We start from the raw sequence: 202,301 nt of genomic DNA, 5'->3' as shown, positions 1-202,301 counted from the left end.
AAATTTTGATAATATAATTTGATTGTTTAACTAATTAGAAACATATAACAGAAAACAAAACTCCAATTGGTGTAATGGTTCTCAAGATATTCAAGATTTTGTAACCTAAAAACATATTTTTATCAAACTTGTAACTTTGACATTTAATTTCTCGGAACTTTCAGAGACGACGCACACTCATTTCATATTGCTTCGAGGTATCTGTTATTGGACAATAATCATAAAAAATTTCATAATTTTCCATAAAGTAGTTTCTGTGTAAAGTAATATCTAGTTGCGCCCCTCCTTAAAACAGCGTGGTTTGACGTAAATATAATTCAAAAACCTACTTTTTTATCTTGCACTCTTTTCCACATTTTTTGATCCTGATTGCTTGTTCTTAACTAAAAAATAGATTCAGGAATACTTTGATGATTGTTGTCCAGTTAGATTATCTGTAATTAGAGTTTTAAGATTTCAGGATTTAAACTGACTAGTTTTGAATTCTGTATATGTAGGGTAAATTTTGATAATATAATTTGATTGTTTAACTAATTAGAAACATATAACAGAAAACAAAACTCCAATTGGTGTAATGGTTCTCGAGATATTCAAGATTTTGTAACCTAAAAACATATTTTTATCAAACTTGTAACTTTGACATTTAATTTCTCGGAACTTTCAGAGACGACGCACACTCATTTCATATTGCTTCGAGGTATCTGTTATTGGACAATAATCATGAAAAATTTCATAATTTTCCATAAAGTAGTTTCTGTGTAAAGTAATATCTAGTTGCGCCCCTCCTTAAAACAGCGTGGTTTGACGTAAATATAATTCAAAAACCTACTTTTTTATCTTGCATTCTTTTCCACATTTTTTGATTTTGATTGCTTGTTCTTAACTAAAAAATAGGTTTAGGAATAGTTTGATGCTTGTTGTCCAGTTGGATTATATATAATTAGAGATTTAAGATTTCGGGATTTAAACTGACTAGTTTTGAATTCTGTATATGTACCTAGGGTTAATTTTGATAAACAGTAAGTACATTTGACTATTAGAACTATTAGAACATTGTCTAGTTTCGTAAGATACATATATATAGAGTATATAGTAAATTATAACTTGCAATATGAGTGGCGAAAGGAAATTACGGTCTTGTCGAGATATTATAAGATCTCAACCAGGGTATGACAGTTGCTCAGAAGAAGAAATCACCCCTGAACAAATGGGCATAAGTGAGCACTATATTTATGACAGTGATGATTGTGGTGGCAGCGATCTGAATCAGATGTTTAGACGGGACCCTACGGTGTCAAGTCAGCCAACTATGGATACGGAACCAGAGCGCCCGATCACCCCAGCCCCCCCTGACGGCCCTGATCCGATGCTTGATACGATGTATGACATTGAAGAGTGTCTGCTAAACTTCCACAATCGGCTTGAGCGCGAGGTAAAAGAAATAGAAGACAACTTAAAGACCAACCGCACACACAAAAGCGTTACGACTGAAAATAAAAAACTAATAAAAACTGCGGGCAAGAATATTATTTTTTATTCAGAACAATATTACAAGGATCTTTTACAACTGTGCAGAGCCATTAACAAAACTGAGGAACGACACCAGAGTGTCACGTCCTCTGACACCGCCGCTGCTGCCGCCGCGGTCGCCGCTGTTGCCACTCGCAGACCTACTACTATCACCACCACTACAAAACATATAGACACACGCACAATTGGTGTGCAGACAGACGTCGCGTCAGGGCCGCCGCAGTCGCCGCCGCCACCGCCACAGCCGCAGCCGCGGCTGCCGCCACCAGCAGGTCTTGAAGGTCTCTTAAGCTGTATAGAAAATAATACTGCTAAATTAATAAAAGATGAAATTCAATCTCTTAAACTAGAAATACATCAGATGGCAGAAACGTTGTTGCCGCCAGCTACCAAAACAAACAAACCTGATGTCTCTGTGACACACAAAACAGCGAATACTGCGAGACCAGAGCCTGCTTTAGCACCTCCCATCGCAAAACCGGCGATAGTTATATCCTCAAGAAAGACCGGCGAAAGCGCTCCTGACACACTACAGGCATGGAGAAAAGTGGTTACGTTCCGAGACACGGACTTTGCCCCAACAGCCACAAAATACATTTCTAACGGCAAGGTCCGCATTGAGTTTAACACCAAAGAACAACGGGACGTGGCACTGTCTAAGACTAATGTCGAGAGTGCAGAAGTCGTTGCCGCCATCTCTAAGACCTTGCGTCCCATGATATCAATAAAGGGCATCTCTGCAGACATACCTACCAAGGATCTTGTTGATATCATTGTAAATCAAAACCAGCCACTCAAAGATATCATTGACGAAGACAATAAAGTATCGTTTCACTTCAAGAAGAGCAATAAAAACACTCGACTGTACAACGCTATACTGATGACAACACCATCCACTTTTAAAATATTTATGCAGCTAGGAAAAGTAAATATTGATCACCAACAAATATATGTTGAAGAACATATACCTCTGCTTCACTGCTACAACTGCATGGACTTTGGTCACACAAGAAAACACTGTAAAGCTAACGCAATTTGCTCCTACTGCGCCATGACCGGCCATCAGTACAGATCATGCCCCAATAAAGAAGACTCAACCAAAGCAAAGTGCTACAACTGTGAAACCCATAACCAACAACATACTGAAGCTAGCAATAGATACAATACAGCACATAGCGCTACATCGTCGTTTTGCCCTCGCATGCGTTCTATGTCACTCAGAATTAGAGCGCGCATAGAATACTAAGTAAGTTCATTTCATGGTTTTAAAAATGTCTCAATAAATACAGCACATATTGTAACACCCTTCAAACGCATATAAGTACATATATGATAAGATTTCATTGTAAACTCTATATTAATAATGTAACAAACTTAATATTTAAAATTATCTTTGGTTAATGGAGGTCGATATAATTGTATACCGATGTATGTATCTCCTGTCCGACTCTTAAATTCTTGCTACCATATAAAAAATCTTCACTCTCTTACAGGGGGGCGTCGGCCGGGCGGCCGCCCATACTCACTGAATACTGTCTCGTGAGATGGGCGGTCGGGCGGCCGGACTTAACCCCCCCCCCCTAACATTTTACCAAGTTGCTTTGTTCATATACTAGCACCTAAAAATTAACTACCCTATGTAACCTCCACTCTCTTACAGGGGGGCGTCGGCCGGGCGGCCGCCCATACTCACTGAATAGTGTCTCGTGAGATGGGCGGTCGGGCGGCCGGACTTCACCCCCTCCCCTAAACATTTTTCCAAGTTGCTCTGTTCATATACTAGCACCTAAAATTTAACTACCCTATGTAACCTCCACTCTCTTACAGGGGGCGTCGGCCGGGCGGCCGCCCATACTCACTGAATACTGTCTCGTGAGATGGGCGGTCGGGCGGCCGGACTTCACCCCCTCCCCCTAACATTTTACCAAGTTGCTTTGTTCACATACCAGCATCTATAATATTTAACTACCCTATGTAACTTCCACTCTCTTACAGGGGGGCGTCGGCCGGGCGGCCGCCCATACTCACTGAATACTGCATCGTGAGATGGGCGGTCGGGCTGCCGGACTTATCCCCCCCCCCTCCAAATTCTCTAATTCGCTTTATTCACCCTTCTTAATCTCTTTTCTCTGCAAGGGGGGCAGTGGCCGGGCGGCCGCCCGCACTCATTGACTTAGCTATGGGGCGAGCGGTCGGGCGGCAGAACTTATCCCCCTTAAAAACCTTCGCTTGGTTACTTCGTAGCCAAACCTAATCTCCACATTCTCCTACAACCTCTCCACTCATACACTGATACCGACATTAGGTATTCTATACAAAACAACAACTCTACAACATAAATTCGCAAGACCAAATCACTTCGATTCCCTCATACATTCACACCCATGGATAACGTGTACACCATTAGCACCGCATCCATGGTTCAACAAAATACTACACAGGGTGGAGGTTTTAGTCCGTAGGCGACTGTCGATGGCATTTCATCCTAGGGCGGGATGCCATCTTCAGTCGAGTCGGGCATGCCACCAGGACAGGTTACCTGGTGGTATCCAATGAGGATTTCCTTCACCCACCAAAAAAAAAAAAAAAAAAAAAAAAAAAAAAAAAAAAAAAAAAAAAAACCTAACCTAACCTAACCTAACCTAACCTAACCTAACCTAACCTAACCTAACCTAACCTAACCTAACCTAACCTAACCTAACCTAACCTAACCTAACCTAACCTAACCTAACCTAACCTAACCTAACCTAACCTAACCTAACCTAACCTAACCTAACCTAACCTAACCTAACCTAACCTAACCTAACCTAACCTAACCTAACCTAACCTAACCTAACCTAACCTAACCTAACCTAACCTAACCTAACCTAACCTAACCTAACCTAACCTAACCTAACCTAACCTAACCTAACCTAACCTAACCTAACCTAACCTAACCTAACCTAACCTAACCTAACCTAACCTAACCTAACCTAACCTAACCTAACCTAACCTAACCTAACCTAACCTAACCTAACCTAACCTAACCTAACCTAACCTAACCTAACCTAACCTAACCTAACCTAACCTAACCTAACCTAACCTAACCTAACCTAACCTAACCTAACCTAACCTAACCTAACCTAACCTAACCTAACCTAACCTAACCTAACCTAACCTAACCTAACCTAACCTAACCTAACCTAACCTAACCTAACCTAACCTAACCTAACCTAACCTAACCTAACCTAACCTAACCTAACCTAACCTAACCTAACCTAACCTAACCTAACCTAACCTAACCTAACCTAACCTAACCTAACCTAACCTAACCTAACCTAACCTAACCTAACCTAACCTAACCTAACCTAACCTAACCTAACCTAACCTAACCTAACCTAACCTAACCTAACCTAACCTAACCTAACCTAACCTAACCTAACCTAACCTAACCTAACCTAACCTAACCTAACCTAACCTAACCTAACCTAACCTTTTTTTTTTTTTTTTTATAGTGAGGAAATGCGTTACGCATACCGCTCCGGAGCGGGGTGAACCGGGCGGTTATGTGGGACTCCCTGTTGTGGGCTAATGAGACCCCAGGTATACCCACTAAAACCTCACTGTTGGCCGCGTCAACGCTTTCTGGGTGGGGCCCGGGTATCGGGTGACAAGCTTCCGAAAACCCCACCAGCGGCTGTCCGAAAATTCAGACCACACTCAGAAGAAACTCTTCAAGGCTGGCCTCTCAGGGGACCCTCGTGTAGGTGGCAGACCTCCCCGAATCTGCCACCCACGGGTTCCCTTAGGGGGGAAGTTGACGGTCGCACGCCAGGCGCCTCCGTGCCACGCGCTTGCGACGCATCGGTTGGGACGCTGGGTCTTCTTCCCTTTCTCTTTCAGCGGTCTCTTTCTTTGCCATTACTTCTTCACAGAAAGAGACCATTGCTTTCCATGACCTGACACTGTCTACCATAGTTTTGACTACGGCAGGCAGCGTGAGGTCACTCCCGACTACAGCCATCAGCGCTGCTCGCTGCTCCGCCCAGGCTGGACATGCTGCCAGCGTATGCAACGCCGTATCCTCAGCTGCTCCGCAGCCGTGGCATGCCGGCGTTGGTTCTCGGCCCAACCTACAAAGGTACCGTCCAAAGCACCCGTGTCCTGAGAGGACTTGGGTCACCCTGAATGTCATAGGGCCGTGCTCCCGGTCAAGCCATTGTTTTAGGACCGGTCGAATAGCCTCTATGGTCTGATGGCCAGCAGTTGGATTTGCCAGCCTTTCCTCCCAACATGTCATCATTTCCAGCCGAATCTCCTCGCGCCGTCCCTGCACTTCCCCTGGGGCCGGTGACTCACCCCTGTCGCGCATCTCTTCTCTCCAGCGGTAAACGATTGCAAGGGCTTTAGCCTCTAAGTCCCAAGGTAGCGTTCCCGCTAGGATACAGGCAGCGTCAGTAGAGATGGTGCGGTAGCCCCGGATTACTCGTAGCGCCATAGCTCGTTGCGCTCTTCGCAGCTGAGCGATTTGTTGCCGTCCTAGGGCATCAGCCCATACAGGTGCACCGTAAAGGGCCATTGAGCGCACCACTCCCGTGTATAAACGGCGGCATGAGGTCTTAGGCCCTCCCAGGTTTGGGAGTATACGCCCTAGGGCCGCCGCACCGCTGAGCAATTTTGGAGCTAAACCCTCAAAGTGAGCCTTAAAATTCCACTTGCTGTCGAGAACAATGCCCAGGTAGCGCATTGTTGATCTGACAGCAATTGGAACACCACCTACTGTTATTTGGGACCCTACCGGAGGGCCTTTGCGATGGCCGTAAAAACAAATCGCCTCTGATTTTTGTAGGGCAACTTCTAGGCCCAATCTCCTTATTCGGCTGACTACATGTGCAACCCCGGCAGTTGCCAAGATGGCCACGTCTCGATAGCTGGGCCCGCGGGCCATCACCAACGTGTCATCTGCGTAACACAATACGCTGACGCCAGGAAGGTTTGCCCCCCGCAGGACCCAGTCATATCCCACGTTCCAAAGTAGCGGGCCCAAAACTGAGCCTTGAGGGACACCGCACTCCATCCTTTTCTTTCCCCAGGTGCGCTGCTCTGGCCAGGTGACAGTTCGCTCGCTGAGGTAGGCCCTGATAATATGGGCTAGGTGAGGAGGGACTCCGTGGTAACGCATGGCCTCATTTATTGATTCCCAGGGCATGGTGTTAAAGCCTAACCTAACCTAACCTAACCTAACCTAACCTAACCTATTTTGGGGGGTAAAATTGAACATTAAAAATCAAAGTTATTAGAACTATATTGTGATACATATCAAATGAAAGAGCATTTTATAAGCATTTCAAATATATTTTTTTTTTTTTTAGTTTTTATTTTGGTAATTTAGAAGTTATTTAAGAATTTAAGAAAAATGACCATTCCCCCCCCTTATCTCCGAAACTACTTAGCGTAAAATTTTCAAAAAAAATACACGAGGTAGCCCTCTACCTGTAGATTACAGGAAACCTATTAGAAATCTACAGTCAAGCGTAAGTCGGACTTAAGAGAAAAAAAAACTCAAATTGAGATTTTCACTCACTGCCGCTGCAAGTACTTACTAAATGTTTTGAAATTTTGTGAGCGCCATGGACAGGTAGAAAGAAATTCATTTCTGTTTAGAAATTGTTAAAAAAAAATTTTAATCATTTGCCAAAATGACTTAAGTTCCTACTAAAAAAAAAAAGAGGCGCTTAAGACTGTTTAGAACTGCACTGACCATAATATTGCCCTAATAGGTCCAAAAAATGGTGTATATATACGAAAACAATGAAATTGTGCCACCGACAACCAAAATCTGAAGTCTATTTGCTCTATCTCTTATAGTTTCCAAAATATACGCAAAATCTTTAAAGTACAAATCTAGTGTACGTTGCTATCACATGTCGTCAGGCGCTCATGACCTTTTTGTATGGAAATGTCGAAATCCGACTCGCACTTTGCCGATTTTCATAGAAAGTTGTGTTTTATTATAGTTTTGAAGGAGGTTTCTTGTTTTTAACCACCAACGCAAAAACGAAGGAGTGTTATAATAATAATAGGTTTGACGCTTGACATGTCTGTCTGGCATCATAGCTCCCGAACGAATCAATCGATTTTGATTTAGTTTTTAATGTTTAAGGTGAATTCGTCGAGATTTTTTTTGTACCACGTAGGTGGCAAACATGCATACGGTCCGCCTGATGGAAAGCGGTCACTGTTACATATGGACGCCTGCCACTCAAGGAGTGGCACATGTGCGTTGCCGAGTCGACTCATTAGAAACTTGTACAAACCTGTACTTAGAAGGGGCCTGGGTGCCGACGACTCAAAGGACCGAAGGAAAGAGGAGGAAGGAAGGAAGGAGGAAGGAGGAAGGATCTATTGTCCTAATTACTTCCGTAGGTCCTCCAGTTGCGATACAGGCTGCCAACATTATATCTCGGAAACGATAAGAGATAGACCAAAATGGACTTCAGATTTGGGCTTTCGGTGTCACAATAGTGCCACACAAATTTTATATTTTCGTATATATCTAGCGTAACCGAAATTGCTCTAGTGTGGCTTCACCCTTTAGGGCTTCTAGATAGAACTTGCTACAGGCTCTGCGCTGCTTTATCCGGCACTGCGTCTGAGCTGAGCCAATTATAGCATTTTTTCTGGGAAGGGGTGGATCCGTTCCTGACTTGGATACTCATGAAGAATACAAAACTGAACCCATATCGAGTCCGGCTATGCTAACGCTGCAGCGTTTTTGATAACAGTGTGCAAGCGTTATTGCGATTATTAAATAACTTTAACGATTCTGACAACACTTTCATAGTGGGCTATCAAATATGAAAAGCATGGTTAGCTTAATAGGATCAGCATGGCAATCCGTAAATAACTCACCCTTCCATTTATTTTGAAAATTGTTATATTACATCGACGTCCGCCACACACGAAAATTCATAATAAAATTGAATACCATATGGCGATGACAAATATGGTTGCTTTCAAGTTGATGCCTTAGACCAAATATGTAAAAATATGTGCCCAATGCTAAATAAAAATTTTCGATGAAAGAGCCGTGAAAATATCCCAGATCTGGTATATTTTATTCCGAGTTGGCAACACTCGCACGCGCTGCGGGAGGGGCGCGGGCGGAAGGCGGATGTACAAACGCTTACCCCTACTATTCACTTGATTGATCAGATTACCAATTATTTAATTTGTTTATTATGATAATAGATTTAACAATTCATTCTTAGTAGAACTCAATTCATTTCGTAATTGATACAACAATTTGATCATAATGGGATTGAGAAATGTATCTTCGTTGTTTCAAAATTTTATATGTCTAGAACTATTGACATACTTATCTGTCTTAAAGAATTAGTTGAGGATTGAAGCAACCTAGATTTAGTTTATGTCAAATACCAAGTCTTATTTGAATCAACAAAGACAAAATAATCAAATTAAGCATGAAAATGCTTAAAACCATTAACATACTTATTTGTTTTAATGAATTAGTTCAGGATTGAATGTACCTACACGTTTAGTTGTTAAATACCTAATCTTATTTGAACCAACAGACAAAATAATCAAATCAACTATGAAAATGTTTAAAACCATTAACATACTTATCTGTTTTAATGAATTCGATCAGGATTGAATCTACCTATGTTTAGTTGTTTCAAATACCTAATCTTATTTGAATCAACAAAGATAAAATAATCAAATTTACTATAAAAATGTTCAGAACTATTAACATACTTATCTGTTTTAATGAACTAGTTCAGGATTGAATCAACCTATGTTACATAGTTTTGCCTAACAAGTTAATAATTGATTCAAGGTGTTCATTGGTTAGGAATAACAAAACACCTAAGTTATTAGTTCAATCATACATTCCTTTATTGTTTTAGTAATCAGCTTTATTTGAATTGTATAAGATCGTAATTGTAGTGATTAACTTAACGTCAACTAAGAGAAAACTGCTCTTAGTTGGCCTTCATTTTTTAGAGTGTAGATTCACCTACTTTTATCAATTTTAAAGCAGTTCATTTGAATTTATTCAAGGTCAAATTACTTTACCCACTCACTAGTGGGTAAAATGCGTTTTTACCCGCTGGTATTAAAGGACAAAACACGTGTTTCCGAGCTAGTGAGGGGAAAAATTCAATGTTGGCTGCTCGCGTGCGGTCCGTTTGTTAATGTAGGTAAGAATTTAGAATGGCGTCATTTTGTGAACATCAAAGGAGCCTTCTGTACTTGTACTATTATACATAATATATTCTGTGACAAAACTAACAACATATTGTGTTCCAAGTATAACATTTGAAATGCCGGAAAGTTAGTAGGTATCGACCGTAAATTGGCGAAATCCAATTTACGGTCAAATTAACACATGTGATGGACCCTGCCGTCTATAATAAATTGCCGCAATATGTGGTTGAAGCGCCTAGTGTGTCGAACTTTAAGTACCTATCGCTTAAAAAATTGGCTGGTCGAGCACCCGTTCTACACTAATGACAATTTTTTTATTACCTAATTAGAAAAATATTTTTGTGCATTTTTTATGTGAATATTGCCTAACTTTTTGTAATTTCAATCTTCTGTCTATTTATTCTCTAAGTATTATTGCTGTATAAATATTATTTTTTTAAATCAAATCTTGACGTGTAAAATGGCGTTACAAATATGAATAAATGAATATGAGTATAAGTAGTATGATTATTTTAACCATTGAAAGTTTGTACGGAACCCTCGGTGGGCGAGTCCAACTCGCACTTGGCCGGTTTTTTTATTTAATTTATAATTTAATTCACCTTTTTTGTGTCGGGGGTTTTTTAAATTTATAATTTATTTGTTTTTACGTTCAAACAAGGTCAACCTCTTATTTCTCATTTTTAAAATCAGAAGTTACGAGAACGTTATTCCATAATTTTACATCTTCAAACACCAAAGTACAATATCACAACTGATCACAACATTAAGATTACTAGCTCCATCTGTTGACGGGGAGGCAAACTATCAATTTAGCCAATTTTATCTTGGAGTTACGTATTGCCTTGATTACCATAAAATTGTAGGCACCCGTTAACACCTGTTGCACCTGGGGGCCGAATTTTGAGTCTCACGGCGTTTGAATTCAGAAAATTGTCACTGAAAATAATAGGCAATTCACCGTTTTCAACCGGTATTTTAGTGACACTGAGACTAAAAATCGGCCCCCAGGTTAAAACCTAAAGAATTTGAAGGCTACGGAAACATTTAAATATTCACTAAGTTTTCGTCGCAGTCCGGGACTTCTAGTGCCATCTGATAGGCCTCTGTTGAACTAAGCTTGTTTACATTGAACATGGTTGATGGTTCCCATCGTGTATTATATATATACTATCAACCATGTAAATACCGTAATGGAAAGGAAAAAAAAACAAGGGTGTAACGCGAACGTTTACCAAAATTGTATAAAATCAGTGCAAACAAGTTTTGTTTAACCGGGCGATACTAGATGTCGCTAGTGGTATCTGTTTCTCAAGTATACTTCGTAAATATTTTAGTGTTCCCGTAGTCTTAAAATTCTAAAACCTAGTGCAACATGTGTTAACGGGTCCCTAGAATGTTATAGTAACCAAGACGATATGTAACTCCCAGGTAAAATTAGTTTAATTGTTAGTTTGGCCGCCCGTCAACAGATGGCGCTAGTAGGTTCAATGTTGTGATATCGAACTTACTTGTTTGAATATATGTAAAATTATGGAATAACGCTCCCGTAATTTCTATGTTTTACTGGAGTAACTAGTTTATGTAAAGACTGTAAATAAATAGTAAAACATGTAAAAAACAAACGACAATGTAAGTATTAACGAGTAAAAAGACCAACTTAACTGTTTACACATAAAACTCAATAGATGTCGCTGTACTGTGGCGCATCTCAAAGTTAGTTGTCGATATTAAGATTTTTCTGGGAACTTGGAAGAAGGACCTCTTGTATCGAATTATGTTTTATTTGAGAAATATTAGCTAGGTGTCAATTCGAGCACACCTTGTGTATGTACCGTACCGGGACCTTGGTGGACCATTTGGCTGAACCTACCACACTACCACACCCTTAGCGCTCGACTGCCGTCCTCAAGGACGCTGTACGGCCTTTGATACCTAGTTTATACTTAGCTTAGTATAGTGCCGACTGAATACACGCCTAAGACTACTACACGCCGTTCCTGACTTCGCCTACGCACACGCGTCACCCCACCCCCCTTCGGAATTTCATCCCTTACAAAGGAGAGTAAAACTAGAGGTTAGATTGAACGATTATATTTTATCACTTTTATGAGTGGTAGGAGCGGCTGGTGGCGTCAGGTGTAGCGTGTGAGCTCGGACTGGGCGCGCTTCTTGCAGACGAAGTTGCTGTACTCCAGGCGGCACCACTTGTCGTAGTACTCGAAGCTGGTGGTGTTGATCACGAGGCATTCCTCCCAGCCGCCGTAGTTGTCCGGCTCGCCCGCCGCCCACGGCGCGAACCCGATGTCGTCCAACAGGTCACCTGCCACACACAAACACACACACGCACACACTCATCAAAACGATTCGTCATCTTATCTTTTATATCATCTTACCTACACATCAAATTAAAATTAAAAAAAAAAATAATCACTAAATCTAAATCTGCTACGATACTATGCCACAGACATACACACACTCAAACAGACAGACACGTCCAACTTATACACCCCGTCAGGAATGAGAGTTTGCGCCTGAAGACAACTGTACTGACCTTCCACGGTGTACCAGACGCGGGTATCATCGGTCCTGATGCCAATGAACATGTAGCGCGTTAATTCTTCATACCGCTTTTTGTCCTGCCGAAACAAAATTGCTGATCAAAGCGAATTACCTAAATAAATGTAGAGTGTCGGGATAGTCTCGTGCGTGTGTGGGTGTACAGTGCGATTACCCTTCGGCTTCGGCTCTTATCAGAATTGCATGTGTGTGTGTACCTCCTGCACGTAGTGGCACACGACGCGGCGCTCGTGCTCGGAGTCCAGCACCAGCAGGATGGCGCCGTCGCCCTCGCAGTGTGTGTGTGTGTGTGTGTGTGTGTGTGTGTGTGTGCGTGTGTACCTCCTGCACGTAGCTGCGCACGACGCGGCGCTCGTGCTCGGAGTCGAGCACGAGCAGGATGGCGTCGTCGCCCTCGCAGTGTGTGTGTGTGTGTGTGTGTGTGTGTGTGTGTGTGTGTGTGTGTGTGTGTGTGTGTGTGTGTGTGTGTGTGTGTGTGTGTGTGTGTGTGTGTGTGTGTGTGTGTGTGTACCTCCTGCACGTAGCTGCGCACGACGCGGCGCTCGTGCTCGGAGTCCAGCACCAGCAGGATGGCGCCGTCGCCCTCGCAGTACCACTTGGCGTAGTAGAAGGTGGAGCGCCACGTCGACAGCCAGTAGCAGCTGCCCGTCTCCGGGATCCGGTTCACGTACCCTGCGCCCGCACAAGCCCGCACCGCAGTTTGAAAACTAGCGCCAGGCTACCAAGCCTAGCACGAGCTCAAACTGAAACCCATTTGCTATTTCTCACACAGGTTTTTTATTTAGGATATCTTAAGAAACATATATGACGGTATTTGTTTGGTAGGAACTCTAAAAGTGTATACTTCATTTTATCTTCTGTTTATAATGTAAACGCGCTTGATTTGTTCAGTACAGTACTCACATTTCCAAACTGCAACAATACAAGTAGACAAGTTAAAATACGATAATATAGATACGTAAAGTATTAAGTATTATGTTTACTCAATTTCCCCATAGATGTCGCTGTTCCTGTTGCAAACTAGATAACGGCAGTTTATTACAGAACATAATTATGTGTAAAACTGTCATATTTGTTTAAAATTAAAATCATTCGTTCCTTCCGATACTGGTGTAACATCGTCCGTACTGTCAACTTGGAAGTAGTTTTGTTTCGTTTGCTGAATCAAACCTTCCGTCCAAGGTGAAAGAACTTGAAATGAACTGAACCCACTTTAACTAGACTCGAGACTTTTCCACTAAGTACTACTGGACAGGATAAGTGATTGAATGTGTCGAGTCGTCGTCATGTCGCCGGCGCGGGCGCGGCGCTCAGGGTACTCAACTACTCACCCTTCCACTGGAAGCCGCACACTTTCCAGTTTCTCTCATCTGCGAAGATAAAGTTTTGTGATTCACCATTAAACAATCGAGAACAATAAGATAAGGTAACGGCGGCTATCAACGCGGGTATCGAAATCGACGTCCATTACCGCCGCATTTGCAAATACGCATTTTATAGGCAAACCGACCAATTTCTTAAAAAAAGTTACTCACACAAAGGAAGCCTGTTTAGTTGACTAACGCACATATAGGCGATAGAGAGTGTGAATGAAAGAAGACGCTCGCTATTTGACAGTTTTTGCCACGGGGCCGCGAGAAGAGGTTGTGTCATACTGACGTGTGACGCTAAACCTAAGTGAACTCCAATCTCATTTAGTAGTTTACGTAATAATTATGGCAAACAGGTGAAAGTTATGCATTTCAAATTATTGTTTATAGTTTTCTACATGACTTCTGAGTACTTTTTACGTATTGTTTAGCCTGGAAATGCGTTTAAAGTAGAAATTAAAAGACAGCGGTGAAAGGCGCCATTTCGTGAGTAGATTCTATTACTGTGGTATACCACGGTAATAGTTAAAGTAGTGATATTAGTTCTTTTTGCTTTATTTTAAGTATATGTGATCAGTTATATAATGTCTTACAGTTGTTTCAATCTTGATCTATTCACGCTATCAAAGAACTATTTACGCGGTATGAAAATTATTCAACAAAACCTTAATTTTTAGCAAAAACTTCATGACTGATTTCGTAGTTTCTATGAAAACCGTTAATTTGTCAATTTTTAAACATTGACATAAAGTCTGATGCTTACTTACCAGTTATGTAAGCTTGGTTTTAATATAAGGTTGCAATATTTTATTTTGATTTGTAATGAAAATACATCTGTATGACTTTGTTTTTATGGGTCGGAATTAGATTTTATAATACTCCAATTTATGCCTATTACCGATGGTACGATCAGATAACCCTCGGTAATAGAATATATAAGAATCTATTACCGATCCATGCAATATTTGTTTGGGTCGGTAATGGGTTCCTATAGAAGTATCTATTACCGAGCGACATATTAGTCTTGTATCAAAATATGACATTTAGTGTACCGTAAGTACAGATTTCTTAGGTGAAACTGAGTCTTCTGTGGGTATTCATAAAACAGGATAGTATAGGTATATGTATTTGTCATAATTTGTATATTCAACCGTCGGTATTAAGCTCCGAATTTTGAGATGGGTTTCTATTTACCGATGGCAGAAAAACACTGTCATTCATACCCTCGGTAATGAAATCTCAATTCGCGTTAATAGAACTGCAACCTGTTCATTACCACGGTAATAGAAAATTTAGGTATGTTGGCTTCAATAATCATTTTATGACATATAATAAACTAAAATGATCCTAAAACTCTTCAAAACTAATAGTTCAATAAATACTCTTCCATAAAAAAAATATTTGTGGTCTTTAATGAGCTTTGATACCCTTAATTTTTTGGTATCTTTTGAAATCTGCTTAAGTACCACGTTAATAGGCGCCATTACCTTAGTGGAAGTGCAATACAAATCGTTCACCTGTTTGCGAAGTGTCCCGCCGCGCGAGTCCCGCGAGTCCCGAGCGAGGTGCGCGTGTGCACGTGGTACAGTCGTGGGAAAACGCATTTTCTAATGCGTCAAGTCGCTATGACGTACGATACGACTTATTTTATTTCATTAAAAACATTAAATATCGTCACCAATTACAAGAAACAGATACATTAATATGCACCATATTAAATATACCATATACTCGTATGTATGTACATATCTAAGAACTTTATAATTGTGAATGTTCATTTCGCCCTGCCTCTCTGAAGATGTTGGTGCATGCGGATACAAACGGACTGCGAGTCTGACGGGACGGGGGCTGCAAGCCGACTCGGACTGCATGCAGCGAGCAGCTCCCGTAGGTACAGCCCTCATGCAGCCCTCCCGTGTGGACGCTTCGCCTTACTATTGTATTCTACAGCTCTATCCGATCGGTTACAAAATAAAATAGCAGTGTCAAATCTAGGCTCAGTTTGAAAGCCTAAAAAAAACTACAATTTACAACCCGCACCACGCCCGGACCAACGAGCCTCAGGCCAATTCAAACGGGCTCCGGCATCAGAACGATATCTTTTGAGTCAAGTCATTTAATTATCTTATTTATTTATTTATTTATTTATTTATTTATTTGTGTAAAAAGTACATAAGCATTACAGTTCATGACAAAACCAAGTCGCTTATATACTAAAATTACTATTAAAAATACGCATGCAGGAAATAAATATTGCAGTATCTTCCTCCAATATACTTAATGGCAAGCGAAACGCGTATCTCAGTGATATCCTGAAGATATGAGTCAATTCGAATTGGCCTGGCTGACATTAGCGGCCCACTGGCTCGGGTTGGTTCTAATCTAATCGAGTGCGGCGGCGGCGGCGGCGCCCCGGGGCCGCCTCTACACGCTACACACACGGAACTGCACGGCGATCATTAGAGTCCGCTAGAGACGGTCGCTCCCGCGCCGCGGCCCGCTGAGCCCGCTCCCGCACCGACGAGGCTCTTCCTCCATTCCGCGACGACGGTTCATCCCCCATCTCTACACCGGAGGCTTCACTTTTCGGTGTGTTTGGAGTTTCTCGCTGTAATGAAAGTAAATGAAACAGTACGATTTTTACTAAACTTTAATCCCGCCCTCTACACATTATCCGAGATGGCTACTGTATATCCAGATCCCTAAACATTAAGGCTAAGTTCAGATGAACGCGCGGTGACGCACGGTCCCGCGCGGTTCAGCTGTTCAGATGACGGCGGCTTACACGCGGCAGTCTATCGTGAACATTCAGTGATAATGAACGTGGAGGAGGCATTTTGCTTGTGGGTTCTATACCTCAAACTGCGACGTTGTCGTCGAAAGCAAAGGCGATACTAGGTGCACCCTGTATTAAATCAGATACTTTCTTTAAGCCTGTTTGTGACACGTTGATTGATTTTTCAACTACTTTAGGATGTCCATTGCATCCTTTGATTTTGGTATGATTGCGTAGAAATGGATTAGCAACTTACAGATGGTGCTATAAGATATTGCATGTCACTAAAAGATATTTCGTCCTCCATTTTTCGAGGCTCCGTGTGTCTGTCCGCCTCAAACCGCGCGAGTCAACTGAACAGGTCGATACTGGATTGTAGATCTTGAGCCGCGCGGCACCGCGCGGTACAAGATTTTGCGCGCGGTGCACGGCGGCGCGCGCGGTCACGCGCGGCAACGCGCGGTCATGTAAACAACGCCATTGATTTTGTTACAATCTTAAACCGCGCGGTGAGAAAACCGCGCGTCACCGCGCGTTCATCTGAACTTAGCCTAAAGGACGAGACATGCGCTCTTTACAAATACGTACCACGTTTTAGAAGCGTGCAGCCAAGGCGTGGAGCCGTGCGTGTGATGGAGGCAGTGATTGCAGGTTTGTGTAATTTGCGCGCAAAGTCAAAGCTATAATCAATAAAATTAATCATATGCCTAAGCAGTATCGAAGAATAAATATAGATTCAATTTCACGGTCATAATAAATAATTGTATGTTGTTCAATTTACTGATAAACTTTTATCTTTTAATGATATATGTGGGATTTGATGTTATTTTGTTGAATGAACAGCTAGAAGTCACTTTATGAGATGAATGAGGTAGCGGCTCGTGCGGCGGAGCAGCAGACGAGGCGAGCTGCAGGAGCTGCGCCGTCGCCGGCGCCGGCCTGGCGACTCGAATATTACGTAAAACTCCGCGCTCACGCTCAGGGCGCCGCTGCCACATAGGAGGGCATACCGAGAATCATTTTTTTTCGAGTTTCAAAATTTTCAATGTCCCTAAATCGAAAACCTAAAAATAGGTTAAAGGGGAAGTGACGCCACATAGCTGATTCAGAGCTGCCACTTTTATTTGCGCAAATGTTCTACTCAGAATCACGAGCTTTTCAATGATTACACACAGTGGACCTGAATAACCCGAATGATTTAAACCACGCGTTTCTGACGTAAATCCTGATGGTATCATTTATAAAAATGTAATTATGTCAATTTATTTGTGAGGCGGCTTCCCGAGTATTCTCTATTCCGCGCCTCCGCGACAGGCCGGGGCCGGGGCCGGGGCCGGGCCCGGGCCGGCCGCCGGGCTGCCGACCAGCGAGGGCATCCGATCAGCCTGCTCTCTGCTGCCACATAGAGACGCGCGGACTTCATTCCGGTATTCACGGTGCTACGCTACCGATATTATTTACACTATAATACCGATTCGTTAAATAACTTAGCGTTTGAAATATAAATGTAGGTACCTAATACTTATCGGAATAGGAGAAAATAACGTTACCTCAGTTTGTATTTACATTACCTATATTCGATCTATTTATATTATTTCGGTGCAGATAAAATATCTTTCGCTGTAGACGTCGAGCCAACGTCGGTGTTATTGTCGACCCGATCCCCGCAAGCTTGTGCGGCTGTAGACGTCGACATTGTCGACCCGATGGCGGTCGTATTGTCGACCAGATCACGGCGGGCCAGTGCCGCAGGAGATGTAGACCCAGCGCCGGTCCTGCTCGTGTTGTTGACTTGATCACCGCGGGCCAGCGCTGCTGTAGATGTAGACTCAGTGTAGGTACTACTATTAGTATTGTCGACCTGATCACCGCGGACCAGTGCGGCAGCAGACGTCGACATTGTCGACCCGGTGTCGGTGGTGTTGTCGACCAGATCACGGCGGGCCAGTGCCGCTGTAGATGTAGATGCAGTGTCGCTCCTGCTCCTATTGTCAACCTGATCACCGCGGGCCAGTGCCACAGTAGACGTCGATGTCGACCCGGCGTCGGTCGTGTTGTCGACCAGATCACGGCGGGCCAGTGCCGCAGGAGATGTGGACCCAGCGCCGTTGTTGCCGGTAAACCCCTCCGCTTGCGGGTCGATGCTGCTGGAACCACCATCCACGGAGAAGTTGGCGAGCATCGCTTGCGTGGGCCGCACATCCGCGCCGCTGCTCGTTGTCCCGTTCTCTTGGTGCCGCCGAGCCCTGCACCAGAAAAACTTAGAGCCTTCACATAGTTAAGAGTTATACGAGAAAACCAATTCTGGTCTCGATTCTTTCCTCCCTGGATATTGATTTCGATAAGTAACTATATTTTATTCATAGCAGTGCCCCTACATTTGAATATTTAAAATATCAGTTTATTATACAATAAAAATTTAGAAAAAAAATATTTAAGTAAGCAGTCTTCTGTTTATATTTTACTTGTGTCGCCTGGGTATAAGTGGGTATCAATTCGACTGAAGTCCAAAACACTGAGGGCAGTAAGGGCCAGTTGCATCGGCCACAGGCTCGCAGCAGTCTGTGCACTGTCTCACACAGTAACATTTAACGAACTAGCTCACGGTCACTTCGGTAACAGACGGCTTGATGCAACTGATCCTACACAGATGAGCACTTTCGCAGCTAACTCCATACCATCCAAAGCTCAATTCTAAGTTTTGGATGGTATAGAGTTACCTACCGCTCTTTCCTTACTTATATTTCTCTATGGTTATACTGAATATCAGGTTATGAGTAAAGTACCTGAAGGCAAAATCTGCCATGCTCTTCATGTAGCGAGAGGGAGTGACCACGCCGAATATGGGGTCGAAGATGGTGTAGAGGTCGGTGGAGGGCCGCGCCGGCCGGTACGCCGGCGCCGCCGCCGCCGCGCCCAGCGCGCACGCTCCTGCCACAATCACAAGGGACCAACATCACATACTTATAAAATAAATATGTCAAAATTGTGCGACATTCTTACAGATTGACTCAGTCCCACGGTAGGCTCAAGAAAGCTTGTGCTGTTGGTACTCAGATATACAAATACTTATATACTTAAGTACATAAGAAACATCCATGACTCAGGAACAAATTTAGTATCTGTGCTCATCAGTCTCATCTCATCCATCACAAAAATAAATGCCCTTCCCGGGATTCGACGACAGGACCGCGGCAGAATATTTGTGGCGGTGCGTATTGAATTCTGAACTTGCTGCTATTCACGTCATCTATTTATTAATAATTCAAAATAAAACAGGTGGCGAAACTGATTTACGAAAACCTCAAAATTACCAAAAGATTCACGAGATAACAATTTCTCAGAAAAAATCACAATTACCTATTTCCTTATTTCGCATATTTTTTTAACTTTCAGGGCCGTAGATAAGTAGATTAAAAATAATAGCTGCCCAACAAGTATACAGATACAAGAATAGAACTTTTCATTTATTTATAGATATATGGCAACCACGTACCAATTACTGCATTTAGTAGTCGGAACATACTGACCGGTTGAAGGTATAAACATAATAATGTTTATTGATTAAACTGAGTACTGGATTGGGTTATAAATGTAATAACCTCATAAACTTCAACAGACGAATGTTCACAAGCAGAAATGCGTAAAAGATAAGTTACATTGAATTTCCGCTCGTGCAGGCAGTTTCAACAATTATTTAGGAAATAAATCATGGAAACAGATTCGGTACCAGACGTGTCGGTAAAAGACCTAATGGCTCTTATAATATTTAAAGGAGTTCTTCCTAAAGTTAGTGTTAGCGTAGGGGATTTGAAACGTTCGTTTAGTGCGAGACGAAAGGCGTGACGCCGCGCGCCGTGGCTTGCGTGGGCGACGGTCGCGCGATGGTCGCGCGACGGCGATGCGACGCATACGAAATCAAACCTTATCGATTTGGAAGTATGAGACGCGACGGCGACGGTCGCACGACGGTCGCGCGACCGTCGCCCACGCAAGACACGGCGTGAGGGGACTGAGAACCTAAAGCTTGACAGGAGATCCGGACAGTCAACATAGTTTTGAGCAATATTCATAACGTAGATTACGTCAGAGATATTGCACCAGACGTAAAGAGGTAGCAAGTGAAGTTTGGCACAATGTTGAGTGTAACTTAGTTTTGGAAGTTTAAATTTAAAACCTAGAAAGCGAATTAATAGCAAGTGAAGTTTGGCACAATGTTGAGTGTAACTTAGTTTTGGAAGTTTAAATTTAAAACCTAGAAAGCGAATTAACTTTTTTTTTAATTCTTTCAATTTTAGAAATATAAATAGTATAACACGGGTTCCAAACCTGAGACGCGTATTCTAGATGGCTCCTTACAAATGTGCAGTAGATAATTTTGATTGATTTTAGTCTTTTAAGGTTTTTATTTTTACACGATCTTATAATGAAACCGAGCACTTTAAAAGCTTTGTTTACAATCGAGTCAACTTGCCGATCGAAGATCAACTTATTGTCAATTATGAGTCATAATGGAATTAATTAATATGATTAATTATTGAATATAATTTATGACATCCAAGTCCCTTATTTCATTGCATTTGGAAATAAATTCACCTTTTAACAAATAATTGGAGTTAGAGACATTGCGCTTACGAGTAAGTAAAGGAAATAGCAAAACATTTAAATCTAATTTATTGTTAACGCAGTATTGATCTAGTATAAGGAGATCTTCCTGGAGATAAGTAAGATAAGACTATCCGGAAGACCTTCATGTCATCGGCGAATAAGAGAATATTTGAATGTTTGAAGCATTGCGAAATATCACTGATGGCCCGAGTAGAGATCCTTGAGGCGCTCCTGAGGTGATTTCCACCCAAGGTGATGAAAATCCGTTCAGGACATCCGCTTGAGACCTGTTCAATACGTAGGAGGAAAACCATCGGAAGAGGTCTTCTCTTATACCTACCGATAAAAGTTTTTGTAGAAGTAGAAAATGATCTATGCGATTACTATAGTCTCAGCATCGACTTGATCTCCTTTGTCCAATTGACGTGACAAGACTGACAAGTAATCATTAAATAAAATAAGGTTCGTATCAATGGATCTTTTTTTAAGAAAACCATGCTGATAACTTGATTTTTGACAACCCTATATAGTCGACACTCGACAGGTATATGGTGCCATTCATTAAACCCTGAACAGCTGCCAAAATTCTGTTGGTAGGAAGTGTCCTGTCTGTCGTCAGTAATATTATTTATTCTGTGGCGCGAGCACGACTTGTAGCGCCACCTGCGGGCTGACCGTGGGACCTGCGTAGTGAAGGGGCACGCTGTATTGCAGCGCCGGGCACGAGTTCGACCGAATGCCACGCGTCTGCGACAGGTGGCGCCAGTTGTCGTTTTGTCTTTACTAAGTAAGTGTAAATTCAGTGTTTTTATTTTTACAAATCTCTATTCGTTTCGGCATATATCGTGTCGGTACAATAATGGAGGAAACTACTTAAATAGCATCGTTAAATTTCGTAAGCGAATATAAAGTAGAAACGGTGTAACAGTTGACGCCGACTCTCAATCTGGAGGTGGCTGGTGTTGGTCAAATGAGTTTTTATTAGGAATGTATGTGCGGAATGTAATTTTGGCGAAGGAAAAGTCATTAGGAAACCTGCGTAACATACTAACGGCGAAGAAACTGAAAGGAATATGTGGATTTTCAATCCGCATTGGGCTAGCGTGGCGAGATGGGGACTATAGCCCGAGCTCGTGTACATATTTGATTCAAAATGATTATCTCAGTGCTGCACTACATATATCAACTATATTATGTATAAGACTAGCGTTGCAACACTGGATTATGTTTGATTAAATCAAACAATTTGAAAAAGTTCATATTTCTTAAATAATTCTGAACATAATATTTGGCAAGAGATTGTACCTATGTAATACTTACGTAATTATCAAAATGTGAAAGTTATCATATTGAGCACTACGGTATTCAATAAAATCTCGCGTAGGTACGATATACAGGAAAATTAACGCAGTGTGAACCTAGCCAGACGAGGTTGGGGACTTGGTTTTACTTATAAGGTGTACTGTTAATGATATTCTGGTCTGAGTATCCACAAGACAATCCCTCTTGAGCTTACCGTGTGGCCCTATTACTATAACTGCCTAATATTTATACTTATGTAAGTATAATTATTAATGATTCACTGCATGAACGTATAATATAATCGTAGGTACATATCATTTTGAACTGTAATCTAGTTCTTAAGCTTTTCTAACCTGTATCTCTTTTGTTAATTTCGATTACTGTCTGTCTTATGTACCTTATGAAATAAAAAATAAACAAAATCTCAAGGATCCGCGCATGGATCAAACTCCACTCGGACGCTGTTGGTGCTTGTATGTAACAGGTAGTACCTAAGTACAATAGGTGCTTAAGTGTCAATGACGGCAGTAAACAAGAGCGTGTCGGGCCACGCTCAGTGTAGGGTTCCGTAGTTTTCCGTATTTTTCTCAAAAACTACTGACCCTATCAAGTTCAAAACAATTTTCCTAGAAAGTATTTATAAAGTTCTACTTTTGTGATTTTTTTCATATTTTTTAAACATATGGTTCAAAAGTTAGAGGGGGGGGGACGCACTTTTTTTTCCTTTAGGAGCAATTATTTCCGAAAACATTAATATTATCAAAAAACTATCTTAGTAAACCCTTATTCATTTTTAAATACCTATCCAACAATATATCACACGTTGGGGTTGGAATGAAAAAAAATATCAGCCCCCACTTTACATGTAGGGGGGGTACCCTAATAAAACATTTTTTTCCATTTTTTATTTTTGCACTTTGTTGGCGTGATTGATGTACATATTGGTACCAAATTTCAGCTTTCTAGTGCTAACGGTTACTGAGATTATCCGCGGACGGACGGACGGACGGACGGACGGACAGACAGACATGGCGAAACTATAAGGGTTCCTAGTTGACTACGGAACCCTAAAAACGTATAGTCACCGGCAACAACATCCTATAATAAATAGAAGGCTGCATAAATATCTGACACGCTCTTTTACTTCTAGAAATAAGATTGTGTCAGATAGCCTTTTTTTGTGAAATTTTATTTCTGATGAATGGACGTGGTTTTCGCAAATATCAAAATAATTTATTCAGCAAATAGGCCACAGGGGCACTTTTACACGTCACATGTACATATTTAGAATATATTTAAAATTGAATTGAATTGCTCGCTCGCTGATAAATAGTAAAAATGTTCATAATTATATTTAAATTCGCAATTTTTTGTCATCACGAAATTTTTATATTTTTGAGATTGGTTTTTTTTTGGAGTAAAAAACGGTTTCTGATACTAAAATACAGCTATTTTTTTCGTTCTTTTGGTTTTAAGTTTATTTTTTTTAATGGGGTAATCTGATAGTGGTTGTTATTACGTAAATACATATTACATAATTAACAAAAGCTCTAAATTAACCAAAATATTGATCTGTCGGGGGTTTTAAAACCTTCAAAAACATACCGGTTAAAAGGATACTCGTACCTGCCAAATAGAGTAATTTTCAAACTCGACCGGTATGCAAAATTATAAAGCTCTATAAGTACTAATAACTCTGAATTAGTTTCAAATTGAAACAAATTGACAACCATCAGAGAATTGTAGGTACTTAAGTAGACACCGGAGTCGCGAGATTAGGTAGTAGGTACATCTGTAGGCACGGCAGTGCCCCCGCCAAGACGCGCCAAGCGAAGTCCTTGCACTAGGTAGGTACGGTACCTAATACCTATCTTTTATGGACCTGATTCGTCGTTTTTATTTTTTGAAACTTCACACGTTGTTTCCATTTTTGTTTATTTTACAAAATTATTGTGTGTTGTGTTAAATTGTAAATCACCCACATGAAAAGCCTCGCTGTATTAGACTTGTAAGTTAAAATTGTACGTAATTCATGGCTAAGTAGTTTAAAAAAGGTCCATTATTAGGTACGCGATTCAAACCTTTATTAATTATGTAAAAAGTTATACCTACATTTGGATTAGGTACTTCCTGTTTGATATTAGATTATTAGATAGATTAGCTAAAAAAAGAAATATTTGTAATAAATTTTATTTGTAAAAGTTTTTTTTACTCTTTTTGTTTTCAATATTATTATTGACATTATATTATTGAATGAATGCATGAAAAATAATCTTATACTTTTAAACGAGCAATTCTTGTATATTTATTTATTTATTTATATATATATTTATTTACACTGACGATCTCGGAAACCGCTCTAACGATTTCGCAGAAATTTGTTATGTGGGGGTTTTTGGGGGTGAAAAATCGGTCTAACTTATCCTTAGGTCCCGGAAAACGCGAATTTTCGAGTTTTCATGCGTTTTTCTTCGCGCGCCATCTCGTGTGCAGTAGTTGTACTGTTAAGACAGAATTCTTTCAGTCGATGTAAGTACTATTTATTGCAAACTAGATGGCGACACAGGTCAAGGCTAAAACGAATAGAAAATACACTATTTGAGTTTTTGTGGCGAAATGCGCGCCATCTCGTGTGGAGTAGTTGTGTTGTTAAGGCTGAGAATTCTTTCGCTCGATGTAGGTACTATTCATTTTTGAACTAGATGGCGACACATGTCAAGGATACGAAACAGAACCGAGCGAAGCTCGGTTGCCCAGATATAATAATACTAGATACAAATAATTATAGTCATCAGACGTCATACAACTCATAAATACAGCACCTTACCAGAAAGACATACACACATACATGAATTCACGCCTGTATTCCCAAATGGGGTAGACAGAGCATATGAAACCGCTCAAGCTAAACAATGATAAAAAGAAATTCTTACGGCTCTTGAAGATGTAACAGTTAGGTATAGTGCTAATTGCTAGGATAGATATTTTCAGCGCATTTCGTTACAATTAATATCACTAAACAGTGATGAAAAATGGAGTAGGATAATTAAGGTTCTTTTTTCATTATCTACGAGTATCTATGAGTAAAGTCATGAGCAAAAAGCTAGTGAGCCTCAAAGCATACAGTATGTATTAAGTACCTTACATTTCGTACCCCCGGCATCGGCACCCCAAATGTTGGTTGGAAAAATGTATTTAGTTGTGGTGGTGTGTCTGGTGTAGGTGGGTTGCGGGTGGGGTGGGGGCCTCGGGGCGGGCCCCACGCCCCACGCGCGGGGCGGGGCCCCGGCCGCCGCCAGTCCGCCGGCGAGCGCGCCGCGAGCGCACGCGAGTGAGTGAGTGAGTGCCAGTGGGGCCAAGCCCAGCCTTCCAACCATACTCAACGGAAACATTGAACCCCAGATGGGAGTTTACGAGGACAGGGGAGCGATGCACTGGGTAAGCTCGCGCCCTTCACCCGAAACCTTTTCTTTCAGCCGGGTATTTATTGAACACTAACTACTTTTCACGTGTGACAGCTTGTGCTCTAAGGTTTTCTATTTCATATAATATATTTTTTGTGAAACTAAGTAAATGTAAGGGATGGCACTAAAGTATTGCGATATACGTAGGTACCTACTGTATTATGATACCTTAGGGAAGGGACCATTTTCATTTAAAAATAACTCAACAAAAAAAAAACAAACAACGCGAAACTGACAGAAATATCAAATCAACGCTAGTTTCGATAGTTGACAAACCGTAGTAGTGATTATATAGAGTTTTTAAGTACGTAAACATTAGATTTTTTTAATGCTTATGCTTTGAATGAATACACAACACGTTTGGATAGTCGGCGTTTTTTAAACAGAAGTTAAAACATTTAAATGTAAGTGTAAGTTATTTTGTTCGGTGTCACATTACCCGCTTGACTTTGCCATTTATTTGCACCCGTTGAATATATTTTTTGTAGTAATCGTGATTTTAACATTCTCAAATAACAGTTATTCGTATTAGAATGAAGTTTGTCATTTTTACAGGATTTATTATTAAGTATTTTACATAAAACTGTTAGAGATTTTATCTATATAAAACTAATTACAATATTATTTGCGCAACAGCAATGCATGCGTTATAGTTATGTATCTATAAATTATGTCTGACACTTCGCACACTATTTATTTACTCATCGATGTATTATCTATGGTCGTATTATAGGTGCATTAATACAGGTACTTTAATATACTAATTATTAATAGCTACATATACATATGCCTTCTACACAATGCGTTGGCGAAACATTTTCGAGAACTGCTGAGGTATGGTGTATTACTTTGTGTTCATGAAACCAAGGAAATATTTTTTATTTTCAATTATTTATTTGCGTGTTTTTAATAAGCGTGGGTAACAGGTGAGGTGCACTAGTTATTCCAATACGATTTTATACGAAACGATAAAGCTAGGGACATACTACGCGGACGTCCGTCGTAAAACGACCGCGACCGCGACCGAACAGTGTGCACGGAACAAAACATCCAGCGAGCCAGATTTCGAACGGACGTCCATGCGCTCAAGGCCACGTCCACGTCCGTCGACCGATAGTTTGCACGGTTATGTGTAATTTCATTGTCCAGATTCCCGTCCGCGGTCGATTTACGACGGACGTCCGCGTAGTGTGTTCCGAGCTTAATATTTCAGTCGGTTATAAATATCAGGCAATAACAATAATACATCGTCAGTAACGACTTGCCTATCGTTTGTATTCTTTACTATGTAGGTACGATGCTTACAACTACAGTCCAGCATTTATATTTATTTATTCACTATTTAACACATCACTTTCTTGTAACTTCTTCAGAAATCATAAGCCTGAACATAATACTTATAATATCCTGATATCACGAACTACTACTACTAGTTTCAACCATAGAAATTATGTAATATTCCAACAAGAAATACAATATTTACCTTGTGTATATTTAAAGTATCAATGTAATGTAAAATACCCTATAATGGACGGTGATGCCATTATGGACAAAAAAACACAAATCCTTAAAAATAAATATCTAAAGTTAGTTTCTAAAAACTGACGGCAATGTACCATAAACTAGAGTTGTAGAACTGTTTCATTTTGAAGTTTCAAATTTCAAGCGAATTCTTAGTAATGTTGCTAAGAGAGTTGAGTTCATGTATAAAAAAATAAAAAAATAATACTCGGTGTAAACTTAAATGAGTTTTACTTACTGCATTAAGCATGAGATAAGGTATAAAACATACTACTTTGTTGTTCCAAAGATATAAAGAAATAGCGTTATTTTGCGAGTGTCCATTACTGGAACCGAAAAACTGCGTACCTCCTATGATGGACAAGGAACAATTTACAAAACCAAAATTTACAAGAAACAATCGTACCTACGTTAAAATAACCAAAACTAATTTTATTTATGGTATATAAAATTGACTCATTGAGTATCAGTTGGCTTTGAAAGTAAAATTTTAAACTTATTTCACTGTCCATAATGGGGGATCCATTACTGGAGAACTGCCGTCCATAATTGGAGAAAAAACACCTAGTTTTAATTTGTTAACTATGAAGAAACCAATAGGTGTATCTATTCTGAAATACGTTTGAAATGTAAAAGAAGGTTAGGACATTCAAGATTTAACACGCTTAGCGCTAGAATTTTTACATTTGTCAGTGAAATATCAAAAACAGGCGAATTTTTTTCTTAAACTGTCCATGATTGGGTCCGTTACCTTAGGTAGTCTTTGTTTGAATAAGTAAATAAAATAGTACGTATACCTAGGCATCCGAGCTTCGCTTGACTTTTTATCTTTGCTGTTAACAGTTTAATAAGAATTGAAACTGATATTGTTAAAAAATAAGAAGTGGGTCTTCTTGCATTTTGATTTAACATGACCTATAAAAAAACATACAAATAAAATAAAATAATTAATTAAAATTGTAACGGGACTAGATCGCATCGCGTAGGTATTACAAAGTTTTAAAACCTCAAGGAAGTCAAGGACGGCGTTGTTTCCGTGCTCTCCAAGACACTTTCCTCCGCATATTAAAATCGTGGCAGTTTAAAATAAATTAGTATATAAATTAGGAGGCGAAATGTAGCTGAATGACCAGTGGCTTGGTTCCTTTCACCCTCCGCCCGTCGGATCTGGATTAGTATGGATCGTGGCACTCTTGGCAGTTTTCCGTCGGCACAAGAACATGTATACTTAGAGGAAAGCTTTTCCTTCGTATTTTACGAAAACGATCGTATATGTGATGCCAGTTCAACAGTGTCAGTATTTCTTGTACTGAGAGTGACTGAAATAGCATCACACGTTCGTACGTTTCCGTAAATATACGAAGAACAATATGTTCGCACTACATCTGTACCTACTTGAAAGTAATTATTACTTACTTAGGTATTTCCAAGTAGTACATAGTTATTTTGCCTAGTAACTAGTACATAATATCTCATTACTATTTATTTTAATATTTGTTTAACTTTTGTTGTTACCAAAGAAAACCTTGAAGCCCAAAAGGCGGGCTTAATGCCATAAGGCATTCTCTATCAGCCAAGCTTGTGTTTTGCTTAACTTGCTAGGTTAAATACGAGTATATGAATCCTTGATTTTGTACTTATTATCAATTATTATAAATAGTTATAAATAATTAAATACATATCGGAGGACACCCTACACAGATCACATTATGTGTAGATAATACATATTGCGAAGATAATTTGCTGTTCCGACTAATATTCAAAATTATAACGCTGAATTACCGCTTATATTTTAACTATGATTGTAACATTTGTGGACATATAGGTAGATATAGAGGATATGCATACATTTGAAATTAAATGGCCTACTTAAAGTACAAACATTGAAGGTGGATTTCCTGATCAGTCCTTTTCCTTTATGTTTTAATTTTCCATACATTTTATTTTATGTTTAATAAAACTTTAAATCTAATTTCTAATTCTAGTTAGGTTTTGCTAGTATTGAGGAACTTAAAATAAAATAAAAAACAATGTATAATTTTAAACTTTCTTATTTTGTAGGTAGGTACATATTATAAGAGTGAAAATATTGGATTTACGTTGTAAAAGTAAATACTAGTACGCTGGGACGTAGTTACGTACACGGTTATTGCATTGCATCCATTACAGGTGTGTTTAGTTGTTTAGTATAGAGTAGCGTGAGTATTAGTGCGTGTCGTGTCGTGGATGGCAGACGTAGACGGTCAGGTAGGAATGTGGGTCACTGGTATCTAGCGACGGCGGGGGCGACGGGGCGGCGGCGGGGGCGGGCGGAGGTCGCCTTATCACTTATCACGGCGTCTGCCGATGTTATCACTCATCACTACACGACGGAGACGGCGCGAGTGGACACTAGCCAACTTACAACCAACAAATTGGCTTAATTTCCAATCCGTTATCATGTACTTGGCGCAAAACGTAACACATACAAGAATATCGAAATTCGTAAATCGCTTTAATTGCTTAAATGAGAATAAAGTGCAAGTATTAAGTGTGAATGAAATAGCGGATTCCTTCATTTGACCAAATTATTGAAATCATGGTGTACCTAATCATTGCCAGAGTATCGTTAGTTATGATTCTGAAACCTTTAAGTAATTAGGTATTTCGTTTTAAAAATGACTCTTACTTAAAAGTTATTTAATAAACAATAGAAATTCTGTCCTCAATTTGCTGTTTCACGGTAGGCCCTCGCCGCGCGCCAGCCGCCGCCGCCGCCGCCGCTCCCGTCGGCCACAGACAACTTTCCTCTAGAATTACTTATTAAAAAATGGACTTTTGCATTAATTGAATATGAAATGTGATATACTTATCTCATATAGGCACCTATACATTTGATAATATAAGCATTACAACATAGGCTTCATATATCAGACATCAGACTAACTATAAATACATACCGTTCAGAATCATAACGCCATTTGCGTTGCCGTAGTCAAGTATAAAATCACCTGCTTCAGATTTTCTTTACGTTGACAAGACATGAACATACAACACGTCACACGTCACCCAGTCTGCAGGTACCTATTGTTGTACGTTGCTTGTAATAACACTCTAATAGGAAACACCTCGCGGATTGCTTGGAAAAAGTCAAGTGAAAAACATTGATGATCACAGTTAATCAATCATTAATGTCATTATTACAGTTAACATAGATATATGCTGTTGAGGTTTTTAAAAAATAATTCAATCCTTTATGTCAATTGTGCATTTTTTTTAAATATCAAAGCTATTTTGTTTAGCCATAATTACCTATTATCTGGTCACAAAATTTCACCTCAATCAGTTGAGAATTGCGACCTGTTAGAGGAAGCTTTCCATCAGGCGGGCCGTATACCTATTTGCCACCGAGGTGGTTAAAAAAAAATCACTCGGTTCGGACTTACATTAGCGAAATGAAGTAAACAGAAACACACAGTTAAAGTGTAGAGTAGAACTGTAGACTTACCTACGGTAACGCTTCAGTCAATAGTGAAGTCATCGAACATCTGAAGTCTGACCTTTGATATATTTACAAATACATAATACGAATACGTATACAGACGTTTATGAATATAATTTATTTATAGTTTATAATTATCTATGGAATATATTTCCAGAATAAATTGATTAAATTGATTTCATTCATTCGTTATTCGGCAAGTAGGACCACGGCAACAACACAAGGGCTCTTTTTAGGGTTCCGTAGTCAACTAGGAACCCTTATAGTTTCGCCATGTCTGTCTGTCCGTCCGTCCGCGGATAATCTCAGTAACCGTAAGCACTAGAAAGCTGAAATTTGGTACCAATATGTATATCAATCACGCCAACAAAGTGCAAAAATAAAAAATGGGAAAAAATGTTTTATTAGGGTACCCCCCCCCTACATGCAAAGTGGGGGCTGATATTTTTTTTCATTCCAACCCCAACGTGTGATATATTGTTGGATAGGTACATATTTAAAAATGAATAAGGGTTTACTAAAATCATTTTTTGATAATATTAATAGTTTCGGAAATAATCGCTTTTAAAGGAAAAAAAAGTGCGTCCCCCCCCCTCTAACTTTTGAACCATATGTTTAAAAAATATGAAAAAATCACCAAAGTAGAACTTTGTAAAGACTTTCTAGGAAAATTGTTTTGAACTTGATAGGTTCAGTAGTTTTTGAGAAAAATACGAAAAACTACGGAACCCTACACTGAGCGTGGCCCGACACGCTCTTGGCCGGTTTTTTTATACGATAAACATTTAAAAGTAGAGAAACGATGTAGGTATTACGCCATGCGACATATAAATAATAACAACATATAATATAATACATTTATAATGGAACAACGAGCATATAAATGTAAACATATAATCAAATAAAAATCATACAATGAACGAATGCGTTTAATACGCGTGCAGACTTAATAATTACTATATTCGTGTGCAATAATTAATTAATAATAGTTAAGTAGGAAGGTAGGCTTTTGGTTTACGGCAATTACAAAGTTACTACTGGACTATTTTGTCGCCAGAGTGCAGCACTACTTATAGTACTTATCACAGAGAAAGTTATAAGTACATAATTTTTGCCTTAAACAGTTTTTGAGAATTTTTACTTTTACTAAGTAAAAATCCTCATTCAAGTTTACTTTAATGCATGAAATTAAAGCGATTTATTTAAGAACATCTACCACGAATTTTGACGTTTTAGAACAAGTTTAAAATAAATATAAAAAAGGTTAACGGAAAAAATATGTACGTGGTATTGTAGCACGCGTGTTCGGTAGAGTAATATGGTAATGTAGTTAATAACGCGAAAATTGAAACATTGGAAAACATCTTTCAGTTGAAACTAACCACCAGTCGAGTATGACTCCCCCCCCCTTACCTTAGGTTTCTCGATAGCGTATTGGTCACGGAAAACGTACAGTGAGCTGCAGCTGCAAGAGTGTATGATGAAGTTATCAATGAATGAATAAATTCATGGAGCTCACTCACTGTACCTACGTAATTTTTGATTTTAGCAAGTGACCGATTGGTGCGATGTTCACATTATTCGTACAATGAATGTTATTTTCGTTTCGAGTAGGTATCGCATTAAAAGTGAAAGAGCTTTTATTAAGTCAGTTGTGATGTCGCGTGGGAGGATGAATCCTAGTTGGGATGTTTGGCCGAGGCTCGGGGCTTCACTGTTTACGATGTTGTTATTCTGGTTAACCATTTACTACCATATACACTTGTATTTACATCCCAGTTATTTTGACATCAATGGGAAAAAATACCACCTTATTTGTATAATTGATTTTCGTAGGTAACGGAATTTTCATGTATTTCAACTAAGGGCGATTGCAGACTAGTGTTCGTTTCACGCGTGCGTACAAGCTTGTAGCTCGCTCGCGCTGGCGCTTCCAGACCAGGGGGCCGATTTTTGAGTCTCACTGTCACTAAAATACCGGTTGAAAACGGTGAATTGCCTATTATTTTCAGTGACAATTTTCTGAATTCGAACGCCGTGAGACTCAAAAATCGGCCCCCAGACCCAGTCCAAACGTAGGGGATTTGTAACGTGCTTAAGACCATAAGCAACATGTAAAGGCTGTTAAAAAATTGTCAGGTCGTTATCGTTCGAAAAACAGTCTGTTACAATACCCGCGAAGAAACACAACGCTAGTCTGAAATAGGGAATTGGTACTTAAGTACCTATATATTATTTCCGAACCGATATCTACGATACTACTTAGTATTCTTAGTAAACATTCAAGAAAAGAGCGTACACAGACCTCTTCTTTTCTGGTTTATCGCTGTCCATTGCCGGCATAGGCGACCTGTGTGCTCCTTTGCCTCCCCATTAATAATAATAGAAATGGACAGTTGTGTGGTGTGCAGGGTTGTATTGTATTGTAAGTAGTGTGTTGTTATTGCAGCAGCAACAGAACGATCGGTACCTGTCATCGTACTCGGGCGGCGGCGCGGCTGGCGCGGGCGAGGGCGAGTCTCTGTCGCCGGCGGGTGCGGGCGCGGGCGCGGGGGCGGGCGCGGCGCTGTCGCCCGGGTCGCCGCGCGCGTGCACGTCGTGCCGCAAGCGCGAGCCGCCCGACGAGCCGGACGAGTGCGCGTGCGCGGGGTGCGGCGCGCGCATCACCGACCGCTACTACCTGCTGGCGCTCGAGCGCCGCTGGCACACGCCCTGCCTGCGCTGCTGCGAGTGCAAGATGCCGCTTGACTCCGAGCAGCGCTGCTACGCGAGGGACAGCAATATATTCTGCAAGAACGACTATTTCAGGTCAGTCCTAAAACTCCTAAACCTATTTAATCGTAATATGCCCCGTGTGGTGATGGCTTAAGCCCTTTCCTCCGGTGGGAGTCGTAGATGTTTACTGTCGGACATGGGTTCAGTTGTCGCGTATGCGATAAAAAATTTTTCCCCTCACTAGCTCGGAAACACGTGTTTTGTCCTTTAATACCAGCGGGTAAAAACGCATTTTATCCACTAGTGGGTAAAGTAATTTGACCTTCAATATAGGCAAATTTCCTGCTTTGAAATTGATAAAAGTGGGTTAATCTAGTGATGACGATGATTTACCACCTGTGGAACTACTGGAAGCAGTGATAAACGCATTTTTTGCGTTGTAGTTTCCTCGCTGTAGTGAGGGGAAAAGTTTTGTGTTACACTCGGGTGCAAATGTATTTTACTTCTCGTGTGTTAAAAAACTCGCAAGTTCAGGATTCTATTTTCGAACCACTCGCTTCGCTCGTGGTTCAACTATAGAATCCTTTCACTTGCTCGTTTTTCAATTCCACACTCGGCGTTAAAATACAACTTTGCCCCCTTGTATAACAAATAACTATAAATCAAATCGAAATACTCAGCAGAGCATTACTGCTCGGCCACATGCAAATGCTCGTTTTGAGAGCGTAGCAGTGCATGCGCACGTATTCCGCTCGGCTAACGCTGCGCTGTCAAAACGCTCTATGTTTGGCGGAGGCTTTACTCAGTTCAATAGTTACCCGCACAGCGTCTAGCCAACTCTATGACTGCTCCTCGCAATGGTTGCTGCAACTGGTACCGTAGCCGAATGACATTTCTGCGACGCGAAACGAAAACGAAACGCCGCGAAAGGTAGTCTGGCTCTGTCGCGCCAATACGCATGAGCAATAGAGATAAATATCTATGACTGTTCCGTTTCGTGAGCGTTTCGTGAGAATTTGTGCCAATTGTGCCATTGTGCCTGCCTGCCTGGCTACACACCCTGAGCAGCGATGCCATTTTCCAATAGCCCCGTCCCCGAATAAACGCTGACGTTTATCACGCTAGTGTGTGCTTTCCCTAATGTCGTTTTTATACCGTTTTTGATTAGGAAAGTAAAAGAAGAATATTTTGAACGACTACATAATAATTATAAGTACTTACATATTTTATACACACCATGTAGGTGTCATCACCAAACCGAGACCGTCTAAGTCCGTTTACACATTTTCCGAATCCGATCCGATATCGGATGTAGGAATGATTTCAAAGGAAAACATCCAAGATGGCGCCTGTAATGTATGGAATATATCGGTCCTACATCCGATATCGGATCGCATCATGTGAAATCGACTAAGGTTTCGACGACTTGAAAAGTATTTGCTCATAAATAAGAATATCGCAGCAGCGTATAGTATACTACTATACAGGCTCCGGACTCCAGAATACAGAACAACGTTCCGAATTTAAAGTTTAACCGTTTTAATTGACTTTGAAGGTGCCGACAACTGGTTTGTAATGAACCAATAGCACTTGAGCAAGACTAACTTACCGAGAAATTGTATAAAATCCTTACATGTTTCCAAACATATTCCCAAGTTTATTGTGTAGGTACAATTGTATTATAAATAGGATCCTCATTTAAGTTTGAAAGTCAAACTGAGATGGCTGAGATACGCGTCATACTCGTGAACGGGTGCCGTCTGTGAAGACCGGTCTGTTTAAGCTTACTGGGGCTGTTATAACTTAGTAACTTTAATTCTAATTTTTATTAAATTAGGACACTTTGTTCGGTTGTCGTTTGTTTCCTTTCTTTTAGTGAATATTTTAAATATATGATTTTGACTCATGGAGACCATATACATCTCTAAGGAGAATTAGATTAAGTAGATATACATTTTATTTTTAGTTGTGACATTTAGAGTCATTTGCACCTCTAAAGTAATTTTAGACTTTTTTTTTTTTGTATTTGTACTTTTTATATTAAAATTTAGTGTAGTTCTTGGTTGTAATTCGACATTTAGAGACCTTCTACATCTCTAATTAATTGTATAGAGTTAACTTTAGTTAGAACTTAGAATTAGTATATAATAGTATCAATTGTAATTTCAACTCAATTTTAAATATTTTTTTAAATACCTATGTACATGTGACGTGTAAAAGTGCCCCTGTGGCCTATTTGCTGAATAAATTATTTTGATTTTGATTTTTGATTTTGAAACAAAAGCAACCCGCTGAGAGGGTATAATTATGACTATAATATGACACTAGTTGCATTACTTGCATTGCACTACAATTATAGATACAGAAATTATAAGTACTTACAGTAGTTACAGTACAGACATAATGTTGTAATATTTGTAATATAACACAGGCTAAACTCTTTTACTGTTTTGTTGTCGAAAATGCAAAAAAAAAATAAAGTTTTAAGAAATCTGGTAGTAACAAAAAAAGTAACAAACTTCCTTGGACATTTTGTAAATCTAGTGGATCTTGCTCAGCATTGTGGTCTCTGTCAGCCTAATAATTTTTATAAATATCGAAGACGTGATTAAAATGTATTTTTTTTATTTGAAAATTACGCAAAAATTCCATTCACCCTATTTAAAACTATGATTGAAAGATGAGTTGGAGTGACATGCGTAGAACCTGTGATAGAACGTGAATCTCGTGGTAGCGGCGCTGAACGAGAAATAATATAAACACGACATGAGCAACATGACGTTTATATTTCTTTACAGTTGTAGTTGAGGGGGTGAAGTAATTGGTAATAGCCCTCGTAGGTACCTACAGTTGGACTGAGATAAACTAACGCGCTTTAATGCATGAATGTATGCGCTAGGACATAGTGTGCTAATGTATTATATCATTACACAACAACTATAACAACTAACAACTTTCATACAACTATGATAGTCATAATGACGCCCCCTCACTTGGTTTTGCTAAAATACGTGTGTAATGTAACTAGTCAGCTAGTACATATATGGAGACAACCGTTTATTTCTTGTAGCATCTGTTATCCGCTTTATGATGAGTGGCCTCGCCATTTACATACCTACGTATTCCGCAAATAAAAATCATTAATATTTATATTTTATCGGCATATCATCGCTTTAATTTAACATGCTATATCTACCTACAGCCTACACACAGTGTACAGGGTATCCCTATCGATTGTACCTAACCTATGTATTAGGCCCTAATACATAGGTTAGTAGTACATACCACTAGTACCGTGTCCCTAATAAATATATACCAGCTTTTGCAGGCGGCTTCGCTCACGTTAGAAAGAGACAATAAGTAGCCTATATGTGACTCTCCATCCTTTCAACTATCTCCACTTAAAAAATCATTTCAATTCGTCGCTCTGTTTTACCATGAAAGATGGACAAACAAACAAACACACTTTCCCATTTATAATATTAGTATGGATAACCAGTCCGCGTGTGTATGTGTTGTTTGCGATAAAGTAAAATACTACTGAACTGAAATACTATTAAGACGATACGGTAGGGGTCAATTCTCCATACAGACGCTCTCGACTATTTCCTCCCTGGTTTTTGAAGATAGAGCAATGATTTTTTCAACACAGATTGTTATTATTTTTATCTGTGTCGGACCGTTTTGATTTTTTTGATACCCTGCTTTTTAAAGAATCTAGAGCCAATCAAAAATTTCCAAAAATGGCCTTTTTCATTGTGGCGCAAAAAAAGGTATGATACTCAAGATTGGTAACAATTAACCAAAAAAGCTAAACGGTCCGACATAGATTATTTCATTGTTATTCAGATTCTCAAATTTCGTTCCGATTGATTAAGTTTTGAAGGAGGAAAGAGTCGAGAGCGGAACCTCGATTTTAAAGATTTTTTTGAAATATCTTTTGACTGAGTTGTTCTTAATGGACAATTTTTTTTCGATAAATCTAGTTAATAACACTTGTATAATATTAACTAAAATTCCCAAGTTGAAAGGGGGGCTCCTTTCCATTTTAGCTACTGTATCCTCTTAATATGGTGATCCTTGTGTAGGTTTAGGTATTTACAGTCACCGGCATAAATAAGTGATGATTTCTATACCTTGTCACATTAACGCCGTGTTTGAAATGTCATACGAAATTGTTAAATGATTAAAAGCGACAGGGTACCTACAGAAATCATCACTTATTTATGCCGGTGACTGTAACATAGTGTACATACATAATTTATTTGAATTGGTTAAAACATTTACTAATCCAGTCGGACAAAGTTCGGCTGGCCGAGACTGCTGAGAGCAGTGAGAGCTTTATCGAAGACGCTGCCTAAACCGTTTCAGCTACTTATATCAAAACTTTGTATGGCGAAATTGTCTCTCTCATAGGTGTACAAAAGAGTCCGCGATAGCATATTGATATAATTTTTTTATTACATTGTATCTTCTTCGGATGAAATTCATTGATCGGTACCAACGTGAATGGTTATTGTAAGGCTAGGCCTCCGCGGTGCGGTGCGGTGCGCCATAAGCCCTAGAAGCTTGCGAGGAATGCGCGAGCGACGCCGCCGCGCCGCCTCGCGTCGCGCCTGCTGAATGCCATTCGCTATATTAATGATGCTGACCAACTTATTAGCATACTGCTTTTGTTCGTCGTCCGTCATAAGGCACTGGACCTGCCACCTACCAAGGGCAAGTCAGTTCTTCAACTATTTATCTACTAGCTCAAAAAATCGTATACATACTTATAAGGTTCTGACATTTAAGAGAAGTTGCATTACTCAGCGTAGCCATTACGAATGATGTAGGTATGTAATTAAATATTTCTAGTACCAATTCCGTGGCGTTTTACGCCGTCTGGTGACGTATTCTAAAGCGTCAAAACTCACAGGCAGAGAGTCAATCAAAATTTGACTTTTCACCGCCGCTTAGCTCGTTTCAGTTTCTGATTTAATCGCTTATCCTTGTCGGCAGCGGCACTTAAAAAGCAAATAGGTAAAAATTATTAGGCCTACTAAACACTAAACCTAAAACAAGCATTTCGGGTTCACTACATCCTACAAAACATGTTAAAAGTTTAAAAAGGGCAATTCCGTGGGAAGAGGCTATGGGTGCCGCAACAGTACAACTCTAGCGCCACGTACTTATCTGATGTACGCGCCATCCGAGATCTCTCATCTCGAGGCAGCGAGCCACAAGCGGCAGCGGAAGCGATTTTTCCCTACTTGGTTTCTGCTGTAGATCTGGAATGACATCCACTGTGCTGTGCCCTAACACACGAAGCGAACTGACATTCGCAGTACTTTAATAATTTACTATAACAATCTAAGTATAATAATATACATATACGTATGTATGTAAGTCAAAAATTTGTTGTAAGTAGATACGAAACATTATGAATCGGATTATCAAAAATTATGGCTTTATTCGAAAGAAAAAAAAGCTCGTAATATCCTATAAGCCATATCGTATCTAGTTAGAGCACATTTTTGCAGTGCCTTTAAGTACCAATCGGGTCGTAAGCCTAACAACTTGGAGTATTAATAGTAATTCAAATGTATGTTTTGGTGAAATCCCCGGCGATGAGCCGGTGACACGGCCCGCCGCCGGACGGCGAGCCCGGCGCCGGCGTCGATAGCTGATGTTACCCGAGCATTAACATGATATCTCATTTTATTTATACCCACTGTCATCTCTAAACAATTTTTTTTATATACAGGTTGTTTAGAATGACGCCCCGGCCCGGTCTAACGTTAGACCTGAAGAAAATACCCTTCTGATTAGGTTTCAACTTCTCACTCGGAACACTCGTTAGTTATCATAATACTCGTAGTAGAAAAACTATTATTTCTGTAGTGAGTTTCTGCAGTACTGCGAATTTTGTGAGTAAATTAGTACTTAATCAATACATGCATATTTAAAGCTCCACAACAGAAAATCAATCAATCAATGTTTATGAATCTCGGTTCCAATGACGATTTAAAAAATGCTGAATTATAAAGCAAAATATAATAGTTATTAGCTTATTAGTCATCAGCCTGTAGAGTGCAGAGTGACCAAACGACCACAAACCTAATTTATTCAATTATCAACTACGAGTAGTAACCGTTCGGCGATCTTCATCTCGTCTCCTCCACCAACTTGCGCGTGCGGCCCGAACTCGGACGCCACCGGAAACCAAACAAGAAAATCGCCTTTATCGCGTCAAGTGTTAAGATTCACCCGTTTTTTACTGTTTAAAAAGAGCGGCAAGTACAAGTCGGTTACGATTCATCTCAAATGACATTATCAGCTCCCCGGGCAGGCGGGGACGAGAAACAATAAAATTTTGTCATAAAAGTGGGTTATGTGTGCGTAAATCACCCGCCGCGTCCCGCAAGAGACACTTGTTAAATTACTCATAAACGTCGCCGCGGGCGCACCGCACCGTGCTTCCAGCTTAAGGGCCCGTCGCCGCGCTGGCTAGCAGCTTGCCGCACGGAATCGACCTGTCTGTTAGAAACTAAACGTTAGATCGCCTAATAGTTGCCAGACTGCTGTCGCCGGGCGAGCGGCGTGAGACACTCCGAATGTCATTTCAGTGAATTGAAAATGACCTTCAAGCGCAAGAGTAAAATCTAGGAACTCGTGAAGCGCAAGGGCACTAGCGCACCTTTCCTTGAAGTAGTTTCCTTTTCCTCGTCGTTTTACTGAACCCTAACAACTTGGGTCTGGAATTCTGGATAATACCGGAATTACCAGATAAACAATGTTCTTACGATAATGAGGTCAATGACGAACTTATATGTGATTCAAAGTTTTATAGATATCCGAATAAAAATAAAGTCGTCACTCACGATACTTCCTGGACCCGTAAAAAGTTGGAACTTTTACCCCCCAACCCCTTAAAGAGGGGATCAGTCACATATAGTATAGCTTGTGAAGATAGAGCTTATAGAGTTAAAAGCTGTACTCTACATGTGATCTTTTTGTCATTTTATATGAAAATGTTTTTGGTGGGGTGGGATAAGACCATGGGTCCGTTAGTTCGGCGGTGAGGACCGTTACCGGTGCTATAACAGCACGGAAATATCTAAAAAGTCACTAATTTATTATGAAAGTTTCGCAAGAATAAACCAAATTATTAAATTAGGTGAAATTAGTCATCAGACACATACATGTGGAATGAAAACCAAGTGCATTATTAAGGGCCGGTTGCTTCAAACCGTCTGTTACTGTTAAAGCGTTCGTTAAATTTTATAGTATGGGAAGTTCCATAGACGTCTGCTGCGTGACGATGATGTGTCTGTCAAATGTGGTTGATGCGACTGGCCCTAAGTAAATTCTATGTAACATAACAAAATGAAATGGTCTCTGTCTGCTCTGTCATTGCTCTACAGAAAAGTCAGCAACGGTATATCTTTGCAGGACTTACTATACCCATGTCGTTTCCCCCGTGCATAGCCGGGGAACAGTATTAAAATGTGTTAAACTGTGGCCGGCCGGGGTGCATCGCTAGTGCACAGATAGGTCGGAGTAGGCCGGGCTGTGCTAGTGCGAGAGTAGAGCTGACGCGCACCCGGATGACCCGGACCGACGCGGACGGCGGGGAAGAAGACGGGCGCGTTTTGCCGCCCGAATAAATATACCTAGCAGGGTCGGCGGGCTGTGGGAGCCCGCTTTAGTGCGTTTTCACATTATCCGATCCGATATCGGATGTCGGACCGATATCGCATACATTACAGGCGCCATCTTGGATTTTTTCTATCGAAATCCTTCCGACATCCGATATCGGATCGGATAATGTGAAAACGGTCTTACACGGCGTTACACACTAGGAGTGGGTCACGAACTTCTGGTCCTCATTTTCAGCGGTGTAGGGACTCTGGCATTGGACCAGGGCCGCTGGAAGGAGTCATGGTGGAATCTCCGGCATCCCATGGCTCCTGCATAACAAGTAGAAGGGCGACGTAGGAGTGGTTTTTTAGTGGGTATACCTCCTCTCCTCCTCTCCCTGGAGAGGGTGGTAAGGGACTACCTCTACATTCCTAATGACGTTTGTTCGAAAATCACTTGGCCTAACTCATTTGGCCGAATTATGAAATGCCTAACGCTCTTTTGGCCTAACGATCATTTGGCATAATTTAAATTTTGCCCCAAAAATGACATTACCCAGAACCGATTCGCTGTTAGAAAGGTAGGTTTAGGTTAGGTTAGAACCGTGACCTCACACAAATCCGAGTCGCTTCTAAAAAAGTGGGGTTTAACGGCGTTAGGCGAAACAATATTAGGACATTTAAATTAGGCCAAATGATCATTATGCCAAAAAATATTAGGCGATCTAAAAATCGAAGAAAAAACTTTAGGAATCTAGATATACATTCGGGTGGTAAGTAGGAGGGATTCCCACATATCCCCCCAATGGCTTCCCAGGCCGAGGGGAATGCGTAACGCATTTTACCACTCCGAAAAAAAAGGCCGGGCTGTGCTCAGGTCCGGGCGGAGCGGGAGCGACAGCGGGGACGACGTGCCGACGCCGACACAACACAATGGGTTCCCACATCGATCCTCCGCCAGAATCTTTATTATAACATTCTGTTCTAGTTCGCGCACTCCAAAGTAATGGCGCATCAAGTTTTAGTTATGGCTGGCGAAGTTGGCGAACCGAGTAGGCTTGTCGTTCACGAACTATGAACTGTTAGGAATAAAATCCCATCAATGACCGAAATGAACTGAATCTTTCCGTGCTCTGAGAATCGGTCTTTGCTCATTTAGTTCAGTACAGGATCGGCGAACGCGAGCGGTTTGGATCGAGAACGAATGTGTGACTGCGCCGACCGAGAGTGAGAGCTACTTAGTAGAGCAACAAAAAAAGTCAAGTTTTCATATTAAACTTCGGTTACTTACAACCTTTCGGCCCGGAATGTTACTATCTGTGGACTATTCGTATCATTTTGACACTATTCAGTCCCATTCGTTCTGATCTTTCCGACCGCAACGGTCGCTGGTCTGGCTGAACTAAATGAGCAAAAGACGTAAAAGAACGAACTAGTTCGTGGGAGCGACTGAACGAGATCGGAGCGCTCCGATCAACGAACGAAACGGCACAAGCCTAGAACCGAGCAAAAACTTCACCGCGACCTGAGTTAGCGGCGAACTTGGGAAATTAATGAACTTTAGTGTCGAAGAAAATAAGCTCCCTGACTTGTCTATGAGGCCAGTAACAGCAATGTTGTATTGTATGTTGATTTATGCATAAAATAGTCGATTCAGAAGGTAACACAACATCACAAACGAATTGCTTGTATTATACATATTTGTGACTCAACATTTTTATACGATATTATATGTATGTAAGATGATGGAATTGATGAGTAACAGAAAATGTATCTCATAATGTTTAAAAGTCCTAAAATATAATTTTTAGAGGTCTCGTAAGTGGACATAAATCTTATCTGGGCAAACGATAAACTACCGGTCCAATTCGAACGTTACAATAATTAAAATATAAGCTCTCGATACGATACGATATGTATCGGATATGCCAGTGTGATTGTGAAGGGGTTTTAAAAGTCGTCTTTGGTGACACTGACATATCCGATTTATATCGTATTCAGAGCTATTATTTGACATAGTCATCAGAAGGTTCGAATAGAGCTGTACAATAAAATGTGTGCTTATAGATATGAGCCGTTCCTACCTACTACCTACGCTAGCTACCTACTCGCACGTACAGTCGAGTTTAAAATGATGTGTACATTTCTTCACCTTAACCCGTTGCAATAAGGTGAAAAATGTCCACATATTTATGAAGTGGAGTGTACATACGCGGACGCACTGGGTGCGAGTTGCCCAAAATACAATACGCCATTCCGGCGTGGGCCTCGTACGCGGGGACTGTGACATTCCGTCATGTGCGATAATCGCCCCTATCACACCCACACGTAGAGGCCATTTTGACGTGGGCCTCAGATGTGTCCCGGAGATTAGTTTTATATCTTTACTTACTGGGTTACACTATTTTAATACCCTGCCGGTGGCAAACAAGCACACGGCTCAGTTTATGGATTCTAGAGCAGAGATGTTACATGCGCGTTGCCAACCTTGAGCTCTGGCAACTATATGTACAGCTAGTCTCAGTCCTGTGGTAGACCACTCTAGCTAGAGCTAGAGGCTACTTTTTGTACAAAGAAACAGGCTTGCCGCGGACTCCTAAAAGCCAAGTAGTATGTCTGTCAGTGGCCTGTTATGAAGTATAGTATTACTAGTGGCGGGCCGGTGCCCGCGGCCCGCGGGGGGCGCGCGGTAATTAAAGTCCACACAAATTTCCGAGATAACCCGAATGTATTCATCGCCTGTGGAGCGACCGCGCATGTGTGGCGCTCCTAGCCGAAAGGGGTCATGCTCCATGGTAATAAGAACCTTTACAGTGCAGTAGTGACCACTTACTCACATGTGAAGAAATCAGATACAAGTGCGGTAAAGAACTTGCCATTAAAAAAACGAACACTTTTAATTTTTAAAGGTAAACAACGTTTATAACTATTCCAAGTTTCAAATCGGTAACGTAAGTATATTGATTTAGACTATTTGCAACACGATTTGCAATCATAATTTTAGATCAAAACGGGACTTAATCGCGTGAACACTTACATTTATATTTGGCCCGACGTTTCGAACATCACATTATGTTCGTGGTGTCGTGTCGGGTAGACGTCGGGCCAAATATAAATGTAAGTGTTTACGCGATTAAGTCCCGTTTTGTTCTAAAATTATAACGTAAGTAGTTTTTGAGATATTTAGTAATGTGACAGACATAGAGATAGACAGATAGATAGAGTTATAAGGCATAGGCAGATAGAGTCATAGAGCCATAAGGGTTCCTTGTTTGTTTATACTTTATAGGTAGGCGTCTTGGCTAGTCACCCTGATCCGCTACTTTCGATACTGACTGTTGTACAACACGCGCACCTATTGTTTGAGCTCCAGTAATATTATCTCACGTTCACGTAGATACCTAAAACCCTGTTTAAAATTAACTACAAGAAAATATTGGGTTGGTAAGAAAGTAATGAGCGAATCATAACCAATATTGTAATTTTTATTTAATTTATTATTTTAATCATTTATCAAAAATATAACGGCCTTCGTTATCTACTACTTGTCTCCATCGTTCTGGTAAAGAATGAATAGCATCGCCGAAGAAGTTCTTAGGTTTGGATTCAAAAAACTCAGCTATGTACTGTCGTAGATGGGCTTGATCATCGAACTTTTTTTCATTCAAGGCATTGCTTAGCGATCTGAACAATGCGTAATCCGTAGGTGCCAAGTCTGGAGAGTACGGTGGATGAGGTATCACTTTCCAACCTAGCTCCAATAGCTTTAGCCGAGTCACTTTTGCAATGTGTGGGCGAGCATTGTCGTGTAAGAAAAAAACTTTAGCATGCTGTGGACGATTCTGACAGATTTTTTGGTTAAAATTTTCAAGCTGATTACAGTATACTGATGCGGTAACAGTCATTCCATTTGGTAGGAGTTCCCAGTGAATAATACCATGAATATCCCACCAAACGGACAGCATAACTTTTTTCGGGTGAGGCTCTGTTTTTGGTGCCTCTATTCCTTTTTCGTTTGGAGCTAGCCACTGACGTTTGCGTGTGTGATTTATATATAAGACCCATTTTTCATCTCCAGTGATAAGATGGTCCAACCAGTTGAATGTGCGGCGAAAAGACAGAAGTTGTATGCAGATATCGGCACGGCGGTTTAGTTGATCTCTATCAAGTTCGTGTGGTATCCAAACACTGTATTTGTAGTTTTTTCCCAACTCGTGTAAATGTGTTTCTATGGTGACATGAGAGCAGCCTAACTCGGTAGCAAGAGTACGACTCGTTAGCCTCGGATCTCCTTCAATTACCGGGCTGGGTGGCGCTAGATGCGGCAGGCTGGGCTGACAGCTGATGTGGTCGCGTTCAATGCGTTCAATGTAATGTAGTTGATAATGTTTTATTAAAATTTGTGTTCTGTTATGTTTTCCTTTTTTTCCCGTTTTTTGTGATTTATGTGTATTCTTGGTTTTTTTTATGTAAATAGTTTTATTTTTTCTGTCTCTTTTCTTCATTTTCTTTTTCTTTTTATTGTTGTGTGTTTGTTATCTGTCGTGGCATCACCGAATGGGCCCTACGGAAGACCAGCGCTGGCTTCCAGCTAGCATTATGCTGAGTTGGGTCCATTTCGTGATGCGCACTTACTTAATGTTCTGTTCTCTGTTTTTTGTCCTATTCTTGTGTGTACATGTACGTACGTGTTTGTGAGCGTCATGAATAAATGTCTTTTATCTTTTATCTTTATCTTATCTTTAATTAAGGTTTTTAATTTGGCTACATCAATCTTCACCGGTCGACCAGACTTAGGTTGATCTGATAATGAAAAGTCGCCACTACGAAACCGCTGGAACCATCGTTTCGCCGTGGCCTCAGACACAACTTCAGGAGCAACACGCTGACATATATTACGCACTGCTTCGGCGGCTGAATGGCCAGACTGAAATTCATATAGTAAGCAATGCCTTACATGCACTTTTAATTCGTCCATTTTCTTCCTTATATTAGCTCGGCGACAGCTAGTGAATGACTGACGAGAAACTGTGCAACTCGCCCTTTATATACTTTCGACCATAGAAGATTCTAGAACTCTCTCAAAAATTTTATGTGGAATTCAATCGATCGCTCATTACTTTCTTACCAACCCAATACTTCGCCTTTAAAAACAAAGAGTTAGTAGCAAAACACATTGATAAAGCTTTGATTACAGACTTGATGAAAGAGTTTAGAGATAAACTGAAATAAATGTCATGTACAAAGAAAAAATGACCAAGGCCTCCAAGTGTCCGATGCTGGATTCGAACCAGCGTACTCCGTTATAGCCACGGATGCTTAAACCACTCAGCCAACTGGTCACGGCAGCAAGGGTCGAAATTTTCAAGTATATGACACAATTACCGAAGGCTTATGGCGCCTCTATATATTTATAGCTAAAATAATAGTAGTATGTCTACTAAAAAACACAAATTAAAATATTTCCTATGAAATAATTTAATTTGGTCTTAGAGCTTAGAGATCTGATCACAGTAAGTATTTAATATAATAACTCAGGATAGGCATACAGAGGAACGGAACTTGGTGTGGTGTGGCCGTGGAGTGGAGTGTGGACTTAATGCCGTTCCCGTTCGCGTTTGGCGAGCGGCAAGTGTGTCCGAACTTGTCTAGGGTTAATAAGCCAAGGGTCGCAGGTTCGCTTTTGTAGCAAATATATTATGCAGCTCGCGGCCCATTCTAGCCGTTTCTTCTAAGCAGAGCCCGAGACTCCCGAGAGGCTACCTAATCTTAAAAGGCGTGTCGGTCTATTTTTCATTCAAACACAGTTCTTTCATCTAATATAATCAGACATTAGCAAATAATATAATATAATTATGTCGCGTCAATCTCTTGGTAGCTATCAAGTCACGAGAGGGGACGATAGTCTCGAAACTAGTTTTTCAAATAAACGTAGTAGGAAGGTAAGTTCCTGCTGGGCGACAATTTCTCGCTGCGATGTACGTTGTGCGACTTGTGCGAGTCGCCAACTCTTTGGTCACGGTTACGTCAGCCAGACTTATCGCGATTTCTGTAAAAAACTCGTGCGCACCGAGACCCCATGAACCTAGACTTTCAACGCCAATAATTACTACAGCAAGTATATTATAATTGAATTTGTAACACGTTAGGTCTGAGCCTGTGGGAAGGCAGACGGGCGCGGCAGAAAAACCGCCAAGTTCGCGTGACTGCCCGCTAAGCCGAGCGCGCGGCCCCGTGACGTCACGCGACGCAAGCCGGCTACGAGCACGTTTAGAAAGGGAACAACCAGCCTCGCCGTGCTGACCAGAAACAAACCTAGTGGTGTTAGCATCAAGCTGTACTCGCGTGCAGTCGCTTGCGCATGCAGACTTACATTGTTTGAGGTAGATCGTGATAGGTTGGTGATGGATTAGACTTGTCTGCGGAATCCGCTTCATGACGAATTTGCAATTACACATGTCAGTTGCGCAGGAACTTGACATTTTGTGCTGTGAGAAATGTGGGATAATTGGAAAATGTAATTATTAAACAGGAAAAATAACTAAAACACATACATATTCATATCTCCGGTTATAATTTACCGTAAAACCGTCTGCGATTTCTCCGTAGTTTTAAGGTTGACCGGTAGAGAATGCTATATGTCAATAAGTTACACCTTCTGTAGGTACTATGAATTTTTTTACTGTTGCAATTCATAAACTTTTCTTAAAACGTTATATCATATTGTTAACCGCTAATGTACGGGAGTAGAACAGAGCACAGTATCGGCTGCAAGCGCTCGCCACCTCAGGCTGCCGGCCGCCGCGCCGGCGCACTCATCACCGGCCAGACCAGGCCGCGAGGGCCGTGAGGGCAGAGCGGCGCTGACATGACACGTTTAACTGAGGGATCCCTTTCTTTCCCATAAACTTATTGTTCATAATTTCGTTAGTCAGAAGTTGTTATTCATATATTTTCTGGTCATAAACATCACTAGTCATAATTTTTGTTACGAATAACGTTTAATGGTTCTAATAATAACAAACCATAATATTGGAAATCATAATCTCAAAAGTCATAAAGTTGATGAGTAAAAAATTGAAAAGTATAACAATAATTATTCAGAAATATTATTAAGCATATATTTTGAAGCCCTACTGATTGTTCTGCATATAGATTTAATGTCTAAAATTCCTAAAGTATATTATATTTCAGACATACATATAATTACACGGAAAATTTTTATACATAAAATATTATTTATGACTTCAAAACAAAAAGTAACCCTAATAGCCTCAGGTAGGTTGTTAGTTTCCTTTGATTCCTTAGAGCGGAAATAGGAGCCCCGAGTAGCGGGGCTCCGTCTACTCATTGGTGGCACTAAATTGTTTTAAAAATAACCCTTCTCCTCGTGTAGGTTCGTTAGTTTCCTTTTGTACCTTAGAGCGGAAATAGGAGGCCCGCGTAGCGGGGCTCCGTCGACTTATTGGCGGAACAAAATTGTTTCAAAAAGCTAGTTTCGCTAGTTTCCTTTTGCTAGTTATCTTTTGTCCTTAAAAGCGGACATAGAAGTTGTCGACGTCAGCTCCTTGGCGAGACCAATTGGTTTAAGGTGCCATGAAAATTTAATATATACTGAGGAAGTTAGTAAGCCAAATTACAACTTACGAAAATGCAGACGAAAAAACATTGCAACATTTTTTATGGGAAACAATAGAGATCCCATTGAATGCTATTAGTGAAGAAACACATGGTTATTAATCATTATGACTTGTGATAAAATTCTTAGAACAATTATTCCGAATAAGTTTATTTCCTTCAACATTATGGATTTGTACAACTATGAACTTTGATTATTATGGCTAATAAATTTTATGACTAACAATAATTATGACTTTCAAAAATCGGACCTACAATTTCTGACGTTTAATTTTATGACTAATGATAATATGACTAAGAAAAATTATGACGGAAAACGTTATGGATAGTAAAAATCGGACTTAAAAAATTATGGGAACCAATAGAGACCCGTTTAACTAACTTCAATACTCGCTATAAGTTATACTAGTTAGGAGGTGGGGGAGGGTCGAGGCTACAGTTATTAAAATTAGAACGGGTCTGTATATAATATACCGTCGCTAGTGACCTTTATTATACTCTTGATAACATTCTCGTGAAGTGTTCTCCCGCACCGGCGCGCTCTAGTTCGTGTCATCCACGGCGACGCGCAGATTAGTACAATTTGACCTTTAACACCATGGTAGTAGGAGTGTAGACGCGCGTCTCCGTGAGAGAGCCGGTCTGTATCGGGCGATCGGCCATTCTCTCACGGCCCGCGCGGGCGATGACCAGCGCCCGAAATGCTAATTATCTATTGTGCTAATCATATTTCCACGCGGGAAACTTCGCTGCGACAACTTACATCACTCTCCGCGGCTACAACACATCCTATCACCCAATCTGGAATTTATAATCAGAGTATCTTCACCTCAAATACCTACAGGCTTCTTAAACAATGCTTGTGAAAGTTTGTGACCAGGATTTTTGTTCCTCGGCTATTCAATTTCCTGAAATTCGTTCAATAATATCTCCACTACTAGCGAATTAACTTCTACTAACGAAATCGAAAACGAATGGTCATTACAACTAGTTTTAAAATTACTAGTCGTCCTTTTTCAAAAATAGCATTACGTCGTTTACCACAGACTTTATTCGAATGGCGAATTTGTGCGTTCGAAATTCAAAAATCGATCCCTAGATTCTGTTAATTTTTTTTTTACAGAAATTGCCATTTAATGACTTAAGCGCCAATGGGACTTGACTGTGATAATGACTTGAAGATAGAGGTGTTTTTCATTTTGGCATTTCCTAAGTATGTTGCGAAGGTCTACAGCTTACAGAGCCACTAGTTTAGTCTTGAATAAAACAAAGTTAAAAAAATTGGTTCACCATGACGTCGTGTAGCTACGTCGTAGGTAATCCAGTTTTCGGGTGATGTTCGACGCGGCGGCGGCGGCGCGTGACGGGCGCACTTTGGCTCGCGCCGCATGCGGCAGACGGAGTTATCGGCGTCCGGGTCAGCGCCTTATCGCAGCGCAAAGTTCCAACCACCGCTCAATTCGCTCCGACACCCGAAACACAGGAATTTTGGCGGGTCACCTTTCTTAAGTTCCATTACACGTATGGTACCAATAGATTTCGGTGGAGCCTTACGACGTGTAAGACGTGTTATGTGGTCACGCGTGTATTTTATAGTGTGACCGAAATTGCGCGGGAGAAATTACGCTCGTGTGGCTTTACCATTATATTGACCGGGATATTAATCATAATTACCTTTTTGATCTTTGTCGAGCTCCCGATATTTCAACGCAGTTACATGCACTATGATCACTTCACTTGTAACTGAAGATTCTCTTTATCTTTTTGTTTTATTCAGACGCTGATGGCTTTTACAATGTTACATAGTGCATACAATATATTGAATATATATATCAGTGTTGCTAGAGTCTGTTTGGAAAGAGAAGAGTCCGAGAATGTGTGGGGCCATTGAGAATTTTCACATTTCCAATGACGATTGACGCTACTATGTAACGTAACGTCATCTAAAACATCCAAAACTCATGATTGATTCTGTGGAACATATGAAAAGTGTAGTTATTATACATAGATTATGTTTCGTCCGCGTTCCCGCTTGCATCAGTGTTTTCGCACCTGACTCGTTAATGAGCTAGTATGAATGATACGACTCCATTGAAACGGAATCACTCGCTCAGGTCGTGTGGGTGTCGACCTGTCGCCGCTCGCGTTCGGCCAAACGAACCGTAGACAAAAAGCCAATAGCTGCCACTCCGTGCCTATCGAAACGCAACTATCACTGTCCCACTAGGAAGAGTAATAGAGCAACAAAGAGTTTCGTGGTCGAAGCGATAGCGTGACCTTGGCTAGGCAGGCGCCGAGAGAGTCTACGAGTACTGGAGATAAAGTCGGACTCGATCACACGTCGGCGCCGGATTGCATCAACAACCAACATGTGTCACGGATCTGACAGGTTTGGGATTCAAATAGAACCAGTGAAACATCTACCCTTTTGAGTGAGATTTAATATCATATTAAGAACAATCAGGACACTTGCAACTAAGCTGTAAAACCTAGATCCATATTCGTGGCGCGCTTTTGTTAATCATGTGATAGAGATGAAGTAAATATCTAAGGCACAAACTGGAAGACTAGCATGGGAAGTAGGCGAATAAAAAAGTGTTTCAAAATAACTTTACAAATTAAATACTCTTGAAACATACATAACGATTACACATATAGATAAAATCCAATATATTAAAATCCATTCATACCCTCATTTCGCATGTAAATGTCTCGACACGTAATGGAAGCTAATTATAGTGTTAACACCAACTCGAGCTACTTGTTTCCTGGAAATTAATGAGATTTCAATAAAGATGTGTAGATTAGTGCCACCTCGGCGTTGCAGCGTTGCCTAGCCATTCGGAAAGTATTAAACTGGCCAAGCGAGGAGATAATGCTTCCACACCAGCTCAACTCCACAAGGGCGCAAGACCAGCTACTTTTCTTTGGCGTTTACGACTTTTCTTGAATGGATGTGGGTTGCATAGGTAATTAATGGGTCTCTTTGGAATGGGTTCGGTGCAAAACGAATTACACGGTTAGTTAGTGTTGGAGCGGCCCTTGAGGTTGCGGCGAGCCGCGCATCATCGGAGCCGCGTGTGGGTAATCACCTGTGTCTATTACCACGTAACTCGTAACAAGGGAAACAATTGCACTTTCTTTTGGTAGTAGTAAGCAGAAGGAGTTGGTATTAAATATTTGATGGGTTCATCCGAAATCATTACCGTTAATTAAATGTAGGTGCGTGAGAGCTCTAATATGAGTTTAGGATACAATGCAATACTCGATAGCGTAAACGTCAGGAATATTTTCTTAAATTGTGGTCCTAGTAACCGTTTGGGAGTTCTGTTCCCTTTCTGTGACGATTAAGTAACGTATTTCAAAAACTCATGGTAATGTAATAACCCAGACTCCCGTAACAAGGCAAGTCTAGTCTAGGCACCTGTTGGAATGCTCCGTCGCAGTCCAAAGTACCGAATCGATCTAAGAAGGGCTATTAATAGCTTATCAACAGTTGCCTTTGGCGTGCCGCTGATAACGCGCCGTACCTACGCTATAGGTAACTACCTAGCAGTCGCCGCAAAAGCGAGCCAGTTAGGGGTCTAAACAATAGGTCATTAAGAGGTTGACCCCAGTGACCTTGGATTGAAGTTGCTTAAGCAGTTTTTTGAGAAAAATACGGCCGGGAAGTTAAAGTATGTACATATATAATTGATATTTCAAATAACATAGACTAGACGGACTCGATTCATGATTGCATGAAATTGGCTTGATATTCATAAAATGCAATATGGTTTGCCTCTTATAAGGATCATGAGACCAAGGATGGCTTGACCACCTCAAATGAATGGGCGAAGATAGGCAGTCAACAGACCTACTTGGGTTGACCATACACGTTAACCTGTAAGTCATCCTAAATACCGCAGGGACGGATAGAGAAGAGGCATGTCTCCGTGACCTCGGCGTCTTTGGACCGAGCAAAGTAGCGTGCTCTGAGCTTTGGTACTAAGCCCGACCAAGTTCAACTATGTAGTAAGACATATCAATCAAATGAGCGTGGAATAGCATGCTCACTGCCAAGAATAAAGCACAAGCTTCGTGTCCGTAAGCGGTAGGTAAAGTTCGGAAGTCGTTTACCCACAACTCATCTTTATTTTATCTCCAGCACGGCCCAGACACTGTTGGTGCGAATCGTATCGAGTAGCATCTCGGCGGGCCGTGTTAGTCACCCCGGCGACCTGTGACCGAGAGCGCGGACTAGTGATATGTCACGGCTTTTGCTGATTCTTTGTGTTTCTGTCAATTGACTGTAGGAACTGGCAAATATGTAAATGTATACTCAAAGATTTGATTAACGACGAAATTTGTCACTTTCATGTCAGTGTCCAATTGTTTTTATCGCGGCGATAAGGTTCTTGCATCGATGACATTTGGCCGGGACCGGGACGTAATTTAGTTTGTCACCCCATTTACTGTCGAGTGTCGACCGTCTCGCAGACGCAGAAAGACCGTGCTGTAGAGGTCCCGCGGGAATAGTAAGAAGTAGGAAGGTCAGGCTGAACTAAGTTTTGAACTATTTCGATAGCATGAACTGCGCATGTGTTATTTTAAACTTCTATAAAATGATGATGTTTATAAACATACTTAACATCTTCATAGTCTATGTTATAAAAAAAAATTATAATTTGGTTTCTATATTCTGCGTTTATAGAAATACGCCACAATGAAATACAGTAGAACAAACAAACAAAACAGTTATGACTGTGCCATACTTAATATAGAAATTACGCAACTACGTCGCATGAAACTCATGTCGCACGTGAATCGGTATCTGTCTCGTACAATATAATATATGTATACACCCAAGATAAGCCATTGAAAGGGAAAATAGATCAATATTACGTAAGTATAGTATGTTGTATGTTGTATGTCGTGGGTAGTCAAGGTTACACATTCATTCAATTAACACACACCCCAGTATGTCTGAATATATGTACAGTTAGTTATGTCTTTCATATATGTGTACCTAAACTTCCCTCAAGTATCACTATTCATATGTGACAATCGCATTTTGTGAGTTTATTACGAATAAAACACCTATACTTCCCTGACGTTCCCGTGTGGTGACGGGTTAAGAATTTCACAATCCCCTTTCTTCCCGTGGGTGTCGTAGAAGTCGACTGTGGGATATGGGTTGAGTTGGCATAGGCGAGAGGTTGGCAACTCGTCACTGCAATGTCACGATTATGTTTTCCTTCAACCCCTTAATTACCAAGAGTGGCGCTGAAACTTGAGTAGTTTAATGTGCTCTGCCTACCCCTCTATGTACAGGCGTGATTATATGTACGTATCTATTCCTCTACAGTATCACTATTAATTCTATGTGAAAAATCGTTATATTTGAGTTTATCGCGAACATTACACACATACTCGTACGTGTCGGCGGACTTCTTTTGAAAGTGCAGGATTGAATTTAAAAAGTAAACGATGACTAATATTACCGGGATATTACGTTACGACACCCTCGTAAAGCGGGCATGCAGTATGGAGACATCACCCGCTCTACACACTATCGGGAGTTATCTAAACGCGTTTTATAAGTGTCCGCTACCTAAAGACTCTTTATTACGGTCGGGTCGGTCGGCTTTAGGAGCGTGGTGCGCTCTTCATGGCACCTGGCTTCACAACTTGTGCCTAAATAATGTGTACCCTTTGGGTTTTGATTTCGACTCCATCAGACTTCATCGTATCTAGGTCCAGATTCTGAAGAAACAATTGAGTTGTTTTCTAATGTTGATTGTAAAAAAACGTAATAAAAAAATTTGTCTAATTTATTCGAATTGTTTCAGTCAGCGAGGGATTAATGTAACAATTTATTTGCCAATAATGTTTACTTGAAAGACAAAGTAACTTGTCGCAAGAGGAATGTAACAATTCGACATTAGTATTAATATTAAGACTTAGAACTAGGGATGTACCGACTAGTGATTTGGCCGACTAGGCCGACTACCGACTAGTCGGCGCTTGGGTGGCCGATTAGTCGGCCGACTAGTCGGCTAGTCGGCCAGAACATAATTACCAACTATTTTCACCAGAATTTTTGAAATGTCATTGTTTGGGTTCTATCGCGCTTTTAATATTTTGTTCAGGTTTAAATGTCTATGATAATAGTTATACACATTTTCCATTTTTAGCTTAAAATAGATAGTGGTCCTGCCTATGAAACCGATAGTCTTAGGTAGGTCATTAATTACTGTGATGATTACAGATATTTGTTCTTTTGACTAACACGGGTAGAACGAATACGTAGAGTCAACCAATTGGAACCCTAGGCCACTGTAGAACTATGTCACAGTGACGTTATAAATCAGATTGTAAGAAATCTCTTAGGTACTGCTTGTCATTTTGACATGGTTGTAGAGTGGCCTAGGGTTCCAATTGGTTGACTGTACATAATACGACCATAAATCATGCGATAATTTATTTTTGTACTATTTTCCTATCATTTATCAAGTGCCGACTAATCGGCCTTTTTTGCCGACTAGTCGCCGACTAATCGCCGACTACAAATGTGGCCGGATAGTCGGCTTTCCCGACTAGTCGGCGACTAGTCGGTACATCCCTACTTAGAACCTCTGCCGTCTATATGTATAGGATGAAGTAGACCTTAACATGTAAGACATTAAATCGCATTTACCAAGAAACGAATACAGTCTTTTAGCCGAAAAATGTTTTTATAATGTAACACATTGAGACCTAAAAGTACAGTCGTTTAAAAATAAACTTTATTATATACACAATAAGGTCTGCATTATGAGGTCATTAGTAGATAATTTGGGCCTTTTACAACATACTTATTTTGCATTTGAAGCTAATGCATACAAAACTTTATTATCAATCGGAGATACTGTTTTATTTGCGATTGTGAGCCTTTATTGTTTTTACTGAATCCCCCTGGTCACTTTGTGTACCTGTTGATAAAAGTTTGCATGTTTCATACACGAAATAAGAACCGAAACCGAAATTATTTTGTTCCCACTGAACGAAATTTTGTAACGGTTTTGCGAATGAAATCAAATGGTATTTGGGAACGGGTTCCGATCCGATCCCTGGTGTCGTCATTCGCCTGCTCTTATCCCAGTTATACTTACTCGAGAGACGTCATCTCATTATTCACTTGTTTTCGTTTCATACCATCTCTTATGCAGACAGTCTATCCTGTCTAGAGATGGGCCGAATATGGACTTTGCCGAATACGAATATTTTTCAAGAGGATGTTCCTTAAAACTATTAAACGATTGATAATGGTTACATATGTTACTACAACTATGTTTTTATGATATTATGATTTAGTGGATAACTAAAACTTAGTTAAAACCACTCTGAACTCTTCTTAACTGTTAAAATACGGTTTCTTAACTTTTTTACAAAACAATTGTATTTATATTTTGACGCATAGGTTTCTATCTTTTTAGCAGTTCATTGAAAAGCTACTAAAATAGGAGCTTATTCTCCAATGGAATACATGTATTTACCGAATATTCGGTCCATCTCTAATCCTGTCTATATATCCACCTTTTCCTCTCCAACAAATAAGGAATAAGAAATTTAATATTTTATCACACAATTAACAATATTAATATAATTAATAGGAGTAACTAATTAAGATTTGAAACAGATAACATTATTTAAATTTTATAAAAGATGGATTTTTTTATTGACCTATTTCATATTTTTCTCTAAGCACTAATCTACTCTTAGGCATTTGTAAAATAACAGAATTTCAAAAATAGCATTCACTATGATTTCCGTGTCACGAAATCGACCGAAAAAAATACAATCTACAAAATCGTAACCGCTCGTTATTTTTAATAATAGCTCCGTGCGCAAACGCACCTTTCCCAAAACTACAAACAAACCAACAATACTCCACGCCCAGCGAGGCACCGATGTAACCGTACCCACCTCCGGGGCCCTCCAGGGGTCCACGCTCTGTACCACACTCTATAGTGTCTGCACTATGTTCTATGGGACTTGCAAGTTTCGGCTCCTGTAGTGGGTTCGTATTTCTTGGCAGGGGTCGCGCACCGCGCGGCGGGCGGTCCGCGGCCGTGTTTGCAAATAAACAGTTGGCGACGCCTGGCAGGGTTGTGCAATGCGACGCGTTCTCACGGCACGGCAGCCCTGCGCTGCGCCTGCGCGCCCGAGCCCCCGCGGCGATGCTGTGATAAGGACGGGGACGGCACGGAACTCGCCTCGCCGCTATGAGAACGCTGAGACGACAGTTTTGTCAGCCAAGGTACCAAATTAATATAGATCCGAACAGAGTGCCAAAAATATGCATACACGACTTTATTCCTTTTACGTTATGGTTGTGGATACATGTTTTTGGCAATTTGTCCGCATCTATATTTAATGCGTTGACAGTCACTCGTGTGAAGGGTACGCTTCTGAGTTCAGGAAGCTGTGAAGAGGGATGCGCGTGTGACTTTTTGACTTTAAGTAGCGATATCACGGGTTTAGCACTAACATGGTTGTCGATAAATAAATATTAAAATGGGACATTTTCACACAAATTGAGCCCATGCAGGTGTAAGCTGATGAAGGCTTGCGATTTGTGAAGCAACCGTTTGGGCCACGCCATTTAATTTCTCTATACAATGATTATCATTGTTCGTGAGTGACCTTGAAGCTACTACCTGATAACTTATTCTAAAATAGAAGTAAATCACGGTAGATGCTCAGATATTTATGCCATTGTACGTCGTGTCTGCTTTTGACGCAAAATGGACGTTTTTATTTGAAGAAACATAATTTTTTCACCGACATATCCAATTATTATCGTATCCAGAGATAATAATGTGATTTAACTATGTTCGAATCGGGCTGTAACATTCTGAACCATTCCTCGGAGCGGCCGGAGCGTGGCATATCATATATAATGTAATTATAAACAAAAGGAAATATGTATGATTGTTTTATAGACTGTACCATATAAAAACATTATTAACGTAGGTACGTAGCTTGACTTGGTGTAAACTGATTAGTATACAAGTAAATATACAGAGATGTTTATTTACCAGGCAAATATTATATAAGACACACTAATCACACAGCATTTTTATTATTAAACAAAACAGACGTAAATATTTTTTTGTCTCACGAAAGAAAAGGGACAAGAAATCATATTTTCCCCTCACTAGCTCGGAAACACGTGTTTTGTCCTTTAATACCAGCGGGTAAAAACGCATTTTATCCACTAATGAGTAAAGTAATTTGACCTTGAATAAAGTCAAATTAACTGCTTTAAAATTGATAAAAGTAGGTGAATCTAGTAATAAAGATAATTTACCACCTGTGGAACTACTGGAAGCAGTGATAAACGCATTTTTTGCGTTGTAGTTTCCTCGCTGTAGTGAGGGGAAAAGTTTTGTGTTACACTCGCTCGGGTGCAAATGTATTTTACTTCTCGTGTGTTAAAATACAACTTTGCCCCCTTGTATAACAAATAACTATTCTTTTACTAAATAACAATAAGAAAATTATACTTGTTGACCAGTTGCGTGTGTGTTAGACTATAAAGCAACCCCTTCAATAGAATACCCTAAAATAAAATCCTTAAAGTGCAGTATAACAATAAACGCTAAAGTCACAGTTTAAACAACTAATTTGAAACTATATTGACACAAGAGAACAATAAAAACACGAAGAGCACTCGATCCCACAACATACAGGGTGTCAAAACAACGAGCCTCGGAACCGGCGCGGCGCAGCCCAGATAAAGCTCTCGAGAGAACACAACAACAACACAAAACACGAGCACACAACACAAATAAACACTTGAGCACAAACAGTGACATTTCAATCGTACTCGATGTTAGGCGAGGGCCGCCGGCCGCGCGCGCGCGCGCAACGGGTTAGGATCTGGATATATTTTTGAAGGACTCCGTATGTTCCAAATTTTACTGTCGAGTATATAAAATAGTTATGTACCTACCTGCATATTTCTTCATTTTACAACGAAGAGTATTACAACTGAACCAAAATTTCCAATAACGTTACTACTTTGGCAAAGGATAAAAGAAGATAAATCAAAATAGCATTTTTCTGTTATAGGCCACTATTTTTTATAACGCATCTCGTACCTACACTTTAGATGATCAAGTGTACAAGACAAATGCTTTAAGAATATTTAGAAATGTTACTTTAGTCGTCTAAACAGAAGAATATAAATAAGTTTTAGGGCTTCCCCGACTTTGGGTCACTTTTTGGAGACTTATCTTTATAAAGTTTAGTTGGAGACATTACATTATTATTTTATTACAAAATCCGTACATGGACATAGTTGGTTGTGTGTGTGAACGTTAACGAATCTACATTCGGCTTTTAAAACATTGGACGGTAAACCAATAAATTATCATTGGCTCCATTAGCGGGTCAACATTTGTGGGGACAAAAAGACAACCTAAATAATTATGGCTCAGTCGATAACAAGTATAAAGTAGACGCGTGTGATCTTGCTACTGTATTTTAAATTCAAACGTTATTCATACAAACACATACAAATCACGTATGGAACTATGGAGTTGATTGACACCTCAAAGATTCACGATTCAGCTAAAACAATTGTGGCAACCCTACGTGATGCCGACTTGAACTTGCTTTAAATCAATGCATAACCCTAATTAAACACCATTTAATCCTATTTCAACTTTAACAGGATCCACTAAAGTTTAAATTCGCTTACGGAAATTATTCAAAAATTTATTGAAATCGCATCTAAAGCTTTGATTAAGTTTGAACTTTAACACGTAGCTGTAAGTTTGAATTTTGTGAGTATTGATAATTACAGATAATATGATGTTCCGCGCCGTTGAGCGTCAAATCGCATTATTTTGCCGGTTTGCGTCTGTATGTATGTTTGTATGAACGCTCGGCTGCCCGGGTCGGTTCGGTACCACTCAGCTATATAACATTATCGGATCAGGTCGCTCATTTGTGGTGGATTTAAACTATTTAAACAGTCATGCGGAAAATACTAAACCCATACTTAAGTTCACTATCAAAGTGGTTTTGATCGTAATAAACAATTGAGTTCTATGTAAGTTATCCTTAAGGGTATCAGTTTATGCTAAATGATTCGTACTTATAATAAAACACACGGTTGCTGCGTCGCCAGCGCTCTTCTGAACTGCTTGACACGCTGCCGATGCCGCGGTATCTACGTTATTAGTATATTTCGTCAACTAACATCATCAACATAGATAACATTGTTCGTGTATTATTCCCACAATAAATAATAAGTACATATGATATTAAAACAAAACAAGCGGTTTGGTATGGCACATGTATGGCATCGGTACGTAGAAATACAACTTTATAACTCGTTCTCTTCATACTCTGTGGAATGCGTGGTCACTCAACCCCTCGTCGAAGCTATTCAATTTAAAACAACTATTCCAAAAAGCCAGTCTTCAAAAATGTCTACTCGAACTAATGCCGGCCGCGGCTCCGACAGTTAGCCCGCAAAAACGAGCATTACTGGAACTATGGCATCTCGCGATACCCTCGCGTGGAGCCAACGTTCCGGAAACTTTACGAGCGCCCCTCCGGTGAGCGATGGAGACATCATGACCTAAATATCGACAAAAAAAGCAATGAAAACCGACTACAATGCGAGCCACAACAATCATTGTTGGACCACAATACAACAATATTATTGTCATCTTTCATTTGTTAACACACCCTGTATCGAAATACATCTCCATAATTGACATAACTAAACTCTAAAGTTAAAGTGACAAAGTTGAGAATGAGCTGCGTTGCAGTGCGCAGCGCAACATCTGCTGCGCGTACGGCTGAGTTCGAAAGATCGCGGCGCGCGCGCGGTGCGCCGGCGCTTGCGACCTTATACAATTACTAGTTGCCGTTGTACTCGTACACCTCAGTGGGCAATACACATTGTACAAATTTACATTTTGCGCGAACCGCTATTGATAATACAGGGAAGCGTCAAGAGCGAGAGGTGAGCATTTAACCCGAGGGTCCGGCCAGTGCAGTCCTGTGCTAATATGTTATTATGTGGTGCAGTTGCAAAAGTCACGTTATTTTGCAACATACAAATGATACAAATTCCCAACTACATAGATAAATGTTACCTACAAAACTATCATGTCGAAAATTAGATGTCAGTGTCAACAATAAAGGCAGTAAAGGCGAATTTTAAACGAAAATATCACTTTTAGAACATATAATTATTATCTATCCGATCCTAAGTAGAGAGGTATTTTCTGGCGGACCTTGTATATTAAAGTTCGAATTACTTTATCTAAAATAAGAGTAAGTAATATTTTTTTGTGATTCTATTATATGTATTTAAAAAGTTTATCAATATAAATACACACACACATATTAATAACCTGAAGAAAAATATTATTATTAATAAAGCTCGCTAAAAGGTTTTTTGTCGTGAGCGCGGAACCCTAGTCGCCGGGCCCGCTGACCGCACAATATTGAATAAAGACATTATTCTCCGACACCGGAAGAAATTCTATTCTACTACTGTGACGACTTCTTATAAAGCTGCCCACAAACATACCGTTTACAAATCGTTTGTGAAAAAGTTTTTGTTAAAAAAAAAAAAAAAGAGTGCTACATATTCATGGCAAAATTGTGCAACCACATGTTAAATAAATTATTAAATATTATTAATTTGCGTTGGTGGCCTAGCGATAAGAGTGTGTGACTTTCAATCCAGAGGTCGCGGGTTCAAACCCTGGCTCGTACCAATGAGTTTTTCGGAATGTCATTTGATATTTGCCAGTCGCTTTTCGGTTTTTTTTTTTTTTTAATTTGATTGAAAGAATAACAAACAGTCTTATAGGAAACATGTACGATGTAAATATGCTGAGAAAAAGCTAGAATTTCTTATAGAATAGACCTATAGTTTCATATATGTAAATATACTTTTTTATAAACTTAATACTATGAATACTATGAATATTAGTTACATGACAACTGCAAAAAAAAATCTATGGGTTGGAAGTTGGAAGGTCAGATGCCAGTCGCTGATGATGGCACAGCGGACACCAGGCTCCCATGAGCCGCGCAAATGCCGGGATAACGCAAGGAGGATTAGAATGTTCTTCATTTTACTATATTCGATGGAATATAAATATTAAATAGGTACATGATAACGATAACAACGTGAGTTCTATTTACATCACTCGATAGCGATACCGTCACGGAAAATGTGTATAATTTTAGGTTCTATCAAGTAACTAAAGTTGAATCTAGTATATAAGATTACTATGTTGCTATACCCTGATGGGTGCATGTTGTGACTTAATCTATAAAAACACCAATTGTAAACACATGTGTATGCAATAAATGATATGAATATGAACCGTTTGGATGCGCTGTTCCCTTTCTCCATATAATGTCACAGGAACGGCAACATGAAAATGCGTACTTAATGTCCACAAAAAGTTAATTTCTCAAGTTTTACCTTGAATTAAGAAATAAAACTCTAGAGTCATGCGTCGGAGCTGACACAAAAGTTCTGGGAAAGGTCTCCCAAACGGTACAAAATAGGCACGTAATTCTTAAAAGAGGACACATGTCATGTCATGCCCCACAAATTACGAAAAAGTCAATTTAAAATTACAAACAAAATCACGTATTTCGCGAAATTGCAGGTCATCTCTGATGCCTACGCGCATCTAGAAATCCCACCAAAACAACATTCATCCCAACATCTACTTAGATTATAAAACTATAAGATTCAGATTAGAGTCTGTGGTGATGTTCAATTGCGCTCAAACACCACACACTCTAAATTTGAAACCTACAGTTTTATTATTAAAGTAGATACTCGGCCGAGTGTAGTTTTCGTTGGGAGAATGGTAAATGCGCTCGGAAGTGCAAAGGCCAAGTCCGCACGTCGCCGATAAGGATCAGTGAGGTTGTCGCCTGGTTGGTATTCCGCGGCCATGCGGTACGTGCTGCTCGGGGCTCGGCTCGGGTGCAGGAGCGAGGAGTTATCTACGAGGATGGCAGATTAGCCGCTACACGCGTGCGCTATTTGGGAGTCATAAGTCAAGCTGTGAGATGGTGTATTGGTGTATGAGGTGCATCGTATGTTTAATCTTTATTGCACGTAGGAAGATGAAATGCACAAGAAAGGCGAAGTGAAATGACGTAAGGCATTCTCTACCAGTCAAACCATAGGCAAAGCTGATACAAATACTCGTAAGTTGTACGTGGTGCATTGTTCAGACCACATAATAATATAAATAAAATAACTATGGTGAATCTCACAAGGGTGCTCAATCTATTACACGAGTTCTCAAAGAAACGCTTATTAGCAGGAGAAGTTGAAAAGTTACTGTTAATCAAATTCTAATTTTAATTGTAAATTGTTTATCTACAATCTTTACCTACTTATATAAAACACGTGAATTGAACAAAAAAAATAGTAGTTACTAGCCTCACAATGAAGACAGAAAACATAAAACTAAAGACAATAATAAACACAATTATCAGTTGTCGCTTTTATTAGTTGTTCATGAGAACATCTTCGTTAAACACCTCTTGATTACACCTTCGACAATAAGGGCAGTCATTTATTAGCAGAAGCTCATTATACCTACCTGAACTAGGTAACGGTAAGACGCATTTAATTATGTCAATATACAGAGAGGAAAATGCAAGGCAATTTTCACTATTATCTTAATGCTGTCCTCATCCTTAGATAATATAGATGAGAACTAGATGCATTGTCTGTAACTAATATAAGAAACGAATTGTAAAAGATCTAATACTAATATCACTTATTGATCTAAAGATCTAATACTAATATCACAAAGTATTGTTATCGCCGATTGGCCCGATCCCGTGGAAACGTAAAAACCACCTCAATAACGTGTCTGTCCGAGTGTGTAAGTGTTGATGGGAGAAAAAGTGGAGTAATTGTGTTGTATGCAATTATGCATCGATCAATCGGTTGCAATTATTGGCGGTTCCGCATTCCGCACGCGGGCACTCCCTTCACGTCTTCACTGACACGTACAGGCATACTACCGTCTTTAATGCGTTCTTCAATATCGAAAACTCTATGAAACGAATGTAGAAATAGTATGTTCTTAGAATTTTAGTGATCTGGTATAATCGAGATCCTGAGATTCCTAGGCTGAGGGTTGAAAAATAATTAAATACTCCGGAGTACCTAAGTGTCGGGCAGTTCACTTCGCTCGTCTTGGCGGGAGCACTATCGTGCTCACACATTGAAGCGATTTTTGTAATGAAATAAAATCAAAATAAATAAATAAAATTAACAAAGTATAAGATGTTTCAACGAGTGTCGAACGCGAGATCGAAAGAATTGCGTTACGAAGCGCCGATATGACAAAGTTTCGTTAACGACATGAGATGAGTCCACGCGCTCGACACTTTATACTTTTTCCTATTAGATATGCTCTTCATATTAAAACTCTAAAGGCGGCGACAACTTTGACAAGAGATAAAAGTTACGACAACATCGTTAACACTCTGTCGACATGAATATAGTGTTACTGGATGTGACGTGAGGGCGGTATGGTATGGGGGATGGGGGGACACTACGGACTGATTGTGATACATGTATTTGTGATGTTATACTTACTTATAAAACTTTTAATACAAGTAGCAGATATTGTTTGTCCTTCTACTCATTTTTCTTCTTGCACACGTTCTTCAAAAAGTCCTTACTTAGTCGATGTTTTTGCTGGCTATCTAATTTTAGCGACCAATAAATACCTAATAAATCCGATCTATTTGCGTCCTCATTTGAAGAACTTATTTGAAGTTTTTCGACGCATTGCGTATCTTTAGTCTGTGAAGGGCGCAGTCATATTATATTTCTATGTTTCCTAAGTGTCGACACAATCGGGCCTGTCGCGTCGATGCTCGGCCGACGTGTCAACTCGACGCGACTCCTCGATCGATTATCCCCGACGCAATCGAATAGAAAATCGGTGACTTTCACTTGGCGTTTGATTATGTTTGATGTATTGGGTGGGAATTGGATTGTGTAACAAATAAAGAGTATGTTTAATTTAAGGAAATTGTTTTAACAAAATAACTTCAGAAAACATAAAACTGAAATAAGTAGACATAAAGTAGGTAAATTAGAAAAATACTACCTACTTCAGAAAAAATATTTTTTCCCCTCACTAGCTCGGAAACACGTGTTTTGTCCTTTAATACCAGCGGGTAAAAACGCATTTTATCCACTAGTGGATAAAGTAATTTGACCTTGAATAGAAGGCAAATTTTCTGCTTTAAAATTGATAAAAGTGGGTTAACCTAGTGATGAAGATGTTTTACCACCTGTGGAACTACTGGAAGCAGTGATAAACGCGTTTTTTGCGTTGTATTTTCCTCGCTATAGTGAGGGGAAAAGTTTTGTGTTACACACGAGTGCAAATGTATTTTACTTCTCGTGTATTGAAAAACTCGCAAGCTCAGGATTCTATTCTAGAACCACTCGCTTCGCTCGTGGTTCAACTATAGAATCCTTTCGCTTACTCGTTTTTCAATTCCACACTCGGCGTTAAAATACAACTTTGCACTCTTGTATAACAAATAACTATTATTTCATAATACACTGGTCAAAAAGAGAAATAAAAAAACAAAGTGTGATGTAAAGCTGCATTTTTGGTATGTTATTTGGGGTCCTTGGGGGAATGTAGGACTATATTTTGCAAGCAAAAAAATGATGTGCTAACTTCGTAATTTAAAAAAAAAAGTAAAAAAATCAGACTTTTTTTGGTTTTTGCCGTTTTATTAAAAAACTATGCATTTTTGGTCAAAAGTTGCTTTGTAATGTTGAAAGCGCATTAAATTCCAAACAGTTTGACATCTTTTTTATCAATGTCCGTCAAATATTTTTTGAGATATGAAGCGTCAAAAAAAGAGCATTTTTCCCCTTTCTATGAAAATATTCGTTTTGCTAATATATTGAGACAGATATCAGCAAAACAACTCAGGCTATTACATAAATTGTAAAAGGAAAATGTAGAAAATTTCAATAAGACCAAAATAGTGCCAGTTATTTAAAAAATAGGATTATAATTGGTAATGGCCAAATGGGATAGTTTACATATATTTACAGGAGGCGTAGCGGAGAACGAATTATTATTATTTGGGGGCTGTTCAAGTATTACTCAGACACATATTTGCGTATATCAAATCAACATTTATTTAGTAAGTTAAGTTTACGGTCAGAAAAACCTCAGGATCGCCGCTTGGCGGAAAAAAATATTTACGAGTAGAAAACCCTCATTAATTGAATCAGATTGTTCCGAAATTGTTCTTGTACGGACTGGTTTTTAAAGCATATCACTGAGGGTCAATAACATCGATGCAATCTCACGAGCGTTGTCGTGGACGTGCCCGAATCATAGTATTCTCCGTTTAACGAAATATCAGTACATAGTACTATATGTGTTGTATTGCACGCGCAGGTCTCTCACCGCCGCGCAGGTGTAGTCGGACCATAACTCGACAGTATACACGCTTGTACAAAAACTGAGGAACAGCTGTCTTTTTACGCTGTCACTACATTTGGCGAATCTTCTAGCCAACATGTTTGCCCTTACTGCGGTGGCTCGCCTCTGCCTTTCTATGTCCTCCTGGTCTTTTAAACTGGACAACAAGATGTGGCCAAGATATTTGACTTCGTGTACTCTCCGCAATTGAACTCCATCAAGCAAAAGAGGTGGTACATGTGTGGGCATATGTGCTGCCTCCATGAGCATAAATTCAGACTTGTCCGGATTGTATCTCATGTTATGCTGGCTGGCGTATCTCTCGCATTCTGCAAGTAACTTACGCATAGCTCCCACAGATGGTGCTAGTAGGACCATATCGTCTGCATATGCGATGTGATTTATCATTTGCCCATTGATGGAGCAGCCAACCTCGGTACTGGTCAAAGCCTGCGACAGCCCATCCATGTACACGCTGAAGAGAGCCGGAAACATACTGCCTCCTTGTCTCACGCCACAGTTTAGCCCGCTGGCTGTGGAGAGAGTTGACTTCCATCTTACTACGTTCTTCTGCTGGGAATACCACTTCTCCAGTATCTTAATAATTGGCGTGGGCGCTTTCCGTTCCCGTAGTGTATTCCACAGCAATTGGTGGTCAAATACAACTCAAGTGGACTTTCTATCACTACAGGAGTTGTGCCATCAAGATGCAGAACCAGGACCCTCAAAAAGGAAAAAGTAAAATGTAACTAATTCTGTTTTATTTTTCTAATTTACTAAACTTCAAAATTTTACTGTATTTTATTTCTTCATTAGTAATAGTCAAATCGATGCAAAGTTAGACAATTTTTTCAGATAAACGGATATCAAAGAAAGTAAGATCGAATATATAGCACTTTCAACCTAAAACTTTTAGCGTAAACTATTTTACCTTAACCAATCTACCAGACTCTTGGCTTCTCTATTTATAGATTTTTTTTTTGTTTACCAAAGTAACTATTTGTCTTACTGACCTTTATTTACACTAAAACTAAAGCAAAATAAATTTTATACAATGTTATATTGCAATATATATCATATCATGAAGTATTTTGCAGATATTTGTCTAAAAATATTGGCAAAATGCTACATTTTATAAATGCGTCAAAAATTAACCTTTTTGACGCTTCATATCTCGAAAACTATTTGACTGACATTGATAAAAAAGATGTCAAACTGTTTGAAATTTAATGCGCTTTCAACATTACACAGCAACTTTTGACCAAAAACGCATAGTTTTTTAATAAAAAAATAAAAACCAAAAAAAAGTCCGATTTTTTTACTTTTTTTTTAAATTACGAAATTAGCACACTTTTTTTTTGCTTGCAAAATATAGTCTTACATTCCCCCAAGGACTCCAAATAACATACCAAAAATCCAGCTTTACATCACACTTTGTTTTTTTAGCCGATTTTCATGTAAGATTTGACCGGTGTATAATCTGAAATTTAAAAATAGTAATGATACATATAAAATCACGACCATTTATACATAGGAATCAATATAAAATCCATTTACAAGGTCCTAGAACTAGCAAGTGATTTTTATTACATTGTGTTATAGAACGGTGTGCTGAATATATTGTACATACGAGTATGTAACCTCAACAGTCTGCCATGAAACACGTTTTAAGTTTCATTGCAGAATGTTGAAGTTACATATTTCACGCGACATCACTTCTCTAAATGAGCCTTAACTTACGCGTCTCATTGAAACCAAAGCGTCGGAGTCATGTAAAGAAACGTTGGTCACATTTTCAACGAGTTTCTTTTCCAACACACACGCGCACGCATCCCCGCAGAGGCGTGGAGGCGCAACTCTGCTTGCCAGCTCGCGCCGCGGTCAAAGGACCCGGCGCGCTGTAGTGCCGCCACTTGGCCCTGTTTCTCCCGTGCTGCATGGAGCAAACTTTTATGGACGATTTTTGCAAGTGCGAGGGAGTTTTTGAGTCTTTTGTTTCAACTTTGCGTGAATTTTATTTATTATGAATATACTTTACTTGGCTTGATTTTGCTTGCGCTGCTATAATCAGCAGCTATTATAATAGATAGACTCGTATCTTTTTTTGTTATTTTATGTCATATTTTGCATCTCTGTTGTGGTTGCATAAAATTTACAATTGATTTGCATGCATTCATTACATGCATTATGTTCACAGAACAATTTTTATACCTTTGGCAAATTATTTAAGATTGTCAGTAGGTACCTACTCGTATCTAGAGTAATTATGACATACCTGTCTTGCCAGCGTAGGTATATTACATTTCTAATCAGGCGTTACAACTGTTACAAGTCATTCATTCAAGAACTTGCGATATATGTATAATAAAGTCCCAATTAGCCCGCATTCGCCAATACTCAGGTGATTTAAAATAATAGTCTCCCAGTGAACCTCGGCCGCCACAAGTCTGTCCGCAACTCGTAACCTAAAGCTCTCCGAAAATGCCGTCACACCAGAATATCCAGGTACATATATAACATCGAACTTATTGTGGGGTAAGGTGTATAGTCTGTCAGAGAGTAGTGTCGCCGAAGACATGGAGCACCTTTGGTGGGTCTTATTTACTAGAAGTATAAGGTGTATAGTGCGTCAGGGAGTGGTGGTGTATAGTTGTAGACACAGAGCATCAATCCATCCTGATTTAGCCGCTGCTGTTACGGCGATTCTATGTTGGGAAATGTGCTAAAAATACTATCGCGGTGCAACTATGGCACTCGTAATAAGTCAAGTTAACGGAGATTTCGACAGTCTATGTGTAAGTTATTTTTAACCGACTTCAAAAAAGGAGGAGGTTCTCAATTCGACTGAATGTTTTTTATTTTTTATTTTTTTTTGTATGTATGTTACTCGATATCTCCGAGAATCGTGGACCGATTTCAAATTTTTTTTTTGATCGAACGGGTATAACCACGAGATGGTCCCATTGGCACCAAGTCAGGGTCTGATGATGGGATCTTGGATAAATCGAGGGAATTCTTCAAATGTTATAGGCACATGTAATGTTTTTAGTGTATTTTTCAAAGGTACACCAGTATTTACGCCTGACGGTAGTAATTTTATGTGGCTGAGCTGATGATGGAAGGTCAACTCCTCAATGGTTAGGAGTTAAAGGATAATTCTTTCACTACTGTACATATATTCGGACTGATACATATAATATCACTAGGAACCAATAAAAATCAACAAATAAATTAACTTTTTAACAAAAAATAAAACCGCCTTCAAAAATAAGCGCGTTACAAAACACGGAGAAACTAAAAAGCAAAAAATAATAAACCTTTGAATTCAGATTTCTTATCGTATTGCAATAATCTAAACATCCAAATTATAAACAAATCAATTATTTTTGGAGTCGGTACCAGCCTGTGTATGGTTGGGTGGGGCAAACAGGCAATAGCAAGGCGACGAACAGGTCTGGTACCGACTACAAAAATAATTGATTTGTTTATAATTTGGATGTTTAGATTTAGTTTATTATTTTTTGATTTTTAGTTTCTCCGTGTTTTGTAACGCGCTTATTTTTTATACGCCAAAAATGTATGACTATAATTTACATACTTTCTTGATACCATCTTGATACTCAGTGCTTGCTTGGTCATTTGGCAGGACGTAGCCGTCTGCTGCAGTGATAGTCAGTTGACGCCCCATGTTTCCACCAAAGCATGTCATCTTCTGTCGTTCGTTTGTTAACTCCAACTCATCTACCTCGAGTCCTCCACCCGTCGAGTTCCTGTGGTAGCGCGCCTGGAGCGCCGCTCCGCGTCGTTAGAGGCGCCATCTCTCGGGCGCGGCACATCTGTTCGGCGCCATTTGTCGCCGGTCACTCGGTGGTCGGTGCGGAATGTGGCGGTCATGCGGAAGGTGGGGGTCGAGTGGGGTTACGGGGTTAACTTTGAAATAGTTCAGTAGAAGTCGACTGGGGTATGGGATCAATGTGATGTGCAAGCAATCTGTCACTGCCATGCCACGAATTCATGCGCGGATCCAGGGGGGGGGGGGGGGGGGGTCATGGTGTAACGTAGTACATGACCCCCCCCTGGAGCCTACGTTGGCCATACAAATAGACCACGTGACCCCCTCCTGGGGCCCCGGGTCTTTACCACGTGACCCCCCCCTGGGCACGAAGCTGGATCCGCGCTTGCACGAATTCGTTTTGTTTCAACCCCTTATTTGCTAAGACTGGCACTGACCGGTCTTATGTGCTCTGCCTAGCCTTTTTGGAAATACAGGTGCGAGTTTATGTATGTATGTCATGGTGTCCTGCCGTGTCGCCAAAAATCGTTTCGTCAAATTTCATTTCCCAATAAGCATATCGCAATAGTTTCATTTCCCAAAGTATTGTTTGGCAAAAATATGTTTCGCAATGAATTTGTTTGGTCAAATTATCATTTGGCACAATTTTACTTTGTCAAATTTTATTTAGACAAAGCTTTATTTCGCAAACGTTTTTAATGGCAAAACTTATATCCCAAAAACATGCTTGGTCAAAATTTCACATCGCAAAGTTCGAAAATATTTAGGCATTTGCATTTTCATTTCTACGGGATCGTATTTTACCGAAGATTTTTTTGCCAAATTTAAGTTAGAATCGGGCCAATATACGCTTGTACAGGAATATTGCTTTAATCTCGTTAGTTAGAATCTGTCAAATGATAATTTCAGTTTTATTACCAAGTGCTTCAGTTGGACAAAAAAAGGATACTCATCTTTTTTTTTGTCAAATTAATTACTAGACAAAATTATTTTGTCAACTATTTTTTTTGTCAAAAAATGTTTCTACTTACACCATGCAAAGCCACGTTTGACAATAAATATTACAAGGCATAAATGTAATGTAATAATTTGATTAGTGTTGTAGGTAACAGAAAAGTCGTGTGTGACAAAGTCAGTTTAGGTGCGACGACGAGCGAAGCGAGGGGGAGCGTGTTAGGTTGACAATGAGCAAACCGGAAATGATTTTTTAAAGTAATTAAATATTAATAGAACATAATGGTCTTGAAAACATCAGGTTTCTTTTAATAAAATGTATCCGGACATGTAAGTGAAAATGTCATCCTTGACATTTGCAGCAGAAGGAAAAAAAGTACGATATACATACACATTATTTCACACAAATCTTGGACACAAAGTATAAAATCAACCAACAAATTTCCAGTGCGCCATTTAATTACAATATATTGGGATTTGGGAAATGGAAATTTTGCCTAACAATACCTTTGACTAAATAAAATTTGGTAAAATGAAATTTGACCAAGTAAATATTTTGGGAAACAAATACTTGCCAAAAAAAGTTTTGCTAAATGTCAATTTGCGATAAGTTGTTTTGCCAAACGTTTATTTGGGAAATGATAATTTGGGAATAATAGTTTGGGATGTGAAACTTTGGGAAACATTTTTTGGCGAATCGTCAGTAAACCGTATGTCATACCTATATTTGAAATAAGTAGGTAATATAATTGAATCCCAAGTATCCCAACCGAAACGAAAGTGTTAGTTTTTAAGCGAAACGTCAGATAGAAACGCTCAGCTATATCAGCTGGCCGGCCGCGTTGATGCGCAGACGCACGCAGCGTTACCGCAATCGCGGCGGAACATCTCCGACGCCCTTCGCTAAACGCGACAAACCGCTTTGCAAAATAAATACTATACTACACTCCAGTGAAATAGGGACAGTGTACAATATTTTAGTCTGAATTTCGTGGGCTGCCTACTTGCCTAGTCCTCCACGGCTCGTTTAGACTTCGCGTGAACTCGTATGCGATTTTAGACACATTGTGGACTGATCAAATGTCGCATTGTAAATAAACACACATAAGAGACCTTCTTCCGTGTCAATCAGCCCTTATTGCCCAAAAACACGTACCTATTTTCAACCGACTTAAAAAAAGGAGGAGGTTCTCAATTCGACTGAATTTTTTTTTTGTATGTATGTTACTCGATATCTCCGAGAATCATGGACCGATTTTCAATTTTTTTTTTGAATCGACCAGGTATAACCCCGAGGTGGTCCCATTGGCACCAAGTCGGGGTCTGATGATGGGATCTTGGAGAAATCGAGGGAACTCTTCAAATGTTATAGGCACATGTAACGTTTTTAGTGTATTTGTCATAGGTACACCAGTATTTACGCCTGATGGTAATAATTTTATGTGGCTGAGCTGATGATGGAAGGTCAACTCCTCAATGGTTAGGAGTTAAAGGATAATTCTTTCACTACTGTACATATATTCGGACTGGTACATATAATATCAATAGGAACCACTAAAAATCAACAAATAAATAAACTTTTTAACGAAAAATAAAACCGCCTTCAAAAATAACCGCGTTACAAAACACGGAGAAACTAAAAAGCAGAAAATAATAAACCTTTGAATTCAGATTTCTTATCGGATTGCAATAATCTAAACATCCAAATTATAAACAAATCAATAATTTTTGGAGTCGGGGCCAGCCTGCGTATGGTTGGGTGGGGCAAACAGGAAATAGCAAGGCGACCATCAGGTCTGGTACCGACTACAAAAATAATTGATTTGTTTATAATTTGGATGTTTAGATTATTGTAATCCGATAAGAAATCTGAATTCAAGGTTTTTTTTTTGCTTTTTAGTTTCTCCGTGTTTTGTAACGCGGTTATTTTTGAAGGCGGTTTTATTTTTAAAATAAACATTTCCATATAAGGTAGTAATGTTACAATGTCAAAAACTTACGGTAGACGATCTCAAAATAAATGCAAAGACTGTAGTCAAATACTTTTGAAACTGATAACAATAAAGTCCAGTGGTTTTGTACCAAGTCTGAACTCGGCTACTTTCGATGCTTAATAAAATATACCTTTACATACTTTTATTCGACCACGCAAAAACAGCCACAAAACGTTTTCCTCAGACCGATACTTTTCTGCCCTATATTTATTTAAACAGAAAAATCCTTCATAAATCATTCCGCTCAAGTCTCAGGTTAAACTACAAATATTAGTATTAATATTTTATTTACAGTAGTTTCGTTTTCCAATATTGGGGATCGTTAATGCGCGCGCGCAGCGGAACGCATCGGTTACAAATACATTCTATTGTGCGGTCGCCGCGGCGAATCGAACCGAGCCAACACACACTTTAAGGCTATTCTGACCTGGCGAATGCGAACTTGAATTGATATTGTTTGGAATAATGCTTCCAAAGGCGCCCATAAGTCTGCCGGACGTCGATGGCCTGCCAGTAAAGTTCTTCTACGATGTCACTTGTTGTCCGGCCATTGCTGTCCGGCGGACTGGCATTAGTGGGCGCCTTAAGATGTACGGTCAGCCAAGAAAGTGGTTTACCACTTTTCGACTCTATTTTAAACAAATAAGACCGATCAGTCAGTGCAAAATGTGTCGTTTTACTCCTGATATTTTAAAATGCTCCTATTCATTTGATGTTTGCTCGACACTTTCCTGTGAGGGTCTAGTTTACCCTTAGGGTTGGAAGAAAGGAAGATTACTGGAATTAGTTGCCATGGCCGACTCCCGTGACCCATGACCAAATACCCAGGAAGAAGAAGAGAGATATGTCAGTAACTGCCGCAAATAATGTCAAATCAAATTAAAACTTTGTGAGTTGCAATGCCGCGTCATATTAGTAACATGTGGCGTGGTGGAAAGTTATATGATGCTGAATTTATTTAAACATATTATTGATTTATTGTTGTACTGTATTCGTCGTCGCTCCTTCAAACTTAAACACTGGTTCATTTTTCACATTTTGACGAATTTTCGTGAGAGACTATAGGTACTGTAAGTAAATAAATAAATATTGGGGGACACCTTATACAGATCAACCTAGCCCCAAAGTAAGCAAAGTTTTTACTTTAGGTGCTAGTACTTAAATAGATATAAATACATATTTATATACATAGAAAACATCCATGACTCAGGCACAAATATCTGTGTTCATCCCACAAATAAATGCCCTTACCGGGATCCGAACTGCGGCTTAGCAGGCAGGGTCATTACAGACTACGCCAAACCGGTCGTCAAAGTGACGTGACTTTTACGCATTCTAAAACTCAGAGGGTCAGTATAATCAAGGTGTGATTTATACATAAAATAATTGGTTTAAAAATCGTAATCCTCGTAATGAGGGCGCCAGTCGGACGATAGCCTCTCAACCGTCATTGCGTCACGGATCCGTCACGGCCCCGTCGCGGTCCCGTCACGGTTCCGTCACGCTCCGTACTCGCCGCGCATGCCGTAAATCTGCGCCGACAAAGTGTTATCTTCACGCAGGAATGTACGCGCTGTTTATTGAGGGCGCTGGTTTACTAGTACTTAGGGCTCCAGCCAGACTATTAGCGTGCCTGTTATTGCAAGCCGACAAGAAATTGTTGAATGACTTCTACAATCCACAGTCACCGGCAAAAAATTCGCACAAAAAAAGGCAGCAAAAATACCTGACACAATCTTCTTTCTATAGCCATAAGAGTGTGTCCGTTACTTATGCTGCAGCCGTTCCGTTTTATGATATTATTTGCCGTTGAGTGTGCAGACTGCAGACACAACGATATTATTAATTTATTACCGTTCTGTTAGTGCCAAAAGTGACAGTTCTCCGCATATTAGATATGTTATTTAATATTTTACGATACATACAACATACACTGAGAGAAAAAACAACCAGTTTTCATGTTCGTTCAACACATTTTTCGGTTAAAATAGCGCCTGCGTGCTCTTTGGTTCAAACAAGTTAGATTTTGTTAACTGTAACTAGTATTCAACAAGTTACTCGTAATTTGAATCAACAATAAGTATATTTGAATCAACAAGTCGATTTTATAAAAAGTAACAGGACACATATTGTTTTAAACATAGGTATGTTTGGCTGATTGACCTTGTTGTTCGAACAAGTTCGACTTGTACCATCAATACTGTGATGTATTCCGTTTACTAAAATACTTTTGTTTCAAACCGTTATCGGTGTATACCCGCAATAAGTCGAACTTGTTAAGGGTAATTCCATGGCAGACAGCGAAAAAAATAAATTTTTTGAGGTCTGGTTATGGGGTAATGTTCTTTGGCTCTAGACCTTACTTGAACCGATTTTTTTTTAATAAACTGAGTTTAACTAAGTATGCCAATTTTTTTAAAGTTTAAAATGCGTGCTTTTTAAGATACGTGCGTAAACTGAACTAATTAAGACTCACATTATATTCAAGGGATTTTTATAATTATAAAAACTTTTTAACAAAAAATAAACCCGCCTTCAAAAATAAACAACACGGAGAAACTAAAAAGCAAAAAATAATAAACCTTTGAATTCAGATTTCTTATCGGATTGCAATAATCTAAACATCCAAATTATAAACAAATCAATTATTTTTGTAGTCGGTACCAGACCTGTTCGTCGCCTTGCTAATCTTGCTATTTCCTGTTTGCCCCACCCAACCATACGAAGGCTGGCCCCGACTCCAAAAATAATTGATTTGTTTATAATTTGGATGTTTAGATTATTGCAATCCGATAAGAAATCTGAATTCAAAGGTTTATTATTTTTTGCTTTTTAGTTTCTCCGTGTTTTGTAACGCGGTTATTTTTGAAAGCGGTTTTATTTTTTGTTAAAAAGTTTATTTATTTGTTGATTTTTAGTGGTTCCTATTGATATTATATGTATCAGTCCGAATATATGTACAGTAGTGAAAGAATTATCCTTTAACTCCTAACCATTGAGGAGTTGACCTTCCATCATCAGCTCAGCCACATACAATTATTACCATCAGGCGTAAATACTGGTGTACCTTTGAAAAATACACTAAAAACATTACATGTGCCTATAACATTTGAAGAGTTCCCTTGATTTCTCCAGGATCCCATTATCAGACCCCGACTTGGTGCCAATAGGACCGTCTCGGGGTTATACCTAACCGATTTAAAAAAAAAATTGAAAATCGGTCCATGATTCTCGGAGATATCGAGTAACATACATACTGTATACAAAAAAAAATAAAAAAAAATCAGTTGAATTGAGAACCTCCTCCTTTTTAGGGTTCCGTACCTCAAAGAGGAAAAACGGAACCCTTATAGGATCACTCGCGTGTCTGTCTGTCCCTCTGTCACAGCCGATTTCTCCGAAACTACTAGACCGATTTACTTGAAATTTGGCACACGTATGTAAACCTGTGGCCCAAAGACGGACATGTAATATAATTAAATGAAATTTAATCATAGGGGGCACTTTTGGGGGGTAAAATTGAAAATTAAAAATCAAAGTTATTAGAACTATATTGTGTTACATATCAAATGAAAGAGCATTTTATAAGCATCTCAAATATATTTTTTTTATAGTTTTTATTTTGGTAATTTAGAAGTAATTTAAGAAAATAAGCAAAAAATGACCATTCCCCCCCCCTTATCTCCGAAACTACTTAGCGTAAAATTTTCAAAAAAATACACGAGATAGCCCTCTACCTGTAGATTACAGGAAAACCTATTAGAAATCTACAGTCAAGCGTAAGTCGGACTTAAGAGAAAAAAACTCAAATTGAGATTTTCACTCACTGCCGCTGCAAGTACTTACTGTATGTTTTGAAATTTTGTGAGCGCCATGGACAGATAGAAAGAAATTCATTTCTGTTTCGAAATTGTTAAAAATTTTAATCATTTGCCAAAATGACTTAAGTTCCTACTAAAAAAGAGGCGCTTAAGACTGTTTAGAATTGCACTGACCATAATATTGCCCTAATAGGTCCAAAAAATGGTGTATATATACCAAAACAAAAAAATTGTGCCACCGACAACCAAAATCTGAAGTCTATTTGCTCTATCTCTTATAGTTTCCAAAATGTACGCAAATTTTTGAAAGTACAAATCTAGTGTACGTTGCTATCACATGTCGTCAGGCGCTCATGACCTTTTTGTATGGAAATGTCGAAATCCGACTCGCACTTGACCGATTTTCATAGAAAGTTGTGTTTTATTATAGTTTTGAAGGAGGTTTCATGTTTTTAACTACCAACGCAAAAACGACGGAGTGTTATAATAATAATAGGTTTGACGCTTGAAATATCTGTCTGGCATCATACTCCCGAACGAATCAATCGATTTTGATTTAGTTTTTAATGTTTAAGGTGAATTCGTCGAGAGTTTTTTTTGTACCACGTAGGTGGCAAACATGCATACGGTCCGCCTGATGGAAAGCGGTCACTGTTACATATGGACGCCTGCCACTCAAGGAGTGGCACATGTGCGTTACCGACTCGACTCATTAGAAACTTGTACAAACCTGTACTTAGAAGGGGCCTGGGTGCTGACGACTCAAAGGACCGAAGGAAGGAGGAGGAAGGAAGGAAGGAAGGAGGAAGGAGGAAGGATCTATTGTCCTAATTACTTCCGTAGGTCCTCCAGTCGTCAGCATACCGCACCCTCGTTGAGCTCTGGCTGCCTTACTCACCGGCAGGAACACAACAATGAGTAAAGTCTAGTGCTACTTGACTGCGGTCTTTTGTAAAGCGGAGGTAATTCCCCAGTTAGACTCTGCTCTACCTTAGAGTATATTCAATTTAGTATTAGAGTTATCAGTCAAGAAATTCAAATGCAGCGCCATCTATTATTAGTTTCGACAACTTTTCATGTGACTTTCCATGCCTAAAGGTTCGCACAAGTCTCAAGTCGCGTAAATTACTTAGTAAATTTTGCCGAGAGACGGCGCTAAATACAATAATACTCATTAGAGTACCTATACTTCTAGTCAAAGACATATATAACTCCGTATAGACAGATAAAGTCTAAGAATAAAACTTACTTACCTCAGTACCACACAGAAGAAGGGCTCAGCTAGATGGCGCTAATATTAATATTTGAAAATTTAAAACATATTAAGCTAAGAATATGGGCCAAATTGTCAAAACTGAGGTTCAAAAGTCTTAAGCCTACGTCGAGAGATGGCAGTCTATGCACTGTGATTACACATTTTACTTTGATTCTAACTCTATAATACTCGATCTTCTTTGCTTCTTAGCACACCTCGGACACTGGGGATCAAATATTTGAAAGAGGCGCATTCCTAGCACACAGTCTTAGATCGTGTAGGTGAACGTACTATGCTTGTATGCGTGAAATTTAATATGACAGGTCGACTGTTCGTGTTATTGACAGGCGGTAACTGTGAGGTAACCGAGAGGGGGTTGGCGGCACTTTCAGCGGGGAGTGGGGGTGGCCATACTGTACGATAGTACTCTTTATTATACTGTGCTTCTAGACAAGTCTTATATGAGTACCAATTGTGGTAGAAGATAGTGAAAAAATAAGATCAGATCCCTCAGAGGCAACTATATGGGCGTAGCGCAAGAATCGTCAGTATTTAACATACTTTTTTCACTTCTCCTTAACGACCTACCGGTTGCGATACAGGCTGCCAACATTTTAATGTACGCCGATGATGTTGCTGCCATAGTTACTGCACCGTCTGAAAGTCTTCAGCGAGCCTTGAATGAAACGACAACTCAGCTGTCTCAATGGTTCGCATGGAATGGCTTAGCTTTAAATCTCAAAAAGACTCACTTTGTGCATTTTAATCTTTCGGGCCGCATGACCACGCCGTTGATAGTTCATAATTAATGGGAAAATGGTTGTCTATTGTTTGCCCGACAGTCATTTAACATAATATTCATTTGCCCGAATCTAACTTGCCTGAATTTCATTTGCCCGAATGATTTGTTTACCATAAAAATCATATGACATACTCGTTGTTTATCCGAATATTACCTTCCATAATCATACAATGCCATACTATTTGTTAGCCATATTATTAAGTGCAATAATATGGTTTCATAGAATATTCAAACGCCATAAGCAATTATTGCCATATTAATTGTTGCCCATATTATTACCTAACCTAACCTACTTTCTGATAGCAGTCTCATTTTCCAGGGGTCACAGTTCTAACCTAACCTAACCTACTTTTCCAGCAGTTTTATTCTCCAGGGGGTCACAGTTCTAACCTAACCTAACCTACTTTCTGATAGCAGTTTCATTTACCAGGTGGTCGCAGTTCTAACCTAACCTAACCTACTGTCTGATAGTATTTTCATTTTCCGGGGATCACAGTTCTAACCTAACCTAACCTACTTTTCAAGCAGTTTCCTTTTCCAGAGGTTCACAGTTCTAACCTAACCTAACCTACTTTCTGATAGCAGTTTCATTTTCCAGGGGGTCACAGTTCTAACCTAACCTAACCTACTTTCTGATAGCAGTTTCATTTTCTAGTCCTTCTAGTACCTATTATAGTAGTTATCGATTCTGCCAAAGCACATTATGGAAATTGACTTTTCTGGACGCTAATTTGTATGACAAATGATGGTATGGAATGTGGTAATTACGGATTTCGATGATTCTGACAAATGACATTATGGAAACTGACTTTATGGGAAACAAAGTTTCTGGCACTAGATTAATATAGTAAACAATCATTATGGCATAAGATGTTATGAGAAACAATATTATGATTGTTGAATAGGATGGCAAATAAAATTATGGCAAATGAAATTCTGGCAAATGGGGGTATCCCAGATAAACCGTGTGGTAGTCGGGGCAGTGCGTGCTTTGCCTTAGGTCGAGTTGCAAAGTCTGTGGCTCCAGAAGTAGCCCGGACATGCTATTTCGCCAGGATAGTTGCTCAGGTACCTGTAGACAGTAGACACTCCGGCCAAAGAACTCTTTAAAAAATAAGAATCCTTACACTCATTACACTGCCTGCAATAGTTATCATGCAGGTAGCCATTTATGTAAGAGAGAACTTGGCAGCATACTAAACCAGGGGCGGCTCACTCCGCGATTCTATCGCCGCGCTACAAGTACATGTCAGCGGCCGCGAGTTCGCGGCCCATTCATTGGCGACGACCTTCGCTCGGCGCAATAATAGTTATTTGTATAATAGTTATTTATAGAATCATGAACTTGCGAGTTATTTATAAAATCCTGAACTTGCGAGTTTTTTAACACACGAGAAGTAAAATACATTATTTGCACCCGAGTGTAACACAAAACTTTTCCCCTCACTGTAGCGAGGAAACTATAACGCAAAAAATGCGTTTATCACTGCTTCCAGTAGTTCCACAGGTGGTAAATGATCTTTATTACTAGATTCACCTACTTTTATCAATTTTAAAGCAATTAATTTGACTTTATTCAAGGTCAAATTACTTTACCCACTAGTGGATAAAATGCGTTTTTACCCGCTGGTATTAAAGGACAAAACACGTGTTACCGAGCTAGTGAGGGGGAAAATTCAATGTTGGCTGCTCGCGTGCGGTCCGTTTGTTAATGTAGGTAAGAATTTAGAATGACGTCATTTTGTGAACATCAAAGGAGTGAGCCTTCTGTACTTGTACTATTATACAAATACATTTATATTCTGTGACAAAACTAACAACATATGTTCCAAGTACAACATTCGAAATGCCGGAAAGTTAGTAGGTATCGACCGTAAATTGGCGAAATCCAATTTACGGTCAAATTAACACATGTGATGGACCCTGCCGTCTATAATAAATTGCCGCAAATATGTGGTTGAAGCGCCTAGTGTGTCGAACTTTAAGTACCTATCGCTTAAAAAAAAATTGGCTGGTCGAGCACCCGTTCTACACTTATGACAATTTTTTTATTACCTAATAAGAAAAATATTTTTGTGCATTTTTTATGTGAATATTGCCTAACTTTTTGTAATTTCAATCTTCGGTTTATTTATTCTCTAATAAGTATTATTGTTGTATGAATATTATTTTTTTAAATCAAATCTTGACGTGTAAAATGGCGTTACAAATATAAATAAATGAATATGAGTATGAGTGTAGTATGAATATTTTAACCATTGAAAGTTTGTACGGAACCCTCGGTGGGCGAGTCCGACTCGCAATTGGCCGGTTTTTTTGAAGTCGGTTAAAAAGTAGCTGACATTTTTAGAAAAATACTAAAATAACATAATATTTAAAAAATCAAAAAAATAATTAAAAACTGAATATCTTTTTTGGGGGAAATAATATAATTTTCCCTCATATCCCTAAAAATCAAGGAATCCTGTATTTTTTTACTTCTGTAACTTTTGCTTCATATTTCGATCACTAACTATAAAAAAATACGTTTCATTCGGACGTAACAAAAGTTACTGATTTCTTGAAACGCAAGTTACCAATGTTTTGCATGTTTATTTTCATAATTGAAAAATATTAAGATTCCTTTTTGCTACGTAAACATACCTGTAGGTACTCTTGAAGACTGACACTATTTAAGTTACAAGAAAATTCGTAAATCAATACGGAAATAAAAAAAATCGTATTTAAATGATGCTTTAAAAACCCATGTCCAATTTCTGTAACGAAAGTTACCAACTCATTTTAGTGTACTAAGACCAGAAAATGGTTATGTTTCAAATAATTTTCACTTTAGTTTAATGAGATTTAACTGTATTAAATGGTGCACCAGCAAAAAAAGATATTTAAGAATGAATTAAGCCACAAATAACCTTTGTTTGACAACTTTGCGTTCTAAATGTAACGCAAGTTATCATGGAATTACCCTTAATTCACAATGCAAATTTCTCTACAGTAGAAAATTATAGTCCAATCTAATCAGTCAAGATCTGTCAGAAGTACCAAGTGCAATCATTTAACTTAAGTGAGGGTAGTACGAAAAACTAGAGATGAAAATTCCTTGATAAATTCCGTTTTAGTTCATAACATTATGTCTAGAAATCGTGAGTCGTTTAAATCGATCTGTCGGAGTCAAAAGTTAATTAAGTCAATTCTTCAACCAATGACTTGTCTTTATATTTGAAAATTGCATTCTATTGTTTGATATTTGTCCATTGCAGTCAAAGGCTAGCCCCTTTTAGGTATAACTGCTTACATTTAATATTGAAATGCTTTACCAAAGAATGCACCAAAGATTGCTTCAAATCAACTTAACCAGTAAATACTCAAGGTTGGTCTCCATGGCAAAAGTCAGCATAATTATCATTTGGCAGGCCTGAAGTGAGTGTTATAGCTTGGCAGTAAGGTCGTGCGTGGTCGGGCCGGGCGAGCGGTGCGGTGTGGTGCGGGGTGATTTAAGCAGCCGATGGGAGATAGGCGGAGCGGAGTGAGACGTCGGTGTCGGTGTGGTCCGCGACTCTATCGCGATCAGCAGGGTTGCTGCTTCTAACTAACCTCCACAGACACCGAATAGTTATATTGCCTGAATACCGAATATTCGGCTTAGAAGCGCTGGTGGCCTAGCGGTAGTAAGAGCGTGCGACTTTCGATCCGGAGGTCGCGGGTTCGAACCCCGGCTCGTACCAATAAGTTTTTCGGAACTTATGTGCGAAATATCATTTGATATTTGCCAGTCGCTTTTGGTGAAGGAAAACATCGTGAGGAAACCGGACTAATTCCAATAAGGCCTAGTTACCCTTCGGGTTGGAAGATCAGATGGCAATCGCTTTCGTAAAACTAGTGCCTACGCCAAATCTTGGGATTAGTTGTCAGAGCGGACCCCAGGATCCCTTGAGCCGCGGCAAATGCCAGGAGGATGCTGACTGAATATTCGCCTTAGTTCTTGGCCGAACACGTCACGTTTTGAAGACTGCGTCGACCATTCATCAGTAGCTCCCGTATAAGTAAGTAAGCGAGATTGTGTTTTCCAACAAATCAATCAATCCCAACAAAAATCAAAGCAACCATTTTCCCGATTAGTAAATACTATGTGACAAAAACCAAAAGTAAGGATGTTATTAGAACAACAATAGTAAGAATATAGTGATCTAAAGATAATATTTATTGATTTATTAGAAAACGCAATACCGTCGATGAAGGCAAATAAGAAGAACAAGGGCAATCAAACATTTACGTACAACTAGTTCCCTAGATTAATTTATTGAATATAGTAAGTCAAGTAGGTAGTTACACTACTGTACAAATTTACATAATTATTAAACAATAAGCAAATTAAAGCACCATTTATAATTGGAATGCTCTGACTGTTAATTTGCTATTTTTAACCAATTAACCATTAATTTCCCTCAACAGCAAGCTGTAATTCCATCTTCACAATAAAACATAAAACTTGAATAAAATAAAATATCTCTTATTGTTCTTGGCGAGGATTGCCAATGGGGGGACCAAGTCTTCAACAGAATGAGATGATGTCATTGAGGGAACGTCTGAAGAAGAAGAAGAATGTCTTTATAAAGTCTAAATATTCTCATTCTGAATGAAGTACTCTCACATGTCGAATTACACAAAAAAATCACTGCGCACAAAAAACTGTGTATATTTATAGAGCAGTCAGCCCTCACTATGTAGGATACAGTAACGTCAGAATTTGGTGAGTTCCTATAACGACGGTGTCGGAATGTGGGCTACCGGTCCCGGCGATGCGTATCGTTATTAATTACCCCGGCCTCATATTTGTACACAGGTGGCATGCGAGTCGGTCACAAAGCTAAACAATATTAGAGACAAGACTGTCATCTACTATCGATTTTAATACACGGTTCAATTCTATTCGCCAAAATGAGCTTTCATTATGACACTGAACGCGAAATTCTTAATTATAATGAGTCGGTTAAAAGTTCACAGCAAGCTTGTCGGCTCGGCATTTAAAAACGAATAGGTACATTGCTCTCAAAGTTTGAACTCACTACAGTAAAAATTATGTTTTTTTTTTAGTTTTTTTTTTAGAAACGAGAGAATGAAAACACGAACATACTTCACCTTAGGTAACACTTGAAACACTTCTGTCAGGATTTAAAGTACTCCTTAAATCTCCCACCGTAAATCCATACTTAATATTATAATTGGGAAAGTGTGTGTGTCTGTTTGTTTGTCCGTCTTTCACGTCGGTAATTTTTTTAGGTGGAGATAGTTGAAGGGATGGAGTGACATAGGCTACTTTTTGTCTCTTTCTAACGCGAGCGAAGCCGCGGGCAAAAGCTAGTATATTATAAGGGAGTAAAACCCTTGGGAACTTGTCAACAATCTACAATTAAAACTTAATTCGCTATGTATCACGTTAGTTATGGTAGCGGTTTTTACTCACTAAAAGTGTTTATACTAAATAAACAATAAACCAGTTTCCCTAAATGTCATTGACCGCCCAAAAATACCTAAATGCTAATAGATACATAATATCCACTAAATTCATATTCAATTCGTTCGGGTAATAAAAGCTATATTATACAACTTTAAGACCAACAAAAAACTGTATTAAATCAAATGACAGTCGTTATAATAGTAAATTTATAATCGGCCGGGCGTTTTTACAACTCTATCTATGTTATATTTATTGGCAGCAAGAGTGAGAAAAGTTGAGACAAGGTTTATGATAATTTTAATGCGTTTTTTTATATTAATGTGTAATGTCACCGCTTCTGTGTGTAGACTGTAGGTATCTGTGTATACAATGACTATGGATTTTTTGTAAGTTTTCTACTACGCCACTAAATTTATCTGCTTATAAATATCAACTCCAATATAATAAAAAATATTGGCATCTTAAAAGATAATAAATAATCTTTCCATCTTTTTGTAAAATATAAATACATATTTTGTGACACATTTGTGACATTTATAAATTACATTGCTACAATGTGATTATTAATAAAAAATAACAAGTAATTTGTTATACAATGTGTCGAAATTGTTATGAATTTTTTCTGAACTGCATCGTAGCATTCAGCCTTTTTCATTTGTTCGCGTGTTACGTTCGTCGTGTATACGTGTTCGTTAAATACATACATACATACATACAATCACGCCTGTATCCCATGAAGGGGTAGGCAGAGCACATGAAACTACTCAAGTTTCAGTGCCACTCTTGGCAAATAAGGGGTTGATAGAAAACGAAATTGTGCCATTGCAGTGACAGGTTGCCAGCCTCGTTCGTTAAATGTTAAATGTATAATATTATTGGTTATGTTCAAGTAGGCACTAATAAAACTGCACTGGGACACTTCAACAGACATAGATTACTTACAAGCAAACAGTTCGGTTTCACAAGGGGCCGTTCCACGACCGATGCTGCTTCGGTACTCATTAAACATATATATAATATTTGGGAAAATTCTTGTGATGCAATTGGCATATTTTGTGATCTTTCAAAAGCCTTTGATTGTGTGGATCATGGAACGCTCATTTTGAAATTAGAACATTATGGTTTGTCTATAAATGCCCTAAACTTTATGTCTTCTTACCTTAGCAATAGAACACAAACAGTAGTTGTTAACAAAACTCGCTCTAGCGGGACTGTTGTCCAATTAGGAGTGCCACAAGGCTCAATTTTAGGTCCATTCCTGTTTTTGGTTTATATAAATGATTTGCCATGTATAGTAAAAAACTTTTGTGAAATAGTACTTTTTGCTGATGATACATCACTGCTTTTTAATGTTGACCGAAAATCTACGGATTACAATGTAATTAATAGCACGTTAGCTGATGTACTGCAGTGGTTTACTGTCAACAATTTACTTCTTAATTCTAAGAAAACCAAATGTATTCGATTCTCTCTGCCGAATGTTAAACCAATCGATACAAAAATACTTTTGAATGATGAATGCTTAGAGATGGTAGATACAACACTGTTCCTTGGCTTAACATTGGACAAAAATCTACAATGGAGTCCTCATATAAGGAAACTAGCAAGCAAATTAAGTTCAGCCGCATACGCCGTTAGGAGAATCAGGCAACTGACTAATGTTGAGACAGCTCGCCTAGTGTATCATAGTTATTTTCACAGTGTAATGTCATACGGTATTCTGGTTTGGGGCAAAGCAGCTGACATACAGACTATCTTTGTATTACAAAAGAGAGCCATTCGTTCTATTTACAACTTAGGAACACGTGAATCAGTAAGAGAACTCTTCAAAGAAATTAATATCTTAACTGTAGCTTCCCAATACATTTATGATAGTATAATTTATGTTGTTAAGAATTTAGACTGTTTCACTAAGAATTCTGATATCCATAATTATAACACTAGAAACAAAAATAAGCTTGCCATAAAGAAGTTTCGTGTCCGTAAAGTACAGAAGTCATTTGTTGGGCAATGCATTCATTTTTATAATAAGTTACCTGACACTGCTTTGAGATTACCCCTCCCAGCTCTTAAGAACTACTTAAAAAAATCATTGATGTTAAAGGCTTATTACAGAGTCGAGGACTATTTGACAGACAAACATGCATGGCCCGAACCAGAAACTACAAAAAACGAATAGCAATTAAAATAATTGTATTATGTATAGAGGACACAGTTCAGATAAGAAAGCACATCAAATATTTTATATTTTATGTTGTGTAGGTAAATTACATATTTAATGATATTGAGATTCATATTATCTTTTTCTTCTGTGACAATTTGATATCTTTTCTCTGAAGAAGAACGACGTATTATTAAGCAATAATATAATTTATTGAAATTAATTGCCATAGAGTACCTAGTCTGTTCATATTCTTTGATGAATACTTTTGCATGTTAAATTGTATCTTGTTATTTAATGCATGTTAGTTATAAGATGTAATGTTTTGAAAAGAAGTTGCCCGCCGAGTTTCTTGCCGGTCCCATAGTGGATACCCCCCTCCCAACTGAGGGGGGACTGAAATCTTCTCGAGGCTGAGGCGTAGGGTTAGAGCCGGCGTAGCTTTATTTGACGTTCATATGCGCATTGTAATATGCCTACTTGAAAAATAAATATTTCATTTTCATTTTCATTTTCATTTTCAAAAGAACCCTCTCTTTCTCAATGACATTGAATGTGATTTAATACTTTCACGATTTTACACATACATATTTAAATTTAAACACTTCTGCTCCGGGACCACGGGGATGACTTCGTCCTTGAAAAGTCGGAGGTTTGGTAAAATAGTAGGTACATAACGATACAAGTGCGTAATAAAGGAAGTTTGAAACGAGTGGCGATAAATAAAAAAAACCGACCAAGAGCGTGTCGGGCCACGCTCAGTGTAGGGTTCCGTAGTTTTCTGTATTTTTCTCAAAAACTACGGAACCTATCAAGTTCAAAACAATTTTCCTTGAAAGTCTTTATAAAGTTCTACTTTTGTGATTTTTTTTCATATTTTTTAAACATATGGTTCAAAAGTTATAGGGGGGGGGGGGACACTTTTTTTTCCTTTAGGAGCGATTATTTCCGAAAATATTAATATTATCAGAAAACGATTTTAGTAAACCCTTATTCATTTTTAAATATCTATCCAACAATATATCACACGTTGGGGTTGGAATGAAAAAAAATATCAGTCCCCACTTTACATGTATAGCGGGGTACCCTAATAAAACATTTTTTTCCATTTTTTTTTGCACTTTGTCGGCGTGATTGATATACATATTTGTGCCAAATTTCAGCTTTCTAGTGCTAACGGTTACTGAGATTATCCGCGGACGGACGGACGGACGGACGGACGGACGACAGACGGACGGACGGACGGACGGACAGACGGACGGACGGCCAGACGGACGGACAGACGGACGGACAGACGGACGGACAGACGGACGGACAGACGGACGGACAGACGGACAGACGGACAGACGGACAGACGGACAGACGGACAGACGGACAGACGGACAGACGGACAGACGGACAGACGGACAGACAGACAGACAGACATGGCGAAACTATAAGGGTTCCTAGTTGACTACGGAACCGTAAAAACACCATCTGTACTGAAATAGTACATTACGATACAAGTGCGTAAGAAAGGAAGTTCGAAACGAGTGGCGATAAATTAAAACACGACAGATGGTGTTTTTTTTACGCACTAGTGCGAGAAGTGGTTCATTATATGCCAGGTCGAAACTTCGGAGGGCATCTGTACTGAAAAACGTCGTACGATACACGTGCAAAAAGGAAATTCGTAACTCGTGTCGATTTAAAACACTCCCTTCGGTCGTGTTTTAATTTATCGCCACTCGTTTCGAACTTCCTTTTTTACGCACTTGCATCGTAATGTACTATTATACACTATATAATATTCAATATGAAATCATTATCTATTGTAAATCTTGAAAAATATACATTATACACACTAGTGTCTCACTTGGCAAGAGATATACGAGTAGTGGGACTTTTGCTGGAAACGCCACAAAGAAAATGGTGTACCTGTGTAGTGTAAGTGTGCGCATGCGCACAGGCCGGTGTGCGGTGGTCGTGCGCGCGCGCGGTGATACCATCGCGCATGCTCGTTACCTTACCATACCCGCCATATTGGATTATATAAATAAGTCTATATTATAAGAGACGAACAAAAATAGTCTCCTGTATTTTTGAATATTTTTATGTCAACATATTATTTTTTATACAGAAGCTTTTGTTTCTAAGTTACGTTGTTTTATCAGAGTTTCTATAAGCCACCTCCTAAGTCGATAATAGCTTTCTACTTCTGAAATATTTTACTATACGAAGGCTGCAAAAATATCTCGTACGAAGTAATTTGTAGAGCAATAAGAGTGGGTCATAACTTGAAAGTTGACAAAGACCTCATAAATTACAAATGAGAAATGTTAAAGTACATGTAAATCCTCTCTATCCTCAGGTTATACGGATCAAAACGCTGTGCGCGCTGCAACACACCAATCTCGGCGTCGGAGCTAGTGATGCGGGCGCGGGACCTGGTGTTCCACGTGCCCTGCTTCTCGTGCGCGCTCTGCAGCACGCTGCTCACCAAGGGGGACACCTTCGGCATCAGGGACTCGGCGGTATACTGCAGGTGAGCTAGTCTGCCACTGCCACTCCTCACCACTCTAGACCCACTCCTCACCAAGACACCTTCGGCATCAGGGACTCGGCTGTATGCTGCAGGTGAGCTTGATGTCCACGTGCTTATGACACTCCTGGACATATCAGGGAAGACGTCTCAACACGGCACTGTCACATCCTAGACGCCCAATTCGGCTTCAGAACTGGCCATGAGGGCTGCCTCTGTGTACACTCCTATTCAAGAGCTCCGATGATCTGTCATGTCTGATGAGTGTCATCCATCGACTTAAAGATTGTACAGTTGTTCTTAACAGCCCAAGTTTCCATAGCATAAAATTGTATACCTGCTTGAGAGCGCAATTTTTCTTAAACCTAAACGAACTAAAGAATTGATGAAGGTGGTGATACTGGCGATCACTTAGTCCCACATTCCGTTCTCACCAAAAGAGGCAGTTAGGAACCCAACAAAGTGCTATCATGAAGGATTTGGGGTCAGTAGACCTCGCTGTCAGAAAAAGTAGGCCAAACTAACCACCATCCCTCCCTCAGGTTACACTACGAGACGATGCCGGAGTACGGCCCCCACCTGGCGGTGCCGGGGCCCCCGCAGCTGTGCCCGGGCCCCTACGTGCCCCCCGCGCACTACCCCCCGTACCCCTCCCCCGAGTTTCGGGGCGAGGACAAGGGCTTCTTCAACGGGGCCGCTGCTCCCCCGCCCCGACAGAAAGGACGGCCCAGGAAGAAAAAGCCGAAGGATCAGGAGATCATGACTGCGAATCTTGGTGAGTGGAGGACGACGTTGATACCAGCTGTACTCTCGTTAGATTTTGCGGAAAAAGGAGTAGTGTATGTACACAATCAGCTTCAGAGAAAAGTGACGATCTGGATAGGAGATTGTACATAGGTATGCTGACTGTAATCAGATTTTCACCGTCTTTCGTTGAGTGCGGTGCGTACTAAGGCGGTCATCTCAAGGGTTGACAAGGTTTACCACCATAAGGTGTTCACGTTCAGGTCACACTCTCCATCAGTGGTAGGTAAATTCTCTGGACATCTTCGAAAGGGTAGAAGATTGTCGAGTGTTTTTGGTGACGGATGTGGGTACCCGGGCCGGGCCCACAGCCCACACCTGTCTTATGACATGGGATTCGATACATCATCAATTTCTAATCGTAAATTTTAAGTCATATAAAAAAAGGATGTACGGTACTATGAACAGTTGCAAATTATATGTTTTTTTAGTAATTTAGTAAACCATTTTTAAACAGCGCGCATCTTCACAATATTTAGGTACTAATTGCATGCTGATATGAGTGTTATATTATTTTAGCCCTCTTGATGAAATTTTGTAAAAAACCGTGAACATTTTAAGTATCAGTAGCACTTGGCACGTTCATTTTGTCATTAAGATTAAAATGATTACTTTTTGAAGTCATTGAGTAAAGTGTCCTTTTTCAGAGGTTATAATACTTACTTATAATTTAAAGCTTGAATTGAATCGATATATAAAACGGTTAAAAGACGAGTGAGAGGGACAGATATACATACATACGGAGCACCGCAACTTCGCAGTAGTTAACAAACCTACCAACAGCCACTAACGCAATAAGGGTCTACACCGACCGCATGTGTTCTTTAATGCCGACAAATTGACATCATTCAGATCGTTCTGTTAGTCTTTGGCCTGTTCATCAACATGAGTAAGAATATAAAATATGAATTTTATGAAATAGTTACTGTCGGTCCATTACCTCGGTGGCCTTATCTCATTGGATAAATCTGTCAGTGGCGCGTCAGAGAGGGACAGATGGCTTATCTGCGTCCGCGCCGAACGGCCCCTTGCCGCAGGTGCTTGGAGATATACACTCGTGGGTGACTAAGTACTTTGATGTCAATAAGTTAAAAAAAAACAGCAATAATATAGCCTCTAAAAACTTTATCTGTTAAATAAATAACACACAGGTACAGTCACCCAGTAATAAAATGTTACGCACATAAGGCCGCAAAATATCTGACACGATGTTATTGGTAGCCAGACGAGCGTGTCAAATATTTTTGCAGCATTCAAAGGGATTACTGGTGACTGTAGTATAGAACAAAAACGTACTTATAGGTAACTAGCTTTTGCCCGCGGCTTCGCTCGCGTTAGAAAGAGACAAAAAGTAGCCTATGTCACTCTCCATACCTTTAACTATCTCCACTTAAAAAATCACATCAATTCGTCGCTCCGTTTTGCCGTGAAAGACGGACAAACAAACAGACACACACACTTTCCCATTTATAATATTAGTATGGATAAAATTGTAGGAATTGTAAAATATAAAACTAAGTAATTACGAGTTATAATTAGGTACTTATAGGTAATTAGCTTACAGAAGCGAGAACATAAAACTTTGAATTTAAATGAATACCTCTTCGCTATAATATTATTGTTTCTACATTAGTATATTTGTTACTAGTAGTTTAATTGTAAAGTTGAGTCATTTGCATTTGCTCATCGGCGTAAAAGTTTCTGATCAAGCTTTTGTCTTCTGTCTATCTTAGAGGCGTTTTCAGGTATTTTTTATTAGCGTGTAGACTTATTAGTCACCGGTAATACATCGCACAAAAAAGGCAGCAAAAATATCTGACACGACCTTGTTTCTAGGTGTACGAACCGGACTGTGCAACGGACGCGGGTCAGGCAGGTAGCTTCCCCTAAATTTCAGCCAAATGTATGCACGCGTTAAAACCGCCGACAAAACGCTACACTTTTATTAACACATTACAGTCAAAACGCTGACGGAGAGATAACGCAGAAGGTCTTAGGGGTCCCTAGCAAACGAGACCCTTCCGCGAACAACTTCTTACTTAGTTAAAATTATAGTCTTGTTAGTAAATTTGGTAAATACAAAATTCTAAAAAGTGTCCGTGCGGAAACAAAAGATGAGTGGACTGCAAGGAAAATACATATGTACCTATATGTATACCCTACGACTCTTATATTACCTTACATACCCTTTCTAGATAGAAACTCTCTAAAACATATTGTATCGCTTACAGCTATGTACGATTTACACAAAATCGCAGCCAAATGACACTAGAGCCAAATAACTAACTAGAGAGTAAGATTACCAGAGCTCAACGAAGGTGCAGGCAGAGCGTTAGGGTCGGCAGAGCGTATGTTACTCCTCTAGAGTTGAGTTGCTACCATCAGGCGGCAACAAAACCCTGCGTACAGTCAACCAATTGGAACCCTAGGCCTGCAACCATGTCAAAATGACAAGCAGTAGAGATTTCTGACAATCTGATTTTTAGCGTCACTATGACATAGTCCTACAATGGCCTAGTGTCCAATTGGTTGTATAGGAGTAGAGCGCGGAACCCTCCGCGCGTGGGCCGACACGCTCCCGGCCGGCGCCCTCTATAACCTGTCCGGCACCGGCTGACAGCCGCTCCTTTTTTTAAAGCCGGCACTGGTACGTCGCGTGTATAACTTGGGAGATAACGGAAAAGGTTTCAACTCAATTCGGCTTTTGGATAACGTTTTTTATTGGTATTTTTAATTTGTAGATCTAAATATTAACGAGTCCTTAGAAATCCTAGATGGTAGCCCTACTAGTTTGAGTTACGCACTAGGGATGTTAGAAATGTTAGAATATAAAAGAATATATATTTATTTGTGAACACAGCCAAGACAAATATTGATTTTGCAATACCCTACTAGGGTCCATGTTACCATTATAATGTTATTTTGTGTACTTGGAAGCAAAAATAAATATCTCTATCTCTATCTCTAAATTACATTGCGTGGTAATAATGCCTACTTATATTTCAATGCAGAACATTAAACAGCTCAATCGATACGAGTATCTATTATTATTTATAAAGAATTACTACAATTTTATGACTTTATTTGTAGCTATATGAAATACTTTGTTTATGAAAATGATAAAAATATTAAAACGGACCGAAATGAAACGTCTCTCGATAATGAATAAGCCATGCATTTATTGTAAATTGCACCAATTAAAATAATAAAATTATCATCACATTTTTGGAACACAACTGAATATTTGAAACACCATTAACCAGTCTCCAAACACACCCTGTATGAAAGCGAGGGGAGAGTCGGCTCGGTTCGTACGGGGCCGCGAGTCTAATGCTTGTTAGTCATGACTGCGGTCGTATTTCGCGTTTTTCGCGCGTTTTTGCTGTCATCGCGGCCATTGTTCCATCGCTTGCATCGCGTGCGCAAGCGAGTTAACCTCTAAGATCTGCACCTGACTTAAGGCGGCTTTAACTAGCTAATGTGCTCATGACTCAGACATTATTGATGGATCTGTCACTATCAATAGTAATAGCAATATTGACGGTCTGTATGCTATTATTTGTATTGAAGACTAATGTACTGTCGAGTTCATAAATATCTGTACATTTCTTCATCTGAACTCGTAGCAATGAGGTGAAAAAAACCGGCCAAGAGCGTGTCGGGCCACGCTCAGTGTAGGGTTCCGTAGTTTTCCGTATTTTTCTCAAAAACTACTGAACCTATCAAGTTCAAAACAATTTTCCTAGAAAGTCTTTATAAAGTTCTACTTTTGTAAATTTTTTCATATTTTTTAAACATGTGGTTCAAAAGTTAGAGGGGGGGGGACGCACTTTTTTTTCCTTTAGGAGCGATTATTTCCGAAAATATTAATATTATGAAAAAACGATCTTAGTAAACCCTTATTCATTTTTAAATACCTATCCAACAATATATCACACGTTGGGGTTGGAATGAAAAAAATATCAGCCTTCACTTTACATGTAAGGGGGGTACCCTAATAAAACATTTTTTTCCATTTTTTATTTTTGCACTTTGTTGGCGTGATTGATATACATATTGTTACCAAATTTCAGCTTTCTAGTGCTAACGGTTACTGAGATTATCCGCGGACGGACGGACGGACGGACAGACAGACATGGCGAAACTATAAGGGTTCCTAGTTGACTACGGAACCCTAAAAATGTACATATATTTTTGAAATCAACTGTACACTTGTAGATTTCTAAAGGAAAGTGTTATTTATAAAAAAACATATTGGGGGACACATTAAACAGATCAACCTAGCTCAAAACTAAGCAAAGCTTGTAAATACTGTGGGTGCTACGCGACGATAATATTATATACATACTTAAATTCATAAATAGGTACTTACATATATCGAAAACATCCATGACTCAGGAACAAATATCTGTGTACGTCACACAAATAAATGCCCTTACCGGGATTCGAACTCCGGACCGCAGCTTAACAGACAGGGTCAAGTACTGTCACTACCAACTACGCCAGAGCGGTCGTCGATATAAAGCGACAGTACAGTAACTACAATAAACGCGCGTCAAATCAGTAGGTACTATCAGCAGCAAAAGTGCATGGAGAAATTATCAATTAATTCATTGATAAATTCGCCATGCTCTTTTGCTGCTGATAGTACCTGAAAAAAAGTAGGCGCGACAAGTTGTTTCCCACAGAAACTTTAGAGATGTTTGTCTTAGCATAGTATAGATAGGTACATATTTACAAGGACGACTCCAACTTTAGTTTATATATAATATTATCTTGAGTTGTGTATCGTAGCTCTAAGTACCTACAACTAGAAAATTGGCTTGCTTGATAGGTATTTCCAATCCGTTACATTTTGTTCATATTTGTTTGTGATAGAGTAAAACGTATTGTACTAACATTTTCAGTATTTTTCTATGAATATCCGAAAACAATATAATTATTTTTGATTTTGTGAATTTGAAGATAAATAATACTCATATGAATTTTTTTACTCAAGTAATAGATATACCTATAAAAAAGTGAACAATAAAATGAAATCTATCGATCTAAAACAAAGCAACATAATAAAATAGATAGATATAGTTTTCCAGCTCGTTACCCGTAGTTTAATATTCATGGCTTGTTATCTTTTATTAGAACGTGTAGCTAACACTAAAAGGGGTGGCGTATCTGCGGCCTCCTATCTGTGGCTACACAAGCTACCATCAAATCTTTATACGTTACTCGATATCGAGAGCGTACGGAACATATAACAACATGTAGGGAGAAAGTGAACGATGTTCCACACTGTGACTAGAACTCATGGTAGCTACACTTCTCTGTGCATAAGTTTTTTATTTATTATTTTCATGTATTTAAATATTCTAAAAAATATGTATCGTCGGCCTATCATAAAATTCCTTACCATAACCAATTTGGTACCTTACGCTTACCATAACTTTTGGCCGAAGATAATTAAAAATATATCTACTAAACATCAATGTACTTACATTGCCAACACATTATCGTATAATAATTCATATTATGTTAGACAGTTGAGTGTCAAAGTGGTGGTAAGAGTACCGGAGGGGCGGGCGTTAAAAAGCTAAGTTTTTGCTGATCTACTCTTATGATGGATTATAGTTACTGTGTGATCTTCTCTTCTAACGTTTTATGGCTGTTTATGTTGGTGACGAATGATGAGAAAATCTGTACAGTTGATATACAGAGTGAAATGGAATTTGAGACAATTTTACTTAGTTAATTAAAAAATAATTGAAAAAGCTTGTAATAGGTAAAAAAATACTTTAAAACTCTATCTACTACTTTACCTATATGGATCTATTTAACTCTTGGAATTACATAAATTACATAAAATGGTTCCGAAAGTTTATGAAATGTTTGCATGCATGCATGGTTGGGTATTTAGTGTGTAGGTATTTATTCTTACCCTGCTCATTAAATTAAAAAAAAAATGCTTATCAGAAGATTGAGCATTTATTTTAAGTTTAAAGGATAAACGTCGTATTTTCGTCGTGAACCTCGACCAATCGCAAGTACATAGGTAGTAGCTAGCCCTCGCACCCTCAGGTTCTACACAACTATCTATAGAGTCAAGAGCCTCATTAAAGGGCGCACCCTCAAATCGGACGAAATTCGTCTCTCCCCCGTACGCTACCCCACAGCGGTATCCAAAAGGGCCAAAAGACGACACGGAGTGAGAGTAGGCGTAGTAACGTCACAGAGCTGTGCGCGTAGCCGAATACAAACGCTCACGATAATATCTGTTTCGTGGTTATCTATCTCTATCGCTCTTGCGTATTGGCGCGACAGAGCTAGACTGCATTTCTGTCGGCGTCTGGCGTGTACGACTGCCATTCGGCTACGGCTTGTTGGAGCGAGCGAACAGGGGTTACAGTTGCAGGGGGCTCGCCTGAACAGGATGCATGCTTTTTTAATTGGGACGTTTATAGTACAGTCGGCGTGATTTATACTTGGAAGTTTTATATTTCTCTGCGGTTTGTCACACCCTTTATTAAGCTTTATTAATTTTGATAATCCCGCGGGCGCCTTTGTAGACGGTATTGAAGAACATGATACACAATACAAATGATGATGGTGTTTTTTGTAAGCGCTACAATATTATTTTATTATTCGCTTACAGCACTTTGTACAAAAAATTATTGAAATATTATTCGATTACAGAAAGTACGTAAGTTGCACTTTATAAGAAACTGCTTATAGGAAGCAGACCAAGAAACGATTTCTTTTTTTAAATGAACAATATAGCGAAAAAAATTCTAAAATCCGGGGGTTTTCTTGGCTTTTTTTGGCGTTATAATTTATAATTGATATCAGTTTATTAATCACGACCCTCTTTGTGGCAAAGTCAAATAAGTAAGCGGTTCTCGCTCATCATTGAGGGGCTCTAATGCCTTAAAAACAAAAATATCAGGACACTCCCAAAACAGTTACAGATAACAGTTATTGATGTCACGATTATATTTGTCTCTGGTAGCTATTATTTCTCCGGCACCAACATATACTCGTATGTCTCTGTTTAACCCAATGGTTGACTGGTAGAGAATGCCTTTTGGCATTAAGTCCACCATTTGTACATGTTTCTTTGGTTGTGCAATAAAGTTTAAATAAATAAATAACATGAATGTGTACCATAGAGGAATAAGTAAGGGGAGAGTAGTAACTCCATACGTCAGTAAATGCAAGTTATTTGTAGTGACATCTATCGTCAATCACGTATCAAATAGCGTCAATTATCAGTACCAACTACTCGACACTAGGTGCCAACGGTGTTGCGTCTGTCAAAAATGTAATGGGTATTAATATAGTTTACAACTTATATTACAAGCAGAAGGAATTGAAAAGAGAGTACTTACTGATTGGCTATTGTAATATTAGCTAAAAATTGTTGAGCATTAGACTTTTAGTTCGTCGCGACATCTATTGACAAGTAGCAGTACTTATAATTTACGCTAGTTGACGCGTGATTGACGCGTGGATTACGCTAGATGTCACTACAAATAACTTGCATTTACTGATGTATAGAGTTACAACTCATCCCTTACTTATGTGTCTATGATGTGTATTGAAAATATAATTACTATAGCTTGAGGATATGTATAATCGAAAGCGTTTGTATGAGAAATGACCAGTTGACCACTCCTTTCCTGACTCTAAAACTCATCACAAAAAATCTCTTAAACAGTTACATACCTATATACGTATATTGATTGAACGACAAGCTATTTTTTACAGATGAAACAAAAGCGCAAGGTGCAACTCACCTTATTTGAAATCGACAAAAGGTGTTCATGTTATGTATTATCCGACACCGTAGGTATTCGTTCGCGTACTGCATTTGGTCATGATACTATAGCACTATAAGTATACTTCCAAAGTAGATACCTACACAAGTATACTTACATACGTATTTGTATCGGCAATAACTATTTACCTTTCACCGTTCGCCGCATACCAGAGTATTTAGTTCACTCCTCAAAAACAATCACTTGAAGCCTTATATCGATAATTTTACAGTTGAATGTCGCTCGATCGAGTCGTCTCCTTAAAATGTATCGTCTATAATTGATATGGTCCGCTATTTACCTTTCACCGTTCGCCGCATACCAGAGTATTTAGTTCACTCCTCAAAAACAATCACTTGAAGCCTTATATCGATAATTTTACAGTTGAATGTCGCTCGATCGAGTCGTCTCCTTAAAATGTATCGTCTATAATTGATATGGTCCGCAAAAACGCGGCGTCGCCGAGCAGCGGCGAAAAAGACCGAGCGCAAAAAGCCGAATGACCAAAAACAGTCCACCCTGTATAGAATACCCACTAAGCGTCGCTGTTCGGATAAAAGTCAACTCTATGTGGAAGTTTTAAGGTGTGTAATGGAGCGGCTGGTTGAATTTTTTTTTAAATGAGTTTAATCACTTAATAAAGTGCAGGTGGTCATTAGAATGGCCAATAAAGGCCGGTTTACATTAAAAGAAATTAATGTCATTATTTCACACGTGTTACAATGTACTTATTGACGATTAATTACAAAAATTAGTACTTAATTACTAATTGCAAGTATTTTACTACGTTAAGTTAATGTAACGGTATTTTGACGATAATGTTAGCAATTAAATATTGTCGGCGTTTAATGTTATTAGCATCTTAATCTGTAGCCACTTTTAGCAACCGTCGCTTCGCTTGCATTTTATTTGTGTTCCTCGCAATAACAATATCACTGATATTTGAAAAGTCTTATGAGATAAGTCTTGTATCGTGACTCGATGAATACAGGATGTTTATTTTATTGAACGGCAATCATTTTCGGGGGAAATAATTATACTTATATCGCGAAAATATAAATGGCTGTTTTATAATTATTTTCCTGTTTGACCTTGACGCGTTTTATGGGACTGTAATATTTCTTTTTGCGGTTTCGGGAGGTTGGGGAAAAATTCCTGCTTTGACATACATACGATTCCTTTTCATGTACGAAAAGAAAACTTAGTTACATTTGCAAATAGATCACTTGAACCATGTTTATAATTGTTTCAGGCACTTTTAAATTCTTCACTTTGTCATATAAATTCAATATTTTCAGTAAATTCTACGCCTAACGTAACTTTGCCGGTTCACGATCAAACTAGGCTCTCAGAAAGCCACTCTATGACTTAAGAAAAAAGATTCACATTACTCTGCCAACTTTCATAAAGTCGCGTCCTAGTTTGGAGCGTCGCGTAGCTCGGAAGGCGTGGGGGCGGGCGTACGCCCACGGCTTGCACTCGCTTCCAAAACGTCCTAACTCCTAGTACAATTGTAACTAGATACTTCCTTATAGTTTTGCTAGGTACGAGGTTAACTTGACAATGTCTTATGCGCTTGTATAGTTGTTTAGACATACGAAGTTTGGATAGTAAGGCGTGTTTGGGCTTTCTTGACAGCGCAGCACGGATCGAATAGTGTGGCTATCATGAGAACGTTTACTTGTTACTCGGTGGTGATAACTTCACGGAAAATGTATGTAATTTTTGGTTCTAGTGGGTTGGGGGCGCTGTTTACTATCTTCATATATTGTATGTAATTTAATTAAACGTAGTCGCTTACTATAAGTACTTATTGATACACGCTTTGAAACAAAGGAATATGCAAGAAATAAATACAGACATTTGTCATCTTACTCATAATTGCGTCTCTAACTTGCAGGTGTAAATTCAGCTATACTCGTGGTAAAGACTCTATACTTTACATGGTGAACATACTATATTGCTTAGAATCGTCCAAAAAAACGCTATGTCATCGACATACTAACCCCCTATATACCTAAACGTTCACTAAAGTTATCAAGCAGATAAAGTTCGTTTGTCCCTCTCCGACGTATTGGTGCGATAGAAAGGGACAAACGAACTTTATCGGCTTGATAACTTTAGAGAACGTTTATGAATAAAGGGGTTAAAATATAAAATTATTTCTAAAATAAAAGTTGAAAAGCAAGCTAACGAAGTTTGTGCTAAGATATAAGATATTCAAGCGCTTTGTGTAGGGTTGGGCGGATTAACTGTCCTATTGTAATACATGTCGTTCCACAATTTAATGCCCTTCACGGATTCTAAATTACAGTCTGTTTAATTATTTTTTATAACAAAATTGAAAAGTATTTACAGTTGGAAGTTATGACAGCGAACATTGCGGATTGGGCGAGATATTCAATTAACTGAAAAAAGTTAATATCCAATATTGCTTTGATATTGCATACCAAAAATCGTTTATAGAAGTATTTTTCTTCTGAAATCAAGTAAAGATTTTGTAGGAATTGGATGGTTTGTGTCAGTAAAGTAGCTACAAATAACCATGGGCGAATCATACAAAATTGTGCTTAAAATTATAAAATATTCAATAACATAATATAATTGAAGAGGGGACAACATTTTGCATACTGCAAAATAACCATGAACTAAGGGACCTAAACATAAAGGATAATTTATGTATGTACGCTGTTTTTTTTTAAATATGTGACTAGCCCTCACTTTTGACTTTAACACTTTCGAAACCGGGCTCTACGCGGCGCTACGACATTTTCGCTACATACGGGGAAACCCATGTAATCGGCTACGCTTCTACGAGCGGTGTGCCCGACAGTCGGGTTCTTGGTAGCGAAAGTGTTTGTGAGGTGCGGGGAGTAGTAAATAGGAATACGTGTGAATCGTGTTAAGAGCGTTATAACATTTCGGCGTCGGGCGAAATTAGGTATTTTACCCGCCGCGCGAGCCCAATATGCCGACCCTTTCTAGCACGTCTTATCACTCGCTCGCACTACAATAATGGATAAAACAATCTTGATCCTTTCTATGGAATTTTGATAACAACCACAATCTACTATCTCGATATAAACTTTTGGTTTCTAATAAACATTATTTTGTACGAAAATACGAGAATATAGCGCGAAATAATATCAATTATGTTAAAATTTATTTAAAAAATTAAAGTAATAATTATAAAAGTAGACCCCATCCCAAATATTTGCTTTTGTTATATGATAAGTATTAGAGTAAAGTATATATTAATATGATGATAAAATAAGACAAATACAATTCTAATTACTTCAAGGTGGTGCTCAGGGTCTGATGATGGAGCCAGATGGTGGTCACCAATACCAATGAACAATATGAGTATACAACTTCGTGGTTTACATGTCATTCTAGCATTTTCACTTTCACATTTCAAGTGCATATACCACGAGTATAGGTTTTCGGGTGTGCTGATTTAAAAATTAATGACCGATTTGGAATCTGACATTGCTGACTGTCACTTTGACACAAAAGTCGTCATGGGTGTCGTAAAATAGGTTTTAGGGGTGCTGATTCCAAAATTAATGACCAATGTGGAATCTGACATTGCTGACTGTCACTTTGACGCAAAAGTCGTCATGGGTGTCGTCAAATAGGTTTGCGGGGGTGCTGATTCCAAAATTAATGAACAATGTGGAATCTGACATTGCTGACTGTCACTTTGACACAAAAGTCGTCATGGGTGTCGTAAAATTGGTTTTAGGGGGTGCTGATTCCAAAAATTAATGACCAATGTGGAATCTAACATTGCTGACTGCCACTTTGACACAAAAGTCATCATGGGTGTCGTAAAATAGGTTTTAGGGGGTGCTGATTCCAAAAATAATGACCAATGTGGAATCTAACATTGCTGACTGTCACTTTGACACAAAAGTCGTCATGGGTGTCGTCAAATAGGTTTCCGGAGGTGCTGATTTGAAAATTAATGACCGATTTGGAATCTTGACATTGCTGACTGTCACTTTGAGACAAAAGTCGTCATGGGTGTCGTCAAAAAGGTTTCCGGGGGTGCTGATTCCAAAATTAACGACTATTTTGGAATCTCACAGTGCTAATTGTCATTTTGACACAAAAGGAATCATGGGTGTAGTCAAATAGTTTTTAGGGGGTACTGATTTCAAAATTAATGAAATGATTTAAAAAGTAATGACCGATTTGGAACCTGACATTGCACAGTACCCCTGGAAACCTATTTGATGACACCCATAACGACTTATATGTCAAAGTGACAGTCAGCAATGTCAGATTCCAAATTGATCATTAATATTGAGATCAGTACCCATGAAAACCTATTTGAAGACACCCATGATCACTTTTGTGTCAAAGTGACAGTCAACAGTATCAGATTCCAAATTGGTCATTAGTTTTCAAACACCTCCGGATACCTATTTGACGACACCCATGACGACTTTTGTGTCAAAGTGACAGTCAGCAATGTCAGATTCCAAATTGGTCACTAATTTTGGAATCAGCACCCCTAAAACCTATTTTACGACACCCATGACGACTTTTGTGTCAAAGTGACAGTCAGCAATGTCAGATTGAACATTGGTCATTAATTTTGGAATCAGCACCCCCTAAAACCTATTTTACGACACCCATGACGACTTTTGTGTCAGAGTGACAGTCAGCAATGTCAGATTGAACATTGGTCATTAATTTTGGAATCAGCACCCCTTAAAACCTATTTTATGACACCCATGACGACTTTTGTGTCAAAGTGACAGTCAGCAATGTCAGATTCCACATTGGTCATTAATTTTGGAATCAGCACCCCTAAAACCTATTTTACGACACCCATGACGACTTTTGTGTCAAAGTGACAGTCAGCAATGTCAGATTCCAAATTGGTCATTAATTTTGGAATCAGCACCCCTAAAACCTATTTTACGACACCCATGACGACTTTTGTGTCAGAGTGACAGTCAGCAATGTCAGATTGAACATTGGTCATTAATTTTGGAATCAGCACCTCCTAAAACCTATTTTACGACACCCATGACGACTTTTGTGTCAAAGTGACAGTCAGCAATGTCAGATTCCACATTGGTCATTAATTTTGGAATCAGCACCCCCTAAAACCTATTTTACGACACCCATGACGACTTTTGTGTCAAAGTGACAGTCAGCAATGTCAGATTCCAAATTGGTCATTCATTTTGTAATCAGCACCCCCTAAAACCTATTTTACGACACCCATGACGACTTTTGTGTCAGAGTGACAATCAGCAATGTCAGATTGAACATTGGTCATTAATTTTGGAATCAGCACCCCATAAAACCTATTTTACGACACCCATGACGACTTTTGTGTCAAAGTGACAGTCAGCAATGTCAGATTCCACATTGGTCATTAATTTTGGAATCAGCACCCCCTAAAACCTATTTTACAACACCCATGATGACTTTTGTATCAAAGTGACAGTCAGCAATCTGAGGTACTACATATTCGTAATCTGAAAGTAATCAAGTCAATAATTTCAGTTATTTTGAATCGACTATGATTCCGAATTATTGGTAATAGTAATGATTGTATAGATGATTAGTGATTCCTTTACATGTAATGGTAATTTACCGTTTCACTTGATTACATTACAAGTAATCTGACACCCAGTAGTGTCAGATTACAAAGTAAAATCAAGTAATCGTGTAATCCGGAATCGATTACGATTTCCCCATCTCTGGGTTTAGTTATATGGTTCATTGGTACTGGTGACCACCATCTGGCTCCATCATCAGACCCTGAGTACCACCTCTTGTCAAAGGTCTTGTTGAGACGAACCCAACGAGCCTAAACACGAAGTCGTTTACTTACATGGTTCACTGGTACTGGTGACCACCTTCTGGCTCCATCATCAGATCCCGAGTACCATCTTGATGTGTCTTATAATCTTGACCGTATTGTAATTTTCACATTTTTATCATCACAATGTTGTAATACTTTAACATTCAAACATAACAAAGTATTACAAAAGCAAATATTTACGGATCTAGGATCAAATTCGTTGGTCGCTGTTTACACACACACAATGCGAGGATAGCCCGTGTATAAACAAGGCGTCCGACCCACACAACGATCAATATTCTCGACGTTTGCGATGAAAACTCGGAGACCAAAGCGACATACGTCTTACCTCCTCGAGCTCCGGCGCGGCACTGAAATCGCAGGCGTCCGTCGCCGGTAAAATAGCGACAGGAAGGCTAGTTTTCAAAAAATTAGCAAAAAATCATGATAAAATATTATAACGACAAATGGATAACAGCAGTTTAAGCACATTGTGCAGATTATTTATATACTAAAATAACTTCGATAACATGTAGATTTTCGGAGAAATGATCACTTGTTTCGATGTATTTTCAAGACAAAATTGAGTTCGTTTTACTTTCAATTTCTCAATTTCAAAGGATTAAATGATAAATATTGTTTAATGGGCCTAAAGTACAAGACATTAGGAATTTAAATTTACCGCATTTATGAGAGTGAGCTTATCAAATTGTACATAATAAGAGCTCCGAAATCTGTGCTTCGCGCGGTTTTTCCTAAACGAGCATCAGAAAAAAAATCATTACTAATTGAAAACGCTTTTTCATCCATATGTTTTTTAATGAACCGACAGTTAATTAAATTTTCTAACTGAAACAAGTACTTTAACTGTCTTTTAGTATGAGTAAAGTGTACAATTTTGCCGATAAATATTGTACATTTTACAATATATCGCCTTTTTTTGTCATAGCGCTCTTAAAGACTATTTATTACTGAATAAACCACAATACAGTGAATGATATACTTACAGCTAGGGTTGTCACATATAACTATAACTAGGGTCTCCACCTCATCTCCGGGGAGAAGGAAAAAAAAAAAGTTACTTAAGTGACATTTTTTTTTATAGCTAATTAAGAATAAAATTCTAAACACAGAATTTTTTTTTTGTTTAAGTACAATAAAGTCTTGTCCTGTTTTTGTGAACAATGTCTTGTGAAATTTTTTACATTAGGTTCCATATCCTCTATTACAATGTATGGACCATTATAAACTGGATTTAATTTTGTTACACTTTCATTTTTTATTAAAATTTTATCTCCTTTTTTATAAGTAATTGGGTGTACTGATTTATCATACAGTTCTTTGCGAATAATTTTACTTTGAATAAGATTTTCTTTCGCTTCCTTACAAGCTAATTGTAACCTATACTTAAGTTCTAGGTAATAATTATCTGGGTTATACAAAGGTTCAACCTCACACACAATTCGGCAAGGCATATGACTCCTTTTACCAAAAACCAATTCATAAGGCGTGTACTTGGTGATAGAATGTACGGTATTGTTATAGGTAAAGCACCAAAACGGTAACCAATGACTCCAAGCTTCTGGATGCTTTTCGCTCTGTATGCGCAGATAAGCGCCCAAATGCTTGTGCGAGTTTTCTAAAGAACCTACAGTTTGATGATGATAAGCTGTGGAATTTGTTTTTTCTAGTTCTAATAACTTACATATTTCTGTCATTGTAGATGACATAAACTCGGTTCCTCTATCTGATACTATTGTTTTGGGTATCCCAAATCTTAAAATCACTTCAGGAGTTCAACAAATGTCAGACGGATGTTGAGTATGGTGTTATATTAAGGGATAGAAACGAAGATATTTTAGCCATAAATTTATTCAAAAGAGAAACTCAGTCAGACCACATCTTCATGAGGAAAAGTGCCATTTTCGTCGAAATTTTTAGGCTGATATTTTATCTTGAAACGTACGCTACGCATCTTTAGGTAACTGATAACTATTAATATTTACATAGAAAAATAAATGCAAAGTTTTATTGAGATGGTAAAAGGCTAAAACTGGCATTTATTTTGACTTAGCAGAGGAGTCGTGCGTGCCGGGTCAAACTCCTTCTACAGCAAAATGCCTAAAATTATGCGAGTGAAAGAAAAGCAAATAAAATATATTACTGTATAACACTTTAAAACTTAAGATGTTATGGATATAAATCATAGCACTACTTTTCACATTATCGTGTTTTTAAAATTTTATACCACTTTTTAACTAGGACAGTTATTCTGACCTACCCTGTAGATACCTCTATTACACACGTAACATAAAAAAAACATTAGAGGTAACTTAAAAATGACGACTTACTTTTTATACCTACTCTTTATCTCACAGTCTAAAGAGCTACGGAAAAAATGCCCTACGTCACTTCCCGTGACGTCACACGAAAAAAACGTTATTAATAGATTGAGACACAAACTCACAGATAACTGCACACTCATAAATCCCTGGTCCATTCACGTTTAAAAAAAAACCCGTCCGGTCAGCGACAGTATCGCGGGCAGGTAGGTTGGACATTAAAAAGTTAGTTAAGAGGCCACTCACACTCGATCAGCTGTGCGCTAAATATAGGTCTATTTAAGACGCTACAGGAGCGAAATTGCTAAAATGGAAAGGAGGCCCCCTTTCATTTTGGTAATTTTAGTTAAATATACTCGTGTTGTTAACTAGATTTATCGAAAAAAAATCTCCATTAAGAACAACTCGGTTAAAATATATTGCGAAAAAATCTTATCTTTAAAATCGAGGTTCCGCTCTCGACAGTTTCCTCCTCCAAAACCTAATCAATCGGAACGAAATTTGAGAATATGAATAACAATGAAATGATCTGTGTCGGACCGTCTAGATTTTTTGGCTATTTGTTACCAATTTTGAATATTACACCTTTTTTTGCGCCATATTGAAAAAGGCCGGTTTTGGAAAATGATAATAATAATAATCTGTGTCGAAAAAAACATTGTTTTAGTTCAAAAACCGGGGAGGAAATAGTCGAGAGCGTTTGTATGGAGAATTGACCCCTCCTGTGTCGTCTTAAATAAATGCGCTAAACATAAAATAACCGTGTCCTTAAACAACTCGTCAAAACTTAAATTGATTAGGTACCACACCACATAATAGGTATACCTAGTCATATTTTTTCTAACTGTTAGGTACGCTAATAGTAGCTGGGTACAACTTTGCGAGATCTGGTTATTAATTCTATAAAGAAGACAGCTATCCCTATCACCTTTCTTTTGAAATAGTAAAGGAATAAGAGAATGGAAATGCAACTGACTCTGTCGCACGAATATAGGAAAGCCAAAAAGAGAAATTAATTCTTATGTAAATTAAAATATCTTAATTTTTTTTTAAATAATTTTAAAGATTTATATCTTGTGACATGACAGACATCAAGTCCTAATTCATAATCATATCATGTATCATAATCATAACTGACCAAGTTAACGATTTATTTTTTAAAGATAAGTTAATTCGAGTTCGGCAGGTATCATAAAACTCGTCGGCAATAAAGATGCGTAGTGGATGTCGACGTGGAAGCTCCCATGCTGTTTAATAGGCGCGATTAGCGATTACCGAATATCTGGAGATTCTGGAGATTGTCCACTCGCGTTCAATGCCTATTCGACTTCGGAAAACGGCAACTGGATTGGTTATTATACGTTTAAATACGTTGTTTGGTAGCTAGAATATCAAGGAAAATGTATGTAATTAAGTAACCTCCATGATACTGCCATTGCCACTAACTAAGGCTGGTATCGTCCTGCACTGTAAGTCGCGGGTCACATAGATCGTTCTTAGGTCGACCGGCTGGTGGTCGTCCGTCGTCCGGCGGGTTGACCCAGGTATCGCTGGGAGGACAGGGTGGCGGCGGATCTGCGTCGGCTTCAAGTCAGTGACTGGCAAGAGGCTGCGCAGGAGCGGGACAGGTGGCGATCTCTCATTTCGGAGGCCAGGATTCACTTCGGATCGTTGAGCCAAAATAGTTAGTTAGTTTTGTAAGTACCGCCTTCCAGTTCAGTCAGCGTTCAAATCCAGGTAAAAACCTGCTAATTTACACTAACAAAAATATCTAAACACAACTCTAAAATTACTCATGAGCATAAAAGCGTGTCCAGATAATGCGTTTGCGTAAGTCTGTAACTGTAGATACAAACTTTTAGAGTCTGTTCGGAATGAGAAGTCACAGAATTTGTACGGCATAAGTAGGTAATACATTCCACGAGTCGTTTCTTTCCGAACAGAATCTATGTAGTATATAATAGTTGCTGGTTTGAATTATGTACAGTGAGCCAAAAAAGTGATTTACCACTTTTCGACCTTATGTGTTTCGACCGTACATCTCAATCAATACTGCATCTAATATTCATCAAACACTAGCTCTAGCCCCTCACCAAATCCAATGTAGTATTTTCGGAGACGGAACAGGCCTGGACGAGTAATATGACGAAACGTCAACGCGGGTGTCGTGCTGCATAGTTGGCCGCGGGGGGCGCTACCGGCCGTGCTAGGGACGTACTAACAACGGCTTACAGTTCCACAAAATTATACAAATAAAATAAAATACCAGTAAACGACTGGTCGTGCTAGGGACGTAAGTACGTCTTACTGTTCCACAAAATTGTACAAATTAAATAAAATATAATTAAAAAACAACCAGCTGTGCCAGGGGTGATAAAATTGCACGAATTACTATATAAGTAAAATATACAAAATTGTTGTCATGTGTCACCATTCTCCCTCGAAAGTGTGAGAGCTACGAGAGAATTGATGCCTTTATTACATTTCTAATACAGTTTTATGTCGCATTCTACGGTGCGAGTGCGACATATTGCAGCATCAGAAAATGAGGAAGCATAAAGATGACAATTATCTGTAATTTTTTTGACGTAAAATACGTGCTTGGCTATAATTTTATATGAATTTTTAGATAGATTTTATTTTATTTCTGTGGCAAGGCCGACCTGCATAATTTTATTTTACCAACACTTCGTCTTGAAATTTAATTATCTCATACAAAAGTAACGCACAATACTAATAAAACAAAACAGTTACCGGGCATTTTCTAAATTCTATACAACTTATTCCCAAAGGAAGTGAAGTAAGTCGTCAGCTTTTTTACGGCGTTTTTTCCAATAACGGTGACAGCCCTCGGGCGAGTGACCCGACATATTTCATTCACTCCATTACTACCTCAAACGGTAGAGTTATTCGATACTATCACACGACACAAAAAAATGTACAAAAAGTGTCCACCGAATAGGCTGGTGATAAATCGATGGCCACCGCGTGACCATTAATCTATAGCTTGTTTATGAATCGGACTCGATGGTTACTCGTTACTCGTTACTCGTAAGTCGTAACCAGCAAGCAAGGGATGAAACATATTCGATTCAGAGGCAGCGAGCTCGCTCGAACAGACGTCATGAGGTATAATATATCGGAACGGTTAATTTGCTCATATAAATATATCTGAATATACAATTATCCATCTATTGTGAAGGCGATAAAGTGAGTTCAGGTCAGATGTTATTGCGCGCCCCGGCCGCTCAGATACGTACATATATCTGATGGCGATTGAACTTATCACTATGTCCTTTACGATATACCTACAATTATTCTAATACTTCAATGAAATGACAATTTTTCATGACTTAGCTAAAAAATTGGCACTGCCATTCTCAAGCTTTACCGATTTTATTCAATGAGCTAATACAAGTCAAAAGCATTTCGCAAGGGGCCTTCATAAGTGAGTGGAAAGTGTGATTTTCTCGTGAGAGAAGCAGTCTAAGTACTGCCTTTGCCTTGAAAAAACTTGTGTTCATTATGTTTTGATCGTCTCATCACTACAGCACAGCACCCGGCCGCGCCCGCGCCCGCGCCGAAACCTCTGAACATATACCGATCATAATTACGCATCATAAACGGTTCACATTTTCAAATACAGATACCGATTCCGTTTTATTGTTTTATTACTATCCGCTGTAAAACTGAGAAAAAACGATTTCTCATAACTTGTAAATTCGGTTTTAAAACCTCGTGTGATTCGGAAATGGAAAGAGGTAATAAATAAATAAGGAGTGGTACAGGCCTGCACCGCCGCATCGCCATCGCCACCGACACAGATGTCTCGCGCGCGATAGCGGCACTCACCAAACGGCATAACACGGATATCACATTAGCCCTGACGGCTACTCCGCACTATCTAACCACCGGCCGGCGCTCCGATTATACCGCCGCGCGGGACATTAAGCCTTCAAAACTTATATAAACATCCAAGAATGCAACCGGCCAAATCTGCACTCCACGACCTAAATAAACGGCCACATAAGCCGCTGTCGTGACACTTATCTTATATCGACTAAAAGAACAAAGCGAGACCTTTTTGTCTCTGCCCGAAAAGTGAAATTTCTCCTTTTTTCAATACCAACTACCGTCGACGCCTATCTGCGATCGACTACTCGAACTGTTCGATAAAAAAAAAGAATTTAAAAAATACGGGGCACATATTTTGGCGGGGGATAAATCACTGGACGGTAAACGAGGTTATACGAAATTTATGGAGGCGCGGCTACGAAACCGAACACGAAAAACAAAAGAAAAAACTCGCGCTTCAAATTCGATCGCGTATGTACACAATACCCGCCGTACTCGCCGCTTCAATTCTGGGCTTTCAGGTTTTGTGGTAAAGTTGAGATTTGGTCGTTTTTCTAGTTTGATTTGTGTCTTTGTGTGTCTGGGTGTCGGCAAAAGGTGATACTACGAGAGGTTAGAAGCAGATGTGACAACTTCATTACGTATAAATTACTACTGTTGCCGGGTTTATGGTGAGGTTAGATTTACTGCTCCGGCTGACGAACGTAGAAAATATAATTCGTTTAATTGTAGCGTTTACGGCGCCAGGTAATCTTCTAGAAACTTTTTATATTGTCAGCTGGTTTCGTTCATTTAGTTTTTAATTGTTATTTTATTGTTTTGATGTAGTTTTTACTGCTTGCATACTCGGCTCGTCATAAATCTTAGTAAAGTTCGACAGCATATATTATAGCCGGCGTTTATCGCATCGCTCGGTGCTGCTTCAATAAAAATACAAATACTATTCAGGTTTATAATCACCTTTTATACCAAAAATTTTAAACTAATGGTACACTAATAGTATAAATAATTTATAGTTAAAATAACAGTAATGATGTCATATGAACCCTTTCACTGTTTGTAAACCATCTAAAATTAATTGTAACATATCTTCCAATTCCAAGTAAAAATAGTAAAAGTCGAACGTATTTCTAAAACTACCTAATAACCTACTAAAATAAAGGTTTTATTTCAAAACCTAATTAATTGTGCAATGTCAAGTACAATATTAAAATAGTTCTGGGTACAAACACTTAGCTGTCCGTTGGTGAACCTTACTCGCTTGGAATGAGGTTTACAGCTGGTCAGCATCCCGCGTGGTCGATGGAGTACGGAGCGACGGTATCTTGGCACGAGCGCCCGCGGCCGTCCACTCTACGCTGACCCCTTCCCGAAAACCCTGGCAATTGAAACACAGACCACCCTACTGGCTACAGATTCACTCCAAATTCATTATAATCTGATTCACCAACTCTGTAAAATCCGAGGTCAGAATAAATGAAGAGATCCAGGCGAGTGAGACCTTTGAACCCGCGCCCGAGATATCCCAGCGACGCTCAACTTACATTCGCCAGCATTTCAGCTAGTAATGTATAAACTTATAAAGCATGAAAGCCCAGTTTTTCTTGGCCCCATTTGTAACTAGTTTTTTATAGAAGCTCCAGTTCAGTTGAAACTGGAAATTAAAAAGCGTAAACATTATTTTCCTTATGCCAGTATTGTAAAATCTCTTCGTCTAGACCTGTTTGTAAAAGCTCTAGGTCTTTTTAGACTGGGCGTAAGGACCATTGTAATTTGAGCTTTTGTTTTATCAGTATAAAAGGGGATTGAAGGGTAGTGATGTGTTGGTGAATGTTATCGTTGAGTTAAAGTGTAGTAAATCAAGGAGAACAAACACGAGACGAACCGTCAACGCGGATCGCGATCAGAAAACCCTTTATTCTGGCGCATCGGGGAAGAACGCCGTAAGAGGCATGAGACTGGGTTGGACATACGACATTTGGATTTTAGAAGATTGGGTAAGAAAAGTAAATGTAGAATAAATTATGGCTAGTCAAGTCTAGCCTGTCTTAAAGTCTGTTAAGGCGTACGTAAAGTTAAAATATGCCGATGGTATCTATCATTTATTAGACATGTATTAACTAAGTTCATTTTCAATTCTAGTACTCGAAAAAATGATAAATACTCATTGAGTTTTTTATGGTGATATTGAAAAATTCTCCCCATTGCCAAAAATAATTTCACATCTCACGAAATCTTTAAAAAATCCAGATTCCAAATACAAAAACCGGCCAAGAGCGTGTCGGGCCACGCTCAGTGTAGGGTTCCGTAGTTTTCCGTATTTTTCTCAAAAACTACTGATTCTACCAAGTTAAAAACAATTTTCCTAGAAAGTCTTTATAAAATTTTACTTTTGTGATTTTTTTCATATTTTTTAAACATATGGTTCAAAAGTTAGAGGGGGGGTGACGCATTTTTTTCCTTTAGGAGCGATTATTTCCGAAAATGTTAATATTATCAAAAACGATCTTACTAAACCCTTATTCATTTTTAAATACCTATCCAACAATATATCACAAGTTGGGGTTGGAATGAAAAAAAATATCAGCCCCCAATTTACATGTAGGGGGAGTACCCTAATAAAATAATTTTTTCCATTTTTTATTTTTGCACTTTGTTGGCGTGATTGATATACATATTGGTACCAAATTTCAGCTTTCTAGTGCTAACGGTTACTGAGATTATCCGCGGACGGACGGACGGACGGACGGACAGACAGACATGGCGAAACTATAAGGGTTCCTAGTTGACTACGGAACCCTAAAAAGACTGGATCTGCATGCGTTCAATACGTGTGGTGCAATTAGCTCGCAATAACGCGCGGCCGCAGCGTCATCGTCAGCGGAGCGTTTTACGGCGATAATGGCGGCATATCGTCGTACGCCGTACGCCGCGGCACTAATTTGTCCGCTACGCCCTTTTCCGACGCCTGTGTGTAATGCATTTTTAGCGTACGCATTGTTTACACTTGACTGGAATGGGTTTGTTCCGAATGTTCCGATTATTAAGAACACGCGAGGCAATTGTAAAGTTAATTTAGAATTTTACTTAACTCACTTTGATATTAATATGACGTTTGCCGTCAACGTACCACAATCATCACGATTAGCCCAACTATAGTACAGTTGACACATTTTCAAATATTAATTAAAACTTAAAAATCAATTGTATTGAATCCAATCAATGCTAAGCAATTTTCAGTAAAAGCTAGTTCGTGATAGATATTTTCCCCATGCAGCATGTTTTGTAAAACGTATTCATTTTCTGTAAAATAACACGTTTATTTGCCTTTAAAAAATCATATGATCATAGAAACCTGTCCGCCCAATACGATTTTATATTAATTGGACAATCGTGTAAAAAATCAATTCCATCCAAATATCTCTCTTTCCAAAGATCAAAAATTCCTAAAGCCACCCCCGAATCTCTAAAAGCCTTGAAGCAGCTCTTCAACTAAACCACGAAAGTCTTTCACTGAGTCCCGAACCTCTCTTTTCTTGTTAGAAAAGAATTGACCGCGACCGAGCCGAGGCGGGAAGGAGTGTTCTCCTTCCCGCCTCGGCTCGGTCGCGGTCGCGGTATGCCGGCCGTCGCAGTAAAAGCTCTGGCATTATAAAGGCCCTCGGCTGCCCCGATGGAATGCCATCGCTGAACCAATACGGACAGTCAACAACTCAGCTGTAAATACAGAGTGACATAAATATGTATACAGAACTTTATTGCCTGTATATTAAGGTGTGTATACATATTTGACACTTTGTATTGCTGTACAGGTGTGTTGTTGGCTGGACATACGGCTTTCTGTCCTTTCTGAGTCGGCCCAGCAATAACGCTTTACGACGGACTCCTATACGACCTCACGATAAACTGCGCGTATAATCGGGGATGATTTTAGGTTGTAAATGCTTTAATGATATACCTTTAGATTAGACAATTGACGTAATGGACGTACAGTTTCATTGGTATGTTAATTTACTGTTCTTTTATTTATTGCATGAAACAATTTATTGATTGGAGTAAGTACATTGTCTTGACTGTCATGAAAATATACAAACTTATATTTTGTCATGTTAACTTTCATTGGTTCTAAATTTATTCATTGAGTGAAACAATTTAGTGATCGGAGTATGACATGACTATCATAAAATATATTAAATTTATAAAGACACTTTTTTTTTTTCAGTAGTGCCATTCTGTGAAGTGATTTTGCAATAGATATGTTGCCAATTTCATACATCACATTATATGGCGCTTTTTTGTGATGTTGGTAACTAGTTTCATAATAAAAGTTGTTAAATGGCCAAAAATAAACTTTGAAGACAGCAAAAAAATCTACCTGTACGTAATGCGTCATAAAATCTATTCATAGAATATCATTCATTTCATAGCTAAGTAAGAGAGAAGTACTATTATGTGCACAAGCTACTAAATCCAAGATAGTATAAAATTCATTGGACCCAATATCATAGCGGTTATTTCAAGAATGTTTTACATTTTCTTATTTTCTCGGCGAGTTTTTTAAATAAACAGACGCTATCGAGGGGAGCCCGAGCCACAAAGGCCCGCCCTCTGTTGTGCTCAAAGCTTTTCCTCGACAAATAATAATGCGATTTTCTTAGAACGTTCCTCCGCCGATGGAAGATTAATTTTTCTTCCGTCTTCAGCTTTATTTTGTCCTTTGAGTCGTTTTGTAATAATATATTTCCTTGAGAAAATTGTTGAGTTGGAAACTCGATATCCTTTAGCGTGGTTGCTGATGCTGCAATGAGAACTTATTTATTTATTTATCCACTTATTATTCTAGTGCAGCTGGATTAGGTACATTATGTACATTATAAAGATAATCTTACATAAGTCTTAAAGTAGTGATTAGGTACTTTAAAAACACAAATCTTTGATTTTGTTCTTTAGTTTCCTATGTACATCGTTTTTTTTTTCAAACATCGTTATTTAATAATTTCATTAAAATATATCTGATTCCGATATCTTTCTTTCTCACTGAAATTGCGCAGATTTTAGGCCATAAATTAACAAAAAAGTAATGATTCCTTTGTGGTCCAAGTGTGGTGGTGGCGCGATGGCGTCAGGTTTTGTCAACAAGTCCAAGTGGCGGTGAGGTGTCGCGCGGTTTGCCAGTTTTTGTTGGCAGCAGTACAGGGTTTATTGGTCGTTAAACGCGGCGTTCTTTGCCCGCGCGTCTGCGCGAGCCACAGGCGAGAGCGGTGCGGACGGACGCTCAAGCGGACGCGGTAGTAGGTTAGGTAGTAGGGGTGAGGCGTCGCGGTGGTTTACTAGTTTTCGCTGGCAGCAGTATAGGGTTTATTGGTCGTTAATCGTTGTTACCAATTAAAAAGAAAAAATGCGGGGTTCTTTGCGCGCGCGTGGGCGCGAGTCATGGATGGGAGCGTGGCGGACGCACGAGCGGACGCGGTAGTCGCGGTGAGGTGTCGCGGTGGTTTACTAGTTTTTTGCTGGCAGCAGTATAGGGTTTATTAGTCGTTAAAAGCGCGGCGTCCTTTGACCGCGCGTGGGCGCGAGTCATGGGTGGGAGCGTGGCGGAAGGAAGCTTATAAGCGATGTTTTGGGGCATTTTGACCTGGTTCGTGCAAAGTTAGCGTCTTTCAAGATGGTATGGCATTTCGCTTTCGCCTACACCTTGCACCTCTCTCGAGTGGCCAGGCTGAGTTGATAAAACGCAACTGAAAACAATGGCTAGTGCCCATACCCGTGTTACGATCGCTTTACGACGCAGTTGTAAACCCGCGAGCCTCCCCCCCCCACCCCACCACCCTCGCGGGGTGCGGGGTAAGGCCGGCTCGCACGGCCCGCGGCCAACACTCGAGCGCCACGGCAACCGTTTTATTAAGGAAACCGGCCGGCTATAAAACCGCGCCCGTTTTGTAAAAAAACGCTTTTCAAAATACGTGTAATTAAAACGACTTTTAAAGAACGTGTAAACTTTTGATTTTAACGTTTGAGAGATTAAATCTGTATTAAAATTAAATTATTACCCGCATAAAACGGGGGAGTTTGTTTCCATTTAAACTTACGAGTCTTTTTACACTCGTCGATAATACATTTTAACGTCATTCGATTCCAAATGTAATTTGCATTTAAATATGAAATCAAGTGTTATGACAGAGTCGGCTTTCGGCGTCAACGGTATCGATGTTGTTTTGTTCAGCGTCTGGTCTGCTCTGGTCTGGTCGAGGTAGCCCGCGACGCGACGAGGTGTCCGCTTCAAAACGAATGCAAATTGAAATTAATTACGGTAGGTAGCCTCGTGATACAGGACGGACTTGCGCAGAGGCACTTGGCGTAAGTCACTTAAAACATTTCAACCAAAAATTATAAAATGTGAAATTTATTGTAATTTCTGCTAGCGAATTGGCACAGCGACTGTTCTGGTATGCGTTGGTAATTCTTCATACATTTTACTTAATTGTGTGAATTGGTGTATAATATGATCCAATTAAAATAATTGTAATGATAATGCATTTTGCGCTCGCTTTTACGGTTAATAAATTAAATTTAAACGTATTGTTTTATGTGGTTATAAATTAATTGTTTAAGAAGCAATTTGGATATGATGATGCATTATAAAGCTGTATCTGGTATTCGGTGCGGTCACATGAAATCTCATTTAATAATAAGGTCCACCACATTTATTATTTCGTTTTAAATGTGTGTAGCTGATTGACGATTACGTCTCTTTTGACTGAATTAAGTCTATTTTCGAAGTTTATGGAGATTCGTCCGATATAAGATAAACACAGTTAGAGTATCATCATCATTATCATCATATTCATGTCGAGTTACAAGAAACCCGTTTTTGGATACATACCTCCAATCATGACCGCTTATGTTTAGGTAGGTATACACTATACAGTCACCGGCATAAAGAAGTGATGATTTCTGACCTTGTCACTTTTAATCTTTTGACAATTTCGTATGACATTTCAAACAAGATGTTAATACAAAAAGTCACAGAAATCATCACTTACTTATGCCGGTGACTGTACTTGGTGTGAGGGTCGGGTTCAAGAATTTGATCAAAGATTTTCTAAAAAATGTAGCTCAGTTGTGAAAGAACAGCACTTGAAGCACAAGGTCTCTTTATGCATAGATGGAATGGATGTATAATAATGATGATTATAACACTACAATAAAATAATAAAGACGTAACCGCCAACAGTCTGTAACCAAATTATTGATGTGCTGACGGAAACTATTCAAAATTGCGAAATTTTCGACATCATAGAAAATCTCTGAAAAGTCTGAAATTTACGTCATTATTTTATGGTGAATATAACTTTCCATTAGGTACATATATCTTGTGAAACTTTCGTGAATTTCCAAGAGCCTTAAAATTATTTTGGAAAGTGTCCGCCAGTTGGCATCAGTAGAGCTGATTGACCGACGGTTGTAGCATCGCCTAATGTTTTGCCCGACCCAGATCTGAACCCCGAGTACCTGGAGCTGGGGTTCCGCGGCGGCGGCGGGCTGGGGTCGACGTCGCGCACCAAGCGCATGCGCACCAGCTTCAAGCACCACCAGCTGCGCACTATGAAGTCTTACTTCGCCATCAACCACAACCCCGACGCTAAGGACCTCAAACAGCTCAGCCAGAAGACGGGCCTGCCCAAGCGGGTGCTGCAGGTGAATATCAACTCCGACAAGCCGTTTCTGTCACTAGAAAAAGCAGAAAATCATTCTCCTTTTCGGCTCGAGATTCCGTTTGTTTTAATCGCCAATGCTGCTACCTATTGGGCATCTAACAGTCGCCATTAAATATATCGTAGCTGCCAAAGCTTCTTCCTCCTACCCTTATCTCACGTTGTGTGGGGTCGGTACAACATGTCTTCCTCTTCCATTCCCCTCTATCTTTCATCATCTCAACACTCACATCTTTCATTCTCATATCCTCTTTCACACAACCCCACAAATATCTAATCTGACAATAAGTCTAAAAAAAACACAAAATTATATTCTCCTTTTCGAGGTTCTCTTTTTCATGCGTTCGCTATCAAATAATACCAACCATGCAATAAGATGTCAACTTATTTGACTGTACAATTTTTGAGTGGACCTTATTGCAAAATGCATCTTCTGAGATGGCACTATTGTAAGATGGATGCCCAATAAAGGTAGGAGCATGAACAGGACTGGCAGTCGCGTCCCATTGGTAAATGATGAAAATAATTTCGTCCTTACTTATAATTTTGCTCCCTTTCTAGTGACAAAGTTGTTTTCCGGCTAGACGAATGACGTAAACGACACATTAAATGTGTCCCTTACGACATTTCAATCTCTAGGTTTATTATATTAATATTAAGGCTCAAATGAAATCAACAATCTGATACAGTCAAGAAGCAATAAGTCCATATCGTCCCCTTACTGCAAATACCGACTATGTGCAAAAAAGTGATTTTGAGATAATGCGATTTTAATGTTTGAAGGTACGATTTCATATGAAAACATGAAAAAAATTACTATTTGTATACAGCATTCTACAGCCCGTATTGTGTTGTTTAATACTTAATCGTAAACAATATCCAGGCTTGATTTGATTGCCGATAAAACTACGATTTAAAAAAAATAGTAGCAAACTTAGTTGGTTTTTCCTGTAGAAATAAAAATTTGTATATTTCTCTTATTAATACATATAAAGCAGTGTTTCCCTTTGATTAAGCTTTGCTTTTAATACACTTTACTTATGATTTGCAAAAAAAGAAAAAATATACAAAAGTTTTGAACTTATTTCAAAATATATTAAATATTCTCAATGACATAGGCGGTTTTAGTTGCAGGAAATATAGCTGCTCTAATTTTATGTTACAAAACTTCACTTATCATTGTCAATTTAACTGGTACATTTGTAATAAAAAGTTTTTTAACATTACTAACCATTAATAATACTTTATTTATGGTTTTGAAGAGTTATTCTCAAAAAAAAAATTTTGAAAAAAATCCTCTTCAACCGGTTTTAGGAGATTTTTCACAAAATACTTTAAACGATTTCAGTAAAATTTAACAAGAAGTAACGCAATAGCATTCCCTTGAAATCACAAAAAGAATTTTACAAATCTGTTAATGCGTTTTTGGGTAATAGCATAATATGCATAGGTACTTACTACATACTAGTTCACTGTCTCAGCAATCCGAAGTCCGCCATAATTTATGTTCGAAATTTCACTATCTACACTGTTACATTTAGTATAGGTAAATAGTTTTTGTACGCTCAATAACCTGAAGTAATAGTTTATTTAAAGTTTTGTAGTATTTACGCCAAAGTCACTAAAATGTAGGCGTAGATGAGGTAATAAGTAAGAAAAAGTAATGTGTAACGGTAATTACATAGCTTTCTGGGGCGATTTAAAGCAATCATGTTTGCAATATTCTTACGCCCCCAGTTACATGCAGTGTTTTTCATCACACTTGCAATAAAAAGATAAAAAAGTATTTATGGTAGTCCAAAATACAAATTTAAACACTCTTTTGGGAAAAAGTTTTTTCTTTTACTCCTGATACGCCTTCGTGCGATTGCACACTTACTGCGCAAGAGTGATAAAAAGTTATTAAACAACATCTTCATCGCTGGTGGAATTCGATACAAACACGTCCGTAACACGGCTGACAATGCTAGACTAACTAGGTATTAAGTGATTGGAAGCACTCATGGTACTATTTAGTTACGATACCTTTGTCAAAAAGTCTGCGTAAGTCCATCTTCTTGAACGCAGAGATAGCTAGTTGTTTATCGAGCTTTAGACCGAGATAGAAATATGATATGATACATTAAGAGGTTTGAGGTGGTTCTACTGAACTGGAGTTTAATTTGTGGCGTTGATTTTCTTGCCTTGTGCTACGTCCAGATCTCGATATGAACTTAAGCCTAGTGACCACTAAGCTCGCCGAGTCGAATCTCATTAATTCGCCTTCTGCATTTCTTATGAAACTACGTCCATTAGCGACGCGTCGAATCGGATTCATCGTTCATTGTAAATGTATGCAGGGCTCGATTCGACGTGCCTCGACTCCACCTAAGTGTCCTCAAGACTTTATTCAGCCTTTGTGACAGAGATTTAATACCTAAAGGGTACCATGAGTGGTTTCAACCACTTAATACTGCAGTTGGTGAAGTGGTACACAGTTGTGACATCTGAAGTCTACTCGTACCGTAGGTATGCTAGTAAGTAAAGTAAAGTTTATTCATTGTTAACTGTGTACATAAGATGGTATGATATACAGGAAATACAGTATCAACAGTGCCCATTTCGAGCGTACAATATTCTTAAAAACTACTGACTATATTAGCTTACTGGCTAACTTATAATTATTACCCGGTATATTTCAGAAAAAACTCATTTAGGTTGTAGAACATCGTATGAAAAACGAAGCTTTATTTAAGACAAACAATGGGTTATAATTATGTATAAAGAAGAGAAATATGCAAACATTTATTTCTACAGGAAAAACCAACTAAGTAGGTATTCGACTGTTTCATTAAATCGTATTTGATCGTCAACTAAATACATTCTGAATATATATACGACAAAGTAGTAAACAAAAAAATATAGGGTTTAAAATGCCATACACATAACGTAAATTTCTTCATGTTTTCATATAAAACGTGCCTTCAAACTTTCAAACCGCATTATCTCAAAATCGCCTATTTACACATAGTCGGTATTTGCAGTAATAGACCGTTATCCTTTCCTTCGTCACATCACATGCAAAACCAATTATAGTCCCTATACAACTTTTTGGTAGAATGAAATTGCTGATGTTTGTAAACAAACATCTTCTGGAAAAACATCTTAAAGACATTTGGTGTATTTAGCCTGGCTTAAAATAAAGAATTTTGTTGATAGTTTTATTTGCAAAAATCAAATATGTACACATTAAACTTTTTTGTAGAACATAAGATGGCTACTTTAACAAAATGTTTAAATGCAAAAAAACACTATACACCATTAAAAGGTTCTACTTGGCGGATAAAGCATAAAAGTTTATATTAAATATTCATATTACATTCTGGCAGTTTATAATGCAACAAATTGACCATTAAGTAACTTTATGCGGAAGCTATCTTTTGAATGCAGCGTCGTATCAATACATGGGTTTTAACATATTGTAGCCCTTGAAAATCTTATTCTATAGGTGCTAAAAACTCGATTTCGTCAAAAAGTCACTTAGTCGGTATTTGCATTAATGGGACGATATTAGGACACTACTACACTGAAATTGATATCAAACAGTAAAGAAAAAGCGATTAAGTCCACAAAATATTTAATAACATTATTTAGTTTTTTCCCTAGTTTGTTATCATTACATTTAATTATACGGTTTTAATTTTTGTAGCACAGAAAAAAGTTTATTTTGAGTCTATATCGATGTATAAGTAATATCAAGTTGATTTACAACATTCTGACATGAAGCATTTTACGCCAAGGTTCTCAAGTTATCTATCTGCATTGGCGCAATGACACAAAGTTAAAAATAAACTACATACTTATGCATTTTTTTCTTTTATACCTGTTCTAATCGAAAAGTACCAGTTTTATATCGCTTATTACTTCCTTTATGGTTTGTATTCATTCTAAAGTATAAATGTGCACTATACATTTAAACAGCCTGTTGATTTAATTTCAGCCTATGTATTTCAAAAAATTAGGAAGCAAATTCTAAAAGCACACGTTTTACTAGAGTTTATTTCTTAAATATACATATTATCAAAGGTTTTCCCCTGGTACAGATCCTGTGGAGTGTTGCAATAATCGAGAATGTACCTATGTTTTTTTCATTTGATTATAATTGCATTTCTCTCTACCCGAACCTGTGTAAGGTAAACAATTTATTTGTTTATTTCGATACGCGATAGTCTAGAGGATCCAGTCACTGATTTAATAACTTATAAAACAGAATGACGACTTAACGAATTTAATCCCTTGTTGCTTAATCTATTTTTTAAAGGAACAAGTGATTAAAATGTACATTTACATCTGACAGCACTTAAAACAGGGCGAGGCGATAAGGTAATTCCGAATTTACATATTTAATTCACCTTCCATTTTATCATATCGGTATTTGAAGCGAAATAGTTGTAAATGTAAACAGCTATCGGCGTTTACAACCTTCATTTTAGTTCCCGAAAGTGCCCGCCTCGTGGAAGAAGGTTGTAACTGCCACGGCGGTTCGTTTACGGCTTTTTTCACACGATAAACGTATGCGATGCTTTTACGTTGCTTATTTTTTTATCATAAACTGGTACAGGCTAATGCGAAATGAGTGTACTGGCGATATCTCGCACGTATCAGAATCTTTACGCACCGCGAATTGCGTGTTACAAAGTACTTGTGTAGTTCAACAAAGCGACTCATGTTTTACGGTTCAAAAGGCAGGAAGTGAAATGGTGTAAGTGCAAAGGGTATCCAATCGAAGGTTCTTCAGAACTAGGACCTACTGGACTAACCTGCGGTGTGAACTCATTTTGGACTAATCTTCGGCCATCGTCCGAAAGAAGACGTCATGAAGAAGGAGCAGTGAACATTCATCATTTCATCATATCACTGCGAAGTAGGTAAGCATAAGTTTAAATTTGGGCCGTCGGGAATGAAAAAAAAAACGTCGGCACAAAATAAATAACATCATTATTGTCCGTTACGCCTTTTTGGCAGCCGCGGCCATTAAACAAATGTGACGTAGGACAATTTAAATATACCGTTTTGTTCGTTGTCAATAAGGTCGACTTCTCACGGAGTCTTAATACTGGTAGCACCTTATTAACAGCCGACAAAGCGGTATCAGTGGACTGAAAATCTGTTTCGTTCTTGACGGTTCGCAGATTAAGATGTATTAATCTTTCAAATTGATAATCCTGGTTACAGCTAGACTTCGAACTTTATCATTGATGAGCCAAGGTCGAGTTTGCAGTGTACTTAAAGATATATGACTGGTGTGTATAATAAGGTCGTAAAAGTCGTGGGTTATACGTCCCTTACGCCTTTTCTCTTTCAGAGACTGCGCTGACACTACGTGTTCCCAGAACGGCAAGTGATGTTTTAAAAATATAAGAAAAATGATAAAGGAAGTTTTCTGCTGCTTTAATAAGGGTATAATACTATACCAGTATTTGAAACTAACCCTCACATTTAAAAAACTAAGAAACTAAGAACAATTTGCAGTTTGATCCTAAATCACTCAAACAAAACTTTGTTTTGGATCTAATTTGTCTGATCTGTCAGTAGGAAATAATTATATCAACCTTCCGTATCGCGACAATTTTTTTGAGTCTATATAGGTAATTACGTATCTATGTAAAATGTATAGGTAATGTCGAAAACTCATGGTAAGTAGAATAGCTCAGGTCATATCCATAACTAATCCAGATCTAATTCAGAACCTATTATTAAAATCAAGATGGTATCGCATGTATCTCAGTGCGGAGTAAAAAAGTCTTGCGCATCTGTGCACCATTATAGTCCGTCTCTAATGGATTGGTTACACCGCGGCGCCTGTGCTATTTAGAACTGTACCGCACTTAATTCATGTGTACACTGTACCTACAAATTGTGTCAAAAACTCAACAAGTCAAGATAAACTTGACACTAGTAATAATAGGGTTAAAAATCGAGTGGTTTGAAATGTTTTTCGGCGTTTTAAAAAGTTGTATGCGCGCGTCTTCAAAAGGAGTTTGAGCGAACAATTATCGAGATTTTTAATTTTCGAATTTGGAAGCTCTTTTGTTTTAGTCTGTTGTCTGTTGTTTGTTTAGTCAATAACGGATGACACGTGTGTTAGGTGCATACGGGTTAAATATCTACTCGATACTCATGTAGGTAGTATTACCACTAGTTTGGCAGTAATCAACACATTCGTGAGCGTCCTCTTAACTTAGATACTATCTATAATTTCTATATATCTCGTACTGGCATATAAGTAACGCATTATAATTTGGGGTGATCGGGTCAAAACTGACTTTAAAACCCCACGCTAGCAAATATTCACAAATTGTGTATTGCAATTGTAATATTCTCCAAATAGGACAAAGTAACTTATTTATTTTTCAGCATAATTAGCTTTAAGTCCGATATTTTCAAGGTTTTTCATTTTCATCATGTTTGGTGCTTGAAAAATGTAAATCGACTTGACTATAAATGACAACCAAACCATTTTGTACATTTTTTTTTGTTATATTTCCGAACAACATCTTTTCTAACACTTTATTAATCTTACACGGAGTTGTAATGATATTCGTTTTGATATAATACGAGACAGCCGCTTGACAAATCAAAGCATAATTTATCCGAGCTTAAAATATGTGGCGCCGGTAATTGCTCTTCTCGCCTGCTCTGCACCTTGTCACCATAGCAATAAGGTTGAGATTATGCCGCGGCGTCACGGTAAGGGCGGCCTTACACGCTCTAATTAGGGATAGTGATGGGAGAAGTCTGGAGAGGGCTTTAATAAGGGGCTCTATTTGGTTTTGGTAACTATGTTATATTCTACATAACAATATATAGGGTATAAAAATTATGGGGATCCATTTTTAGGACACCGGTATCGTGTATTGATCTAACTAGTAAATATTTTTGAATATTGGGTCTTATTTTTGCGGGGGAGAACGGAGCAAGATGGCACACACAAGACAAAATATTATAAAAGGGAAATATAACTGTAATGTTTAGTCAAAAAACTTTGCAATACTTACATCAACATAAATTAACAACATATGTATAAGTAGTCCACACGTATGTATGAAAATACGTGTAGATTAAAATTTACATGTTTTTTTTATAATAAAATTCACAAAAATATGTATTATGTACCTACTACCTACTTATTTACTAGTGTCAAAAATTACATTTCGACCAAAAACCTTTTACCCTTTTTCTGTTGAAATACAGGTCGCAATTCTAATATAAGTAGAGCTAAAAATAAGTGGAATAGTTGACAAATCGGTCGGGCGTCGGGCCATTCGTCTCTCTGTCACTGTCACAAACGAAGAAGATGAATCGTACTAGCTAGCAGTTTAATATTGTAACAAATAACTAATCAATCTATTATAATACAGCATCCTGTATAATATGTTTTGTTATAACTTGTAAAGAATCGTCAAAAAATGACGTTTCTAAAAAAAAAACTTTTGACGCTGATAGTATCCGATCATTGAAGGAAATTATTAATAAATAATGATCTCCCCATAATAATATTTTTATGCTAAATATTTCAAGACGAAACCTTACAGACTGGCGTGTCAAAAAGTTTTCAAAGCTAATGTAGAGCCAACTTCCAACTCTACAAGATCTAATTTCACAAACTCTACACATCATTCAAAATACGTGACTTGAAGGTTAAGGTAATTATGTAAGACCACAAAAAGATTATAAGAATAAAATCATTTATATCTTCTTGGCGCCTGCGAATTACTGACATTAAACGTTATTCCCATGGTCATAATAAAAGTTAAAAAAAAATCTTAATCGTGTGTGACCGCATTACGTACAAGAAAGCTTGTTACATCCCAGTATATTGGGTGAGGTAAACTAAAAAAAAATACCGTTTACGAGGAAGTGTGCTGAAAATTTATAATTGGTCACTTTTTCTAGCCACCGCTTAATAGTTAAATGTGACTAACCTCTACAGAAGAGACCTTATGCTTCAAGTACGATAAGGATGTTTTAGCCTGACATTTCAATAGAAATACGTCCTTATTGTATAAAGACTCTAGGCTAGGAACGTCACAAATCTTTTCAAGTTCCAAGTAATGAGAGTCTATGTTCCGCTGATGGCCCCATCGCTCTCGGCTACCGGACTTTAATCCTACATTTTCAATCGTTAATCTCTCCGACCGATTACTTTTAATCGATTAATCAATTTAATCGCGCCCGTTTAATTAAAGGTCAATATATTAAGTTTATTAACGACGCCGTCCGACCGACTAATTGTGTTATTTAACTTATTATTTCGTTTAATTGAAAGTTTTTGTTTGATTAAGAATTCATAGCTGCTGTCATTACTTTTAAAGACACTATTTAAAGATAATGATATGATCCATTATATTAATTAATTGGTTTAAGAATACATTAACAAAAAATCAGTACTGTTTCTCTGTCATAAAATTAATGTGGATAAACTATTATGTACCAGTTTTTGCAGAAATTGATCTATTTATATATTTCATATTGACGAACATAATTTAAATAATTATCTTAAAAAAAATCGAAATAAGATGTCACATAATAAAGAAAAAATGACGGACACCACCAGTGGCGAAGGCCGGATTCGAACCCGTCACCGTGACGGGATGGCCCAGGGATTCATAGCTAACGCCCAGATTGCTAAAGACGCCGGTTCGAATCCGGCCTTCGCCACTGGTGGTGTCCGTCCTTTTTTCTTTAATGTATAACATCTTATTTCGATTTGTAATTTATATAGGTATAGTAGTGTGACTACTTAAAAAAAAATCAAAATATTTGTTAAAAATAATTTGGTTTGTTCCCATACGCAACGTACCTAATAGAATAAGATTTAATCTTATAAAAAAATAATTGTTCAGAAACATCTGCGAGCGATGGTTGAAATCGACGGTGTTGGGTGACACTTGAACTCACGGCCCTGGATCCCTAGACTAGTGATCTACCGGCTAAGCTACTATGATTTCATCTGCTTATACCCATCACACGTTTAAAATTTATTTTAATATATTTAACTTAAAAAAAAAACCCTTAGAAGAAACTTGACAACCTACGTCAATAAGCATATACTTGCAGTGTACCTGGACAAGTCAGACCGAACTAAATGGCAACAAGTTTGTCAGCTCACTTGCGCAAGGATTAAATGAAGTAAACATCATAATTTAATAGAAACTATAATATTTGCATCGGCGAGCCTGTCAGAATCGTTGCCAACTTACCGTGGCACGACTCTATCTATATATAAACCCACAACTCTCCCAAACTCTTCCCGGGCAATTAAAATCAAATAAAACCCAAAATGGTGGCATTTTGGTTCTATTTCGGGACCGTTTTCACGCTCCGGGGCCACAAATATTCCCTACAATTAGTATCGGGTGGTCACACCTCGGCCCGCTCATATCATTTTACTTTTAAGTACATTTCTTGACAATAATAACCTAAAACCTCCACTCTAAAGACAACTTTAACACGTTTTCTTACGATTTACATTAAGAAAACCATCAATTTAAAGATTTGTTCTAATATCTCAAGCTAAAAGCGACTTTATTCACTCCTCTTTAAAGATACAAAATATGTCGTTCGCGGTCGTGATCACAATCAAAAGTCTAGTAATTAGTCGCGAGCAACGCAGGATGATTTCCGTTGCAAGCTCAAAAGGTACCATTTGTCACTCGGTGGCGCGAACTTGCGCAGCCGTCCCCGATCCAAAATGGCGTCAGCGCCACCGGCTGTCATACTAACTCGGCTTTTCAGAACTAGAGGGCGCTAGCGAGCGGACGCGGGCACCTAATTTATCCGCGTTATTTATTTTGAGTGTTATTTATTTAGAGAAAAGTCGGCATAAATCAGAAATGAGGAGGTTTTATTTACACGTGCGCTTTGATCGGGGAATGTTTTACATTTAATTAACGAGGGGAGCGGACAACAAGTCATTTTAACATTTTACTAGATAATCATTATTCAGCATTTTCAGCCGATTGGTGAAAGGGATTTCAAGTAGAGACACGATTTTTAGATTTTTATGTTTTTTTTTTTATCAGGGCTTAGCTTTTTGTATATATTACCCAGAAGGAAACAAAACAAAGTCTGAATATTTAATTAAGTATTAAACTAGGTATCTTGATTTTAATAATATGTTATGTTATGAATTACATATGATTAGGATAACCAATTGTACCTCTACATATCCATATGAGGATGATCTGTCATCTGAAATAATAAATAAAATAAATAAAATAAATATTGGGGGACACCTTACACAGATCAACTTAGCCCCAAACTAAGCAAAGCTTGTACTATGGGGTGCTAAGCGACGATATACATACTTAAATAGATAAATACATACTTATATACATAGAAAACATCCATGACTCAGGAACAAATATCTGTGCTCATCACACAAATAAATGCCCTTACCGGGATTCGAACCCAGGACCGCGGCTCAGCAGGCAGGGTCACTACCGACTGAGCCAGACCGGTCGTCAAATGACACAATAAAAGCGGAACATTACGAAGTTTAGTGGAATTACTCAAAATTTTCAAATAAATGGTTTAATATAACTGTGTCGACTCACATGACAAAACTACAGATATACCTAAACGTCACTTTTTGCTACTTCGCCAACAAAAAGTATAAACGGGACACAGTAGGCAGTATACGCGGAGGATATAACGTTAACTTAATAATGATTGCCGTAATGGCGCCTCAACACGTACCCCACGGCACCCCGCATCACAGGGAGCCTAGCCAACATGACAACCGTATACTCTGATGAATACCCTCCATGTCGCACAAATACATGATGAAATAAAAAGTACCGTTCAAACTTTGCACAGTGACATTTGAGGTCATAATGAACGAGATTTATATAGTAGGTAAGGTGCATTAGGGTAATTTCGAATGACAGAAATGCTCTGCTACCTAATTCCGAAAGGGGAATCTTGATGTTATAGAAATAATGGTGATTTTTGTGCGACTATCGAAATTAGACGACTTTCGGAATTACCCTAATACACCTTGCCTACTAATGCTAAAATCGCAAAAAAAATTGCGGCTGTCATGACGCCGTTCATTTCCATGGAACAGCCAATTCTTTTTCCAGATTTCAGCATCGGTCCCAGAATAAAAGTTCTTCACTATGACCTCAAAAAGTCACTATGCAAAGTTAGAACGGCCATTTTAATATTAATAATAACTTAGGATACTGATGATTGGCAAGAGTGACGACGCTCCCTCACTATTAAAAAGTCAATAAAGCGTAATTATAACAACATAAAAGCATAAAAAGTTATGACGTTTGTTACAACTTGGCAGATTTATTACATGCTCCCACAGTGATAATGTACTCGTAAGTACTTGTAGTAATACTAGCTATTGCCCGCGGCTTCGCTCGCGTTAGAAAGAGACAAAAATGTAGCCTATGTCACTTCCATCCCTTCAACTATCTCCACTTAAAAAAAATCACGTCAATTCGTCGCTCCGTTTTGGCGTGGAAGACGGACAAACAAATAGACACACACACTTTCCCATTTATAATATTAGTATGGATGCGGAAATGGTTTTCTTAAATAGATAATTTTCTTCACAAACTTATGCTACAAGTACAAAATGTTATTTAACAATTATGTTTTACAAATAAATAGCACTACAAACAGGAGCACCACAAAAGGCACGTTGGCTAGTCACCTGACAGCCTGCCGGCCGTATTTGACCGCGCCAAAAGGCCATGTCGCCGCTCCGGACAATTTACCTCCCAATGACAATGACCATTACTGTCATATGTCCATGTCCACTGTGTAATGCTAATGATGATTTGATGCGTGTCATTTCAGTCATTCTATGTGGCTAGGTGAAATTGTGGCACAAAAGTGGCATTAATCACCATATTTTAAGTTTAGTTTCGATTCTTTGATTAAATTTACAAAAAAAATGAGGCAGTTACAAAATTTTAATTGCTTTTAACTCACATACCTGTGGGGTGACGGGTTAAGAATTTCACCACCCCCTTTCTTCCCGTGGGTGTCGTAGAAGGCGACTGTGGGATATGTGTTAAATTGTGGCGTAGGCGAGAGGCTGGCAACCTGTCACTGCAATGCCACAGTTTCGTTTTCTTTTAACCCCTTATTTGCCAAGAGTGGCCCTGAAGCTTTAGTAGTTTCATGTGCTCTGCCTACCCCTTTATGGGATACAAGGCGTGATTGTATGTATGTATGTATGTATAACTCACATACTAGTCGAAATAATACAAAATATTCAAATGCAGGGAGCTATTCCTACTCCTTTGGGGTGACAGTTCAGTATAGTATGAAGAAAATATGTAGTTTTAATGAAATTCGGCAACATGGCGCGCAGCCATATATCTCTGGTCAGGCCCCGTAGCCGAATGGCACTTCTGCGACGCCAAACGAAAACCAAACGCTGCAGAAAGGTAACCTGACTCTGTCGCGCCAATACGCAAGAGCGATAGAGATAGATAGCTACGAAAGAGATATAGTCGTGAGCGTTTGTGCATTCGGCTAGCGGCTCTCGCTTTATAATATTACTAGCTTTTGCCCGCGGCTTCGCTCGCGTTAGAAAGAGACAAAAAATAGCCTATGTCACTCTCCATCCCTTCAACTATCTCCACTTAAAAAATCACGTCAATTCGTCGCTCCGCTATGCCGTGAAAAACACACTTTCCCATTTATAATATTAGTATGGATTACAACTCATCAAGTCATCTAATGACGAAATGAGGAAAACGAGGTCCACATTTGCATGGAGAACCCATCGCTCCTATCCTCACGTCAGTCACTATTAGTCACACAGATACCATCGCCCTGTGCGTATCGGACATCATCAGACTTTGACGAATTAACTACTTTGTCACGAGGAAACACAAGACGCACGTGTGTTCCCAAAAGGGGTAGGCAGAGCGTGTCAAACTGCTCGAGTTTCAGTGCCACTCTGAGCAATTAAGAGGATGAAGGAAACCGAAATTGTGGAATAGGCTAGTTTCCTACTAGTCAAATCACCTTTTTTTTTTAAGAACTGTCAAAACGATTTGCTAATATGGAATTACTATGAAATACTGAGGAGTGACGTCACGGTCAATTCATTTACTTTATATCTTTCTCTTTGACTTATTAAATAGATATTAATTTTAAACATAACTACTGTCCATATTTTTCTTCTAATTATGTGGCTTTATTTCGTGCACTGCATACAATATTTTATTCTAAGTATAGGAAACTAGCCAATTGCAGTGACAGGTTGGTAGCCCATAGCCACACCACAATTAAACCCAAATCCTACAGTCAACTGAGCGTAATTTTTATCTTCTTCGAGAGGTTTTCCAACTGGTATAAAAGGGTAAAAAGCATTTGAAATTCACGAAAAACCAATAACTTGAAAACCGAGCAACTAACTCTCATAAATGTCGTAATAAATAATTGAGTATTCGAAAAAAAAACGTCGGAGCAAAATTGTGAAAACTATTTTCCATAATGTCGATAATCGATATCCAAGAAAGAAAATAAGGACCATGTTTGTATGGCGATCGTCAGTTAACGTCTCAAACTAGTCATGTCAAAACCGTCAAATACATAAATTCCCCAGCATGTCAACATTGTCAAGCCACCCACGGCCGCTATGACAATAAACTCTGTTATTTTATCCGCCAATTAGATGGGCCGACGAAATTGTTGCACATTATGTTACTCCTAGTTTATTTGACGCGGGGAAATGCTTGTTATAGTGATGGGCACTGCGCGCCCATTTCGGTTTCGGTTTCTGTCTTAAAAATTTTGCTTCAGATACTTCTAATATGGAGATGGAGATGGGCTGGGCACGTTGCCAGGATGGACGATAGTCGCTGGGCGAGACGTACTAATGTTGTGGAAGCCCGCTAATACCCGCGGTCGTGGCAAGTCGCCCCTTTAGATGGAGAGATGACATCTGACATGCGGATGGCAATGGACCGACAAGCGTGGAGGAAAGAAGAGGCCTATGTCCCAACAGGCTGCTATAGATAGATAGAATACTTCTAAGAGGTCACTGCTAATGTTACTCTAGTATTATACTGATACGTCAGCGTGTATGTGACCGTTTTATTGGATGAAACGTCATTTTTACACGGACGTGTACGTCCCATCCATATCATATTGAGAACGTATGTTAAAGTAAGAGGCCGCTGGTATCGCTTCCTGTGGTCTCTCTTGGTTCCTCTTTACAGCAAACTAATAGCCAGCAATTTTGGCCTTGATTCGTTTAACATGTTAATTAGGGAATCTTGCGTTCCAGAATACTAAATTAGACTGTAGGCAATGAATAAATGTTAAGCTGTGAATGAGTTGGCCCTTAACATTTTAACAAAGAGAATAATCTTCGCATTGATGATTTTATTGGCTGAAAAACGTATGTAAAAATAAGATTAAAATCGTGTGGTGCTTTAGATTCTATGTAAAATGTGATGAATTAGTAATTTTTTTTTTTAATATTTACCAAAATCTTAAAACCAAAACAACATCGGCCCAACGTCCCATCACTAGCACGGCGCCGTCAAACAAAATTGATTCGTAACATATGAGTCATAAGATTCTATTTCGGTCCGTCATTTGTCGCGCCGCGGGGAACTAATGGGTTGTCTCGTTTGGCCGACTTTGGACAGATCTTTAGTGCAGTGCTACTGTATTAGTCAATGTGGAGATTTGTATGTTCCTTCTCATATCGATGGCTATTAATATAAATAAGGTATAGTTATTTCTTGTGAGGCAAAGTTATTGTTTATACATTCTGGTTTTTAACACAGTTTAGCTGCCATGGTTATCAAAGCGTCTAGATTACAAAATGAAAGTAGACCGGTGGTTTTACGTTTAACGTTCCTATGTTTAAAGGTAAAAAATTACACCAGTGGTCTATTTCATCACAGTGAAATTGACACTAAACTTGACAATGGCAATTCTGTGCCTATTTCTAGGTTGATAAGTAACATTGTTACTCATAGTCAATAATTGTCTTGTTACTCTTGTTGAACAGGCAAGAAAAGGCGTATTGTCACTGTCGGGCCACAATTGTCACTGTTGTGAAATAGGCCACAGCTATAAAGGCCTTTTCTGATGGCAATGATGGCCGCGAGATAGATGCCACGTCTTCTTCTAACTGTATTAATGACATAAGGACAGGTAGTCTATCTCGCGGCGACATACTCCCGCGGCCATCAAACGATATGATGTCATTTTCAGCGCTGTCAATCATACATCTTGGTTGACTGTCAATTACAACTTTGGCACAGTACGAAGAGGTTGCAAAAAAGATATAGGACTGATGAGTTAAGTGCCCAAAGAATTTTTTTTATTTCGCGTCATTTTCTGTTGATCAGTTGGGTGTGTTTTATCACGATTTAAAAGTTACTATCAGGCATAAGGGTCCCCCCACATCTAGCGTCTCGCGAGCGTAGCGTCGGGCCAACTGTATGAAAAAAAACGCCGCGTCGACGTTGCGTCGACGTCGCACTTTGATACAGTAGGCCGCGGCGTCAGACGTCTTTTAACTGTATTAATGACATAAGGAGTTGGCCCGACGCTACGCTCGCTCGCTAGATGTGGGGGGACCCTTATGCATAAGCAATTAGGACCTCAAAATTTGCATCAACTTTGCCTTTCTTGTGGATAAAATGCAACCTTCTTATTAGTAGCATAACTAACCATAGTTTACCATAGTCATAGTTTTGTAATATTTCTCTCGAACGTGTACCAAGTACCAACGTCAGCACGACAGATAACACGTTTCCTACTATCAATCGCAACTGACACAACAGCTGTTGTCGTTTAGTTGAATTAAGACACAATAGACGCGTAGTACAAATCGGCCGTAGATCAAAAGTAAAGTTTGAAAACGCTATCGTTGTGCGACGGCCGCCATCCCGCGTGGGCGGGGCCGGCGCCGTCGCGCGCTGCCATTGGCCCGCGCCTGTCGCCGCGTTCTTCGTTTAAATGTTTAAAATCCGCGCTCCGGGACCCTATTATTGAATCTGTGACAGCAGAATAGAAACGGTTTTTTACTTTTTTTCGCTTCGGTTTGTTTTGATTTCACGAAGGATACTCCGGGCTGTGGATTTAGAAATTCAAATGGTTTTTTGTTTTCGGAACGTTGGAAATATCTGCGCATGAATTTTTGCAGGACTAAGGTATGGGTTGGACGCGGACGGGTTGATATGTTGCAAAAATACGTTGACAGATTTATTATCTTATTTGACCACATTTTATGCGTTCGATTAGCCCGTTGCCTACAGCACATCATTGTGGGCAATGGGCTAGCAAGTAGCAACCATTAACCAGGCACTGCAACACGATTTCGTTTTCTTTCATCCCCTTAATTGAAAAGAGTGGACTGAAACTGGAGCAATTTCAAGACAATAATCTGCAAATGCGGCGTGAATGTGTGTATGTTTGTACGTATGTATATATATGTTTGATGCGTTAGAAAGAAGTGTAACGTAACCAAGAAGGCAATTACGTCTGTCAGTAACCGTGCCCGGAATGCAGAACCGAAACCGCGAAAAAAGCCTTGTTTTTCAAGCTCCTTATAAATTCAAATGAGGTATTAATTACAAATTAAGATAATTACGTCTAAGTTAACATGTTTAATACGCGAGCCGTATTTTTAAGAGGATACGCTGCTGCCGCTTTTCTTTACAAATTTTGGCCTCATTTTCCTCTGTGTATGGACATTATGGGATGGGAAATATGTTTATACAATTTGAGGTTAACATATATTATTAACTAGAGCTATATTTACGTACGTTCTATTCGGTTATTTATCTGCAATAATTCCTAATGAAAACAACTTTCATACAGGAATTTTCCTGAAGCTAATAAATACTAGGTTTTTAAAGTCACTGACTATTATTATTTTACCCTTTTTCCGGTGTTTCGACCAGGTTGTACAAAACGCGAAAATTTAGTAGGTATAATACTTAAATACTAAACTTACAGATTCGACAAAAGTCGCAATTATACATACAATTTTATCAAGCTATTGGTAAATACTCATGAAATTAAATTAATAATATCCAAGAGGAAAATGGGAACCCGGTGTGTATGGAGAAGCGGCCGTCCCTGTGCCTCTTGAATGCCGTTCGGATTGCGTTGCGCACGCGGCTCTAATTGGCCCGAGATGATCGTCCGGTCAGAGAGAGAGAGAGAGAGAGAGAGAGAACAGTCTACCACGAGTTTCACTCTCAGTCTAACTTTTTGTCATCCTCCTTGCGTTATCCCGGCATTTCCGACGGCTCATGGAAGCTTGGGGTCCGCTTTGACAAATAATCCCAAGATTTTTTTATGGGATAGGAGGCAAACGAGCAGACAGGTCGCTCGATGGTAAGCGATCACTACCGCCCATGGACACCAGAAGTGTTGGAGGTGCGTTGCCGGCCTTTAAGATGGGTGTACGCTCTTTTCTTGAAGAAATGGAAAAGAAGCGGTAGGGATTAATCCGAACAATTCCTCGGAGCACTCCCCGTTATACATGCGATGCGAGATTCGGCGTAGGCACTAGTTTTTACGAAAGCGACTGCCATCTGACCTTCCAACCCGAAGGCTTTATTGGGATTAGTCCGGTTTCCTCGCGATGATTTCCTTCACTTCTGTTTAACTTTTTGTGAGGTACTTAAATAATAGTACCAAAAGTACGATAAAAGTGAGAAAAAAGTTAAGTACGAGTGGCGATAAATAAAACAAGACCGAAAGGTATGTTTTAAATCGACGCGAGTGACGAATTTTCCTTTCATAGAGAAATGAACCACTATGCGCACTTGCGGACAAAAAACCATCTGTACTGAAAAAAATATGCGGTAACATATAGGTACAGTTCTTTATAATAAATATTACATAATCACCAGTAAATCATAAAACGTACCGACACTCTTCCTCTTCAGCTCTGTAAAAATAAACAACAGGTTTATTATTTTAACTGTCGGCTAATTATTGTAACGGACATCTTTTACATCCACAATAAAATAAAATTATACTTACTCGAGACTTCAGATTACTATAAATACGTGCTCGAAGCTGATCGCCAATGAATTAAATTACTTGTTTAATATAATAACTATAATGCGATTTTGATAGCTCACAGCTGGGCGAGTAACTATAAACATCGCTGTGTCTCTTTTATTTCCACGGGAGTGCTTATCTTGTGTTCATTTTTATAGCCGATAGCTCATAGCTTACTAGCTCGTGGTGGGACCAGTGCCTTAGGCACTGGTCCCACCGCGAGCTAGTAAGCTATGAGCTACCGGCTATAAAAACGTTGAACTCCCGTGCAAATAAAAGAGACACGGCGATATTTATAGTTACTCGCCCAGCGGCCAGCTATCAAAATCGCCGTGTCTCTTTTATTTGCACGGGAGTTCTTATCTTTTGTTCCTTTTTATAGCCGGTAGCTCATAGCTTACTAGCTCGTGGTGGGACCAGTGCCTTATGATGTGTATTTTGAAAAATCCTTTCTTAGTGCTTCTCTGCACCTTATAAAGGAATCTACGTGCCAAATATGGAATCTCTTAGGACCAGTGGTTTCGGCTGTGCGTTGATATGTCAGTCAGTCAGTCAGTTTCTTCTTATACATATTTATATTCATTATTACGAAGTTTTAAGGCTCTACCATGAGTGTTTGATATTTTAGAATGAAGTATTCGATATCAAAAACGTCACAGAAAATCTATTCAATTTTTGGCTGCACGAGTAGTAAGTCTGAAGGCATTGTTCACGTTCTCCATACATTTATAGTCATTTTCCGTGACACTTAACGCTATCGGGTATCGTGGTAGCCACCTCATTATTATGATGGTATTAGGGTCAATCAACTTTTTCTCGTTGCTGATCAGAAAAAGTTGATCTACCAATATTATTACTACCTATTGAATATTAGGTACTATTAGAATTAATAATAAAATCACATGTGCAATTCACATAGTCTCTTCAAGGACTTATCGAAGAGACTAAGAGACGCCACCGGCGACCGAAGAGCTTGCAGCTTCCTCGCTCAGCGTATTAGCTTGACAATCCAGCGAGGAAATGCTGCCAGCGTCTTCGGTACTATGCCACAGGGGCCGTTTTTAAATTTACTTTAGTTTAATTTTAGATTTATTTAGTTTAATTTAATTTTTTTTTATTTTATTTTAAGTTTAATTTTAGATTTAATAGTTTAGTTTTATTGTAAGATAATTTTATGTCCCTAATGTTTTATTATAATGTATATTTTATTACTCATATTCACATAATTATGTATATAATATGACAATAAATAAAAATTATTTGATCAGGTAGTTTCATTTCTTTCAGCTACCCTTTAGGTACCGCCTACGGCCATACTACAAACATAAGTTTTTACCACTTATTAACGCATAATTTAATTATTTTAAGTGTCGCACAGCGATATTAATTTCCCGCCGCAAAGCGAAGGCATCCACGTAACGAAGGCACTGGCCCCACCTAAAGCCGGTAAACTGTGAGCTATCGGCTATAAAAACGAACAACACACAGTCGCTCCCGTGTCAATAAAAGAGACGCGATGCGACGCGGGCGAGTTATAGTTCGTAGCCGAGCTACGAGTATGAGCTACAAATCGCTCGCTCTCTCTTTTATTAACACGCGCGAGAGCGACTATCTTTTGTTTTTTTATGGCTTATACTTTACTCGCTTTTGGTGGGCCAGTAGCATAAGCGCAAGCGAGTCGTCGTAGGTACGCGGGCTTCCACACGAATCACGCCATTGTTGTCCGCAGGTATGGTTCCAGAACGCGCGCGCGAAATGGCGGCGGATGGTGACCAAGCAGGAGAGCAAGATGGCGGACAAGTGCTCGCCCGACGCCTCGCTCGAGATGGACATGTACCACGGCCCCATGGGCTCCATCCAGTCGCTGCCCCCCCACAGCCCCCCCTACAGCGTCATGGGGGGGCCCCCCAGCCCCAACTCTATGGACTGTCCATAGCCACAGTTTTGCGCTTTGTGAGCGCACTAGTGACGAGACACTGCTTGTGAGTGACCAAGGAACGAGAACACGTTACAAATTATTACGTTATATCGACTTCATCAAGTTAGTTCTAGTTTATTTGCGTTGTTAAGTGTACTTACATAAATGTTTGGCGATAAAGACACATGCTCATAAAACTGTAAACACTAAAAGACGGTAATTTTTCCGTGCAATAAGTAGTCTTGTACTTTACATTTCATCGTATTTGTTAACCATTATGAAATATTGCAGTATTATGATGTAAAAATATTTGAAAGAATCCAATCCAATATTGATCCGTAAAGGTCGAAGTATAGTAAGTACTTATTATTATACCATAGATTAAATATAAGATCATATCATCCCATACATTAAAATGCGACCGCCTAAGAACGCGCATACACTTCACCACCCATAGATGGCGCCACAAAAAAAATGCCTTGTTGCCATCGATTATTTTGTGGATTGGCGTTAAGTGTCACTTTCGAGCATAAATCCACGTCAAAAGTGACACTTAACGCCATCAACAAGTATAATCGAAAGCTACAACAGCAGCTTTTTTTTGTGGCGCCATCTATGTGTAGTGTAGTGTATGCTCGTTCTTAAGCGGTCGCATTTTAATGTAAGGGATGGTATGATCTTTTTATATTTAATCTATGATTATACCTACCTACCTAAATTGTTGTAATAAGCACCAGGGAAATATAAGATTTCAGGCAATTTTAATTTTTGTTCTTATTCAAAGTAACTTAATTACTTCTATATCAGTTGCACCGTATTTGCCCTATTTGTAATTAATATGTTAAAGAGGATATGAACCTTTACCTTCTGCATCAAAGAAAAAATATAATTGTAAATTACAAACACGATATTGGTTTATTTCACTTCAGGAATTCATGAATATATGTGAAATTACAAGAATGATTTTTTATTGAATCGATGAGATAACACACGAGTAGTAGAAAACTGATTTCCCTGAGTGAGGTACTCTTTTAATGAGATTATCGGCAAAATAAGCCACAATAATCTTTCATTTCTAAATTATTTCAGACAGTTAAACAAGATTTCTGATTCTGTGTGTAAGTATTGTCGACGTCAGATCTAGGTCATCTAGGCGTGATTGTATCACAAGACATATCAAGACAATAATGATATACGAAAACTTTCGAACCTATTATTTTGTCTAGATGTTGTTATTTTATATTATGTCGCTGTATTTTTAGTTGATGTTTGTACGAATCTCAAAAGGTTGTAAAATGTTAGATTTAAACACAGAAATATACATTGAATTGTCAATGACATGTTTAGGTTAAGATCGAAAATGTAAGCTACAATGTCAAGTACTGATGATGTAAAGTACACAAAGGTTTAATATGCTATTTATGTTTAGTAAGAATTTTGTGAAAAAATCCATATTATCGATTTTTTACAATGAAAATAGGTTAAACTTATGGCATGTCCTTTAAAGCAAGAAAAGTAATAGTGATCAAAAATAAATGCATGTGTACAAAATTAAATTTTACTCGTATACCGAAAGAAAAACAGTGGACCGATTTTCATGAAACATGGCTAAGAATTAACACTCTACTACGATGCCACAGACAGACAGACACACACACTGACAGACAGACAGATAGACAAACAGACACGTCATACTTATAACACCCCGTCGTTTTTGCGTCGGGGGTTAAAAAAATTAAAACTCGTTAGACTTTTCATCTTTTCAAGCATTTACGAACAATGTCTTACGCCTGCGAGACATGTTTTTTTTATACCACGTCGGTGGCAAACAGGTATACGGCCCGCCTGATGGAAAGCGGTCACCGTAACCTATGGACGTCTGCAACACAAGGCAACTGCAACATGTGCTTGCACAACTGGCTGGCATGCCAGCCACGTACAGAATACTTGCGTGCCAGTTCATTTGCTAGTAATATTGCACCCTGCTGGCATGCCAGCCACGTACAGAATACTTGCGTGCCAGTTCATTTGCTAGTAATATTGCACCCTGCTGGCATGCCAGCCACGTACAGAATACTTGCGTGCCAGTTCATTTGCTAGTAATATTGCACCCTGCTGGCATGCCAGCCACGTACAGAATACTTGCGTGCCAGTTCATTTGCTAGTAATATTGCACCCTGCTGGCATGCCAGCCACGTACAGAATACTTGCGTGCCAGTTCATTTGCTAGTAATATTGCACCCTGCTGGCATGCCAGCCACGTACAGAATACTTGCGTGCCAGTTCATTTGCTAGTAATATTGCACCCTGCTGGCATGCCAGCCACGTACAGAATACTTGCGTGCCAGTTCATATTTTGCTGCCAGTAATATTGCGTGCCCTGCTGGCATGCCAGCCACGTACAGAATACTTGCGTGCCAGTTCATTTGCTAGTTATATTGCACCCTGCTGGCATGCCAGCCACGTACAGAATACTTGCAGAATACTTGCGTGCCAGTTCATTTGCCAGTTACAGAATACTTGCGTGCAGTTCAGTTATATTGCACCCTGCTGGCATGCCAGCCACGTACAGAATACTTGCGTGCCAGTTCATTTGCTAGTAATATTGCACCCTGCTGGCATGCCAGCCGTGCAAGCTACGGGCATGTGTAGCTATTGCAGGCTTTGTGTATACAACACGTGGGTAAAGCCTGCTGATGTTACTTTAGGACATGATCATAATGTTTAAGTAGTCGACGAATCTCGAAATATTCATACATCCGTCCACATCGGATCACTAAAATAAACTCTCTAAATGAATCTCTCAACTGTAACAAGATTATTTATTCTTATTTAAAAAAAAAACCTAACCTTATTTAGAAAAGCTACCTGAATCGTCACAAGAAATCGATATGGAGCTAAATGGACATAGCAGCGAAACTGTGTTTCTGGTGTCGTTTTTATTCAAATTGAATATAATGTCTACTAAGTCTAGCCACTAGACAATGCTCGGTGAAGTTCGATGTTGAACAAGGACTTTTGGATTTTAATTATCTATAACCATACACAAACAAACTTTACATAATGTTGTTACCCTGCACAAAACCGGTATAGACAATTAAAGCCCAAAAATATCCGTAGGAAGCAATACTTTAAACAACGTATTATATTTTAAATAACCTTTTCAGTGAACTGAACGAAATGTTTTTTTTTATTAATATATACTATTTATTCATTGAAAATTAATATTTAACTTAAGATAGACTAAGAGGTAGGTAAATGTGAATTTCCATAGTGTAAAAATAAGTTGTAAAACGTCGCTACCTCGTTTTGCACGAGGGCTTCAGTAAATAGTGCACCATTTACTTGTTTTAGTGTAATCATGCGTTTTGTAACGCCTTTTCAAGTACACTTTTTATGGTCTGTCAAAATTCTGACACCAAAAACTAAAGTACGAAAAATTTGTAAAATTTTTTTGATCGCGTGATTGCGAGTCGAAGTAACCCAAGAAAATGTTAGTTTTTCGAAACAAATGAATGCTTAGCCATTTTTACTGAAACCCACGTAATAAATAAGTCAAAGGTTAATAAATAATGCCCTTCTCTGTAACGGCGTGTCTCGCGTGGACGACGGCCAGGACGAAATCAAACCTTCCATCTCTATTGAAGAGACAAGATTGAACTCAGACTGAACGATCAAAAGACGTGTGGTCGGTTGGTGGAGATTCGTCTGCAGATGCATTTGACGACGTCCGCGGACGCGTCTGCAGACGCGTAGGTGAGGCATTAGGTGGGCGGCGTCGAGGAACTCTGGATGTTAGGGGCACCCACACACAGGCGACGCACATTGTAGGACGCGAATGCGTCGCCTGTGTGAGGATCACGGCGTTAGAGCGACGCGACGCGATCGTCGTCCACGCAGGTCACGGCGCGAGGGCCAAGGTATGTGACGTTTGACAGGTCAGTGAGTCAGGCGCAGCTCGCAGGCGAGGTAGCCGGCATATTGTGTAAGCGATAGATCAGAGCTAGACTCCGCAACATCTCATTCAGGAAATGCATTCGACGGATCTTTTGTAGGTTAGGTTAAGCCACGTATGACCGGCGTGTATAGTATCAATTTTCTGAGATGAACTTTTCGGTTTTGCCCTAATCCGTTAAACAAAGGCCTTTGGTTCTATTATTCGCGGCGGTTAGCTCCCGTTTCCACAGCACGTGCTAAAGTCTCAGTGTAGTTAAAAAGCAACTATCATGATAGCAATAAGGTTCAAATTTATTAAACAGTTTGCAGTGTGCAGGTAACTTTTTTGAAGATGACAAAACGTGTTATCTCCGAAAGGGCTTTTTATGGATTTGATCCTTATTGCTATCATGATAGTTGCTTTTTCACTACACTGAGACTATAGCACGTGCCGTTTAAACGGGAGCTAACCGCAGCGAATAAATAATAGAAACAAAGGCCTTTGTCTAACAGATTAGGGCAAAAGCGAAAAGTGCATCTCAGAAAATTCATACTATACCTACCTAACTACACGATATTAGTTCCTTTTTTGTATAGTTTTAAAATTAGACTACATTACGAGCTTATGCTGAATGGCGTAAAGGATGGATCGTAACATATTTATTTTTATAAATAGTTATACATTTTAAATCTAGAAAATGTAGCTTTCAATACACCAATTAGTAATAATAATAAATTTGACTAACAGTGAACTGCAAAAGTCAGTCAGTCAATGAATTTACTCATAATTTCTCCATGCAATGTCGCAGTTCACTGTACATACGGAGAAGGAAAAGATTTTCTTTTCTTTATTGTAGGTAAACTATCTCTTACGCCATTTGGTGAGCCGTGTATTTAATAATATGCAACGATATTTATGGTAGAACACGAGATAACCAATAAGGGTCCCCCCACATCTAGCGTCTCGCGAGCGTCGCGTCGGGCCAACTGTATGGAGAAAGACGCCGCGTCGACGTCGCGTCAGGCTTTGCCCATATAGTTGGCCCGACGCGACGCTCGCGAGACGCTAGATGTGGGGAGGGACCCTAAACAGTAATCAAATAGTGAAATAAGTATCGGCAATACACACCAACTCGGGGAGATTTGAAAGGACGTTATTTTTTTAGTTTTTGATAACTTAGGGATAGCAAGGATTATTTATATAGGATTTACATAGGTAGGTATTTTATACTAAGAATCGTACCTCGATTTTTAGCGCCACCTATACCATCATAACTACACTGATGATGCCTACTATTTTTTTTTAATGTGTATTGACGTGATATCATGATCTTAAAATAAAAAAATATGTAATTTGTTCTTATAAAACATAAAAACACGCAAACATATTTGGGAAAAATATGATTTTGGCCACTTCCAGGCTGCGAACAGCGCCATCTGGTTTTAAGCCTAAAAGGTCCATACATTTCAGGGGTACGCTTGTTTGTATGGGCTTTGTCAGTCCGGTATTAAATCGTTCTTGGGGATAATAAAGGCCCGTGAACACTGGATGTGATACTTGCGTTATACAGGTTCTTATGGGGCAGTGCACAGCGCATGCGTGGCGCTGGCGCGTGCGTACACATCTGTAAACTTTTTAGATCACGCGCACTTTTGCGCACACACATTTTCCGAGCTCAATTTAGTGTTATAGTTATTTGGTAATATGTATTGAACTATTTTTTGTATTAAATTAAGCATCAGAAATTAGTGACCGTTATAGACAGTTTTTTTATGTTTTATACAAACAAATGTGTTTAAATCTTATAAGGTGCATTGGGGTGATTTCGAATCACAGAACTGCTCAGGTAATTTCGAAAGAGGAATCTTGATATGATGGGAATTATGGTGATTTTTATGTGGCTCTCAAAATTAGACGACTTTCGAAATTACCCTAACGGAATAAATAATTCATTTCATTGTATCTCATTCTTTAGAACTAAGTATAACTTACAACACTAGTGTGACATGAGGTTTCTGAGAAACATTTTTGAAAAACCTAAAAAAATAACGACTTCAAATTTCCCATGTTATCAAGAGCAGTAATTTATTCATGACTGTAAAAAATATAAAGATTATTGAAGATCTGTTAATAAAAATATTCCAATTACAGTACGGCATTTTTATTCATCACACTTTACAGCCTAGCCAAATAGAATTGAAATGGATTTTTTTTATCATAGCAACACTTACTGTTCAAAACGATTTACATAAATGGTGGCGCCCCTATTCATTTCAATTCATTTTTGCCAGGTTGTAGTATTATGAGATACTTACTTATATTATTAAATTAAAACGGGACTTAATCGCGTAAACGTCGGGTTAAGGCTGCTTTCAAAAAAAACGTCAAAATAATGTAAAATTGATAGTTTTAGTCGGTGAAATACTACACTTTCCGTTATCCAATAGATTTATTAAATTCAAATTTCAGTTAGAGCATCTTATTATCTTGATTTTTATAAGACTGGATTTTTGAAAACCAAGTCACTAAATTAATTATGAATTTTTTTCTAATGCACGTTTAGAAAAACACACGTATAGAGCTGAGTTAGTCGATCTTATTTGTAAAATTTGGACAATTTTGATTACTAAAACAGGTAAATTTATAATTCGTATACCCTGTACTACAAACTTCTCAGACTACATTTTTATTAAAAGGTTTTAAAAAAGAGTAAACAAGGCTAAGACGAATTCAATTTTTTTCAGAAATTACCTAAAATTAAGTGACAATTTCTATGAAAATCTACATCACATCGAAATAATTTTTGTACTTAATTAATCAGCAACGTTTACTTAAATTGCTGTTATGCCTTAGTGATTATAAATTGCTATTATTTATTTTTGGCAATTTTTTGAAAACTGGCTTTCACCGGTACAATTATTACCACTTTTGGACATTTTCTCATATTTTGTTAGACAAAGTAGAAAAAGTCCTATAATGTGATATATATGTATTTGTAAACTACTCGCAAAGCCCTTTAATTTGATACCACACACGGTATGATCAAGCGCTCGGTTGCGATTTCACTGTTTTTCACAAGAAAGCCCTCTTAAGATTTAACGTAAGTTTTACGCGATTAAGTCCTGTTTTAATTTAATAATATGAGTGAAGATCGTGTTAGTTTAAATCAATATAAGATACTTACTTGTTCTACTCTACAAGAATGAGGTAAGTAATTTCTTGACAAAACAAACTAGGTATAAATTCATGGAAAATAAAATCTTGGCGCGGTACAAATGAGCCGTCGGTAGGTTCGGTCCACCCCCCTTCCCCCCTAATCGATTCCCGGTGTCAGTATTTAGGCATCCTATTTTTAAGGTTAATCCAAAAAAGGTTTTCCAAAATGGCGGCCACCGCCAAATCTCGTCCGGAATCGCGTTCCAAGAACTGATAACGTTCGGTATTTCGGAAAAAATCCAAGGACCACCCAGCAGCAGCACACATCCTTAGACTTTTAGACCTTATTGTCTTAGTTATACAGTTACAGGATGGTCAGTGGACGGTGGTAGGTTTAATTTATTGTTTTAATTAATACAGCATAAGTCGGAGGCCGGCGCGGCGCGGGCGTCGCGCTGACAGATCGTTATTTTGGAGTTCTGCTACTGGTGCCGGCAGCATGCGCACGCTGCCTATGTGACGGACATTTTTGGGGAATATTTGGTTCATAGATAAGGTAGGTACATTGAGAAACGTTAGTTTTTAATAATACGACAGCTGAGCTGAAGGTATGTATACATATCGAGTATACGGCTATAATCTTCCACGGTCCTTCTTGGGATGCTACCTTTGATGTTGCTGAAAAAGGAATGTCGCAAATATCAAACTGGCTGAAACAGAATCTTCTCACTCTGAATGCATCTAAATCAAAGTTTATCTGTTTCCATAAAACGCCTGCATCATCTTCAAGACTTCAGCGTAATATCAAAATTCATCGCTCTATCTGCCCCAACAATATAACTTCAGCTCAGCAATGCAATTGTGACTTCATTACAAAAGCCAGTTCGATTAAATATCTCGGAATTATTATTGATGATAAACTAAACTTTAGGGAGCATATGGCCACTGTATCAGTAAGAGTAAGGAAATTAATGTATACTATGAAAAGTCTACGTGAATCTGCAAACTTTTCCTTATTGAAAACAGTTTATCTGGCCCTCGGGCAATCAATTATAAACTATTGTATTCTTGCATGGGGAGGCGCCGCGTCTACAAACCTTTTAAAACTAGAAAGAGCGCAAAGAGCAGTTCTAAAAGTAGCCTTGAAAAAACCGATCAGATATCCCACTCTTAGTTTATATCATGAAGTCCAGGTACTTAGTGTCCGAAAGTTATATCTATTAAGAGTGGTATTACATGTACACAAATCAGTCTTAAACCTACCCGAATATCATAAAATGCTTGAAAGTCGAATATTCAAAATACCTATCACCTCCGTTCATACTTCATTTTCACATCGCTTCGCATTTTTCCTATATCCTCGTATCTATAACCGTTTTGTAAGGCTCTATGAATTTCAGGAAAAATCTATAATCGAAACAAAAAAGTTATTAGTAAAGAGATTGATGCACCTTTCCTATTTAGAGACTGAAAACTTTATAAGAATACCATACTGATAAAAACCTTTATACACTTACTTAATCAATCGTCAGACACACACACACACACACACACACACACACTCACACACACACACACACACATTCCTTAGACTAGAAATAGATAACTACCATTATTTTAGCTATAAGTACATTATTTCTCCTTTTTAATTTGTCATTGTTTTTTATTTTTATTATTTTTTTTTATTTTATTTTTTTTTTCTCATTGTGAGCAAGTTGTCACACCTAATGACTAGTATAAATATAACTTTAAGATAAAAATTATTATGATTATGTTGTTAACTACTTTAATAACAATTTATATTAAATATTACCTTTATGTTTATTTAGAATAAGTTACATTCTCCTCCACGGGACAGGCATTGCCTAGTGTGGAGGTCAGCAAAATTGTAAGCTTGTGTGTTCATTTGAAATAAACAATTTTTTTTTTTTTTTTTTATGTAGGTAGTAGCTGAATCTGAATATATATACACGTATGTTCTCATAGTATTTTATTGAAATTAAATATGAATAATCTCTAGTATGTATCACCAAGTATTATAATTCTCCATCATATCAATCTTCATTTTCAAATATTATTTTATAACTTGCAATAATTATAATCAATCTCCTAGGTTTGATTCTAATTCTATCCTGGTTTTTACAAAATGCCATGGTATAATAAAACTATCTTATGTTCTCATAGTTACAATTATGCCGTAACTTTGGTGGTCAAAAGTATGTATATATGTTGATTCAATGCGGGTTTCTTACCTTCTGAGGTGTTTTCCTTGCGGTTTTTTTTTAGTATGAGTAGTTAGACGTTTGACCACGATCACACCTGATGGTAAGTGATGATGCGGTCTACGGTGGAGCACGCTTACCTATGAGATACCTATTTACTCTTTCTTTAAAGGCTTGCTTTACTCATGTGGAAACACAGACTCGGACAGGGCATTCCACTCCTTCGCGGTATGATATGGGGATTATGGGGTTTTTCAAGAAGCAGGTATTTAGGGTTCTCAAAGGTGGGCAACGCATAAGTGGCTCCCCTGACGTGGCTTATGTTCATGGGCGGCGATGACTGCTTCCGATGGGATGGGATGGGCTCGCCGGCTCGTTTGCTGCCTATTTCATAAAAAAAACGTATCACTAAATATTTTTAAATGAGTACCTAACAGGTAAATCATTTAACCACAATCTCACCTGATGGAAATGGCCGAAGCAGTCCAGGAAGCATGTTTACCCAAAAAATGACTCTCTCTTGATTTTAAAAGATCCATATAATGGTTGGCTGGAAATAGACACGCAGGAAGTGAGATTTGACTGTTCTGGCTCTACGAGACCCAGTCAGTTATTATTATTGCAGCTGACTGTAGATACGAGGGGAGGTACATATATTCGCGGAATGAAGTACAAGGAGGTAAAAAAATACAAAACCTCTTTGCTCGTTTGGTATGGGAACTCTTTAAGAAAAAAAATATATAAATGTCAATTCCAAACTGTCATTTGTTTTAAAGATTTCCCCTTTCAAACAAATTATTTCGGAATAAACTCGCGACTATGGAGCAAATTGAATATCGTGCCGTGATAAAATTTCTAACGAAGCAAGGAAAACATCCGCAACTTATAATGGTTGAAATGAAAGACGTCTACGGGGATCAGTGCCCTGCTAAAACCATGATTTACAAATGGCATGGCCTCTTCAAACATGGCCGAGAGTCAATTGAAGACGACCCTCGCCCAGGACGGCCAATTGAAGCCACATCGTCGGAAATCATTCAAAAAGTTGAAAAAATCGTAGTAGAAGACGCTCGACTCAAAAAGAAACAATTAGCTGCATTAGTTGGTGTATCAGATACAACAATTTTGAGGATCCTGCATGACCATCTTGGCATGACAAAAGTGAGTGCTAGGTGCATGGGTACCAAGAATGCTCAAACCGCAGCAGATGCAACAACGAGTTGAGGCATCGAAGCAATTTTTGAAGTTGTGCGGTGACAATCCTACCCACATATTGGAACGAATTGTGACTGGAGATGAGACTTGGGTTCATCATTTTGAACCTGAGTCAAAACAAGAGTCGATGCAGTGGCATAAGAAGGGTGCACCACCTCCGAAGAAGTTCAGGGTATCAGAATCGGCCGGAAAGTTGATGGCTACCATTTTTTGGGATTCACAAGGAATTCTTATGATCGACTACAAGGACAAGGGTGTTACCATAACTGGGGCATACTATGCAATGCTATTGGAAAGACTACGTGCAGCCATCAAAGAAAAAAGGCGGGGAAAACTGTCCAAGGGTGTGTTGCTATTGCACGACAATGCACCGGTTCACAAGAGCCATGTTGCGACTGCTGCTCTTAACAGGTGCGGCTTCGAATCGCTGGTCCACCCACCCTACAGCCCGGATCTAGCCCCCAGCGATTATTATTTGTTCCCAAATTTAAAAAAAGAACTGCGAGGAAAAAATTTTGTGACGATGAAGAAGTGAAGGAGGCAATTTCGGCTCATTTTGAGGGCAAAGATAAAAAATATTTTTTTGACGGTTTACATAAATTAATTAGTCGATCTGATAAATGTATTAAGCTCGAAGGTAATTATATAGAAAAGGAAAAATACTTATGTTGTTTTATTTAATTTGCAAATACTTCATTCCGCGAACATTTGAACCTCCCCTCGTAAGAGTTATTTAGGGACCGACTGAAAACACTGAAAACCAGTTCGTCAGTTCTTCTCAATGTCACAACAAAGTGTCACCGTGTTTTTATTGAACTCCGTTAACTTTAAGGGAAGATTCTTTAGATCAAACACAATCAATTTCTCTAAGAAACTAGCGTCTTAACTCTTACGGTTATCGAATTATTAAAAAAATGAAGATAATTACTGCAACCGTGTGTGACAGTTTTTATTCATTCCCAATGTTATTTGTTTTGACATGTGCCGTCAACCACTTGACACTAACTTGAATGTTATTCTCACACTAATAAATTTATTTATTGACGAAAAATGTTCTTTTTTCGAATTTAACTAAAAGCGATATACAAGATGATTCGTGATAATCAACCTAACGACGTGTCTAATTTAACGGAAATCAAAAATAAAACATGGTGTAAACTAAATGCACTCGTGGCAAACACAAATCATGATCAACGTACTAAATTACCGAAAAAGTAATTTGGCGCCATTATTTTTATTCCCAAACTTCTATTTTTTTTAAAGTTAAGCCGTCATCAGTGAAGACAGAACACCTGCTACCAATAATTGTAACGTAAGTATCAACAAATAAATCCACATTTCGCAAACAAACGTCTTAGTCGAAAGGGCAAAGCGGACGTAAGTGCGGGCGGTGTATGTAGTCGCGCCCTTATTTCGAGGGTCAATAAGGGATGAACCAGACACCGTAAGTGCGGGCGGTGTAGCCGCGCCCTTAGAGGGTGGAAACGGTAAGGGTCTTACAGAGTCAATCCGATGGACTAACATGCGTTGTTTGGTTAAAAAATTACGTAAGTACATCGTTATTTATACGGTGGGGGTGCAGTTAGTATTTGTTTTTTATTAGCTATGCTTTGCTATTATTGAGATTTACATAATACTAGCTTTTGCCCGCGGCTTCGCTCGCTTTAAATTCGAGAAGTGGGAAATTAGAAAGAGACAAAAGTAGCCTATGTAACTTTCCAAGTTTCCATCCCTTCACGATCTCGGAAACCGCTCTAACGATTTCGCTGAAATATGTTATGTGAGGGTTTTCGGGGGTGAAAAAACGATCCAGCTTAGCCTTAGATCCCGGAAAACGCGATTTTTTCAGTTTTCATGCGTTTTTCTTACGCGCTCAGTCGTAAGAGGTCGGTCTAATGTTGGTAAGCACATCCCAGGTGTCAGGGTTTCCAATCCCAGCCAGAATTTATAAGAGTTCGCCCCGCAGATTGTCAATTATACCACAAAGAATAAGATGGCCACTAACTGAAAAGACCTTTTTTAGTTGATCAATTATCATCTTATATATAAAGTGAATATCTTAGGTTGTAGGTACCTGTATGTATGTATACGTATAGTATAGTGTATGTATGTGTAGAATTGTAGATATCCACGTGTACCACCGCCAACCCGGCATCGGTACATACATCACATATTTATATCCACCTAATTATTATCGAATCCACTTCCAAATTCGCTGACAGACAAAAACTTACCAATCCGGTAGCCCCATTGAAGAGCGAGAGAGATGCCTACACCTAGTTTCTACAAGCTAGAAAGAGATGGAATAACTAACGGGTCGGCTTTTGTCTTTTGTTTTGATATTAAACGTTGATTCTCGGAATCGAGCAGCGACTTTTTCTTCGACTGAATTTCGAATTTCGATCACTCTCCGCCATTTAAGATTCAACCTTATTTCACTAAGATAAGGTGTATGTTCGGGTGTGTGCGCGTGCGCAAGTGAAATAAGGTATAGGAGAGATTGTCCGTTACAGTGGCCATAATTGGTGACATTCGTAATTTGGTTCGGTCGCTGAACCGCGGTTGTTTGTGAAAACATCAGCGAGAAAACGGGAAATGAAATACTCGTCTTGCAATCCAGAATCGATACCTACATATGTACAAAATTACTGTTTCTGTATTCCCAAAGGAGTAGGCAGAGCAAGTGAATCTGCTCAAGTTTCAGTGCCACTCCCAGCAATTAGGGTTGAAAGGAACTGAAATTGTTTATTGCAGTGTCAGGTAGGTTGCTAAGCATATTGCCTATCCCGATGCAGTCTAGGTATATCCCACAATCGACCACTCGTACTTCTACAACACCCATGGGTAGAAGAGACTGATGAAATTCTTAACCCTGTGGTGAGCCACACTTACTTACTCACTTACTGCGATGGCTCAGCGACCCGAAGTGGATCTTGGCCTCCGACACTATATTCCGCCATTCGCTCCTATCCTGTGCGATCTGATGCCACTCAGTCACTTGAAGGTCACACAGGTCTTTCTGGACCTCATCGATCCATCGGTACCTGGGGCTTCCGACCGGCCGTTTTTCAGTAGATGGCCCTCACCACACAAGCGCTGATAACTTTTATGGATTTATTTTCTCAATTATTATAAGCAAAAATGGCGGAGTTATCGCCTGGCAGTTTTCAGTTATTTTGGTCACGGAACCTATTTGACGCAGCCCCAAACTTTTCGTTCAATATCAACCACATGGGGTAGAGTGGACCTGTTGTCAATTGTTATACCTACACTGAAGTACATTATGATATATTATATTTCTGGCCACCACATCACCGTTATACCCGATCCCTAACCCCGTAACCTCAGGCTCGATAAAACTCGCGACAAAAAATAACTAGGCCACGAATAGGTCGCACCCCCACTTCCGCGCGCAAATGGGCCGGAACGCGCCGGCAAAAACTAGCTTCCTGCCCGCGCCGCGCCACAAACTCACTACTTTCTGGACTAGCACGTGCATATCAGTCACTACTGTAGGTTGAAACAGCGTAACGGACAAGAATACTAAAGACAAGTTGAAAAGAGGCACTAGTTTTACGAAAGCGATTGCCATCCGACCTTCCAACCCAAAGGGTAACTAATAGGCCTTATTGGAATTAGTCATTTTTCCCCACGATGTTTTTCTTCACCGAAAAGCGACTGGCAAATATCAAATGACATTTCACACATAACTTCCGAAGAACGGGGTCCGAACACGCGACCTCCGGATTGAAAGCCGCACGCTCTCACCGCTAGGCCACCAGCGCTTCGGTCCTATATCCGATATCGGATATATGAAAACGCTTCTCTCAAGTCTTTAGTTTTTGAGCTATTTTGTCCCTTACGTCCTTTGAACGTCAAGGATGTTTAACATTTTCTTATTGAACGTGTTGGTAGTATGCAGATCCAGGGTGAGTTTTTGTGGTGCGGTGGGTGGTTGGCTACTCAACCGTGGCGGGTTCGAATCTATGACTTAATCATGTGCGGGAAGAACGAATGAAATATTGCACTCACACAGACAAACAAATGTGTAGGAAGAAAACGAGTAAGTGTGTTCAGTGTTTCCGTGTATAATTATAATATATTTGGTTATATAGTTGTAATAAATACTCGAAGGTCATTAAAATATTTTTCACCACGCCAATTGGTAAAGGCTTACTTTGCTATTCGAAAACAGATAGCAAAATTGCATTTTATCCACAAGAGTGCAAAGTAATTTTATACTTTTAACTTGATATCTTAAGCTGGCAGGTAAAATTTATATATAAATCATGATTTTGAATTAAAAATATTGAATAAATTCATCGATTTAGTTTGTCGTTTTATAGTCAGTATTTTGTTCGTGTTGGTGTGGTGAAAAATTTTGTGTTTCACTCTGGGGCAAAGTTTGTTTAACCTTCGTGCCTTGATACCCTCGTAATGCTCAAGATTCCACATTTTGAACCACTCGCTACGCTCGCGGTATATTGGAATCTTTCGCTTGTTCGGGTATCAATCTTGGCACGTGCGGTTAAACAACAACTTTGGCCCCTGTAAATAACTATTAAATCGCACAAAATTAAATGACTTTTAAAGACGCGGCGCGGCGTTCGGTTTGGAAGTCGGCGGGGAACTGGGTTTTTATTTTTGAACGGTAACATTTAGATTTACTTATCATTTGGTTGGTATTAACATTGGAGCCATTGTACAGATGTTCTTGGACAGCGACGACCAGAATTTTTTTAATAACAAGCAGAAACGTGTGAAGAAGACGTAAGAAGTAGAAACGCTATCAGAAGTAGAATTAATTTACAAGTGAACTAATTACTAACTTCGTTAAACTTGATAAGGAGACAGTTAAGTTATTCGAGATTCATATTTATCACAAAGTTTTATTTCAAAGGAAAGATCATACCATTCCATACATTAAAATGCGACCGCGTAAGAACGCGCATATACACTACACCCACACATAGATGGCGTGACAAAAAATGCCTTGTTGCCATCGATTATTTCTAGATTGGCGTTAAGTGTCACTTTCGAGGCATAAATGTATGTCAAAAGTGACATTTAACGACATCTACAAGTATAATCGAAAGCTACAAGACATTTTTTGTGGCGCCATCTATCTGTGGTGTAGGTAGTGTATGCGCGTTCTTAGGCGGTCGCATTTTAATGTATGGGATGGTATGATCTTCTTATATTTAATTTATGATTGTATGGAAAAAGTTTTCCATACAGTTGACCCGACGCTACGCTCGCGAAACGGCTAGATGTGTGGGGGGGGGGATAATGTAGTTCGTAGATGTTCTGCATAATACAATAATAAATCTAGGTAATTTAAAAACTAAAGAGAAAGGTTAAATTTAACCAGTGTTAAATCTGTCACCGGAGCCCCAAGACAGTCGTCGGGCACAAATGTGACGCCCCGGCCATTACGACTGAACGCCACATTTACTGCGCCGAATGGCTCGATCCCTTACCACGAGTCGGGAGTCAACTTAGCTTTGATACTTATATCATTTTGAAAAATACCTGTACCACGATATCGCCAATTGCCAATTGCTTGATTACGGGATGCGGAAAAGGAAAGCCGTCTTTAGTAAGCAGAGGACTTCATGCGTCCGATGTGTGTTTCCGGTACAGGTTCGAGCTGCGGTCGGTTTGCGGTTTCTGCTCTTTAGGAACGGTTACTTACATTTTTTTATTTTATTTACATAGTAGTACCGGCAACGCAAGCTTTTAGTGTATTAAACTTCGCTGTGACCATTTCATTAAATATAACTCATCACATACCCAAAAACTCGTATCTGTTAACTACTAAGTACCTACATTGAGAGACACTAATCTTTTTACAGCCAAACTGTAGGAATTAATGATGTATGTAGCTATGTAGTATGTCATCATCATCCTTGCGTTATCCCGGCATTTGTCCGCCTGGGGTCCGCTGTGACATCTAATCCCAAGATTTGGCGTAGGCACTAGTTTTACGAAAGCGACTGCCATTTGACCTTCCAACCCAAAGGGTAACTAGGCCTTATTGGAATTAGTCCGGTTTCCTCACGATGTTTTCCTTAACCGAAAAGCGACTGGCAAATGTCAAATGACATTTCGCACAAAAGTTTCGAAAAAAATATTGGTATTGGGGTTCGAACCCGCGACTTCTGGACTCTGGATAGAAAGTCGCACGCTCTTACCGCTAGGCCACCAGAGCTTATGTATGTAATATGTATTATTAATACTAAATTTAATACCCGCTACTACTAAATTACTTATTTGAGAAGTGGTATTATATGTATAAGATTTATAAATTCCGGTATTTAGACAAAATAAATTAGGTACTTCAGGATAAAAGATGAGCTGTAGGTACAATGGATATTAGGACAAAATAAAAGTGGAATAAATGGAACCAAGTCATCCATAGGCCCTCTAGTGGCAGCGCCAGCCAACCTGAGATAACGATCGGCCGGCAACGGGACATAACCCGACTTTTTGCCAAAACCATTTCCTCCAAAAAAACCTAAACGGCTACATCTTTATCGGAAATCAAGCATAACTTCGATCGATCAGTAAAGTTTCTGGGCGCCGGCTATCAGGGCCTATCGGTGGAAAAAAACGATTCATTGAGCATCGACTGTCATCCCGTGAGGTCAGCGGTGACAGTGTTAACGCTAGTGACATCTGCAGGTAAAAAAGAAGAATTATGATTTTATTTGAAATGAACAGGAAATAAATATTTATAAAATAGTGTGGCAATCAGCAATCATCTATAGGTACTATAAGATACAGCAGGGCAACTACGATTGGGGTCAATTTTAAACTAGGTAAGGTGCATTAAGGTAATTCCGAATGACAAAAAGGGGCATCTTGATATGATGGAAATAATGGTGATTTTTATGTGACTTTCGAAATTAAACGACTTTCGGAATTACCTAGCCTAATGCACCTTACTCGATTTTTTCCATATTTCACATTTTTTTCATTATTAAATAGATATACTTACATACATATATGATTTAAAGTTGAGACTCTACTTAAACTTAAATACCTATGTTGCAACACATTGTTCATTCTCCCGTGTATGAAAAAAGGCTCAAAAGCAAATAAACTATCGACCTATCCTCAGCTTTTTAATACCTCGATAAAATCAGCATCAAAATATTTGGAGCCGACACCGATCTCTTTTGTCAGGTGTAGTCAACGGATCAAAAATAATTGATCGCGCTATACACGCCGATGCCAACTTAGCTTTGCTGCTCTTTAATCCTTAACCAGTTGAAGTAGGGTTCATTTTTGGTTAAATAATGAATGAATAAATTTGCAGGTGGTTGTGACATCAGTTTTTTACATATTTTTTTGATAGTTTATCAAAGTGTACTTTATTGTTAAAAGACAAAGTCGTGTTTTGAGCGATATTTGAGCTGTTTTAGATGATTCAAAATCTGACTGTTTTGATGGATGTAATGTATGAATGGAAGGTTTGTTTCGTTTGTATGGGAGTGTTATTTCATCTGGGCCTATACCTACTGACACTTTATATACCTACCTACACAAACACAACACGCTTGTGTCTTTGTAGAGAAAGAAGTTTTCAGAAAACCTGTGGCCGTTAGGCAGTTATATAATTAAAATACTCACAAATATTTTATTTATTTATTAATGAAATAATTTACTAGCCATAAAAAATTTATAAGATCACAAGAGTATACAGTAATTTCTGGCCGGTTTGAAGATAACCTTACTCGGATTATTAAATAATCTATCTAAGATGTACCCACAAAGATATCTGTTAACAAATGTCATATGTAATTTAATAAAATATGTAGAACTAAACTGAGTAGGTATCTAGAGTTCCAGTAACCAAGATAAGTTGGTAAGTACTTCTATTTAAAAATGAACAAGTCCCGTGAGATTTCAGAGGGCCTTAGAGAAGGGAGAGATAAATAGGTAAAGTAATAAAAGTGAAAAATTGAGTACTTTTTAATTACACTAGGTACTTAATTTCAAAATAATTAACAGGCTTAACAGACTACATAGCTTATTTTACTTTATTGCCCAAACAATCGATAAGTTTGCATAATAAATCTAAAAGCAACAAACAAGTTCAGATTACACGGTTACAAATTACAAATAAAGAGCGCACAATAAAGAATCCCGATTTACCACCGATATCATAATTACATTACTAATAATAACAACAAAAATCATATCACAACCAACCCTAATTCTTCCCTCACAATATAAAACCAACTTTACACCATATTTATAAAGTTTTGTTTTCGACTATTACCAAATACAAAAGGTGAGTAAAGCATGGAAAAATATCGAGAGTGTAGCTTCAATTTTATTGCATTATTTTTAAGGTTTTTTTTCGGGTGTGTGTCGCCGCCACGTGGCGATCCCCAGTGGTCCTCCAAGGTTCTTTGTCAGGTCAAAAAACGAGCCAAAAGCCCCCGCGCGGGAAACAATGCGTGATTTGTATGAAGACTTGAACGGTATTATTAGAAATGTTTTGTTGGTGGGCGCGCGGAGGCTGGGAAAAATACTGCGGTTTTATTTTCCGTGTGACCTTTGGCTAGGAAAGAGAGAGGGATATTTTTGTCCATTTTTTTATTATTAGGGTAAATGATTCGGTCGGGCTTCAGCAAATGTAAGTAGATACCTACTCCCTAAAAATTAACTGTCATATTATGTTCATAACCCACGTCAACTAATAAACAACAGTGGCCCCTGTTTCACGCACTGCCTCGCAAATCCCACCCACCTGCAAATTCACAACGAATCATCCCCCGATTGCGGATAATCCCGTTGCGATGCGATTGAGAGCGGGCGCAGGTGGCTTCCAGTGTGTTCACTGAGGTGTTAGATCCTAGTAAAGTTAATCAACCTTCACTTGACACTTACAAAGTTGCCCCATACAATGTTAATTATTATCCAGAACACACTTTGCCCCACTTCTGGGCAAAGGGACTATAATATTTTTTATTGCAACCATGCATGGCATATGGCATTCATACAGTTTCTACAAACAATGTGACAGACTCTTATCGAAGTTCGGCCTGGCCACTGCCAGCCATATTAGAGCCCATAAAAGTCGTAATCCATAGTTGCTGATGAGGTCGCCGTCACCGAAATCGGTGAGAAGGACTATAACCTACTACAAAATACCTACCTACTACAGTCTCCATTTCTGACCTGCCTCTCAAAATTGAAAATACATAGGTACTTAAGTGTAATAGTAAACAATATTCTTAAACGCAGGTAATCAATTAAACAGTTACAGAGATATTATGAATAACGTGTAATAAATTTAAAAAAAAACCCCGACTGTGACATAGTAGACCGATTTTCATGAAACATGGCTAAGGTAAGAACACTCCCGACTAACTCAGCTTTCAGACAAAAAAAAATGAAATCTAAATCGGTTCATCCGTTCGGGAGCTACGATGCCACAGACAGACACACACACAGACAGACAAACAGACAGACAGATAGACAGACGGACAGACGGACAGACGGACAGACGGACAGACGGACAGACGGACAGACGGACAGACGGACAGACGGACAGACGGACAGACGGACAGACAGACAGACAGACATACAGACAGACAGACAGACAGACACGTCAAATTTATGATTTAACGTCACGTTAAAAATTAAAAATTACCTAAGTCTTATGATTTCTGTAAACTTTAAGAAAAGGTGCTTTAGGTCAAATAGGTACAATTAATTTATCTAAAAACTAGTGTCTTAATCTTAACTCTTACCGTAATCGAGTTATTAAGAAAATTATAATGTTATTCTTAAGGTTCTCTCACACTTTTATTTTAGTGAATAATTAAAAATAAATCACTAATTTAGTCCTTCCTCTGCCTGAAACACAGTAACTATCCTAGCTCAGGCATTTGTATAAAACATCTCTTATATGTATAACAATTCTTAGCCTTTAAGAACAATCACTGTACAATTATGTTTTTATTAATAAATTATTTGTATTTTGTATTTGTATTTGTACACTTATCAAGTCATTTATTATGTATGAAATCCGAATATATTTTTCTTTATAATTTAACAAGAAGCGATGTAGGGTGGTTCCTGTTCATGAGGCTAACGACGCGTCGAATATAACGAATAAAAAAAGACACGGTGTATAATTGCACAATGAAGCATGCAATGCAATAACATGGTCTCGTTCGATTGATTCCTCATTTAGCCACAATAAATCGGCCCTCGTGGGAAAACTGCCATTAAAAGGGTCATTATTACGCGAAATCCACAACTTTCCGGCATCGCTCGCTCCTCGCTCCTCAAACCGAGCCGAGCGTTAAACGCGACACTAATACCGCCATTACATCGCGAATAAACATCTTCATTTATAAAAAAAAAAACAAATAACACAACATTTTTCACAACCCTAACTTATCAAAATACCCCACCGAAAAAAATACCTTAACTCAAACACATTACAGTTCATTTTTCATTGGAGCGAACTCTAGGGTTGTGCTATTTTGATTTGTTTTTGAATTGGAATCGGCACGCGTGCGGCACGTGCCGTGTGTTGCTAATGAGCGCACGGCCCGCGTCCTAAGTGCCGTGCAAATAGACCCGAGTCCATTGTTTAGGCACCGGAAGCGTTTTTATAGAGTCCGATGTCAATGGTGTTTTGAAGAGGTCGAGCGCCCGCCGAGCGAGTGTGGCCAGGTTTTAATTAAAAAAGAACGTACTGGAGTATAGTTATGATAACAGAGATATTATCCTGATACCTAAGTCAGTTAAGGACAAATATTTTTTTGGACGTAACTCCTTAACAAATTACACATTGAATACAATGTTATTCCATTTTTTATTCCATTTGAATTCATCATTGAAATGTTTGTACCAACCAAGTGACAGGTAGTTTGTAAAAAAGTTATTATTGAATTGAATTTAAATTTAATCATTTATTTATATTTAATAGGTATTGTATTAGTAACATTTTTTTTCATTATTTATTCTTTCTAAAACCTAACCATGATTGTAATAAGGGACAATTCAATATTTTCAGAAAAAATAAATTCCTTTTATAAAGATCTCTTGAGATCCTAATCATATAATATATTTGTGCTCAGGCCTTATTTTATGTGTATTTTTAATGTCGTTCCTATTGACATTTGTATTTAAGATTTACTAACAAATAACATGGGTCCGACAAATAGATGAAACTGTAAAATGAACGTTTTCTTACATTGGTTAGTATATAGCACGTTTAGCAGAGCCTGATATGAAATGTAACTGTGGCTTATATCTCTGTAACTAATACTCGTACTTTATTTCAGCACTACGTCGCCTGAAATTCTGGACGCTTCAGGCCTTCGGAAGTTCGGGCTTAAGCGGTTCTCGGACAGAGGACAACGCCTAAACTTTAAACACTTACTTCTGTGTTTCATTACGACGACCGGTCTGGCGCAGTCAGTAGTGACCCTGCCTGCTGCGCCGCGGTCCCGGGTTCGAATCCCGGTAAGGGCATTTATTTGTGTGATGAGCACAGATATTTGTTCCTAAGTCATGGATGTTTTCTATGTATATAAGTATTTATATATTATATATATCGTTGTCTGAGTACCCACAACACAAAGCCTTCTTGAGCTTACCGTGGGCCTCAATCAATCTGTGTAAGAATGTCCTATAATATTTATTTATTTATTTTATTTATTATTAAGCATTGACTTCGGCCCTGCATGGATCTAAGGCTTCGGCCTTCTCAATAGCGGCACCACACATTTCACTTCAACTATGGCGCCCTGGCTACCCAATTTTTATAAAACCTGGTACAAGCCACGAGCTAGTTTGATAAAACAGCTATTTTACCAACTTAGTTCCTTTATCCAATTTTCCCCGTGCATCATCAGAGTCGATAGCGGTAGTGCACACGCACACCACCCACGTTTCACTTCAACCACGGCACAGTGTAAGGACGACTCAGTAGTTACTCTCCGGCAGAGGCGACGCGAAAGGTATCTACTGCGTTCGAAAGCACGTGGTTGAACAAAATTACTATAAATGTTACTCAACATCGTCCAAAGTAAGATGTTGTTATTTAATACTATTAACTATAAGTCCTTAGTATAATAATACCACATAATATCAGTCAGAAAACATAAAAAATATCATTATGCATATTATTCTTATCCAAGTTTATCCAAATCCGCTTGCATGTGTTGCGTACGTACACGACGCGCTGCGTGCACCCCGCGCGGCATACGTTTGTTGGAAGAGTTGTTACTGGTTTTATACTGTGACCACGGTGTCTCTGACGCAGCCTGCCCCAATTCAAGCAGGCCACGAGCTAGTTTGATAAAAAGCTCTTTCACCTCCTCTAGTTTTCGTAATTTACCCACTTTTCCCCGTGCGTCATTAGAGCGCGCGCGCGCCGTGCGCCGGCGCGTGCGCGCCGCGTGCGCTCGCCAAAACGGATTTAATTACACGCGCTCATTTGTGAGGATAAAGGGCTTACAACGATGACTGAGAGTTGGTAAAAAAATCTTTGTTATTTGAAACCGTCCTGGAGAGACTAGTGGGATAGGCAGGCGTAGCTTTATTTGACCCTAATTAAAAGCTGTTTGATATAAGTTTGAAAAATAAATACAGTTTACATATCTTTAATCTTTATTAATTCTTACAGGGAAGTGCTTGTTAGAAGCGCTGGTAGCGTAGCGGTAAGTGCGTGCGACTTTCGTTCGGAGGTCGCGGGTTAGAACCCTCGCACCAATGAGTTTTCCACTTATGTGCGAAATGTCATTTGATATTTGCCAGTTGCTTTTCGGTGAAGGAAAACATCGTGAGGAAACCGGACTAATTCTAATAAGGTCTAGTTACCCTTCGGGTTGGAAGGTCAGATGGCAGTCGTTTTCGTAAAACTAGTGCCTACGCCAAATCTTGGGATTAGTTGTCAAAGCGAACCCCAGGCTCCCATGAGCCGTGGCAAATGCCGGGATAACGTAGGGAGGATGATGAAGTGCTTGGTTAGTAATTAGAAACGTATTGTGGAAATATACGTTTCTTGCGTAGGCATACGTTACAATTTCGTTAATTTTCAAAACATTTAGTTTTAGAAACGACGCGTTACAATCAGTTCAGTTCAGTCTACTTAAAGTCACCATATACCTATTTAAAATGTTGTTTGAAAATCCGTTTAACACCTAGATTTTGATTTAATCGCGAAACGAACAATCAAACACAGGACAAACGCGGGGTCTTCGTTTTATTGTAGGAACATGTAGAGTTGTAGACACGGAGTTATCAATTATCAATAGAACCAGGCAACCCTCACACCTCCGATATCGGCGTCCGCGTCGTTCATCAAACTCGGTCACTGTACATTAACTCGGCCTGGCTATTGACAGTCAAGATCACCCCCACTAGACCCCTCTCGCCCTGAATAGCCTTAACCCCTGGAATGTCAAAAATTTGCTACTGAATTAATGACTTTCAATCTGTAAATTACAATTTAAATCTGGGACAGATCTGGAACAAGCCGGTTGAGAAGTTAAAACGATAACCTAACCAAAAAATTGAAATTAAAAAGAACACTCGTGACTAACTCAGCTTTCAGACAAAAAAAAAACTGAATCTAAATCGGTTCATCCGTTCGGGAGCTACGATGCCACAGACACAGAAACAGACAGACAGACAGACAGACGGACAGACAGACAGACAGATACGTCAAACTTATAACACCCTGTCGTTTTTGCGTCGGGGGTTAAAAACCAAAAATTACATACATTTTTTGTGACGTTTGCGATATCATGTAACGTACGAGTAGGTATGCTAAGACGTCGAGAACTCGTAGCAGACGCTCTTGCTTGTGTCGCTGCTCTCGGACTAATATCTACCACATTCCGGAAAATTGCTAGGTAACGCCGTGTCTTGCGTGGGCGACGGTCGCGCGACCGTCGCCGTCGCGTCTCATCGCATCGTCTACGTCCATATCGATAAGGTTTGATTTCGTATGCGTCTCATCGCCGTCGCGCGACCATCGCGCGACCGTCGCCCACGCAAGCCACGGCGTAAGAGTTTTTCGGCGTAAGAGTAAGAGAGAAAAAATATCTCTTGTTGAAAACGCCGAACAACGTCGCAACGCAACTCGCAACACACGAAATGATATGGGACAGCCCATAGAAAGTGTTCAAAGTCGAAGCTCATCTCTAAGTACAGGTGTAGTACGTAATCGTTTTACATAGTAGATATTTTCTCGGAAATGTTCGTATTTATCGTGTTAGCCCGGTTTACGCTGGTGTCGTTGGTACTTCTTGTACTATACATCGTGGTTTTTTTTGTTTTCCGTTAAATTCGACACCTCGTTAGGTTCATTATCAGGAATCATTATGTATATCACTTTTAGTTAAATTCGCAAAAATAAATTTTCATCGTTTTCATACATCGTTTTCATACATTTGTTTGTTTGGGACCGACACACATTTAAAGGCTCTGTCTGAAAACCAGCGCTGAGCTCTCTGCCCAGCACATGCTGAGACTGAGACCTTATTGCTTCACAATATTATAAGCTTATTATTAGTTAGTTCATAAGTTTAGTTAAGTACTTATATGTAGTAGTTTAGTAAGTTATTGTGGCAATAAAAATTTTTGAAGTTTGAAGTTTGACATAATAAATGAATTTATTAGTGTGAGAGACCCTTAAGAATTACATTCAAGTTAGTGTCAAGTGATTGACGGCACATGTCAAAACAAATAACATTAAGAATTGGTAAAGGCTGTCACACACATGTTCAGTAATTATCATTATTTTTTTAATAACTCGATAACCGTAAGAGTTAAGACGCTAGTTTCTTAGAGAAATTAATTGTATTTGATCTAAAGAACCTCCCGTTTAAGTTAACGGAATTCAATAAAAACAGGGTGTATTTCACTCTACTTCTGTAGTATTGTTTGCTCACACGGGTAAAATTATGCTTTTTTGTTATGTCGCATACTGTGCTGACTCTATTGAAGGTAGTCTATCGCAGTCGGTGACAGATCTAACCTCTATGTCGCTGGGATAGTACATTGTTGTAGTTTATTTGGTTTTTGGTTTTGATAAGTGGAGCCACGAGATTAGCGGGCTTCGTCAAGGAGGATAGGTGTGTTTCATTAATTATATCACACTTCGAGTTTATGAACCCAAGTACTAATAAATTTTGTTTTGAACAATTAAAAAAAAAATAGTGGGTAATATTCATCGCCTCACAAGTTACTTTGATATTTAAAACAAGATCCGAATAAGCAACATAGCATATAATATGTAATATTGACTTACAAACATAATATCATCACTTTCTGGTGCCCACAAAAATGAGTTAAAAACGTTTCTGTGCGGAACTGTACACGTTCTAGCGACTGTTAGCATTCTGTAATTTTTATTCATTCATTCATTTTTGTGTACAAAACAAATATATGTTACTATTCGCGACATCGCCACGCAGAAGACACTAAACTGACGTAACGCCGTGGCTTGCGTGGGCGACGGTCGCGCGATGGTCGCGCGACGGCTATGCGACGCATACGAAATCAAACCTTATCGATATGGAAGTATGAGACGCGACGGCAACGGTCGCGCGACCGTCGCCCACGCAAGACACGGCGTAAGAAGACAATGGCTGCGTCTTACCTCCAATCAATTGAGGGTAAGGGCATATATTTGTGTGATGAGCACAGATATTTGTTCCTGAGTCATGGATGTTTTCTATGTATTTGTATATTATATATATCGTTGTCTGGGTACCCACAACACAAGCCTTCTTGAGCTTACCGAGGGGCTCAGTCAATCTGTGTTAGAATGTCCTGTAATATTTATTTATTAATTGAGGCCCAGCCGGCGTATCATGCTTCCAATTTTATCACTTGTCCACGTGGATAAGACAACTGTCACTCTCACACTGACATACTTGCCAAAGCGTGACGGATGCTTTATCCACGTGGATAAATGATAAAATTGGAATCATAATACGCCGGCAGGGTCGCACTGCGGGCATGACCAGTTACAGCTCTGACACCTTTAGCTGTTCTTGAAGTTCAGAAAGTTATTGATTACTGTCACAGTGTCACCTATCCGACAACAATATCGTGCGGAGCAAACGGTTGTCAGTTTAAAGTTTAAGAGAGTTAGAAAATTATCTTGATGAGTATCAGTTGCCAGTACCTTCTTGTATTTGATGTCAACATCCCAGCCCGCTGGCTGTATGGCCGCGCCTTGTGACACCTTCAGTTTTTTCAATACTAACCGACATTTTGTCCGGCTATCGCGCGGCCCATCAACCCTTCTGGCCCGAATATAAGTGATGGTGACAGTCCCGCGGCCTATTCACACGCAGCGCAGGCGCTGATAGCGGCCCGTTACCTTCGATTCACTCCACTGGGTAAAAAAATGTCTTTGAAACAATATTAATTTGTAGCAAGGATGATTTAAATAGGATTGACAATCTTCATACTAAGAATCGTACCTCGATTTGTTTAGCGCCGCCTATTAAATACTATCATAACTCCACTGATGATGCCTACAAATTTATATATTTTTAAAAATGTGTATTGACGTGATATCATGATATTAAAACAAAGAAATATGTCATTTGTTCTTATAAAAAATAAAAACATTCAAAAATATTTGGGGAAGATATGATTTTGGTTAAGTCGATGCCAACAAAGCATAAGGCAAAAACTATTGAGTGCCAGTAATATCTCCCTCGACCTGTAGGCCTAGCACATGATGGCCGCGGGAGTATGTCGCTGCGAGATAGACTACCCGTCCTTATGTCATTAATACAGTTAGAAGAAGACGTGGCATCTATCTCGCGGCGACATACTCCCGCGGCCATCATGTGCTAGGCCTACTGATACAAACAGTTGGCGCGCATCATAATTCCAAATCACTATGAAATCACGAACAAACACAAGATAATAAACTCATCAACGTTTACTACCAACGGTTGACGACCGGCGCGAATCCGCGCAGGGGTCGTCAAACACTACAAATGAAAATTATACGCCTATAAAATCAGGAGTCGACAGCGGCACCAGTGCCGTGTAATTGGTAACAATTATAATATTTGCTGAGCACCCCTGCCTTTGCTGGATGTTTACTTTTTTTCTAAACAGTGTCTAGTATTTGCGATGGCGTTTGGTTCAAGTTTAAACTTATGCGCGGTTATGGTTTACTTTGACTAGTATAGATACAGGATGAAATATTTAACCACCAACCATACTCTGACTTTATGTTTTAGTTTAGTTTTAGTTTATTTATCTCGTTTATACAAATTTCACACAATTAGAATTTACATTTCAGCTTATATTACTATTCGTGTAACGATCGTTACAAAAGAAATAATAATATTAAAATTACAAATAAAACCGGCCAAGAGCGTGTCGGGCCACACTCAGTGTAGGGTTCCGTAGTTTTCCGTATTTTTCTCAAAAACTACTGAACCTATCAAGTTCAAAACAATTTTCCTAGAAAGTCCTTATAAAGTTCTACTTTTTTGATTTTTTTCATATTTTTTAAACATACGAGTATGGTTCAAAAATCAAAAGTTAGAGGGGGGGGGGGGACGCACTTTTTTTTCGTTTAGAAGCGATTATTTCCGAAAATATTAATATTATCAAAAAACGATCTTAGTAAACCCTTATTCATTTTTAAATACCTATCCAAACATATATCACACGTTGGGGTTGGAATGAAAAAAAATATCAGCCCTCACTTTACATGTAGGGGGGGTACCCTAATAAAACATTTTTTTCCATTTTTTATTTTTGCACTTTGTTGGCGTGATTGATATACATATTGGTACCAAATTTCAGCTTTCTAGTGCTAACGGTTACTGAGATTATCCACGGACGGACGGACGGACGGACGGACGGACGGACGGACGGACGGACGGACGGACGGACGGACGGACGGACGGACGGACGGACGGACGGACGGACGGACGGACGGACGGACGGACAGACAGACATGGCGAAACTATAAGGGTTCCTAGTTGACTACGGAACCCTAAAAATGGAAAAAAAGCAGTGTGAACAAAAAAATATTAAAATGTCATATTGGTAAAAATAAAATAAATACAGGTTTAGTACTACATAGTACAAATCCAAAGTAACCAATGTCAATAATGTTTAATTAAACCAATGTATAATTATACGAGTACGAGTCTAGAGCAGAGCCCAACTGGGAAAGTACCTCCGCCTTACAGAAGACCGCAGCCAAATAGCAAGAGATGAAGAGACCCTATTCATGGTATTGTGTTCCTGCCGGTGAGTAAGGCTGCCAGAGCTCAACGAGGGTGCGGTGTGCTGATGACGGAAGGATCTACGGAACTAATTTGTTCGTTAAACTACGTTAAACTACTTTTGTGTCAGGTAACTCTACGGTATATTTACCTGACACTCGCGCCCACTCTCAACTTACAACTCCAAAGATGACTGTACTTAACACAGCAAAAAAGGAGTGTACAAGTTTCTAATGGTTGAGTTGAAGGCGTCCATAGGTTACGGTGACCGCTTTCCATCAGGCGGACCGTATGGATTTCAAAATGGATTGCCACTGTTCAACGCAGTCTGTCGTCAAACCTCTTATGTAATCGCTCCCCCTACCGCTTGTACCTCGGCCCGCGGTTGCTTTACGCACCCTTTGACGGTGAATTATGACAAGCACATTGTAGCAGTCAAGTTTGTTTGCCTGCCACTGCTCAACGCATTTTTCAGATTAACTATTGTGTAACATTGTAGCAATTATCGCCATAGTTATTTTTATTTGTTTTTCTTTGATATGCAAAGTTTATAAAGAGTAAGCAAATTTAAGGAAATTGCGAAAACTATTTACTAATTTTTCATAAAATGTCGTCAAAAATATTTTATCGACGTTTGGAGTTTTGGACCATGCAACATATCCCATTCACGGTAATTTAGGAAAGAACATAACGACGGTGAAGTACCATGAACTCCCAACTACTTAGGTTTTCATACTTAGGAGTTCATGGCACTTCGCCATCGATGAGGGCCTACACACACAGTCAACAGTTCACTTTAGGTATTTGACGAAACTGCCGTAAGTATGAAAAAGCTCATTTTATTTTTATTTATTGTGAGAATCCGATCACTAAATAATAAATCAGGAACGCAAATGAAAATCTTAGACGTCTTTTATTTTCTGGTGAGCAGTTTACAATTTTACACCCAAAACTTCGTATAGTCGCGACTGCTCTAAAACGCCAAATGTCCAGTAGCCTTACCATGACTTTTTTAAGTAAAAAAATACGTTACGTTTTCAGTGAGAGTTACGGAAAATGTATGGAAAAACTGAACAGCGCTCCAAGCGGAAACGCTCACGTACTAAAATTTTCATCGGTACCATAAGTTATTAACGTGTTTACTCCCAGTTTTTAATTCGTTCCTAACTTTACAGCTAAGGCGCTCTCTTTCTGATTGTATGAAGTCAATAGAACCAGAACTATTTGACAGTCTCTAGTGAAAACTCAATACTTTACGTGAGTAATCATGACAGTCACTAACGTAAAAGTAAACCACCAATTCACTCTGATGTGTCATTACTGTCAAATTATATAACAATCCCACAACATTTTCACGATTATATTTGCAATTTTAAATGCAATTATGACTAATATGTATTAATTTATAATGTTACGTGAAATTAAAGAACAGCTTAAATGTGGCAGTTAGTCAGTAGTTCGATAAAAAGATAAACCAGTGATGAAACCAGTGCTTGATACTTTTACAAAGGTAATGAGTTAGGTATATTTATTCATCATTTTGTACTGTTTAGTTACAATCTTACAATTGAGATGATTATATTGGTTGCTTTCAGAAAAAGAAGATATTATTGAAAACAATATTTCCATGCCAGCCGTATGGTATTCAGCAAACCCAACGTAGAAGATTGTTCAAATTGATAATGAATGAGGCAGTTAAGAATCAACTGATTACCTACAGCAGCAGGCAGTACCAATTCATGGGCATGTTAGTTCCTCAATGCACAATACTTGTACCTATAGTCACCATAACACCATATCTCGTGGGTATATATTAGAAGTGAACCAAAGCAAAAAACTTCAAAAAAATTATCCTATTACTGAAATAAAGTATCTCATTCTGTGACTTTGTTTATTTTGTAATATTCTTGAGTAACAGGCTAAGAATTTAATAAATTGACGTGAAACGAAAACTAAAAACCTAAAATTCAGCGTTTACGTACATATCAAACATCAATTACAACGACATCGACATAGGTAACGACAAAGTCTAAGGTCCTATAGAACTTTTGAAGGCGATTAGGCCGTTATGGGGTGTATATGAAGATTATAATTTGATACAAAAGTGAGTAGAAAATGCATTTTGAAACAAGTAAAAATTGTATCTAATTTTTTGGCAGGGCACGTATTAGCCAAATGCACAAACGATTATGATAACATCGTTATCGTAGCTTAGCTATCTCACTTTTCCGTATTGACATGACAGAGCTAGACTGACTTTCGATCGGCGTTTAGGGCATAGATTTAAAGTCCATGGTTTAGCGTCAACGATTGACATTTCAGCTAAGTCATTGTGTCAAAATTGACAAAGCTAATTTTTTTTTTAATTTATTGGGAGCATTGGCAACTTGGCCATCAGCGCAAACATACAATACCAATATTTAATACAACATACAGCAGAAGAAACAATTACAGGAATAACAATTACTTTGTTAATCATAAAAGTAATATTGCACATATTGAAATGCTAAACTTATGACTATTTAGTAACTACACAATACAATGTTTTATGAATGAAAAGAAGTATTTTTGAACAATTACAAATTATTTACAAAGCGCCAATAGTGTTCATAATAAATTCATAAATTATAGGGTTTAAAACAGCCTTCAAGTTCATTTCCCGGTTCTTTGCTTGGCTGAAAATCCCGGGAATTCCCGGTACTTTCGGTACCGGTATTTCCCGGGAGCAAACCCTAATAGGGATAGAGGTAGGGGTAGGGTTAGGGATAGGGGTAATCGGTCGGCAATCGGTAATTGTATGCGAGAAAGTACTTTTTACCCACCGACAATAGTGCCGAGATACGGAGCTACTTATGTGAGTTCTGTTGTACAATATGTAGTTTCCTCAGTGTATATAGAATACATGCCTACTCGTACCTACTACTTACGCTGTGGTCGCTGTGTAACATTTGTACAACCACTGCAAGCATTTCTTTTTAAAAACAATAGTAATATGAGTAATCGAAAAAAACGCAGACAAACGTCTGCATAGAAACCTACGGATCCAAATGAAAATTTAATTATTTGTATATGTTTGAATAAGAATTCTTTTAGTACGCGAGCGAAACCGCGGGCAAAAGCTAATTCTATATAAGATGCAATGCCCCCTTTTTCTTTAAAAAATATTTCTATTTCTTTACTACTCGAGAACATCACAAATAAACAAAGTCAATTAATGAAATACTTTATTTTAGTAACAGGATTATTTTTTGGAGTTGAGGTTTTTTCTTTATTGGAGCACTTCTATACATATACCTGTGATGATCATGGTCAATAATACCATTAAGTGCATGGCGGAACAAAAACACCTATAAATTGGTACTGCTCCCCTCTGCTGCCCTAAGGTTATGAGTAGCGTAACTGCCAGAGTGCCACAGTATTAATATCAATTGAACCATCTTCCATGTTGACTGAATACCATACCCGGGTTTGTTCGGAAATATTGATTTCGATCATAGCTTCCGTCATCTTTCTGAAACCAAAAACTGCTTTGAGCAATATAATCATCTCAATTGTAAATACTTAGTACAAAATGATGGCCAAAAATAACTCATTACCTTATTTGATTTGTTCACTGGTTTATCTTTTTATTCAGTTTTAGCTAATCTTAAATTTCACGTTATATTATAAATTAATGCAATATGTTAGTCATAATTTTATTTAAAACTGCAAATATAATCCTGAAAATTCCGTGTGATTTTTGTATAACTTGACAGAAATGTCACGTTAGAATGACTTGGTTTGAGGCCTACTACCGAATACCGAAGTTATCGAAATGTGGACATGCGTCTCTTATCACTATAAAGTGAAAGAGGAAGAATCCCTCAGTGCGTATGTTTCGAAATTTGCAGTAGACCCTATATTGACAGATTTCGATAGGTAAATTACATTTACTTATGATTTTAGTTCCATCGCGTAAACACCAGAGGCGTAGCATTCGCCTGTAGTTCTTTCTCCGTTTATTGATAAATTTAGAAAGGGATAGAAGCAGCTTCTTTGGCGTGAAGTTAGGCACAATATATTGTAAACAAACGTAAACTCACTTACTTTCTGAGTAAAGTAATACGGCTCTCACTTGGGCAGCCCATGGTAACGGTACAGGTGCCTGCGACGCGAAACGAAAACGAAACACCGCGAAAGGTAGTCTGGCTTTGTCGCGCCAATATGCAAGATCGGTAGAGATAGATATCTACGAGCGTTTCGTTTCGTGAGCCTTTCGTGAGTGTTCGTGCCATTCGGCTACTTACCCAGGCCAGGTATATAAGAAGGTAGGTTAGGTTCGATAGGTATCTTCAAACGGCCGATGGCCAAACTGCACAGAATAGGAGCTCCGTCGATATCGCTTTAAAGAGTTTAAAGTTTAGATAAAACGAAAAAAATATTGAGGACATTTTGCATTCTAGATCAGGTACCTACTACTAAGCACCGAACCCCAAAATTTTAACTACATAAATTCCGTCATAATTTCAACATGTGTCATCAATGTCATCATCCTTATGTTTTCAATTTTTTCAATCCCCCTAAAGAATTAATTCGATAATCCGAATCCCGCCGCCCGATCCAGCCCCGTAATTGGCAGAGGGGCCCCGGGCCCCCGGCTACGTAGCCAAATACACAAACGGTAAGGTATTATACCTAGCTATCTCTATCGCTCCTCCGTATTACTGTATTCTCTCCCGGCCGGATCCGACCATGGTGAGTGTTTTCAACTCCTTTGCTGAATACGTTCATTTGCTCGCATATAGCTCACGTATAGGTAGCCGATTTTATTGCAAAAACCCGTGCTCATATTCATCAAAAATACGTAAATATTATAGGACATTCTTACACAGATTGACTGAGTCCCACGGTGGGCTCAAGAAGGCTTGTATTGTGGGTACTCAGACAACCATACAGAGTGTAACAAAAATGGTGGTGATCCGTTTAAGGGTGTATGTATTCTGTATCGTATTCTGATCAGGAAAAAGTAGAAGAAAAATTTTTTTTCGCGAAAAAAATTTTCATTTTTGTATGGGCCGGGCCGCGAGAATCGGCCGAACCGCCATACAAAGGTAAACATTTTTTTCGCGAAAAAAAAATTTTCTTCTACTTTTTCCTGATGAGAATACGATACTGAATACGCCCTTAAAGGGATCACCACTATTTTTGTTACACCTGTATATACATAATATACAAATCTTCATATGTTTACGTAGAAAGCATCCATTAACCTACTCATTAACAAATGTCTGTGCTCATTACAAAATAGAATAAGAATAGAATGCCCTTATACACTGGTCAAAAAGAGAAATAAAAAAACAAAGTGTGATGTAAAGCTGCATTTTTGGTATGTTATTTGGGGTCCTTGGGGGAATGTAGGGCTATATTTTGCAAGCAAAAAAATGGTGTGCTAACTTCGTAATTTAAAAAAAAAAGTAAAAAAATCAGACTTTTTTTGGTTTTTGCCGTTTTATTAAAAAACTATGCATTTTTGGTCAAAAGTTTCTTTGTAATGTTGAAAGCGCATTAAATTCCAAACAGTTTGACATCTTTTTTATCAATGTCCGTCAAATATTTTTTGAGATATGAAGCGTCAAAAAAAGAGCATTTTTCCCCTTTCTATGAAAATATTCGTTTTGCTAATATTTTGAGACAGATATCAGCAAAAGAACTCAGGCTACTACATAAATTGTAAAATAAAAATGTAGAAAGTTTCAATAAGACCAATGGAGTGCCAGTTATAAAAAAAAAATAGGATTATATCATAAGTCTAGTATAACTGGATCAGAAATAATCGGTGGATGGTAATGGCCAAATGGGATAGTTTACATATATTTACAGGAGGCGTAGCGGAGAACGAATTATTATTATTTGGGGGCTGTTCAAGTATTACTCAGACACATATTTGCGTATATCAACATTTATTTAGTAAGTTAAGTTTACGGTCAGAAAGACCTCAGGCTCGCCGCTTGGCGGAAAAAAATATTTACGAGTAGAAAACCCTCACTAATTGAATCAGATTGTTCCGAAATTGTTCTTGTACGGACTGGTTTTTAAAGCATATCACTGAGGGTCAATAACATCGATGCAATCTCACAAGCGTTGTCGTGGACGTGCCCGAATCATAGTATTCTCCGTTTAACGAAATATCAGTACATAGTATGTGTTGTATTGCACGCGCAGGTCTCTCACCGCCGCGCAGGTGTAGTCGGACCATAACTCGACAGTATACACGCTTGTACAAAAACTGAGGAACAGCTGTCTTTTTACGCTGTCACTACATTTGGCGAATCTTCTAGCCAACATGTTTGCCCTTACTGCGGTGGCTCGCCTCTGCCTTTCTATGTCCTCCTGGTCTTTTAAACTGGAGAACAAGATGTGGCCAAGATATTTGACTTCGTGTACTCTCCGCAATTGAACTCCATCAAGCAAAAGAGGTGGTACATGTGTGGGCATATGTGCTGCCTCCATGAGCATTAATTCAGACTTGTCCGGATATTATCTCATGTTATGCTGGCTGGCGTATCTCTCGCATTCTGCAAGTAACTTACGCATAGCTCCCACAGATGGTGCTAGTAGGACCATATCGTCTGCATATGCGATGTGATTTATCATTTGCCCATTGATGGAGCAGCCAACCTCGGTACTGGTCAAAGCCTGCGACAGCACATCCATGTACACGCTGAAGAGAGCCGGAGACATACTGCCTCCTTGTCTCACGCCACAGTTTAACCCGCTGGCGGTAGACAGAGTTGACTTCCATCTTACTACGTTCTTCTGCTGGGAATACCACTTCTCCAGTATCTTAATAATTGGCGTGGGCGCTTTCCGTTCCCGTAGTTTATTCCACAGCAATTGGTGGTCAAATACAACTCAAGTGGACTTTCTATCACTACAGGAGTTGTGCCATCAAGATGCAGAACCAGGAAAATGTAACTAATTCTGTTTTATTTTTCTAATTTACTAAACTTCAAAATTTTACTGTATTTTATTTCTTCATTAGTAATAGTCAAATCGATGCAAAGTTAGCTTAGACAATTTTTTCAGATAAACGGATATCAAAGAAAGTAAGATCGAATAGATAGCACTTTCAACCTAAAACTTTTACCGTAAACTATTTTACCTTAACCAATCTACCAGACTCTTGGCTTCTCTATTTATAGTTTTTTTTTTGTTTACCAAAGTAACTATTCGTCTTACTGACCTTTATTTGCACTAAAACTAAAGCAAATTAAATTTTATACAATGTTATATTGCAATATATATCATATCATGAAGTATTTTGCAGATATATTTGTCTAAAAATATTGGCAAAACGCTACATTTTATAAATGCGTCAAAAATTAACCTTTTTTGACGCTTCATTTCTCGAAAACTATTTGACGGACATTGATAAAAAAGATGTCAAACTGTTTGAAATTTAATGCGCTTTCAACATTACAAAGCACCTTTTGACCAAAAACGCATAGTTTTTCAATAAAAAAATAAAAACCAAAAAAAGTCCGATTTTTTTACTTTTTTTTTTAAATTACGAAGTTAGCACACTTTTTTTTTGCTTGCAAAATATAGTCTTACATTCCCCCAAGGACTCCAAATAACATACCAAAAATCCAGCTTTACATCACACTTTGTTTTTTTAGCCGATTTTCATGTAAGATTTGACCGGTGTATTACCGGGATTCGAGCCCGGGATCGCAGCTTAGCAGGCAGGGTCACTGTCACTACGCGCTAGGCTGGAACGGTCGTATTGGTGCGACTGAGCCAGCCTGCGTTCCGATCGGCGTCTCGCGTCAACGATTGGCGTTTTGTCTAGGCCGGCCGGGCCCTCATTATCCGTCGAGCGTTCGGCGTCAGTTTTATTGTTTTAATGACGTTTTCGATGACATGCTCATTTTTTAATGAGCGACAATCGATGGATTTAAAAAGTTGGAAAAGGCTCTCTCATACATTAAGAATAATAATGTTATTATTATAAAACATCGTTAAATTAGGTATACAAAACATTTTAGAAAGAGACAAAAAGTACAAAGAGACAAAAAGTAGCCTAAGATGTCACTCTCCATCCCTGTAACTATCTCCACTTAAAAAATCTCGACAATTCGTTGCTCCGCTTAATTTGCCGTGAAAGATGGACAAACAAACAGACACACACACTTTCCCATTTATAATATTAGTATGGATAAGGTACAGCGGGGCAAATCTCGACGGGGGGGCAAAGTAACTGATCCATTTTTCCATGTTTTACAATGTTTGCATTATTAACAATGTCATCACATAATTTTAAATAATTTGTATTGCGACATTATATCTGCCCTAAGTGAGTCTGCGACAATAGGTAATAGGTATTTAAATAATAAACATTATAAAAATACTAAGCCTCGTGTTATTGGTTGGAACAAACATGTCAAAGAAGCCCACGGGAGGGCAAGGCAGTCATTTTTAGAATGGGTTCTTGCTGGGAAACCTGCAGTAGGTATTCAGTTTGATAGGATGACTGTGGACAGACGTCTGTTTAAATCAAAATTAAAATGGTGCCAAGATCATCAACACCAAATAAAAATGGATATCTTGGCTACACATCATTCGAAAAAAGACTTTTCTGCCTTTTGGAAGTCTACTAATAAATTAAATCTACGCCCAGGGGCCCGTTTCTCGAAAGGTACAAGCCTTGTATTACAAGTGCGCGAACTGTCAATTCGTATGGGTTGTCATGGAAACACACTTGTAATACAAGGCTTGTACCTTTCGAGAAATGGGCCACTGGCCATCCCGTGAGTGTCGATGGAGTCAATGAACCGGGAGACATTGCCAATGTTTTTAGGGAGCATTTTATTGTAAAGCCTAGCTTAGACTCGCGTAGTACGGGTGCTCTCACTGGGGCTATGAATGACAATATCGGCATGTGAAGTAGAGAAAGCCATTAAGTCAATATCTGGAGGCAAATCACCAGGTCATGATGGCCTTAGTGTCGAGCACCTGCGCTATGCTGGTCCACATATAAAACGAGTGCTGGCGATGGTCTTCTCTCTATGTGTTGCACATTCTTATTTGCCTCCTGAATTAATTAAAACAATAGTTGTACCAGTTGTAAAAAATAAGACGGGAGACTTATCAGATAAGTGCAACTATAGACCAATATCACTTGCGACTATTGTTGCAAAAGTGCTCGATAGTGTGCTTAATGCTCAGTTAAGTAAAGTACTTAAGCTGCATGATAATCAGTTCGGTTTCAGACCCGGACTTTCGACTGAAAGTGCCATCTTAAGCCTTAAACACACTGTTGCGTACTATGTTAATAGAAAAACGCCAATTTATGCGTGCTACCTAGACCTGTCGAAGGCATTTGATCTGGTTTCCTACAATCTACTATGGAAAAAGCTGGAGTCGATAAACCTACCTCAGGAACTCATATCTTTATTCCGATATTGGTATGGAAATCAGATCAACTACGTTCGGTGGGCTGGTACGCTATCTGACGCATATGGTATGCAATGTGGTGTTAGGCAGGGGAGATTGAGCTCACCAGCTCTGTTTAACCTGTACATAGATGAGCTGATTGTCGCGCTCAGCAGCATGCATATTGGGTGTCATGTAGATGGTGTTAACGTTAATAATCTCAGTTATGCTGATGATATGGTGCTGCTGAGCGCGTCAGTGTGCGGTATGAGAAGACTGCTCCAAGTATGTGAGGACTATGCTCTAGCACACGGGCTGAGATATAATGTCAGTAAAAGTCAGTATATGGTCTTTGGGGTCGGTGCTATTCTACCATCTGAAGTACCACCGATTCGTCTGAATTCGGTGGAGCTTGAAAGAGTATATAAATATAAATATCTAGGGCATATACTCACCACAGACCTCAAAGACAATACTGACATTGAACGTGAACGTAGGGCCTTGTCTATAAGAGCTAACATGATTGCCCGCAGGTTTGCACGTTGCTCTAGGGACAGCAAAATAACTCTTTTCAGGGCTTTTTGTACCAACTTTTACACGTGCAGCCTGTGGAGCAAATTTACAATAAAGTCTTACAAGGCCCTACAAGTTCAATACAATAATGCGTTCCGGGTTTTGATGGGGCTGCCGCGCTATTGTAGTGCGTCACAAATGTTCGCTGATGCAGGAGTAACGTGCTTTAAAGCGGCAATGCGCCTGCGCTGCCAACCGCCTCGCTCGTACGACGCGTGCGCGCCTGCCCCAACACCATCCTGGCCATGATTGCGGACAGACTTGACTGTCCGTACATAGTGCACTGTTGTGAACTTCACAAGCCCAGTAATGGTGTACCATTTAGTTAAGTTATTTATTGTATCACTAACATAGTTTTTAAGTACTATTGTACATAACTAACATCTTATGAGCCATGAGCTTGAAATAAATGAAATTTAATTTAATTTAATTTAATTAAATAGAGTGTCCAACGGTTATATATGGTAGGCGTGTTCAGTGGATACAATTGTAGAACTCAACATAATAGTGTAATCATGGAAAAAATGGATCAGTTACAATTGCCACCCAGTTGAGATTTGCCCCAGTGTACCTTACCAAAAACTCACTGTAACTCGTTATGATTAGTATGACAGCGGCTACGTTAACTGTTCAGTTGACACTTAATGACACATACATACATGTAGGTAATCATAAATATCATAATCACTTCCTCATATCCGCTCTCTGCGCTGTTGACTTTACAAACAACATGTTGCACAAACTGCCAACCATAAAAAACCACAAATTATTTCACAACACCCTTTCACCCCTGATAAAGAACCTTAACTCGTTTGAACATGGAACATGCGTTCGCAAATGTTACCATGCTTACTCATAAAGGGGTACAAAGACAAATTGAAACTAGTTACGTTAAACTGAACTTTATCATAAAGGAATAAGGGAAAGGAATCGATAAAGTGTAAAACGGTATTGGAGATGATATGTCATAGGGGTGTCACATCGGCTAATGAAGTCGTCAGGAGGCAATTGTTCCGTTCAGTGGGCTCAACCCTAGCTGATTGTATCGCCGGGCTCCGATGGTTTTGCTTATTAAATTAATTCGTGTCACAATAATGTAGAAATTGTCGCGTCGAGCTTAGAAGGAGGTCGGACTTGGAAAGGTGTTAATTTTTTTTTTATTTTTTTTCTCGTAAAGACGCCGACTGACTATCAGTGCGTTAGATGGCAATCCCAAACAATATTGGCTACATTGAGCTAGTATATTAAGACATGTACAAGTATGTGTATGGCCAAATTGCGTCATTATTAGGGCCACTTGCACCAACGAAAATGGAGGGTTAACCCTCGAGGGTTAACCCTCCATTTTATATGGAATTTGACAGATGACAGCCCACTAACCCTGATTTAAGTGGTTGGTGCAAGTGCATGGGTCTTATAGGTTTACTAAAAAGTCGTCGCGCGTCTTATCTTTTATGAAAATCCTACTACTTATACTCATGTTTATGAGGTCGCTTAGTATTCTTACAGACTGAAAAAGCGTAAGTACCTACTATACTTATACTTAACCTTATTAACATGTTTCTTGTAAACTGTAAATACGAGTAACCTACTGTCAAACTATGTTTCTCAGTACATGTTTGCAAGGAACACTTGGTAAATAACAATAAAATTGATCGTTGTCATTTCTGGCTCGTTAAGAAATAGTCTCATTTACGGCCCGGCCGTAAAGTGGCAGGTTTGTGTACCGTCTCGGTTAGTTAGTTAGTTACGTGGTCACGCTGCGATTGTTTCAGTAATGTTATCATTTTATTGTTGATATAATTCTGTTACTCGTAATTGTTTGATGACTACATTTATATTGAATAAAATAATTCGATTTGTTCCCTAGTCGTATAAATGGAAGCACCATCTCTCTTGCTATATGCCGTAATCGTATAAAGGATTCATATAGGAGGTGCCAGCACGAATTACTTTCCCTTAGAGTTGGCCAAAAGGCGCCTAGCCTTACCAGAGATAACATACACTAGAGAAATTTCCTCGGGTCCCACGGCTTGGTCTAGTGGTAAGGACGTTAGCCGCTAAGCGCCTTGTCGTGTTTTCTTTCGTGTATGATATCTATTTCAATTTATAATTTAAATATAGTAGTGTGACTACTTGAAATAGAACAAAAAAAAAATCAATAAAATAATTTGATTTGTTCCCTATTGTAAATTTATTGGAATTCAGGAGGAGTAGGTAAATACCTAATATTTATTGCAGTTTACACGTAGAACCACAAATAATTAAAGAAATAAAAAGAACCTTATTCAAACGTAATCTTATTCAAACGTTGAACTTTGGACCCCCATTTCACCCCCTTAGGAGGTGAATTTTGAAAAATCCTTTATTAGTGCTCCTACACAACTTATAACGAACCTAAGTGCTATATTTGGAATCTCTAGGACCAGCGGTTTCGGCTGTGCGTTGATATGTCAGTCAGTCAGTCAGTCAGTTTCTTCTTTTATATGTTTAGAAGTCTGCAATTTTTCAAAGATAATAAGCGCAGCGCGTAAGAACTGATAAAGAGGTATGTAGATAATAAAATTTCAATTTTAATTTTTCGCTGTAGCTCATTATGCGCAAAAAGCGCCCTTACGCAGTTTCACATATTCCCTCACACCGGGGTTCGTCAAGACTGCGCCCTGTCAATTAAAATGACCAGCAATGAGCCACAAAGCCCGTACAGTCAAGCGCATATGTCACATCACCAGTACAGTCACCACCCTCTATTATACACTTGATTTACTCAATTTGTTAACGTAAAATCGTCGGCATATGGTAACATGACAGCTAACCTATAAAAAGATACAAAAACAGCAACAATACGCGTTGTATAAGCCGTTTTTGAATGGCGAACGCAACCCTTGCGATAGGGCGTTGCCATGGTAACAGAGATGAGAGATGCGTATGTAGATAAGTGTAGATGTGTAGATAAGTTCAGTGGGTATATCGAGATAAGGAAGCAGCGTTCGTTTGTTAACGATGCGGAAACTTAAATTATAGTAGCTTTTGAGATATTATTGTCAGTGATTTTTTTTTATAAAAATGTTTTTACAGTGGGTAGTAATATTTTTTTTAATGTTTTTGAAAGTTTAAACTCATAGATTTATTTTGAATAGCTACACCACTACCTTCAAATAGTATGAAAAACTTTTAATAATAGTTATTTATACTGCTTTTTATAATTATGAATATAATTAAAGTACATATTTCAGTGAGTAATTATTCAAAACAGATTTTTATATTATCTAGTTATAAATAATCGTATATATTAAGATCAGTAACTTCTTTTTTTACCAATATAATCAGTTCAGCAACCCAAAAAATATCCGATTTGCTCATTACGTTTGATCCCCGAAAAACCTGGTACGAGTACAATCCGAAAAACTCAAGGGTTGCATTAGCTCCCCCAGCGAGACAATCTGCTAAGCCCCCTACATATCGCACCCCGTATCAATTATTTGGTCATTCTGTATCAGGTGGCGGGTAATCCCGCCTCGAGCAGCGCTTGACTCGCATTAGCCTCGTCCGCCAATGTCGGCTTTAGAAAGACACTTTTGAACGCGAGTGTACTGGTCATAGGCCTTTTTAGAATTGGGGTGGAAATAGACGTATGTTTGGGATTTTGATTTTTCGTGCGCTTTTCTTTGATGTCTCGTGTTTGTATCCTTTTAATTAGGAGAACATTTCTGTAAGGTACAGCGGGGCAAATTTCGACTGGGGGGCAATTGTAACTGATCAATTTTTTCCATTATTACACTATGATGTTGAATTCTACATGTATTCACTGAACATGCCTACCATATGAACTTGTATAACCAGTGGACACTCTATTTAATAATGTAAACATTGTAAAACATGGAAAAAATGGACCAGTTAGATTGGCCCCCCAGTCGACATTTGCCCCGCTGTAGCTCATTGATATGTGTGGTAGGTACTCGACAGGACTCGTGTCATGTCACAAGTAATCACGGTATCAATAACATTTTCAATGCAACGCAGGATGTTTCGTGTACTGCAATCAGCTTTACCACGATTTTGACTCCGTTACTCGTTAGCCTGTGATATGTAAAACTTATTTTAAGAATTATTGTACAAGATATACATGTAGGTATAGAAACTAAATTACGCAGGTTTTATCGAATACGCCAACGGCAAAGATATAATTAACTGTGTATAGGTATGTACGATTTGTTAATGGCTTCCCAAACGCTTTAATTCCTTGCAGCTAATTTTCTTTTTGCATATTTCCCGAAAGCGATTATAACTTACAGATTATTTTAATCAGAATTGGATTTCTTCTGGTTACCTATAACCTATAATATTATCTACCGAATTCGGATGTTCAACCATCTGTATAGAATGCAGTGCGTACCTACACGTTCACCACTAGATTTCTATCCAAAGCTCAAACATAAAACATTTTTTACCACAATGACATTGTATTTCCGAGCCGCCAGCAGCCCTATTGAACTAGTGATTTCACACTGAAAGAAAACACATAATTATATGATTCGTGGTTTTTGTGGAGGAATTAGTGAGCGGGAGCCATGATTGTACGCTGCGCCGTGACGCGGCGTTTCTGCGCGGGCGCGTATCCTGTGCACCGGGAGCGACGTGTTGCGGTGGCGACTGGTAGACACATATCGAACGCTTACATGAAGAAAACAGCCGGCATGGGATGGCATTAAGTATTTAGCTCAAGATCGAGACGAGAGGCATGGCAAAAATTGGAGGAGGCCTATACCCAGAAGGGGATCCCAAAATAAAGTGCAATGATTAATTAATTATATTTTTGAAACTATGTTTTTTTTTATACTTTTAGAAACGTGTATTAGTTTTTTTATACACAGTATAATTTGAAGTGTTTAACATGCAACACAAGAAGAAGGGATCGTAAAATAAAATCAATATTATGTTATTTTTATTTAATACTAGGTTTTGGCCGCGGCTTCGCTCGCGTTAAATTTCGGAATGCTCCATACAAACTTTCACCCCCCAATTCAGAGAAGTGAGGGGGTCAGAAAAGTAGCCTATGTCACTCTCCAACCCTTCAACTATCTCCACTTAAAAAACCGGCCAAGAGCGTGTCGGGCCACGCTCAGTGTAGGGTTCCGTAGTTTTCCGTATTTTTCTCAAAAACTACTGAACCTATCAAGTTCAAAACAATTTTCCTAGAAAGTATTCATAAAGTTCTACTTTTGTGATTTTTTTCATATTTTTTAAACATATGGTTCAAAAGTTAGAGGGGGGGGACGCACTTTTTTTTCCTTTAGGAGCGATTATTTCCGAAACTATTAATATTATCAAAAAACGATATTAGTAAACCCTTATTCATTTTTTAATACCTATCCAACGATATATCACACGTTGGGGTTGGAATGAAAAAAAATATCAGCCCCCACTTTACATGTAGGGGGTGCCCTAACGAAACATTTTTTTCCACTTTTTATTTTTGCACTTTGTTGGCGTGATTGATATACATATTGGTACCAAATTTCAGCTTTCTAGTGCTAACGGTTACTGAGATTATCCGCGGACGGACGGACGGACGGACGGACGGACGGACGGACGGACGGACGGACGGACGGACGGACGGACGGACGGACGGACGGACGGACAGACAGACATGGCGAAACTATAAGGGTTCCTAGTTGACTACGGAACCCTAAAAAAACGTCAATTCGTCGCTCCGTTTTGCCGTGAAAGACGGACAAACAAACAGACACACACACTTTCCCATTTATAATATTAAGTAAGGATTTAAGAGCCTTAGGGCTGATTTACACGTTGCGAGATCTCGCATGCGATTTTACAATGCGGTATTTGATTGATGAGCTGAATTACATGTAACGTCAAAAGTCATCAATGTAAACAGTCTTCGAAATAAACAACTAAACTTAGTATATAGACAGCTTAAAGCATGTACACTATTAGCAATCACCTATTTCAAATATCTATCACATTATAATATGTGTGTATGTGAAACTCCACCAAACATCTTGATCTTGTGGTTAACACAGAAGGAAAACCATTGAAACTACCTCCAACAATTATAAATAAATATAAATCTATTTACAATTGTCCTTATTTACTATATACTATGTTTATTAGTTGTATTTCCGCAAATTTAGAGCTCCTAATGAATCGAAATAGCCCTGATGTTATCAATTACTTTAAACATGTTTCACAATGTGTTGCGGTCGGGGATCAAACTTCCTTAAGGATAAGAGTATGTTATTACTACACTAGCTATATTTTACTGAGCAAAATACCAAGTTATAATATAGTAAGCACTGAGCGGTCACTACGGGTTGTCGTTTTACATTTATACACGATCGAATTATCGCTAAAAAATAACTTTTAATGAACAACCTTTAAACGCCACGCAATGGCGATACGAAACACAAATGAAATGAAATTGCATGAACTATTTAGATTTAGATGACCAGCCTGACCTATTGAGTCCTGGGTTTCAATACCATGCAAGGTCTATTATTTTATTGTTGTGCACTGTCATTTTGTTTCTGAGTCATACCAAAGACAAATGTAACGCCATATAGACAGATAAAGTCTAAAAAAAAAAACATACCTCAAAACCATACAGAAAAAGGTACGGTGACCTGGATGGCGATACACCTTTGGGGAACGCTCGGCTAGATGGCGCTAATATTTGACATTTTAACACATATCAAGCTAAGGATATGGGACAAATTGTGAAAACTGAGGTTCAAAAGTCTAAGCCTGTGTCGAGAGATGGAAGTCTATGCACTGTGATTACACATTTTATTACTTTGACAGTAACTCTCTATAATACTCGATCCTCTTTGGTCATAACTATGTCATCGATGTATTTATTTATTTTTATTTTCTACATAACGCTGACTGACTGCCCTCAAGTTGTACAATACAAGCCTTCTTGAGCTTATAGTCCGGCTTAATCAACTGTGTACACTTGTACATGCACCTACTGATAGTCATTGATCATTGGGCATGTCTTCTACCTATTTACTTAGATATGTAGATAGATAGAAGCTTTATTTGAATGCTGCAATAACACACAATTAGTTACATATGCAACACAGAACAACAAGAAGAAAAAAATCAAACATAAAATTGACTTAAAACTACGTACACAACACACAAAAAAAAACTAATTACAAAACTTATTACCATAGCTGGACACCTTTAACCAAATAGTTAACCCGTTACTAAAAAAGTTAACTTCGTTAGTAATCGTTAAAGCGATACATTTCGACAAATTTAACGTAAGTTAAAGTTAATCCACGGAATTATTTAATGGAAGTTAACGAGTCCGTTAACATTTTTTAAACTTAACTTAAAAGTTAATCCGTTAAATGAAATGTTAACTTCGTTAATTATCGATTATCGGATTAACAAGTTAATGCCCAGCTACGCTTATTACAATATCTGAGAATAGCCCCCGGCGGCGTATGAAAGTCGTGGCCGTACGGAAGACGTGAAACAAAACGTCCACGTGAAATAATTCGGGTTGGGTTATTCTGTAACGGTAGGCCCTCGTCAGTGATTGATATAGATTCTGGCTGACGGCCGGTGACGAGCATAATCGCCGAGACCCAAACCTGGCCTCGGTTTTTACACACCTCACTTATATTTAGTGAGAAGAATATATATACTTTATTGACATGAGGAAATGTTCATATTGAAACTAAGAGAAATATCAAAAAAGTTTGAAGCAGGTTACACCTCAAGCTTGACGTCAAATTAAGTCGAAACAACTCTCGGCATGTTTCAATCTATATCCGACCCATTTAGACAGTTTTCACATTATCCGATCCGATATCGGATGTAGGATGTCAAAGGCAAAAACAAACATGATGGAACCTTTGTTGTATAGGATACAAGTCCTACATCCGATATCTGATCGGATATAATGCACTATGTCCTCGCAAAAGCTGATTCGTTGAGCGAGGAAGGAGCCGGCTCTTTGCTCGCTATTTACGTCAAACAAACGCTTCGCGGTTTCTGCATTCTGCAAAATACTTATGTGCGTTGGAACCCCATAGATAATGTTACCAACTATACATAGTGGGTAGACAACGTTCGGAAAATTGCAGGTTACTCGTGGATATGACGCAGGGCCGGCATAAATTGCGCAGGTGAATAAAAACCTTCCTATGCTTGACGATGATCCAAAAATCTGTCACAGCGTCCTTCTGTCAAGCAAAATTGGGACTTTTTCCAAAGAAAAAACACAGATAATCATAGATACTTGCTTATCGTTTATGTAGGTACTTTTAGTTTAAGGAGATCTGTAATTATTACCTACTCGAACCAGCAGTGTCGGTTTAACAATAACATGTCAAATTATGTCAAGGACCTCGAATGTTTTTTGTGGCCGTTTTCGCCGAATCATGACATTATTAAATCTGTTCCCGGTAGCGGGTTCGAGTCCGGACAAGCACCAATTTCGTGGTGATTATGTGCCAAAAATTATGTTCATTATGTCCACGCGATACCGGCACGGCATTGTAATTGTTTTCAGAAGCCAAGTAGGTCATTGATGAGGACAATGTGACAAAAAATGGGCTATTTGTCCAATCGTACGTATAAATAAATCGTGATAACCATTCCGGCTGATTTCGACTTCTTTGACATCGACCTGGGTAGTTCGGCTACATATCGATACCTTTGGGTTCAATTGGCGTAAAGGACAAAATGCAGGTTTTCAGGAGAAGCAAAAAACAACTTTTTTTTTAGAAAAATGTTTATATCTTTTTTTGTTTTTTGACCTATATTTGTGACGTATATAGAAAAATATGTAGATTTTTAGTATCCTTAACCTAGTGTAGCAACCGTAGTGATAATCTAAACGGTTTAGAAGTTAGATGGTTGTAAAGGACACGTCAAAATGCTATGAACGTCCTTTACACCCACGATTTTTTTGAACAATTGGAGTTGATAGGGTCATAAATGACGGTCTTAGATGATTTTTATACAAATTCGGGGCGTAAATGTAACCGGAATGGTACAAATGGCAACTGTTTTTAGCTTAGTTTACAATTGAGAAACTTGAAAAATGTATCAAAACGTAGTTAATATGGCATAGAATAGCCACAATAGTGTTACAGTGTATATTTATCTAAATATTTAGCAAAGACAAAGAACAAGACTATTTTATATCCAGTTTTGCAATAAAGAAACAACATTTGCTTAAAAACTATCTAATATTTTGGAAAGTTATTATTTTAGTACTCGCCGCTGTCTCAATAAGTTACGCATTCAGTATTTAATTCTAGCAGGGAAACGCTTTCGTAGTTTAAGTAAATATAAAAACACTAATGGTAATCACGTAAACTTTAATCAGCAACTGTGAACAGTAGACTATATTAATACGACAGTAATTTTAAGTCTAAAGTAGACAGAAGTTCTAGGAATAACTAAAGAGTTAAGTACCTATTTGTAAACGCAAGTTAGGACGCGTATACAAACTGTGACCAACTAATAAATAATAGTAACTGTAGTCAAGACTACCCACTATGTTGATTCATATTTTTGATAATTTTAAAACAGAAGATTGTTATTTAGTCTAAAACCTGTTAAATAATAATAATCTTAATTATGAGTTCAATCCTAGAAATATTATAGTCAATGCTTTAAGTACCTGGGTAATAGCCAAGTCACCAAACGCTAACGCTCATTCGCTAGCGAAACGCACCTGTTATTGTCGCACTAAATGTTAGTATAGTCTACTGTTAAAGTTTACTGCCGGCGTAGCTGAATGGCAATCGTCGACGCCAGACGCCGACAAAAATGCAGTCTGGTGCAATACGCAAGAGCGATAAAGATATATAGCTACGAAATAGATATTATCGTGAGCGTTTGTGCATTTGGGTACGTACCCTGATTACCATAGTGTTTTTTTTATTACCTACATCTCGCCGCAGTATAATAATACTACGAAAGCGTTTCCCTGCTAGAATTAAAGGCTGAATGCGTAACCTACTGACTATTCAGACAGCGGCGAATACTAAAAAAATAACTTTGAATTTGTTGCCAAAGTATTAGATAGTTTTTAATCAAATATTGTTTCTTTATTACAAAACTGGATATAAAATAGTCTTGTTCTTTTTTGTTGCTAAGATAGCTTAGATAAATAATACACTGCATTAAACTAATGTAGCTATTCTATGCCATATTAAGTACGTTTTGATACATTTTTCCAGTTTTTAATTGTAAACTTAGCACAACATTTGTAGTACCATTTCGGTTACAATTACGCCCAGACTTTGTATAAAAATCATCTAAGACTGTCATTTACGACCCTATCAAATCATGGGTGTAAAGGACGTTATAGCATTTTGACGTGTCCTTTACAACCATCTATCTTCTAAATCGTTTAGTTTATCACTACGGTTGCTACACTAGGTTAAAGATACTCGTAATCTGCATATTTTTCTTATACACGTCACAAATATAGGTCAAAAAAACAAAAAAAGTGGGTTTATCTTTCTCTTGGAAACCTGCATTATATCTGCTTTTTAAATAGGCTAGTTTCCTATACTTAAAATAAAATATTTTATGCAGTGCACGAAATAAAGCACCACATATTTAGAATAAATATATGGACATTGGACAGTAGTTATGTTTAAACATAATTTATATTTAATAAGTCAAAGAGAGATATATAAAGTAAATGAATTGACAGTGACGTCACTCCTCAGTATTTCATACCTAGTAATTCCATATTAGCAAATCGTTTTGACAGTTCTTAAAAAGAAGCTGATGTGACTAGTATTAGGAAACTAGCCTATTGGTTCCAAGAATCTCTCTTGCGGTACTTCAACAGTATAATGTAGCAAAAATCTTTTCAGAGTAAAATGTGTAGGTAGGTATGTCAAATTGTTTCGAAGTTAAAATTTCATCAACATTTTTGTTATACACTTTATCTAAGTCAAATACAAGAATGCTATAATTCTTTACATATAAAACTACATACATAGGTAGGTATATTACTTTTACCAACAAATATCTGAATCTGAAAAAGGCTTCCTATAAATCTCTGACTAATTGACGAGCACTTGCCGGCTGTATTGTCAACCATTCGGATACCACACTGTAGGATCAATAATATCTTAATTATATTAAGCTAGATACAATCACAGTATAAAGCAGTAACAACACTGCTAACAAACGTACGCGGGGTCGCACACAAGCGCGTCGCGCGTCGTGTAAGTACGTACGCAACACATGCAAGCGGATTTGAATAAACATGGATAATAATAATATGCATAATTATATTTTTTGTGTTTTCTGACTGATATAATGTGGTATTATTATACTAATACTTATAGTTAATAGTATTAAATAACAACATCTTACTTTGGATGATGTCGAGTAACAATTAATAGTACCTAATTTAGTTCCACTACGTGCTTTCGCGTCGCCGCTGCCGGAGGGTAACTACTGAGTCGTCCTTATACTGTGATACAACACTCTAAAAAATTTTTGGTTGCTCCTATCAATATTTTGATAGTCGTAGTCAAGCATCTTGATTCCATACGAGCCTGATAAGATCTTAGACACATCAAATAAGGTAATTTTGATTGCTCTTACTTTTGCAACGTAACTGAATCGATTAAGATCTTGTTCAATAATTCCATGAAAAATAATTATGTTAACTAAATTACCTTAGTAAGTTCAACTAAGGATTGAATCAACCTATGTTACATAGTTATGCCTAACAAGTTCATAATTGATTCAAGGTGTACAATGGTTAGGAATAACAAAACACCTAAGTTATTACTTCAATCATACATTCCCTTGTTGTTTTTAGTAATCAGCTTTATTTGAATTATATAAGATCGTACTTGTAGTGATCAACTTAACGTCAACTAAGAGAAAACTGCTCTTAGTTGGTCTTCATTTTTTAGAGTGAATAAAACATCAATTATACCTATCCCACGCAATACTCGTCTATCTAAACCGACCTATCAACAAATGTGCCCAAATTCCCGCCATATTGATAACAAGACGGATGATCACAAAAAACAATACCAAATGATACGGCCGCGAGTATAAAGGAATTAATCCTTGACTGACGTTTCGGCCTGCAACTCACTCTGACCAACATTCTAACGACTTTATCATCGCCATACAAAATAAATTCTACTTAAACTCTATTACAAATAAGTTTAAAATTTAGTTTTGTGCAATGAGATACGAGGTTCTTAAGCTCTAAATTTTGATTCACTAAACTAACTTCAATCAAAATGTATCATTTATGAAGATATTTATTCAAATGTCAGTTTAAAATACGATATACAGGGTGTAAACCTAGTACGGGCGAACCTCTTAACGGTGGTGAGTATAGGACATAAGAAATGTAATTAGATAACTTTTACTTAAAATCCATACAAAATAATTCGGTCCGCAACGTAATGCAAACACACTCGCGTTTAACGCTCGTTGACAGTTGTCATTGATTGTCATCGCAACCACGTTTACAGTACATTGCTGCTGGGAATTTTTTCAAAAATTCATTATGGGGTGAAAATTAAGATTAACTCAAAAACACCTCTTAATTAATGATAACAATATATATGCCTGGTTTCATTTATCGCCCTTATTAGGTTTACGCGCTGTAGAAATAAAATCCACTTTTCTAATTCGTCTAGGTTAAAGTACGAGGTCATAAAACTTACATTTAAACGTTTTATTAGTGAAATGTAATTCAATAAAACTACATCTCGATTAAACTACTTACAGAAATTATATTCTAGTACTCTTATATAAGACTCAAAATGTCATTACCGTAATTTTCAAATACGAGGTTTTCAAGGAAATTTTCAAACATCTATTCGAAATTTAAACAATTAACATTACAAACTTAAACTCACTCACGGATAGTATCAAAACTAAAATATTTAAAAGGAAATTTCGTCGGTTCACATAGACAGTGGCGCCACCGCGAATGGTAGCCAAGAGTTGGAGGGGTGTAAGCAGACATTGTAAGATTGCAAGCGTGGACTACTAGTATGTATTACAGGCTGATTGCTCATTGTTAGGCACTAAGATAGGTTGCTTGTGGGATGGTGTGGGACGGCTTCTAGCGGAGAGCGTTGCTACACTTGCTACTATTGAAATACGAAGGTACGCTGGCAGAAGTTTAATATCCAACCATTGGCAGAAAATATCATCGACTGAACAAGCCAAAGGAATAATTCAAGAATTTGACCGTGAAATATAGGGACTAACTTGTTGGTGGACTATTCGTTAAGGTTCTTTGATTGAGATGTCGGCACGAAAGACGTATTGTCAGAAAATCTATTTTAAATATACCATTTAGATGGTTGAGATCTTGGCAGACTCAACTGTACGTCACCTTAAAATATAAATATCTCCTTCGCAGGAATGAACTGTCGCTAGCGATACAGTATCTTGAAGCCTTAATGAAGGGTACCTATATATCATTATTTACAACTATTAATAAAACAATAAATATATAGCATTAATTGTAACTCTTGTAATCTTGCTGTCCGTCTTCAGTAATACACACTGGCGATCAAATATATGAAAGAGGCGCGTTCCTAGCACACAGTCTAAGCTCGTGTAGGTGAACGCGTACCATGCTTGTACCTATGAGAGATATGAGAGGTCGACTGTTCGTGATTTTGACAGGCGGTAACTGTGAGGTAACCGAGAGGGGTTGGGCGGCACTTTCAGCGGGGAGCGGGAGTGGCCATACTGTGCGATGGTACTCTTTATTACACTGTGGTAGTATCATCAAGAGATAGGTTTGCTAGTTTATGTCCTATATTATGAAGGCAGGTAATCGCAAGAACCCGTGTCTTGGGGTCGAGTCGAGCTGGATGTAACCGTGATTGAATAACACAAATGAAGGCGCGTCGTAAGTAGCCGCCGCATCATTTATCAGAGTGACGCGCACGGATATATATGTACGTCCTGGAAACGACATGCTCAATCTAACTCACAACTACTCACTATTTTTAACCCCCCACGAAATAACCTAACCACAAAATTAACATTTTGAAAAAACCCCCGACCGCGACATAGTGGACTGATTTTCATGAAACATGGCTAAGAACAAATCCATATGTTTGTCTGTTTGTCTATATGTCTGTCTGTCTGTCTGTCTGTCTGTTTGGCTGTTTTTCTTCTGTCTGTCTGTCTGTGGCATTGTAGCTCCCTAACGGATGAACCGATTTAGTTTTTTTTTGTTTGAAAGCTGAGTTAGTCGGGTTCTTAGCCATGTTTTATGAAAATCGGTCCACTATGTCGGACTTCGGTTTTCATAATTTTAATTTATTAGTCTTCTTATTAAAATATCGCAATTTTCGAAATTAATGCAAGAGCCGCGGGCAAGAGCTAGTTCTCTATATACTCGATCCTCTTTTTTGCTGCGTTTATAAGAGGAGGAAGGGAAATTGCAGAAATTGACGTATTTTTAAGTGGAGATAGTTGAAGGGATGGAGTGTGACATAGGTTACTTTTTGTCTCTTTATAACCCCTCATTTTTCTAAAATGGGGGGTGTACAATTGTATGGAGTTATCCGCAATTTTGAAATATAACGCGAGCGAAGCCGCGGGCAAAAGCTATCTACATTTATAAAAGTGATTCAGGATGTCAGATGCTTTTGGTGCGTTGTTCCATCCGCTCCTGATTGTACCAGTTTTGGGAGCTCTCGATCTAACAGCGGAACAAAGCCGTCAATGTGAATCCATACGTCATCCCCGCACTGGCTTCGAGGATGGCGATGACTGTCAGTAAGACATCACCTGTCTCGTATTGTGGATGGCGATGATTGAATCATCGCCGGTGCTGAGTCATGGCCAAGGCCATAGCGCGCTGGAAGCGTTATGGAATACTACGAATATTCAGATACAAGTGTGGAAAGAATTCAATACAAGTGGCTCTAAAAAGTAAAATTTGACCGTAAGGAGTGTTTTCAACATTTCAACCGTCACGAGTTAATATTTGTTTTTTTTTTTATTGCAAACATACGAACGTCGTATAAATAAATAAAGACATAAAAAAATTCTTCTTCTGGGAATATTTTGGATTCCTCATGCCTGTCTTCGTTCCGAGTTCATAATAAATAAATAAATAAATAAATAAATATTATAGGACATTCTTACACAGATTGACTGAGGCCCACGGTAAGCTCAAGAAGGCTTGTGTTGTGGGTACTCAGACAACGATATATATAATATATAAATACTTATATACATAGAAAACATCCATGACTCAGGAACAAATATCTGTGCTCATCACACAAATAAATGCCCTTACCGGGATTCGAACCCGGGACCGCGGCGCAGCAGGCAGGGTCACTACCGACTGCGCCAGACCGGTCGTCGAAATATATGTAATAGGCAGTTCATATATTACATTATTTTAATTAAGGTTGTACCGTAGTTCCTTAATGCCAAAATTTAGTTTAATCTTGATGTGTTTGACTATTTTCAAATACTCTACGATAACATACCGTTTAGGTTGAAATCCACAGAGGACACGTAACTCGATAGTGTAAAGTTCACTGAAATTCATTGTATGGAGAAACGATTAGTTAACCCTTAAATGCATGGTGATGTATATATATTATATAATTTATATGCATCATATATTTGATGGCCCGTGGCTCGATATGTAGCTAATCAAAATCACATTTGTTGCTTAATTATTATTCAATATTTATTATTATTTAATAAACAGTTAATAGTACATTATGATACAAGTGCGTAAAAAAGGAAGCTCGAAACGAGTGGCGATAAATTAAAACACGACCGAAGGGAGTGTTTTAAATCGACACGAGTTACCAATTTCCTTTTTGCACGCGTATCGTACGACGTTTTTCAGTACAGATGAGCCTTCGAAGTTTCGACCTGGCATATAATGAACCACTTCTCGCACTAGTGCGTAAAAAAAAACAACATCTGTACTGAAAATAAATTAAATAATATACTTAATGATTTACTATTTATTATTTCAGGATAAGGATGAAATGGCGGAAAAGTGTGAAAAAACTGGATGATGGTGATTTTTAGTATGTGATTTTTTTGGAGTTGGTAATTAGAATTAGTTTATGTTTAAACATTTTATCATAGGGGTTTCACAAAAAGAGTAATTTTTTAATTAAAAAAAAACCAATAACAATGTATTTATATAAATGATATTTGGCTTATTTAACTTCTAACACTGATTTAATATAAAATCGATCTTAATTTTTTTTTATGGCTTTTCCCAGAGCCAGAAAACTACTGCCAGCATACATATATTAATATCTCGTTAAAATAAAAATTCATGCATTTAAGGGCTAATAGAACCAATATACCTTTTCCGTTAAGTTTACGTTATCTATTAATGTACCTACCTATAGTAAAACGTGAAATAACTTAAACCCCCGAGCGCGACGTACTTAACCGATTTTCATGAAACATGGCATGGCTAAGAAGAAATCCTGAAGAAAAGCTTTCAAACAAAAAAAAAATCTATATCGATTCATCCGTTCGGGAGCTACGATGCCACAGACAGACACAAATACAAACTTTTTAAAGGGCTTTTTGAAGGCTTCGCAACCCTGTGATGGTAAATCCTGTATGATGCGACAGTTCTCATTCTAAGCGCGCGCTTCGAGCTTCGAAGATAGCGTCGGGTCAACTCCGGTCTACACCATGTTTTTTTGGACTCGTAAATAACAATAAATTATTCGTGTACTGAACACAGGTATATTTTTGCCCACAGTCATAGATGTTTTTATGTATACTTATGAGTACTTATTTGTCTTATTTATCTAACATGTACATATTATGTTATCGTCGCTTAGTAGGTATCCATGGAGTAAGCAATGCTCAGTTTGTTTAGGGTTCGCTATAGGTAGATCTGTGTAAGGTGTCCCTAATATTTGCTTAAGATTTGTTCATTTGCAGGTTTAATATTTAAATTGCCTACTTTTTATTACAGTTTTGGTATAAGTATAATACGTAATTTTAATTCTTATATATACTTACCAAGAAATTCGTTTTATTATATTAAATATATTTCTCGTTTAAGATTAATCACGACAGGGGCCGTACCGGACCGAATTTTAATATAAAAATTACAAAATGTCGTCCTAATTTTCCTTCATTGAATTTTATTTCTATTATTACATAAAAGGCGCAAAAAATTGTTAAATTAAAATTTGCGAGCCCCGTCGGGAGCGCACCGGCGCTCGCGCCTCACGCGCATCTCGATGCGTTCCGGGAACCCCGAGCGCGGCGACTGATTCTAATCCACCGTCTACCATAATATGTGGGTGCTTACTGCTTTGCTTACGCTCACCACATATCAGCTGTTATCATTTTTCTTAACGGAATGGAAGAGGGACGAAAAATGTTCTAAAAATTTATCGTTTTTCGCCTATTAGGTTTAAGGCCGGCAACAGACAGTCTTAAAATTCATAATCTGAAAAAACACATAAACTGTGTGAACAGTTGCGAAAATGGTATGGAAATCCGTGCACTCAATATCTGATTATGATTATGATTTTTAAGACTGTGTCTGGCCGGCCTACAAAGCTCATGACTTTTTTATTTTTATGGGACAGGAGGCAAACGAGCAGACAGGTCGCCTGATGGTAAGCGATCACCGCCGCCCATGGACACCCGAAACACCAGAGGTGTTGGAGGTGCGTTGCCGTAATAGTCAAATGGTAAAATTTTTAATAAATTGGCCAATATATGACTCTTACAGCGTGACATAGATTTAACTAGGTACTTATACACCGTGTTTCACTTAACACTAAAAACCTGAAAACAGTTTGTTCAGAATCGAGAGTAGAATCGATTGAGCTATATCTTGATGGGGGTAATATTTTTATTTAAATTAGTATTATTAATTATTTTTTACGTGCCCATTCTATTGTACTCGTAATACAACATTGTGTATCAGGGACCGGCCCGCTATCCCTTATACGGGGTTTTGTATGGGTATTTCGTTAGGCTTAACTTACCCTATCCTTTTGACGCGATACCCTTTCATTTTGCTTTTAAAGCCCTAACGAAAGCGCTTACCTAAAATAGCCCAATACCCTTTCAAAACCCTTATCATCGGCTCAGCCTAACGCCATAAGGGTAAGCCTTATATTGGGTTTTATTTGCTTTCCCTTATAGAGCATATCGTGCGAGTTTAAATCCTGTACCTCGCTCATAAGGCACACATTACTCCGAACGAAATAACATACGATCGTTACCTACGGCGGTACTGTGTGTGATATTTGTGCGTTTCTGTTTGATGGAAATGGCTGTAGATAAAATAAGGTTCAATTTTCAATACCAAATACAATAAATAAATAGTTATGATAGGCTCCTGCTTTGCTCAGGTGTCACACAGGCAAACGCTGCTTTTTAGGGTTCCGTAGTCAACTAAGGAACCCTTATAGTTTCGCCATGTCTGTCTGTCTGTCTGTCTGTCTATCCGTCCGTCCGTCCGTCCGTCCGTCTGTCCGTCCGCGGATAATCTCAGTAACCGTTAGCACTAGAAAGCTGAAATTTGGTCCCAATATGTATATCAATCACGCCAACAAAGTGCAAAAATAAAAAATGGAAAAAAATGTTTTATTAGGGCACCCTACATGTAAAGTGGGGGCTGATAATTTTTTTCATTCCAACCCCAACGTGTGATATATCGTTGGATAGGTATTAAAAAATGAATAAGGGTTTACTAAGATTGTTTTTGATAATATTAATATTTTCGGAAATAATCGCTCCTAAAGGAAAAAAAAGTGCATCCCCCCCCTCTAACTTTTGAACCATAACTTTAAAAAAATATGAAAAAATTCACAAAAGTAGAACATTGTAAAGACTTTCTAAGAAAATTGTTTTGACCTTGATAGGTTCAGTAGTTTTTGAGAAAAATATGGAAAACTTCGGAACCCTACACTGAGCGTGGGCCGACACGCTCTTAGCCGGTTTTTTTTATCGGACTTGTCTTGATGAGTACCCGAAGTCTAGCTGATGCTGAACCCTGGCTGCACCTAGGGAAACTCGGGTTTAGTGTAACACAGGCAAACGCTGTTTTCGTCATCGGACTTGTCTTGATGAGTACTCGAGTGAGCAGTACCCGAAGTCCAAATGATGCTGAACCCTGGCTGCACCTAGGGGAACTCGGGTTTAGTGTAACACAGGCAAACGCTGTTTTCGTCATCGGACTTGTCTTGATGAGTACTCGAGTGAGCAGTACCCGAAGTCCAGCTGATGCTGAACCCTGGTTGCACCTAGGGGAACTCGGGTTTAGTGTAACACAGGCAAACGCTGTTTTCGTCATCGGACTTGTCTTGATGAGTACTCGAGTGAGCAGTACTCGAAGTCCAGCTGATGCTGAACCCTGGCTGCATCTAGGGGAACTCGGGTTTAGTGTAACACAGGCAAACGCTGTTTTCGTCATGGGACTTGTCTTGATGAGTACTCGAGGGAGCAGTACCCGAAGTCCAGCTGATGCTGACCCCTGGCTGCACCTATGGGAACTCGGGTTTAGTGTAACACAGGCAAACGCTGTTTTCGTCATCGGACTTGTCTTGATGAGTACTCGAGGGAGCAGTACCCGAAGTCCAGCTGATGCTGAACCCTGGCTGCACCTAGGGGAACTCGGGTTTAGTGTAACACAGACAAACGCTGTTTTCGTCATCGGACTTGTCTTGATGAGTACTCGAGTGAGCAATACCCAAAGTCCAGCTGATGCTGAACCCTGGCTGCACCTAGGGGAACTCGGGTTTAGTGTAACACAGACAAACGCTGTTTTCGTCATCGGACTTGTCTTGATGAGTACTCGAGGGAGCAGTACCCGAAGTCCAGCTGATGCTGAACCCTGGCTGCACCTAGGGGAACTCGGGTTTAGTGTAACACAGGCAAACGCTGTTTTCGTCATCGGACTTGTCTTGAGTACTCGAGTGAGCAGTACCCAAAGTCCAGCTGATGCAGAACCCTGGCTGCACCTAGGGGTACTCGGGTTTAGTGTAACACAGGCAAACGCTGTTTTCGTCATCGGACTTGTCTTGATGAGTACTCGAGGGAGCAGTACCCGAAGTCCAGCTGATGCTGAAGCCTGACTGCATCTAGGGGAACTCGGGTTTAGTGTAACACAGGCAAACGCTGTTTTCGTCATCGGACTTGTCTTGATGAGAACTCGAGTGAGCAGTACCCGAAGTCCAGCTGATGCTGAACCCTGGCTGCACCTAGGGGAACTCGGGTTTAGTGTAACACAGGCAAACGCTGTTTTCGTCATCGGACTTGTCTTGATGAGTACTCGAGGGAGCAGTACCCGAAGTCCAGCTGATGCTGAAGCCTGACTGCATCTAGGGGAACTCGGGTTTAGTGTAACACAGGCAAACGCTGTTTTCGTCATCGGACTTGTCTTGATGAGAACTCGAGTGAGCAGTACCCAAAGTACAGCTGATGCAGAACCCTGGCTGCACCTATGGGAACTCGGGTTTAGTGTAACACAGGCAAACGCTGTTTTCGTCATCGGACTTGTCTTGATGAGTACTAGAGTGAGCAGTACCCAAAGCCCAGTAGATGCTGAACCCTGGCTGCACCTAGGGGAACTCGGGTTTAGTGTAACACAGACAAACGCTGTTTTCGTCATCGGACATGTCTTGATGAGTACTCGAGTGAGAAATACCCAAAGTCCAGCTGTTGCTGAACCCTGGCTGCACCTAGGGGAACTCGAGTTTAGTGTAATACAGGCAAACGCTGTTTTCGTCATCGGACTTGTCTTGATGAGTACTCGAGTGAGCAGTACCCGAAATCCAGCTGATGCTGAACCCTGGCTGCACCTTGGAGAACTCGGGTTTAGTGTAACACAGGCAAACGCTGTTTTCGTCATCGGACTTGTCTTGATGAGTACTCGAGCAAGCAGTACCCAAAGTCCAGCTGTTGCTGAACTCTGGCTGCACCTAGGGGAACTCGGGTTTAGTGTAACACAGGCAAACGCTGTTTTCGTCATTGGACTTGTCTTAATGAGTATTTGGATGAGCTGTACCCAAGATAGAGCTGATGCTGAAACCTGGCTGTACCTAGGGGAACTCTGGTTTGGTGTAACATAGGCAAACGCTGTTTGCGTCATCGGACTTGTCTTGACGAGGACTTGGGTGCGCAATAGCCAAAACAGCGCTATAGCTGAGCCCTGGCGGTATCTAGGGCAACTCTAGTTTCGGTGCATTATAATATAGAAATATTTCATGCAATGTCAAGTTAGGCATAAAACATAATATTAACTGAACAAAAATCTTACCAGAAGTGAATATTTACATCAAGTAATTAGAACAAATTTATTAATTTGCCATACATGAAACACTTTATTTATATCTAAAAAGATACGTATGTATATCAATTTGAATATCAAAATTAAGTACAGTCGATTTCACTAATAGTAACACAGGGAATAAAGAGAATACTGGAGTTCCAAGCGTCCATAGACTGCGGTAACTACTTACTATCAGACGGGATGTATGCTTGATTGCCACCAGAAAAGTATTTCTGTATCAAACGATCTTCATAGAATTCACAACAATCAACAGAAATAATTTGACATATTCTATGGTACTACTCAACTCAACCAAGTACCAGTCATAAAGACGAGTCTAAGATATTTCACACGAAACATACTATTGATACTATGAACAGAAAACAGCGTTTATTTATATTGCACCGAACCTGAGTTCCCCTAGGTACCACCAGGTCTCAGCTACAGCGCTGGCTTGGGTACTGCGCACCCAAGTCCTCATTAAGGCAGGGCCTATAACGAAAACCGGGTTTGTCTATGTTGCACCAAACCTAAGTTCCCCTAGGTACAGCCAGAGTTCAATATCAGCTTTACCTACTCATCAAGACAAGTCCGATGACAAAAACAGCGTTTACCTATGTTGCACGAAACCCGAGTTCCCCTAGGAACAGCCAGGGTTCAGCATCAGCTCTACCTTGGTTACTGCTCACTCAAGTACTCATCAAGACAAATCCGATGACGAAAATAGCGTTTGCCTATGTTGCACGAAACCCGAGTTCCCCTGGATGCAGCCAGGGTTCAGCATCAGCTCTACCATAGTTACTGCTCACTCAAGTACTCATCAAAACAAGTCCGATGACGAAAACAGCGCTTGCCTATGTTACACCAAACCCGCGTTCCCCTGGGAAAAGCCAGGGTTCAGCATCAGCTCTACCTTGGTTACTGCTCACTCAAGTACTCATCAAGACAAGTCCGATGACGAAAACAGCGTTTGCGTATGTTGCACGAAACCCGAGTTCCCCTAGGAATAGCCAGGGTTCAGCATCAGCTCTACCTTGGTTACTGCTCACTCAAGTACTCATCAAGACAAGTCCGATGACGAAAACAGCGTTTGCGTATGTTGCACGAAACCCGAGTTCCCCTAGGAATAGCCAGGGTTCAGCATCAGCTCTACCATGGTTACTGCTCACTCAAGTACTCATCAAAACAAGTCCGATGATGAAAACAGCGCTTGCCTATGTTACACCAAACCCGCGTTCCCCTGGGAAAAGCCAGGGTTCAGCATCAGCTCTACCTCGGTTACTGCTCACTCAAGTACTCATCAAGACAAGTCCGATGACGAAAACAGCGTTTGCCTATGTTGCACGAAATCCGAGTTCCCTTAGGAATAGCCAGGGTTCAGAATCAGCTCTACCATAGTTACTGCTCACTCAAGTACTCATCAAAACAAGTCCGATGACGAAAACAGCCCTTGCCTATGTTACACCAAACCCGCGTTCCCCTGGGAAAAGCCGGGGTTCAGCATCAGCTCTACCTTGGTTACTGCTCACTCAAGTACTCATCAAGACAAGTCCGATGACGAAAACAGCGTTTGCGTATGTTGCACGAAACCCGAGTTCCCCTAGGAATAGCCAGGGTTCAGCATCAGCTCTACCTTGGTTACTGCTCACTCAAGTACTCATCAAGACAAGTCCGATGACGAAAACAGCGTTTGCGTATGTTGCACGAAACCCCAGTTCCCCTAGGAATAGCCAGGGTTCAGCATCAGCTCTACCATGGTTACTGCTCACTCAAGTACTCATCAAAACAAGTTCGATGACGAAAACAGCGCTTGCCTATGTTACACCAAACCCGCGTTCCCCTGGGAAAAGCCAGGGTTCAGCATCAGCTCTACCTTGGTTACTGCTCACTCAAGTACTCATCAAGACAAGTCCGATGACGAAAACAGCGTTTGCCTATGTTGCACGAAATTCGAGTTCCCTTAGGAATAGCCAGGGTTCAGCATCAGCTCTACCTTGGTTACTGCTCACTTAAGTACTCATCAAGACAAGTCCGATGACGAAAACAGCGTTTGCGTATGTTGCACGAAACCCGAGTTCCCCTAGGTATAGCCAGGGTTCAGCGTCAGCTCTACCTTGGTTACTGCTCACTCAAGTACTCATCAATATAAGTCCGATGACGAAAACAGCGCTTGCCTATGTTACTCCAAACCCGCGTTCCCCTAGGAATAGACAGGGTTCAGCATCAGCTCTACCTTGGTTACTGCTCACACAAGTACTCATCAAGACAAGTCCGATGACGAAAACAGCGCTTGCCTATGTTACTCCAAACCCGCGTTCCCCTGGGAAAAGCCAGGGTTCAGCGTCAGCTCTACCTTGGTTACTGCTCACTCAAGTACTCATCAATACAAGTCCGATGACGAAAACAGCGTTTGCCTATGTTGCACTAACCCCGAGTTCCCCTAGGAATAGCCAGGGTTCAGCATCAGCTCTACCTTGGTTACTGCTCTTTCAAGTACTCATCAAAACAAGTCCGATGACGAAAACAGCACTTGCCTATGTTAAACCAAACCCGCGTTCCCCTGGGAAAGGCCAGGGTTCAGCATCAGCTCTATCTTAGGAACTGCTCACCCAATTAACTCATCAAGGCGAGTTGAATGACGAAAACGGCTTGTTTTTATGTTGGCAATTAACGTTTTCAATATTTAATGTTAATGGTTAATTGTATTGATTTTCGGCCAACACTCTATATTTAAATGCATACATACATATTTACATAATTATATTCATACATACCTACATACATACATACATACATACCTACATACATTCATACATACCTACATACATTCATACGTACGAACAAACATACTGATCTATGGGCGACGACGATCATTTACCAGTCATCAGACCCTTGTCTCCCAGTTCATTAAAAATAATTTCTAGCCGTGTTCTACTTTTATCCAACGAAAACATGTTTCGTTGCAAAATTAAAAATGGGGCGCATAGTGCGGAGTGGCAACAGCGCATTTTCCTTCCTGTTCTTACAATAGCTTAGATTCATAATCCTGTCTCTTTCACGCAAGGCTCGACAACGCTTTAACAAAAGGGAAAGCCTTATAAATAGCGCTTAAAATAAGGGTAACCCTTATTAAAGGATTGCAAGCCGTATCGGATAGCGGTAAGCCAATGCACAGGGCTAGCTTTATTGTTTTGCTGAGTTTTTTGTAAGGGCTAGTCAAATGAATGGGCTTGCAGTTCGAAAGGGAGAGTCTCTCGATTGGGTCGTCCTTACGTTAGGGATTCCCAATGAAAGGCTTGTAGCGCGGAAGGGGTTGTCCGGTCCCTGTTGTGTATATCGCATTGCTAGAGGTTGTTTACCTTTTTTCAGTATTTAGGGGTATTAATACTGGCCGGTTACTTGGAAGATTATTTTTTCCGCTACTAGTTTGACGTTGTTTGTCAGTTTAATCTTAATGTTTATCATAAGTCATAACAAATTGAACTCGTACCTAATTACAACCTTGTCATTTTGAATATTGAGTTTATTTGCTTACTGCGATTACCTGTCCAATTTGAAGTTTACTGTGACAAAGCTTTAAAGTGTTTTACAGTGACATCTTAGCTGTCTATTGATAAACCTTATGTCGTTGCAGTAACGTACACAAATAAAAAGTGTTATGGTTTATGATGGTAGTTAGCAATTATTTTATTGAGTGTAGAGCTAAAAGTCAAGTAGAGCTGTACAGAAAATTAAAAATTCAATTAAAAAAAAAGTAACGATCAGATTAAAAGATGAATACTCTAGATGAGTTTAAAAAAATAAAAATGAGTTGGGGTGTCTGAGGTTTTGAGTGATACCGGAAACACCGTGTATAGTTGGCAAGCGAAATAACTGTTAACAATAAAAAAAAGTAAACTTGTATCTACAAACAAACTGACATGTCAACATAAAATCGTGCCATCTTGGGCACAGGCCCCTCAAAGCAGGTACCTGTCAAACCATTGACCTGTCAAAATTATCACATTAACTACCTCTGCAGCCGAGGGGTTAGGGTTACCAATTCAAACAGCATCGAGTGTATTTTACCAACCCTTCGGACGCCGGCATATGTCGCAATTACTAGTCGATTGACAGGGCACAGGTGTGGCGTAATCGCTGGATCGTTTGGGCGGCGGAGGGTTGACGGAGGCAAACGGGTTGACAACTGAAGCGTAAGATAAGTACGTACACCTGCATTATTCATATAAAAGTAAAAAATAAAATTTTAAAATAATATGGCGTAAAAAATTAAATTAAAAAAAAACCTCGACATAGTGTACCGATTTTCATGAAACATAGCTAAGAACACTCCCGAGACTCCCGACTAATTCAGCGTATAAAACCAAAACCTAAATCAAAAAACGGTTCATCCGTTTAAAAGCTACGATGCCGCAGACAGACACACACACGTCAAACTTATAACACACCGTCGTTATTACGTCAGGTGTAAAAAGATTCAAATCATATCTCATCTACCTACTCATTACCGAAAATGCTAAAATGGAAAGGAGCCTCCTTCCAATTTGGGAATTTTAGTTAAATATTTATACTAGTGTTAATAGGTAGATTTATCGAAAAAAAATTGTCGCTACAGGGCAACTCAGTTAAAAGATATTGCGAAAAAATCTTTAAAATCGAGGTTCCCCTCTCGACTGTTTCCTCTTTGAAAACTTATCTAATCAATCGTAACGAAATTTGAGAATCTGATAAAATGAAATAATCTGTGTCGGACCGGTTAGCTTTTGTTAATTGTTACCAATTTTGAATGCCACACCTTTTTTGCGCCATAACAAAT

The 202,301-nt window shown here is 38.8% G+C and overlaps 3 protein-coding genes across 4 annotated transcripts; 1 reads left to right on the top strand and 2 right to left on the bottom strand.

Annotated features, from left to right (window-relative positions):
- Positions 1–11,816: 11,816 nt before the first annotated feature.
- Positions 11,817–17,171, bottom strand: LOC125241280 (perlucin-like). The gene is made up of 7 exons (XM_048149670.1): positions 17,053–17,171; positions 16,128–16,296; positions 13,650–13,688; positions 13,222–13,230; positions 12,830–12,990; positions 12,293–12,377; positions 11,817–12,061 (listed from the first exon to the last, which is right to left on the bottom strand). The coding sequence occupies exons 2-7, from the start codon at positions 16,249–16,251 to the stop codon at positions 11,874–11,876; spliced, it is 606 nt and encodes a 201-aa protein (XP_048005627.1). The 5' UTR covers positions 16,252–16,296; positions 17,053–17,171; the 3' UTR covers positions 11,817–11,873.
- An 854-nt stretch (positions 17,172–18,025) lies between these two features.
- On the bottom strand, positions 18,026–19,928 carry LOC125240424 (protein EGT2-like). The gene is made up of 3 exons (XM_048148315.1): positions 19,825–19,928; positions 19,251–19,395; positions 18,026–18,710 (listed from the first exon to the last, which is right to left on the bottom strand). The coding sequence occupies exons 1-3, from the start codon at positions 19,841–19,843 to the stop codon at positions 18,056–18,058; spliced, it is 819 nt and encodes a 272-aa protein (XP_048004272.1). The 5' UTR covers positions 19,844–19,928; the 3' UTR covers positions 18,026–18,055.
- A 5,754-nt stretch (positions 19,929–25,682) lies between these two features.
- On the top strand, positions 25,683–137,850 carry LOC125241115 (protein apterous-like). Of its 2 annotated transcripts, XM_048149443.1 has the most exons (6): positions 25,683–25,812; positions 33,290–33,648; positions 88,911–89,084; positions 89,624–89,856; positions 117,213–117,415; positions 137,219–137,850. In XM_048149443.1, the coding sequence occupies exons 1-6, from the start codon at positions 25,777–25,779 to the stop codon at positions 137,423–137,425; spliced, it is 1,212 nt and encodes a 403-aa protein (XP_048005400.1). In that variant the 5' UTR covers positions 25,683–25,776; the 3' UTR covers positions 137,426–137,850. The 2 variants fall into 2 exon arrangements, with proteins under 2 accessions (XP_048005400.1, XP_048005401.1); XM_048149444.1 differs by lacking the exon at positions 117,213–117,415.
- Positions 137,851–202,301: the final 64,451 nt, after the last annotated feature.

This window comes from Leguminivora glycinivorella, chromosome Z, assembly GCF_023078275.1.
Source record: "Leguminivora glycinivorella isolate SPB_JAAS2020 chromosome Z, LegGlyc_1.1, whole genome shotgun sequence".
Lineage (NCBI taxonomy): Eukaryota > Metazoa > Arthropoda > Insecta > Lepidoptera > Tortricidae > Leguminivora > Leguminivora glycinivorella.
The sequence above is the reverse complement of the archived record's forward strand: the minus strand, read 5'-3'. Positions and strand labels throughout refer to the sequence as shown.

What these genes read in the sequence shown, in the direction of transcription:
- LOC125240424 (XM_048148315.1), bottom strand. An exon ending in ATGGCAGATTTTGCCTTCAG is followed by an intron (nt 18,711 to 19,250) that starts GTACTTTACTCA and finishes TTTCTGGTGCAG; the next exon opens with GGCTCGGCGGCACCAAGAGA.
- LOC125241115 (XM_048149443.1), top strand. Translation starts at nt 25,777, where the DNA reads ATGGGAGTTTACGAGGACAGGGGAGCGATGCACTGG. An exon ending in ACAGGGGAGCGATGCACTGG is followed by an intron (nt 25,813 to 33,289) that starts GTAAGCTCGCGC and finishes TTGTTATTGCAG; the next exon opens with CAGCAACAGAACGATCGGTA. An exon ending in GATCATGACTGCGAATCTTG is followed by an intron (nt 89,857 to 117,212) that starts GTGAGTGGAGGA and finishes TGCCCGACCCAG; the next exon opens with ATCTGAACCCCGAGTACCTG.
- LOC125241280 (XM_048149670.1), bottom strand. Translation starts at nt 16,251, where the DNA reads ATGGGGGATGAACCGTCGTCGCGGAATGGAGGAAGAGCCTCGTCGGTG. An exon ending in TGATCGCCGTGCAGTTCCGT is followed by an intron (nt 13,689 to 16,127) that starts GTGTGTAGCGTG and finishes TTATCTTCGCAG; the next exon opens with ATGAGAGAAACTGGAAAGTG. An exon ending in TGCGCAGCTACGTGCAGGAG is followed by an intron (nt 12,378 to 12,829) that starts GTACACACACAC and finishes TTGTTTCGGCAG; the next exon opens with GACAAAAAGCGGTATGAAGA.